Consider the following 288,358-nt stretch of genomic DNA (forward strand, 5'->3'; position numbering starts at 1 on the left):
GTGTATGCAGACAGGATGTATGCAGACAGGGTGTATACAGACAGGGTGTGTACAGACAGGGTGTGTACAGACAGGGTGTATACAGACAGGGTGTGTACAGACAGGGTGTATGCAGACAGGGTGTATACAGACAGGGTGTAAACAGACAGGATGTATGCAGACAGGGTGTATACAGACAGGGTGTATGGACAGGGTGTATACAGACAGGATGTATGCAGACAGGGTGTATACAGACAGGATGTATGCAGACAGGGTGTATACAGACAGGGTGTGTACAGACAGGGTGTATGCCGATAGGGTGTATATAGACAGGGTGTACGCAGACAGGGTGTATACAGACAGGGTGTATACAGACAGGGTGTATGGACAGGGTGTATACAGACAGGGTGTATACAGACAGGGTGTATACAGCGAGGGTGTGTACGGACAGGGTGTATACAGACAGGGTGTATACAGACAGGATGTGTACGGACAGGGTGTATACAGACAGAGTGTATGCAGACAGGGTGTGTACGGACAGGGTGTTTACAGACAAGGTGTTTACAGACAGAGTGTATACAGACAGGGTGTGTTCAAACAGGGTGTATACAGACAGGGTGTATGCAGACAGGGTGTTTACAGACAGGGTGTATACAGACAGGGTGTTTACAGACAGGGTGTATACAGACAGGGTGTGTACGAACAGGGTGTATACAGACAGGGTGTACGCTGACAGGGTGTTTACAGACATTGTGTATACAGATAGGGTGTATGCAGACAGGGTGTTTACAGACAGGGTGTATACAGACAGGGTGTGTATGAACAGAGAGTATACAGACAGGGTGTATGCAGACAGGGTGTACACCAACAGGGAGCGCCCGACACGCAACGAACATGAAATAACACGTGATGACGTCGGGCGAGCGCCTTGACTTCTTCACGCACTTGCACTATATTTTGGTCGGCAGGTGTTGCTGGCTGTTGCGTGTGCCCACTGATATTTAAGAGGCCTATTAAGGCTATTAACCTATACATCAACCGTGACATTTTGCTGCCTGTTGGCGGGTGGGCGAATTGACTTTTTGAGGAAAGCTCGTCCAAAAGCGGGATGAGGTTTCTGATATTAATTTTAAAAAGTGTTTGCACAGAATTGTCATCTGGTACATGTTCTGGTGACTGATACTGATGCATGGACCCTGAAATGAATCCACAGTCTGCCATGTGCAGAGGTGGGCTATGCATAAGGCCTGCCTCTGTACTTTGACACTAAGTTTAAATAAATAAATAAATAATAATAAAACAAAAACATCCCTCCAGCCCTCAGCCCGCAGCCTCCCCATACACTCCCCATGGCCCATCCATGCCAACCTATGACAACAATGCTTCCCACCTTCTCCCATGGTCCCTCACACCCATATGCCAGCTTACTGCCCCCCTACCCACCCCCATGGCCCCTCTCACCCCTATGCCAACTTAGCTCCTCTACCCACCCCCTTTTTCCCAATATCCTCATGCCAGCTTATTGCCAATTCATGCCAATCAATGCCCCCCACCCACCTCCCTTTGCCCTTACCCCCACTATGCCAACTCACCTAATATCATTAACATTTCCTTGACAGCTGGGCAGTTCCTTGACAGCTGGACAGTTCCTTGACAGCTGGGCAGTTCCTTGACAACTGGGCAGTTCCTTGACAGCTGGGCAGCTATTTTGCAGCCTTGACAGTCGAAATGAATTTGTATGTAAAAAGTGCATAAAAATATTCACTTTTAACAAACCAAAAAGGTGTCTTTTCTCACCCAAAGGTGTCCCAGGACACTAGCGAAAGGGGTACTTTACCTCTCCTGGCTATCCATCAGGATCCACTGAGTTCATATCTCCTCTTAGCTGTTCTAATCAGCGCACTATGGATTGCACACTCCCGTTCTTCCAAAATCCCACATCAGCAGCAGCAGCTGGTGATTTAAATGGTCAGCTGATCCCACAAATCAAGCCTGTGCGAACTTCAGCCTGACTCCAGTCCCACCCCGCCAAGATAGGAAAGGCTGGGTTCAGGGGCAGGATTTGAATTCTTTGGCCTTTTTCTGGATTATTGCATTGACGGAGAGCCTCTTCATTGTGGCAAAAATCCAGGCCAGGGTAAATAATAGACAGGGTGTATAATTGTCTGTGTTTATAATGGGCAAGGAGATATTATGGATAGGGTCCATAATGGCCAGGGTGCACAGCAGACAGGGTGTATGAGAGACAGGGTGTATAATGGACAGGATGTATAATGGACGGTGATAAAAACAAAAAACTGCAGATGCTGGAAATCCAAAACAAAAACAGAATTACCTAGAAAAACTCAGCAGGTCTGGCAGCATCGGTGGAGAAGAAAAGAGTTGACGTTTCGAGACCTCATGACCCTTCGACAGAACTGAGTGAATATAATGAGAGGGGTGAAATATAGGCTGGTTTAAGTTGGGGTTGGGGGGGGGGGTGGTGGGGGGGGTGGGGTTGCGGGTGGGGGGGTGGGCGGGGTGTGGTGTGAGAGGAGAGAAGTGGGGGGGGGTGGTTGGTGTGGTTGTAGGGATATGCAAGCTGTGATAGGAGCAGATGATCAAAAGATGTCACAGACAAAAGAACAAAAGAACACAGAGGTGTTGAAGGTGGTGATATTATCTAAACGAATGTGCTAATTAAGAATGGATGGCAGGGCACTCAAGGTACAGCTCTAGTGGGGGTGGGGTGGAAAGACTAGCAGGGCATAAAATATTTAAAAATAATGGAAATAGGTGGGAAAAGAAAAATCTATATAACTTATTGGAAAAAAACAAAAAGAAGTGGGAAGAAACAGAAAGGGGGTGGGGTTGGAAGAGGGAGTTCAAGATCTAAAGTTGTTGAATTCAATATTCAGTATGGAAGGCTGTAAAGTGCCTAGTCGGAAGATGAGGTGCTGTTCCTCCAGTTTGCGTTGGGCTTCACTGGAACAATGCAGCAAGCCAAGGACAGACATGTGGGCAAGAGAGCAGGGTGGAGTATTAAAATGGTAAGCAACAGGGAGGTTTGGGTCATTCTTGCAGACAGACCGCAGGTGTTCTGCAAAGTGGTCGCCCAGTTTACGTTTGGTCTCTCCAATATAGAGGAGACCACATTGGGAGCAATGAATGCAGTAGACTAAGTTGGGGGAAATGCAAGTGAAATGCTGCTTCACTTGAAAGGAGTGTTTGGGCCCTTGGACGGTGAGGAGAGAGGAAGTGAAGGGGCAGGTGTTGCATCTTTTGCGTGGGCAAGGGGAGGTGCCATAGGTGGGGATTAAGGAGTAGGGGGTGATGGAGGAGTGGACCAGGGTGTTCCGGAGGGAACGATCCTTATGGAATGCCGCCGGGGGGGTGAAGGGAAGATGTGTTTGGTGGTGGCATGGAGTTGGCGGAAATGGCGGAGGATGATCCTTTGAATGCGGAGGCTGGTGGGGTGGTAAGTGAGGACAAGGGGGACCCTATCATTTTTCTGGGAGGGAGGAGAAGGCGTGAGGGTGGATGCGCGGGTGATGGGCTGGACACGGTTGAGGGCCCTGTCAACGACCGTGGGTGGAAAACCTCGGTTAAGGAAGAAGGAGGACATGTCAAAGGAAGATAGCATCATCAGAACAGATGCGACGGAGGCGAAGGAACTGAGAGAATGGGATGGAGTCCTTACAGTAAGTGGGGTGTGAGGAGCTGTAGTTGAGGTAGCTGTGGGAGTCGGTAGGCTTGGAATGGATATTGGTGGACAGTCTATCACCGGAGATTGAGACAGAGAGGTCAAGGAAGGGAAGGGAAGTGTCAGAGATGGACCATGTGAAAATGATGGAGGGGTGAAGATTGGAATCAAAATTAATAAATTTTTCCAAGTCCCAACGAGAGCATGAAGCAGCACCACAGTAATCATCGATGTACCGGAGAAAGAGTTGTGGAAGGGGGCCGGAGTAGGACTGGAACAAGGAATGTTCCACATACCCCATAAAGAGACAGGCATAACTGGGGCCCATGCGGGTGCCCATAGCCACACCTTTTATTTGGAGGAAGTGAGAGGAGTTAAAGGAGAAATTGTTCAGTGTGAGAACAAGTTCAGCCAGACGGAGGAGAGTAGTGGTGGATGGGCATTGTTTGGGCCTCTGTTCGAGGAAGAAGCTAAGGGCCCTCAGACCATCCTGGTGGGGGATGGAGGTGTAGAGGGATTGGACGTCCATGGTGAAGAGGAAGCAGTTGGGGCCAGGGAACTGGAAATTGTTGATGTGACGTAAGGTGTCAGAGAGGAATCACAGATATAGGTGGGAAGGGACTGGACAAGGGGAGAGAGAAGGGAGTCAAGATAACGAGAAATGAGTTCCGTGGAGCAGGAGCAGGCTGACACGATCGGTCTACCGGGACAGTTCTGTTTGTGGATTTTGGGTAGGAGGTAGAAGCGGGCCGTTCGAGGTTGGGCGACTATCAGGTTGGAAGCTGTGGGAGGAAGATCTCCAGAGGAGATGAGGTCAGTGACAGTCCTGGAAACAATGGCTTGATGTTCAGTGGTGGGGTCATGTCCAGGGAGAGGTAGGAGGAAGTGTCTGTGAGTTGACGCTCAGCCTCTGCAAGGTAGAAGTCAGTGCGACAGACAACAACAGCACCACGCTTGTCAGCAGGTTTGATGACAATGTTGTGGTTGGACCTGAGAGAATGGAGTGCAGTAAGCTGAGAGAGAGACAGATTAGAATGGGTGAGAGGAGCAGAGAAATTGAGATGACTAATGTCACGCCGACAGTTCTCAATGAAAAGATCAAGAGAAGGTAAGAATCCAGAGGGAGGGGTCCAGGTGGAGGGAGAATATTGGAGGTGGGTAAAAGGATCCGTTGAACAGGGAGAGGACTCCTGCCCAAAGAAGTGAGCATGGAAACGAAGACGGCGGAAGAAGAGTTCAGCCTCGTGCCTAGCCCGAAATTCATTGAGATGAGGGCGTAAGGGTATTAAACTAAGTCCTTTGCTGAGCACTGAACGTTCAGCGTCGGAGAGGGCAAGGACAGGGGGTACAGTGAGTACACGGCCGGGGCTGGGATTGGAAATTGGGGTGGAGACGGGGGGACAGGCAGGGGTGGAGGGTCCTAGATGGGTGTTGGTGTCGATGAGTTGTTGGAGCTTGCATTCCTTAGCACTTGAGAGAAAGACAAAAAGTTTCTTGTTGAGGCATCGGATGAGACAAAGAATAAAATTAGACTGGGGCACGCGCAGATTTGAAAAAGGGTACGGCGGTGCTGCTGAAGGGAGAGGTCAAGTGTGTTCATATGGAGGCGCATGGCACTAGGTGGTGCTGTTGTTGTCTGGCACATTGACCTCTACCTCCCAGAGGCTGAGCGTCAACTCGCAGACACTTCCTCGTACCTCTCCCTGGACTTGACCTCACCACTGAACATCAAGCCATTGTTTCCAGGACTGTCACTGACCTCATCTCCTCTGGAGATCTTCCTCCCACAGCTTCCAACCTGATAGTCGCCCAACCTCGGACGGCCCGCTTCTACCTCCTACCCAAAATCCACAAACAGAACTGTCCCGGTAGACCGATCGTGTCAGCCTGCTCCTGCTCCACGGAACTCATTTCTCGTTATCTTGACTCCCTTCTCTCTCCTCTTGTCCAGTCCCTTCCCACCTACGTCCATGATTCCTCTGACATCTTACGTCACATCAACAATTTCCAGTTCCCTGGCCCCAATCGCATCCTCTTCACCATGGACGTCCAATCCCTCTACACCTCCATCCCCCACCAGGATGGTCTGAAGGGCCTTAGCTTCTTCCTCGAACAGAGGCCCAAACAATCCCCATCCACCACTACTCAAACAATCCCCATCCACCACTACTCTCCTCCATCTGGCTGAACTTGTTCTCACACTGAACAATTTCTCCTTCAACTCCATTCACGTCCTCCAAATAAAAGGTGTGGCTATGGGTACCCGCATGGGCTCCAGCTATGCCTGTCTCTTTATGGGGTATGTGGAACATTCCTTGTTCCAGTCCTACTCCGGCCCCCTTCCACAACTCTTTCCCCGGTACATCGATGATTACTGTGGTGCTGCTTCATGCTCTCGTTGGGACTTGGAAAAATTTATTAATATTGCTTCCAATCTCCACCCCTCCATCATTTTCACATGGTCCATCTCTGACACTTCCCTTCCCTTCCTTGACCTCTCTGTCTCAATCTCTGGTGATAGACTGTCCACCAATATCCATTCCAAGCCTACCAACTCCCACAGCTACCTCAACTACAGCTCCTCACACCCCACTTCCTGTAAGGACTCCATCCCATTCTCTCAGTTCCTTCGACTTCGCCGCATCAGTTCTGATTATGCTACCTTCAAAAACAGTTCCTTTGACATGTCCTCCTTCTTCCTTAACCGAGGTTTTCCACCCACGGTCGTTGACAGGGCCCTCAACCGTGTCCAGCCCATCTCCGGCGCATCCGTCCTCACGCCTTCTCCTCCCTCCCAGAAACGTGATAGGGTCCCCCTTGTCCTCACTTATCACCCCACCAGCCTCCGCATTCAAAGGATCATCCTCCGCCATTTTCACCAACTCCAGCATGATGCCACCACCAAACACATCTTCCCTTCACCCCCCCCGGCGGCATTCCGTAGGGTTCGTTCCCTCCGGGACACCCTGGTCCATTCCTCCATCACCCCCTACTCCTCAACCCCCACCTATGGCACCTCCCCATGCCCACGCAAAAGATGCAACACCTGCCCCTTCCCTTCCTCTCTCCTCACCGTCCAAGGGCCCAAACACTCCTTTCAAGTGAAGCAGCATTTCACTTGCATTTCCCCCAACTTAGTCTACTGCATTCGTTGCTCCCAATGCGGTCTCCTCTATATTGGAGAGACCAAACCTAAACTGGGCGACCACTTTGCAGAACACCTGCGGTCTGTCCGCTAGAATGACCCAAACCTCCCTGTCGCTTGCCATTTTAACACTCCACCCTGCTCTCTTGCCCACATGTCTGTCCTTGGCTTGCTGCATTGTTCCAGTGAAGCCCAACGCAAACTGGAGGAACAGCACCTCATCTTCCGACTAGGCACTTTACAGCCTTCCGGACTGAATATTGAATTCAACAACTTTAGATCTTGAACTCCCTCTTCCAACCCCACCCCCTTTCTGTTTCTTCCCACTTCTTTTTGTTTTTTTCCAATAAGTTATATAGATTTTTCTTTTCCCACCTATTTCCATTATTTTTAAATATTTTATGCCCTGCTAGTCTTTCCACCCCACCCCCACTAGAGCTGTACCTTGAGTGCCCTGCCATCCATTCTTAATTAGCACATTCGTTTAGATAATATCACCACCTTCAACACCTCTGTGTTCTTTTGTTCTTTTGTCTGTGACATCTTTTGATCATCTGCTCCTATCACAGCTTGCATATCCCTACAACCACACCAACCACCCCCCCCACTTCTCTCATCTCACACCACACCCCGCCCACCCCCCCACCCGCAACCCCCCCACCACCCCCCCCAACCCCAACTTAAACCAGCCTATATTTCACCCCTCTCATTATATTCACTCAGTTCTGTCGAAGGGTCATGAGGTCTCGAAACGTCAACTCTTTTCTTCTCCACCGATGCTGCCAGACCTGCTGAGTTTTTCTAGGTAATTCTGTTTTTGTTTTGATGGATGGGTTTTATAATGAACAGGGTGTATTACAACAGGGTGTATAATGGACAGGGTGCATAACGGACAGGGTGTGTAATAGACGGGGTGTATAATGGATAGGGTGTATAACAGACAGGGTGTATAATGGACAGGGTGTATAATGGACAGGGTGTATAATAGACAGGGTGTGTAATGGACGAGGTGTATAATGGAGCAGGTTTATAATGGATAGGGTGTATAACAACCGGGTGTATAATGGACAGGGTGTGTAATGGACAGGGTGTGTAATGGACTGGGTGTGTAATGGATGGGGTGTATAATGGACAGGGTGTGTAATGGACGAGGTGTATAATGGTCAGGGTGTGTAATGGACAGGGTGTATAATGGATAGGGTGTATAATGGGCAGGGTGTGTAATAGATGGGGTGTAAAATGGACAGGGTGTGTAGTGGATGGAGTGTATAATGGACAGGGTGTATAATGGACGGGGTGTATAATGGACAGGGTGTATAATGGACCGGGTGTGTAATAGATGGAGTGTATAATGGACGGGGTGTATAATGGACAGGGTGTGTAATGGACGGGGTGTATAATGGGCAGGGTGTATAATGGACGGAGTGTATAATGGACGGGGTGTATAATGGACAGGGTGTGTAATGGACAGGGTGTGTAATGACAGGGTGTGTAATGGACGGGGTGTGTAATGGACAGGGTGTGTAATGGATGGGGTGTGTAATGGACAGGGTGTGTAATGGACTGGGTGTATAACAACAGGGTGAATACAGACAGGATGTGTAACAGACAGGGGGAAGAATTCTACGTCCCGTGGGCAGGCGCGTACCCAACCCGATCGGGCGTAAAATCGCACGAGAAGAGGTCGAGTGAGCTTCCTGACATCATCACGTGCTCACGGGATATTTTGTTCAATGGGCACTCACAAAAGTCAGAATGGTGCCCATCGACAATTAACAGGGCAATTAATCCCAGTAATGGCACAATTGACTCTGTTTTTCATTGCCCATCCAAACTTATGGCTGGCGGATGGACGAATCAGCCAGGCCGACTTTGTATTTTTCACCAAACCTCATCCAAGTGTGGGATGAGATTTCCATGATGAAGTGAAATAAAAGTAAATATCTGTGGGCAATATTTTTATCAGCTATATTTTCAAGTGAATAATTATGAAGCATGGACACTTTTTTCAGCTTTTAAGACCTTTATTTTAGCTTTTTCAGGTCTCCAGCTCCATGAGGATTATAACAAACAGGATTATAACAGACAAGGTTATAACAGACAGGATTATAACAGACATGGTTATAACAGACAGGGTGTATAACTGGCAGGGCTATAACAGACAGGGTTATAACAGGCAGGGTGTATAACAGGTAAGGTTATAACAGACAAGGTTATAATAGACAGGATTATAACAGACAGGGTTATAACAGGCAGGGTGTATAACAGGCAGGGCTATAACAGACAGGATTATAACAAACAGGATTATAACAGACAAGGTTATAACAGACAGGATTATAACAGACAGGATTATAACAGACAGGGTGTATAACTGGCAGGGCTATAACAGACAGGGTTATAACAGGCAGGGTGTATAACAGGTAGGGTTATAACAGACAAGGTTATAACAGACAGGATTATAACAGACAGGGTTATAACAAGCAGGGTGTATAACAGGCAGGGCTATAACAGACAGGATTATAACAGACAGGGTTATAACAGGCAGGGTGTATAACAGGTAGGGTTATAACAGACAAGGTTATAACAGACAGGATTATAACAGACAGGGTTATAACAGGCAGGGTGTATAACAGATAGGGTTATAACAGACAAGGTTATAACAGACAGGATTATAACAGACAGGATTATAACAGACAGGGTGTATAACAGGCAGGGCTATAACAGACAGGGTTATAACTGGCAGGGCTATAACAGACAGGGTTATAACAGACAGGGTTATAACAGACAGGGTTATAACAGGCAAGGTGTATAAAAGGCAGGGTTATAACAGACAGGGTGTATAACGGAAAGGGTGTCTGACAAATGGGTAGGGGAGGGAAGATATTTGTTTGCTCATTATTATCATATAATGGGTAGATGATCTGATATCATATGTTTTACACTCTAAGTTAAAAGTTCCCCTATAAATAGTATATGTGACACATACATCTTAGTGCTTTCCCTGATGGAAATAGAAATAGGCAGCATATTGTGTACAGTGCATGTCTGAATTTCCAATAAGCACTCCTGATGCATGCTGCTCGCCAGTGGGAGCACAGTGTTGAAAATTACTCCACTACAATCCTATAAATACACACCTAGATATGGTTGTTTTCCATTACATAATATTTTAAGCATTAATTAGTCACTTAAGAAGTCACCATTAACTTCTGTGCAGGATGAAACATTACAGATTGGAAATGATCACACTTTCTTCTAAAATAATCTGAGACTGTCGATTGAAGTAAAACTACTAGTGGGGAGAGCAACATGCAGCTTCATTTAAGATATTCTAAGTTGTGATCCATTACTGCAATTGTAAAAATGATTTGCCTTTGGAGGGGAAGGTCCTGAGAGGTAGAAGAGCAGAAACTCCAATGCACATTTCTAGCATAAAAGCAAAATACTGCGGATCCTGGAAACCTGAAATAAAAACAGAAAATGCTGGAAAAATTCAGCAGGTCTGACAGCATCTGTGGGGGAAGCGTGGTGGTGGTTGGGGAAAAGGATAAAAAAGAGGATAAATATATATATAAAATAAATAAAATAAATATTAAAAAGTTGGATTAAAAAGGGGTCAAGATGGAGGAGAGAGTTCATCTTCTGAAGTTGTTGAACTCAATTTTAAGTCCTGAAGGCTGTGACTAATCGGAAGATGAGGTGCTGTTCCTCCAGTTTGCATTGGGCTTCACTGGAATATTGCAGCAGACCGGATGGACATGAGAGCAGGATGGTGTGTTGAAATGGCAAGCGCCGGAAGGTCTGGGTGATTCTTGTGGACAGACCGGAGGTGTTCTGCAAAGCGGTCACCCAGTCTGCGTTTGGTCTCTCCAATGTAGAGACCGCATTGAGAGCAGCGAATACAGTAGACCAAATTGAAGGAGGTGCAAGTGAAGAACCCGTACTCTCTTCTCCACCCTTACTCACTCCTCCACCTTTACACCCTCCTCCCCGTGGGCTCCTTCCCCCCTCTGAACACCTTCCTCCCCCTTTACTCCCTCCTCCCCCTGACTCCTCCCTTCCTCCGAACTCTTTCCTCTCCCCAAAGTCCTTCCCCGCTCTGAACTCCTTCCCTCCTCTGAATGTCTTCCCTTACACCTTCCTCTCCCTTACACCTACCCCCCCCAGTTGCTTAATTCTCCCCCATTACACTTTCCTCCCCCCATACTCCCTCCCCTCCCAACCTCAGCACCCCCCGACACCTTTGTTCCTCGCCCAAACCTTACACCCCCAACACCTTCTTTCACCCCCTCCCAACCTCACCATCCCCCACTGACACCATCGTTTCCCCCCCTCCCAACCTCACCTCACCATCTTCCTCTCCCAGTCAAACCTGGACCTTCCCCTCCCCCTCCCTCGCCGGTCACTCGTAGCAACCCATGGCCAAGATCGCGATGTGCTGAAGGAGACCCAAAGCATCAATGGTGACCTCCCACATTCCGTGAGCTGCTTCACGACGGAGCCATGACCATGAGAATCCACCCAGCATGTGATGCATATGTTTCTCCAGGGTCCGGTAGCTGTAGGACTCCAGTATCTTCTGCTCTTCGGATGTCCATGATCTGAGCAAGGCCCAAACGGTAAGTCCCGACTTCTGCACATCACACTTGTCCAGATGTGTTCTGGGCCAGCATGTTTACTCACTGATGTGGATGGCAAATTTGATGTGGGGGGATGATTCCGGCTAGCAGGCAAGATGATGAGATTCGAACGCATTGAAATTTGGTTTTCGTCATCCGCCCGCCATTGATGGGTGGAGCAGATGATCACAAACTCTTTTTACGATGACATGAAACCGATTTTTTGCCTTTCCGCCATATTGTCCCCCCTGCCTGCCATAACACCTGCCACCAAAGTGGGGGGGGATAATTCCGGCCTCTTTTCCGGCCTCACCCACCAGACACACCACATCGACATGCTGGGCATGTGTAAATATGGTCTGCAGCAAAAAAGCCAGATTTGTGTGAGAGGAGCATTGTCAGCTACATGGGTCACACAGAATTGGAAATGAGGTGGATAGCTGCAGAGCTTAGTGATGTTTTAAGTCATTTTCTGAGACATATAAAGGAGAGTAGCAATTCTGGTCTTTACCTGGAATGGCATACACGTGTTTGTGTGTGTGTGTGAGAGTCCCTCTTGGGTATGTGTGTGGGTGTGAGTTGGAGTGGTTTAATAATTTTTTTAAATTGGGTGTTAAGTACAATAAATACTATTTCCTTCTTTTAAAAAAACTTACAAGAAAACCTGTCTGTGTGTATCTTTTATAGCCTCAGCACTTAAACTGTCAAACACTCATTGAATTTGTAATCAAATTCTTTTAACACTACTGTTGCAGTCAACCGAGAGTTGGAAAGAGAGGGGAGGTATTCTACCAGTCACCTGACAGTGGGGAAGGGTGAAACCTTGCAAGTCTATCATCATCAAGTCGAGTGACCAGTGAAACATCCATTGCTAATAGCACACAACCACGAAATTTGGGTGTTGTTGGCCAGGTTAGCACCTTTTGCCCATCGCTTATAGCCCTTGAGAAGGTAGTGGCGAGGTGCCATGTTCAATCATTGCAGTCCATGTGGTGTAGGTACACCCACAGTATTCTTAAGAAGGGAGTTCCAGGATTTTGACCCAGCAACAGTGAAGGAGTGGCGAAATACTTCCAAGCCAGGATGGTGAGTAACTTGGAGGGGAACTTGGAGGTGGTGGTGTTGCCATGTGTCTGCTGTCCTTGTCCTTCTAGATGGTAGAGATTGTGGATTTGGAAAGTGCTGTTGAAGGATCCTTGTGAGTTGTTGCTGTGCATTTTTAGGGTGGCACACTCTGCTGCCATTGTGCGTCGGTGGTGGAGGCAGGGAATGTTTAAGGTGCAAAATGGGGTGCCAATCAAGCTGGTACACACTGTTGTCACTGTGTACTGGTGGTAGAGGAAGTGAATGTTTAAGGTGGTGGATGGGGTGCTGAACAAGCGGACAGATTTGTCCTGGATGGTGTTGAGCTTCTTGAGTGTTGTGGGAGCTGCACTTATCCAGGCAAGTGGAGTATTCCATCACACTCCTGACTTGTGCCTTGTAGATGATGGACAGGTTTTGGGGAGTCACGAGGTGAGCTACTCACTGTAGAATTCCCAGTCTCTGCTCTTGTAGCCACAGTATTTATATGGCTGGTCCAGTTCAGTTTCTGGTCAATGGTAACCTCCCCAGGATGTTGACAGTGGGGGATCAGCAATGGTAATGCCATTGAATGTCAAGGGGCGATGGTTAGATTCTCTCCTGTTGGAGATGGCCATTGCCTGGCACTTGTATGGGGCAATAAGGTTGCTTTTTGCTGCCCAGTCTCAAGTTGCAATGCTTCTGTTGGTGCATCCATGATATCTGCAAGGCTTGAGTCTCAACTGACTCTGCACAGGAGCGCTCTTAAGATCATAGCCAGGCCTTGGTTAGTGACTAGATGTCTTCTTCACCATTTTGCTGAAGGCTTTTGGAGCTATTTGACGGCCTTCAAAACACACTTTCAAAGCCCCTGTCATCTGGCATCTCAAGGTCAGTCCCTCAAGACAGCTGGATGCTGAGTTATGAAGGTTAAGATTTTAGCCACTGTGATTTCAGACAGTCTCAAGGACACTTGCAGATTTTCTCACTTGTGCTGAAATGGGAATCTCCTGGAATATGTGAGATGGCAATGGTAGCAAAGGCACTCATCTAGCGACGGCTGGGCAGCCATTTGCTTCCTTGGATGCATCTATATTCTCAGTGTGGCTTAAGAGAAGCACCTCTGTATTATGTCCTCCCTGTTGACTATTGCATCATGTGCTCAGCCAGCTCTAGGTACCTAGACACACCTCTTATCATTTCCCCCATTGTCCCCCCTCATCCTTTTGCCTGTCCGCTTCAGTTACATCTTCATCTGAAGCAGATAGCTCCACCTCCTCCTTCATCTCTTCCTCTGATGAGTGGTCTACTTCACCGGGCTCTGGATTTTGCATATGTACACTCCTTCGCTGGGCCATATTATGCAGCATGCAGTAGGACACCACTATCCTTGACACCCTCGCAGCAGAGTATTGCAGTGTTCCTCCCGAGCAGCCAAGGCATCGAAAATGCATTTTTAAAAGGCCAGTGGCTTGCTCGATAGTTGCCCTGGTTTGAAGGTTACTGCTGTTATAACACTGGCACCATTCCGCTTGGTTCAACACTGTAAGCAGCCATTTCCTCAATGGGCAACCTTTGACATGCAGTAGCTAGCCACAGACCTGGGGTATAGGCTCGAAAAGGTGTGGCAGGTTTGAATCCCTCAGGGTTCCTTCCAGGGAATTGTGCACAGAGGTGAAGGAAAACCTTATTGTGGTCATACAGAAGTCACACGTTGATGGCATGAAAAGACTTTCTATTGATATATCTGTCTGCCTCCTGTGATGGTGCTTTGATGGTGAGGTGTATGAAATCTATCATTCCTTGCACTTGTGGAAAGCCAGCTATTGACACGAACTTCATTGCTTTTAGGCTCTGAGTAATTCTGTGCTCTATACCCTAGCAAAGAGGGCAGTGGTCACTGGCGTTAAGTACCTGTGGACGGTTGATTGTGAGGCACCACAGAGGTCTGCAGCAGATCCCTGGAAGGAGCCACTGCAGAAAGGCTGAGGGCCATGGCAACTTGAATTGTAATTGGCAGGGCCTGTTTACATGTTCTTCAAGGTGGGAGGTCTGCTTCCAACACGGTGCAGACTTCGCTGACTATTTCCCAGGACATCTTAAGCTTTTGTCTACACTGCCTTTCGGACATTTCGAGGACGTTATACCTGTTCCGGTATACACTTCACCCCCCTCCCTTTTGCTGTTCTGACTGGGGGCTCTGCCACCTCATGCCCAGGTGCCATAGCTGTAGCCACTCACTGCTACCTCTGCCTTTCCTGTACATGCCACACCCATTTCTTCAATCTTCCTTCCTTCATGAGCAACACTCTGCACACTCAGTGAGACTGGCAGTCTGAAATGTCACCCTCCTCATTTATGAGGCAAGGAATGATGAAGAAAGCCCATGCGGATGTGCCCTTGCTCTTTTCCAGCCACCCCCCACCCCCGGCTTCCACTAGGTCATACAGCAGCCTCTATCTCAGAGGCAAATTCAGCTTTAAAGCAGATACCTCACACAGCTCAGTACAAGGCTTACACTTCTATGCCTCACTTTTTGTGATGGACATTTTGAAATGTTTTGTAGGCCAGAATTTTCGGCTTGGCGAGTGGGGGCAGGGCCCACTCACCGAGGCATAAAATGATGTCGGGCGTGCATCTTGATGTCACTGTGCGTCATTTAGATTTTCAGTTCGGCAGGCGCGCAGTCGAGTCAGCTGCGTGCCTGCCGAACTGTCAAAGGCCTATTAAGGTAATTTAAAAACTAATTAAACTAATAAATTGAGCTGCCCATCCAACCTTAATGTTGGCGGGCAGGCGAACAGCCCAGGTGGCCTTCACACTTTACATGGACCCTCATCCACAGGCAGGTTGAGCTTTCATGAAGGGTTTAAAAATTGAATAAAAATTTTAATAAAAATGCATTGACATGTCCCAGCTCATGTGACACTGTCACATGAGGGGACATGACTTAAAATGTTTTCTTTTCTTTATTTAGATTTTTAAAACTTTCTGCGCTCTTTTGCGCGCATGCCCCGACTCAGGGAACCCCTCCCCCGAGCCTGCACAGGGAGCGCACAGCGCTCTGGGCACACGTCCCGCTGGGCGGGCATTAATTGGCCCACCCACATAAAATGGCGGCATGGACCCGATTGGGGGCGCCGACTGGGTCCGCGCCCGCCCCCACCTGCCCCCACACAACTCCCCCCAACAGGGGGAAAATTCTCCCCCTAATGTTCTTTCAGATATTTTATGAATAAAGTATATTTTTCCAAAAAAAAAATCCTCAGGCCTTCAGATCTTTTCATGTCTCCAGTATCAAGTCACTGGAACACACACAGTGATTTTTGCACCTTTTGACAGTGAAAATCACAACTTCCTGTTCTCTCCTATCTCTCTAAAAGGCCCGTGTCTGCACTGCTGCGCGTGCACTGTATGTCCCGCCCTCTTTCACACATCTTTCAATATCGTAAGTGTCGAGAATAGGGGCGGGTTTTGCGGATCCAGCTCCGCCTGGCATTGTCAGCCCTCCAGAGAATCTCCCTGACTCCACGAAAATCCAGCCTGACATGTTCTCTAATAAGTGACTAAATTAATGTCTTTGTCTGCCTTTGGAAATGGTTTATTGCTCTGTTAAACTCTGGCAAAATGCACTTGAAGATTAGATAGTCACTTTCTGGTGGGTGGAAGTTGGCATTGAAACAACTACTCACTGAAGTCATCACATAAAACGATGATGCCAACAGTGACTGTCATTATTGCACATAAAGTTATTTCCAAAAGATTTTCAAAAGGAAACACCTCACCAATCAGGGGCTTTTAAAATCTCTCCAGCTAAAAGCATTTATTTACAACTTCACCAGTTTTCTAAATTCTTTTCACAGCTAAACTAGCTGACATGTGTGTCACATGATGCAATCACCATGACAACATGGCCAGGTGCTGACTAACATCACAGAAGAATCAGTGAACAATAGTGAGGTTTCAACAGCTCAGACCATTTCGCTGGCCTGGGACTTAGGCCCTCAGCCCGCTGCCAAGTCCTTTCAGTTCACCATTTCGCCGGCCCAGGATTTAGCCCCTCAGCCTGCTGCCAAGTCCTTCAGTGTTCACCATGTTGCTGGCTCTATACTTTGACTCTCAGCCACAGAAACAGGCAAACCTAACATCTCTATTTCAGAAGGACGGCAAAACTGACCCAGACTACAGGACCAATAGCTTAACACCTAGGGTAGAAACTTTTTTATGTGTGCAGAATAACTTAATAAGCAGCAGCTAACAAGGAACTAGAAGGAAAGAACATTCTTAACTTAATATTTCAGGGTGCTCCAGAAAAATTAGATGGTCTCCCTAAATTTTTGGAAAGCTTTGGGCAAAATTCGGAATGAAATAGTTCTAATTAATCTAATGGTCACAGGAATCCAGAGTAAATCATAGGATTGAATAAGAAAATGATTTAAAGAAAATACACAGGTCAGTGAAAGTATTTGGGTGGTGTAGTGTCAGATTGTGGAGAGGTGTGAGACTTCACCAGTTAGCAGTTGGAATCAAGTTGTTTCTCATATAAAAATAGAAAAGCTGATCACTGAAGCAAGCCATTAATGTTTCAGATTTGATATTTATACAAGAATAAGGAGTGGCAAAGATGAGGGATTTTTAAAAGAATGCAACCTGTGTAGACAAATGAGAAGCAAAATTTAACAATGCTGTAAACGTCAATGAATAAATATTTTCCAAAATAAGTTAAGATCTAAGAATACAATAATTGGATTCAAATTTGTACATGGGGACTTAGACAGGACCCAGTAAGCAACAGGGGACTCCCAGATAGTGTGTCAAAGCAATTCAAATGACTAATAAATGCTAGGAAATATAACTGGAACAGTAGGCTAGAAGATTACAGGTAAAGTTTTGTGGCAGACTTGGCAGACCTCCTTTACAGTATTGTGTTCAGCTTTTGTCAGACATCAAAATCGTTCAGAGAAGCTTAGGCCTGGAAATTGGATTGCGGCAGAATCTGCATAAATCCCACTGCAGCACGAGTCTAATGAGCCCTACCCGAGGCTGGGAACCGAGATGGGCAGGGCCCGAAAACCCTGGCGCTGGCTGATATGCTGGTTTCCTGACCCCGTTCTCGGTGCTGGCCATTTTATGGGAGACAGGCTCAGAGTCCAGCCCCATGAGGCCCTCCTTGCCTTCCTGGGTTCGGGATCAGCCAAAGGCCACCCACACACCCACCCCACCACCGACACGCACCCCCACCCAACCCCCAACTCCCTCAGTAGTGAGCTGGCTGCTTTTTCTATTTTTAATTTGATTTTCAAAAAGGTTGGTGAGAGGGCACTTTTATGTTGAAACACCTTTTGCCTGTTTACACTTTAATGCAGCCTGCTTCGCCTCTCAAGCTGGAAGGCCTCTGACTGGCCCTCTGGCTTCGAGAGCCCGTCCACTAACCTTAATTGAACTGGGAACCTGTCTTCATACCAATTAAGAGGGAACCCTGATCAAAATACCAAAGTTTGACTGTTTTCACCACCCCAGGCCCCCACCAGGAGTGGGTTCAGGACCAGGAAACAGTCCCAGCTCATGTTTTCCACCTCCGAAGTGAAAATCCAGTTGGCCACAAATCAGCATCCGAATTGAACCTCTTTGTGCCCATTTCATGGGTGGCAAACAAGTGCACAAAATCATTAGTCTTTACATTCTAGAAATAAGGCTTTTAAGGAAGGTCCTACATGAACAATATAAAATATGAAATAACATAGCTCAAATAAATACAGCTTATTACTTCAAAATACATCAAACAACCAGGGCCAGAGGGTATAAATGGAGATCAGGAGAAATGACTTCACCTAATCAAAGTGATGGAGGTAAAAGCATGAGGTTATTCAAAATACAATTAGATGCTTTGATAGGACGGTTAATGTACTGGAGGATAGGATTTGATGGACCAAATAGTGCTTTTCCATCCTCAACTTTTCCTTTGTTCCTGTCATGTTTATATTATATCTAACTCAGAATTTATTCATTATCACTCATTTCTTTCTTTGGCTTTGGAGCCAGTGAGAGTCTCTGAGAAATCAAGTTTTACTTTAATTATGGGCACCATGAGAAACTTTAGCCACCTCCTTAAACATGGCTGAAAATATGCAGACAAAAGATGGGAACTTTTCCATTTCATGCTCCAAGATGACTACTAAAGCCATTCAAACAGTGGGTGGCGCAGTGGCACAGGACATTTTTGCACCGAGCTGTAGAAGCAGTGAGAGCTATAGGACCCAGGCATTTGTGCCATCAGGTTCTTATCTGGAACCAAGGTGAAGGGAGGATCCTGGCAGAGATCAGGCCCTTTCCTGTCAGGATTGGACAAGGGAAAAGAGTCAGGAAAGTATCAATCTGCGTTAAGGCCAGTGGCCTACCAAATACCAAATATGTTTGGGCGCAAGTCATCTATACTTTCTCCTGAGTGGGTAATGGGTTATGTTGCAGTGAGTTTTAAAAACAGAAAGAAAATTTTAAAAAACACACAAAATAAAATGTGAGCAGAGATAGGAGCAAAGGCTGATCTAAGCTGGAAAGAGTTACAGCATTAAGATGGAAATGGACAATCTGATAAGTGCCACTGGAAGAAGTGATGAAAGAGGAACCGGCTCATTAACAGTGATTGGATTGTGAGTGGTGTTTGATGAGAGGTGGTTGATGTTTGATGAGAGGTGGTTGATATTTGATGGGCTGGGGGGTGGGGGGGGGGTGATGTTTGATGAGGTGGGGGATGATGTTTAATGGGGGGGTGATTTAGATGAGGGGGGTGTGATGTTTGATGAGGAGGGGTTATGTTTTGATGAGGGGGTGATGTTTGATGAGTGGGGGTGATGTTTGGTGAGGGGGGTGATGTTTGATGAGTGGGGGTGATGTTTAGTGAAGGGGATGATGTTTCATGAGGGGAGTGGTGTTTGATGAGGGAGTGATTTTGATGAGGGGTTGAGAGAGGAACTGGTTCAGTAACACTGATTGTAAGTTATGTTTGTTGAGAGGGGGGTGATTTTCATGGCTTTGCACTGATGATGCTGGTGAAGTTGTAGTGCTTCAGCTCACCGTGGAGAATCAAAAGAATTTATGCAGATTACACAGGCTCAGCCTTTCCAGGAAAAGACTTCACACCACCGAAAGTGGAATCAGCAACTGTCAACACTCCAGAGGTGCACAAAGGCTACAGCAAGGACTTTTAGCCAGGGCAGAGAACTACTTAGATAAAAACAAAAAAACTGCGGATGCTGGAAATCCAAAACAAAAACAAAAACAGAATTACCTGGAAAAACTCAGCAGGTCTGGCAGCATCGGCGGAGAAGAAAAGAGTTGACGTTTCGAGTCCTCATGACCCTTCGACAGAACTTGTCTCAAGTTCTGTCGAAGGGTCATGAAGACTCGAAACGTCAACTCTTTTCTTCTCCGCCGATGCTGCCAGACCTGCTGAGTTTTTCCAGGTAATTCTGTTTTTGTTTTTGTTGCAGAGAACTACTTACACTGGGCAGGATAAAATAAATGGAAAGCATTGCTTGTTAACGGCTGTGGCCTGTTGAGTTTTTAAAACCCAGTGTCATGTAGTTCATGCACTCTGTCTCTGAAGTAGGTCCTCCCTTTGGCTGATGAACATAGTAAAACAAAATAGCCTGCTTATAATGTCTGAAGTGCACATGGACCCTAAGTGATGTAGACAGCTCCTGCAAATAGAAACCAATTAAAAATAGCCTTTGTCTAAACGTGGAAGAGATGTAAATATAGTAGTGGTATCACCTTACCACAAGAGCAATTACATGAGGCAAGCAGGAGCTTTATTTAGAGCCACTGGAAAAGAAACCTGTGCTTAAATTAGAATTAGCATCCACAGGGAAAGAAAATGTCTCCATTTTCCAGAAGATAGTGGCTGGATTTCGAATTGCTTGTGATTATGTAAGGTCACTTGAGAACTGGGACCTGCTGTTTGCAGGAGACTGCTGATGTTGTACAGCATCTGACATGTGACATGTATCAGTGAAGAGTCTGGCAGGAAGGGAAGAAGAGGATAAACAGGAGTCAGTGACAGGGCAAAAAGGTTGCATGAAGGCTGCACGGGCATGTCCAGCTGCTATCCAATGCTACATGTGAGCTGGGGTATTCAAATTTCGCAAAGTGCCTAAACTGAACTTGCGCAGTTTGTAGTTGGGTCTATTTTTCTGAAAGGTAGTAGGCAGTGATCAAACAAATTTAGGACAGAAGTGGAGTTGGGGAACAAAATCAGTCATGGCCTTACTGTATGGCAAAGCAGGCTTGAGGGGCGTATGGACTACTTCTGCTCCTTCTGCTTATTTTCATATTTAGTCCATATCATCCTGATAAACCTCAAATAGCTACCTTGCAGATTAGGCTGTTTCTCAAACAATCAGGTTAGATTCAGTGAAAGTTTTGATGAGTTGGCATGATTTTGATTGAAGAATGCTTGCTGCAAGTTGGCATAAACTTGCTTGGTGATGAATTACAGGGACGGGCAGAGTGAACTAGAACATGAACGCATAAGCTTTCCTCTCCAAGTTAGTTAAACATCTTTCAGTAAGCAATGTGACATTATTAACTACAATAATAACTGGAAGGCCTGAGATGGCTGCCACATGCTGGTTGACTTTAGTTATAATTGACTGTCTTATAGTTTTATATCACTTAATGTGAGCATTCAGAAATATCCCTGCCTGGTTGCTGTATGTTTGAGTTTGGGCTAAGAACAGCCAGGCCTAATAATCTTTTAAATGAAAACCAAATCAACAAAATTGGGATAAATCAGGCACAGCCCCTAATTCAGGTCAGCTGTAAAACCAAGGACAAAAATTTAAAGGAACCTTACAAACTTTAAATCAAAATGTGATTAAAGGGGTCAACAAAACACCCCAGTCCCCGCGGTGCCCACTGAGCACGGAAGGCCTCGAGAGTGCCAGCAGGCACCGCGTGCTCCCTCTCCAGGGACATCCGGCAGCGAACGTAGCCGCGGAAGAGGGACAAACAATCGGGCGGGACTCCCCCGTCGATCGCCCACTGCCTGTTCCTGTTAATGGCCAACTTGGCCAGGCCCAGGAGCAGGTTCACGAGGAGGTCCTCCTCCTTCCCGACCCCCTTCCGCACCGGGTGCCCATAGATCAGGAGCGTGGGGCTGGTGCAAACAAAACATCAATAAAAGGTTCTTCAAATAACTAAAAAGGGAGTGCAGCCTACAACACCCTATGTATACATGGTCCATGGACTCCACAAGACCGCAAAAAGGGCACGTGTCTTGAGAGTCCGTGAACCTCAGGCCTGATGGAGGATAGTGTCATGAGGCACCCTAATACATGGCAAGGCATTGATCAATCATATTTCTCGGCATAGCACTAGCAATGTAGAACTCACTCCTACCATTTGCCTTTGGACATCAGTTTTTGAAAGCTAGGGACACTAAAGGTAAAAATACTAAAGAAAACTTTTTCTGTGTCCTTTAATTATTCTAAGTTCTTTGTTTGGTAATCACTCCTATGAAGTGCTTTGGGATGTTTTACTACTTTATAGGTCTTATATAAGAGCAAGTTGCTGTTGCTGTTGTGGGATGTCAAATCCACTTTTATCACATGAGGTGTGTCAGTTTGTCAGATTTCTGTTGGAGGGGAAATGAATGATTACTTGGGCTAATTTTGTTTCTTAATTTTGAAGTGCTTTTGATTTTTATGCAGATTATCTTAGATAGGAAACCCCCTACACAACTCCCCCCAGTTTCCCTTCAGACTGTTGCAAACGTTCTTTCAGTTACTCTCAAGCTGAGCACAGTCAGACTGTTTACAAGCAGCTCCAGTGCAGGCAAGAAATATAAAACCGTTAAGGCCCATTTGTGAAAAGGAACTGTGTGGGTTAGACAGAAAGCATCACATTCAAAGCATTGATCTATATATAGAAAGCAATGTGCATAATGTGATCTACTTTAGCATTAATAGTCCTTTCAGGAGATAATATCTCTTTTGTAGTCCTGCAACTTTTATAAACAGCAATCACAACCAAAAAAATCATTTCCACTAAATTTATTTTTGACTGGTTTTAGCATCTTTCAAAAAGTCCCCAGCAAATTCTAGCAGAGCATATTCAAGAAGAGACTTACGGTACAGCTGAATAGCTCCATTTCAAGGCTCCCCATATCATGCAATGAGTAAATGTACCATCTAGAAATGGGACTGAACTTAACAGAGCTGATTTTATCCAAAGTTTGTACTAATTTTAGTTGGCGCCTTAACATTGCATCGATGCCTCCTAGTGAGGTGGAAAAATCAACTTCCAGACTCAGGCTGGAAAGTGTGTGGACTTCAGATTAGGTTTAACTGTGAAGTCACTGTGGTTAAATAGCCTCCCTAGACAATGTTTGGGCCACTTGGTCAATATTTTGGAGGATGGATGCTGCCTGTGAGACCACACCCCCACAAAAAGGTCAAGGGGAGAAAATTGGAGGAAAAAACTGAAAAAAATCACTATGTTTTACCATGCCAGAAATATACAAAACCGAATGGAATCTATCAAGAGAGAATCTGATGTCCAAATGTCCATTTTTAATTTATCATTTAGAAACAAATGAAGCTTCAAAATGGATCTTTAAAAAGAATCTTTAAACAGGGACAAAAGCACAAACAGAAGGATGATTGACTGTTAGAAAACCATCAGACTGTAGAAAACTGCCATCTGACTGACATTGGCTGTCACCCAGAAAAAGGCATCAAGTAGGTTTAATAAAGAACTGAGAATGGGGGTTGCATAACTGCTTATGAAGATGGCCCAGGGCACTTTGCAGACAAGTACATTCTTGCTGCTAAGGGCAATGTCACTCACACCAAACTGAGGTGTTATTTAAAGGAGCCTACAGCTTCATTCTCTGTAACCAGGATACCAGCCAGTGGAACATATCGTTTCAGATAAACTCCAATCTTATATCCAATAGTGCAAGTTATTTAGCCATTAGTAGAAAATGCTTCAGTGCTCTGCAAAATCTTCTGTTACACAAAGATTGTTAGCTAGGAGTAATTAATAAGAACTGTCATTACATTTAGGAGGTTCGAGTAACATCATAAGCCATATGGTCTAATCACTAGCCTGGGTTATGAGCAGTATCTGAACCTCAAAATCAGATCACAGCCTTTTATCTATGGCCTATCATCTATTATTGTTTTTACAATGAAGTACATTACAATGGCAATAGAATGAAAACAATGCAGTTAAAAGTGGAGCTGAAGTAGTACTGATTGATAACCAGGAACTATTGTGAGTTTATCACATTGAGAAAATGCCACATGGTTCACAGCAGGAGAATAACACATAGCATGGAGGGTGTTAGAAGCCAGAGGGGTTCAGATGACATCACAAAACATGAGAGCAAAGCTCAGGTGTTTTATCAGCTTTATCTGAACCCCAAATGTGCCACCCACCCTTCAAACACTACAACCCATTTTTAGCCAGTATTTTTGTGCTATTTCATTTGCGCCGCCTTGTATCGGGTTGAGTTTTGCTGCATTTTGCAGCACACCCTGTGTACATTATACATTGAATAACAGATGGCAGGGTGTAGTTCCAACAGTAAAATAGTCTTGGTGGATTTGCATAACATCAGAGACCACAGTCAAAGGAGTTGTGAATGTCTTCCACATCCAAAGAATGATTTTAGACCCACAAGTGTCTTTTTTATTCTTTATAATATCTTCCTTTTTCTTTCCAAATGCTAAGTTTCACCACTGAACGTGTCATTTCCATCACTGCTGCAAATTTTCCCCTTCCTGTCACAAGTTGCCACCGTTTTAGCTGCAGAGTTTTGCTGTGCTGCTTCAGACCATGACAGGAGGGTATTGGAATTTATAAGGTTCTGACACAAGAACACTTTTGTAATAGCTGGAACTGACAGGAAAGATAAACACAATTTTATATAGATTTATAATAATTTATTACATATTATGAGATTTCTTTCAATTTATAAGAAGTGATAGGATAATTTCAATAATTAATATTGAAATTATAAACCATTAAATATGTCAAGATAATAAAAGATCTTGATTATGAGTAAGAGTGAAGGTCTTATGATCTATGGTGTCTGCTAGGATTACTTTCCCTCTAAGATTCCTTTGTAAGAATAAGATTATGTCATTGGGCTACAAAGGTATCAAAGGTATCTGATAAAGGGCTTGGTTTTGTTAGGGATAATCTTGAAGGTTCTAGGACATTAACTGGTCAGGAGAGTCCATAAAGGACAGATTGCACATGACCTGCAGAAGAGGCTGGTTTGATGCTTAATTACCTTTTCTTTTTCAAACATTATTCTGTTCTTCTGTATCCAATAACATGCTGAAGGTCCCCCCAACTTACCCACAAGTTGGCTGAGGTCAAGCTTCTAGGTCAAGTATTTAGAATAAATGCCAATGATCTATTTCACATAAAACATTTCTAGATCTTGTACAATGGAATAGGATTTGCTGTAGATCCCAAGAATATAATTTAAATCAAGAAATCATGACAGTAACCAGTGCCACTGAGAAAGACATCTCACACTGTCAAAGTAAGCCCACTTATTGGTTTTGGAGAAAGCCATGGTCTCATGCTGGTTTTTGGTATGCTTGGTAAGTGTGAAATTGCAGGTGAAAATAAAAATATGGGGCTGTACATCGTCCTTTCACCTCTGGAGTTGAGACTTAAAATGAGCACAAATTGACCAGATCTTCTTTGTTAAATGAATTTAATTATACAATCTCTTAGTCCAGTTCTAACCTGTGTAGGCCAGTACAGAACACCAGGTGATTGCCTGCACAGCGATAAGAAAATGACTCTCCCTGTGTTCAAAAAATAGAATTTTGGTCAGCATTAGCATGGGAGCATGATACAAGCTGCCAATCTCACTTACAAATGCCAAAAGGGTGGCTGATGCAGGAAATAGGAATATTTACAACTGCACAGTAAGGTGTTCATTTCTGAGGTTGGAGTTAGGCACAATGTTGGAACAGAGTGGAGGGAACTCTACTCATCTTAACTAACCTGGAAGTATTTTCCCACACCTGTGGATTGCAAGTCTGAAATAAGTTAAACACATTTCCATCACTGACTACAATTATTGCTTGTTCAGTTAGAAAGTGCCTGAAAGTGTTTATTTCATCTGTTCATTCTCTCTCCATGTTTTTATGTCTCTCTTCCTCATCATGCACTCTGTTTCGTGTAAGAAGGCAGCAGATAACTTCTTCTCCAAACTGTCTCCAGGACTTTGCCAATTTGCTTTTAACCAAGCACTTACCTATGTGTCACTCGACTATTTATAGGTCTCTGGTACATACGTGCAACATTCAGCATCACTGGACAACCCGTGCAGCTATTAAGTGACTCATTAAATGACCATAATATTATTCACAAACACATTAGAGTATCTCAACTACTACAATAAAAGCCTTATCCTTCAACTGTAATTGATCCAGTCATTTCCAGCAATAACACACTGCACCTATTAACTCACAAACTTCAATAATAAACTAATAATTATCAGCACAGGACCGGTTACCACCAGTCAACTCTGGTTTACGTTGTCTGGTTAACAGGGCAAAGTATGAGTGGTGGAGGGAAAAGAAGACACCTCAGCAAAGAAGTTTTTTATATCTTTGTTTGTGACTTAAAAGTCAGATGGTAATGGCCTTCCAATATTAATTTTGGGGGCTATATTCGTTCTGCAATCCAGGGTAATATATAAATTTAATTAATATATAATCTTGCATTTGCTGGTTCGACAATAGTCATATTGCTGCTGCCCCTTTGATTATTCTAATGCTGAAGATCCATGGGCCTGATAATTGGTGAAAGTCAAATGTAGCAAAATGTTTAACGTAAACTCAGAATATTATTAAGTCTCATCAAAAATGATTAAACCCGGGAATCAATTTATTTGATTGATGCAGAGTTCAGAGCGGGGATCCATTTTGTCCCTGATGCAATATAAAGGCCACTTTCCAAAGACATGGGGACAAGGCTTCATCCACCAAGGTTGCATGAAATCTGGTCTGAACATTATAACTAACATTATAATTGTATAACTAATTTAATTGGAGTCAGTACTGAACCAAGCATGGAACAGGGCTGCCATTACTCTTATAAAATCTGTCATCTTAAAATAAACCTTTAAAACCACACAAACCCTGCTGGCCACCAGTTTTGCACTATTCACAAGGCCTGAGGGCAGTGTCTAATGTAACTTTCTGCTGCGAACCAAAAAGGAAAATAAATAATTTGGTAAGATATATAAATAGCTAGGTGTTTCCATTCGCAATGTTAAAATACTTCCAGAAATTGCTACTTTAAATATTCATTACTTCAGAAATGGAATGGCCACCATCACCTGGAACGCTGTTGAGTGTTACAAGTCCTCATCTTTTCAACAATATATCCAATTCCCTTTCAAAAATTTGAAACTGGCCCAATTCTCCTTCTGTTTTACATCCACATTCTGGCTTTCCTCAAATGATTCCAGGTAAGTATCTGTTATACTTGACTTCTCCTGACTGTGTAAAACCATGTGAGAAAAATTCAAAAATAGCTGCCAACATGATTACGAAATAAAGATGTCAGATGTGAATGGAAATGGGATCCACGTCACTGCACAATGAAGGAATCTCGCTTTATATCTGACACTCACTCAGTAACTGTTGCTCAGCGCTGTTGCTGTTCTGCCTGACCGCAACTGCCTCCTCAATGCTGTCACTTTGTGCAGTGGATCCCTTATGTTGTCACTCTCCAGATTAAAAAAAAGCACACACACGCAAACACATGCAAAGTGGCAAACATAAGCGTTCTCTCCGAAGTCAATGCATTTTACACAGGCAAACATTCAGCATGAAACTTCTGCTTTGGAACTGACTAGGAAATCACTCATATATTGGCATTGACGGACATTTTGAAACCAGTTCTGCAGAGAGCTGAGAAAGTTTTGCTGCTGATTGGAAGCGAATGGTATTAAAGTACGCGTGGTCGTGTGAAAGTTAGTCACTCCAGAAATTGTAAATGGAGTTTAAAAAAAAGCTAGCTTTGTCTTCCACAGGTGCACTCTCAGACTGCTCCCACGTCTGTCCAGACACAGGGCTGATTGGGCTCCACTTCAATTTCGCACTTGAACATAGTGCAGACTGTTTATCAGCGTGTTTACTCATCTTATTTACTGGTGAATGGCACTCATGATCACTGTCAGAATATTTGCGAAAAAAGATGGTTACAATTTAGGACCTAGTGCTCCCGGCACAAAGTCCATATAATGGCAGAGTGCATCAGAAATGTGTGAGGGTCACATGGGAATCATGCTGGCGTAAATTGGGCACACAACCCACCCGCTGCACAGGAGGCAAGGATACAAATGAGTATTACAGGCACAAATGTTCTGTGCTCTTTCCACTCACAATAGAGCTGACAGTCTGATCCCATGGATGAAATAATATGGCTGTTAACAAACATGTGCATCAGATTGGGTCCATTTAATGAGTAGCTTTGCGAAAAGCAGTTATCAATGTTCGGTGTCCAGTGAAGGTCAGTGTCAGACGGCTTGAAAGAAGGCGGCTAAAAGGCCAGGCTAGAGATTATTTTCTGACTACATGCTGCTGGAGTGGGGAAGGAATAGTGAATTTCAGGTGTAGACCGCGCATGTTCTAACGATGGTCTGAAGATCATCATCTGGTGAATGAAGTCCCGTCAGGTGAGACTCCCTGCTCGGAACACAGAGTCAGAAACCTGCCTTTGCTGTCACTGTACTGAAGCTGCGAGCAGATGAAGGAGACATTTACTGATTTAAGAAAATGCCCAAAGTAATTTCTGTTTATATTTAGATGAAGTTGATGCATTTTTCATCTCTGGTACCTTAAAGATACTTCAGTTTAAGTGTGGGGCAGCATCACAGTGAATGATCACATGGTACTCTAACAACTATCTTTATACTTTCCAAATATCAGTATTTTCCCAATCTATGACCACTATTGAAGTGTGTTTCCCTATGGTCTATTACAGGTGGCATGCACACTGCCAGCATGAATATGAAAGGTCGCAGACTTATAATGTTACCTATGTTTTTCTCTCCACGGTTGCTGCCTGGCCTGCTGAGTGTTTCCAGCACATTCTATTTTTATTCCAGGTTTCCAGCATCTGCAGTATTTGGTTTTTGCTTTAGCATGCTACATAGCCATTCATTTGCAAAAGATGTCTGCTGTCCTTGGTGCTTGTCTAGGAGACTCCCACATTCCTCTCTGAACAGATGCCCCATTTTTATCTACTTAGTCATTCACCACCACTTTCTCAAGGGTAACTAGGAATGGGCAGTAGATGCATGTCATGCCAGCAATGCTCATATCCTGAGAATAAATTCAAAAGAAGAAAAGCTGCTTATAGCAGGCCAGTAGGAAAGAGGAGCTCCCTGTCCTGAGGGGCCTGGTATTGCTGATGCAATAAAAGGAGCGGGGGAAGGGGGAGATTGGAGGCCTAAACTAGTATCGTTTGTTTTTCATTCTTCATCTCTTTATTCTCTCCCTTACAGACATACATATCAGCATAACACAATTATATGAATAGTCATATAATTTATTTTTCAAGGCCTGTAGTTTTGCCAGTAGTCTAATATCTGGTCATCTTCTGCTCCTCCTCTCGGCTCACAAGAGCAGCAGATTGTAAAATCCAATATGCAGCCTCACATCCCCCACTCCAATAGTGGCCACCTCAAAAGGTCAGTTAGTGAAGTGCAGGGAGGAGCACTCAGTAACGTACAGAGCACAAGTGAGGAGCAGCAGCTGTAAATGGAAATGGAGGATCCACAACTCGCTGACTGGGAACCCAGTTCACAGACTCCTTCAGCTGCTGAATGTAGTGATTCAAGCTCACAAGGGTGATGTGGAAACTCAGTTTGGTAGCTCAGCATCAGCAGCACATTTACTCATTCAATAATGTGCCAAGCAGCCCGTACTGTTTGGGTGCATCTATGGGGAAGTCCTTAACACTCATCTGCACAACTTCCCAAATAGTGCTCTATAGACATTGGGCTGAAGCCTACAGTGGTCGGTCTTCTCTGCATTCACCATGTTGGGAACTGGATAAAGCTCGGATTCAGCAAACTCACTGTTCCCAGTGCTTTACGCCTGCACCAATGTTGAGGGAATGCCCAGCAGCAGAGGAAAGGCAGGTCTTTACATGGTGACAGTGATGGGGAAAGGGAAGGTGGGGGGGTGAGGGGTGCACAATCCTCACCCGCCCCACCCCTGCATCACTTTGCAGTCAGTCAAATTTGTATGTCAGGACCTGACTGAACTCGTTTGCAAATAATGCATTTAATTAACTTTTACAAACCCAACCACGTTCACATTGTTGCTTTGAGTCTGATGCGGGTGGCAACAAATATTGCAGGACATCACCACACTGTTCTGTGTCAAGTCATCTAAATATGGACTTCAATTCCCTGTTCCCCACCCCCGCCCCCATCAATTCTTCACCCTTAGCTCGGCCCCTGCATGATGCTGCTGTTGTGTCTCGAGACAAAGACCCCTACACATCCCATAAATAACTATAGTTATATCACATAGCAAACAGACCCATACACTAATCGTGTGAATCCCTGTGGTGTTATATCTGTAGTTCCAGAGCTAGCTACTGCCCCAGTACAAGGACACACTGAACCACTTCATCCAACTGAGGCAACCAATGACACCCAGCATCCATTAACCTGACTTTCTATTTCCAGTGGGGAGGCTCTTAATGGGAGAACAGCTAGATGAAGTGGAAGACACTCTTGCACATTTACTATTGGGAAACATTAACAGAAAACACATGGGACATATCTAAAGCATACATTGTCAGGGTTCACAAATGTTGGGATGAGGTAAATTAAAGTAGTTGAGGATAAATTATGTATTCGTAGGACTTGATGTCAAAGTACAGCCAATGAAGGGGATGCTTTATTTCGCAAGGATATTCGATACATCCATGAGGTTCTGTGGGCCATCAGCAACAGCAGAATTGTATTCAACCACAATCTGTAATCTCATGGCCCAGCATAGCCGCCACTCTACCATTACCATCATGGAACCATTGCTGGTAATGAGTACAGGAGAGAATGCCAGCAGGAGGTGCTAAGCTGGTGAAAACTACAACACTGGATTACATGCATGCTAAACAGGAAAGCAAGATGTGATAGACTGAGCAAAACAATCCTACACCCAATGAATGATATAAAAGCTCTGCAGTCCTGTCACATCCAATCATGAATGGTAGTGGACAATTAGCAACTAATGGGAGGAGGCTCCACAAATATCCCCATCCTCAATGATGGGGGAGCCCAGAACATCAGTGCAAAAGACAAGACTGAAGCATTTATTACCATCTTCGACCAGAAGTGCAGTGGATGGTTCATCTCAGCATCCTCCTGAGGTCCCCAGCATCACAGATGCCAGTGTTCAGATAATTCGATTCACACCACATGATAGCAAGAAACAGTTCAAGACAATGGATACAGCAAAAACTATGAGCCTTGATAACATCCCAACAGTAGTACTGAAGTACTGAAGTCTTGTGCTCCAGAACTAGCCATGCTCTTAACAAAACTGTTTCAATCCAGCTACAACACTGGCATCTACCCAACAATGTAGGAAATTGCCCAGGTATGTCCTATTCACAAAAAGCAGAATCAATACAATCCAGCCAATTACTGCCCATCAGTCTCCTCTCCATCATTGGCAAAATAATGGAAGTTATCACTGACAGTGCTATCAAGCAACACTTACTCAGCAATAACCTGCTCACTGATGCTCAGTTTGGGTTCCACCAGAGCCGCTCTGCTCCAGACCTCAATACAACATTGGTCCAAACATGAAGAGCTGAAATCCAGAGGTGAGGTGAGAGTGACTGCCTTTGACATCAAGGCAGCATTTGGCCGAGTGTGGCATCAAGGATCCATTGCAAAACTGAAGTCAACGGGAATCAGGGGAAGAACTCTTCACTGGTTGGACATAAAGGAAGATGGTTGTGGTTGTTGGAAGCCAATCATCTCAGCCCCAGGACATTGCTGCACGAGTTCCTCAGGGTAGTGATCTAGGCTCATCATAAGATCTAAAGTGGGGATGTTCGCTGATGATTGCATAGTGTTCAGGACTATTCACAACTGAAGCAGTCCATACCCCCATGTAGCAAGACCTGACAACATACAGGTTTGGGCTGATAACTAGCAAGTAACAACACACAAGTACCAGGCAATGACCAACTCCAGCAAGAGAGAATCTAACCATCTCCCCTTGGCATTCAATAGCATTACCATCGCTGAATACCCCACTATCAACATCCTGAGGGTTACAATTGACCAGAAACTGAACTGGACCAGCCATATAAATACTGTGACTACAAGAGCAGGTCAGAGGCTAGGAATCCTGCGGCGAGTAATTCACCTCCTGACCCCAAAGCCTGTCACTATCTACAAGGACAAGTCAGGAGTGTGATGAAATGCTCTCCACTTGCCTGGATGAGTACAAGCTCCAATAACATTCAAGTAGCTCAACATCATCCAGGACAAAGCAGCCCATTTGTTCGGCATCCCATCCACCACCTCAAACATTCACTTCCTCTACTGTCAGTACACAGCGACAGCAGTGTACACCATCAGCAAATGCAATGCAACTACTCATCAAGCCCCCTTCAACAGCTCCTTCCAAACCTGTGACCTCTACCACCTATGTAGAAGGTCAAGGGCAGTAGACACATGGGAACACCACCACCTGGAAATTCCTCTCCAAGCCACTCTCATCCTGACTTGGAAATATATCGCCGTTCCTTCACTGACGCTGGGTCAAAATCCTGAAACTCTCTCCCTAATAGCAGTGTGGGTGTACCTACACCACATGGACTGCAGCAGTTCAAGAAAGTGGCTCACCACCACCCTTTTAAGGGCAATTAAGGATGGGCATTAAATGCTTGATTTGTCAAATCCCATGAATTAATATACATAAAAAATTATACTTATGCCTTTATGTCTTGGAGATTTCAGACTCAAACAAATGTGTCCTCCATTATAAACTGCTCCTACCTTTTGCTGTGTGCCCAGTTAATTGCATAGACACATCCTCTGTCTTATGGTTGAAATTGCTTTCTGCAGCTATTTGTTGCTGTCTGTCCTCTTATACTTGCTCCATGATAAAGCCCCTTTGTAGGTCAATATCGTGTAAGATGCATCAGTCACCACTAAATTTGTACACCATGGCTGTGTTGTACAGGTTACTTCCTCTGATCCTACCCTACCACTTTCAGAAGCAGCAGATAGAGAGGCATGTTGGAACAATGGTGAAATCTTTTTAATTCATTCTTGGGATGTGGACACACTGGCACAGCTCGTATTTATTAATCCCTCTGGGTAAGGATGGCATGTTTTCTTTCCTGGGTTGGGATTTACAACAATCCGACAGCTTCGTGGTCATTTTTACTGTGAGCAGCTTCTAATTTCCAGCATTTTAAAATTAAATTCCCATTCTCAAACTGGCAAGGTGGGATTCAATCTCATCTTCTTTAGATTATTAGTCCAGTTCAGTGGATTAGTGATCCATTAACATAACCACTGCACACTGTATCCGGCATATTGAGATTAGACAAATGTTTACACAGAACGAGATTAGAGTCTGGTATTCTCTGCCTCAAAACATTGTGGAAGCAGGGTCCTTAAATTCTTGTGAAAGGAAATGGAATTGTTACTTTACAAAGGGCAATATTAAAGGGAATGAGAAATGCGCCTGAGAGTGGGATTGGGCTGGTTGGTTTACGTGGCTACGTCCACCAACACAAACTTGATGAATTGAATGAGCTACTGTATTTCTGCACTGTAACATTCTGAATAGTGTTACTTCTTTTTCCTCCTCTTTTGGCTTCCCCCAAGTGACTTGAGATCGCCATGATGCTGGTTATCACCTTCTTCATTTTCTCCTGTCAGTTACGCATTCCTATTCCAATCCCGCTGCATTTAAGTCTCTCATCACTGCATCTTTCCACCTCATCTCCAGCCTTCCTCTTCTCCTTCTTTCTGGCAGTCCCATCTCCATTGCTCACCTCACCTTCTCTCTCCGCAGCAGATGACTACCATTTCAATCTCTTCCCTGCCATATTCTTGGATGTTTCCACAATCTTCACTGACCCCCCCCCCCCGCCGATGTGCTGGTTCCTGATCTTGTCCTTTCTCGTCACTCCACACATCCATCTCAGCATTCATGTCTCATTAGTGTTCAGACATTATTCCTCTCTTCTTGGTGTTGTCCAAGTTTCTGCACTCTATAGCAAGGCCAGTCGCACAATTGTCTTGTTGATTCTTCCTTTCAGTTTCAGCAATGCCTTTTTATCTGATAACACTCCACTGCACTCCTTCCAATTAATCCAGCCAGAGCTAATCTGTTGCTCAATTTCCATACTTCCATCTTCTGCCATCACTGACTCCAGGTATTTGAAACTACTCACTTTCTCTGAGTTTTCACCCATAACCTTTAAACCTTCACTCTGATCCTCTTCCCTAGGTTCAAACTGATGGTCCATAAATTGGATGCTTGGTCTGTGATCATCATATCCCTGTCTTCCATACTTTTCTCCAGTTCTCCAGATATTCAGTCATGTTCTCATCAACCCACTACAGCTCAATGTCGTCTCCAAACATCACTGGCCATGCCACTTCCTGTATCATTTGCTCAGTTAGAACATCAATGATAATCAGGAAAAGGAAGGAGCTCAATGTTGATTCTTGGTGTAATCCAACTTTGGCTTCGAAGCTTTCACTCTCTCCCACACTGCTTCTTACTCTTGTCTGGCACTTCCTGTGTATGCCCTGTAATAGTCGGACATACTTCTTAGGGGCTCTGTGAATTCTAGCACATCTCCAGACTTCCTCCCTAGGCACTTGGCCATAAGCATAGTTTGGCCAAAATATACTGATTTGGGGCTAGATTCTGAAATAGATCTGTTAACTATTTTCGTCACAGTAAATAACTCAAACACAAAGGATGAATTAGGTCTTTGTTTCATTATTCTAAGTACAAAGAGCCAGGAGTTTTTCCGTGATGCTATCTGGATCTGCCCTATTAAATTTCATTCATCTAGAAAGAGACCCATTTAACTTGATTTGAAAACTGACTTGGTTTTCTGGATGTCACTGTGAGTAATGACTACATCCACATATGTTTAAATGGTTTCTATAGCCCATTTAATGATTTCCAATAAATCTACCTCCTAAAAGTTTTCTGATGTTAGTATGTCTGCATATCCCATTTTCTTCTCTGCTACTTGTGTGTGTGTAACACAGTTCAAGCTAGTTCAGTAGTGGCAGTAGAGATTTCTGACTTTCTGGGTTATACACTATAGTGACTAGTAAAAGCCAAAAGGAGCAATCCTTCAGAACAAAATCCAGCGAACCATTCCATACCAGAGATAAAAACAAAAAACTGCGGATGCTGGAAATCCAAAACAAAAACAGAATTACCTGGAAAAACTCAGCAGGTCTGGCAGCATCGGCGGAGAAGAAAAGAGTTGACGTTTCGAGTCCTCATGACCCTTCGACAGAACTTTCTTATCTTCCTAGGCTCTACATAGCTTCTAGAATATAGCTTCCTGCTATTTAGCAGGCCTATTAAATCTGACCTTTATAAAATCTTGGAATCATAGCGCCCGTTGCGGAGCCTCAAAACACTGCTGTAGTTTGGTACTCCTGTACTTCTAGTCATCACTTGGCCTGGAGCTGACCCCATGTAAAATTGTGAGAACAGTATCAGTTAAATAGCAGGGGTGACCAGCCTACACCTGCAGTGCTGCAACTGATATACACGACCCAACAAAATGGTAGAAGTTGGAACCATATCCTAACATCTGGATAGGGCTAAATAAAGCTTTGCATTTTTCCTTTCTGCTCTTCAGGGAGCTGGAGACAGAATTTTTGAGGATCTTGTGAGCTTACCATCAAGTCAGACCCAGAACTTACTTTGGCCACGGTTAGAGTTGTATAAAAATGTTGGCTCTTGCAGAGAGCCAGTATGGACATGATGGGCCAAATGGCCTCCTTCTGTGCTGTTAACATGCTATGATGCTATCTTTCTAAGACTTCTGCCAGAAGCAGAGCTGAAAAATCCTCACTTACATCCATCATGTATAAATTATGAAGTTCATGCACATTCTGTGTAATAACTTCAAACACAGATGGGAAACATGCAGTAGGAAATAGCTTGATGGGCATTACAACTGGGGTCTTAATAGTTTTCTTAGGTAGAGAGGTAGGGTGAGAGTGATTGTTTTTTACATCAAGGCAGCATATCACCGAGTATGGCACCAAGGATCCCTAGGGGGAGTCAGGGGCATAGTGGTATTGTCGCGGGACTAGCATTCCAGAGATCCATGGTAATGCTCTGGATTCAGAATTAAAAGTCTGATGATGACCACAAAACCATTACTGATTGTCATAAAAACCCATCTGGATCATGAATGTCCTTTAGGGAAGGAAATCTGCTGTCCTTACCTGGTTTGGCCTATATGTGTCTTCAGACTCACAGCAAAGCGGTTGATTCTTAAATGCCCTTTGAACGAGGGCAATTAGGGATGGGCAATGAATGCTGGCCTAGCCAGCGATGCCCACATCCCATGAACAAATAAATAAAAGTAAAATTGAAGTCAATGGGAATTGGGGCAAAAGTCTCCACTCATTGGGATCACAAAAGAAGATGGTTGTGGTTGTTGGAGGTCAATCATCTCGGCCCTGGAATATCACGGCAGGAGTTCTTCAGTCGGTCTTAGGACCAACTGTCTTCAGCTGCTTCATCACTGACCTTTCATCCATCACAAGGTCAGAAGTAGAAATGTTTGCTGATGATTGCACAATGTTCAGTACCAATGACGCCTTAGATACTGAAGCAGTCTGTGCTTTCATATAGCAAACCTAGATAATATCCAGGCTTGGGCTGACAAGTGGCAAGTAAAATTTGTGCCACACAAGTGACAGGCAATGATCATCTCCAACAAGAGAGAATCTAACAATCTCCCCTTGACATCCAATGGTATTACCATCACTGAATCCCCCATTATTAATATCCTGGAGTATCAAAATCCATTGATCAGAAACTGAACTGGACCAACTCTCTAAATACTGTGGCTACAAGGGCAGGTCAGAGGCTGGGAATTCTGTGGAAAGTGACTCACCTCCTGACTCCCCAAATTCTGTCCATCATCTACAAGGCATAAGTCAGGACTATGATGGAATACTCTCCATTTGCCTGGATGAGTGCAGCTCCGACAACACTTAAGAAGATCGACACCATCCAGGACAAAGCAGTCCAGTTGATCAGCACTCCACCTTAAGCTCCCTCCACCACCAGAGCACAGTGGCAGTAGTGTTTACCATCTACAAGATGAACTGCAGCAACTCCCTAAGGCTCCTTCAACATCATGTTGCAAACCCACAGCCTCTACCACCTAGAAGGACAAGGGCAACAAATGCATGGAAACACCACCAGCTGCAAGTTTCCCTCTAAACTACACACCAGGCAGAATTTTTCCATTGGCCTGCGGGATCGGGACCCACACGCCAACGCGTAAAATGATGCGCAGTGACGTCGGGTGTGCATCCCAACGTCACGGCGCATCATTCAAACTTTGTTTGGCCATTAACAAAGTAGTTGAAGTCATTAATGGACCTGTTCGTCCAACCTTAAAGTTGGCGGGCAGGCTGGGAGCCCTAGTGGGCTTCTGAAAAAGCGTGAAACCTCATCTATGCGCAGGATGAGGTTTCATGAGGATTTAAAAATCTCACAATATTTTAAAATAAAAGTTATGGACATGTCCCAACTCATGTGACAGCGTCACAAGAGGGGACATGGCAGGGAAATTTTTTTCTCAGCTTTATTTAAAGTTTAGACTGTGAGCTGATCTCCCTGAGGCAGCACTTTGCCTCAGGGAGATCTGTGCGCTCTTTCATGCGCATGTGCGAAAGAGCGCAGTCCTGGTTGAGGGAATCCCCGCCCGCCCGCACAGGGGGCGCATAGCATTTCCTGGTGGATGTCACGCTGGGCAGGCCTTAGCTGGCCCACCTACGTAAAATGGCGACACGCCCCCCAACCAGGGACGCAGATCGGAAACCCACCCGCCCGCGCCAGCTCCCACACTTCTCTGTGATGGAGGGAAAATGTTGCCCACTATCCTGACTTAGAACTATATCACCGTTCCTTCACTGTCACTGGGTAAAAATCCTGGAACTCCCCCCCGCCCCGGTGAACAGCACTGTGGATGTACCTGCACCACATGGACTGCACAAGTTCAAGAAGGTGGTTCATCACCACCTTCTCAAGGGCAATTAAGGATGGGCAATAAATGCTAGCCAAGCCAGCAACGATCACATGCCAGGAATGAATTTTAAAAATCATGGTGTTTAAAATGATAAAGGTTTAATACAGAGAAATAATTTCCTCTGGTACAGTATGTAAAATAAGAGGGCACATCCTTAATATTAGATCTACAGCATTTAGGAATGAAATCTGGAAACATTTTTTTCACAAAGTTTAGTAGAAATTTGGAACTCACTCTCCCAAATGTCTGTGGATGCTGACTCTATTGATGTTCAAAACTGAGATCAACACTGATTGTTGGGTGTGGGTATCAAGTGATATGGTGCAAAAGCAGGTCAATGAAGTTGAGGTGCAGATCATCCATGACCTAATTGATTGTTAGAACAGGCTTGAGGAGCTGAATAACCTCATCCTTTTACCATGTTCTTGAATATCATAAACATAATTATAGCATAGTTGCTTGGAATAACAGAACCAACTACTGGAATCACTGACTACAATTTTCTTATTTTTATTTAGAGTCTTGCTAAATACCATTGAATCCCTGCCAGAACCTCCTACGTTATTTTATAACTGCAATAAATAATGAAAGAAATTTCATCAAAACAGCTATTCATGTTTTCCACAGTGCACGAAACAGAGCATAAAATCAAATAAAAAGCGTTGTTCTGCAAATGTTGTAAATCCAAAACAAAACCAGGAGGAATCTGTGATCACTCAGTAGGTCAGCCAGCATCTGTGGAGAGAACAAGACAGTAGCCACTGTGGGTCCTTAGCTTTCTTCAGGATTGAAGAACTGTTCTGAAGTTACAAACCCAAAACATTCACTCCTGATCTCTCCACAAACACTAGCTGACCATTTGCAAACTTCCAACTGTTTCCATTTTTGTTTCAGTCATAGTTTAAAACAATATTTTTGAAAAAAACACTATGTATCTAGTGTACATGAAAGTTTGTCAGACAAAAAGGAACATTTCATCATTGCAATAGGCTAGTGCTATTATGAAGCACTGCAATCAGGTTACTTTCAGTTAACTGTCCTGTTTAAGCAGTTCAGATACAAAGCTGCAGAGCTGCATGGTAGTGTCATTGAGGGATACTCATAGCTGGAGGATCCTACAACTGGTATTTTGTTTCTAAACTGTGTGAGAGATATTTTAATCCAGCTGTTCAGGTGATTCACCTTGTGAAGGTGTGGAAACATGCTAGAAGTCAGGGAAGTAAAACTTTTTCAGTTCTTGACAGGTTCAAACGGGAACTGCTTGTTGAGTGACCCAATAAAATAACTTCGCGCCTATATGACGTCCTTGATGTCATTCAAATTTGCTAACTATTCCTTGCTGGGAGAACCATTGTTGCAACCAGCAATTTGCAGCTTTGGCTCCAAATTTTAAAACTGAAACCACATTGAAGCCCATCGAATGTATATTGAGATATAAAGGACCAGTAAATTAATCTTTCAGTATGGTGTTTGAGCTTAGTGCCTGCATGATTGTCAGACATAACTTGTCATACAGACTATTTTCGAAGCATTCCCAACATTGTCTCTGACTTACAAATGAGAGTTCAGCTTTTAATGAAATGCATAAAGCTGAGTGAATTGGTTATATTTTTCTAACAGGAATGAATTCAGAAATCCTTTATTTGGCTACAGGGCTAAAAGAAAATTTTAGTTGAAGCCAGAATTGCTATCATGATTCTTACTTGTTCACTGCGATTTATAATTTTTAAAAAATTATTATTTTTGTAATCTGTTTCCTTATTTTCTTCTCCCCACCCTGGGCTTATGCTGGCTTACATCGGCTCCAGGGTGGAACATCTTCACAAATGCTGACAACTCAAAGAGACAGGGTTGTCCGTGTTTTTTGTCTCTGGTCCCAAATAGCCCAGTGGAAATGAATCAAGCTCTGCCTGAAAGGAAAGACAGAAGAGCATTAAGGCTACCGGAATTCTGCAGTGATGAGTAAGCACGCTTATCATTTTCCACACCAAATAATGAGAGACCTATTGTGTCACATTAATGAACCCTTACAAAAGTTCAATTGCTAATTTTCTGTCTTTAACTGCTTCATAAATTGTTATCTACACAAAGCTTTCCAAATAAACCTCAGTCATTCTTTTTCACTAAGAAGGGTTCAATAATTTTGCTTGCTTGTTTCATGTAAAGACAAGGGGTGCAAATTTTAATCTCCGTAGCATTGCTGGAGGCAGCACTAAAGAGGGCTTTTGCCCTCCTGATAGTGTGTATTGTTCTGTCAGCTGCTTCCACCATGTGGGTATCCACAGCCAGAAGCCACAGAAGGAACACTATCCTCATATCACACAGCTCGACTGGCTGATGTGACATTAGATGGCTAATTTGGACCACGCAGGACCAGAAGCTAAATTTGTGTGTCGCTTTACAAAGAACAAACTCTGAGCCATTAGATTAATCATGTACTAACGTTATTTAAAGGAACAGGCACCCAACTTGTAGTTAAAATAATTTTGAAGAAGGTCCACTCTTGTTCTCAAGGTGTTAAGGGAAAGCAATAGTGGGAAACTATTTCAGCTGTTTGGAACATCTAGGACTAGGGGCCATAGTCCAAAAATTAGAACCAAACCTTATAGGAGTAAAATTAAGAAATACTTCTACACATAAAGGATGATAGAAGTTTGGAACATGCTTCCACAAACAGCAATTGATGTCAGATTAACTGTTAATTTTAAAACTGAGATTGCAAGATTTTTGTTAACTAAAGGATATGGAGCAAAGGCAGCTTTATGAAAGTAAGTCACAGATCAGCCATAATCTCATTGAATGGTGGATCAGGTTTGAGGGGCCAAATGGCCCACTCCTGTTCCTATTTTCCTCTGGTGATTTGAAACACAAACCATCCTTTCCCCAGGACTGGCTGTGTTAATGTTTCATCAAATTATATTGTTAAGGTTTGTTAATTACATTTTTAAGGCTAAGAGCAACAGGTGATGGGTATTAATTGAGCACATATAAATAGCTGGAACACTGGGTTGAGTGGGAAGAGAGCTGTGAGATTAAACAAGCCAATACACTCTCAATAAAGAAATGCTTTGTATCTTGGTTTCTGCTTCACCAACTGACTTGGCTCCTGTTAACAGTGGTAGCAGAGGTTGGTTGGTGGCCTAAAGGTGGAGTTTAGAAACTAATATTTTTCAGTCAGAAGATTATAATTGGAGTTACCTTGGAGATGAATGGCTGAAACCAAGTGTAAACTAATGGTATGATTTTCAACCATTGTTCTGTGAAGCTGAACCTTTGACCAATGGAAGAATGAAGTAGGCATAATGGACACTGGTTTCATACTTACCGAAGGAAAAGCCAGTAGAAGCAATAGATATGGGGCGTACTTATCCATGGAGGTGTAGTTATCTAATGTTCTGAAGGAAATCCTACACAAGGGGTGATCTGTGAAAAGTTTACTCATAGAACGCTATGCAGATAATTGTTCTCTTTGGGACAATTTTCCTCCGACAAAGGGTGTCACTGAAAAGAACAATTGAGAATTGACTTTACTAGCATAATGAAAATGTTGGAAAGAAGAGAGGTTTCGAAAATAAAATGGGTGGATGTAAGTCACCAATTGTCAGGCTATTTAACAAAGAGAAGTCCTTGCCCCAAGAAATTATTAGATATACTGGAAGAGGGATGCCATGTGTTATAATGACAAAATGGAAAACCAATATTTTTTTTGATTGCTTTATAGTTATTTATACACATTAAAAATGTTTAAAGAAAGTGGAAAATAGGACCTGTTAATGGTTTATTATACTATAATGAAAGACATAGAGGATATATATAATTTTGTTTCTTTTCAGTTAATTTGTTTTTTGAAAGATTGTTCTTGTGTTTTCAAAAGTTTTAATTTAAAGAAAAGAGGAGAATCTGTTAATATATTGTCAAATTACATGGTTAAGAAAAACAGGTGGTGGGTATTAATTGTCTTTCAGCACATATAAATAGGGGATAGCTGGGACACTGGGTTGACTAGGGAGGAAAGCTGTGAGATTGCACGTGTCAATAAACTCTCTCAATAACGAACAGCTGTATGTCTTGGTTTCGGATTCACCAACTGGCTTGGGTCATATTAATGCAGCCTATTTTTGCCCAATGACTCACCACATATAGATCTCAGCTCTATATCTGCCTCCAAGGTATGTACAGTGCCAGTGTCTGAGCTATCAGTGGCTGCAAGTGTCAGATCATTAACCAGGCCTTTTCAATAGTGCTCTGCTGTTTCTCTCTCTTCCCCGGGCTGCTGTGGCTGATCAGGCAACAGTTCTTAGGTCCAAAAACAGGAACTTAGAAGGTGTGAGGAAAGAGGCTGGGGTGGAAGCAAAAGGACCATGGTGACGCCATCAGTACTTTGCTCATCAAGCTAGTTGGTAAGCATGAAGGTGAGCTGGGAGTTGGGAAGGGGCATTAGGCAGGAACATGCCAACATCCTCAATGTTCTCAATGATGCTGGATATCACACACTCGCACAGCCAGCCATTGATGCCAAGAGCCATCTCCTCTATAGGGTTCAGGAAATGTAAGTGTCCTTGTCTCCTTCTGGTTCTGCTCTTCTCCCCTCTATTCTGTGCCACTTTGTCCTGCAAGAGATAGGACAGAATTTCAGTGAATGTGTTGTATTGTGTTTGAGTGATGTGCCTGCCACAGCTAAATAGCTGGCACTATGTTGAAAGAGTAATAGTTGGTGTGAAGCTGGCAGCATTGGTAGATGGCTGAGGGTGATGTGAAATACCTGAATGTTTGGTGTGAGTCCTGAGTGTCAGGAACTGGTGCTGGTTGCATGATGGGGGTGGGGTACATTGAGCAGTGTGAGAGGCTGGTGTTGTGATGGATAGGAGATGTCATCTGAAGATACATTCGTTGACCTTGACCACCTACATGAGGTCATTAGATTTCTTGTGGCATTGCTCCCAGGTTCTCTGGTCCAGACACCAAGAATTTACCTTCCATGACCATCTGTTTGCATTTCCTTATGAGGATAGTCCTTGGGGAGCTTCTGGCCCCCCGAGGAACCATGGCATCTCTCCATCTGCCAACCTGAATCAGTAATATCTCTAGCACCACAATCATCACCTGGAACAGTCTCTCTGTTCTGATGTTCCTTTTGCCATGTTTTAAATTGCACTGATATATTCAGTGCAGCTTCCCTTTAGGAGAGACAAACTGTATTTAAGAATACACTGGCTGCACTATGTAATGCATGCAAAATTCTGATAAGCTCCAAGACAGGAGACAGCCATCAGCAAGCAACCTGCACAATCCCACGCTACAATCATGGTACAGAGGTGGACATCCCAAATTTATGTGCTGCCCACAGGTTACAAATCATGACCCCCCACACCCAGAAACCAGGCTAAACTAACATTTAGTGCAAGCACTTTCCACCTTTATACTTATTGTTTTGCATAGTTTTTCTGATATTGGCCTCTGGATCCATCAGATGTATAACTTTCATTCCAAACTCCACTCTTGAAAAATGAAAATGTAAATTTTTATCCATGACAACAACTAATTTAAATCTCAAGATTAAGTTACTGTAAAGTAATATTTATCCTTTTTACTGTAGTATATTTTTATTTGGAGTTTCCACTAAGTATACAATTGGAAAGATGTGCTCAAAGTGCACTGGAAATTGCATTAGGTTTGCTGATTTGAAGTTACACCTAAACTTCCACAAACACGCATTAGCATAATCCTGGGCTTAAAATCTCTGCATGATTCAGTGCAATGAAGCAACATAATGAAGCATGATTGATTCATGATTGGACATGATCCAACAGAGCACTGAGTAACTAGCACGGGGTGGGGCTCTATAGAATGGCATTTCAAAAAATATTTCTCAATATTTGCTGCAAATCATAAGATAAAACACATATCACTTTCTCTGCAATCTTTTTACAGCCATGTGCCTTACCCTTTCCTGCATTTTTAGAGTAGCAGTCTGAATAGTCTGCAAACTAAATTGATTTAATGTAATCATACTATATCTAATTGTAAATGTGCATGCTTTGTTTGTAAGTAAGTAAATAAAGCACTGGAAATTCAGTCTTTGAAATTCATGATTATTAATGTGCAATTATGCATATTCATGGAGTTCCGAGAATCAGGTTAGATGACACTGGAACAGTAACAGTCCTTCGATACATTCAAAATTAGTGCACTTTGTACCAAAGAATTTCACCTACAATTTCAAAGCCAACAATTCACCTCTCATCTCACAAAGATCTCCCCAGTTCTGCTGGCATTCCAGACATTGTGGTGTCAGACAATAGCCTGTAATTTGTTAATGAATTATCCCAAAATTTTGAGAAGGAATACGGATTCATTCACGTAACCGGCTCACCTTGTTATCCTCAATCAAATGGAGAAGCTGAGAGAAGTGTACGAACCATCAAAGACTTAATGAAGAAAAATGAAGATCTTAATTTAGCTCTTCTGAGTTACTGAGCTTCACTGCTACAAAAGGGTTTCTCACCATCAGAGTTATTAATGGGAAGGAGATTGAGAACGCTGCAACAGAAACTAAAAGCTAATATTACATCGAATGATCATGAGAGGGTAAAGCAGCATGAGGAAGATCAGAGAAACAAACAGGCTCCCATGACTTTAACTTAAGGCACAGAGCACAAAACTTATTAGTGCTGAAGCCTGGGGGGAGAGTATGGGTATGGTACCAACAGAAAGAAGATACAATAATCGAAAGAGATCCGCAACCAAGATGTACAGGATTAAGACAGACCAGGGAAATATAAGGAGAAACCGTTGCACCTTAATGTCCTTGGAAAGAAAGCCAACCAAAAATTGGGCTCTCTACTCAGATCCTGATGGAGAAGAAGAAAAAGAAACAAGACAAAGCTCTACAGCCTCCAGGAGAAGGATATCAGATTGACAGGAGGGAGTGTGCAGAATGCCCTCAACCTCAGAAAGAGATCAGAACAAGATCAGGGAGATTGGTCAAGGCACCTCAGAGACTAACCCTATGAGGTCTGAGACTTTGGGGAGATACGAGGATGTATATAATTGGGATAAAGACTTTGGGGGAGATGTGGAGTAAAGGGTTAACATCAGAAGTACATGATGCTGATGTAATGATGTAACACCCCATGATTGAGTAACAGATCTGGAGGAGGAGAAGTTCTGACCTATTGCTGATGTCCCAATATGTACATAGAAGCTGGAAGCACAGCCCAGAACCTGTTTGTTATTATTTTCTAGCATGACCCCATAGTAAACAGAACCCACTCACTCCAAACCCATGCTACTTCATGTAGATGAATGCAGTAGGTCATGGCCTCACTGCGTTTTCCCTTAGTTTTCATCATGTAAACTCTGCCACTGCAAAGATCAGGCAGGCTATAAACCTGGAACCAACTGTCAGTAAAGGATCCTATTGAAATATGAGAAATCAAGGGTAGTATTGGATTCTTTGAACAATTAACAGGAGAATTAAATTTTAGGGAAGTAATGCATTTTCCGTTTGCAGTTATGTTGTTCATCCAATTTGAGGAAAAGGCTGAAGAGGAATGAAGGAGTGGATGGAAACCAGGGGATTCCAGCATCATAACAGATGGTTGTACCTGAACTGTAGGTATCCACATCAGAAGATCCACTGACTAATCACCCAACTGGATTTTTCTTGCAGATAGTGGGTAAGAAGGCTGTGATTTCCTTCAGGTGCAATAGACTTTTGGTACCTAACCTGGAACCTTCTTTCACCAGAGACACAACATTGACAATGGTTGTCAATGTGACAATCATTCTAAAAGCTTATATAACTGAATGTATCAAACCAGCTTCGAGTGACATTAGTCACATAAGCCAATCAGCAGTGTAACCAACAGGTGACAGGCATCCTGTTTAAGTGAGCTTTGATTTCAGATCTTTCAGATGTTCTCATCAAAGCAGAGAGAGGGAGAGAGAATGAGCAGTCAGATTTTATCAAATGCTAGCATTCCATCAAAAGTGCAGGGTGCCATGATGTCAACATTGAAGCATTAAAGGCCCTATCTGAAAATGCTCTCTACTTCATCAGCTAGAGTACAATATAAAACAACATGTTCCCCTATGACAGAAAAATTAAATAAATATCCTACCTACAAGTTGGTGTTAATTTTGTGCCTTAAATCCTGGCCCGTCCTTTCTCATAAACTCCCATGAGCAACAACAGAACAAAGTATTACAACTGAACAGACTGAAGCAATTCTTTGTGCTGATTTAATAATTTTGATGTAGGAATAAAAATTGCTTTTCACCCATTTTTTAGGCTTGTCGTGTTTCCAGTGTGTGCCAGAGGCCCAAGGTTCTTCCAAAATTGGGCCTCAGGCTTCACCTTGTACCTTTAAAGACAGCTTGCCAGTCACTGCGGGGCTAATTTGGTCTAGTAATAGCTATCAAGCAAGATCCGGGGGAGGAGGAGGAGGAAGAAGGAAAGTTAAGGAGAGCTAGCACGACCTAGCAGCATACCACAGTGATACTGTGGAGACACCACCAATAGTCGTGCTGTTAGTGGTGAAGGAATAATATCTAGATGAAGAGAAAATAATTTGGAGCATCCATTATATATTTCAGCAAAGAATATTATAAACCAGTTAATTTTGTGAACATGCAAAAATAACCAGCAGGAAGAGACAAGTTGCTCCATCATCCTAGACGCACCACCAATGGTTGGACCATTATGGCTAAAAACTGCTTCCCTCTAGTGACTGCACCCACTCCCATAACTACCCTTACAGCCATGTAACCTCCCAGGAAAGGGAAAGAAAAAGGAAAAGCCCATGACCAATAGGGCAAAAAATGTTCTGAATAATTCCGCTCCGACACCTTCAGGCAAACATTCCCAACTGTACCTTCTCTTCCCTGACTACCTGCCTTCCTTTCACCTTCCCACTTCCTATCCTTCTCGGATTTGAAAGGGTGATGGAAAAAAAGTTTTGATCCAGCTGTTTTAACCCTCTGTTCTTCCACATGGGTTACTTTGTTTTACTCTCTCAGACTCAATAAAAGTCTGCCCAGGTTGTTTCCATAAATTCCAAAATTTCTGCCTTACACCTCAGGAACCAGCTCATATGGACCCAGAATAGCCTTTTTTTACTGCATCATAATCCACAGATACTTCTTTTAAAAGTAATGCATATACCTCATGAGCTCTACCCACCAACCTACTTCGTGAAAATAATGTCTAGAATTCTTTTGGCCATTTCATTTGCTTAGCTGTCTTCTCAAAAGAAATAAAGAATGCCTCTACATCCCTTTCCTCAAATTTCAGAAGAGCCTGCATAAATTTAAACATCTCCCCACAGAGTTTTGGGTTGAAGGTGGTCGTTTCACCATCAGAACCTTCCTAAGCATCAGAGGTCTCTTTTTTACAGTCCAGCTTTTTAAGCTGATATTCCCTTTACCGTTCCTTCTCTCTTTCCTCCATTTCTAATTTCTCCCTCTGGAGGTCAAATTTTCACATTTCCATTTCTCTTTGAAATGCTCTCTCTTTTTCCTTTTCTTTTTCTTTTGCCTCTAATTCAATCCTTTCCAGTTCCATTGCTTGTTCAAGTTCAAGCTTCTTCATTTGTAACTGAAGTCTCACCACTTCCAGCTGTGACTCACTAGTTTCAGGTATCCCTTCCAATTTCAAATGCTGCGCTATTACTTAAATTATGTCTGTTTTCCTCACCCCTGCGGTTAATCCTAACTGCAACTTATCTACCAATTCTGTTAACTGAGCCCTGGATTCTTTTTGTAAATCAGGCAGGGTTACATCTTATGCACCCAGAAAAGTCTTAACAATTGCTAAAGTCATGTTCGTAGTCTAACCACTTTAAAATTCCTCAACACCAACTCCTGAGTTCAGAGTTCTTCTTACACTTGTAGCTCTCAGATTCACCAACTCCAAGCCAATCAAGGATTTTTTTTAAAGTCCTGCAAAGAGCCCCCAATTTTATGATATGGCAGGTGGTATTTGCCGGGCTGACCAAATCCCAAAGGGAAACTTGGTCAAGCTATCACAACAATTTTGAAATTTGTATTTATTATGAGAAGATATGTGTAAAGAAGTCAGAAGTAAAGATTCCACTACCACTTTTGGAGATTTTAACTATTAAATTAAAACATTTATTAACAAAACCAAAGAAAAGAAAACTTAAACACACAAGATTATGGTTACACAGTTACTTTTAGTCTTACAACATTTCCCAAAAGATTTCTACTTAGCTAGACTCACAAATAAGCATTCTTTTCCAGGCAACAGTCCCTATAGATTCTTAATCTATAAAATATCCAGTAAGGTACCACAGTTGCTATAAGGGAGATATTTCGCAAGTTTCTCTCTCCCACTCACTCAACAATTGAAATCCAAGGTTTGTAAAAAACCTTGCTTTCTGGAACAACCAGACACTTCTCTGGGGTGACTAGAAGCTGCTTCACAGGACTATGCTTGCAGAACAAACTCTTCAAAGTCACGTGGCCACATCCCTCATACAGCTTTCAATCTTTCCTTAACTATATTTTCCCCCTTTCATTTTAAACCCATTGTTTTTAACTTTCTTTTGAAAGTTACCTTTCCCAGAATCTAAAAATCTTTCATGTTGGCTTTACAGCCACCACTTTTGGGAAAATTAAACTTAATAACTGCTTTATTTATTTATGATGTTTGCCAGTTGTAAAGCTTCCTTTTCTCTCTCTTTGAAATTCAATAGCTAAAAACTCACTCCTCATTTATCTCCTAATGCAAATTCCTATTCATGCTGTATCTACTAGTATCCCATCTTAGCTTGCTCATCTCCACTTCAAGCATGCCTACTTTACACCTAATCCTTTGATGATTTAAACCTTGCAGTCTGACTGTCTTCAGTCTAATTAAATTAGTCACACACACACACAAAATAGACACAGCCCCCACAAGCCTGCTTCACAGTATCCCATAGTAGTATTAGAAAAAATGACATTTTCTTTATAATACATGGTGACTTTTGCTGGAATAATGGGCATTCACTGAGGGAATCTTCTGAGCATGGTCACACAATGACTATGGGTTCCAGAGTGGTAGCCTTTGCGATTATAGAATGTCTCCCCATTGATGTGTGGAGTCCAGATATGCACACATATGCAATCGGTGACTCCCTGAACCGTTGGAAATCCTGCTATCCTGGCAAAGCCTCGAGCTCTCTCCATCTACTTCTCTCTGGTGATAAAGAAGATAATGAAGCCCTCTCTCCTTCTGTACAGGGCTTCTGTATCAACTGCCTGATACAGCGATGCACGGTGAAGTGTGAAATGTTGGAAATATCATCTGCTCCTGCCTATAAGTATCCCCATGGCGTAGAAATTGAGGGTCATTGTTACCTTCAGAGACACTGGTAGCACTATCCTTGCCCTGCTATGAGGCTGCAGGTTGGGTTGCAGGTGGTGACACAGTTCAGTCACCACCTCCTTGGTAAAACACTAGGGCCTCCCACACTCCTCCTGGCTGAGGTTGTGGTCGGAGAAGGGTTCCTGAAGACCCTTGGTGGGTAGGGTCTTCTATTGAGAGTCTTTCTCCTCTGCACAATATTTCCACTCTCTGCTGCCCGTACTCCATTTCCAACTCACGCGACAGTCAAAGAGGAAGTGCACTGTCACTGAAAGCGTCTCCTGACAGGCCAACTCTTTGACTTCCCAGAGTCCAGCACCACTCCTTTGTGAATCCAAAATCCTCCAATAGCACAACACAGAATTTTCACTCACTCTGCAGCAGCAACAGAAAATCAAAACACTTCACCTGAAAGTTAAAAAGTGCTTGTAGGGTGTTCTCTCATGGAGTGGACTCCTGTTCAGCTGGGAGTGAGTAAAAGAGGGAATTAACAGGATCTCTGGGGCCCCAAATGGCAGATAAGGTGATAAATTAGTGTTAGATGCTGTTTGACATCATGATACAGCCACTCTGCATGTTTCTGGCACACACATGAAACACCCATGCTAGCAGCCTCACAATCAGGGCATTGTACACAAGCATGCTGGAAGTGTCTGGAAGTGCTCCGCCCAACATTTATAGAATTTATGGTTTCAATAGCACCAATACAAGCAACATTTGTCAATGCACCACATAAAATACTATTGAAGAAGATGAAGAAGTATGAAGTTAAGGCATTAAAAAACTGGTGAAAAGGAGGAAACAGAAGGTTGAACGAGTAATTTGAAGCCAATGCCAAGAGATTAATTCTCATTGTCAAAGACATTCATTTGTCAAACATGTCAAACTTGTCAAAATAAGAATACAGCTCTCATACTGCCTGCTCACATCGCCGTCAGTCTCACAACAAGCCCCTCCCCCACTTCACTTCACTTTCTTACAATCACTGCACCAACCTTTGTCCCTCCTGCAGCGGGTGATGTAGCTCAGTGAGAGATTCTTTGTTGTTTGGAGAAGTGCCTTTGTTCGTAGTTGTGTGTTGTGTACTGTGGCTTGCCATAGTCATGTGACCTCTGATGTCATTCCTTTGCGAGCGAAGGATTTAGGCAGAAGTCATTTTACCCATCACCTGAATTTTGTGCTTGTCATGTGCACGCGATGTGTGGGCCCGGAAGCGGACGCGATATGTGCTTCTGGCTGCGATTGCAACTGATACACAATTTCGCGCTGGCTGGCTAATTAATTGGTGGCCAGTGTGAAATGCATGCTGGGAGAGACTCAGCACTGCCTGGGCGGGGGGTGGTGGGGGGGTGGCAGGAAGAGGGCGGGCGTCAAAACAGGTGGGGTTGCAGGCGGGCAGTTTACAATGAACTCCTGAAGACTGACAACTGCTGTGGAGCTGCCTCAAGGAGCTGCAGAATTGTTCAAAGGATATTTGCACACAAAAACTGCCACGAACTAACTCTAATGCAACTACAAACAATTGACAGCTATCTTCATAACTCCTCAACATTCAGACATCGTCTAGGCATTTTATCCCACCTGGACTGAGAATGATGCAAAAATGTGAAGGCTACTTGGCCTGTGCGCCAAGCATAAAAGCACACAGGTCACTAAAAACCTGATCGATTGGGGCTTTAATTGGTTTAATTGGAACTTAGATTGTTGGTGAGTGTGCTTCTGACTTCCATGGGCACTCCAGGAGTTGGAAGTGCGCCCACCAACTGTGGTATGGCACAACATTGCTATGACATTGGGGACACTTGCCCGATGTTTCCTCGTGCGATTTTACACTTGTTTGGGTCGGCCACACGTCCAATTGTAGCACGTACAATTCTAGACATCGTGTCAGGAGTGTGCAGCTGAAATTGAATGGACTCTGATAGTTGGAAGAGAGCCAGCTGCTGTAAGAAACAGCAGAGAATAATTAAAATTTCAGTCTGCAACTTTGTACAGGACACTGACTGCTGGGTGAGTCAGTATGGCTTTAAATATTCCAGAACGGGCTCCTAAGGAGATGAAAGCAGATTTGAGGATGAATTGGAAATTCTTCCAGTGTCATTGACAGAATTATGAAATTGCCACAGAGTTAAACAAGAAAGCTGAACAAACAACAACTGGTAAAAGCAAAATACTGCGGATGCTGGAAATCTGAAATAAAAACAGAAAATGCTGAAAAAACGCACCATCCTGTTCTCATGCCCACATGTCCATCCGCTCTGCTGCAATGTTCCAGTTAAGCCCAATGCAAACTGGATGAACAGCACCTCATCTTCCGATTAGGCACTTTACAGGCTTCCAGACTTAATACTGAGTTCAAAAGCTTCAGACCATGAACTCTCTCCTCCGTCTTTAATTCATTTGTTCATTTTTAAAAATCCTGTTTCCCCCACAGGGCCATTTGTCACTTGTTTTAATGGCATGAATTTTCAGCTCAGTGGGCAGGCGTGATTGGCAGGCCCAGGAGCGGCCGGGAAACAGATCATATCCTGCAATCGGCCCTGACCGCGATTTCACATTGGCTGGTCAATTAATGGCCAGCCAACATGAAGCGCACGTTGAAATGCCAGGGTGGGGCAGGAGGAGAGCGGGCGCTGATGTAAGGGCGGGTGTGGGCGAGCACTGAATGAAAGCTCCCTGAAGGCACAGAGCTGCCTCAGGGAGCTCAGCACTTCAAAACAATGAAATAAAGATGTTAAAATCTAGGAAAAAATGTCCACGCATCAGAGTCAGTCACCTGAACATGCACATTACAAAAATTCTGCCCGTACATTTTTACTTTTTTTCATTTAATAATGGAAACTTCATCCCACTCTTGAATGAGGTTTCATCAAAAGTGCAAAGTCCGCCTGGCAGATTTGCCCGTGTGCCAACCATAAGGTTGGATGAACCATGAAAAATCGGGGACAATTGGAGCCTTAACAACTTCAGTTGTCTTCTTAATTGTCAGTGTGCGCGCTTCCAGCACTCGTGCATGCCCGCCGACCAAAATATCACGCAAATGCAGGATGACATCGGGACGTTCAACTGACATCATCACGCACGATTTTGCATCCAATCAGGTTGAGCGCGTGCCCCGCACGCTGACCTAAAAGTTTTGCCCTATGTTTTGCTTCACAGAGTGCTGACCCTTTTTTTGCTATTAACATATTCTACTATCTTACCTTTATGCTACTATCAGCAACTTCTTTGCTCTTTACCAATACCATTAACACTTCTTTTGTCTTGTGTCCATGAATTACAGAATTTACAAAATCATAGAATTTTAACCGCACAGTAGGAGGCCATTCGACCCATCATGTCTGCACTGGCTCTCCAAATGAGCATTATGACCTAGTGCCATTGACCTGCCATTTTCCCTGTACCCCTGCACATTGTTTCTAATCAAAAAATCATCTCATGTCCTTTTGAATGCCTCGATTGAACCTGCCTCCTCCACACTTCCAGGCAGTGCATTCCAGACCCGAACCACTCGTTGTGTGAAAAAAAAATTTTTCACTTCACATTTGCTTCTTTTGCAAATCACTTTAAATCTGCGCCCTCTCATTCTTGATCCTTTTACGAGTGGGAACATCTTCTCCCGAGCAACTCTGTTCAACCCCCTCATGATTTTGAACATCTCTATCAAATCTCCTCTTAGCTTTCTCTCCAAGGAAAACAATCCCAACTTCTCCAATCTATCTTCATAACTGAAGTTTCTCATTCCTGGAACCATTCTTGTAAACCTCTTCTGCACTCTCTCCAATTGTTCACATCCTTCCTATAATGTGGCACCAAGGACTGTACACAATACTCCAGTTGAGGTCTTATATAAATTCAGCATAACCTCCTTGTTCTTGTACCCTATGACCCTATTAATAAAGCCCAGGATACTATATGCTTTATTAACTGCTCTCTCCATCTGTCCTGCCACCTCCAGTGATCTATACACATATACACCCAGGTCTTTCTGCTCCTGCAGCCCCGTCAAAATTTCACCCTTTATTTTAATTTGTTTGTCCATGTTCTTCCTACTAAAATGAATCACCTCACACTCCTCTGCATTGAACTTCATTTGCCACCTATCTCCCCACTCCACCAACTTGTCTATGTCCTTTTGAAGTTCCTCTTCACAGTTCACAACACTCCCAAGCTTCGTATCATCCGCAAACTTTGAAATTGTCCCCTGCACACCAAGATAGAAACATAGAAATAAAAGCAGGAGTAGGCCATTTGGCCCTTCGAGCCTGCTCCGCCATTCATTATGATCATGGCTGATCATCCAACTCAATAGCCTGCTTCCGTTTTCTCCCCATACCCTTTGATCCCTTTCACCCCAAGAGCTATATCTAACTCCTTCTTGAAAGCATACAATGTTTTGGTCTCAACTACTTTCTGTGGTAACGAATTCCACAAGCTCACCACTTTCTGGGTGAAGAAATTTCTCCTCATCTCAGTCCTGAATGGTCTACCCCATATCCTCAGACTGTGACCCCTGGTTCTGGATTCCCCCACCATTGGGAACATCCTTCCTGCATCTACCCTGTCTAGTCCTGTTAGAATTTTATAGGTTTCTATGAGATCTCCCCTCATTCTTCTGAACTCCAGCTAACATAATCCTAATCGACTCAATCTCTCCCCATATATCAGTCCTGCCGTCCCAGGAATCAGTCTGGTAAACCTTCGCTGCACTCCCTCTATAGCAAGTACATCCTCCCTCAGATAAGGAGACCAAAACTGCACACAATATTCCAGGTGTGGTCTCACCAAGGCTTTGTACAAATGCAGCAAGACATCCCTGTTCTGTACTCGAATCCTCTGGCTACGAAGTCCAACATACTATTTGCCTTCTTTACCGACCGCTGCACCTGCATGCTTACCTTGAGCGTCTGGTGTACAAGGACACCCAAGGTCTCGTTGCACATTCCCCTCTCTCAATTTATAGCTATTCAGATAATAATCTGCCTTCCTGTTTTTGCTACCAAAATGGATAACCTCACATTTATCCACATTATACTGCATCTGCCCTGCATTTGCCCACTCACTCAGCTTGTCCAAATCACACTGCAGCATCTCTGCATCCTCCTCACAGCTCACCCTCCCATGCAGCTTTGTGTCATCTGCAAATTTGGAGATATTACATTTAATTCCCTCATCTAAATCATTAATATATATTGTCAATAGCTGGGGTCCCAGCACCGATTCCTGCAGTACCCCATGAGTCACTGCCTGCCATTCGGAAAAAGACTCGTTTATTCCTACTCTTTGTTTCCTGTCTGCCAACCGGTTTTCTATCCATCTCAATACACTGCCCACAATTCCATGCACACACATAATTTTGCACACCAATCTCTTATATGGGACTTTGTCGAAAGCCTTCTGAAATTCCAAATAAGCCACATCCACTGGCTCCCCCTCATCAACTCTACTAGTTACATCCTCGAAAAATTCCAGTAGATTTGTCAAGCATGATTTCCCTCGCATAAATCCATGCTGACTCTGTCCAATTCTGCCACTGTTTTCCATGTGTTCAGCTATTAAATCTTTTATAATGGACTCTAGAATTTTCCCCACTACCGATGTCATGCTGACTGGTCTATAATTCCCTGTTTTCTCTCTGCCTCCCTTTTTAAATAGTGGGGTTACATTAGCTACCCTCCAATCTGTAGGAACTGTTCCAAAGTCTATAGAATCTCGCAAGATGACCACCAATGCATCCACTATTTCCAGGTCCACTTCCTTAAGTACTCTGGGATGTAGATTATCAGGCCCCGGGGATTTATTGGCCTTCAATCCCACCAATTTCCCCAAAACCATTTCTCTACAAATACTAATTAGATGATCTAAATCATTAATATATATCAGGAAAAGTAAGGGTCCCAATACCGACCCCTGGAGAACTCTACTATAAACCTTCCTCCAGCTCGAAAAATATACATTGACCATTACTCTCTGCTTCCTATTTTTCAGCCAGTTTTGTATCCACATTTCTACTGTTCCTTTTATTCCATGAGCAATAACTTTTCTCATAAGTCTGTTGTGTGAAAATGTATCAAATGCCTTTTGAAAGTCCATGTACACCACATCAACAGCATTACCTTCATCTACACTTCCTGTTGCCTCTTTAAAAAACTCCAGCAAGTTAGGTAAACATGTTTTCCCCTTTAGAAATCTATGCTGGCTCTTCCTTATCAACCCACATTTTTCCATGTGACTACTAACTCTATCCCGAATAATTGTTTCTAGAATCTTCCCCATTACTGAAGTTAAGCTGACTGGTCTGTCTGTAATTGCTGGGCTTATCCTTACAACCTTTTTTGAACAAGGGCATAATGTTTGCAATTCTCCAGTCCTCTGGCACCATCCCCGAGTCTAGGGAAGACTGAAAGATTATGGCCAGTACCCCTGCAATTTCTACTCTCACTTCCTTCAATATCCTTAGATGCATCTCATTGGGTCCTGGTGCCTGGTCAACTTTAAGTACCAGCAGTCTCTCCAACACTTCCTCCTTATCAATTTTGAACCCTTCTGGTGACAGGGTTTCCTCATCTGTCACCATGGCTTGGGTAGCATCTGCCTCCTTGGCAAAGCCGGATGCAAAGTATTCATTTCATACCTCAGCCATGACCCCTTCATCCATGTGTGAATTCCCTTTTAGCTCCATAATTGGCCCTACTCCTCCTTTTACCACCCTTATACTATTTATATGCCTATAGAAGACTTTGGAATTCCCCTTTATGATGACTGCCAGTCTTTTCTCATAATCCCTCTTCGCTTCTCTAATATGTTTTTTCACCTCCCCTCTGAACCTTCTGTATTCCTCTTGATCTTCAATTGTATTTTCTACCTGACACCTCTCATAAGCGCACTTTTTCTTCTTTATCTTAATTTCAATCTCCTTTTTCATCCAGGGAGCTCTGGATTTGTTTGTCCTATCTTTTCCTTTTAATGGAATATACCTTGACTGCCTGAACCAATTCTTTTTTGAAGGTTGTCCATTGTTCAGCTACAGTATTTCCTGCCAATCTTTCATTCCAGCCTACGTGGCCCAGCTCCGTGCTTGCCCCATTGAAATCGATTCTCAGCAGTTAATTATTTTTACTCTGGATTGCCTATCGTCCTTTTCTATCATCATCCTAAAACGTACAATACAATGATCTACTTGGCGCACCTCATTTCCAAGGAGCAAGTCCATATGTGCATCTTTTCTTATTGGTTTGGACACATACTGCTGTAGAAAGTTCTCCTGAACACAACCTAGGAATTTTTGCCCCTCCCCCCCTCTTTACACTGCCACTGTCCCAGTCTACATTCGGGTAATTAAAGTCACCCATTATAACAACTCTATAACGCTTGCATCTCACTATAATTACCCTGCAGATTTGTTCTTCTACATCCTTCTCACTATTTGGCAGTCTATAGACTGCAATGAGCATTGTAATTGCACCCTTTTTGTTCCTTAGCTCTAGCCAAATTGATTCTGTCCTTGAACCCTCTGGAACATCCTCCTTCTCCAGCACTGTAATGCTCTCCTTAACCAGTACTGTCACCCCTCCTTCTTTCCTTCCTCCCTTTTCTGAACACCTTGTACCCAGGAATATTTAACACGCAGTTCTGCCCTTCCTTGAGCCAGGTCTCTGTTATTGCCACATCATCATATTTCCACACGGCAACTGCGCCTGTAACTCCCCAATCTTAATTGCTATACTCTCTACATTCATATACATGCATAGTAACCCTGAATTAGATTTTGTTACTTTCTCTGTCGTCCCGACTTCACCTATTAACTTACTATTCTCTATACTAGTGCTACCTGTCCCTCCCAGTATTTTGTGCACCCTGGTATTCCTCTCTAGTATTTTTTCTTGGTTCCCACATCCCTGCCGAGTTAGTTTAAAGCCCCCCCAACAGCACTAGCAACTGACATCTTTGTCGATCTCTCCTTAGCTGTCACTATCCCTGACTTTCTACCTTGTTCCACCAGCTCCAGCCCCTCTTAATCAGTATAAAATCCATCACATTTCTACTTCTCTTTAGCTCTGAAGAAGAGTCATATGGACTCACAACGTTAACTCTGTTTCCCTCTCTACAAATGATGCCAGACCTGCTATGTTTTTCCAGCATTTTCTGTTTTTATTTGAGTGCTACAAGCTGTATTGCACTCTAGTTCTCACTGAGGAGCAGAAAAGCCAGTCTTCTGAAATTTTGGAGGCCTTGAAGGCCCACTTTGAATCCCATACCAATGTTATTTATGAACACTATCTATTCAACAGCAGAGGTCAGGAAGAAGGGGATAATATTATTCAGTATGTGACTGCACTGAGATTCTAGTTGAATCTCGTGAGTTTAGGCAACTGAAGAGTGACCTGATCAGAGATAGGATTGTCTTAGGAACAAGAGATTCCACTGTGAGATCACGTCTGCTGAGAGAAGAGAAACTTACTCGAAGAAAGCTATCAATATGAAGTGATTAATCATCAGCTGAAGAGTATTGATGGGAGAACTGATGATGCTTTGCACTATATGGAAAGGCAGTTCAGCACAAGACAATGGAGAAAAGAAAGAACTATTTACAGAAGGGCCAGCAGAAAGATCAAGGCCAGAGTACTGTATGTAAATATTGCAGAGAACACCACACAAAAGAAAAGGAATCATGTTCAGTGTGGGAAAAGCAGTGCTCTAACTACAAGAAGCTGAACTACTTTGCACATAAGTGTTTTGCTGGAAAGAAGAAAAGCAAGCCAATAAAGATGGCTGCTGGAGAGATGTCAGATGATGACTCTGATGAATCATTCTATACCGTAGAACAGGTTGGCACTGTCAAGTCTCAAGATTAAAAATCATTTGTGACTATTGGAATGATGACTACAGAGGAAAGCATCAAGTTAATGTGGATAGATACCAGTGCTACGTGCAATGTCATAGGAAGTTTCTGAAGATGGTGACCCAAAAATAAAGTCGTCCAAGGTAAAGTTGAGGCTATATAATGGAACGATGCTCAACCCAGGAGGGAAAAGTAAGCTTGAGAGATCAATGCAATGGGAAAAAAGAAGATCTAGAGTTCCCGATAGTAGACACGAAGAAAAATCCCCTCATTTCAGCTGAAGCACGTCGCACCATGTGCGAGAAGAGATTTGCAGTGTTTCGCATGGCACCAAACCATGAATAGATCCTGACAAATTACAAAAGTGTTTTCACAGGTCTTGGATGTCTTCCTGGTGAATATCATCTTGAAGTAGATGAGAGTGTGAGACCAACTCAGTAAGTTCCGAGGACAGTTCCCGCTGGCCTCAAGTTCAGCCTGAAAGACAAGATAGAGGAACATGAAAAGAAGGGAGTAATCAAGAAATTGACAACTCCTACTGACTGGGTTAGCAGTATGATGGCATTGAGACAACCTGGAAAGCTGAGAGTGTGCATAGACCAAAGGACCTCAATAAAGCTTTGAAGAGATTTCAGTACCCCTTGCCAACCATTGAGGAAATTCAGCTTGACAAGACAAAGGTCTTTATCATCTAAGGTGCAAAGAATAGACACTGGTAACTGAAGTTGGATGAAAGAATCAGTTTTCTGACAATGTTCTGGACACTATTTGGGAGGTACAGATGGTTGTGTATGCCTTTTGACATTTTTACTGCTTCGGAAGAGCATCAATGCCAACAGCATGAGATAGTCAATGATATTCCAGGAGAGGAAGTGATCATGGATGATCTGCTAGTCAATGGATATGGAGATACAATGGAAGAAGCCATCACAGACCATGATCAGAATCTAGTGAAACTGCTAGAGAGAGCTCACCAGAGGAACCTGAAGCTGAACAAGTAAAAAACTGCAACTGAAGATGCCTGATGTCAAGTACATAGGACATGTACTGACAGCAAAAGGACTTTGCCCTGATCCTGATAACATGTGAGTTGTAGCAGAGATGCAGCAACCAACAGATGTGAAGGAGGTTTAATGATTTGCAGGATTTGTGAACTACCTAACAATGTTCTTGCCCAATTTGTCATCAAGTATGTATGCTCACTGCAAAGGATGATCAGTGGTATTGGGGAACAGAACAAGAAGCAGCTTTCATTCACATCAAACAACTAGTGATGACAATGCCAGTGCTGAGCTTTACAATGTCAATGACCAAGCCTGACAAACCCTGCAGTGTGATAGCCAGCAACACAGGACTTGGAGCACCTGTCATGCAGCACAGACAACCATTGTGTTAATACAATTTGAACACATTCTGACATTCACAATTGAACACAGATTGAGAAAGAGTGCCTGGCTATTGGCTTTGCTTGTGAGCATTTTAATCAGTACCTGTTTGGGAGAGACAAAGTGATGGTAGAGTCTGACCAGAAGCCACTTCAAAGCATCTTTCGCAAACCATTTCTATTTGCTCCAAAACATCTGCAAAATATGTTAATTAGATTGCAGAGATATCACTTGGAAGTGAAGGACAAGCAGGGGAAGCAGATGTACATCGCTGACATGCTGCCTAGAGCCACACTCCCTTTGAAGGAATTTGATGATGCTGGTACAGTGTGAAATCTTCCAGATGCAATGAAAAGCAACAGCACCACATGCTCTTGAAGTCATCAACCCATCAAAGACACTGGGCGGAATCATCCCAGATTCGCACTAAGTGTGGTAGCAGGTGAGAAAAAGGAAGTTTTACCCGCTGGCTGCAATGGCAGCTTCTCACGCCATTTCATCCCAAATCCGCCTCATTAATCATTTTCGGGAAACACGCCGTTTCAATGGTGGGCACGCACACATTCACCCACCATTACTTCGCCACTTCCTCACGCCAGGCGCCATATTTAAAGAGCAGCTACGCGCACACCTCTCAGTGCTTCCAGCCCAGGACTGCTGCAAAGAAGACATGGCCCCCTAAGACAAAAAGACTGCAGCCCCCAGGTTTAGTGACGCATCCCTGGAACCCCTTTTGAACACCGTGGAGGCTCACTGTTTTGTCCTCTACCCCCACTCTTGGCGAAGACCAGCAACTAAGATCACCAATGCAGCATGGGAGGTGGTGGCAGTGGTGGTCAGTGCCAATGTCCTGCAAAAGACGGCAGTCACCAAGTGCTGCAAGACGATGAATGGTCTCATCCATTCAGCCAGGGTAAGTCACTATTCTCTTCACTCTTAACTCACACGCTTACAACCTCATCACACATCCACAGCGATCTCAGACTCAAGGGCGAAAACCACTAACTCTCACACCCACCCTCACATCTCCATCAGGCTCATACCCTCTCGAGCTCACGTCCTAATCCCGTCCATGGCTCCGCCCACCACACAAACATTTCATGTAGTGCCATGTTTCCTGCTCACCCTCTCTCCATCTGTTTTAAAGCAGGAGAAGCTGACTCACAACAGCAGGGAGAGGTCCCAGACCTGGGGTGGAATGGGCTGCATTCAGCCCCCCACTGACTTTGAGGAGTGTGCCATTGCTCTGACTGGTGAAGACGTGGGCCATGCCTGCAGTGATGGTGAGGTCGGTGACAAACACCCTCATGAGGATCCTGCACCACATCATTCCTCTCTCAGCGTAATGCAGTGCTCTCTCTCCTGCTTTTGACTCTGCTGCCATGAACTAATTATCTCTACTTTGGTTCACAGGGAGCTCTGCCAAGCGACCGACACCCTCAGCCAGCCAGTCTCTCAGCTCCAGTCATGTCCTCACCTCCAGCAAAGAGGATACCTCCTCCATTGAAGAGCTAGAAATAAGCAGCCTGGAAGACCCATCACAGCGCTTACCCACACCCTCTACCGGGGCAGAGACATACACCTCGGTGGATCCTAAATCTAGAGCAGGCCCAGGTTCACAATCCGGTGGTCACCAAATGGACACGTGTCCGCAGCAGGAGGATGCAGGTTCAGCTGAACTTCCCGGAACTTGGAGGACAGCTGGGGAAGAGGTAACTGTGAGGTCCGAGTCAGATGATGAACCTCTGCATTCAACCTTTCATCTTATCCTGGAGATTCAGCAGAAGGTGTGGGAATGTCACACAGAACTGTTGGAACTCAAAAGAGTGGCGCGCGAGTGGGAGGAGTGTGTCCGCCTGCTCTCTGATATAGTGTTGCCCACATGTGCTTGCACGGAGGTCTCCATGGGAAGGATGGCAGATGTCATGGAGGCCCTGGTCCAGCAGAACATGGAGATGCGTGCCGACCTGCATTCCATCATGGCAGCCATGGGTGAGTTCCTGCAATGGCAACATGAGAGGGAAATAGGGCGCCTCGATGCCTCCCAGGTGCTCCTTCCCCTCAAGGAGTCAGGCCGGGGCCCTCGGGCACCTGAAGGGAGGAGTGGCAGCTGAACACCCCTGGGTCATCCACTCAGGAATCTCAGAGGTTGTCCAGTCTCTCCAAGTCCCCTTTGCTTGTGACCGCCCTCAGCCTTGTGCTCTATTACCCAGTGGGGGCATCTGGCCCACAGGGGGACAGCCATAGCAAACCGAGGCCCTCAAGGCCTCGGCTGTCCAGAGGATGGATGCTGAAGTCATCAGAGGCAACAGGGCCAACCATTGCACAGGCTGTCTCCACCCCTGCTGCGGGTGTCAGAACAGCAAGTAGAAGTGTTAGGCCTAGCAAGATTAAGAAATTCTGATCACAGTTGGTTGCATGGGTGAACGCATTTTGTCACTTTATAATCTGAAAATGTATTCACTTTCACTGAATATTGTAAAATCGTTCAGCTTCATTTACAGCCTTCGTGAGTCCTCCCGCTGCTTGCCCCCCACTAGCAGTTCAGCTGCACTCAGCCGGCCCATGAGTGATTCTGGAGGGAGAAGTGAGTGTGTGGCAGGGCTTTGCGGAGCCTCGTGCAACCATTCTCCCATGCACACGGATCCTTCCTCCATCACACTCATCTCAACATTCTGACCATTTTCAATGCTGCCTGCTGGGGTTTGCTTTCAGTTGTCCACCTGAGCTGAGCTGCATCTCTGCCCACCCATTGATCACACTCACCTGTTCCCGCCCACCATGAGTCTCCTTTTGCTTTCAGATTTACAAGCATGGTGCATATAACATTCTTCTTTAGCTCCCCCATCTTTTCCCCTTCCCCAGTCACTCATGTCCTTTCCCCCATCACTTTGCCCCTGGCATCACCTTCCACCTCCCCACCGTCACCCACCAGCCACAACCCTTTTATTCCGGGGATGTCCAGGTGAATGTGCACATTCCCTTCCTTCTCAAAAATCCCACCCCCAACCACATTGACATCACTGACTTCCTCCTTCCCAACCCCAGGGTCCATGTCTGCCTCTGAGACCCCATCAAGCCTCCTCGCCATCCCTTCTACCATTACTGTTGCACCCTCACCCTCTCACCCTACTGTGTCACTCTGTCCTCTCATTCTCACCCATTCCTGCCAACCACGCCCACCCTCATTTCACCCCCCCAGGAGGCAATCGTTGACTGCACAGAGCCCCTCCTTGCACGTTCACCTGGACATCCCTCATCCTTACCCCTTCCCCCCTCTGGACTCTTGTTTCCCTGCCCCCCCCTTAGAATTCCTAATCCCCCCTGGACTCCTTTCCCCTCTTATAACTCCTCCCCCTTACTCCTTCCCCCTTCCTGACTCCTTCCTCATCCTTACTCCTTCCTCCACCCTTACTCCTCCCCCCAAATCTGGACTCCTTCCTCCCCGGACTCCTTTCTACCCCTCAGACTCCTTCCTCCCCGTGGACCCCTTCCCCCCTCTAGACTCCTTTCTCTCTCTGCACTCCTTCTCCTCCCCGGGACTCCTCTGCCTGGCACTGGACTCCTTACTCCCCCAGATCCCTTTCCCCCTCTGGACTCCTATCCCCACCCAGGCTGTTTACTCCCCCTGGACTCTTACCCCTCTGAAATGCTTCCCTTACACCTTCCTCCCCTCTTACACCTACCTCCCCCGTTACCGTATTCTCGCCCGTTACCCGCTCATTTCCCCATACTCTCTGCACCCCTTCCCAGGTAAACCTCACCCCCTTGACACCTTTGTGCCCCCCTCCCAACCTCAACCCCTCCCCCAACACCTTCGTTCCCCACCTCCCAACCTCACCCTCCCCGACACATTTTCCTCTCCCAGTCAAGCCAAGGTCTTCCTCTCCCATACCCTGCGCGGTACTCACAGCTGGACCTTCCTCTCCACCCTTTTGATGACCTTGGCCAAGTCACTGATGTCTCAAAGCAATTGCTCGACATGATTTTCCACTTTCTGTGAGCTGCTTCGCAGTAGAGCCATGTCCATGAGAATCCACCCAGCATTCCTTGGCATTCCTCCAGGGTCCCGTTGCTGTCGGGCTCCAGCATCTTCTGCTCCTTGGATGTCCGTGACGTGAGCAAGGCTGACAGAAAGTCCCAACTTCTGCACGTCACACTTGTCATGATGTGTTCTGCATCAGTGTGTTTTCCCACCAGTAAATTGACGTGGGGGGGATGATTTCAGCGAGCTGGGCTTATAATGATATGTAGGTGTATTACAATGAAGTTCCTGTCATCCGGCAGTGGGAAATGCATCCATCATTGACGGGCAGAGCTGACAATTGCAAATTTGTTTTCACCGCCATGTTGTCCACTCATGATGTCCGTCGCCAGTGGGCACAAACGATTCTGCCCATTGAATCTGACAGACAACCGTCTTGTTCAGATCAAGCAAACTATGCAACAAGATGCAACTCTCCAAATACTACAGGAGGTGGTGATAAATGGATGGTCTGAAACCATCAAGGACATATCTGTTGCTACAAGAGAGTATTGAGCTTACAGAGATGAAGTGATTGCCCAGATGGTACTCGTACAACAGAACTAGGGTCATCATACCTTGGGAGATTAGAGATACTGAAGTGCATCCATGCAAGCCAGCAAGGGATTGAGTCTAGTCTGAGGAAGGCAAGAGAGCTGCTCTATTGGCCAAATTTGGGCAATGAGATTAAGGCCCACATCAGCCAATGTGGTACTTGTAATGAACATCAGGCAGAGCAAACTCAAGAGCCACCCATGACTAATGACATCCCAGACAGACCATGGATGAAGCTTGGAGTAGGTTTTTCGCTCTCTTTTGAACTGACCATCTTGCCACCATCAACTACTATTCAGACTATTGGGAGTTAGACAGACTGATGTCAACGACTGCTAATGAGGACATAGAATGCCTGGGAGCACACTTCAGTTATCATGCCATTCCTGATATCGTGATGAGCAACAATGGCCCTCAGTTCATGAGTGAAGAATTCAGACAATTCATACATGATTGGGAAATTCAATACTACACATCATCTTCACACTATCCCCAGTCAAATGGAAAAGTCGAGACCGTGGTAAAAATTGCCAAAGGGATCTTCACGTAATTGAGTAGATCCAGCACAGATGTGTACAAGGTGATCTCAGAGTGGAGAAACACACCTACTGAAGGCGTGGAAAGTAGTCCAGTCCAGCGACTAATGTCACACCACACAAATGACTCAAGAGCTAAAAAGCTACTGAAGCTAGAAGTAGTAACAGGAGTGAATGTCAAAATCAAAGTTAATTGACAGAAAGTCACATTTCATTTTGATAAAATGGCCGAATCATTGCCAGAGTTGGAGAGCCGGTCAGAGTGCGAATGTTCAACACATTGTTGTGTACTATGGCTTGCCATAGTCTTGTGACCTCTGCTGTCATTCATTTGTGATTAAAGGATTGAGGCAGAAGTGATTTTACCCACCATATGAAGCACTTGTCAAGTGAAGGTGCCTAAGACATTGCTCTTCAATGAGGTTCAGTCAGGCAAAATGTTCTGTGAAGATCTGCCTAGGGTGTCCTATGCACCTCCCTCCTCCTCACTTTTCTCCCAGCTGTTCCTGACTCTTCCTGTCTTCGTGGCTGCTCCCATTCATCTTCCAGCCGCATAGCCCAAGAGATCACCCATATCGCAGAATCACACAGTGCAGAAGAGGCCCTTCGGCCCATCGAGTCTGCACCAATATGTGAGAAACACCTGACCTACCTGCTTAATCCCATTTACCAGCACTTGGCCCATAGCCTTGAATGTTATGATGTGCCAAGTGTTCATCCAGGTACTTTTTAAAGGATGTTAGGCAACCCGCCTCCACCACCCTCCCAGGCAGTGCATTCCAGACCATTACCACCCTCTGGGTAAATAAGTTTTTCCTTACATCGCTCCAAACCTCCTGCCCTTCACCTTGAACTTGTGTCCCTTTGTGACTGACCCTTCAACTAAGGGGAACAGCTGCACCCTATCCACCCTGTCCATGCCCCTCATAATCTTGTACACATCGATCAGATCGCCTGTCAGCCTTCTTTGCTCCAATGAAAACAACCCAAGTCTATCCAACCTCTCTTTCATAACTTAAATGTTTCATGCCAGGCAACATCCTGGTGAATCTCCTCTGCACCCTCTCCAGTGCAATCACATTCTTCCTATAATGTGGTGACCAGAACTGCACACAGTACTCCAACTGTGGCCTCACCAAGGTTCTACACAACTCCAACATGACCTCCCTACTTTTGTAATCTATGTCTCGATTGATAAAGGCAAATGTCCCATATGCCTTTTTCACCACCCCACTAACATGCCCCTCCACCTTCAGAGATCTATGGACACACACACCACGGTTCCTTTGTTCCTCAGAACTTCCTAGTTTCATGCTGTTCATTAAATACTTCCTTGTCAAATGACTCCTTCCAAAGTGTATCACCTCACACTTTCCAGGGTTAAATTCCATCTGCCACTTATTTGCCCATTTGACCATCCCGTCTATATCTTCCTGTAGCCCAAGACACTCACCCTCACTGTTATCCACCCGGCCAATCTTTCTGTCATCCACAAACTTAGTAAACCTACCCCCCACAAAGTCATCTATGTCTTTTATATAAATGACGAATAATAGGGGACCCAGCACAAATCCCTGTGGTATGCCACTGGACATTGGCTTCCAGTCACTAAAGTTACCTTCTGTCATCACCCTCTGTCTCCTACAACCAAAGCAATTTTGAATCAACCTTATCAAATTACCCTGTATTCCATGAGTATTTGCCTTCTTTATAAGTCTCCCATGTGGGACCTTGTCAAAGGTTTTGCTGAAATCCATATAAACTACATCAACTGCACTACCCTCATCTACACACCTGGTCACCTCCTCAAAAAATTCAATCAAATTTGTTAGGCATGACCTCCCTCTGACAAAGCCATGCTGACTATCCCTGATCAAACCTTGCCTTTCCAAGTGGAGATAGATTCTCTCCTTCAGAATTTTCTCCACGTTTCCCTGTCACAGACATGAGACATACTGGTCCGTAGTTCCCTGGCTTATCTCTACAACCCTTCTTAAATAGCGGAACCACATTAGTTGTTCTCCAGTCCTCTGGCACCTCCCCCGTGGCAAGAGACTTGGGTCAGAGCCCCTGCGATCTCCCTTGCCTCCCACAGCAGTCAGGGACACAAATCATCCGGACCTGGAGATTTGTCCACTTTTAAGCCTGCCAACACCTCCAATACCTTGTCACTCCCTATATCAATTTGCTCAAGAACCTCGCAGTCTCTCTCCCCGAGTTACATACCTTCATCCTCATTCTCTTGGGTGAAGACGGATGTGAAGTATTCTTCAACACTTTACTGATGTCCTCTGGCTCCATCCAGATGGATGGAGCCCTAATGGGCCCTACTCTTTCCCTGGTTATCCTCTTCCCATTGATATACTTATAGAATATATTTTAATTTTCCCTACTTTTACCAGCCAGAGCTTTCTCATATCCCCTTTTTGCTTTCCTAATTGCTTTCTTAAGCTCCACCCTGCACTTTCTGTACTCCACTAATGCCTCCGCTGATTTGCTCCCCTTGTACCTGCTAAAAGCCTCTCTTTTCCTTCTCATCGTATCCTGAATATCTCTGGTTATCCATGGTTCTCTGGGCTTGTTACTCATTCCTATCATCCCAGAGGGAACATATTGAGCCTGTACCCTCCCCATTTCCTTTTTGAACACCCCCCCACTGCTCTTCTGTAGATTTCCCCACAAGTAGCTGTTCCCAGTCTACCTTGGCCAGATCCTGCCTTATTTTATTAAAATCTGCTCTCCCCCAATCCAAAACATTTTTTTTGCAACTTGTCTATTTCTTTGTCCATATCAAGCTTAAATTGTATCATGTTGTGGTCGTTATCACTAAAATGCTCTCCCACCACCACCTCAGCCACCTGTCCGGCTTCATTCCCCAGAATTAGGTCCAGCACTGCGCCGTTGGACCCTCTACATATTGACCTAACAAGTTCTCCTGTACACATTTCAAGAAATCCACTCCATCCAAGCCCTTAACACTATGTCTATCCCCATTAATGTTGGGAGAGTTGAAATCACCTAATATAATTACCCTATTGTTATTGTTTTTACACACCTCTGCAAATTGTGCACATGTTTGCTCCTCAATTTCCTGCTGACTATCTGGGGGTCTATAATAAACACTTAACAATGTGGCTGCTCCTTTTTTATTCCTAAGCTCTACCCACAAAGCTTCATTCAATGCCCCCTCCAAGATATTATCTCTCCTTCCTGCAGTAACTGACTCCTTAACTAATAATGCAATGCATCCTCCTCTTTTACCCCCTCCCCTGTCTCGCCTGAAGATTCTATATCCCGGAATGTTGAGCTGCCAATCCTGCCCCTCCCGCAACCACATCTCTGTGATGGCTATTATATCGCAATTCCACATGTCAGTCCTCACCCTTAACTCATCCATATTACCTGTAATACTTCTGGCATTAAAGTAGAGGCCATCCAGCCTAGCCTTACTCCCTTGAAACTTAATGCAGCTGCATTCCCTCTGACTTGATTGTTTTACTGTATTATGACATGTCCCTATTCTGCTAACAGTTTGTGTCCCTCCCCCTGCCGAATTAGTTTAAACTCTTCCCAACAGCACTGGCAAACCCGCCCGCAAGGATCTTAGTCCCACTCTGGTTCAGATGTAGACCATCCCACTTATACAGGTCCCACCTTCCCCAGAAACGGTCCCGGTGATCCAGGAATCTAAAACCCTCCCTCCTGCACCAGCTCTTAAGCCATCTGCGCTATTCTCCTATTTCTGTGCTCGCTAACACGTGGCACTGGGAATAATCCAGAGATTACAACCCAAGAGGTCCTGCTTTTTAGTCTACTGCGTAATTCCCTGAATTCTTGATGCAAGACCTCATCCCTCTTTCTACCTATGTCATTGGTACCAACATGTACCATGGCCTCTGCCTTATCACCCTCCCCCTTCAGGATGACTGTAGTAAAACTGTTTGAAAGCTCCAACACCAATGGAATTTCCTCAGAAGTCAGAAATCAGTTGTAAAAGGTTAAAATATATTGAAAGTTTGCTTTACAAGGCTAGAGGGAGTTGTGTTGAAATTTATAGACAATATTGAAACATGAAGATAGTAAATAATTCTGAGGATGAAAGGAAGCGACAAGAGAACACTGTAAGATAGTGGAATAGACAATAGAGTGGCTGATACAATTAAATGTCAGTAAGTGTAAGGTGGTACATTTTAGTGACAAAATGTAATAATTATGCTTTGAATTGGGAAAAGCTGGAAGATGTGAGGATTGGGGGTTCAGATTCACAACATTAAAAGCAGCACCTTATATGAAGAAGTGCATTAAAAAGGAGTGAATGACATACTGTATTTTATGGCAATAGGCATGCATTATAAAAATTGAGATGGTGGGTCTATATGAAACATTATTAAAATGACAGGACTACTGTGTGTAGTTTTGGACTGCAGATTACAAGCAGGATTGAGCCAATAGAGAAGAGACAATGCAGACACATTGGTTATTGTCTGTTTTGAGGAAATTTAGGTATTTAGAAATTTAAAGACTAAAACACTGGAGATATTTTCATTAAAACAGGTTATGGGGATAATTTGGTGGAACTGTTTAAAACCATGAAGGGATGGGACATAGTTGATAGGAACTGTTTTCCAGAGATTGAAGGACCTAGAACAGGAGAACTATAAAATTTAAATGTAAGAGTTTCAGGGCAGGGAGCAGGAGTAACTATTTTACACAGAGGTTGTGATACTATGGGGTTCACTTCCAAAGTTAATGATTGCAACAGAGACCATCTCATCATTTAAGAATAAATTAACTAGGTGATTGAAGGAACGGACAATAAAAGGATTGGGAACAGGGCAGAAACATGGAATTAGGAATATTGGAGAATAAATATCAATCTTTCCATGTTTTAATTCCATGTAATTCAATGTAATGTAGTCAAGGATTACATATTGCCACCAAGCAATTATAAATAATTATTTTTGAATGGTTCCCTTGTATCATGCTTTACCTTCTGCTAAAAGCACTAGCTGGGGACCTGCTGCTAGGCCTCTGCCAATTCTGCTCTATAGTTCCCCAGTGGGAGATCTGTGAGAGCAGCTCAAAGTAACTGGGCCTTTGATTCTGTCTCTCTCTATAGGAAGCACCTGGCCTCCATTTTCTGCTTTCCCATGGTAGCAAATTAAGGTCATGAACTTACCTTTAATGTGCTGTGTCAAGAAGGAGTCCATCAATAGCTCTCTAGAGCTTCCTCCTTCTTTTGAAAGATCTTCTTCAGCATTAAACCTCATCTCAGATCACCCCCCAGTTAATACAGTCCCTTTCTCACACACTGTATTCAAATCACTGCATATGAATTTATTTTTTTGCATTTGTTTTGAACCTACTTAGAAGTAATGTATTCTCCTCTATATCACACATTTCAATGCAAGTTATTTGTTCTTAAGCAGTTCTTTGATTATTGTTCAGTCCACTCTGTGTATGGAATAAGGCTGCACATAAATCTAGTTTTCTTACTGTTCTGAAATATTTTATACCCACCAAATGACAGTCCCACTCCACTGTGGAATGTAATTAAGTTTCCTTTAAGCTGAGTTTATTAAGCTTCTCATCACATACACAAACTTGAAGTTGCAACACCCCCATACCACTTATGTTGGTATGAAGCACAAACTCTTTAGTGGAGAGGGAAGCTGAGTTAATGTTCAGAAAGAAGAAGAGTCATATTGGACTCGAAACCTTAACTCTGTTTCTCTCTCCACAGACGCTGCCAGACCTGCTAAGTTTTTACAGCACTTTCTATTTTTATTTTGGATTTCCAGCATCTGCAATATTTTGCTTTTATTATAAACTCTTTAGTATTGCACTTGATATAGATAAGAAACATTTGTTGATCTTTATTTTGTTTCTTGACATCCCAACTCTCTTGGTACCACTCTGCTATATTTTCTTTTTAATTACTTGCTTAATGTTTGTTCTCTTCCTTCCTGCCTTGACCTCCGCTTTAAGGTCATCACATTTGAATTCAATGAGGCGAATGTTCCTCTTTTGGAAGTTGTGTGTAAAGGATCTCCTAGACAGAGCACATAGGAGAAAATCAGGTAGAGGATTATCCAGCTATAAATGGAGCCTGCCCATGTTTTCACCATTGAACTTAAATCAACTGAAAATCAGACAAGCTCAACTACAGGCAGCGATCCTTCCAGCCTGATATTCTTCCACATATTCCATCTAGGTGATCATTAATGTCCAAGTACTATAAGAGAGAACGCTACCCCTATTAATCTCCATCACTATTGCTTTTTTCTTTCTTGATAACGCCAGCGCATGATTTACTGTGTATTTATGAATCTCCAAACATATGACAGTTACTGGTTCTTTTCGAGTCCCCTTACACCAGGAGGCAGCTGTCTCTGGGAGGTGACTCCATGGTCCACATTATTATTGCCCCAGTTGCGTCACTGGCCCATGTGTCTAACAAACAATGTTTTTGATCAAAGGCCCCAATGTTAACCAAATGTTAACCATTTCTTCTTTCAGATTTTGTGTATTTCGAGCTTTTAAAATTATTATTTCAGATTTTCAGCATTGTCTTTCTTGTTATCCAGAATAATAATGGAAATCTTCCAGCTCAATCATTAAGATTTTTTTTGGCCGCTGTTGAAACCTTTGCCCTGAGAACTTTGTTCTCTAATTTCTCTCAGTTTCATTATTACCCACCCTCTCCCTAATATCAGACATACTTCTTTTTATCAAGAGTTGTCCTCAAAATCAGGTAGACAATATCTCCTGAGTTATCTCCAACCACCAACCTGCTGACTTATTAAAAATAAATCCAATCATATTGCTAAGTCAAACCCTCTTTTCTGGACGCTGTATTAGGTGACTCTAGCTAAGTGTCATATAGTGCATTTCTAATGATTCCTTCAAGTATCTTACTATTACTGACATCAAGCTAATGGATCTACACACCCAGTTCTGCCTCATCACTCTATGTTAGCTTCATTCCGGTGCATGGGAACAGATCTGACTGCAGCAAATACACCTAGAACAAGACACTGATTGCTTAAAAGCCATTGTAAAACCTATGTTTTCCCTCAGGATTAGGGCCATTCATTTCCTGAAAACAAATCAATGAAAACTAATCAACAATCTGTACAAATCAACAGCCAAAAATCCATAAGCACATATACCACAAGTTTAATTGTAGAATGAAGAAGGGCTGGATATTTCTCTAAGTTTTAGTTAATTTTACCACAATTTGTAGCAAAAAAGCCAGAAACACAAATATTAATTTTTGTCAGTGCCCCAGTAGGTTACAACACTATCTTTTGACTTGGGCTTTGTCTTTGGAATGAGGAGTTAGGCCAAGGGTTTCCCTATTTGTTCTGGTGATGTAAATGATGTAAATAATGATGGCATTATTAAAAGAAAGGATTCTCCAAGTTTCCTAGACAACATTTATCCCTGAACCAACACCAGATTGTGATCAATCATCTCATTTGCTGTTGGTGGGATCTTGCTATAGACAAATTGACTGCTATGTTTGTTTAAATAACAACAATGACTACACCTCATAAGAAATGAATTAGCTGTGAAGAGCTTGAGGACAGGAAAGGTACTATAAATTCAAACTCTCTTTTGCTCTCAGTCTGGTTTGGTATTTCAATCAAGTGGCCATTCTTCATTTGTGAGCCTAACTATTGAATTTCAGCAGGATCTTCAACTGCAAAAGGGATTGCAGCCAAGTTTGATCCTCACCCCTCCTGACATGCAGGAATCAGCAAGTCGTGGTCAGAAGGGAGAATCCTAGGTGAATTTTCACGCACTCAAAGGCGCTATAAATGTAACATCGCCAAAGGAACAAAGACTGTAAGTCAAACGTGGGATCCTTCTGATCTGTATGGCTCAGCATTACGCTGGGTACTACTTGTGTCTAGTAGATGATCAGATCAGTTATGAGCCTTACTTTTTTGAGATTAATTTCAAAACCCCAATAACCAGAAGGGCATTGAATATTTAAATCTACGTTGGGTTTTGAACTCAAAGGTTGCAGTTTAACATTGTATTTTCTCCATGAAGTGCAGAATAAATTGCACTTCTTCTGAAGCATATAATCAATCCTTTCAGCATCTTGCTTTTCAGAATATGCTGTAGGATGAAATAGAGGCCTGGAGGAAGTGGCTTTGAGTTGAGTTGTTCTCCTACGCTGTACATTCACTGAATTTCATACCAAAAGCAGAGGATAATTTTCACACCAGGTGTAGAAGGGAAGCTGGCAGTTGCAGATGGGGTGGCCATGATGCACACCCCACCAAGTTTCCTTTCTAGTGAAGCTAATTAAAAGAAAGTTTGAGCAGGGTGTAGAACGGGAAGTGGATTCGCTACTGCCATTTATCTAGCTGCACCCAAATGATGGTTACTTCTGAGGAAGGTTTCAGGTGGCCATCAGGAACTGAGCATGAGCAAACGTTTCAGCAACTACAAAGTGATTCATAAAGTAATGCAGCAACAACTTGTATTCATATATGTCTTTAATGTGGGAAGATGTCATAAGACCTTTCAAAGAGGAGTGAGGCAACTGTCCAAATTTCCATAATGGTTGCAAAATGGCACAATTTTTGGATGATTAAGGTGAGAGATGTTAGTTCTGGGAAATGGAGCAGTTTGCATAAGCATTAAGTATTCACAAGCCAGGTACAGCACTGTTAAAAGCAGAGTAGGGCTCCATTTATTTTGTCCAGCAAAATACATCAGCCTCAATTTCGGACAAGCAGCCTGGTAGCTCAAGAACTTTATCCAGATAATAGTTGGGGGATAACAGCCAGTAAGTTATAGGTTTCAATCCACAGGGTGCACTAAACTAGCTGATCCCAGCAGGGAGGGCGGTACCAGTGTTTCAATAACTTAAGCATCCCAGGGCTATGGAGAAGGAAATCATCCAGTGTTCTTGATCAATATCCAGCGTCTCCTGCTGGATATGTGCTTGTGTGTGGACATTGGGTAAGACCTTCCGAAGAGATCCTCAACACTCCTATATGAATTGTGAGGTACCAAAGGATATCCAGTGCCAGTGACTTATTCTTCAGCAAGGAGTCAATGGGGGTGACTTAAATCATACATGCCCAGCGAAACTGGACAGGCGGGTAATTATATCACCCAGGTTACTTACCTGCCAGAACATACTGTTCCGAATTTTATCCTGCTCCACTGAGCAGGGGGCATGAACACCCAATCCAAGCTGCCATCCTTTATTATGTACACATGTTGGGTCCTGACAATGTCATTTGGACCTTACTGCAATTTAAAAATAGCAATTATAGCACTCCCACCAGGTAAAGAAGAGCAGGAAGCAGAAAGCCCCAAGAGGTTAGCTTTTATACTTACCTTGTGGGATTAGCAAGAGCCATAGCTCCCCCATTGCCCAAATGCAAGATCTCCATAAGATAAACTCTGAAACTGATTTTGCCACTTATCTGGTGTCATGTGTTTTGATGTCACTACTGGACGTCCCTCCCCTTAACACCCCCGAATTTCAATGGAGTTCAGCAATGGCTCCGACCCTAGTGTAACTTCCCAAGTCTTTTCCCAAACAGATACTCTATGTTTATACTTTTTCTTTTTTTTAAAGTTTCCATTGCTGCATTGTGGTACTTAAAAGAGTTTGAGTTATGAACATTTTGTTGGCCCAGATCTTCCCTTCTCCAGATAGCTGGAGACCTGATGTACCCCACAAGATGCACTATGCAACCCCTCGGAAGTCCCAATGCAATGACACCATGGGAATTGCCCGGGAAGTTTGAACTTCCAATTGGCAATTCCCCTGCTCCCAGTTAGGAGGGCAGTACAGGTTTTTCAATAGCTTAAGCATCCCAGGGCAATGGAGAAAGATATCATCCAGTGTTCTTGATCTCTGAGAAAGGGCAGCAGATAGATGGAACACCACAACCTGGAAGTTCCCCTCCAAATCACTCACCATCCTGCCTTGGAAATATATCACTGTTCCTTCACTATCACTGGGTCAAAATCCTGGAACTCGCTTCCTAACCGCATTGTGGGTGTACTTACACCACATGGACTGCAGCGGTTCAAGAAGACAGTTCACCATCACCTTCTCAAGGGCAATTAGAGATGGGCAATAAATGCTGGCTCAGCCAGCGACACCCACATCCTGTGAATGAATAAAAAAAAGTCTCCAACTCTGACTTAGAGACAGAGACTTCAGCCAGTTCCAAATTATCTACCTGGATAGTTACCCAGGAACTGTTGGACAGAAAGATCACAGTCTAACACCTGGGTAGCTACTGAACTGACCCCCCAGTCGCTCATGCTGCCACCTCCCGACTCCCTCCCGATCCACCTGACTGTTGGGAGGGTGTTGGTTACAGAATAATGTCTCTTAGTGTTTGAGTGCTCAGGACTGTGCAGTTCTAGTTGGTTAACGACAATGGTTGTCTTGACATCATCTACCTTCTGGAGGAAATCCAAGGCTACGCCAGCATCCCTGCTTAGGAGAGAGAAAGGCTGGTTACAGATGATATACATCAGCTCAAAGACCTGTTTGCTGCTATACCTCAGTGGTTCCAGGATCATGCCAATGACTGGAAGTCAGAGTCTTCCTGACCTGTAAATTGGAGTGCCCATCATTCGAAGCCAGAGCTCTTTGAGCCCTGGCTCACGTCAGGCAGGATTGTCACGCTGGCACCTAAACCTAATTTAAAATTTGTTAGATTGTCATTGACAAAGATATCTGCATTCCAAAATGAGAAACCATAATCCTTAACCTCGCCCAAGATGCATGGCTGCGTGTCTTCTGGGTTTTCAGTCTCAACCTCATGGATCAATTTTGGGCCTTCTGTGCATTACAGGGGTTTTTCCTTGGACAGTTTGCCATAGTGTCCAACCTGTTACAGTGGAAGCACTGGGCTATATTCGTAGGATACTGATCTCAGTGCTGGCAGGGTCACTCTGCTGGCTGATTCAGAATTGTTTTCCCTGTCTTGGATTGTCCCTGTGTCTGTGTGCCTGATATGTTGGATTCTGCCCATGTTTTAGTCTCTCCTCTTAAGATTTTCCTGCACTGCTTATGGGGTTCAGACATTCTAACTCTCTGGTTTGCCTTGTCCAGGGTTAGGTCTTCTTTTGCTTGTAGAAGGTCAGAGAGTGTATTGTCTGTTACATCCACCACTATTCTGTCTTTGATAGGGTCAGACTTTAAATCTCCATGTTCACTCTCTTCTGCCATCCTGTAGTGACCATTTATGAAGGAATCGACAGGTTCCCCAGGCAGCTGGATTCTCTTATTGAATTTAGCTCTTTCCAGTATTTCATTGCTTTGCAAATTAAAATAAATGTCAAAAGATTTTAAAATCCCATCTAATTTGGCCTGTTTTCCTCTGAATTCCAGGGTAATACCCTGTTTTACAATGATGCCGTCTACCATCAGGCCTATAGAGTAAAGCAACATGTTCACCTGCTCTTCTTTCGACTTTTTATTTAAATCAGAAGTGATACAGTATCTTAAAAATCTTTTCCTCCAAAGGCTCCAATTTTCTAACTGCTCTGGGCCTTGGGTTAGTCCAAATTTAGTTAGGAGTGTTGAATTTTGATCCATGTTAAACATTTTAAAATTGTATGTGCAGCTTCAAGATCTTGCAGACTTTCAAAATGGTGTCACTGGTAACTCCATGACAAAGGGGTTTCCCGCACTTGTTGGGTTTAGTGAGTTCTGCAAGATGGTGAGAAGACCCTTAGCAATGGCCACCTGGATCAGCTATGTGCTGGCTTCTTTCATTCTGCAGTTTGCTATAATGAATAGAGACACATTTGAATTTAAATTTATGGTTCCCGTTTTCTGATCTAGAGAGTCACAATGCTCACAAAAGATTTAAATAATTAATTCTTTTTCTGATCTTACAAGTTTGGAGGCCATGCATTGGGGCTCTGACTGGGGAATCAGGTTTTAGCGATGGGCTTTCCATCAATGGCGCCTCTGACACAGAATTAGGGAAAGGGTTCTTCGGACTAGCTGCAGCCTGGAACTTAAAAAGATGTAGCTCACACTTGTAGACTCTGTGGACTCTGCATCCTGAAGCTAGACTTCCAAGGGAGATTCAATGGTATCTTCTGCTGCGGTAAAAATCTCTGGGTTCAGCTTCCAGGCCTTTTCCCTGGAGCATTTTCTGGTGAAGTTTCTCTGTGTCTTCCACTTTTGTTGGGAGTTTCTCTCAGGTCAGAATTTTCATTGAAGTTTTGTCTTAGTCTTTCAGCATCTTGGTTTGTTTCAGCATTTTAGCGGGGTTGAGGGTTTTTGATCCCAAGCTGCCACCTTGTTGAGAGGGTGTTCACTACAGAACAGGGTCTCGTAAAGAAGTTTTCATCGTCTTCGGTAGGTTAACTGTAAGTCTTTATTAACAAGTAGAACTATTTACACTTATACAGTAAAGGGTACAGGCTAGGAGCTATCTCCATGTTTAGTCTTTACTCAACACCACACTGAGGATTATCAGATCAGCCATGATCTCATTGAATGGCAAAGCAGACTCGATGGGCCGAATGGCCTACCTCTGTTCCTACATCTATGGTCTTATGACCTCTGGGCCTGGGTCACTTGGGTGATACTGTACTCAGTCCCACACAATTCCTGTATGTGTCAGACCCTGACTAGCCCACCCACTGCCCCACTTCCCCACCAACCCTCTGGCTCCTCTCGCCAAACCTCTGACTCGACCTTATCCGACCTCACCACCCTACCCACCTACCATTCTACTACCCAGCTGCACCCCATTCCCTTATCCACTTAACTCACACACCCACCTTATCCACCTTACCATCTTACCCACCCAACCCCTTCACCCATGCTACCCCATTATCCATTTACCTCACCCACCTTACCCCTTACTCACATACCTTAATCATCCTACCCCCTTACCCACTTGCATTAACCCTCTACCCCCTCACTGACCGATCTTCTCTCCGCTTTTCAAAGAAGTTTTAGGACATTCAAACTCTTACCAGAATACGGCAGCTAGTACTGTAAAAAAGGGGCTTCTGTGCGATTCTCTCCACTGCTCCCTCTGAGGTTTCTTCTACTGACTGAATTCTGTAGGATCCTCCATTGGAAGATTGCTCAGAAGAATTGGAGAAAGATGTGTTTATTTCTTTGTCTGATCAGAGTTGGAAATACGAATTCCAACCCTGAACAGAAGATTTGGGCCAATAAATTCAGCTAAACTTGGAGTCCTCTCTTTGTATACTGCCTGGTCCTATGGTGGTTACTTTGCTTAGGACAGCACAAATATAGTTTTATTTTTAAAAAAAACTTTGAATCTTTGCAAAGTGCTTAGTTATTTAGCAGGTACATCAAGCTAGTATGTATGTCCTTTCCCAGAAGAAAGGGTAGTTTAGAGTCTGTTGTATTATGATCTTTACTGGAACACTGGAGTATTGTGGCATGGAAGGATGTTCTCAGAGAATCTCTAAAATACTTGGCACATTACAGACAGATCTGAGGCAACAACACCGACTTTATATAGTGCCTTTAATAGTAAAATGTCCCATTATAAAACAAAATTTTATACTGAGCCACGTATGGAGGTATTAGGGTGAATGACCAAAAGCTTGGTCAAAGAAGTAGGTTTTAAAAACTGTCTTAAAGGAGAAAAGAGAGGGACAGAGGTTCAGGAGGGAAATTCTTCATCTTTGGGCCTTGGCAGCTGAAGGCACAGTCACCAATCGTGGAGCATTTAAACTAGGGGATGCTCAAGATGCCCGAATTATATGGGTGGAAATATGTCAGAGGGTTGTAGGGCTGGAGGAGATCATAGACACAGGGAGTGGTAAAGACACAAGGGATTTGAAAAGAAAGATGAGAATTTTAAAATTGTGTCATTTAGAGGCAATCAAATTGTGGTGCTATTCATACTAGTTGAAAAGGAAAAGCGGTTAATTGGGATATTCTTCTGTGGGGACATAGGGCTGTATTTTATCTGCCACTGCCAGAGGTGTTTTTTGGCAGGGAGGGGGCATATAAATTAGGAGGGGGACCCAGCCCACCATCTTCCCGCTCACCCCTGAGCTCACCCATATTAGTAGCCCACCTGCCATATTTAAATGAATAATAAGCGGTCAATTAAGTTTGTTAACAAGCCAGTTGACCCTGATAATGTGCTGCCTACACCAGAAAATGGTTGGCGTGGACAATCGGGTGGGAGAGGACAGGCCACTTTGCTAAAAAAGTTTTAAAAGGGCAGTAAAGAAGGTGGTTACTATCTTCAGGTTGGTGGGGGGGGCTCCCTTTGCACAAAGGGGTGGGGGGGGGTGCAGGCCCATAAGATAGTAACGCTGCTTTCTTCCTACCCATCTGCTATCCAAAATCCACCAGCCCCACCCCTCTGCACCCCCTCCCTAAGCTGGCCAAATCCACCCCACCCAATACCCTGGACTCACATCACTCCGGGATCAATTGGGCCTTCTTCTTGGGGTAAAAACAAAAAAACTGCGGATGCTGGAAATCCAAAACAAAAACAGAATTACCTGGAAAAACTCAGCAGGTCTGGCAGCATCGGCAGAGAAGAAAAGAGTTGATGTTTCGAGTCCTCACGACCCTTCGACAGAACTTGAGTTCGAGTGCAAGAAAGAGTTGAAATATAAGCTGGTTTAAGGTGTGTGTGTGTGGGGGGCGGAGAGATAGAGAGACAGAGAGGTGGAGGTGGGGGGGGGTTGTGGTTGTAGGGACAAACAAGCAGTGATTATCACTGCTTCTTCTTGGGGACTGGTTGCAGTCCCGGCAATGCCCACTAATGAGTTCTTGGTGCTGCCGGGACAGCTGGGGCTGTCAGCCAATCCAATTGGCCAGCATGCTCCCGAGGGTGGGACTTCCTCCCCAAGTGATGGGCGGAAGCCTCTCTCTCCACAAATTTAGCCCACCCCCATTATGGCTGTGGGGCGGGCCGGCACAGAGTGAGTCAGTTTCCAGACAACTTTCCTTCCAGGGTCCCCCCCATAATATGCAGACCATTGTTTAGTCTGCAGGGTGTTTAAATTATCATAGATATGTTTCTCTTATTTTTGCTTTATAATGCTTCTGTGAAGCACCTTAGGACATTTTATTATGTTAAAGCTGCTATATAAATATGTGGTTGTCATTGTAATGAAAGGGATGGGGTGATTACCAAAGAGCTTTTATTATCATAAAGACAGCCCAATATCCACAGCTTTATGGATGCCTAAATCAACACAGATAATGTGCACATTTCCTATTCCTTTTCTTCATGTAATACAGTGATCTAAAAGCTCCTGTTCAAAAATCAAGATAAATCTCATGTAAATTCAAATGTTAGCTCATTGAGAACATATTGGCAACGACACTGTTGTAAAGAGACATGACCACTTTAAAATGTTCCATTTTGCAAATATATTATTTAACCTCCTCCATGCCCATTATGCCACAAGTAACATTTGTCGTTTTGCTAGGCCAACCACACAATTGTTGGGGGGAGGGGTGAGGGGGGTTGTGGGGGAGGGGTGAGGGGGGTTGTGGGGGTGGGGAGGAGGATGGAAACAGAGGAGATATACCAGCATCTCATGTAAATGGAAAGAACTAGCACCTTTTTTTAATGACAATCAAACTGCTGTTATCAGAATTGCTGTTAAATTTCATCAGATAGAAGATTTACCTGTGGTACTTGTACATGATCAGCTTGGTTGTTTTGGGTCAGTGAATACCCAACCTCTCCTGATCACATGAGTCCTGGACCTACTGTTTTAGGCGGTTTTACGCACCAAGGCCCTTAGAGGGAATGTGCCAGTGCGATTTATGAATTGCCAGTTCGTGCTCTGCCCAAGTTCTTGTCGTATGTGTGCCTGTCAAGATTCATCTCCATCTTCATTGCCCCTGTGGCAAAAAGTCAAATTTTGTTTCTTGCTCACTTGTCTGATTCTCAGCATATCAATTCCCATGAATCATTGCTGGCATGTATCCTGAGACGCTTTAAGCACTGAAGGGGAAGGTGTTTTCTCTTTGCTCAACTTAAAGTCACAAGATCTGTTAATTCCTTCTGTTGGTCATTCATATGCTTATAGAAATAAAAATATAAATTAATTTAACTTTAAGAAAATAGTATCAATGCACAGGGTGGGTGTACATACATTCATGTGTACATAAGTATATATCCACATTTTAAATTACGTGGAAGATAGTCATAACCATTCTATATTATGCTTTATTTTTATGTTTTTAAAAAATATTTTTCAGTGAGAATTAGACAGATCCAATGTCCCTATAACTATTAAGGAAGTTGATGGGATATTGAAAGCTGAGACTGCATGCAAATGAATGTGTGAACAGGTGACTGTGAGGTGTGAGGGATGGCTGACTAACTGTGAGTTTGAATTTGTCTGAATTAGCAAATGTTTCAGAGGGTTGTAATTTTAACCAGACAGACTGTATATTTATATGATGACAATATTCAGAAACATTTTATGTACCATTCAAGATATATTGGCCAGAATTTGCTGGAGAAGGGGATTTCAGAGTGCCTGAGAGTTGGGATTTTTTTTCCCTCATCCTTCACTTCAAAATAATTTTTGCTGCAAATTGCTTTAAGTGAAAGGTCAGTGGATCCCAGAGCTTTGATGACTGATGGGACCAATAGTGCCAGACTTTAGCTTCTGAGTGGGTAGCTCGAGTTGGGAAACTTCCCACAACTGCACTCTTACCTCCACACCAGTAAAAATTGGGGTGCTGGGAATGGGGCTGGGAATCAGGTCTTGCCTACTGTTTTTAAATGGCTCTGAAGGCATTCCAACTCCGTGAAAATCTGGGCCATAGATTCCCTCTTTAGCCAATGAAATTTAAGGACAAACAAAGAAACGGCAAATGGCAGAGAAGGAAATAGGGTGAATTAAAATCAAATCAGCTATAGAAAAATAAATAAAGAGAGGAAAAGGAAGATTGGATTAAGAACAAGAGAAGAAAGAGGCAGAAAGGAAAAGTAACAAAAAATATTTTAAATTTTAAGTTTAAGAAAAATCTCTCAAAACTATTTCCTACCAGCAGAAGTGAGACTCCACAGTTTCAGTTATTCTCTTTCTGGGCCAGAGAGGTTGAATGGCTGAGTTTCTGCTGAGAGTCTAATTTTTTTTACTGAATAAATGGAGCATTTTTATTCATCCCTTTTGGAGGCTGATAGTGAGCTCTAGTTGTCATGAGACTAAAGGCGGCATGGTACAAATCGTTCAGCATTTCATGGCGATTTGCAACTCGTACCATATTCTCTCCTTGCAACAAATTGCTGGGGGGTGGGGGGGGTGGTTTATGCACTAATAACATTCTCTAATTCCAGTAGTAACAGTTTCTATTTCCAATTTAAATAAGTCACAAACAGAAAATAGAGAAAATAATTCATACACAGTTCAAATTCAAAAAGAGCTATAAAAAGCTGGAAGGACAATCGCTCAAAATCTAATAATATATCTAGAATTAGCATGCTGTCTACTTTGAGAAAAATATTTTAGTGTGTTACAAGAGAGGTTTTATTTCTTTATTCTAACATGGGATATGTTCATTGCTGACAAGGCCAGAAGTTATTGTCCGGCTTAAGAGTCAACCACTTTGCTGTAGGTCCAGAGTCACGTGTTGGCCAGACCAGGTAATGATAGCAGATTTCCTTCCCTGAAGGACATTAATGAATGAGGTGGGTTTTTACAACAATCGATGATAGTTTCATGGTCACCATTACTGAGACTAGTTTTGAATTCCAGATTATTAGCGTGACACTTCAGAGGAGAGAAAAAAATCAGAAACAAATAGATAGCACAGAGGGGAAAGAGCAGAGGAGTACGACATTCATCCCCTTGAGTCCAGTTAAATCCCCCATACTACTATTATTTACTTAATTTTTCATTCAACTAGCTCATAGTTAAGAAGCAGCAGCCACATCAGCAATCACCACCAGCATCCATGCCTCGCAGAATGAAATATATGAAGAGGATCTCCATACAGGAGCATATACTCTGCATAGGGGTTCTGCAGGCCAAGAGTCACCTTCCTGTACTTATCTAAGAAGCAGTGCAAGCGGAAGCTTTCTTTCTCCTGGTAGGCTTTCACAGACTTCTGCAGTGTCTTCCAACAGGACCTGCTGCCTCCTCGACAAGGAGGACATACCATGCCAGGCATCCTCAAAGTCACCATAGCTTTGAATTTTTGCACCACAGATTCTTTCAGTTGGTTGTTGGGTGTATCAGCCACATATCACAATCTGCAGTTCACAGCTGCATTAAGCAGGGTGACTGGCACCACCTTCACCAGGATCAAACAGTAGATCATATTCCCCACTGACACCGGAAGTCAATGCAAGATTTTCATGGCTTTTCAGCAGTGGCTGTGTTTTCTCAAGCACAGAGTGTGATTGATTTTATGCATGCAGCCATCAGGCACCTCAACACAAGGCAAAAGCACTTACAAATAGAAAAGTATATCACTCTATAAATATACCGACTGTGGCCGATCACAGCTACAATATCATGCTGATTTTGCTTTGGAAGCTGACTTCAATAGAAATAAAAATTGGGAGAGATGTAAAACAGGCTGTTGATTCATTATTACCCCTTTTACATTAGCGTACAAAGTCAAAATTTCTCATCCGGATTTTTGCTCTATCCATGCGTCATTCTGTGTTAACACATGCACAAAACATAACAAGTCCTGCCTTGATGACTGTCATTGTTCTTAATTCACTGCTTTGTGCTAACCCTTGACTCTGATTTTAAGAGAAAATCCCCTCAATTTACCCATGGACTTTTTATATACTTGTCTGTAATGCAAGAGCAGACATTCACAGTAGGAGGTCTTGTGGCTCAGTAGTAGTGTGCCTCCTCTGAGCCAGAAGCTCCAGGTTTAAGTCAAACTCCAGAACTTGTTGGCCACAGAAGAAATGTTCATGATGCAGCATGACGTATAACAACAGGTTAATCAGCCTACTAATCCTTCTAACGCTTCCAATTATTCCCCAAAGGGAAAAAAGTGTGTGTGAAGATACAAAACAAACAAAACATTTGCAATACTTCTCCATTACTGATGACTAAAATACTGCACCTTTTCTTCTGTTTATCTCTGTTAAAGCAGTGCGTTCTATTACACTGAGTCAGGCTAACACATGCTCAACTTCAGGCAGCCATTATTAAACTAAGATTATTGAACTATTTACACCTGTCCCAAGGAGGGGGTAGCAGAGAGTCAAATATAACAAAATTCACAGATCCTGCAACATACTACACTCCCTCCCCGCTTAAAAAAAAAACAACTTATACATTAAAATGTGAAATGGTACATGTACATAATTTACAAGGGTACAATATAGTTGAACCAATATGAACAATACCCGAAATTAAGCAGGTTAGGTTGCAAATTTGTAGTTACTGTAATCACAACCAAAGCATATATCAGCAATACTTCCAGAGTAATTTACATATAAAAAAGTGTTCTTTCTTAACAGCAGAAAGTGTTTAACAAAAATATCATTTGACAGGAAGAAACAACTTCCTTCTTCTACCTTCCTACATATTTTCAGTTAACCTATTTGGCTTTTTTCTCTTTCTGCGTGAATATCTTCTGACATTTCCATTAGTTTGACTCTGCTCTCTCAACATCTCTGACTGTGTCAACCCTGAACTTTGACTTTGACTAACAGCCCTACTTAATGGTTGGGACTGTGACATTGATTAATTAGTCTTAATTAAAGACCCTGGCTCACTTTGCTTTTCCAGATTCTGGAAACCCAGCACTTTGTTTCTTTGTGACTTTCGCTTTCTTTCTGAATTTCACTTTTAACTGTAGGAGTATTTTGGACTATAGGAGGTTTATCATGCTCTCCCTTTGTCAGATATCCTCCTAGCAAATGATCTATGTGACATTAATGGCGTTTCTTTCCAATCTTTGCTAGATATGTGAATGCACCTAGATTCTTTACAACAACTCCATTCACGTACTTCTTATCACCTCAGTGTTTTTTCACTATCACTTTCTGACCAGCACTGAACTCTCTAAGTTTCATTCCTGTTATATCATGACTCATCTTTACTTTGTCTTGTTTTTAATCTTATTTTGCTATTGATATCAATCTTAAGCAAATTAAACTTTGTCCTATAAGTGTGTTTAAGCACTAACTCATAAAGTGATCAATCTGTGGTACATTATGGGGGTATTCTGCAATAGAACAGAAAATTGTCTAGCCTGTGTCAAAGAGGAACATGGAAATTATTGCCTAGTTTGTCACCTACCATATACTTCTGCAAAGATCTCTTCACAATCTGTACACTCCTTTCTGTAGCACTATTCGATGCTGAGTGATATGGTGGTATTAGAGTGTGTTTGACTCCATTCTTACTCAGAAATATTTCAAACTCTTCCAACATAAACTGTGGACCATCATCTGACACCAACACTTCTGGCAGCCAAAAATTGCAAATCAACTTCTCAAAGCCTCAATACATTTGGCACTTGTGGTATTGGGCATGGAATCAACATTTATCCACTTGCTATAGCTATTACCAAATCAAGGCACTCTCTCCCTTCCACATCCAGATGGTTTTCTTGTGTTTGACCATGGGATGAAAGGAACATTAGTTGGATCGTTTCTTATTCTGAGAGACACTTCACAACATTTCATCGACTATTCAATGGCTGGGATTTTCCGTTCTTGTTCATAGCAGGCATCATGGCAGGTGGGAGCGGAAAATATCGCAAGAGGGCCAAAAATCGGTTTTATAACTGGTGAATAAAACCAGTTTGTGATTATGCACTGCAGCCTGCAATGGCAAGCCGTGTTTCCCACTGTGGCACATGGGGAACATTATTTCAATATATTTGCATGTCATTATAAGGACTCCTTGCCAGAATCATCCCCCCTATGCTGGATCATCAGGGCACATGAAATTAGAATGATGTGTTTCACAACAGTATATTTATGAAGTGCACCTGGTGACCTGCACTTTGCTGTGGCTTCGAGGTTTGTTCACTACTTTGCATCACACAGCGCTTGCAGGAATCAGCACCAGGCTTTGCAGGCAGCACCATATCGCTTTCAGGGGTTGTCACAGGCAAGTCTCTACCTATCAGGCCCACGGAAAGGTGGGGATGTCTTTCAATAGGCTGCAAGGCAAGGGCTCTACTGGGGAAGGGGAAAAGATGGCCTGAGGCATGGGAAGAACGTGCAGGGCAAGGGCTCCACTGAGGGTTAAGAATGGGTTGCACTCAGACACATGACTGGGGTGTGGGGGTGCTGGGGGATTAGCATCCTCAGCACCATGATGGGGAGAGACTATGTTACAGAATGACATAAGCCACTTGGGGCCAGAATGGGAGGATCACTCAGTGAAGAAGCGCTTCAGTTTACATTGTTGAGCTTACAAAGACGGTCTTTATCCCAGTCCAGGGAGGGGGGAGGGCATGTCAGTCCAGTCTCAGTCATGCCCAGGATGTTGTGCATAGGGTGTTGTCACATCACACGCCTCAGTCCATAAGGTTTCTGGCATCATACTGGACCGCAGATGCCACACTCAGTCGGGGTGGGGGGGGCAACTGCAGCCTACAAATGGGGAGAAGGTATTGAGCGGGCATCTGAAGGTGTGGGAGTGTGGTACATGTTTAACAGTGCAAGTGGCTTCAAGGTGAAGAGGGGTGAGGCCTACATGGGGCATAGGCGTATCCACTTCAAAACATTCAGGGGCTAACAAATGGATATCCACCACAGTCATGATGGGATCAAGGAATACAGGGGTGGGGGGCACTGAGAGGTCTTGGAAGGAGGGAAACCACAACATTAAACTCCTCCATGATTATGGGAGGGATTTCCACATTCACACAGGGAAGGTCCAAGCTGGTTTGGCAGTGAGAGCACCCCCATCTTCCGCAGCAATGGCACAGTACAGAATTAAAACTATGAGATTCTCTGTTGGTGAGGGCTTTGAGGGCCAATTGTAGAGCTGGTTCATGCACTCGGTGGGGAGGGGGGAACCGATTAAGGGGGTAACCAACTGAACTGTGCATTCCTAAATGAGGAGAAATGCACAGCTGATACCTGTTAGGAGCCTTTCAATGACAATGCAGGGCATCAGAAAAGTGAAGCTATGATATGCTTTCATGTAAGACTAATCCAGAAAAGTGACTCTAATCAATCTCCTTGTATTAATCAATTGTTCGCAGCGTGGAGATTCCCCAGAGCGATAACAAACTCCAGATCAATTGAGCGACTGGACAAGCTTCAGATGCATGTTAGAACTATGGCACTGGCAGCTTCACACAAAAGAAGACTCAGAGCCCCCTCAAATAATCTCATGTCCTTACTAAACATTTTCCCTCATGATTATTCCAAAGAGTGTGGTATTAGAGTGCAGTGATTGATGATCCCAGTGCCTGGGCTGAAAGCAGCACTTCCAAGCACATGGCCAAAGCAATGTCATAGCAGTTGGTCAGGTAAAGGGGGGATGGGGGGTTGGAAGGAGCCGCTTGAAACGCTGGCCTAAATTTTTGGGGTGATTAGTTCCCGACACTGCAACAAAGCCCTTGAACCCACATTCACTGGCGAGTCATTGACAGAAGTAGGACCTTTGGAGGCTGATACTGGCTCATATCTGTTTCTCACTGATGCTGCAGAGAGGAGACCATCAGGAAGATGGAGCCTGGATTTATTGCTGTTGGTATATAGGCAGAAGAGAAAAAGGAGAAGATTGCGACAGAGGGGCAAGGCTCGCAAAAGGGACAAACGAAACCCTCAAGACCAAGGGGCAGCAGGGTCCCCTCTGGATGCAGACTGAGGCTCCCAGGGGCATTGTGTGTAGGCAGCTGGCAAGGCTGAGGGTGTACAGAACTTGCATGTCTTTGCTGATAATCGAGAGACAGTGTCACCTATGCCTCCGCATGTCCGCAGATCTGGGGACCTAAATTTACCACATTCTCCAGGAATTGGTGCCATGGGGACTGGGAGGACATCCATTGTCACTGGCTGTGAAAGTAACAGCCACAATGAACTCCTTCCAGGGCTTCCGCTGTGGACCTCAGCAGGATCTCTCAGGCATTCACACACAAATGTATACATGGGGTAACCAATGCCCTTTTTGCCAAGGCCCACAATTAGGTCAACTTCTACAGAGATCAAGCAAGCCAACATACCAGAGCACTGGGCTTTGTAGCGATTTCTGGATTCTCACAGGTGCAGGATGCCATCAACTGCACTCATGTGGCTATAAAAGCTCCCTGGCAACAGGCACTCCCACATAAACAGGGAAGGCCTCCACTCACTTAATGTACTGTAAGAAACTCATCATACAGGTTTCCGCCAGGAAGATACCCAGAAAGCATCCACAACTCATACATCTTGAGTAGATCGCAGATCCCGGACGTCTTCAAGGGACCACACAGGATCCAGGGTTGGCTCCTTGATGACAAAGGATACCCACAAAGGACATGGCTGATGATGACCATGTGATGGCCACAGAATCCTGCAGAGAGAAGGTACAATGAAGCTCATGCCACTACTTGAACATTAATGGAGCAGACCATAGGCATCTCTAAGATGCGATTCTGATGCCTGGACAGATCTGGCAGAGCACTCCAGCACACTCCCCAGGGGGTCTCATGGATCATCGTGGCTTGCTGCGTGCTGTACATCCTGGCATTGCAAAGTGGAGGACTTGCCAGATGCTGACATGGAGGAGCTGCACATCCCTGATGAGGACATCAAAGGGGATGAAGGCGTCGAGTTCAAGGAGGCCGAGGCTGCAGGGGAGGAGGCCATGGCATGGGCCAGGCGAGGCAGGTGTGTGCATGAGGCCCTTGTAGCCACCAGATTCCACGAGGAGGATGGCAAGTTGCAGTGAGTACCCTCTTGGACAAGTGCCCTCCATCATGGCCAACATGAACACCAGCGTTGCTATTCCTCTCATTTCAACCATGCACTTCAATATGAGAGTGAATAGTTACACATCAGGCTCACGTTATCCTGATACTTTGAAGGATGATGAAGCCTCGGGAGGGTATGTCCTTACTGAGGTGAGGTGCTAACTGGAGGACGGAGTCCTGGCATCAGACTTTAGAAGGTGCAGCCTCTTCAAGCGTATTTCCAGCATCCCAGTCACAACAGCAGCCGACAAGAGCCAGGAACTGTTCCACTAACCTCAGTGAGCTCATAGCTGTCTGCCTTCAATGTGACAAAACTCCTCAAGGAGATCCATCTCCAGCAATGGGACAACACATTCTGTGTAACGTCGATGGTGAAACTGATAGGTGACACTTGGACCAAGGCAGCTGAGGACATTCCGCAGGTGTGCATCTAATCAATCCTCTGTGTCACCTTCTTCTCTATCACATTAACATCCAGCGCTCCCAGTTAGGGCTGCTGGCGCGCTTTTATCCTCATCTTACTATGCAAGTGGCCCACCTGAAGGTGACGACGTTCAACCACTTGCGAGCCAGACATTAAAATGCCTTCTCTTTAAGACACACATTGTGTCCTCATGGCCAGCCCTGGCCCTTGTGAACTACAAAATGCTCAGACACTATGAGGCCCTCAAGGTGACAAGTCATTACTAATAAATATCAGACTTCAGCTTCAGTCCATCCTCGCTCTTACCCCATTGCTGCCCTCAACATTGTCCAAAGCTACGATATGCACTTTCTGAGCATGCTCAAAGGCTTCATTGACCAACAAAAATTACTATTTGCAATTAGTATCATATGTCTCATCCAGTGTTTAGGTGATGAGATGCATCGGGCTGCATCCCAACATCATGACAAGAGCCTTGTGGCCGCAACACAGACAATTACAGGTTGAGAAACGATCAAGTTTGTAGGTTCGGGTGCCAGGTAACGTGGCTGAGGGGGGCAGAGCTTCGGCACCTTGAGGTAGCAGAGTGCTCCCACTTATTGGTGAGTTCAGCAGATGTACGCTCAGAAAGTCGGAAATGCGGCTGGCGGACAGGAGCACACAAGCTCTGAATATGGGCTCAAAACATGAAAACCCTGTCGGAAGAAAGAGATCATGTGGAGTTGCACGATTTATGACCCTTCTCCAGGCGTAAACACATCACTCCTTGTACACTACACCTTAACCTTTCAAGAATGCAGAGGAGATAGGAAAACACCTTTGCCTCAATCTTACACAGATAAAAATAAACATGACATGACGCTGCAAAGCATGTGAATATAGTTCCTTCCATAAGCACACAACATTAAGGTCGAGGCATCACTGATATCGGGAATGATCTGAAAAAGGAGCAAACGCTGTGATATATGGAAACACACTACATAGAAGAGAGGCCCATGATAGTGGCATCTGAGACAAGTGGAGGGAGGCAACATGGTACCATACCTGATTGACAGCAACACAGCTCATCATGAAAAGGAAGCAAACACAAGAGGAGATGTGAAATGGATGCGATTCCATTTATGTTTGTGAACATTATCTACATGTTGTGAACACCCATGCCACCATGCTCCTAAATTATATTAACTTTCCTAACCCTACCGCTATGTCTGGGTGCTTCCCCGATATTCACAGTGGAGGTGGAGACAGCCTGCTGATTGCCAGGCCCTGTTGTCTGTGATGACTTTGACAGGCATTCTCTGAAGGGCCAAGATCTGGAGTGCCCAGGCCTGCTTTGGGTGTCCTGCTGTGAGCCAGGCGCACCCTCCTCAGCCTGTGGAGCTGGAGGAGATGGGGTCACAGGAAGATGGGATTAGGATCAGCCAGACAGACCTGGAGTTACCTGGGTGTATGGCCGCAGGCTGTCGAGCTGCTGGTTCCCCTCCCTTTGAGTGGCTCAGGGCCCCGGACTGACTCCTTGAGGAGAAGGGGCAGCTGGAGTGAGATCGAGGTGCCCTGCTGCCTTCTCATGTAGCCAATGATGGATGCCACCAGGCCACAGAGATGAGTGCTGTTCCTGCAACATTGCAGGACTGATGTCCTGCATCAAGGTTTCCACGGCGGTTGCCATCCTAGTAGTGTTGACCTCGGTGCATTGGCATGCCGGTGCTATCACCTGAGACTGAACGTGGACAGACTTCTCCATCGTCTGTTGCAATCTGAGGAATGCAGGTGACATTCCTTCCTGATGTTCTCGTGATTGTCACTGCAGCTCCAACAACTGATTTAGGACCAAGTCCGGAGGCTCGTCACCTGACTTGGACTCAGCAGAACTGTGGCCTTCAGCAGTCCTCGGATCCGACCTCGGACGTCCTTGTTTCTGCCTGTTGTGGACCAGATCGTGCTGTGTGCTCACCAGATTGTGACCCCGAGGCTGCTCTAGAACCAGGTCCTGCCGAGGTGTGTGTCTCTGTACTGGTGGAGGGTGTGGGTAAGCGCTTTGATGGGTCCCCAATGGTGCTGTCCTCAGGTTCCTCATCAGAGGTGTCTTCGGGGATCAAGCTAAGGGACTCGGGCGCTTCACAGAGATGCCTTTGAAAGAAAGTAGAGATAATTAGTGCATGGCAGGCAGCTGTAAAACAGGACAATGCACTCAGAATATCACTGCTTGAGGGATGAGCTGGTACAAGACCCTCATGTGGTTGTGCATTGCTGACCTTACCGTCACCACAGGCACGGTCCACATCCTCTCTGGCCAGCTCGATGGCTCTGTTCCCAAGGGCAGTGAGGACCTTGAGTTCCGGCATTCCACCCCTGCTTTGGGACTTCTCCCTGTGATTGTGCGCCAGCTTGACCTGCATAAAGACAGATGGAGAGTGTGAGCAGGATGCATGCCAAGATATCTAGCATGTGTGGGTGGTGAGTGGAGCCATGGACAAGATGAGGGTGCAAGCTTTGGAAGTGATGAGCCCAGATGAGGTGTGAAGGTCTGTGTGAGAGTGAGTGGCACTGTGTGATATCCCTGTGAATGTGTGATGGAATTCTGAGTGTGTGAGATGGTTGACTTAGCTTGATGGAATGATTGAAATCACTCATCCTCTTTCTGCACTAGATGGCTGACCTCCTTTGTGCAGCATTAGCACCAACCATCACTGCCACCACCCCCCAAGCCAGAGTGGTGAGGTTGGTGGATCTCCTCTGGCCATCAAGGGTGGGGGGGGGGGTTGAGGATATTATGACACCTTCACAACATTCAGTAGGTGTTCCAGTACAGCATCACTAATCTTGGTGGCTGCTGTCTTTTTCCCTTTTGGGGCCATCCCTCTCTTCTGTGGCAGTACTGAGCTGCAGACATTGACAAAGCTGTGCATGGGTGCCATTTAAATATGGCACCCGGAGCGAGGAAACGGTGAGCTCACAGCGGGGTGGGCAAGTCAGAGGCCACCCGACATCTGGCGTGTTTCCCATGAGTGTATAATTTACACAGCAGGAGGCGGATGATACGGTGCGAAAACCCACCATTGCAACCAGTGGGTGGAACACTATTTTTCACACCCGCCACCGCACTTACTGCAATTAGGGGAAGGTCCAGCCCAATATCTCTATCTACCTCTGGATACCAAAAATATCTTCTTGCAACTGCTTTACAACAGATTATCCTGTGTGGTCTTGATGAAGCTCCTCTAACAATCTCTCTCTAAACCTTGGCGGAATAATGACTCTTAAATCCTATAGGAAACAGCCTTGATCTACACTCAGTTCATTTATAATGTGAGATAATCCTGCTATTTCTCATCATCACTCTCTTTAGGCCACTCATGACATAATTGAGCACTTTACTGAGCATCACCTCTCTGCAAGTTTCTTCACAAATTTCTCTGGCAGACATTGGCGTGTCATTTGTACATTTGAAGTCATTCACAGGAAACTCAGTGGCTATAAATGAATCAGTCTTCATGGGAAATCCTGAAAATATGTCTGCATTTGCATGATCTGCTGCCTTATGTTATTTAATTAAGGATGAGTGGCAGGTCAGATGATTGGTCAGAATATAAAGAACGGCAGAGAATGACTAAAAGATTAATCAGGAGAAAGAAATTAGAGTATGAGAGGGAGCTAGCTAGAAATGTAATAACAGATAGCAAGAGTTTCTACAGGCATTTGAAAAGGAAAAGAGTGAGTAAAGTGAGTGTTAATTAGTTTTCTAGAGAGTGAGGATGGGGAGTTAATAGTAGATAATAAGGAAATGGTGGATGAAATGAACAAATATTTTGCTTCTGTCTTCACTATAGAGAATACAAAACACATTGTAGTAATAGCTGTAAATCAGGAGGTGGAAGGGAGAGGGGAACTTGGTGAAATTACAATCACTAGGTAAGGAGTACGGAGCAAACACAAGAAGATGTGGGCTGACAAGTTTCCGAGTTCTAATGGACTTCATCCTAGGGTCTTAAAAGAGGTGGCTAATGAGATAGTAGACTCATTGGTGTTAATTTTCAAAAATTCACTATATTCAGGAAAGGTTCCATCAGTCTGGAAAGTAGCAAATATAAACCCTCTATTCAAAAAGGAAGTAGAAAACAGGAAATCATACGCCAGTTAGCTGGACGTCTGTCGTGGGTAAGGTGTTAGAATCGATCATTAAGGAGGTTATAGCTGGGCACATAGAGAAATGTAAGGTAATTGGGAAGAGTTCAGCATGGTTTTGTGAAAGGGATATCATATTTAACCAATTTATTGTTTTTTGAAGGAATAACATGCGCCGTGGATAAAGGGGAGCCTGTAGATCTGCTGCACAAGGATTTCCAGAAGGCATTTGATAAGCTGCTACATCAAAGGTTATTGTGGAAAATAAAAGTGCATGGTGTAGGGGGTAACATATTAGCGTGGATAGGAGATTGGCTGACTGGCAGAAAACAGAGAGTACACATAAACGATTTGGCAGGATGTGACGAGTGGGGTTCTGCAGGGGTCGGTGCTGGGGCTTCAACTTTTTACAATTTATATCGATGACTTAGATGAGGGGAGTGAAGGCTTGGTAGCTAAATTTGCAGATGGCACAATGATAGGTAGGGAAGTAGGTTGTGAAGAGGACATAAGGAGGTTGCAGGTAGATTGAGTGAGTGGACAAAAATCTGGCAGATGGAGTATAATGTGTGAAAATATGAAGCTGTTCACTTAGGCAGGAAGAATAAAAAAGCAGAGTATACAGGGCATTGGTGAGACCACATCTCAAATATTGTGTACAGTTTTGGTCTCCTTATTTAAGGAAGGATGTAAGTATGTTGGAGGTGATTCAGAGCAGGTTTAGCAGATGGATACCTGGAATGAGCAGGTTGTCTTATGAGGTAAGGTTAGGCAGACTGGGCTTGTTTCCACCGGAAGAGAGAGGAGTGACTTGATAGAAGTATTTAAGATCCTGAACGGTATTGACAAGGTGGACATGGAAAGGATGTTTTCTCTCATGGGTGAGTCTAGAACTAGGGGGCACTGTTTTAAAAGTAGTGGTTGCCCTTTTAGGACAGAGATGAGGAGAAATTTTTTCTCTCAGAGGGTTGTGCGACTTTGGAATTCTCTGCCTCAGAAGGCGGTGGAGGCGGGGTCATTGAATATTTTTAAGGCAGAGGTAGATAGATTCTTTTGAGGCAAGGGAATCAAAGATTATGGTGTGTAGATGGGAATGTGGAACTTGAAACACAAACAAATCAGCCATGACCTTATTGAATGGCAGAGCAGGCTCGAAGGGATGACTGGCCTACTTCTGCTACTATCTCATATGTTCATAAGTTCATAATTTCGTACTGATGGCTAATTTTATGGTTTAGTCCTCCTTGCTCAAAGACTACTTTGTGTTCTCTTAGCACTTCCTCAATGACAGATGTACTCTTACTGATTCCTATTGTAAATAACTTAGCCCATTTTAATCGTATTTTCTTAAACAAATTCATTCTCATTAGGAAGACCTTGTTCTCTCCGTCTACTAGCAATGGCAAGTAATAGGATGTATCATTGTGTTCCATTCTAATACTAACTTTACCTCACACTGGAATACTGTTATTGGAATAACTGGTCAGTTTCACTCCAGTTTTGCATAAGGGAATGTGGCTTAGAGACTTCTTGTATTCTCCTTGCGAGTTAATCAACACTGCTTCAGCTGTGTCAACAAAGAAAGTAAATTGTGTTTCTCTGACTTTCATTTTTACTGAGGACGCTGGAATTTTATCTTCAGCCCTTTTACTCTCAACTTCCATGTGCCATTTCTCTTGCTCTCTAAGTATAACTCTTGTTCTACCTGTTCAATGACATCAACTTCTGTTTCCATACCTATCTTATGTGCACCTGAGGATTTCCAGACTTCTGATCTAGCTTAAATCTACCACAACATCAACCTAGTGCATGGCTATGACCTAGAGCTTTACCATGACTCAGAGCATTACTGTTGCCTCTGGGGACACAGGTACAGGAGTAGGTTATCTGGTCCATCAAGTCTTCTCCACCATTCAATTAGATCATGGCTGATCTTATACCTCCAGGACATTTTCCCCCACTATCCCCATATCCTTGATGTTATTAGTATCCATAAATCTACTGATTTTTGTTTTGAACATGCTAATGATTGAGCTTCCACAGCCCACTGGCGTAGAGATTTCCAAAGATTCACCACCCACAGGCCCAGTCTCCCCAATCCCTCCTCATAAAACAATCCCGCCATCCCAGGGATTAATCTGGTGAACCTCCATTGCACTCCCTTTATGGCAAGTATATCCTTCCTTAGATAAGGGGAACAAAACGGCACACAATACTCCAGATGATGTCTCACCACAGCTCTATACAACTGCAGCAAGACAGCTTTACTCCTGTACTCAAGTCCTCTTGTGATGAAGGCCAACATACCATTTGCCTTCCTAATTGCTTGCTGCACCTGTATGCTAGCTTTTAGTGATTCATGAACAAGGACGACCAGGTGCCTCTAGACGTCACCACTTCCCAGCCTCTCACCATTTAAGAAAACTCTGCCTTTCTGCTTTTTCTACCAAAGTGGATAACTTCACACTTATTCACATTATATTCCATCAAGTTCTTGCCCACTCACTTAGCCTGTCCCAGTCCTCTTGAGCCCTCCTTGCATCCTCCTCACAACTTATATTCCACTTAGTTTGGTGTCATCAGCAAATTTGGAAATATGATAATTGGTCCCCACATCCAAATTATTTATATAGATTATGAAAGGCTGTGGCCCCATCACTGATCCTTGTGGTACTCCCCTCGTAACAGCCTGCCATCTTGATTATGGCCTGTATATTCCTACTTTCTGTTTTCTGTCTGTCAACTATTTCTCAATCCACACCAATGTATTACCCCCAATCCCATGTACTCTAATTTTGTTTGCTAACCTCCCGCGTGGGACTTTATCAAAAGCTTTCTGAAAATCCAAATCCATCATATGTATATAAAAATAAAAACAAAAAACTGCAGATGCTGGAAATCCAAAACAAAAACAGAATTACCTGGAAAAACTCAGCAGGTCTGGCAGCATCGGCGGAGAAGAAAAGAGTTGATGTTTCGAGTCCTCATGACCCTTCGACAGAACTAGGTGAATCCCAGGAAGGGGTGAAATATAAGCTGGTTTAAGGTGGGGGGGTGGGTTGGGTGGGTGGAGAAAAGTGGAGGGGGGTGGTGTGGTTGTAGAGACAAATAAGCAGTGATAGAAGCAGATCATCAAAAGATGTCACAGACAACAGAACAAAAGAACACATAGGTGGTGATATAAAGTTGGTGATATTATCCAAACGAATGTGCTAATTAAGAATGGATGGTAGGGCACTCAAGGTATAGCTCTAGTGGGAGTGGGGGGAGCATAAAAGATTTAAAAATATTTAAAAATAATGGAAATAGGTGGGAAAAAGAAAAAGCTATATAATTTATTGGAAAAAAGAAAGAGGAAGGGGGAAGAAACAGAAAGGGGGTGGGGATGGAGGAGGGAGGTCAAGACCTAAAGTTGTTGAATTCAATATTCAGTCCGGAAGGCTGTAAAGTGCCTAGTCGGAAGATGAGGTGTTGTTCCTCCAGTTTGCGTTGGTCTTCACTGGAACAATGCAGCAAGCCAAGGACAGACATGTGGGCAAGAGAGCAGGGTGGAGTGTTGAAATGGCAAGCGACAGGGAGGTTTGGGCCATTCTTGCGGACGGACCGCAGGTGTTCTGCAAAGCGGTCGCCCAGTTTACGTTTGGTCTCTCCAATGTAGAGGAGACCGCATTGGGAGCAACGAATGCAGTAGACTAAGTTGGGGGAAATGCAAGTGAAATGTTGCTTCATTTGAAAGGAGTGTTTGGGCCCTTGGACGGTGAGGAGAGAGGAAGTGAAGGGGCAGGTGTTACATCTTTTGCGTGGGCATGGGGTGGTGCCATAGTGGGGGGTTGGGGAGTAGTGGGTGATGGAGGAGTGGACCAGGATGTCCCGGAGGGAACGATCCCTACGGAATGCCGACAGTATGCCATTTTGATATGACACTTTGAGTAGAAATGAAGGCATGGTGACTGCCATGGCAATGGCAACATCTAAATTTCTGATTCTGAGATTGTGAATTTGACTGCCGTGGCCTGGATCTTACTGAAATCCAATGGACCTCTCCTGCCAGGTGAGGAAAAGAACTCTCTTGCAATTGTGTTCCTTCTCTTTTTGCCATTTCCATGGATATGGCTTCATGGTAGGCCTCTTTCCATGTTAGTTTATTGCCTTTGCTCAAAAGCTTGGCCTGGATTTTATTGCTCTTTAGGCCTCTTACAAAAATGTCTCTAAGGTTGATTTCTAAGTTTATGCCACACCCATAGCGACAAGAGAGTTTCTTTAATTCGAGGATGTAATCTGAACCAATCTCCCTGGGCAACTGTTTCCTTTCACAGAATGCAATCTCATTCTTAAATCACGCCATAATGTGAGCCCAGGATTTTAGTCATTTCAGCATATTCCATTGTTCTACAGTCTCACGGGCAACATTGGTTAGACACCACCTCAAAAACATCTGGCTTCATCATGGTGAGAAAAATATTTAATTTATCCTCATCTCCAATTTTATTTGCTTCCAGCCAAATGTAAAACCTCCATTCACTGACACCACTCCTCTTTGTCAGGGTTGAATTCCTTGGTTGCCCCAAAAATGCCTTCAGTGCCATTTATTCAATAATGTACTATGCTGCATCACTGAGCTGTATCTGAACACGTTACAGACCATTCTTTCAAACTGCTCAAACTTCCTCAAAATCAAATTTAGATCTTCCACAAAGTGTATCATGATGTTCTTAGTCCTCAATGTCTCAAATGCAGCATATTAAAAAATTCCATTACAATCTTGTAACCATCTTTCTGTTGTGTTACACTGAATCAGACTAACACGCACAATTGCAGGCAGCCATTACTGGACTAACTTTATTTACACTTCCCCAACAGAGAGGGCAATATAACAAAAAGCTCAGATCTTGCAATGCACCTCAGTATTCTGTTCCAAATTTATATAATTCCTGCTCTTTAAAATCCAAAAGTTTATTTCTTTGTCACTACCATATAAAAGGCATTTACTTAAAGTGGTCCGTGAACTAAGAATTTATGTATGTGTGTGTGTACATAGGCCCCTTTTTAATTTGCAAATGCTTTAATTTAAAAATAACTAGCAACAAAGCTTTAGTCTTAAACAGGATAAAAGTTAGTTTATTACAAAAAACACAAGTCAAAAGTGATTACGTTATTAACTAAAGTAAAAATACAACGATTAAAATGCAGATGAAGAAAAAGATACTTAAAGATGAGATGTTGCTTTGGACCGTTGCTTTGAATTCCTTCTTTCCAAAGTGAAGGGGTTAAAATTTGAGATTCAGTTTGGCAGCTGTGATGTCTTCTGCAGCCGAATAGTCAGTATTTGCCTTTTTTTCAGTTGGACTCAGCAGGTTTTGGGAGAGAGAAGATTTCTTGTTCCTCATTAGTTCTGCAGTTACATCAGTTGCAGATTGTCTGGACTCTTTTAGCAAAACAGCAGGTGATTTCTTACCACCTTCCTCTCTGACTCCTTGTTGTAGAGAGAGTCTCAGAGTTCATCTTGAGGTTTCTGGCTGTTTCAACTGAGAGTGTGTGCTGCAAGTGTCTCTTACACTGCCACACAAAAAATGGCTTCTATTAACATCCTTTATACATTCCAAAACCACAAAATGGCTGCTATCGCACACTGTCAAATCATGCTTCCATATTAGGTATGGGGGGGGGGTGTGCATAGTCCCATCCTTTGTATTTTTAGGCAAGGTATTTAACCTTTTAAATGTCTCGAGTGAATGGTTCCCATTCTCCCAGGTTTGAGGAGATAGGAAAGAGCCATTCACACCTCCAGGGAAGATGCAATGAGTTGCTGTTTGCCCTTATGGAAATGCAAATTGAATTTCAAATGTCTTCACATGTCTGGATATGTCTATCTGCAATCCATTTGAAGCCTTCTAGAGTTTGATCACATTGCAGTTGTAAGAAGGGCAGGTGGCTTTTGGAAACCATCTTAAAGGCTTCTCGTGTCCATTTAGAAGGAGGGTACAAAAATCTAATTCACCACAACTACACATTTGTGACATTTTTTGTGGCCTTTCACTTTATTCCCTTCCTTGCCTAAAGATAGAAATTCAACTGGGCCTGTTTTCAGGCCCAGACTCAGTGCTGCACAGGCACTTGCACAGCATATCTCAACTGAGTGGCCTGGGGCCACTTAAAATTGGTGCTTAAGCCTCATCTAAATAATGTAGTTGAGCTGCTGATGTCTGTCGTGCCTCCACAGTAAGGTCACCCATCTCAAAAAATGAATTTTGGGCTGCCTCCCTCACAAGCAGCCCTCAGTTAAGTACTGGAGAGTGGGAAGGCGACTGATTAGAATCAACAGGATAGGCCTGTTTGGTGCCAACCACTTACAAGGCTGCATGCATGGCTGGAAAAGCTGAGTGGAGAAGGCCTGAAGCCTGTTCCTCTCATTTTTGCCCAATAGTTCAGGAAGAGGCTCTAAAATAAGTATTAAGCCTCTCATATATGGAAGGGGCTAATGCTTTAGGTGACTACCCCAAAAGGCTGAAAATAATCCAAAGCCAAATTAAATGTTCATCTGGAGTCCATGGGGCACAGCTAGGGCATAACCCTGCAAAATTGTTATTTGTCTCCTTTTCCCTCTGGGAAGTAGGTACAATGATGACCATTTTCTAATCTTTGACTGGTGCTTGAATGTGGTTCCAAGGGTGGTGGGTGCCAGTGATAAATACATTCCCATATGGCCATACTCAATGTGTAAGCATAGACAGTGATATGAGCAGGCCTTTTGACTGTTGGAGAAACCTGGCAAAACTTGATGCAATCATCTGCAGACACACACACACACGTTCGAGTTGAAATCCCTGGATAAAAGGAACCATAATTAACATTCCCTGCTGCTAGTCCAGGGAATGCTGAGACCAATAGAATCATTTCAACTGATGCTCCAGCTAAAATCAGCTAATTCACTCAGACCTGGGATCTTCCTACTTGCATTTTTTAAAATTTACATTGGTATTTTTCTGTAGTCCTCTGAAACCAGGATTAAGTGGCTGACTAAAGCATAGGAGTTGAAAACTGGAAATGCTGAAAAAGATAATGCATGAGTGACTTGTGGTCACAAATGAAAGAGCACCGGCAACGTTAACACTGGTGTGCTGGTCTGTTTATTCTATGGGGCATTGTTTGAGTCAGGCTTGAAGACGTTCTGCAATGTGTTGCGTGGTGCGGACCAATAGGTGATAATTCCGTCAAGTGTGTTATCATTTTTTTTATTTTGCACTCCAGAGAATTATCACTTGTCTGGACTGTAAAATTTATTCACTGACACAGAATAAATAGATTAATTGCTTCATATAATACATTACTCACATATTATTTGGGGGGGCATCATGGTCATAACCAATCTTAAGTTGCTCATTAGTAGTCCAAGCAAATGAAGCACAATATCAAGACCCACAGGATGATAATAGCCACCAGGCCCTGATGAAATGATCACTAATATTAACAAGCCCAATTCTGCACTGTGAATATCTAAAAAATGAATACATCTACTGAATGACTATAAACTAAAAAAATGTATTGAACGATTTTCATTACTGTTGAAAATATGCCAATGATTGTGCAAGGGATTCTTTTTTTATATATTTCAGTTTATAAATTCTTCCTAAGTGAATGTTCTATTGCAGTAAACAGGTAATTCATTTAACAGGAGTTGATTGTGTTAGGTTGCATATGGTGAGCAGTGTTTTCCTGCCCCTCTACACTGTGTGAAAGCACTAATTTTAATACTCTGAAGTAGCACCTGAATACTTGGACATCGGAAGAAGTTCCAGATGTGCATACAAAGGTGAATGATTTGGTGTTCTGGACATGTGAGTGATCCTCTGACTTGAGAACAGTATGAATGAGCCCTTAAGTAATACATCATAGATGCAGGGATATTTCAAGCTTGGTAGGAAATATTAAAATCCAAAAGGAGCAATGGACATCTGCAAGCAGACCAGTCTTGGGTCAATAAATGCAGCAAGACTGAAACATAATCTTTTTTGGCAAATATTGCTCGATTACAAAACAACTTGCATGTATACATTGTCCGTAATGTGGAAAAACATCCCAAGGCACTTCACAATTGTGAATAACCTGGTTCAAGCTTATTCGGTAGGCTGGGATGGGATGGAATCAGTGGCAAGGGGTACAGATTTTGTGGCGTGGGTTGTAGACAATGGCCCAGATCTTCTCCATGACGGACAGCCTCTTGGTCATAGCAAAAATAGCGGAACTGCCCAAATATCTTAAGTCCTGCCTCTAAATATAGCACTTCCCATTTTTGTGGAGGTGGGGTGCGTTTTGTACATGCGTGCTTTACAGAGGCAGCTAGCCATTTAAATCATTAGTTGCCTCCACTCTAGTCAGATTTTGGTAGCTCAGGAGTGTGGATCCTGGTGTGCAAAGTAGACCTGGTAAGAGCAGGTCTGAATTGACGTATTTCTTTGGATAGCCAGGGGACACCTTTGGAGAGATAGGGTACCCCTGTTGAATTTTATTCTCAGCCCCAGAAGTAGCAATAAACAAATTTCAATTGCCTTCACTTTACCCAAGAAAGTACGAGGGCAGGGCTCCTGGTGTTTCAGGGCAATTATTTTTGCCCCTACTGACTCATGCAACCAGGTGCCAGGAAGAAATTTGTGCTTGAGAAGGGCACATTGTACTCCGTGCAAAGGATCATAAAAAATGTACATTGCACCCTCGCACATAGAGGCTGTAGAAGCCAGTCAACTTGAGCAGCCGGAGTTCAAAGAGAGGGCAGAAGATCAAGGAGGGAGAGGGTGCTGCCCATGCACCTGGAAGGAGGAGGAGAGGGAGGGCAATCAGATACTCCCCTGTGGAAAGGGTGTACAGACCTAGGACATCCTTCCTCAAAATGATGGCGAACCAGTGCTGAATTCGACTGCTAAGACATGAGTGGTGACAGACATATTTTGTATGGTCCAGCATCAACTTGAGCTACAATCCATTGATTCCATGCCCTCCAGTTGCTGTGAAGGTAGCCATTGCTCTCAACTTATTTGCCTCAGGATCTTCCCAGGGATTATCAGGAGACCTGCCTGGTATATCCTAGTCAGCAGCACACAGATGTACTAAGGCTGTAACTATTGCCCTGTTTACTCATGTGGGAGATCACATTAATTTCCCTGTAGATTTGGCATCTCAGACACAGAGAGCCACATCCTGTGCCTAATTAGTAGCCTTCCCTCAGTCGCAGGGTGTTATTAATTACGCCCATCTTTCCATAAATGCCCCAACACAACATGCGGACACCTTTGTCAACTGGAAGTCCTTCCACTCAATTAATGTACAGGTGGTTTGTGACCAGAACAAGATCATCCATCATGTGTTTGCAAGGTTCCCCAGCAGCTGCCACACCTCCTCCATACTAAGGAGTCCACAACCACCTCTGCTATATCAGACACCAATACAGATCCATGGTTCTAGGGGACAAGGGCTACCCCTTAAGAACTTGGATAATGGCCCCTTTTTAGGAGCCCAGACTGTAACTACAACAGCAGCCATGTTGTCACCAGGAGTACCATCAAGCAGGCATTTGGCATTTTAAAGATGAATTTCTTGTGCCTCAATCGCTCAGGTGAAGATCTACAATATGCCCCAGCAAGGGTATCAAGAACGGTAGTGGTGAGCTGCATGCTTCACAACATTGCGCAGTGGAGGTGCTTATAAATTGATGGCAATGAGGCTATGGGCAGACCTCTAACCTCTGAGGAGGAGGAAGATGAGGAGGAGGAGAAGCCCCTGTCCATTCAGAAGACTCTGCAACGGATAAGGATGAGGAGACCGCCAATGGCAGAGCAACTGGGAGGCCATGTAGCCAGGGCTGACAAGGTGCAGGAGGGATCATCGCCAGATGGGTCCTTGTGTAACATAAATTCTCTTAAGGCCCTCAGATATCACAATTACCATCAGCCAGTTGTACATTGACTCCACAATTACACAAGGGACTACACGTCCCCCACAAAGGAGACAATGAACATCAGTGAGTTTGACTCAGTCACATTCCTATGGCTGAAACACTCACCCATTATAACCATGGGCCTCACCATATTACAAACAGAAATGGTAATAAGCCATTCAAGCCTGGCCCCTCACATGAATACCATTCACTGTAAATGATGAGCCAGTGCCATCAAATTGTCCATAATCAAACCATGCCCACAATACTGAGTGACTCAACGTCAGACTTCAAGCCCTATACATGCTGACTAGATTGTATGTTGCAGCATACATGCAGACAAGGCATCTCACGCATGAGGGGCCCACAACTGTGCAACAACAGCTCTTTAAAAGAACTTGTGCACCAGCCATTCCGGCCAATGGTCCAGTTTCTGACGTGGACGCCATATATGGCATTCCTGACTTCCATATACCTCTGCTTACCACACAAAGCACATCCTGTGACACTTGGAATGCAAATACAGCCAAAGTAGTGAGAACAGCAGCTGAACAATATTACCTACACGATACATAGAACTCTCAAGCTGCGGGACCTATACCTAGGCCCATGTGTAACACTGCATAGTGGATGTATGCCTTACACCAACCACTCATACTCCAGATTCACCTGCTGCCCAGCACCACTTCATGGAGTCTGATCAATGAACCTCCCTTAAAGTCAAGCTTGGATGGACAATGAAAGATACAAGGACCATCTCAGTGCTTGAGCCTTTGACCACTGGAATCCTATGCGATAGACCAGAGAAGAAAGAAGCCCTCCAAAGCATCACAAATCAGTCGACAACCTCGATCCTACTGATGGACCTCGGCATGCCGCCCTCATTATTACTGGTAAGAACCCCTTCCATAATGTTACACTTCTTTTTGAGCCCTCTAATGTACAAACACACGAGTCATGTACAAATGTAAGTAAATATATCCAAGAAATGCTCAAATTTTCTCAATGAAATGTGCAAAATGTCACCACAGTGAGCCCATTAGTCCTCTTGGTGTGACAGTCCTCTGTGCTCGCCCACTTGCCTATGAAGTGCCCTCCATGTTGCCTCAGAGGAGGTGGAGGCAGGTTGCTCACTTCTTTGTCAATGGTGGTCATCATGCAAGCATCCGTTGGGGATCTCTTTCAGACTGTGGCCTCTGCAACTCTGCATGGGCAGCTGTTGTTACCGGTACATGTGAGCAAAGGCTCAGGTGGAGGGGTGGGGAAGCTGGAGCAAGGTGAGGGTGTTGAGGAGTTCCAGGTACCTTCAGTGATCTCTGCAGCCCTGGGCTGGCCCTCAGGTGGGGTTGATGGGTCTGGTTGCTGGTGCTCAGCAGTAGTCCATTCCTCAATTGCTGTGCCAATGCTGCGACCATCCTGTTAAGGGTACACAGCTCCTCATGTATTCCATGGATGTCAGCGCTCATACTCTAAGTGAACTGATCCAAACTACTGAGGAAGGCTTGCACTCTTTTCTGACTGAGACACTGCTCTTGCATTCACTCCAAGTGCCGCAGCATGTGTCTGTCCATGAGATCGGCCAATCTCTCACGGTCAGAGCTCATGCAGTTGAGCCCCTGGGATAATGTAGAGCTCTTGATGGTGATGGATTCCTCCATTTGCAATCCAAGAGCTCCCACTGCCTCAGGGATCTCTGCCAGATGTTCACACACCTGCTGGTCATTATCTAAATGCTGTGCCCCAAAAGTTGACTCCTGAAGCTCCACACTCTTGCCAAGTGGAGTGTCTTTGTGACTCTCCTCCCTCCCCCAAGGGGGACTGTGCACAGATATCTCTGACTCTGATGCCTTCTTCTGCACCCTGGCATGGTGACTTTCATCCCGTACTTCCAACTCTACATGCGTGCTACATCCCTCCGAAATGCTTGTAGCTGAGTTGGCAGAGTGTGGGCTAATATGATGTGACACTGACTTCCCGGACATCGCTTCCTCCTCTTGATGCCCAAAGGATGATCTGGCCCAGGGGGTGGGGGTTTGAGGGAGCAGAACTGGGGCCTGTGTGAGAAAAAAAAGGAGTTATTTTCATTATGAAAGCATGGTCTAATGGATGCCATTGCCTTAAGCATGCTCACACTGCTTGTATGATGCAATGCCATCTTTGCACTCTCTCTCATGCTAAGCTCCCATTGTGCTCAGTGAACTGATATCATGAACTCCACCATTACTTCTATGTCAAGGTGATTTCAACACTGCCTTTATCACTTGCTATTGGTGATTCACCATCCCCAGCAGACAGCTGTCAGGCACCCTGGCAATCTCTATGTCCATCTGTTCCATGGGACAGATGCGTCTCAGCAAGACTGAGCCGCCCCAGTCTGGGCCATCTCCATGGTATTCTTCACCTTTTTCGACTGCAATGACAACATGAATTTACGTTAGCCTGATATATAGTACATGGAGGGATATTGTTCTTCACTGTGTCTGTGCAGCACAGTGCTCATTCACCTGTGTTCTGTGCACACCTACATGAGCTGTGTACACATACAAGCCTCAATGCTGAAGAAGAGGTATGTGACATGCCTCGCACATTAGCTGCAGCATGCAGATATGACCCTTTCCTTGGAGCTCTGTGTGGATGAGCCAAGCTACTTATCTTGCCAGACCGCAGCAGGTCATTTAACCTTTTCTGGTACTGAATCCTTGAGCGCTGATGGTCACCTGCTGTGCTCACTGCAGCTGCAATTAGAATCCAGGTCTTCTTGGTTGCTTCAGGGGCATTCCAGCAGCCAGCTGGGTAGAGGACTGGTCTCCTCCTCCAAACCTCTTCTAACAAAACTTGAAGATCCTGGTCAGAAAAGTGTGGGGCAACTGGACCCATCCCTTCCTCCATGCATCCTCTGTGTGACATTCTATGAATAAAAATGTAAGGCGAAGAGGGTCGTGAGCCAATCAGATTACAAAGCTCTCATTCACTTTTGTGTGCTTATATGCACTAACCATTTTCACCATACCTTCATTGATTACTGGTAAAGATTAGTGGAGAAAATGGCTATGCGCAAATGCTTGGTGTCATGTAAGTTGTGGCTGTGATTCTAAGGTAGCATGTTGCACTCTGGGACCACTGACAACCCTACTGGTTTACTACCTTTTAGTCACACTGTGCAGCTGTGAGGAACTTGGTCGAGTATGGGCGCAGGCTGGTAAATGAATGGGCGAGCAGACAAGTGGATGGGATAATGAACACAGCGCTGCCCATCATTCATCCACCCACTGAGCCTTGGCAGCTAATTATGTGACTATCTGTACCAGGTGGTAGTGGCAAGACGATGCCGCCTCCATGGCTATGTCTTGAGAATCCATTCCATGCTTTCAGTGGTTAAGTAGAGTACACTTTGATTAGGCTGCAACAATGGCAATTCTCTCATACGGAAAGCCCATGATGGGCCAGCCTTTTCAGGGTCAGCTAACAGTTGGACAACCTTTACAGTTTTGACACTGACAATGACAACTCCCCTAGGCACAGGGACTTCATCATTGATGACCAACCTCTCAAATGGGTGTTTCTGAAGGCTCACTTTTTATCTGCATCCAAGTCACCCAATCTGCACCGGGCATGTCTCTGTCCCCTCACTACTTCTGAGGTTCCCTGTCTCAACACCTATCTGTGCCCGCCCCTCCCAAATCGAAAATCAAAGTTCGGGTAGCCATTTTTAAAGCTCTAGTTCACAGAGCTGGGAATTCTCCTGTCTTGGCACACCTGACCCAGGAAAGAAAATCCAGGCCAATGGCATCGATCTTCCCGACATCGAACCAGAGAAAATTCTGGCTCACCCAGGACTGGACAAATACTCAGTGCAGCACAGAGGCAGTGAAGGGGGTCAAGCGAGGTGTTGCATAGGTAGAACTGGGTGTCATATACAGGAAATTAATTCATAATATGTGCATTTAGCTATTAAACTGCTGTTGGCCTGAAGCTGCATTACTTGGTCTTTATCTTTGGTGATTGATTGAATCATCTCCACAGCGATGAATCACCTGATGTCAACAAGGTGCTCAGTTGGATGATTGGTTTAAATGAATTATCTGCCTTGGGACGTTTCTTTAGTGGCTAAAGGTTGGGGGCATGGGGGGGTGGGGGGTGGGGTGGGGGTGGGGTGGGGGGCGGTGTTTAGTGGGGACATTGAATCATAATTAGGTAACAGGTTGATAATTAGACAATAATGAACTCAAAGGTGTATTTATCATGGTTGTTAGTAGCCAGGGGAAGTTTTTTCTGTCCACAAGGAAAGACTGAATAGTGATGCAGATCCTGCTGTGCTGAAACCAAGCTAAACAAATATATTAGAGTTTGTTATGCTGCCAGTGGATTATAGATACAGCACACACATTTCCATTTATTTTTAATGACATTTTTGAGTTTATTTTCAGCTGCTCCCTGGGATTCTCTTGAATTCACAGTAGCAGCAGCTTTGAAGCAGAACAATGGGAGTTCCTGAGGGGCAATTGAAGCAGGAGTTCATTGAGGGCTATAACAACAGTTTTCAGCTAATCAGAACCTTTCTTTATCCTCACCAATAATTTAATTAACAATCATGCTAAGGGCACATCACACAAATTATATTAAGAGGGCATTAATTTTGCAGGAAAGAGTGCTGGTGATAGAATAGCCTTTGTTTTTCTGCAAATATATGAATTATGACAGGTAATTTTTTTTGACAACACTTGTGTTTCAATCGCATGAAGAGATTTCCTTGAAATGTTTTAGTCCCTGAAAAATGTAGAAGTAAAACAGATCTACGAGCAATAGAAATGTATGATAAATTAAAAGCCACATATTGTCATGTAGCGACAGCAGAATTCAATACTAAGAACTACTCTTTATTTGCATATACATCACTTGAAGTATGAATCAAATGATTTTGCATATCTAATTTTTTATCCAGTTTCTTTGATTGAAGATGAATCATTTTCTTTTTTCTAATATTTGTTCTTTCCATGTACAGACAATGAAGATGACATGTTATAACAGATTTTAATACACTCATGTGCAAGGTGTCAGTTAATACTTGTGACACCTCTTATTGCAATTGTTATATAACCAGGCAGTGGAATTTGCTCCAATATAATTGTAGAGTTGTAGTTAGTATTACTGCATTAAAATAAATAATGAGAATCTTTTCATTCTGTTATAGAGATGTTGAACATTGCTGAAAAGAGATGCATGTTGCTGCAGTTTTTCATCTTGTACTCATCAGGACAAATGCAAGAATGCCAAATTTCAAACGATTACAACAAATTATACTACAGGAAAAAGGGTGCTGATTGGTTGACTAGTCAACTTTGATTGGCCAAGGCATTGCCATGGAGAAAGCAATGGGGAACTATAGGCTCCCCAAGCTCCCGGGTAATTCAAAAAGGCAGTTTTTTGTTAGGCGTAACCCCAGAGGAAGGGAGGGAACATTGGAGAAAGAGTCACTTTTAGAGTTCTGGTGCTGTCCTACTAGTCTGACCTAATAATATTGATGGAAAATGCATCATAGAGAGGTCAAGAGTGGGGAAGCGGAGAAAAACAAACTTATTATTGTTCATGCATTTGGAGTATGACTCACTAATTTCAGTTTCAATGAATTTAATGCAATACACTTTAATATATTTCACTCGAAAAATAACACTGTACAGTCATCTCTACTGGGTAAATAAAGAGCAAAGGTTTTCATTAGCAGAAGCTAAGGAGGTTGGACTGGTCAGAGCCATTTGGAGTACTGTGTGCAGTTCTGGCCAGATAATCATAGGAAGGCTGGGAGAGGAGAACCAAAAACATTTGTGGGTATCAGAAACACTCCTTTTGAAATAAGACTCATGGCTTGCTTTATTTAGGGGAAGAAAATAGGTTTCAAAATTATATCTGAAGTTTTCAAGATTATGGGCAGAGTTTAATGGCCCCCCGCCAGCAAGTTTGCAGGCAGGGAGGGGAAGTAAAATACCGAGGTTGCCTTCCTCCCAACCCTTCCTTCTCTCCTGACCTGTCCACAATTTACATCGGGCAGGTAAGGCCTAAGGCCTGCTCTCACCTGAATTGAGGCACTTAATTGGCCAATTATTGGCTACTAAAGGACCACTTTTCGCCCAGCCTCAATTTTGAGGCTGGCAGGAGGTTTCAGGAGCAGGGGTGAAACCTGGCAGTTCACACTGCTTGAGTCTTGGGCAGAAAGGGGGTGTGCCTCCCTCAAGAGCCCACTTTCCACATCGGGCACCACCCCAAGGTCTGCCCACCATGGGCACTGCCTCCCCTCTAGCCTATCTATTAAGACCCCTACTCCCTCTCCCCACCTCTCCCAGGCTTCCCCTCCCCTCCCCAAGCCATGAGAACCTGGTCCTGGACTCAGGACTTGGAATCTAAGGACTGCTTGTGGTCCCTGTCCTGGCTCCTGCTGCTACTGGCACTGCTGGGACTATGAGTTGCGGCCAACCAGTTTGGGCGACAGCTCTCTGAGGTGGGACTTCCACCCGAGTTAGGGTGGAAGTCTTGCCTCCAGCTAATTAGCATTTCTTGGAGTGTTAAATGATTCGTGGCGTTGCTTTCCCCACCGACTCCTTGGGTGGCGGGCCAGAAAACTCTGCCATCTGATAAATCCTGCCCATGGAAGAACTGGCTAAATTAATTTTGATAAATTGTTCATTTTGGCAAAGAATTCAAATGCTAGGGTTTTATGTTGACAATGAGGAAGTTGCGAGTAAGAAAGTAAATCAGGTGAAATCTTTTCAGACAGAGGTTAATGGTAGTGAAATGTGTTGTGCTGGGAAGTATAAATGGTTTGAAGTGACAACCAGATGTATTTCTGCAGAAAGTAGGGTTTGAGGGATTTAATGAGAAAGTGAGTAGTTAAAACTGAACTATGAATAAAAGACAAGTTTGAGTGGGCCTGGTGACCATAAGCTTTCTGTTACATTTATTAATAGATTGCAGTGTCTAAGTTGACCTTTGAAGTTTCAAAAAATTCTTCCAAAAGTAGGATTTGACTTATAAGCCAGGTATAAACTATGAATGACCTCTACCTCGCGGAGGCTGAGCGTCAACTCGCAGACACTTCCTCCTACCTTTCCCTGGACCATGACCCCACCACTGAACATCAAGCCATTGTTTCCAGGACTGTCACTGACCTCATCTCCTCTGGAGATCTTCCTCCATAGCTTCCAACCTGATAGTCGACCAACCTCGGACGGCCCGCTTCTACCTCCTACCCAAAATCCACAAACAGAACTGTCCCGGTAGACCGATCGTGTCAGCCTGGAACTCGGCACGGAAATCATTTCTCGTTATCTTGACTCCCTTCTCTCTCCCCTTGTCCAGTCCCTTCCCACCTACATCTGTGATTCTTCTGACACCTTACGTCACATCAACAATTTCTAGTTCCCTGGCCCCAACTGCTTCCTCTTCACCATGGACGTCCAATCCCTCTACACCTCCATTCCCCAGCAGGATGGTCTGAGGGCCTTTAGCTTCTTCCTCGAACAGAGGCCCGAACAATCCCTGTCCACCACTACTCTCCTCTGTCTGGCTGAACTTGTTCTCACACTGAGCAATTTCTCCTTTAACTCCTCTCACTTCCTCCAAATAAAAGGTGTGGCAATGGGTACCTGCACAGGCCCCATCTATGCCTAGTTCTTTATGGGGTATGTGGAACATTCCTTGTTCCAGTCCTACTCCGGCCCCCTTCCACAACTCTTTCTCCGGTACATCAATGCTTACTGTGGTGCTGCTTCATGCTCTCGTTTGGACTTGGAAAAAATTATTAATTTTGCTCCATCATTTTCACATGGTCCATCTCTGACCCTTCCCTTCCTTGACCTCTCTGTCTCAATCTCTGGTGATAGACTCTCCACCAATAAACATTACAAGCCTACCAACTCCCACAACTACAGCTCCTCACACCCTGCTTCCTGTAAGGACTCCATCCCATTCTCTCAGTTCCTTCGCCTTTGTCACATCTGTTCTGATTATGCTACCTTCAAAAACAGTTCCTCTGACATGTCCTCCTTCTTCCTTAACCGAGGTTTTCCACCCAAGGTCGTTGACAGGGCCCTCAACCGTGTCTGGCCCATCTCCCGTGCATCCGCCCTCACGCCTTCTCCTCCCTCCCAGAAAAATGATAGGGTCCCCCTTGTCCTCACTTATCACCCCACCAGCCTCCGCATTCAAAGGATCATCCTCTGCCATTTCCACCAACTCCAGCATGATGCCACCACCAAATACATCTTCCCTTCACCCAACCCCGGCGGCATTCCAGAGGGATCGTTCCCTCCGGGACACCCTGGTCCACTCCTCCATCAAGCCCTACTCCTCAACCCCCACCTATGGCACCTCCCCATGCCCACGCAAAAGATACAACACCTGCCCCTTCACTTCCTCTCTCCTCACCGTCCAAGGGCCCAAACATCCTTTCAAGTGAAGCAGCATTTCACTTGCATTTCCCCCAACTTAGTCTACTGCATTTGTTGCTCCTAATGCGGTCTCCTTTACATTGGAGAGACCAAACGTAAACTGGGAGACCGCTTTGCAGAACACCTGCAGTCTGTCCGCAAGAATGACCCAAACCTCCCTGTCGCTTGCCATTTTAACACTCCACCCTGCTCTCTTGCCCACATGTCTGTCCTTGGCTTGCTGCATTGTTCCAGTGAAACCCAACCCAAACTGGAGGAACAGCACCTCATCTTCCGACTAGGCACTTTACAGCATTCCGGACTGAATATTGAATCCAACAACTTTAGATCTTGAACTCCCTCCTCCATCCCCACCCCCTTTCTGTTTCTTCCTCCTTCCTTTTGTTTTTTCCAATAATTTATATAGATTTTTCTTTTCCCACCTATTTCCATTATTTTTAAATCTTTTATGCCCTACTAGTCTTTCCATCCCACCCCCACTAGAGCTGTACCTTGAGTGCCCTACCATCCATTCTTAATTAGCACATTCGTTTAGATAATATCACCACCTTCAACACCTTTGTGTTCTTTTGTTCTTTTGTCTGTGACATCTTTTGATTATCTGCTCCTATCACTGCTTGCTTGTCCCTACAACCACACCACCACCACCCCCCCACACTTATCTCCCCCCCCCCACCCCCCCCCCCCTCCACCCACCACCTTAATCCAGCTTATATTTCACCCCTCTCCTTATACTCACTCAGTTCTGTTGAAGGGTCATGAGGACTCGAAACATCAACTCTTTTCTTCTCCGCCAACACTGCCAGACCTGCTGAGTTTCCCCAGGTAATTCTGTTTTTGTTTCGGATTTCCAGCATCCGCAGTTTTTTGTTTTTATAAAATATGAATTGTTGGTGTTCATACAGGTGATTGCCATTTTGAAATGTGAAGAAAAACCATGGGGCACGTTGATTTAATTTGAACTGCCAGTATTATATTTTATTTAATGAAATAACTCTACAAGGTAGTTTGAACCACAATCGTAGGCCCGTATTTTACCACCCTGAGTGTCTCCTCCCGGCGGATGCGGTAGGTCACTTGAATCTCCACTCAGCTCGGCAGGACCGTAATATCCCACCAGGTGGTAGCAGCCAAAAAATCCTGGCCATAACGTTTTAAGAACAATCAAATTCATTGTCTTCACCATCTGATGCAAAGAGTTCATCGAATTCATCCTGAGTCACTTTGATTATGGCAGCATCATAAAGATCCCACTCTACATCAAATATGATCCTTTTCCTTTCATAATCATCCCTCCACAACAAACTGTCTTCGTCTCCATCCATTGAATTGGACATTCTGCATTTTTGAATGATCTGATGACAGTTTGTGCACAAAGCATCCCATGAATTGATGATGAAACCACAGAAAACTTCAAGCTGGGCAGCACACACATTTCCACTCTTTGTGAAAGTTTTTTTCTCCATCAACCATCTACCTATTCGATTCAGCACAAGCATGATTCTTGAATAACTTATTGAGGCACACATCTAAAAGTTGAACTATGGACCCCTGGTGTAACTACAATTTGGGTTTTATTTGTTTGCAGGCACCTCTTGATCTCATTGGTTATATGGGATCTGAACATGTCCCACATTAATAAGCTGCACTCTTTGTGGCCGGGACGCCTAATCCACACTTTATCCATCCACAACTTCACCCCATCCTCATCCATTCTAGCAATGTTACAGACATGCACAAAAATTTCTGCAGGGAACTTAACTTTCAGCGTGAAAATTAGTATAGCTTTTAATTTCATTCCATCAGTCATGCAGGCTAGTACCATGAATCATATCTTCTCATGTCCTGTGGTTTTGACTAGAACTGTTTCCACTCCACAGTTCAGTTGCTGGGCAGATTGAAATTCATAGGCATTTCATTTCATGTTGCCGTGGATACTCACATTTTGCCGCTGTCAAAGAATCACTGGAAACTGGTCATTTTGGCATTGGGGTCTTTCGGTAGTCTCTGAGAGATCTTGGTCTTCTGTTGCAACACTGGTCATATTTGTTCTATAGAGTGGCTATACCAACTAGCTGTTGCTCTGAAATCTTTGCTGGTTTCAGGGTTTGATTTGACCGACTTTTAATTGTGTATATACACATCGCATTTCTGGTGACGATGTAACCATTCTGATGGTTCTCGAGGATCCATTCTGATACATGCTTCTCATGATCAGGCCAGGGGCTGGCCCATGTTCCTATGGCATGCTTGATCTTGAGCATCTTCTTCAGGGCGGATTCCTCCTCCTTCCATTCTTGCACCAGCTTTTCACTAACACCAAATTCTCTCACTGCAGCACAGTTATTTGACAGATTGGCAGACGTCACAACTTCTAGCTTGAAACCACCTTCATACTCCATTCGTTTTGCAGGGGGATCCATTTCTGTTGTGTGTGGATATGTCTTAAACTCCAGTGCATCTCCTTGGCAACACTACCCATATCACTTGCTTGATGCTATGCAATGACTTATATAAGGTGAGTAAAACCCTAACCATGTATTTCTGAGCTGAAAAATTGAGGCCAACACCGAATGTGGGTATAGCATCAGTCTAGCCACTTATACTGAATATTGGCCTAAACATGCATTTTGGCACCAAAAAAAGGGGTGGTCTTATATGAAAGGTTGCCATATATGCTGGGATGTACAGTATGCGTTTTAATTAAGCTCCAACTCTGTATCACCATTTTTGATCACAAATCTCATTTCTAAAATGTTGCTGTTGTCAACAGCTCTGGAGAAAAATACTTCATAAAAAGTGAGAGTTTCACTCTCAACCTAAGTTATCAAAATTGATATGGTGCTCTACTTCCCTCATTTCTGTTATTGCTATCAGTTGAAAGAGAAAAGGAATGGCAGTCAAGGGGATAAGTGAATTTTGAAGTCAGTACTGTCAATATCAGAAATCCTTGAACATTTTTAACAATGGAGAGGGCAAATGCACATGTCTTCTTAGCGTTAAAAAGTGTGGATTTAAACATTGCAAAATTACCTGGTCATAGTGATGTATAAATGGACATAGTAGTTTCATAGTCTAGCAAGTGTCAACAGCTTCAGGAGAGATAATGGAGAAAAAAATCTGGGGATGATTTCATACAATTTCATACGTAACAGTAAGTAAACTCTGGGTGTTATTTTTGACTCTGTGTATAGTGTAAAACAAGTCTTGAAGAATCATAGGGTCAGATTTTGGCTGCTGATTGAGGTAGGTATACCTGACTCGCCAGAGCACGCCAAACTGTACGATTTCCACTTCAGTGGCGGGGGGGGTGCAGGAAAAGTCAGATCCATCGATCTGTAGGCAGCCACTGGTGGGCAGTGTGATGAGTGCTGAAGTGGTTCAAGGGCCCACCTCAGCTCCCTGGGACTTTGTCCCAGTTCATTTAGAAGTTGTTAGGCCCCCTAGCCCTCACCCCTCATACCCCCTGACACCCCCTCACCCCCTACCCATGACCCCCATGGCTTTTCCTACCCGCCATGCCAATTCAATGCCAACTCATGCCCCCACACCCTCCCTATGACTGTTCATACCCTCCATGCCACCTGCATAGCCGCTTACCCAGAATTCACCATGGGTAGACCTCAGGAGCCATGTGGAGATGAAAAAATAGAACTCTTAACAATTTAGTACAGCTCTCACTCCTATATCTGTGAATCAAAGAAGACCAGCAGAGTGTTTCTTTAAATCTCACTGACAGCTGCAACCTATCTTTTTTTAAGTGTAAAGAGGAGGGCATCTAAAAAAACTTCAGATCATGACAGTTATACAGGCCTTATCTACCCTTCAAGAGCTTTTACATCTATTCCATCAATCCATGACTCTCACGCTGCAGGTTAAGGCCCTTGCAACAGCTGAAATGGAGTCTGTTTGAACTCAGCACTGAATTCAAATAACCCTGCTGTGTATGGGTTTCCCTCATGTGTGAATCACACCCTGTCCCTTTCCCCCTACTGGTAACAAATGGATCTATTGAAATGGGGGGGGGGGGGGTGCAGGGGACTTCTGCATCCATGTCCCATCTGGGTTTTATGTGCCATTATTAAAGGTCCACAGCGTCTTCCCAATGCCATGAAAATCCAGCCCATAGGATCACATAGGATATATGGCATAGGAACAGGCCGATTGGCCAAACATGTCCATGGTGGCATTTATGCTCCACTCAAGCCTTCTTTCATCTTTCCTCATCTAAATCTACCATCATAACCATCTATGCCCTTATCCCTCATATCCTTGTCTAATTTCCTCTTAAATGCATCTATACTATTCTCTTCAATCACTCCCTGTGGTGATGAGTTCCACATTCTCCACCACTCTTTGGGAAAAGGAGTTTCTTCTGAATTCCCTATTGGATTTCTTGGTGATTCCTCTCTCCTGATTTTCATTTCCATTGATGTCATGAAAAGATCTAGAACTTGACTTCATGGAGAGAAGTAGAAAGTGGATAGGAAGCCTGGGGGGGGGCAGGAGAAATTGGCAAAGAGGAGGATGGGAGTGGGAGAACAAAGGGGTGTAGCACTTGATAGTTTGTGAAATGTGCTTTTGCTCTTACAAAGCACACACTAAGACGTATGATCTTTAATTAGCATCAGTGTCTTTAGAAGATGGAAGAGGGAAGAGGGAAAGCATTCACATTTACTGAGTTTCAGTCTTCAGCCTGCCATAAGCTGCCGACTGTGCTGTATTTGCTACTGCAACAGGCACCAATTAAAAAACAATTTACTTCTGCAAAGCTTCTGAAAAAGAACAACAAGTTATAGAGGTTCTTCATATTTAGCTCAAGCCTGTTGTTCATATAACTGTCACCAAGTTGTAGCAGGAGATGTGCCATAATATAGGACATATGTTTTGCTTTGCATCTAGGAGTAAAAGTAAAGCAACCAGTGTCACCAGTGTTGAATGACTCAATTAACACAATAGTAGGCATGATTTCTGTAAGAAAGAATAATTATGATTAGCGTTCCAATGATTATGCATAAATCGCTCAGGTATTTTTCAAGTATTTTTTTGTTCCTCAATGGCAGATTATTACAATTAGGCTAAAATTATAGATGGAGAATTGTATTCCGAAACTACTTCAAACCGATGCCAACCTCATTATCGGCAGCACACATCTGGAAAACAAGGCCTCTGGAGACCTTTTTTTTCCTGAGGAACTTCAGGAAAAAATTGCATTTTTAGCATTCACCGTTTTTTTTTAATGAATGTTTGCACCTCTTGATGTTCCTCTTTAACAAGATACAAATTGAATGTTGCCATTAAAAATAGATAAGAAAAGGCTGATCATTTTCTTGATTACTTACTAATTAAAGATGATACCTTTGGATGATTTTATTTTAGTCTGTGCTGTATAATGACCTAATGTACATTAAAAAAACATTACCTGCTACCTTTATTTCTCCCACTCCTATCCTAGCTCCTCTATTTTTCAGCAATTTTTTTTCTCCCAGGCCATCTCTTAGTCTGATTTATCTTCCCTCACCCTCTGACCATTCTGTCCATGGGATCCACCACATGTTCCCATTGATTTCATCCTACTAAACTCCTGACCATCTAACTTGTCTTTTTGACCTGATGATTCTGATGAAAGGTCCATTAAGCTGAAACATTGACTCTGTTTCTCTCTCCACAGTTGCTGACAAACATGGTGAGTATTTCCAGCATTTTCTGTTTATATTTCACATTTCTAGCATCTGCCGTATTTTGTTTTTGTCTTTTTGGCCATCTTCCTAGTTCGAAGCATAGAACCATATAAAAGTTAGAGCACAGAAGGAGGCGTTTTGGCCCATCTTGTCCATGCCAGCCCGAGGACACCCAGGTGCCCTTTCTAATCCCACCTCCCTGCACCCGGCTCATAGCCCTGCAGTTTACAGCACTTAAGATGCAGATCCAGGTACTTTTTAAAAGAGTTTAGAGTTTCTGCCTCTACCACCAACTTGGGCAGTGAATTCCAGACACCCACTACCCTCTGCATAAAAAAGTTCTTCCTCATGTCCCCCCTACACCTTCTGCCACTTATCTTGAATCTATATCCCCTGGTTCGAGAATTCTCCACCAAGGGAAACAATTTTATCCTGTCCACTCTATCTATTCCCCTCATAATTTTGTACACCTCAATCAAATCACCTCTCAGCCTTCTTTGTTCTAAGGAAAATAACCCCAACCTATCCAATCTCTTATCGTAGCTACACTTTTCTAACCCTGGCAACATTCTTGTAAACCACCTCTGCACTGTCTCCAGAGCTATTATGTCCTTCCTGTAATGTGGTGACCAGAACTGCACACAATACTCCAGTTGTTGGCTCACCAGTGTTTTATACAATTCCAACATTATATCCTTACTTTTATATTCTATACCTCTGCCAGTGAAGGAGAGCATTCCATATGTCTTCTTTTCAATCTTGTCTACTTGAAGTGCTGCCTTCAGGGACCTGTGTACTTGTACGCCAAGATCTCTCACTTCATCAACCCCTCTTAATATATTCCCATTTATTGTGTAATCCCTGTAACTGTTTGACCTCCCTAAATGTATGACCTTGCACTTTTCTATGTTAAAATCCATCTGCCACTTTACTGCCCACTCCATCAACCAATCTATATCGTTTTGGAGATTATGGCTATCATCTACACTATCCACTACTCGGCCAATCTTTGTGTCATCTGCAAATTTCCCAATCGTGCCCCCCCAAGTTCAAGTCCAAATTGTTAATATATAACACAAAAAACAAGGATCCCAACACCGAGCCCTGTGGAACGCCACTTGAGACAACTTTCCATTCGCAAGGGCATCCATGGACCATTATCCTTTGTTTCCTGTTACAAAGCCAACCTTTTATCCAGTTTGCCACATTACTCTGAATCCCATGGGCTTTTACTTTCCTGACCAATCTGCCATGTGGGACCTTGTCAAATGCCTTGCTAAAATCCATGTACACAACATCCACTGCACTACCTTCATCAACCCTTCTTGTCACTTCCTCAAAGAATTGACATACTAATGGCCAGTGCTCATCAGGGCCTGCCTCCTTCCTTTTAAAAATTACCTTCATGACCCAGCTGCTCAAAACAATACTATACTCAACCCTTCTGACCTTAAAAACTGCAGTGGCCTGTCTCTCTCTTCCCTCCACAGGTATTAGACAAGTTACCTCCTAGATCTATGCTCATCTCTCCACAGAAATGAAACAATCCTAATCAAATGACATTCTCTATGACTGTGACCATGGCGCACGGTATTCCCCCTCAACCTCATTGCATCCTTGATGCGGTTGACCATATCAACCTCTCTGCAATGACTCTCCCCTGCTGTTGGACTCGATAGAACTGTTCTTGCTTGGCTCCGCACTTACCTATCCAAACATAGACAAAGCATTTCTAGCAATGATTGCTCTTCCTATCCCTGCATTGTCATTTCAGAAGTAGCTCAAGGATCCATCCTTGGCTCACTCCTCTTCCTCCTCTCCTACATGGGTCATTTTGGTGTCATTATCAGCTCCCAAATGGATACGAATGACACTGAGTTCCACCTTCCATGACCTGTACACTGCCGCTGGGCTATAAAAATGCATGTCTGATTTCCAGTCTTGACTTGGCAGCAATATCATTGGAGGAGGGATTAGAGGTGAGACTGGGAGGAAAATTTGAAAACAGTTTGTCAGGCTGACTCCGTGACATGTTCCCACTTCTGCGCAATCTTGTCTGAGGCGGAGTCAACACAGCAGCAGCTACCTACCCAGCAGACGTAGGTAGCCATTCCAACCATTTAATGGATCAATTGGGGGCCTGTTCCTGATGCTGCAGGGAACTCCCCAATGTTGCACAGTAGCAGCAGTGTGTACCATCTACAAGATGCATTGTAGGAACTCACCAAGCCTTCCAAACCCACAATTGCTGCCATCTAGAATGACAAGGGCAGCAGATGCAGGGGAAAAGCACCACCTGGAAGTTCCCCTCCAAACCACTCACCATCCTGACTTGGAAATATATCACTGTTCCTTCACTGTCGCTGGGTCAAAATCCTAGAACTCCCTCCCTAACAGCACTGTGGGTTTACTTACACCACATGGACTGCAGCGGTTCAAGAAAGCAGCTCACCAATCCTTCTCAAGGGCAATTAGGGATGGGCAATAAATGCTGGCCTAGCCAGTGACATCCACTATGAATGATTAAAAAAAAAGGCGCCTCCATGTTGAGGTGCCCTCGCCATCCCTGACCTGTCTCAGCAGTGCCCACCTCTCGCGGTGGGACTGCCAGCCACCCAGAGCTTCAGGCCCTCTGATTGAGCCACCCCTCAGGAACCCATCTGCTGTCATTAATTAGACAGTGAAGGGGGGGTGAGGGGGCAGCCGCTTAGTTGCCCACCTCCCATAAGACAACAACACCCTGTGGCCAGCCGACACCGGTGGGGCTGAGAGATTTTGGTCCTGACGACAAAAAAATTTCAAAGCTGACAGGATTCTATCATTGGGCTTCTAGTTATTTCAAAGCTCAGATCTAATTTTATCATCCTTCTGCATAAGTCCCTCCATTGTCTTGCCACTTCCTCTTACAGTAACTTCCATACCCACACAATTGACTTCCTCACCTCACCACATCTTCTTTCTTCTGACTGGACTACTTGTACATTTGCCTCTTCATTGGCTGCCATACCAACAACTACCTCACTCTTTGCAACTATTTACTGAAATCCCTCTGCCTCTCTACCTCCCTCCCTTTCTTTAAGATCCTTCTAAAAGATATAGAATTGAATAGTAAGTAAGTTATGCAAAACTTGTACTCAATCTTGGTTAGACCACACATAATAGTACTGCATGCAGTTCTAGTCACCATATTATTAAAAAGGAAATGGAGGCACTGGAGAGGGTGCAGAGAAGATTTATAAGGATGATTTATGAGGAAACGATTGACAGGCTGGGTCTCCTCTCTTGATGAAAAGAAGGCCGAAGGGTGACCTAATGGAGGTCATCATAATGATTAAAGGTTTTGATAGAGCGGATAGAGAGAGAATGTTTCTTCTTGTGGGAAGAGCATAACTAGAGGCCATCAGTATAAGATAGTCACCAAGAAATCCAATTGGGAATTCAGGATAAGCTTCTTCACCCAAAGAGTGGTGAGAATGTGGAACTCACTACCACAGGGAACGATTGAAGTGAATGGTATGCATTTAAGGGGAAACTAGACAAGCATATAAGGAAGAAGGAAATAGATGCCTACGATGGTGGATTTAGATAAGAAAAGATGGGAGGAAGCTCAAGTGGAGAATAAATGATGGCATGCACTACTTGGACCAAATGCCCTATTTCTGTATGATATATCCTAAGGAATCCTATGTAATTCTTTTGGACAAAGCTTTTGATCATGTCTCCTAATCTCTCTATGATTGTTAGTGCATATTTGGCTTTGTCTCACATAGTGTTCCCTCAGTACATCTTTACAGGAAAACACATGAATATTGGATTCAAGTCTCAAGTGGGCACTATGGTAACACACCTGGGTCACCCTATTGTATGTGAAGCCATAGAGTCAACTCTCATAAAAGTAAGATTCTCAGGAGCTCCTCAGGGTTTCTCAGAAGTATCTGACACCACTGGAAAGTGTCTACGGCAGGCCTGAATTGAAAGCTAATGTACTATTTGTGTATGAAAGCAAAATACTGTGGATGCTGGAAATCTGAAATAAAACCAGGAAATGCTGGAAACTGAAGAAGAGTCATAGGGACTCGAAATGTTAACTCTGTTTCTCTCTCCGCAGATGATGCCAGACTTGCAGTGTGTTTCCAGCGTTTTCTATATTATTTGTGTATTTGACCGTGAATATGAAAAGACTATTTGACAGTGGCGGGCTCTGATTCAAGCCCGATGCACTTCATACCACATGTGCACGTCCAGCGGGAGTTATCAGATAGTGATATGATGTGAAGCTTTGAGTAATTTTCCTCTCCCAAACCCAAGGGCACTTTGATTGTATTCCCCATTCCCTCCACCATCCCCACCCCATCCCACCCCCTTACGGCCCAACTGAGAAAAGCTACTCCAGCACCAGCAGGATGTGGAATTAGAGCTTTGCTGATCTGTATAGCCCCAGCTATTCATTGGGTAAAGTCACTGAGCTATCACAGATCCCCCATTATATCTCAAATACATCAACGTAGATCTTTGTAATTCACTGGCCTCATTAATATGTGATCAAAAAGAACCTCTATTACACACAAGAAAAATGATTCTCCTGCATGATATTTCTCTAAAGCACTGTCAGGGCCCAACCCTCTGTATTGTTACTGATAGCAGCTCATGTACCTTAGCTATGAGGATGATGTTCAGTAGATTGCTAGACTCATGTAAAAATCACCTCAAATTCATGGCAGCCATGACTTAGCATGTTACGGTGTCAATGTGTTCAGTTTGACAATACAACACATGAACTTGCAAGTTTTCTGGCTCATGATCCAGCGGTGATCAGGTGATGCAGCCAATTTAGCAATACTTTGGTGCTGTGCATTGTTAGCCAGTAAACCAAAGTTCAAACTGCACCCTCTCCTGTCGTTCATGCCCAGCTTTCCCTCAGTCACTGGGATCACCACAAGTTCTCTTTGCCACTGTGCAATAGTCTTAAACCTCAAACTTTTGGTTTAAAGGATTATTTGGAAAGGAGGGAAAAAATAACCAGTTGGAAGTTGCTGTGCTTCTGCCTTCAGACTGACAGAGCATGAAAGTGGACAGTTGTGGTTGTTAGGCCAGGCTGCAGTTTGGATTTCAAATGGAGCTGTTGAAAGTGTCTTTGGAATTTTCTGGATGGTACAGAGTCTCATTAATAGTCTCATACAGACAGCCTTTGACCTGAAGTTTCTTCTTTTTAGAAAATCAATAATGCTAAAGTTCCCTCTGACGCACAAGCAAGGAATGTCAGATTGGTGAGAGACACAAACTCCCTAAATCACAGCCAAAAGCTCAAATTTAGCAGCATTTAATCCCCATTTCCTTCCGTATCTCAACTTCACGTCAAGGATCCTACCCCTTTACTGAAGTTTCTCATTCTAAGAATTGGTCCTTCTGTACCTATTCAGTGAATTTTCAACTGCGTGATAATTCAGTTTCAAATACAACTTTGGAGTAACTTTCTGCTGTTTATATTTATTTAATGACATCATACCGACTGCCATCTACTCTTCCACGACAAAGCTGGAGCCCTGGGGCATTGGGCTAATGCATCAAGGCAAATGTTAATGAACATACAATATCTGAGTTCAGAGCTGATACCTTTTTCACAATCAGTTCATTAGCTTCTTTGGGGCATGCTCATTTCCTGCTGGTTTTCTGCTGACATCCCCTATCTAGTTAATACAGCAAGCTGGAAGTGTGTTTGCACCTGCTGGTGATTAAATTACTAGGCAACCTCCCAGTATTGTAGGTTATTAAATTAAGTAGAAGGACGATGATGGCCGTGATTTGATTTTTAGGCCCTGCCGGGGCCAGGGGCAGAGGCAAGCAAGCAGCACATCTAGCACCACTGGCCTGCGTGCTGGTTCCCCAGCTCCATCCCAGCCCCCAGGCCACTTTCACAGAGACAGAATTGGGGGAGAGTGTAGGGTTACACACCTATATGCAGTGGGTCGCTAATTAAGATTCCAGCAGGTGATGGGCCAGTTTAACTGCCTGGAATTGACCTTCCAGCAGCAAACCAAGGTCATGGCCCATCTGCAAAAACTATTTCTTATTCTAAATTACAAATAGTTGGAGAGAGGGATCCTCCATTTTGAAGCTTCCTCTCCCTTACTTGCCCTCCATTGCAGCCTGCTGCTGTTTTCAAGCTAAAAGGCCTCTGATTGTCCCCACCAGCCTCAAAAGGCCTTGGTCATCCTTAAATGGACAGCGAGCCTGCACTCTGGCCATTAATTGGCTGCCCTGAGGATAATCATGTTGGGTGGGATTTTCCATGAAATCAGCAAAGTCCAATATCGGGCTGGGAAATCAGTGTGTGACCCGCCAACAGCGTAATACCACCGTATCGTGCGCCACTTTGCTGAATAAATTGAGAGGCACTGGTTTCACATTGATTGCTGGTGGGGTGGCCCCTGATTCACCAGTCCTGCCATCACCTCAGGCCTTCTGTAATCCAGGCACCATATTTAAAGTGTGCCCCTGCACAGAGCTAGCACTCCCTAAGGGATCAAAAGCGGGTGGAAAGTCATGGCTTCCAAAGGGAGGAAACATGCTGACCCCAAACTCAGTGGCGCTTCTCTCAAGCACCTACTGGATGCAGTGGAGGCCCACCACAAAGTCCTCTACCCCTACTCTGGGTGAAGAATATCATCCAAGGTGACAAATCCAGCATGGGGGGCGGTAGCAGCGGTGATGAGTGCCAACGCCCTGCAAAAGAGGACAGCCACCCAGTGCAGGAAGAGGATAAATTACCGCCTCCATTCCAAGGTAATTCACCCTTCTCATCACTGTCAACTCACACACTCACAAACCTGAAGAACCTGAGGTGGCTGCACAGTGGTGTTGTCGTATTGGCCCAGGGTAATGCTCCGGGGACCCAGGTTGGAATCCCACCATGGCAGATGGTGGAATTTGAATTCAATAAAAATCTGGAATTAAAAGTCTAATGATGACCATGAAACCATTGTTGTAAAAAACAAAAAACACCTATCTGGTTCACTAATGGAAATCTGCCATCCTTACCTGGTCTGGCCTGCACGTGACTCCATACCCACTGTGGTTGACTCAGATGGCCTCTGAACAAAGGCACTTAAGGATAGGCAATAAATGCTGGCCTAGCCAGCGAAGCCCACACCCCATGAATGATTTTTTTTTTAAATCCGCAGGATCTCACTCACAGCCAGCTGAAGGGACATCACCACTCGCTTTCTCACACACATGCTGTCATCTGGTCTGCAGATCATGTCCACATTCTTTCCATGGCACCACTCACCATTCACACATGCCAGGCATCCTTCTCATCCAGCCTGGCAAGCATCCTGCTTACACTCTCTCCATCTGCCTTCATGCAGGACAAGCTGGCTCATAACAAAAATGAGAGGATCCCAGACCGGGGGTGGAATGCCCAAACTGAAAGCCCTAACCAACTTTTAAAACAGAGACGTCCACCTGGCCAGCAAGGATGTGGACCATTCCTGTGCTGACGGTGAGACCATAAGATGTAGGAATAGAAGTAGGCCATTTATAAGAACATAAATAGGAACAGGCCCCTCAAGCCTGCTCCACCATTCAATAAGATCATGTGATCTTGTGTTTCGATTTCCACATTCCCATCTAATTTGATTTGATTCCCTTGCCTAACAAGAATCTATCTATAACAAAAACAGAATTACCTGGAAAAACTCAGCAGGTCTGGCAGCATTGGCGGAGAAGAAAAGAGTTGACGTTTCGAGTCCTCATGACCCTTCGACAGAACTTGAGTTCGAGTCCAGGAAAGAGCTGAAATATAAGCTGGTTTAAGGTGTGTGTGTGGGGGGCGGAGAGATAGAGAGACAGAGAGGTGGAGGGGGGTGGTGTGGTTGTAGGGACAAACAAGCAGTGATAGAAGCAGATCATCAAAAGATGTCAACGACAATAGTACAATAGAACACATAGGTGTTAAAGTTAAAGTTGGTGATATTATCTAAACGAATGTGCTAATTAAGAATGGATGGTAGGGCACTCAAGGTACCCCAGCTATGCCTGTCTCTTTATGGGGTATGTGGAACATTCCTTGTTGCAGTCCTACTCCGGCCCCCTTCCACAACTCTTTCTCCGGTACATCGATGATTACTTCGGTGCCGCTTCATGCTCTCGTCAGGACTTGGAAAAATTTATTAATTTTGCTTCCAATCTCCACCCCTCCATCATTTTCACGTGATCCATCTCTGACACTTCCCTTCCCTTCCTTGACCTCTCTGTCTCAATCTCTGGTGATAGACTGTCCACCAATATCCATTACAAACCCACCGACTCCCACAGCTATCTCGACTACAGCTCCTCACACCCCGCTTCCTGTAAGGACTCCATCCCATTCTCTCAGTTCCTTCGCCTCCGTCGCATCTGTTCCGATGATGCTACATTCAAAAACAGTTCCTCTGACATGTCCTCCTTCTTCCTTAACCGAGGTTTTCCACCCATGGTCGTTGACAGGGCCCTCAACCGTGTCTGGCCCATCTCCTGCGCATCCGCCCTCACGCCTTCTCCTCCCTCCCAGAAACATGATAGGGTCCCCCTTGTCCTCACTTATCACCCCACCAGCCTCCGCATTCAAAGGATCATCCTCCGCCATTTCCGCCAACTCCAGCATGATGCCACCACCAAACACATCTTCCCTTCACCCCCCTTATCGGCATTCCGTAGGGATCGCTCCCTCCGGGACACCCTGGTCCACTCCTCCATCACCCCCTACTCCTCAACCCCGTCCTATGGCACAACACCATGCCCACGCAAAAGATGCAACACCTGCCCCTTCACTTCCTCTCTCCTCACTGTCCAAGGACCCAAACACTCCTTTCAAGTGAAGCAGCATTTCACTTGCATTTCCCCCAACTTAGTCTACTGCATTCGTTGCTCCCAATGTGGTCTCCTCTACATTGGAGAGACCAAACGTAAACTGGGAGACCGCTTTGCAGAACACCTGCGGTCTGTCCGCAAGAATGACCCAAACCTCCCTGTCGCTTGCCATTTTAACACTCCACCCTGCTCTCTTGCCCAAATGTCTGTCCTTGGCTTGCTGCATTGTTCCAGTGAAGCCCAACGCAAACTGGAGGAACAACACCTCATCTTCCGACTAGGGACTTTACAGCCTTCCGGACTGAATATTGAATTCAACAACTTTAGGTCGTGAGCTCCCTCCCCCATCCCCACCCCCTTTCTGTTTCCCCCTTCCTTTATTTTTTCCAATAAATTATAAAGATTTTCCTTTTCCCACCTATTTCCATTATTAAAAAAAAACCCACTAGAGCTATACCTTGAGTGCCCTACCATCCATTCTTAATTAGCACATTCGTTTAGATAATATCACCAACTTTAACTTTAACACCTATGTGTTCTATTGTACTATTGTCGTTGACATCTTTTGATGATCTGCTTCTATCACTGCTTGTTTGTCCCTACAACCACACCACCCCCCTCCACCTCTCTGTCTCTCTATCTCTCCGCCCCCCACACACACACCTTAAACCAGCTTATATTTCAGCTCTTTCCTGGACTCGAACTCAAGTTCTGTCGAAGGGTCATGAGGACTCGAAACGTCAACTCTTTTCTTCTCCGCCGATGCTGCCAGACCTGCTGAGTTTTTCCAGGTAATTCTGTTTTTGTTTTGGATTTCCAGCATCCGCAGTTTTTTTGTTTTTATTTTTTGTTTTTAATTAAGAATCTATCTACCTCTGCCTTAAAAGTATTCAATGAGCCTGCCTCCACCACCTTCTGAGGCAGAGAATTCCAAAGTCACACAACCCTCAGAGAAAAAAATTCTCCTCATCTCTGTCATAAAAGGGTGATCCCTAATTTTAAAACAATGCCCTCCCCCACTAGTCCTGGACTCACCCACAAGAGGAAACATCCTTTCGACATCCACTTTATCAAGGCCATTCAGGGTCTTGTATACTTCAATCAAATCACCCCTCACTCTTCTAAATTCCTGTGGAAACAAGCCAGTTTGTCCAACCTTTCCTCATAAGGCAACCCACAGAGGGAGTGAATGTTTGTGGATGTGGTGCCAATCAAATGTACTGCTTTGTCCTGGATGGTGTCCAACTTCTTCAGTGTTGTGGGAGCTGCACTCATCCAGGCAAGTGGGGAGTATTCCATCACACTCCTGACTTGTGCCTTGTAGATGGTGGACAGGCTTTGCAAAGTCAGGAGGTAAGTTACTCGTCGTATTTGTATGACTAGTCCAGTTCAGTTTCTGGTCAATGGTAACTCCCAGGGTGTGAGGGGGAATCAAGGACAAAAACAAAAGACAGAAAGGGGAATAAGAAAAGTAATAGGCAGGGAAATCAAGGGCAAGAATCAAACAGGGCTTCAGTGAAAAATAATGGGAACAGGACAAGTAACGTTAAAAAGACAAACCTTAAGGCTTTGTGCCTTAACACGAGGAGCATTTGCAATAAAATGGATGAATTAACCAGGCAAATAGATGCAAACAGGTATGATATAGTCCGGATTACGGAGACATGGCTACAGGGTGACCAGGGATGGGAACTGAACATCCAGGGGTATTCAGTATTTATGAAGGACAGACAAAAAGGAAAAGGCAGTGGAGTTGCATTGCTGGTTAAAGAGGAAATTAAGGCAATAGTGAGGAATGATATTAGCTCCGATGATGTGGAATCTGTATGGGTAGAGCTGAGAAACACTAAAGGGCAAAAAACGTATAGACCCCCAAACTGTAGTGGTGATGTTGGCAATGGCATTAAACAGGGAATTAGAAATGCACGCAATAAAGGAACATCTGTAATTATGAGTGACTTTAACCTGCATATAGATTGGGCAAATCAAATTAGTAACAATACTGTAGAGGAGGAACTCTTGGAGTTTTTTTGGGATGGTTTTCTGGACCAATACGTTGAGGAACCAACTAGAGAACAGGCCATCCCAGGCTGGGTATTGTGTAATGAGAAAGGAATAATTGGCAATCTATTTGTGTGAGGCCCCTTGGGTACGAGCGCCAATAATATGATAGAATTCTTCATCAAGATGGAGAGTGACGTAGTTGATTCTGAGACTAAGGTCCTGAATCTTAATAAAGGAAACTACGATGGTATGAGGCGCGAGTTGGCTATGATGGATTGGGAAACGGTACTTAAAGGGATGGCGGTGGATAGGTAATGGCAAATGTTCAAAGAGCGCATGGGTGAACTGCAACAATTGTTTATTCCTGTCTGGCTTAAAAGTAAAATAGGAAAGGTGGCCAAACCATGGCTTACAAGGGAAATTAGAGATAGGATTAGATCCAAGGAAGGGGCATACAGATTGGCCAGAAAAAACAACAGACCTGAGGATTGGGAGCACTTTAGGATTCAGCAAAAGAGGACCAAGGGATTGATTAAGAAGGGGAAAATAGAGTATGAGAGTAAGCTTGCTGGTAACATAAAAACTGACTGTAAAAGTTTCTATAGGTATGTGAAGAGAAAAAAATTGGTGAAGACAAATGTAGGTCCTTTACAGTTAGAAACAGGGGAATTTATAATGGGGAACAAAGAAACGGCTGACCAACTAAATACATACTTTGGTTCTGTCTTCACAAAGGAGGACACTAACATTTACCAGAAATGTTGGGGAACACAGGGTTTAGTGAGAGGGAGGAACTGAAAGAAATCAGTATTAATAGGGGAATGGTGTTGGAGAAGTTGATGGGATTGAAGGCCGATAAATCCCCAGGGCCTGATAATCTACATCCCAGAGTACTTAAGGAAGTGGCCCTAGAAATAGTGGATGCATTGGTGGTCATCTTCTGAGATTCTATAGACTCTGGAATAGTTCCTACAGATTGGAGGTTAGCTAATGTAACCCCACTATTTAAAAAGGGAGGTAGAGAGAAAACAGGGAATTATAGACCAGTCAGCCTGACGTTGGTAGTGGGGAAAATTCTAGAGTCCATTATAGCTGAGCACTTGGAAAACAGTGGCAGAATTGGACAGAGTCAGCATGGATTTACAAAAGGGAAATCATGCTTGACAAATCTGCTGGAATTTTTCAAGGATGTAACTCGTAGAGTTGATGAGGGGGAGTCAGTGGATGTGGTTTATTTGGACTCTCAGAAGGCTTTCGACAAAGTCCCACATAACAGATTAGCATGTAAAATTAAAGCGCATGGGATTGGGGATAGTGTATTGAGATGGATAGAAAACTGGTTGGCAGACAGGAAACAAAGAGTAGGAATAAACGGGTCTTTTTCCGAGTGGTAGGCAGTGGGGCACCACAGGGATCGGTGCTGGGACCCCAGCTATTCACAATATATTATTAATAATTTAGATGAGGAAACTAAATGTAATACCTCCAAATTTGCAGATGACACAAAGCTGGGTAGGAGGGTGAGCTGTGAGGAGGTTGCAGAGATGTTTCAGTGTGATTTGAACAAGCTGAGTGAGTGGGCAAATGCAATATAATGTGGATAAATGTGAGGTTATCCACTTTGTTAGCACAAACGGGAAGGCAGATTATTATCTGAAAGGCAATAAATTGAGAGCGGGGATAGTACAACGAGACCTGGGTGTCCTCGTACACCAGCAGCTGAAGGTAAGCATGCAGGTGCAGCAGGTGGTAAAGAAGGCAAATGGTATGTTGGCCTTCATAGCGACAGTACTCAAGTACAGGAGCAGGGCTGGCTTGCTGCAATTATACAAGGCCTTGGTGAGACCACACCTGGAATATTGTGTGCAGTTTTGGTCTCCTTATCTGAGGTAGGATGTTCCTGCTATAGAGGGAGTGCAGCGAAGGTTTACCAGACTGATACCTGGGATGGCGGGACTGACATATGAGGAGAGATTGAGTCAGTCAGGATTATATTTGCTGGAGTTCAGAAGAATGAGGGGGGGATCTCATAGAAACCTATAAAATTCTAACAGGATTAGACAGGGTAGATGCAGGAATAATGCTCCCGATGGTGGGGGAGTCCAGAACCAGGGGTCACAGTCTGAGGATATGGGGTAGACCATTCAGGACTGAGCTGAAGAGAAATTTCTTCACCCAGAGAGTGATGAGCTTGTGGAATTCGTTACCACAGAAAGTAGTTGAGGCCAAAACATTGTATGTTTTCAAGAAGGAGTTAGATATAGCTCTTGGGGTGAAAGGGATCAAAGGATATGGGAAGAAAGCAGGAGCAGGCTATTGAGTTGGATGATCAGCCATGATCATAAGGATTGACGGAGCAGGCTTGAAGGGCCGAATGGCCTACTCCTGCTCCTATTTTCTATGTTTCTATGTTGATAGTGGGGGTTTCAGTAATGGCAATGCCATTGAACATCAAGGGGCGATAGTTGGATTCTCTCATTGCCTGACACTTGTGTGGCATGAATGTTACTTACCACTTGTCAGCCCAAGCCTGGATATTATCCAGGTCTTGCTGCATTTGGACATATGCTTCAGTGTCTGAGGAGTTGTGAATGATGCTGAACATTGTGCAATCATCAGTGAACATCCCCACTTCTGACCTTATGATGGAAGGAACGTCATTGATGAAGCAGCTGAAGATGGTTGGGCCAAGGACACTACCCTGAGGAACCCGTTCAGTGGTGTCCTGGAGCTGAGATGACTGACCGCCAACAACTACAACTGTCTTCCTTTGTGCTGGTATGACTCCAACCAGCGGAGAGGTTTCCCCCTGATTCCAGTTGACTCCAGTTTTGCCAGGGCTCCTTGATGCCACACTTGGTCAAATGCAGCCTTAATGTCAAGGACAGTCAATCACACCTCACCTCAGGAGTTCAGCTCTTTCGTCCATGTTTGAACAAAGGCTGTAATGAGGTCAGGAGCTGAGTGGCCCTGGTGGAACCCAAACTGGGCATCAGTGAGCAGATTATTGCTAAGCAAGTGCCACTTGATAGCTCTGTTGATGACCCCTTCTATTAGTTTACTGATGATCGAGAGTAGACTGATGGGGCAGTAATTGGCTGGGTTGGATTTGTCCTGCTTTTTGTGAACAGAACATAACTGGACAATTTTCCACATAGCCGGGTAGATGCCAGTGTTGCAGCTGTACTGGAACAGCTTGGCTAAGGGCGGTTCTGGAGCACAAGTCTTCTGTACCATTGCCGGAATATTGTCAGGTCCCATAGCCTTTACACTATCCAATGCCTTCAGCCATTTCTTGATCTCATGTGGAGTGAATCGAATTGGCTGAAGACTGGCATCTCTGATGCTGGGGACCTCTGGAGGAGGCCGAGATGGATCACCCACTCGGCACTCCTGGCTAAAGATCATTGCGACAGCTTCAGCCTTATCTTTTGCACTGACGTGCTGGGCTCCTCCATCATTGAGGATGGAGATATTTGTGGAGCCTCCTCTCCAGTGAGTTGTTTAATTGTCCATCATCATTCATGACTGAATGTGGCAGGACTGCAGAGCTTAGATCTGATCTGTTGGTTGTGGGATCGCTTGGCTCCGTCCATCACTTGCTTCTTATGTTGTTTGGCACGCAAGTAGTCCTATGTTATAGCTTCACCAGGTTGGCACCTCATTTTTAGGTTTGCCTGGTGCTGCTCCTGGCATGCCCTCCTGCACTCTTCATTGAACCAGGGTTGGTCCCTTGGCTTGATGGTAGTGGTAGACTTGGGGATATGCCAGGCCATGAGGTTACAGCTTGAATTCTGCTGCTGCTGATGGCCCATAGTGTCTCATGGATGCCCAGTCTTGAGTAGCTAGATCTGTTCAAAATCTATCCCATTTAGCATGGCGGTAATGCCGCTCAACACGATGGAGGGTATCCTCAATGTGAAGGTGGGACTTCATCTCCATAATAACTGTGCAGTGGTCACTCCCACCAATGCTGTCATGGACAGATGCATCTGTGGCAGGCAGTTTGGTGAGGATGAGGTCAAGTATGTTTTTCCTTCTTGTTGGTTCCCTCATCATTTGTCACAGACCCAGTCTAGCAGCTATGTCATTTAGGACTCGGCCAGTTCGGTCACTAGTGTGCTACCTAGCCACTCTTGGTGATGGACATTGAAATTCCCACCCAGAGTACATCCTGCACCCTTGCTACCCTCAGTGCTTTCTCCAAGTGTTATTCAACATGGAGGAGCACTGATTCATCAGCTGAGGGAGGGGGGGTACATGGTAATCAGAGGCGGTTTCCTTACCCATGTTTGACGAAGTTGATGTTGAGGACTCCCAGGCCAACTCCCTCTCGGCCTTATACCACTGTGCCACCACTTCTGCTGGGTCTGTCCTGCCGGTGGGATAGGACATACCCAGGGATGGTGATGGTGGAGCCTGGGACATTAACTGTAATGTATGATTCCATGAGGATGACGATGTCAAGCTGCTCATTTGACTAGTCTGTGAGACAGCTCTCCCAATTTTGGCACTAGACCCCAGATGTTATTAAGGAGGGCTTTGCAGGGTTTACAGGGTTAAGATTGTTGTTGTCGTTTCTGGTGCTAGGTCGATGCCAGTTAGTCCATCCAGTTTCTTTCCTTTTTTGTGACTTTGTAGCAGTTTTATATAACTGAGTGCCTTGCTAGGCCATTTCAGAGCCAACCACATTGCTGTGGGTCTGGAGTCACATGTCGCCAGACCAGGTAAGGACGACAGATTTCCTTCCCTAAAGGACATTAGTGAACCAGATGGGTTTTTACCAAAATTGACAATGGTTCCATGACCATCATTAGACCTTCAATTTCAGATTTTTATTGAATTCAAATTGCACCATCTGCCATGGTGGGATTCCAACCTGGGTCCCCAGAGCATTACCCTGGGTCTCTGGAATACTAATCCAATGACAATACCACTGCCCAGTCTTTGTTGTCCTGCAGCTACATCTCTGTAATTGCTATCAGATCATATTTATTTACTTCAATGTGGGCCATCAATTCATTTACTTTGTTATGAATTCTACATGCATTCAGATAGAGAGCCTTCAGGTTAAAGCCCTTTCTCCTTCCCGATTTGTGAGGACACTCACCCTAGCACGGTTCAGGTCTAAACCGTCCCAACGGTACAGCCCCCACTTTCCCGAGCACTGGTGCCAGTGTCGCATAAACCGGAACCCACTTCTCCCACCCCAGTCTTTGAGCCAAGCATTCATCTCTCTAATCTCATTTGCCATATGCCAATTTGCACGTGGGGGCTCAGGTAATAATCCAGAGATTATTATCTTTGAGGTTCTGCTTCTTAATTTGGTACCTTGCTCTTCATGCTGACTTTGTAGCACCTCTTTCCTCATTCTACCTATGACATTGGTACCTACCTGGACCATGACAACTGGATCCTCCCCCTCCCACTGCAAGTTCTTCTCCAGCCCTGGGCAGATTTCCCGAACCCTGGTACCAGGCAGCCAACAAAGCCATCTGGACTCTCGCTATTTGCTGCAGAGAACAGTGTCCCTCCCCCTCACTATCTCCTACTGCTACTACATTCCCTTTTGCTCCCCCCACTTGAATGGCTTCCTGAACCACAGTGCCATGGTCAGCCAGCTCATCCACCTTGCAGACCATGCTTTCATCCACACAAAGTATCCAGGTATTTCTCCCCCTCACTTATGTTGCGCAGTGTCTGCATTTTGCCTTCCATTTCAATAATTCTGATCCGGAATTCTTCAAGCTGCTTACACTTCCTGCAGACGTGTTTGTCATGGATCGCCTTGGCATCCAAAAGCTCCCACATCTCAGAGCTGCAATATTCGCCCATCGAGTCTGCTCCGCAATTCAGTGAGACCATGGCTGATCTGATAATCATCAACTCCACTTTCCTGCCTTTTCCCCATAACCCTTGCTTCCCTCACTGATTAAAAATCTGTCCACCTCAGCCTTGAATATAGTTAATGACTCAGCATCTAGACTCCTCCGCCATAAAGAATTCCACTGATTCACTTCCCTCTGAGAGAAGGAATTCCTTCTCGTCTTTGCCTTAATTGGGTGATCCCTTACTCTGAGATTGTGCCCTCTGGTCCTAGACTCTCCCACAAGGGGAAACAACCTCTCAGCATCTACCCTGTCAGCCCCCTAAGAATCTTATATGTTTCAATAAGGTCGCCTCTCATTCTTATAAACTCCAATGAGTACCGGCCCAACCTACTCAACCTCTTCTCATGAGAAAATCCCTCCATCCCCAGGGTCAACCTAGTGAACCTTCTCTGGACTGTCACCAATGCCAGTATATCTTTCCTTAGACAAGGGGACCAAAACTGTTCATAGTATTCTAGGTGTGGTCTAACTAATGCCTTGTATAGTTGTAGCAAGACTCCCCTATTTTTATACTCCATTTCCTTTGAAATAAAGGCCAACATTCCATTTGCTTTCCCTATTACCTGTTAAACTTGTATGCTAGCTTTTTGTGATTCATGCACAAGGACACCCAAGTCCCTCTGTGCTGTAGCTTTCTGCAGTCTTTCTCCATTTAAATAATATTCAGCTTCTCCATCGTTCCTGCCAAAGTGCATAACTTCACATTTTCCCACATTATATTCCATCAGCCAAGTTTTTGCCCATTCACTTTACCTGTCTGTATCCCTCTGCAGACTCTGTGTCATCTTCACTGCTTGCCTTCCCACCTATTTTTATATCATCCGCAAACTTGCCAATAGTATATTCACTTCCCTCATCCAAATCATTAATGTATATTGTAAATAATTGTGGCCCCAGCACTGATCCCTGTGGCACTCTACTAGTTACTTGTTGCAATCCTGAAAATGCCACCCCACCCTCATATCCCAACACTCTGTCTTCTGTTAGTTGGCCAATCCTTTATCCATGCTAATATACTACCCCCAACACCATAGGATCTTATCTTATTAAGTAGCCTTATGTGTGGTACCTTATCAGACTTCTTTTGGAAATCCAAATACATTACATCTACTGGTTCCCCTTTATCTACCCTGCTTGTTACCTCCTGAAAGAATTCTGATAAATTTGTCAGGCATGATTTTACCTTCATGAAGCCATGTTGACTCTGCTTGATTATATTATGCATTTCTAAATGCTCTGCTATTACATCCTTTATAATAGATTCCAACATTTTCCCAATGATAAATGTTAAGCTAACTGGCCTATAGTTACCTGTTTTTTGTCTCCCTACCTTTTTGAATAAGGGTGCTACATTGGCAGTCTTCCAATCCTCTGGGGCTTTGCCAGAACGTAACGATTCTTGGAAGGTTGCTACCAGTGCATCCACTATCTCTGTAGCTACTTCCTTTAATATCCTTGGATGCAACCCATCAGGTCCAGAGAACTCATCGGCCTTTTGCCCCATTAGTTTCCCTAGTACTTTTTATCTAGTAATAGTTGTCGTATTTATTTCCTCCCCCTTTTGCCCCTTGAATATTTAGTATTTTTGGAATGCTATTAGTGAAGACTGATGCAAAGTACTTATTCAACTCCTTTGCCATTTCCTGGTTCCCCATTATTATTTCCCCAGCCTCATTCTCTAAGGGACCTATGTTCACTTTGGCCTCTCTCTTCCTTTTTATATATTTAAAAGAAGCTCTTACTGTCCATTTTTAGATTACTTGCTAGTTTACCCTCAAAGTTTATTTTCACCCTTTTTATTATCTTTTATTGGTTTTTAAAACTTTCCCAATCCTCTGGCTTACCATTAATCTTTGCCACATTCCATGTTTTTCTTTCAATTTGATACTATCCTTAACTTCCTTGGTTAACCGTTGTTGGTTTATTCCCTTCCTAGAATCCTTTTTCCTCACTGGGATATATCTTTGTTGTGAGTTATGAACTATTTTCTTAAATGTCTGCCATTGTTCATAACCATTCTTTTCTGCTAAACTCCTTTCCCAGTCTACTCCAGCCAACACTGCCCTCATTCCTTTGTAATTACCCTTATTTAAGTTCAGCACAGTTGATCCAAGTTTCTGATCCAAATTTCTCACTCTCAAACGGAGTGCTAAATTCTACCATATTATGGTCACTATTTCCGAGGGAATCTTTTACCCTGAGATCATTTATTAAATCTGCCTCAGTACCAGATCCAAAATAGCCTGATCCCTGTTTGGATCCACAACATATTGTTCTAGGAAACTGTCCCGATTACATTCTATGAATTCTTGCTCATGGCTATCTCTGCCAATTTAATTTTCTCAATCTATATGAAGATTAAAGTCACCCATGATTACCGTACTGCCTTTTTTACATGCTGTCATTATCTCCTGATTTATTCTCTGTCCTACAGTATAGCTACTGTCAGGGGACTGATAGACTATTCTCACCATTGTCTTCTTCCCCTGGTTATTTCTTACTTCCATGCACATGGTTTCTACATCTTTTGATCCAAGATCACGTCTTGCTATCGTACTTATTCCATCTAGTATTGACAAAGCTACCCCACCACCCTTTCCATCTTGCCTGTCCTTTCTAAAAGTCACAAACCTCTGAATATTTAGTTCCCAGCTTTGATCTCCTTGTAACCACATCTCCGTAATGGCTATAAAATCATACCCATTAACTTCTATTTGTGCCGTTAATTCATTTATCTTTTTCCGAATACTATGTGTATTTAAGAGCCATTAATTTTGCCTTTTTACCATTTTTTCCCCCTTTCACCCTATTTGCTGTTGTTTTTTATGTTTGTACACTGTGTCCCTCCCTCTCACACTCTGGATATCAATACCTAAATAGTGTCAGCAGTGCTCAACCAAGTGACAGTGGGGTTCACAAGCCTTCAGGGAAATTCCTGCACTGTGCACAATAGAAAATCCAGCACTGCATATTCCTATGCTATAATTATATTGCACCTAAGAAGAAATTTATAAGATGATCTAAATGTCTTGAGAATCATTAAGTATTTCATATGCATCTTTTACTAATATAATGCTTTAGTTAACAGTAATTTTTATATCAAAACAAATGGCTTTATTTCCAGGCTAAGAGGCAAAATACTCAATGGCAGCGATCCGATTCTGGGCCATGGCCTGACTGGCTATAAATGTGCCTGCCCAGCACAAATCCTGATTCAGACCATCCAACTCCCCTTGGTGTGGGGGGACCTCTGGGAGCCTGCTATCCTGGGGAACTCACATCCTCTTTCATCCTGGTCTTTTTTCCTGAGGGAGAAGAGGATGAAGTCCCCTTCACAGCTATTGGGAGGGCCAACATCATCCTGGTTTGAGGTTCCAAGTCTTCATGAAGGAGGTGATAGTACTTGGTCACTATGCACCTCTTTAGTAAAGTGACTTCTCCCGAGGCCTTGCTCCTGACTCAACCCAATGTAGGACTGCTGCCCCTAGACAACTGCCAGACGGGAAGTTTCATCAGTTGCAGCAGCTTGAGCTCCAGTATTCAGAACTCGAGCAGCAGCTTACATCACTGCGGTGCATCTGTGAGATTGAGGGTTTCGTGGATAGCATGTTTATAGATGTGGTCACCCTACAGCTTAAGAGTATGCAGGGATAGAGAGAATGGGTGACCACCAGACAGCCCAGCGCTATGGATGGTTTAAACTAACTTGGCAGGCATGAGGGAACCAAGAGGCAATATCAGAGAGGAATACCAAGGTGTACAGAATACTAGGAGAGAGATAGCTAGCACTAGAGCAGGGAATAGTAAGTTATTAGGTAGGGTCAGAGAAAGAGAGTAAGTAACAAAGTCTATATCAGGAATAATGTGCACATATGTGAATGCAGAGTGTGGTAAGTAAGATTGGTGAGTTACAGGTGCAGATTGACATGTGGAAATATGATTTTGTGACTATAAAAGAAATCTGGCCCAAAGAAGGGCAGGACTGGGTGTTAAATATTCCAGGATACAAGATATTCAGGAAAGATAGGAATGGTAGAAAAGGGACAGGAGGAGTGATATTGATTAAGGAGAGCAGTGCAGTGCTGGAGAGTGAGGATGTCCAAAAGGGGTCAAGGACAGACCTATTTGGTTAGAGCTAAGAAACAAAAAAGGCGCAATTACATTGCTTGATGTAGCCTATTGACTGCCAATGAGGGAAATGCAGGAACAAGTTTGAAAGGAAATTACAGAGAGGTGAGAAAATTATAAGACAGAATTTTACATGGGCAAAGCAAGACTGCCATAGTCCTGAAGAAGCGTTAAGTCCTGCATGATGACACAGGTCATGAACCCAGCATCATTACTCTGATCTGCAGTAATACAATGGCTGAGCTCTGAAATCAGCAGCCTGCCCACCATTTTGACATTAGCACTTAAACCCTGATCAAGGTACTTAGCAGCGGGTTCGCTGCCATAAAACATTGCCCATCTATAATAAGGTTGGTGCATGGGAAAGGTGGTCGGTGAGAATCACGTTCCTTTTCAGAGACTGATGAAAGGCCGGATATAAAGGCCCGAGGTGGGTTTATGCCTGACTTTAGCAAGAGAGGCTGATGAGAGTTCGCTATTTAGGAAAATTTTGCTGTGCATTCATCTCTGATCAGATTCAGGGCTATTCCTCAGAGGAGGGCCTGAAAAGTTGATGCTGTGGTCATCTTTAAGCTCGGCACCATTTGTTGCATGTAATGGTATTCTCTGTGGGCATTGTATGTTTTGTGGGAGGCACCTCCTCCAGTGCGGAGGAGACAAGGAGAAGATGAAGAAGGAGAATGGAGAAGTCAGCTGTCCAGATGCAACATGAGATGGGGGAAGGTGGACAAACTGTTGAGGAGCGAGGGGCTGTGGAGGTGAGGCATCAGCAGACATGCAGACACAGGTGACGGCTGTACCCTGTTAACTGAGTTTACAGGGTCTGAATGTCCTACCTGCAGATGATGGAGTGATGGTGTCTCCACAGGCTTTGCCTTTCACGGGACTGTCACATCCCTATGTGATATGCTGTACCCCTAAGATGCCCTCCAATTGTGTGGATAGCCACCTTATGCCTGTAGCCTTAAAAGTCACAGTTGTCTTGAACTTCTTTCCAGGGGGCTGTGGGAACCTCAGTGGCATCACACAGCTTGCAGCACGTCACTGCATTAAGATCTTCACTGATGTCACGTTTAGGTGTACAATCAATATATTTCTTTCACTGCGGGCAATAGCAGTCAATTGGAATGAGCCAGAGACTCTGCAGCCATGGCTGGTTTCCCACGGGTATAAAGGATCATTGATTGTACCCCTGTAGCCATCAAATTACCAGCAGGGCAGCCAGGGGCTTTCATCTACCTTGAGGGATACCACTCCATAAATGTGCAGATCGTGTGTGACCACAATCAAAGAATCATGCTCATGTGTAGCAAGGTACCCGAGAAGCAGTCATGATTCATCTATCCTCAGACACACCCAGGTGCCGGGAATGTTTCGGGTTTGGATGTTTTGCATGGATGGCTGCTTGGAGACAAAGGATACCCCCTGAAGAAATGGCTGATGACTCCAGTTCAAAGCGCTAGGGTAGAAGCTGAGTGCTGTTACAATGAAAGCCACACAATGACACCGTCCATCATTGAGCAGATTGCTCACGGTGAGATTCCGATGCCTAGATAGATCAGCTGGATCGCTCCAATACGCAGCAACCAGAATCTCCCTCATGGTGGTTGTCTGCTGTGCGCTGCAGAACCTGGCCCTCCAGCGAGGGGAAACCCTGCTGGAAGAGGAAATGAGGGAGACAGGCTGGTTCTCTGATGAGGAGTCAGAGGAGTAGGAGGGTGAGTCACAGCAGGCAACTGGCCAAGCCGGTCCCAGGGAAGGTCTTGATGGCCGTGAGACACAGGAAGCTCTGATCATCAGAAGATTCCATTAGCTGAATCTCTCAAACTCCATCTGTTTCATGGCCAGTGACACCTTCTCTACCCAACTCCATGACATAAACCCCAGTGCCGTGTATCAGCATTGTTACTGAGCCAATAAGACCATAAAATAAATCCACATCCATACTTTCACACAGAGACAATGAACAAATGCAGCTGGATAATAATTGGAAAATAACAATCATGTACACAATAACTCCCATCAATGTTCAAATGTCATAAATAAGAAAAGCAGCCATGTGCGCTCTGATGCAACTAGTGTGGGGTTTTCTTGATTCTTCTCCGGATGCTGCAGCTGTGCTGTAGACATGTTGCTGACATTTATGCCCCCTAGCCAGGGATGACTTTGGCAGCCATCCTCTGGTTGTCCGAGGACCCCAGCCTGGTGGGATTCTTCTGCGCAGTGGCAGGTGGCTCAGCAGTTACCGTGATACACGGAGGCAGGGCCCAGGAGAGGGGGTTGCAGATAGTGTCGAATACTGGGGCCTGGGTTCGGTGGGGGGCGGGGGCTGGTGTGGGGTGGGCCCTAGGGTCTGGGGGGGTGGGGTGGGCCCAGGCTCAGTGTTTCAAACAATTTCTCATCCATGCTGAGCAACCAGAGTTACAGGCCTGAAAGCCCAGCTTCAAAGAAAAACAGTCTGAGAGCTCCAATAATTTTTAAGCTGCTCTGTCAGTGTCAGGGTCAATTTCACAAATTTGCTGCTGCTGTTTCTGACATCCGGGCAGCTTTGTGACTGTTTTCTTTTAAAAAGCCCACCAGGAAGCCACAAATCAGCCTGAAGGTGAGAAGCAGCAGCAGCCACTGAGAGTGTTGCTGCTCGAAAAATGGTAAGACCAATTGCTGTAATTTTAGAACCAATTGGATGCTCTGGGACAGTGATGGGGGTGATCAGGGGAAGTTTGGAGAGGGAGGCGTTGAAGGGAAGGTTGGAGTGGGGTTGGGTGGAAGATTAGAGGGGGGCTGGGAGTAGGCTGGAAGGAGTGTTGTGGGGAAGGTTGGTGGGCAGGTTGAGGGGAAGATCGGAGGGGGTGCAAAGAGAAGGTTGAGGGAGGTTGGAGTGGGGGTTGGGGAGAGTTAGCTACAGATTTTAATTGTTTTGTAAATGTAGTGATTTCTTTGTAGCCACTTTCTTAACATCAGTTGATTCTTGTACAAGGACAACAAAGGTTGAGAGGGGACCTGATGGAGGTGTATAAGGTTATGAGGGACATAGATAGGGTGGATCGGAAGGCACTTTTTCCACTAGTCGAGGGGTCAATAACCAGGGGGCATAGATTCAAGATATAAGGTAGAAGGCCCTGAAAGGGCAGTTGAATCAGAAACTCTTGTAACATTTTGGAAGTATTTAGATATTCACTTGCATTGCCATAGCCTCCAAGGCTATGGGCCAAGCACTGGAAAATGGGATTAATATAGTCAGAACTTTGTTGACCAGCGAGGACACAATGGGCCGAATGGCCTCCTTCTGTGCTGTAAATGTCTATGAGTATATGAGACACCCATATCACTCTGTACTGCAGCGTTCTGCAGTGTCATGTTAACTTTTTGTAATTCATGTACAAGGATCCCTCTGTACCACAGGATTCTGCAGTCTCCCTTCATTTAAATAATATTCTTCTTTCCTATGCTTCCTGCCAGAGTGGACAATCTCACATTTTCCCACATGATACCACATCTGACATTTTTCCCCACTCATTTAACCTATCTATACTCGTTTGCAGACTCTCTGTATCCTTCTCACAAATTGTTTCCCTTCCTGTCTTTGTATCATCAACAAGTTTTGCTACAAAATTGTTGGTCCCATCATCCAAGTCATTAATATCTTTTGTGAATAGTTAAGGCCCCAGCAGGGAACACTGTGTCACTCCAACATTTATAGTTGACTCATGCTCTTTCAGAGAGCCTGTGCAGGCTTGATGGACTGACTGGCCTCCTTCTGCACTGTAGATTCTGTGATCCTGTGATATCCTTAGAGAATAAACATTGGGCCTCCAATTTCACCATTGCTACAGTCACTCTGCCCACTGCATTCAGGTATAATAAAAGGAAGACCAAACTTCCATTTATAGAACACCCTTTCACATTGTCCCAAATTGCTTCACAGCCAATTAAGTACTTTTGAGTTCTAGTCACTGGTATAATGCTGGCAATGTTACCAAATGGCAGAACAGGCTCAAGGGGCCGAATAGTCTACTCCTGCTCCTAATAATTCATATGTCATTCTGGGATGGATGGAGTAAACTGGGATAGATGACCTTTGTCATCCATAATTATCTTGTGAACAGTGGGTGGAATCATGACTGGAATTCTGCTTATTTTGTTGCTAATGGAAGTTTGCTGTTAGCAGATTTTGTGGGGTGAGATTGCCAGGACAGGAGGGGTGAGATTGCCAGGACAGGAGGGTATAATGGGTTCATAGTGAATCAGTAACCCATTTTACACTGCACATGATTCTCAAGAGTCTTTTCCATTCAATCTTGTCCCTTTTTTTAAACGAATCTATGATCCCACTCTATCTTGGTGCTTTTTGTGAGTTTTTTGAAGTACTAAAATATCATGATTAAGTTGTTGTTGCGTAGTGGATGTTGAAAATATATTGTCATGAGAAGTAACAAACAGCAGAGTCTTCAGACTTGCTGATCACGAAACAGATACAATTCTGAACCATTTAGTCTTTGTTCTCTGGCTCTTAAAAGCTCTATTGCACAGACACACCCCAGGGCCCAGAAACAGGAGAAGCACCAGGGCCCATGAGTTCCATCCCTGGCCCTGCATGGAGGCATCTATGTCAATGGCAGAAAGGCAGAAAAGAGGCTGTGGCTATCAGAAGCACCCTGGGTGGTGCCTCCCAATGGCATTGGCAGCTGCTCCTCTGCCACCACGAGCTCTCTGATTTCCTGAGAGAGTCCAGAGCTGGATGTGACTCCAGGCTCCTTGTGCCCACCCACCCCCCCACCCCCAGCTGCCTCTGGGCCTCTAAGCTTACCCAGTATTACATTTGTGATCTGCTGGACTTGGTCCTCTATGACAATCACCAGACTGTCAATGGAGAAAGCCATGTGCTCTGTTCAGCAGGTAACTGCAGCACTCCTGGCATCGATGGACTTCTCCAGTGTCCGTGCCAGAACGTGCAACCCCTCTGGAATTCCTGCCACATTTCCAAGCTCCTCACGCTGGATGTCCAGCATCTGCTGCCTGATGGATGACTCCTGAGGCTCATAATGAGCCTGGGGCTCAGCATCTAGGTCACCTCCAGCACTCTTCTGACTGCTATAGGCCTGGTCCAACTCACTCTCTGACATCTGTTTGAGCAACTGTGATATGCTCTCACCAGTGGATCTATCCATTATAGCTGAGTTGTGCATTCCCACCAAGATGCCTGTTTTGGTGCTGGTGCTAGGGTCAAAGCAAGGATGTGACACTGTACTCTCTGAGGCATCCTCATGTTCCTCAGAGGTGAAAGTTGAACCCATGCAGATGCTGCAGTTGCACCTGTATGGTAAACAAAAAGAGATTTAGGGGCATCTTCAAGCTTTCAGATGAGACACACTTCATCCTTGCAAGCTCATGAGCCATTGGGAAAAGTGATTCATTGTTAGAACCTTATATCATTCAACACAAAGGCACAACTTCCTCCCTGATGTCAGTAAGCCTCCAATATCACAAACCATCAATGTTACCCTCCTGCCAGCTTCCATCACCTACCCCTCCCCAGCCCCTTCAGCTGGAATTATGACAAAGCGCCTTGGGATTCTCACCACCCTAGGGCCTTCCTGCTAATTCACCTCAAGAGGAGTTTTGAAAGAGATATTCAAAATCTTGAGGTCTGAACAGAGTAGATAGGGAAAAGCTGTTCCCACTGATGAAAGGATTGAGAATGAGAGGACACGGATTTAAAATAATTTACAAAAGAAGCAAAATCGATATGAGAAAATACTTTTTCATGTAGCGAGTGGTTAAGATCTGGAATGCACTGCCTGAGAGTGTGGTGGAGGCAGGTTCAATTGAGGCATCCAAAAGATAATTAGGCTGTTATCTAAAAAGGGTTATGGGGGAATAGCACTAGGTGAATTACTCATTCAGAGAGCTGATGTAGACATGATGGGCTGAATGGGTGGCTTATCTACTGTAACGATTCTGTGATTCCCTCGGGATAGGGCCTTCGAAGAAGAGCCCTCCTACCCCTAGCACCACCCCACCCCCTGCCTTCCCCAACCCTGCAGAGGACCCCTCCCTCCACCGCTCCATATCTCACATCATGCGGCATTGTGGGAAGCAGCTAGTGAGACCAACTTGCTCATTCCAGCTCTGCAGGTTGGCCTGCATACTGGCACTAGAGGCAAAGCTGGACGACGGAGTTTTGCGGCCTATGATTTCATGATTAATGGTATGATTAACATTAATTTAAATCATTAAGTTGTTAATTTGTGGCTCCCCCTGTCCTATGTGCTGTCACCATTGTTACACTGGGAACCAATCAGGGAACTGGAAATGAGGATCAAGAATTATTTTAATTAATTTTAGAATGTATGCCAAAATTTTCTCATCCACATAGTACTTGTAACGATAGCATTGCAGAGTGAGATAACATTTTAAATTTACAAGTATTTTTGAGAGAGGGAGAGCAGACTTGAGGCTAGCAGGAAGTCAAAAGGAGATAGTCAGAGATTAGAAAACTTACATTTTCTTTGAGAGCAGAGGAACAGAAACCTGAAAAACTAGAGATAAACCTAAAAGTAGAGGGGGCAGAGGGGACTTTGAGAGTGGTGGTGGGGGGGTGTGTGTGTGGGAGTCAGGGCAGGGGGAGGAACAGCAGACTGGAAGCAGAAGAGGTAAAGCCAACAGTATCACTGTAATGTTGAACCTCACTTTAAACAGGCCATGGCTGGAGTCACAGTTTAAGTGTGCAATGCAACGTGTATGGGTAGTTTTATAAATTTAAATGGTGGAGAAATGAACTGTGGATTCAGTTTGAGCCTATAGTGGGGTTATAGAAGAGGAGAACAAATGTTCAATCTTCTCCTGATATCTAACTTAATATGAACACATTTATTTTTGTTATAAGAATGCCTCCATTGTGTGACTGAAAATGGGTTGTTTAACTCACTTTGTTTCATTTCCTATCAATAACTAATCTTTAGTTACACAAGCAGATAGCAGATATTTTAGTTTTGATCTAGGTTCCACTGGAAGTGTTACCCTGCTTTCCTGTTTCAAATGCTGACTGATGTCACAGGATCACAGAATTCTTATAGCAAAGGAGGAGGGCATTTGACCCATCGTGCCTTTGCCAACTCGCTGAATGAGCCATTCACTTAGTGCCATTCTCCCGCTTACTCTCCGTAAACCTGCACATTCTTCCTTTTTAGATAACAGTTTAATTCCCTTTTGAATGCTTCAGTTGAAACTGCCTCCACCACACTCCAAGGCATTGCATTCCAGGCCCTAACCACTTGCTGCATGAAAAAGTTTTTCCTCATATCACTTTTGCTTCTTTTATTAATTACTTTATAACTGTGCCCTTTTATTCTCGATCATTTCACAAGTGGGGACAGTTTCTCCTTATCTACTCTGCCCAGAAACCTCATGCTTTTGAATACTTCGATCAAATCTCCTCTCAGCCTTCTCTTCTCTAAGGAACACAGTCCTAACTTCTCAAATCTATCTTTACTGAAGTTCCTCATCCCTGAAACTATTCTCATGAATCTTTTCTGCACCCTCTCTGCCTTCTTTACACTTGTGCCACTTTCTGTCACATTTCAGACTTCTGGCATCCACAATCTTCTCTTAATTCAACTTTCATAATCCTGATTTAGATTCAGGTTGGGATTAGGATTTAGATTTGGATTGGGATTCAAATGACCTGGTTGTTATGTTGTTGGTGAGGGAAGGCTGCTGGAATTGCATGTTCCATTGAAGGTCCATTGAACACCCAGCTCACAAAAGCAACAACGACATCTTACATTCATAAAGCACCTTTAACAGGGTCAAATGTCCCAAGGTGCTTCACAGAGTGTTATTGAACAAAATTTGACACTGAGCCAAATATGGAGATATGAGAGTAGATGATCAAAGCGATAGGTTTTAAGGTACATCCTAAAGGAGGAAAGAGAGGTAGAGGGGTTTAGGGAGGTAATTCAAGAACTTAGGGTCTGTCCAGCTAAAGGCACAGCCAGCAATGGTACAGCAATTAAACTTGCAGATGCTCAAGAGGCCAGATTTGAAGGAGAACACATATTTGGAGGGTTGTAGGGCTGGATGTGATCACAAAAGAGGGAGGAGCAAGGCCATGGAGGGATTTGAAAACAAGGATGAAAATTTTAAAATTGAGGCACTGTTTAACCGGGAGTTAATGCAGATTAATGAGCACAGTTGTGATGGGTGAACAGTACTTGGTGCAAGAATGGACACTGAGAGCAGAGTTTTGGATGACCTCAATTTATGGAGAGTAGAAATCAGGAGACTGGTCCAGACTATGTTAGAATAGTCAAGGGGCAACAAAGGCTTTGGCATTTGTTTACTGTGATGGGCTCATTGGCATTCTAAACAGATGAGCAGTGCTGGGTTCAGGAGCTGTTAGAACAGGTCAAAAGAAATTGGAGCAGGAGTATGCCATTTGGCCCATCGAGCCTGTTCCACTATTCAATAAAATCATGGCTGATCTGATTGTGGCCTTAATTCCACTTTCCTGCCTATCCCCCATAACCCTTGACTCCCTTTGATCAAAAACCTGACTAACTCAACCACCAATGTTCTCTGTGGAAGAGAATTTCAAAGCCTAATCACCCACAGAGAAGAAATTCCTTCTCATCTCTGTTTTAAATGGGAAATCCCTTATTTGGAAACTGTGTCCCCAATTCGAGTTTCCCCTATGAGGTGGCCATCCTCAGCAGCTATCCTGTCAAACCCACTCAGAATCTTATGTTTTGATAAGATCCCCTTTCATTCTCCTAAACTCCAATAAATATAGGTCCAATCTGCTCAACCTTTCCTCATAAAACAACCTGATCATCCCAGGAATCAGCCTAGTGAATCTTGTTTGAACTGCTTCCAAAGCAATTGTGTCCCTCCTTAAGTAAGGTGGCCAAAATTGCACGCAGTGCTCTAGCTGAGGTCTCACCAATATCCTGTACAGTTGTAGCAGGATTTCCATTGCTTTATACACAACCCCTCTTGTAATAAAGGCTAACAATCCATTTGCCTTCCTAATTACTTACTGTACCTGCATGTTATCTTCTTGTGATTCATGTACAAGAACAACCAGATCTCTCTCTGTACTGCAGCATTCTGCAGTTGCTCTCCAATTAAATACTGTTCTGCTTTTCTATTCTTACTACCAAAGTGGACAACCTCATGATTATATTATACTTGATCTGCCAAATGTTTGCCAACTCACTTCCTCCTCCTTCAGGTGCCCTGCCCTAGGCGACCATGGATTTCCATTGAATTGGTCCATGATTGTGCTTGGAAAAGTACTGCAGTGCTTTGCTGTTGCCTTCTGCATTATACCTGACCAGTAAACATCCCCACTCTTACAACTTGCCATCAGGCACATTGGAAAGATTTTCAGGCTGATAGTTAACCTGTTTGACCACATTATGAATACATCTTCCATGGCCATCAAGCCCTGAAGTGGAAAACAAAAACAGAATTACCTGGAAAAACTCAGCAGGTCTGGCAGCATCGGCGGAGAAGAAAAGAGTTGACGTTTCAAGTCCTCATGACCCTTCGACAGAATTTTAAGTCCTGAAGTGGGACTTGAATCTGGAGCTTCTGGCCCAGAGGTAGGGATGCTACCACTGCCTCACAAGACATCCCTACATCCATTGACATCCCTACGCCCATTCATTTAACCTATCTAAATCCCCTTGCAGATTGTTTGTATCCCCCTCATAATTTGCTTTCCTACCCATCTTTGTATCATCAGCAAATTTGGCCTTCATCCCAGTCATTAATATAGATTGTAAATAGTTGAGGCCCCAGCACAGATCTCTGTGGCACCCCATTCATCACATTTTGCCAGCCCATAAACAACCCATTTATTCTGACTCCCTGTTTCATATTGTTAGCCAATCTTCTATCGGTGTTAATATATCATCCCCAACACCATAAGCTCTTAACTTGTGCAGTAATTTTTAAGTGGCACCTTTAGGAAATCCAAATACATTACATCTACTGGTTTCCCTTTCTCAAGCCTGCTTGTTACATCCTCTAAGAACTCTAAAAAATTTGTTAAATGCAATTTCCCTTTCACAAAACCATGTTGACCCTGCCTGATTGTACTGTGATTTTTTAAAAATTCTCTGCAACTACCCCTGCATTAAAGGATTCTAGTATATTTCCCAATGACAGATGCTAAGCTAACTGTCCTACAGTTTCCTGCCTTCTGTCTACCTCCTTTCTTGGATACAAATGTTCCATTTGTGGTTTCCCAATATGCTGGGCCTTTCAAGAATTTAGGGCACATGGATAGGTTACAACCAATCCACCTAGTATCTCTACAGGCACTTCTTTTAGGTCACTAGAATACAGGCGACCAGGTCCAGGGCACTTTCAGCCTTGTGTCCCATTAATTTTCCAAGTACTTTTACTCTAGTGATCATAAAGGCTGTAATGTCCTCTCTCCCTTTGCATCTTCATTTTCTACTAATCTTGGGATCCTTCTAGCATCTGGATTCAGAGGCAATGTAAGGTGTACTGGGTTCAAGAGCAGTTCGAACAGTGCCGGGTTCACGAGCAGTTCGAACAGTGCCGGGTTCACGAGCAGTTCGAACAGTGCCGGGTTCACGAGCAGTTCGAACAGTGCCGGGTTCACGAGCAGTTCGAATAGTGCTGGGTGTTACTCACAATAAGAGGTTCTGCTGGAAGAATTAATCAAGCTGGTCTTTTGGTTCAAGCTGGTTTATTTTCAAGACAACTCCTCAGTGCTACTGACTTCCAAGTAGCTTCCACACAAAGTGTCCCAGCTGTATATGTTTATTCTATTTAGATGGGATAATAAATGCCCATCACCTGTTTAACTGACAATTGTTCTTAACAAGGTGATTGACATATTAATATATTCCCCTCTTTTTTTTAAATTAAAACATTGAACAAAAACTTAAAGAACATTTTTTTTTTAAACAGAAGTTAATAATGTCACACATTTCCACGTCTATAATTCCTATATTTCTTATACCAAATAGATATATAAACAATTATAAAACAATTTTTTTTATTGCATCATTACAACATAAGACACACCTCTTCCAATGTATTTAATAATTTCTTAGAGCAGGCACTTCTTTTTGTAAGACAGTCTAATAGTTGATGAATTGTTGGCAACCATTTTATCTTAGAGCGTCTCTCTAACATTTCTTTTATGCTGGCTAGGTCTATTCTGAGTCTTTTATCAGCGGCACTTTTCGTGGAACGAATGATGTCCCAAAGAGATTGGTTATCAACATAACATTTTATGGGAAAACTTTTCCCATATTGCCCTTTATATAATATTTCTGTCAGTATACTGGGGGAGAACTTTCTCCCTGTCGGGGGTACTGAGCGGACATGGGCGGGTGCGCAGCTGTTCGTTGCCGCAATCAGCTGCATGCCGCCATTTTACGTGGGTGGGCGCTGAACGCTCCCTGTACAGGCAATGAGCTGCCTCAGGGAGTTTAATTTCATTATGCAAAATTTAGATCAAGAAAAAGAAAATTTTCATACATGTCCCCTCATGTGACAGTGTCACATGAACTGGGACATGTCAATGAATTTTAGTAAAAACATTTATTTGATTTATAAATCTTTCATGAAACCTCATCCCGCCTATGGATGAGGTTTCATGATAAATGTGAAGGCCGTGTGGGCTCTTCACCTGCCCGCCAACCTTAAGGTTGGATGGGCAGCTCCGTTAATTCTCTTAATTAGTTTTTAAATGGCCTTAATAGGCGTTTGACAGTTTGGCGGGCACGCAGCAGACTCCAGTGTGCGCCTGCCAAACTGAAAATTGGAATGACGCGCAGTGACGTCAGGATGCCCGCCTGACATCACCGCGCATCATTTTACGTGTCGGCGAGCGGGTCCCGCCCCCGCACGCTGACCAGAAGATTCAAGCCTTGGATAAGTAAACCCCCATTTCTAATGCTTCTACCAAGGCTAGGGTTCAGCAACAAAGGTGCTTTTCACCACCCTTTATATTTTCTTGGCCTCCCGAGCCAGGGGGCAACATTTATCATTCTTTCCCACCAAGAATATGATAAACCCTGCTGTGCTAGAGTACCCATCTGGAAGATTGGCAATTAAAGCATCACTAAAGTGACCAACCTCATATCTTCTGGATCACCCAAGGCTGGAAACTTGAGCGCACATCTCTCAGAATTTAATTTTTTAAGTGTTTTGTTTGCTCTCAGTACTTGCTCAACTGTAGCATGTTTCATCATTGTACTCATCTCCAACACATCATAACTAGCATCAGGTGTAGTCTGAGTGTAACCAATTCAACTGCCCAATGAAACTTCCCAACTGTTCCGTTTCTTCCTTGGTAGCAGGATCTTCTTTTTGTGAGGATCTACCCCGAGTTATTGGGATATGATTAACATTTTCTAGATAAGTTGATTCAATGTCACTCCTAACTTGCTATGCTTGACTTCTTACCTGGAATTCCTTCTTTATCTTCTCGATTACCCATTGTTCAAATTCTACAAAGCATCCCCACAGGAAATCAACATGGATGATAAAGATTCCAACTCATTTCTCCTTATAGTATCAGTAGAACATTGCAGGGTCTGCCTTTAACTGACTGCAACTGGTTTTCAATAGGACAGACCTCATAGAAAAATACCAAACTCTTGATTCATCGTTCAGTCCATAAACGCACATATTCAATTTCCAAAGCTTTCCTTCTACATCCCCGGCTTCTTTGGGTGGTTTCAGAAACACTTCCCTTTGAAACTTCTCCCCTTGTAAAAATGCAGCCTTTATATCAATCGATTTGCACTCCCAGGAAAAGGATGCCAAAAGAGCTAAATAAAAATATTCAAAATCACTTTCCCCTCAGGAGGTGAGTCCACTCTGACATCCTGATCTTCTAGTCTCTCTTCAAAGCCTCGGGCTACTAATCTCACTTTGGCCTTATTTGTGCCATCTGGGAGTACCTTTTCTGTACAGATCCATCTGTGAGATAAAGCTGTCTGTTTTCTGTCAGGTATTTCAGAATATACCCCAAATTCCTTCCAACTTTCTAACTCTTTCCGTTTGGCTTTCTTTATCAGCTTACATTCCAGTTTATTAGCAGCTACTAGAATCTCTCGGTCACAAAGACATCTACTTCTATTGAGATTGCTAGCTTGCTCTCTAGTCCTCCTTGTTAAGCTACAGCCTCTTTTCACAATCCTCTCCCTTTCTGGACTGCTACTATATGATCGTCCTCCCATGCGAACAGAACTCTGTTTGCAAGTCCGTGATTTTTTTCTAGAGTCACGACCACTTTCTGGTCCATTGTCAGAAGTCATACTGCGCTTTCTGGGTTTCCACATCTTTACCCTGGTTTGCCAATTGATAGAAAGTCTTGTCTCCTGTCCTTCATCCTGCACATTTAGCCAATGTTTATATTTACCAGTGGTCTTTCCTGATCTCCATATGATAATGGCATCCCTCCACACACTGGTCCCTTCTGGCATGTATGTTACCATTGTTCCTATTTTGAGTGGTTGCCCTCTTGGACAAATAGCAATGTCCTGTACCTCACTATTACTTTGTTCATAGTTAGTCAACCCTGTATATGCCGTCGTCTGCTCCTCATAACTATCCAGTGTATGTGTATGTGAAGTGCATGGTGCCTCCTCGCATTCTATGTCCTGTTCAGAACCTGTAAAGGCATAGTCAATACCAATTAATCATGAAGAACGTACCCTAACAGTTTGATTGCCGTTTTGCACAATTACTACTTTCCCATTGCTCCCTATTACCTTGCCAGGTCCTTTCTGCTCTTTCTGGCCCTCCCTTTTATAATGTACCATGGGCTGAATTTTGCCGTCGGCGAGCAGGGGGCGGGGCCCACTCGTCGACACATAAAATAACGTGGGATAACGTTGGGCGGAACACCCGACGTCATCCCGCCCCATTTAAATTTTCAGGAAGGTGGGGGCGCAGCAAGATCAGCTGCGGGCCTGCCGACCTGGCAATGGCCAATTGATGCCATTGACAGGATCATTTAACCAATTAAAGGACCTACCCGTCCAACCATAAGGTTGGTGGGCAGGTCAGGAGCCCCAGTGGGGAATAGAAAAAACATGAAACCTCATCCTACCAGTGGGATGAGGTTTCATGAAGGGTTTTAAAAATTGTAAATAAGTTGTTCTGTAAATTATGTCCCAATTCATGTGACATTGTCACATGAGGGGAACATGTAAGGGACTTTTCTCTATTTTTAATAGTTTTAAAAGTGGAAGCGTTCTCCCTGAGGCAGCATTTAGCCTCAGGGAGATGTATGCTCTTTCGTGCGCACGCATGAAAGAGTGCACTCTCGTTTTTAGGGAATCCCCCCGCCTGCACAGGGAGCGCATAACACTTGCTGGCCCGCCCAACAGGCAGAAAATTCTGCCCCATGTCTCATTGTCTAAACTGTAATCCTGATGGTCTTATGCGGTGCTGTAGGGCCCGCCGAATTTTCTGCAAAACTTCAGCTTTAATGAAAGCTTCCCTGCCCACATGCAAAGCGTTCAGATGAGCAAAAATGGAGGAGCTAAAGTTAGTCCCTTCTAGAGCAGGGGGAGCATCTGACAACACTGAAGGTAACTTCAGATTTCCTCCGTACACCAACTGGTAGGGACTGTAGCTCTCAACTATTTGCAGAGAGTTCTTTGCGTGTACCGTCCATGCTAGTGCCATTTGCAATTTACAATCTGGTTGATCAGCTAATATTTTATGTAACATGTCATCTATTACTACATAGTTTCTTTTACAAAGATCATTACTAAACAGGCTCTCAGCTGCACTGTCCCATAACTATGACGTTTAAATTTTCACACATATCTCAAAATTCCTCATTGGCAAATTCCTCACCATTATCTGTGAGGAACTTTGTTGGTATTCCTCATCCTGTTCCTACACATTTCTCCATGGTCTTATCGACAATGGTCCTTTTGTCTTTACTATGTATTATAGTAGATAGGCTAAATCTGGTTGCCATATCTATGGAGTGTAGTAAAAAAATAGCCCTATCCTTGTTTCAAACTTTCAAATCCATTGCCACTGCATTGTTAAACTCCCTGGCTAGTGGCAAGCTCACAACAGGATGCAGTGGTGTCTTGTGATGTTTAAGGCAAATTTCACACTAAGTGATTTGTTCAATATGGTCATCATATCCTTTACTGAACACTCTCAAAGTAGAATCTTCATTTTCTGTGGCGCCAGATGTGCAAATTGTCTATGCAATTTCCAAATGATCCTCTTTTTGTCCACCAAATTCTTATTCTCAGCAGTTAACAAAACTTCATGAACTTATTGATAAGAAATCCCTAGCTTCCTTAGTTGCAAACAGTAATGGCCTGACCAGGTAAAATGTAGATCCAAATATTTTCCAAACATGACTGCTCTATCATTCTTCATGTCTAGTGTCATCTGAGCCTTCTTCATCACAGATCAACTCAACAATAGCATTATCTCACTTGAAACCACATCAGTACTGATAACCTGCTATCTTACAAGGGACGACCACCTGTTTGGAGGATGATAATGTATTATCATCTCCGAACCTGAAGCAGGTAGAGCTTTCATACTCCTCCTTCCACCAGTCTGCCTCGTCGAGAGACTCCAGATAGCAGTCAAGCCAGTCCATGCAGCACACTGTAGAAGTGAAACCACTGTCCATAACTGTAGAGTTGAAGGAACCTACCATCAAGATACTCAGCACCGGATTCAAACTCTCAGTGATCAATACAATCCCATCATGGCAGTCACCATCATCACTTTCAGTTTCAGATGAATCTGCTTTATGGGTCACTTCAAAAACGCGATTCCTTTGCTGTGAGCAGTTCATTACGTAATGATACTGGGACCACACCGAAAGCACCGATTAATCATTCCCTGTGCATCTTTTGGGTTTAAACGCCTACGGTCACTGTCCCAAACACGCTTTTTGTCCTGACTCTCAAATTGGCTAGGATTACAACCATTTTCAGACCTCTTGTCATTAACTCCATCTTTGTATTGGAATCTTCATCTAATATTTGGTCGACCGCGAAATTCGGCCACCATCGAATCCTCTATCCTTTATTTCATGGATTTTGATAAATGCGAACAGTTGTTTGCATTTGCCAAAAAAGTGGCAGGAAACACTGTTTCCTCAGAAATATTTTTAGGGCAGCAGCCATTTGTTCAAAGAGAGATTCTCTCCCCCGGAACTCAACCCCCGTTAGTATTAAAACACTAGCAACGTGGGAAATGCGAGCTCAGTCCAGTAATTTAAATGCCAATAAAGATCCCTAGATTTCAAGTTCAAATCTCGGTAGTCTCCTGTACCATTTACCAAAATCCATGATAATTCTTCCATGAATTGATCATTTGATTTTCTAAACTTATCAAAGGTCGTCCAAGCTTCATACGTTTCCAATAAATCATCCTTTTTATAAAGCCCATCCCAAAATTGTAACAGAAGGTTTAATCCTGCTTCATGATCCAAATCATTCATTTTCCACTCTGAAAATACCTTACTCTTTATCTTACTTTTGGCTGGTAATGATAACGCCAAAGCCATACCTTGCATCTTCCGAGGTATGGAAGTAACCCAGGTCCACATCTCATTTCAGCCTTCCATTGCTGATAAGGTTCGGAGTCAGAAAAAATTGGTGGAGAGTCAAAGCTTGAGATTTTGCACCATCCTTCCACCATTCCGTGACTTAAATTGTTAGCAACAGTACACGACATATCATTTAGAGGATTGAGACAAAAATCATAATATACAGCAATCAATCAGCAAAGAGTAAAGTTCATCCACTGCTACAATGTTACTCACAATAAGAGGTTCTGGTGGAAGAATTAATCCAGGCTGGTCTTTTGATTCAAGCTGGTTTATTTAAAGAAAACATGTCAGTGCTACTGACTACCAAGTAGCTTCCACACAAAGTGTCCCAGCTGTATATGTTTATTCTATTTAGATGAGATAATAAATGCCCATCACCTGTTTAACTAGCAATTGTCTTTAACAAGGTGATTGACATATTAACACTGGGTTCAGAAGCAGATTGAAGAGCGTGCGTTCAGGAAGAATTTGAACAGTGCTGGGTTCTGAAGCAGTTTGGACATTACTGGATTGGAGGAGCAGTTTGAACAGTGCTTGATTGCACGAGCAGTTAGGACATTCATGGATTGCAGGAGCAGTTTGGACAGTGATGGGTTCTGGAGCAGTTTGGACAGTGCTGGATTGCAGGAGCAGTTTGGACAGTGCAGGATAACAGGAGTAGTTTGAACAGTGCTGTGTTCTGGAGCAGTTTGGACAGGGCTGGATTGCAGGAGCAGTTTGTACATTCCTGGATTGCTGGAGCAGTTTGGACAGTGCAGGATAACAGGAGCATTTTGGAAAATGATGGATTGCAGGAGCAGTTTGGACAGTGCTGGATAACTGGCGCAGTTTGGATAGTGCAGGATTACAGGAGAGGTTTGGACAGCACTGGATTGCAGGAGCAGTTTGGACAGCACTGGATTGCAGGAGCAGTTTGGACAGCACTGGATTGCAGGAGCAGTTTGGACAGCACTGGATGCAGGAGCAGTTTGGACAGTACTGGATTGCAGGAGCAGTTTGAACAGTGCAGGATTACAGGAGCAGTTTGGACAGCACTGGATTACAGGGGCAGTTTGGACAGCACTGAATTACAGGAGCAGTTTGGACAGTGCTGGGTTCAGGAGCAATTTGGACAGTGCTGGATTGCAGGAGTAGTTTGGACAATGCTGGAATGTAGGAGCGGTTGGGACAGTGCAGGATTACAGGAGCAGTTTGGACAATGGTGGATTGCAGGAGCAGTTTGGACAGTGCTGGATCACTGGCGCAGTTTGGACAGTGCAGGATTGCAGGAGCAGTTTGGACAGTGCAGGATTGCAGGAGCAGTTTGGACAGTACTGGATTGCTGGAGCAGTTTGGACAATACTGGATTGCTGGAGCAATTTGGACAGTGCCGGATTGCAGGAGCAGTTTGGATAATGCTGGAATGTAGGATCAGTTTGGAAAGGGCAGGATTACAGGAGCAGTTTAGACAGCACTGGATTGCAGGAGCAGTTTGGACAGCACTGGATTGCAGGAGCAGTTTGGACAGTGCTGGATTGCAGGAGCGCTGCTGGGTTCTGGAGCAGTTTGGACAGTGCAGGATTACAGGAGCAGTTTAGACAGTGCAGGATAACAGGAGAAGTTTGAAAAGTGCTGTGTTCTGGAGCAATTTGGACAGTACTGGATTGCAGGAGCAGTTTGGACAGTGCTGGATCACTGGTGCAGTTTCGACAGTGCAGGATTGCGGGAGCAGTTTGGACAGCACTGGATAGCAGGAGAAGTTTGGACAGCTCTGGATTGCAGGAGCAGTTTGGAAAACACTGGATTGCGGTAGCAGTTTGGACAACACTGGATTGCAGTAGCAGTTTGGACAGTGCTGAAATGCAGGAGCAGTTTGGACAGTACTGGATTGCAGGAGCAGTTTGGACAGTGCAGGATTACAGGAGCAGTTTGGACAGCACTGGATAGCAGGAGCAGTTTGGACAGGGCTGGATAGCAGAAGCAGTTTGGACAGCACTGGAGAGCAGGAGCAGTTTGGACAGTGCTGGATTGTAGGAGCAGTTTGGACAGAACTGGATTGCAGGAGCAGTTTGGAGAGTACTGGATTGCAGGAGCAGTTTGGACAGTGCAGGATTACAGGAGCAGTTTGGACAGCACTCGATTACAGGAGTAGTTTGGACAGGGCTGGATTGCAGGAGCAGTTGGGACAGCAATGGATTACAGGAGCAGTTTGGACAGCATTGGATTACAGGAGCAGTTTGGACAGTGCTGGGTTCTGGAGCAATTTGGACAGTGCTGGATTGCAGGAGCAGTTTGGACAGCAATGGATTGCAGGAGCAGTTGGGACACTGCTGGATTGTAGGAGCAGTTTGGACAGTGCAGGATTGCAGGAGCATTTGGACACTGCTGTGCTCAGGAGCAGTTTGGACAGCACCGGATTACAGGAGCAGTTTGGACAGCACCGGATTACAGGAGCAGTTTGGACAGCACCGGATTACAGGAGCAGTTTGGACAGTGCTGGGTTCAGGAGCAATTTGGACAGTGCTGGATTGCAGGAGCAGTTTGAACAGCACTGGATTGGAGGAGCAATTTGGACAGCACTGGATTGGAGGAGCAGGTTGGAAAGTACTGGATTGCAGGAACAGTTTGGACAGGGTTGGATTGCAGGAGCAGTTTGGACAGTGCTGGGTTCTGGAGCTGATTGGACAGTGCTGGGTTCTGGTGCAGTTTGGACAGGGCAGGATTCTGAAGCAGTTTGTACAGTGCTGGATTACGGGAGCAGTTTGGACACTGATGGACTGCAGGAGCAGTTTGGACTGTGCAGGATTACAGGAGCAGTTAGGACAGTGCTGGATTGCACGAGCAGTTTGGACAGTGCAGGATTACAGGAGCAGTTTGGACTGTGCTGGATTGCTGGTGTAGTTTGGACAGTGCTGGACTGCAGGAGCAGTTTGGACAGTGCTGGATTGTAGGAGCAGTTTGGACGGTGCTGGATTGCTGGAGCAGTTTGTACATTCCTGGATCGCAAGACCAGTTTGGAGATTGCTGGGTTCTGGAGCAGTTTGGACAGTGCAGGATTACAGGAGTAGTTTGGACATTGTTGGATTACAGGAGCAGTTTGGACAGCACTGGATTACAGGAGCAGTTCGGACAGCACTGGATTGCAGGAGCAGTTTGGACAGCACTGGATTGCAGGAGCAGTTTGTACATTCCTGGATTGCATGAGCAGTTTGGACATTGATGGGTTCTGGAGCAGTTTGGACAGTGCCGGATTACAGGAGCAGTTTGCACAGTGCAGGATTACTGGCACAGTTTGGACAGTGCAGGATTGCAGAAGAAGTTTGGACAGCACTGGACTGCAGGAGGTGTTTGGACAGCACTGGATTGTAGGAGCTGTTTGCACAGTGCTGCAATGCAGGAGGAGTTTGGACAGTACTGGACTGCAGGAGCAGTTTGGACAGTGCAGAATTACAGGAGCAGTTTGGACAGCACTGGATTGCAGGAGCGGATTGGACAGTGCTGGGCTCAGGAGCTATTTGGACAATAATGGATTGGAGGAGCAGTTTGGACAGCACTGGATTGGAGGAGCAGTTTGGACATCACTGGATTGCAGGAGCAGTTTGGACAGTACTGGATTGCAGGAGCAGTTTGGACAGCACTGGATTATAGGAGCAGATTGGACCGTGCTGGATTGCAGGATTAGTTTGGACCGTGCTGGAATGTAGGAGCAGTTTGGACAGTGCTGGATTACAGGAGCAGTTTGGACAGTGCAGGATTGCAGGAGCAGTTTGGACAGTGCTGGAATGTAGGAGCGGTTTGGACAGTGCAGGATTACAGGAGCAGTTTGGTCAATGATGGATTGCAAGAGCAGTTTGGACAGTGCTGGATCACTGGCGCAGTTTGGACAGTGCTGGATCGCAGGAACAGTTTGAACAGTGCTGTGTTCTGGAGCAGTTTGGACAGTGCAGGAATGTAGGAGCAGTTTGGACAGTGCTGGATTGCAGGAACAGTTTGAACATTGCTGTATTCTGGAGCAGTTTGGACAGTACTGAATTGCAGGAGCAGTTTGTACATTCCTAGATTGCATAAGCAGTTTGGATAGCGCTGGATTGCAGGAGCAGTTTGTACATTCCTAGATTGCATAAGCAGTTTGGATAGCGCTGGATTGCAGGAGCAGTTTGGACAGCACCGGATTACAGTAGCAGTTTGGACAGTGCTCGGTTCCGGAGCAGTTTGGACAGTGCAAGGTTCAGGAGCAATTTGGACAGTGCTGGATTGTAGGAGCAGTTTAGACAGTTCAGGGTTACAGGTGCAGTTTTGACAGCACTGAATGGGAGGAGCAGTTTGGACAGCACTGGATTGGAGGAGCAGTTTGGACAGCACTGGATTGCAGGAGCAGTTTGGACAGTGCTGGATTGCAGGAGCAGTTTGGATAGTGCTGTATTATGGAGCAGTTTGGACAGTGCAGGATTATGGGAGCTGTTTGGACAGTAATGGATTACAGGAGCAGTTTGGACAGTGATGGACTGCAGGAGCAGTTTGAACAGTGCTGTGTTCTGGAGCAGTTTGGACAGGGCTGGATTGCAGGAGCAGTTTGTACATTCTGGGATTGCTGGAGCAGTTTGGACAGTGCTGGATAACTGGCGCAGTTTGGACAGTGCAGGATTACAGGAGCAGTTTGGACAGTGCAGGATTACAGGAGAGGTTTGGACAGCACTGGATTGCAGGAGCAGTTTGGACAGCACTGGATTGCAGGAGCAGTTTGGACAGTACTGGATTGCAGGAGCAGTTTGGACAGTGCAGGATTACAGGAGCAGATTGGACAGCACTGGATTACAGGGGCAGTTTGGACAGCACTGAATTACAGGAGCAGTTTGGACAGTGCTGGGTTCAGGAGCAATTTGGATAGTGCTGGATTGCAGGAGTAGTTTGGACAATGCTGGAATGTAGGAGCAGTTTGGACAGTGCAGGATTACAGGAGCAGTTTGGACAATGATGGATTGCAGGAGCAGTTTGGACAGTGCTGGATCAATGGCGCAGTTTGGACAGTGCAGGATTGCAGGAGCATTTTGGACAGTACTGGATTGCCCATTCACTAAACCCCTCTATAGGGCACTTAAGTGGAGGCTCCAAGTGCAGCAATCACCACTAGGTGCGCAGGGGAAAAGAGGCAGTAAGCACACCGATAAGAGTTTGGACAGTGCTGGATCACTGGCGCAGTTTGGACTGTGCTGGATCGCAGGAACAGTTTGAACAGTGCTGTGTTCTGGAGCAGTTTGGACAGTACTGAATTGCAGGAGCAGTTTGTACATTCCTAGATTGCATAAGCAGTTTGGATAGCGCTGGATTGCAGGAGCAGTTTGGACAGCACCGGATTACAGGAGCAGTTTGGACAGCACCGGATTACAGGAGCAGTTTGGACAGTGCTGGGTTCAGGAGCAGTTTGGACAGTGCAAGGTTCAGGAGCAATTTGGACAGTGCTGGATTGTAGGAGCAGTTTAGACAGTTCAGGGTTACAGGAGCAGTTTGGACAGCACTGGATGGGAGGAGCAGTTTGGACAGCACTGGATTGGAAGAGCAGTTTGGACCGCGCTGGATTGGAGGAGCAGTTTGGACAGCACTGGATTGCAGGAGAACTTTGGACAGTACTGGCTTGCAGGAGCACTTTGGACAGCACTGGATTATAGGAGCAGTTTGGACCGTGCTGGATTGCAGGATTAGTTTGGACAGTGCTGGAATGTAGGAGCAGTTTGGACAGTGCAGGATTACAGGAGCAGTTTGGACAGTGCAGGATTGCAGGAGCAGTTTGGACAGTGCTGGAATGTAGGAGCAGTTTGGACAGTGCAGGATTACAGGTGCAGTTTGGAAAATGATGGATTGCAAGAGCAGTTTGGACAGTATGGATCACTGGCGCAGTTTGGACAGTGCGGGATTGCAGGAACAGTTTGAACATTGCTGTGTTCTGAAGCAGTTTGGACAGTACTGAATTGCAGGAGCAGTTTGTACATTCCTAGATTGCATAAGCAGTTTGGATAGCGCTGGATTGCAGGAGCAGTTTGGACAGCACCGGATTACAGGAGCAGTTTGGACAGTGCTCGGTTCAGGAGCAGTTTGAACAGTGCAAGGTTCAGGAGCAATTTGGACAGTGCTGGATTGTAGGAGCAGTTTAAACAGTTCAGGGTTACAGGAGCAGTTTGGACAGCACTGGATGGGAGGAGCACTTTGGACAGCACTGGATGTGAGGAGCAGTTTGGACAGCACTGGATGGGAGGAGCAGTTTGGACAGCACTGGATTGCAGGAGCAGTTTGGACAGTGCTGGATTGTAGGAGCAGGTTTAAAAGTGCTCGATTGCAGGAGCAGTTTGGACAGTGCTGTGTTCTGGAGCAGTTTGGACAGTGCAGGATTACGGGAGCTTTTTGGACAGTAATGGATTACAGGAGCAGTTTGGACAGTGATGGGTTCTGGAGCAGTTTGGACAGTGCTGGATTGCATGAGCAGTTTGGACAGTGCTGGATTGCAGGAGCAATTTGGACAGTGCAGGATTGCAGGAGCAGTTTGGACATTCATGGATTGCAGGAGCAGTTTGAACAGTGCTGTGTTCTGGAGCAGTTTGGAGAGGGCTGGATTGCTGGAGCAGTTTGTACATTCCTGGATTGCTGGAGCAGTTTGGACAGTGCTGGATTACAGGAGCAGTTTGGACAGTGCACGATTACAGGAGAGGTTTGGACAGCACTGGATTGCAGGAGCAGTTTGGACAGCACTGGATTGCAGGAGCAGTTTGGACAGCACTGGATGCAGGAGCAGTTTGGACAGTGCAGGATTACAGGAGCAGTTTGGACAGCACTGGATTACAGGGGCAGTTTGGACAGCACTGAATTACAGGAGCAGTTTGGACAGTGCTGGGTTCAGGAGCAATTTGGACAGTGCTGGATTGCAGGAGTAGTTTGGACAATGCTGGAATGTAGGAGCAGTTTGGACAGTGCAGGATTACAGGAGCAGTTTGGACAATGATGGATTGCAGGAGCAGTTTGGACAGTGCTGGATCACTGGCGCAGTTTGGACAGTGCAGGATTGCAGGAGCAGTTTGAACAGTGCAGGATTGCAGGAGCAGTTTGGACAGTGCAGGATTGCAGGAGCAGTTTGGACAGTACTGGATTGCTGGAGCAGTTTGGACAATACTGGATTGCTGGAGCAGTTTAGACAGTACTGGATTGCAGGAGCAGTTTGGACAGCACCGGATTACAGGAGCAATTTGGACAGTGCCGGATTGCAGGAGCAGTTTGGATAGTGCTGGAATGTAGGATCAGTTTGGACAGGGCAGGATTACAGGAGCAGTTTAGACAGCACTGGATTGGAGGAGTAGTTTGGACAGCATTGGATTGCAGGAGCAGTTTGGACAGCACTGGATTGCAGGAGCAGTTTGGACAGTGCTGGATTGCAGGAGTGCTGCTGGGTTCTGGAGCAGTTTGGACAGTGCACGATTACAGGAGCAGTTTAGACAGTGCAGCATAATAGGAGAAGTTTGAAAAGTGCTGTGTTCTGGAGCAGTTTGGACAGTACTGGATTGCAGGAGCAGTTTGGACAGTTCTGGATTGCAGGAGTGCTGCTGGGTTCTGGAGCAGTTTGGACAGTGCAGGATTACAGGAACAGTTTAGACAGTGCAGGATAACAGGAGAAGTTTGAAAATTGCTGTGTTCTGGAGCAGTTTGGACAGTACTGGATTGCAGGAGCAGTTTGGACAGTGCTGGATCACTGGTGCAGTTTCAACAGTGCAGGATTGCGGGAGCAGTTTGGACATTGCAGGATTACAGGAGAAGTTTGGACAGCACTGGATTGCAGGAGCATTTTGGAAAACACGGTATTGCAGGAGCAGTTTGGACAACACTGGATTGCAGGAGCAGTTTGGACAGCACTGGATTGCAGGAGCAGTTTGGACAGAACTGGATTGCAGGAGCAGTTTGGACAGTGCAGGATTACAGGAGCAGTTTGGACAGCACTGGATAGCAGGAGCAGTTTGGACAGCGCTGGATAGCAGAAGCAGTTTGGACAGCACTGGATAGCTGGAGCAGTTTGGACAGTGCTGGATTGTAGGAGCAGTTTGGAGAGTACTGGATTGCAGGAGCAGTTTGAAGAGTACTGGATTGCAGGAGCAGTTTGGACAGTGCAGGATTACAGGAGCAGTTTGGACAGCACTCGATTACAGGAGCAGTTTGGACAGGGTTGGATTGCAGGAGCAGTTGGGACAGCAATGGATTGCAGGAGCAGTTGGGACAGTGCTGGATTGTAGGAGCAGTTTGGACAGTGCAGGATTACAGGAGCAGTTTCGACAGCACTGGATTGGAGGAGCAGTTTGTACAGTGCTGGATTGCAGGAGCAGTTTGGACACTGCTGTGCTCAGGAGCAGTTTGGACAGCACCGGATTACAGGAGCAGTTTGGACAGCACCGGATTACAGGAGCAGTTTGGACAGCACCGGATTACAGGAGCAGTTTTGACAGTGCTGGGTTCAGGAGCAATTTGGACAGTGCTGGATTGCAGGAGCAGTTTGGACAGCAATGGATTGCAGGAGCAGTTGGGGCAGTGCTGGATTTTAGGAGCAGTTTGGACAGTGCTGGATTGCAGGAACAGTTTGAACATTGCTGTGTTCTGGAGCCGTTTGGACAGTACTGAATTGCAGGAGCAGTTTGTACATTCCTAGATTGCATAAGCAGTTTGGATAGCGCTGGATTGCAGGAGCAGTTTGGACAGCACCGGATTACAGGAGCACTTTGGACAGTGCTCGGTTCAGGAGCAGTTTGGACAGTGCAAGGTTCAGGAGCAATTTGGACAGAGCTGGATTGTAGGAGCAGTTTAGACAGTTCAGGGTTACAGGAGCAGTTTGGACAGCACTGGATGGGAGGAGCAGTTTGGACAGCACTGGATTGGAGGAGCAGTTTGGATAGCACTGGATTGCAGGAGCAGTTTGGACAGTGCTGGATTGTAGGAGCAGGTTTGAAAGTGCTGGATTGCAGGAGCAGTTTGGACAGTGCTGTGTTCTGGAGCAGTTTGGACAGTGCAGGATTACGGGAGCTTTTTGGACAGTAATGGATTACAGGAGCAGTTTGGACAGTGATGGACTGCAGGAGCAGTTTGGACAGTGCTGAATTGTAGGAGCAGTTTGGACAGTGATGAGTTCTGGAGCAGTTTGGACAGTGCTGGATTGCATGAGCAGTTTGGACAGTGCAGGATTGCAGGAGCAATTTGGACATTCATGGATTGCAGGAGCAGTTTGAACAGTGCTGTGTTCTGGAGCAGTTTGGAGAGGGCTGGATTGCAGGAGCAGTTTGTACATTCCTGGATTGCTGGAGCAGTTTGGACAGTGCTGGATTACAGGAGCAGTTTGGACAGTGCACGATTACAGGAGAGGTTTGGACAGCACTGGATTGCAGGAGCAGTTTGGACAGCACTGGATTGCAGGAGCAGTTTGGACAGCACTGGATGCAGGAGCAGTTTGGACAGTGCAGGATTACAGGAGCAGTTTGGACAGCACTGGATTACAGGGGCAGTTTGGACAGCACTGAATTACAGGAGCAGTTTGGACAGTGCTGGGTTCAGGAGCAATTTGGACAGTGCTGGATTGCAGGAGAAGTTTGGACAATGCTGGAATGTAGGAGCAGTTTGGACAGTGCAGGATTACAGGAGCAGTTTGGACAATGATGGATTGCAGGAGCAGTTTGGACAGTGCTGGATCACTGGCGCAGTTTGGACAGTGCAGGATTGCAGGAGCAGTTTGAACAGTGCAGGATTGCAGGAGCAGTTTGGACAGTGCAGGATTGCAGGAGCAGTTTGGACAGTGCAGGATTGCAGGAGCAGTTTGGACAGTACTGGATTGCTGGAGCAGTTTGGACAATACTGGATTGCTGGAGCAGTTTAGACAGTACTGGATTGCAGGAGCAGTTTGGACAGCACCGGATTACAGGAGCAATTTGGACAGTGCCCGATTGCAGGAGCAGTTTGGATAGTGCTGGAATGTAGGATCAGTTTGGACAGGGCAGGATTACAGGAGCAGTTTAGACAGCACTGGATTGGAGGAGTAGTTTGGACAGCATTGGATTGCAGGAGCAGTTTGGACAGCACTGGATTGCAGGAACAGTTTGGACAGTGCTGGATTGCAGGAGCACTGCTGGGTTCTGGAGCAGTTTGGACAGTGCACGGTTACAGGAGCAGTTTAGACAGTGCAGCATAATAGGAGAAGTTTGAAAAGTGCTGTGTTCTGGAGCAGTTTGGACAGTACTGGATTGCAGGAGCAGTTTGGACAGTTCTGGATTGCATTAGCGCTGCTGGGTTCTGGAGCAGTTTGGACAGTGCAGGATTACAGGAACAGTTTAGACAGTGCAGGATAACAGGAGAAGTTTGAAAATTGCTGTGTTCTGGAGCAGTTTGGACAGCACTGGATTGCAGGAGCAGTTTGGACAGTGCTGGATCACTGGTGCAGTTTCAACAGTGCAGGATTGCGGGAGCAGTTTGGACATTGCAGGATTACAGGAGAATTTTGGACAGCACTGGATTGCAGGAGCATTTTGGAAAACACGGTATTGCAGGAGCAGTTTGGACAACACTGGATTGCAGGAGCAGTTTGGACAGCACTGGATTGCAGGAGCAGTTTGGACAGAACTGGATTGCAGGAGCAGTTTGGACAGTGCAGGATTACAGGAGCAGTTTGGACAGCACTGGATAGCAGGAGCAGTTTGGACAGCGCTGGATAGCAGAAGCAGTTTGGACAGCACTGGATAGCTGGAGCAGTTTGGACAGTGCTGGATTGTAGGAGCAGTTTGGAGAGTACTGGATTGCAGGAGCAGTTTGGAGAGTACTGGATTGCAGGAGCAGTTTGGACAGTGCAGGATTACAGGAGCAGTTTGGACAGCACTCGATTACAGGAGCAGTTTGGACAGGGCTGGATTGCAGGAGCAGTTGGGACAGCAATGGATTGCAGGAGCAGTTGGGACAGTGCTGGATTGTAGGAGCAGTTCGGACAGTGCAGGATTACAGGAGCAGTTTCGACAGCACTGGATTGTAGGAGCAGTTTGTACAGTGCTGGATTGCAGTTGCAGTTTGGACACTGCTGTGCTCAGGAGCAGTTTGGACAGCACCGGATTACAGGAGCAGTTTGGACAGCACCGGATTACAGGAGCAGTTTGGACAGCACCGGATTACAGGAGCAGTTTTGACAGTGCTGGGTTCAGGAGCAATTTGGACAGTGCTGGATTGCAGGAGCAGTTTGGACAGCAATGGATTGCAGGAGCAGTTGGGGCAGTGCTGGATTTTAGGAGCAGTTTGGACAGTGCTGGATTGCAGGAACAGTTTGAACATTGCTGTGTTCTGGAGCCGTTTGGACAGTACTGAATTGCAGGAGCAGTTTGTACATTCCTAGATTGCATAAGCAGTTTGGATAGCGCTGGATTGCAGGAGCAGTTTGGACAGCACCGGATTACAGGAGCACTTTGGACAGTGCTCGGTTCAGGAGCAGTTTGGACAGTGCAAGGTTCAGGAGCAATTTGGACAGAGCTGGATTGTAGGAGCAGTTTAGACAGTTCAGGGTTACAGGAGCAGTTTGGACAGCACTGGATGGGAGGAGCAGTTTGGACAGCACTGGATTGGAGGAGCAGTTTGGATAGCACTGGATTGCAGGAGCAGTTTGGACAGTGCTGGATTGTAGGAGCAGGTTTGAAAGTGCTGGATTGCAGGAGCAGTTTGGACAGTGCTGTGTTCTGGAGCAGTTTGGACAGTGCAGGATTACGGGAGCTTTTTGGACAGTAATGGATTACAGGAGCAGTTTGGACAGTGATGGACTGCAGGAGCAGTTTGGACAGTGCTGAATTGTAGGAGCAGTTTGGACAGTGATGAGTTCTGGAGCAGTTTGGACAGTGCTGGATTGCATGAGCAGTTTGGACAGTGCAGGATTGCAGGAGCAATTTGGACATTCATGGATTGCAGGAGCAGTTTGAACAGTGCTGTGTTCTGGAGCAGTTTGGAGAGGGCTGGATTGCAGGAGCAGTTTGTACATTCCTGGATTGCTGGAGCAGTTTGGACAGTGCTGGATTACAGGAGCAGTTTGGACAGTGCACGATTACAGGAGAGGTTTGGACAGCACTGGATTGCAGGAGCAGTTTGGACAGCACTGGATTGCAGGAGCAGTTTGGACAGCACTGGATGCAGGAGCAGTTTGGACAGTGCAGGATTACAGGAGCAGTTTGGACAGCACTGGATTACAGGGGCAGTTTGGACAGCACTGAATTACAGGAGCAGTTTGGACAGTGCTGGGTTCAGGAGCAATTTGGACAGTGCTGGATTGCAGGAGCAGTTTGGACAATGCTGGAATGTAGGAGCAGTTTGGACAGTGCAGGATTACAGGAGCAGTTTGGACAATGATGGATTGCAGGAGCAGTTTGGACAGTGCTGGATCACTGGCGCAGTTTGGACAGTGCAGGATTGCAGGAGCAGTTTGAACAGTGCAGGATTGCAGGAGCAGTTTGGACAGTGCAGGATTGCAGGAGCAGTTTGGACAGTACTGGATTGCTGGAGCAGTTTGGACAATACTGGATTGCTGGAGCAGTTTAGACAGTACTGGATTGCAGGAGCAGTTTGGACAGCACCGGATTACAGGAGCAATTTGGACAGTGCCCGATTGCAGGAGCAGTTTGGATAGTGCTGGAATGTAGGATCAGTTTGGACAGGGCAGGATTACAGGAGCAGTTTAGACAGCACTGGATTGGAGGAGTAGTTTGGACAGCATTGGATTGCAGGAGCAGTTTGGACAGCACTGGATTGCAGGAACAGTTTGGACAGTGCTGGATTGCAGGAGCGCTGCTGGGTTCTGGAGCAGTTTGGACAGTGCACGGTTACAGGAGCAGTTTAGACAGTGCAGCATAATAGGAGAAGTTTGAAAAGTGCTGTGTTCTGGAGCAGTTTGGACAGTACTGGATTGCAGGAGCAGTTTGGACAGTTCTGGATTGCAGGAGCGCTGCTGGGTTCTGGAGCAGTTTGGACAGTGCAGGATTACAGGAACAGTTTAGACAGTGCAGGATAACAGGAGAAGTTTGAAAATTGCTGTGTTCTGGAGCAGTTTGGACAGTACTGGATTGCAGGAGCAGTTTGGACAGTGCTGGATCACTGGTGCAGTTTCAACAGTGCAGGATTGCGGGAGCAGTTTGGACATTGCAGGATTACAGGAGAATTTTGGACAGCACTGGATTGCAGGAGCATTTTGGAAAACACGGTATTGCAGGAGCAGTTTGGACAACACTGGATTGCAGGAGCAGTTTGGACAGCACTGGATTGCAGGAGCAGTTTGGACAGAACTGGATTGCAGGAGCAGTTTGGACAGTGCAGGATTACAGGAGCAGTTTGGACAGCACTGGATAGCAGGAGCAGTTTGGACAGCGCTGGATAGCAGAAGCAGTTTGGACAGCACTGGATAGCTGGAGCAGTTTGGACAGTGCTGGATTGTAGGAGCAGTTTGGAGAGTACTGGATTGCAGGAGCAGTTTGGAGAGTACTGGATTGCAGGAGCAGTTTGGACAGTGCAGGATTACAGGAGCAGTTTGGACAGCACTCGATTACAGGAGCAGTTTGGACAGGGCTGGATTGCAGGAGCAGTTGGGACAGCAATGGATTGCAGGAGCAGTTGGGACAGTGCTGGATTGTAGGAGCAGTTCGGACAGTGCAGGATTACAGGAGCAGTTTCGACAGCACTGGATTGTAGGAGCAGTTTGTACAGTGCTGGATTGCAGTTGCAGTTTGGACACTGCTGTGCTCAGGAGCAGTTTGGACAGCACCGGATTACAGGAGCAGTTTGGACAGCACCGGATTACAGGAGCAGTTTGGACAGCACCGGATTACAGGAGCAGTTTTGACAGTGCTGGGTTCAGGAGCAATTTGGACAGTGCTGGATTGCAGGAGCAGTTTGGACAGCAATGGATTGCAGGAGCAGTTGGGGCAGTGCTGGATTGTAGGAGCAGTTTGGACAGTGCTGGTTCGCAGGAACAGTTTGAACATTGCTGTGTTCTGGAGCCGTTTGGACAGTACTGAATTGCAGGAGCAGTTTGTACATTCCTAGATTGCATAAGCAGTTTGGATAGCGCTGGATTGCAGGAGCAGTTTGGACAGCACCGGATTACAGGAGCAGTTTTGACAGTGCTGGGTTCAGGAGCAATTTGGACAGTGCTGGATTGTAGGAGCAGTTTAGACAGTTCAGGGTTACAGGAGCAGTTTGGACAGCACTGGATGGGAGGAGCAGTTTGGACAGCACTGGATTGGAGGAGCAGTTTGGACAGCACTGGATTGCAGGAGCAGTTTGGACAGTGCTGGATTGTAGGAGCAGGTTTGAAAGTGCTGGATTGCAGGAGCAGTTTGGAAAGTGCTGTGTTCTGGAGCAGTTTGGACAGTGCAGGATTACGGGAGCTGTTTGGACAGTAATGGTTTACAGGAGCAGTTTGGACAGTGATGGACTGCAGGAGCAGTTTGGACAGTGCTGGATTGTAGGAGTATTTCGGACAGTGATGGGTTCTGGAGCAGTTTGGACAGTGCTGGATTGCATGAGCAGTTTGGACAGTGCTGGATTGCAGGAGCAATTTGGACAGTGCAGGATTGCAGGAGCAGTTTGGACATTCATGGATTGCAGGAGCAATTTGAACAGTGCTGTGTTCTGGAGCAGTTTGGAGAGGGCTGGATTGCAGGAGCAGTTTGTACATTCCTGGATTGCTGGAGCAGTTTGGACAGTGCTGGATAACTGGCGCAGTTTGGACAGTGCAGGATTACAGGAGCAGTTTGGACAGTGCAGGATTGCAGGAGAGGTTTGGACAGCACTGGATTGCAGGAGCAGTTTGGATAGCACTGGATTGCAGGAGCAGTTTAGACAGTACTGGATTGCAGGAGCAGTTTGGACAGTGCAGGATTACAGGAGCAGTTTGGACAGCACTGGATTACAGGGGCAGTTTGGACAGCACTGAATTACAGGAGCAGTTTGGACAGTGCTGGGTTCAGGAGCAATTTGGACAGTGCTGGATTGCAGGAGTAGTTTGGACAATGCTGGATTGTAGGAGCAGTTTGGACAGCACCGGATTACAGGAGCAGTTTGGACAGCACCGGATTACAGGAGCAGTTTGGACAGTGCTGGATCACTGGCGCAGTTTGGACAGTGCAGGATTGCAGGAGCAGTTTGGACAGTGCATGATTGCAGGAGCAGTTTGGACAGTGCAGGATTGCAGGAGCAGTTTGGACAGTACTGGATTGCTGGAGCAGTTTGGACAATACCGAATTGCTGGAGCAGTTTGGACAGTAGTGGATTTCAGGAGCAGTTTGGACAGCACCGGATTACAGGAGCAATTTGGACAGTGCCGGATTGCAGGAGCAGTTTGGATAGTGCTGGAATGTAGGATCAGTTTGGACAGGGCAGGATTACAGGAGCAGTTTAGACAGCACTGGATTGGAGGAGTAGTTTGGACAGCACTGGATTGCAGGAGCAGTTTGGACAGCACTGGATTGCAGGAGCAGTTTGGACAGTGCTGGATTGCAGGAGTGCTGCTGGGTTCTGGAGCAGTTTGGACAGTGCACGATTACAGGAGCAGTTTAGACAGTGCAGCATAATAGGAGAAGTTTGAAAAGTGCTGTGTTCTGGAGCAGTTTGGACAGTACTGGATTGCAGGAGCAGTTTGGACAGTTCTGGATTGCAGGAGCGCTGCTGGGTTCTGGAGCAATTTGGACAGTGCAGGATTACAGGAACAGTTTAGACAGTGCAGGATAACAGGAGAAGTTTGAAAATTGCTGTGTTCTGGAGCAGTTTGGACAGTACTGGATTGCAGGAGCAGTTTGGACAGTGCTGGTTCACTGGTGCAGTTTCAACAGTGCAGGATTGCGGGAGCAGTTTGGACAGTGCAGGATTACAGGAGAAGTTTGGACAGCACTGGATTGCAGGAGCATTTTGGAAAACACGGTATTGCAGGAGCAGTTTGGACAACACTGGATTGCAGGAGCAGTTTGGACAGCACTGGATTGCAGGAGCAGTTTGGCCAGAACTGGATTGCAGGAGCAGTTTGGACAGTGCAGGATTACAGGAGCAGTTTGGACAGCACTGGATAGCAGGAGCAGTTTGGACAGCGCTGGATAGCAGAAGCAGTTTGGACAGCACTGGATAGCTGGAGCAGTTTGGACAGTGCTGGATTGTAGGAGCAGTTTGGAGAGTGCTGGATTGCAGGAGCAGTTTGGAGAGTACTGGATTGCAGAAGCAATTTGGACAGTGCAGGATTACAGGAGCAGTTTGGACAGCACTCGATTACAGGAGTAGTTTGGACAGGGCTGGATTGCAGGAGTAGTTGGGACAGCACTGAATTACAGGAGCAGTTTGGACAGTGCTGGGTTCAGGAGCAATTTGGACAGTGCTGGATTGCAGGAGTAGTTTGGACAATGCTGGATTGTAGGAGCAGTTTGGACAGCACCGGATTACAGGAGCAGTTTGGACAGCACCGGATTACAGGAGCAGTTTGGACAGTGCTGGATCACTGGCGCAGTTTGGACAGTGCAGGATTGCAGGAGCAGTTTGGACAGTGCATGATTGCAGGAGCAGTTTGGACAGTGCAGGATTGCAGGAGCAGTTTGGACAGTACTGGATTGCTGGAGCAGTTTGGACAATACCGAATTGCTGGAGCAGTTTGGACAGTAGTGGATTTCAGGAGCAGTTTGGACAGCACCGGATTACAGGAGCAATTTGGACAGTGCCGGATTGCAGGAGCAGTTTGGATAGTGCTGGAATGTAGGATCAGTTTGGACAGGGCAGGATTACAGGAGCAGTTTAGACAGCACTGGATTGGAGGAGTAGTTTGGACAGCACTGGATTGCAGGAGCAGTTTGGACAGCACTGGATTGCAGGAGCAGTTTGGACAGTGCTGGATTGCAGGAGTGCTGCTGGGTTCTGGAGCAGTTTGGACAGTGCACGATTACAGGAGCAGTTTAGACAGTGCAGCATAATAGGAGAAGTTTGAAAAGTGCTGTGTTCTGGAGCAGTTTGGACAGTACTGGATTGCAGGAGCAGTTTGGACAGTTCTGGATTGCAGGAGCGCTGCTGGGTTCTGGAGCAATTTGGACAGTGCAGGATTACAGGAACAGTTTAGACAGTGCAGGATAACAGGAGAAGTTTGAAAATTGCTGTGTTCTGGAGCAGTTTGGACAGTACTGGATTGCAGGAGCAGTTTGGACAGTGCTGGTTCACTGGTGCAGTTTCAACAGTGCAGGATTGCGGGAGCAGTTTGGACAGTGCAGGATTACAGGAGAAGTTTGGACAGCACTGGATTGCAGGAGCATTTTGGAAAACACGGTATTGCAGGAGCAGTTTGGACAACACTGGATTGCAGGAGCAGTTTGGACAGCACTGGATTGCAGGAGCAGTTTGGCCAGAACTGGATTGCAGGAGCAGTTTGGACAGTGCAGGATTACAGGAGCAGTTTGGACAGCACTGGATAGCAGGAGCAGTTTGGACAGCGCTGGATAGCAGAAGCAGTTTGGACAGCACTGGATAGCTGGAGCAGTTTGGACAGTGCTGGATTGTAGGAGCAGTTTGGAGAGTGCTGGATTGCAGGAGCAGTTTGGAGAGTACTGGATTGCAGAAGCAATTTGGACAGTGCAGGATTACAGGAGCAGTTTGGACAGCACTCGATTACAGGAGTAGTTTGGACAGGGCTGGATTGCAGGAGTAGTTGGGACAGCAATGGATTGCAGGAGCAGGTGGGACAGTGCTGGATTGTAGGAGCAGTTCGGACAGTGCAGGAGTACAGGAGCAGTTTCGACAGCACTGGATTGGAGGAGTAGTTTGTACAGTGCTGGATTGCAGTTGCAGTTTGGACACTGCTGTGCTCAGGAGCAGTTTGGACAGCACCGGATTACAGCAGCAGTTTGGACAGCACCGGATTACAGGAGCAGTTTGGACAGCACCGGATTACAGGAGCAGTTTTGACAGTGCTGGGTTCAGGAGCAATTTGGACAGTGCTGGATTGCAGGAGCAGTTTGGACAGCAATGGATTGCAGGAGCAGTTGGGGCAGTGCTGGATTGTAGGAGCAGTTTGGACAGTGCTGGATTGCAGGAACAGTTTGAACATTGCTGTGTTCTGGAGCCGTTTGGACAGTACTGAATTGCAGGAGCAGTTTGTACATTCCTAGATTGCATAAGCAGTTTGGATAGCGCTGGATTGCAGGAGCAGTTTGGACAGTGCTCGGTTCAGGAGCAGTTTGGACAGTGCAAGGTTCAGGAGCAATTTGGACAGTGCTGGATTGTAGGAGCAGTTTAGACAGTTAAGGGTTACAGGAGCAGTTTGGACAGCACTGGATGGGAGGAGCAGTTTGGACAGCACTGGATTGGAGGAGCAGTTTGGACAGCACTGGATTGCAGGAGCAGTTTGGACAGTGCTGGATTGTAGGAGCAGGTTTGAAAGTGCTGGATTGCAGGAGCAGTTTGGACAGTGCTGTGTTCTGGAGCAGTTTGGACAGTGCAGGATTACGGGAGCTGTTTGGACAGTAATGGATTACAGGAGCAGTTTGGACAGTGATGGACTGCAGGAGTTGTTTGGACAGTGCTGGATTGTAGGAGTAGTTTGGACAGTGATGGGTTCTGGAGCAGTTTGGACAGTGCTGGATTGCATGAGCAGTTTGGACAGTGCTGGATTGCAGGAGCAATTTGGACAGTGCAGGATTGCAGGAGCAGTTTGGACATTCATGGATTGCAGGAGCAGTTTGAACAGTGCTGTGTTCTGGAGCAGTTTGGAGAGGGCTGGATTGCAGGAGCAGTTTGGACATTCCTGGATTGCTGGAGCAGTTTGGACAGTGCTGGATAACTGGTGCAGTTTGGACAGCGCAGGATTACAGGAGCAGTTTGGACAGTGCAGGATTACAGGAGAGGTTTGGACAGCACTGGATTGCAGGAGCAGTTTGGACAGCACTGGATTGCAGGAGCAGTTTGGACAGCACTGGATGCAGGAGCAGTTTGGACAGTACTGGATTGCAGGAGCAGTTTGGACAGTGCAGGATTACAGGAGCAGTTTGGACAGCACTGGATTACAGGGGCAGTTTGGACAGCACTGAATTACAGGAGCAGTTTGGACAGTTCTGGGTTCAGGAGCAATTTGGACAGTGCTGGATTGCAGGATTAGTTTGGACAGTGCAGGATTAAAGGAGCAGTTTGGACAGCACTGGATTACAGGGGCAGTTTGGACAGCACTGAATTACAGGAGCAGTTTGGACATTGCTGGGTTCAGGAGCAATTTGGACAGTGCTGGATTGCAGGAGTAGTTTGGACAATGCTGGAATGTAGGAGCAGTTTGGACAGTGCAGGATTACAGGAGCAGTTTGGACAATGATGGATTGCAGGAGCAGTTTGGACAATGCTGGATCACTGGCGCAGTTTGGCCAGTGCAGGATTGCAGGAGCAGTTTGGACAGGGCAGGATTGCAGGAGCAGTTTGGACAGTGCAGGATTGCAGGAGCAGTTTGGACAGTACTGGATTGCTGGAGCAGTTTGGACAATACTGGATTGCTGGAGCAGTTTGGACAGTACTGGATTGCAGGAGCAGTTTGGACAGCACCGGATTACAGGAGCAATTTGGACAGTGCCGGATTGCAGGAGCAGTTTGGATAGTGCTGGAATGTAGGATCAGTTTGGACAGGGCAGGATTACAGGAGCAGTTTAGACAGCACTGGATTGGAGGAATAGTTTGGACAGCACTGGATTGCAGGAGCAGTTTGGACAGCACTGGATTGCAGGAGCAGTTTGGACAGTGCTGGATTGCAGGAGCGCTGCTGGGTTCTGGAGCAGTTTGGACAGTGCACGATTACAGGAGCAGTTTAGACAGTGCAGCATAATAGGAGAAGTTTGAAAAGTGCTGTGTTCTGGAGCAGTTTGGACAGTACTGGATTGCAGGAGCAGTTTGGACAGTGCTGGATTGCAGGAACGCTGCTGGGTTCTGGAGCAGTTTGGACACTGCAGGATTACAGGAACAGTTTAGACAGTGCAGGATAACAGGAAACGTTTGAAAATTGCTGTGTTCTGGAGCAGTTTGGACAGTACTGGATTGCAGGAGCAGTTTGGACAGTGCTGGATCACTGGTGCAGTTTCAACAGTGCAGGATTGCGGGAGCAGTTTGTACAGTGCAGGATTACAGGAGAAGTTTGGACAGCACTGTATTGCAGGACCAGTTTGGAAAACACGGTATTGCAGGAGCAGTTTGGACAGCACTGGATTGCAGGAGCAGTTTGGACAGAACTGGATTGCAGGAGCAGTTTGGACAGTGCAGGATTACAGGAGCAGTTTGGACAGCACTGGATAGCAGGAGCAGTTTGGAGAGCGCTGGATAGCAGAAGCAGTTTGGACAGCACTGGATAGCTGGAGCAGTTTGGACAGTGCTAGATTGTAGGAGCAGTTTGGAGAGTACTGGATTGCAGGAGCAGTTTGGAGAGTACTGGATTGCAGGAGCAGTTTGGACAGTGCAGGATTACAGGAGCAGTTTGGACAGCACTCGATTACAGGAGCAGTTTGGACAGGGCTGGATTGCAGGAGCAGTTGGCATAGCAATGGATTGCAGGAGCAGTTGGGACAGTGCTGGATTGTAGGAGCAGTTTGGACAGTGCAGGATTACAGGAGCAGTTTCGACAGCACTGGTTTGTAGGAGCAGTTTGTACAGTGCTGGATTGCAAGAGCAGTTTGGACACTGCTGTGCTCAGGAGCAGTTTGGACAGCACCGGATTACAGGAGCAGTTTGGACAGCACCGGATTACAGGAGCAGTTTTGACAGTGCTGGGTTCAGGAGCAATTTGGACAGTGCTGGATTGCAGGAGCAGTTTGGACAGCAATGGATTGCAGGAGCAGTTGGGGCAGTGCTGGATTGTAGGAGCAGTTTGGACAGTGCAGGATTACAGGAGCAGTTTTGACAGCACTGGATTGGAGGAGCAGTTTGTACAGTGCTGGAATACAGGAGCAGTTTGGACACTGCTGTGCTCAGGAGCAGTTTGGACAGCACCGGATTACAGGAGCAGTTTGGACAGCACCGGATTACAGGAGCAGTTTGGACAGTGCTGGATTGCAGGAGCAGTTTGGACAGTGCTGGATTGCAGGAGTAGTTTGGACAATGCTGGAATGTAGGAGCAGTTTGGACAGTGCAGGATTACAGGAGCAGTTTGGACAATGATGGAATGCAGGAGCAGTTTGGACAGTGCTGGATCACTGGCGCAGTTTGGACAGTGCAGGATTGCAGGAGCAGTTTGGACAGTGCAGGATTGCAGGAGCAGTTTGGACAGTGCAGGATTGCAGGAGCAGTTTGGACAGTACTGGATTGCTGGAGCAGTTTGGACAATACTGGATTGCTGGAGCAGTTTGGACAGTACTGGATTGCAGGAGCAGTTTGGATAGCACCGGATTACAGGAGCAATTTGGACAGTGCCGGATTGCAGGAGCAGTTTGGATAGTGCTGGAATGTAGGATCAGTTTGGACAGGGCAGGATTACAGGAGCAATTTAGACAGCACTGGATTGGAGGAATAGTTTGGACAGCACTGGATTGCAGGAGCAGTTTGGACAGCACTGGATTGCAGGAGCAGTTTGGACAGTGCTGGATTGCAGGAGCGCTGCTGGGTTCTGGAGCAGTTTGGACAGTGCACGAATACAGGAGCAGTTTAGACAGTGCAGCATAATAGGAGAAGTTTGAAAAGTGCTGTGTTCTGGAGCAGTTTGGACAGTACTGGATTGCAGGAGCAGTTTGGACAGTGCTGGATTGCAGGAACGCTGCTGGGTTCTGGAGCAGTTTGGACAGTGCAGGATTACGGGAGCAGTTTAGACAGTGCAGGACAACAGGAGAAGTTTGAAAATTGCTGTGTTCTGGAGCAGTTTGGACAGTACTGGATTGCAGGAGCAGTTTGGACAGTGCTGGATCACTGGTGCAGTTTCAACAGTGCAGGATTGCGGGAGCAGTTTGGACAGTGCAGGATTACAGGAGAAGTTTGGACAGCACTGGATTGCAGGAGCAGTTTGGAAAACACGGTATTGCAGGTGCAGTTTGGACAACACTGGATTGCAGGAGCAGTTTGGACAACACTGTATTGCAGGACCAGTTTGGAAAACACGGTATTGCAGGAGCAGTTTGGACAACCCTGGATTGCAGGAGCAGTTTGGACAGCACTGGATTGCAGGAGCAGTTTGGACAGAACTGGATTGCAGGAGCAGTTTGGACAGTGCAGGATTACAGGAGCAGTTTGGACAGCACTGGATAGCAGGAGCAGTTTGGAGAGCGCTGAATAGCAGAAGCAGTTTGGACAGCACTGGATAGCTGGAGCAGTTTGGACAGTGCTAGATTGTAGGAGCAGTTTGGAGAGTACTGGATTGCAGGAGCAGTTTGGAGAGTACTGGATTGCAGGAGCAGTTTGGACAGTGCAGGATTACAGGAGCAGTTTGGACAGCACTCGATTACAGGAGCAGTTTGGACAGGGCTGGATTGCAGGAGCAGTTGGCATAGCAATGGATTGCAGGAGCAGTTGGGACAGTGCTGGATTGTAGGAGCAGTTTGGACAGTGCAGGATTACAGGAGCAGTTTCGACAGCACTGGTTTGTAGGAGCAGTTTGTACAGTGCTGGATTGCAGGAGCAGTTTGGACACTGCTGTGCTCAGGAGCAGTTTGGACAGCACCGGATTACAGGAGCAGTTTGGACAGCACCGGATTACAGGAGCAGTTTTGACAGTGCTGGGTTCAGGAGCAATTTGGACAGTGCTGGATTGCAGGAGCAGTTTGGACAGCAATGGATTGCAGGAGCAGTTGGGGCAGTGCTGGATTGTAGGAGCAGTTTGGACAGTGCAGGATTACAGGAGCAGTTTTGACATCACTGGATTGGAGGAGCAGTTTGTACAGTGCTGGAATACAGGAGCAGTTTGGACACTGCTGTGCTCAGGAGCAGTTTGGACAGCACCGGATTACAGGAGCAGTTTGGACAGCACCGGATTACAGGAGCAGTTTGGACAGTGCTGGATTGCAGGAGCAATTTGGACAGTGCTGGATTGCAGGAGTAGTTTGGACAATGCTGGAATGTAGGAGCAGTTTGGACAGTGCAGGATTACAGGAGCAGTTTGGACAATGATGGAATGCAGGAGCAGTTTGGACAGTGCTGGATCACTGGCGCAGTTTGGACAGTGCAGGATTGCAGGAGCAGTTTGGACAGTGCAGGATTGCAGGAGCAGTTTGGACAGTGCAGGATTGCAGGAGCAGTTTGGACAGTACTGGATTGCTGGAGCAGTTTGGACAATACTGGATTGCTGGAGCAGTTTGGACAGTACTGGATTGCAGGAGCAGTTTGGATAGCACCGGATTACAGGAGCAATTTGGACAGTGCCGGATTGCAGGAGCAGTTTGGATAGTGCTGGAATGTAGGATCAGTTTGGACAGGGCAGGATTACAGGAGCAATTTAGACAGCACTGGATTGGAGGAATAGTTTGGACAGCACTGGATTGCAGGAGCAGTTTGGACAGCACTGGATTGCAGGAGCAGTTTGGACAGTGCTGGATTGCAGGAGCGCTGCTGGGTTCTGGAGCAGTTTGGACAGTGCACGAATACAGGAGCAGTTTAGACAGTGCAGCATAATAGGAGAAGTTTGAAAAGTGCTGTGTTCTGGAGCAGTTTGGACAGTACTGGATTGCAGGAGCAGTTTGGACAGTGCTGGATTGCAGGAACGCTGCTGGGTTCTGGAGCAGTTTGGACAGTGCAGGATTACGGGAGCAGTTTAGACAGTGCAGGACAACAGGAGAAGTTTGAAAATTGCTGTGTTCTGGAGCAGTTTGGACAGTACTGGATTGCAGGAGCAGTTTGGACAGTGCTGGATCACTGGTGCAGTTTCAACAGTGCAGGATTGCGGGAGCAGTTTGGACAGTGCAGGATTACAGGAGAAGTTTGGACAGCACTGGATTGCAGGAGCAGTTTGGAAAACACGGTATTGCAGGTGCAGTTTGGACAACACTGGATTGCAGGAGCAGTTTGGACAACACTGTATTGCAGGACCAGTTTGGAAAACACGGTATTGCAGGAGCAGTTTGGACAACCCTGGATTGCAGGAGCAGTTTGGACAGCACTGGATTGCAGGAGCAGTTTGGACAGAACTGGATTGCAGGAGCAGTTTGGACAGTGCAGGATTACAGGAGCAGTTTGGACAGCACTGGATAGCAGGAGCAGTTTGGAGAGCGCTGAATAGCAGAATCAGTTTGGACAGCACTGGATAGCTGGAGCAGTTTGGACAGTGCAGGATTACAGGAGCAGTTTTGACATCACTGGATTGGAGGAGCAGTTTGTACAGTGCTGGAATACAGGAGCAGTTTGGACACTGCTGTGCTCAGGAGCAGTTTGGACAGCACCGGATTACAGGAGCAGTTTGGACAGCACCGGATTACAGGAGCAGTTTGGACAGTGCTGGATTGCAGGAGCAATTTGGACAGTGCTGGATTGCAGGAGTAGTTTGGACAATGCTGGAATGTAGGAGCAGTTTGGACAGTGCAGGATTACAGGAGCAGTTTGGACAATGATGGAATGCAGGAGCAGTTTGGACAGTGCTGGATCACTGGCGCAGTTTGGACAGTGCAGGATTGCAGGAGCAATTTGGACAGTGCAGGATTGCAGGAGCAGTTTGGACAGTGCAGGATTGCAGGAGCAGTTTGGACAGTACTGGATTGCTGGAGCAGTTTGGACAATACTGGATTGCTGGAGCAGTTTGGACAGTACTGGATTGCAGGAGCAGTTTGGATAGCACCGGATTACAGGAGCAATTTGGACAGTGCCGGATTGCAGGAGCAGTTTGGATAGTGCTGGAATGTAGGATCAGTTTGGACAGGGCAGGATTACAGGAGCAATTTAGACAGCACTGGATTGGAGGAATAGTTTGGACAGCACTGGATTGCAGGAGCAGTTTGGACAGCACTGGATTGCAGGAGCAGTTTGGACAGTGCTGGATTGCAGGAGCGCTGCTGGGTTCTGGAGCAGTTTGGACAGTGCACGAATACAGGAGCAGTTTAGACAGTGCAGCATAATAGGAGAAGTTTGAAAAGTGCTGTGTTCTGGAGCAGTTTGGACAGTACTGGATTGCAGGAGCAGTTTGGACAGTGCTGGATTGCAGGAACGCTGCTGGGTTCTGGAGCAGTTTGGACAGTGCAGGATTACGGGAGCAGTTTAGACAGTGCAGGACAACAGGAGAAGTTTGAAAATTGCTGTGTTCTGGAGCAGTTTGGACAGTACTGGATTGCAGGAGCAGTTTGGACAGTGCTGGATCACTGGTGCAGTTTCAACAGTGCAGGATTGCGGGAGCAGTTTGGACAGTGCAGGATTACAGGAGAAGTTTGGACAGCACTGGATTGCAGGAGCAGTTTGGAAAACACGGTATTGCAGGTGCAGTTTGGACAACACTGGATTGCAGGAGCAGTTTAGACAACACTGTATTGCAGGACCAGTTTGGAAAACACGGTATTGCAGGAGCAGTTTGGACAACCCTGGATTGCAGGAGCAGTTTGGACAGCACTGGATTGCAGGAGCAGTTTGGACAGAACTGGATTGCAGGAGCAGTTTGGACAGTGCAGGATTACAGGAGCAGTTTGGACAGCACTGGATAGCAGGAGCAGTTTGGAGAGCGCTGAATAGCAGAATCAGTTTGGACAGCACTGGATAGCTGGAGCAGTTTGGACAGTGCTAGATTGTAGGAGCAGTTTGGAGAGTACTGGATTGCAGGAGCAGTTTGGAGAGTACTGGATTGCAGGAGCAGTTTGGACAGTGCAGGATTACAGGAGCAGTTTGGACAGCACTCGATTACAGGAGCAGTTTGGACAGGGCTGGATTGCAGGAGCAGTTGGCATAGCAATGGATTGCAGGAGCAGTTGGGACAGTGCTGGATTGTAGGAGCAGTTTGGACAGTGCAGGATTACAGGAGCAGTTTCGACAGCACTGGTTTGTAGGAGCAGTTTGTACAGTGCTGGATTGCAGGAGCAGTTTGGACACTGCTGTGCTCAGGAGCAGTTTGGACAGCACCGGATTACAGGAGCAGTTTGGACAGCACCGGATTACAGGAGCAGTTTTGACAGTGCTGGGTTCAGGAGCAATTTGGACAGTGCTGGATTGCAGGAGCAGTTTGGACAGCAATGGATTGCAGGAGCAGTTGGGGCAGTGCTGGATTGTAGGAGCAGTTTGGACAGTGCAGGATTACAGGAGCAGTTTTGACAGCACTGGATTGGAGGAGCAGTTTGTACAGTGCTGGAATACAGGAGCAGTTTGGACACTGCTGTGCTCAGGAGCAGTTTGGACAGCACCGGATTACAGGAGCAGTTTGGACAGCACCGGATTACAGGAGCAGTTTGGACAGTGCTGGATTGCAGGAGCAATTTGGACAGTGCTGGATTGCAGGAGTAGTTTGGACAATGCTGGAATGTAGGAGCAGTTTGGACAGTGCAGGATTACAGGAGCAGTTTGGACAATGATGGAATGCAGGAGCAGTTTGGACAGTGCTGGATCACTGGCGCAGTTTGGACAGTGCAGGATTGCAGGAGCAGTTTGGACAGTGCAGGATTGCAGGAGCAGTTTGGACAGTGCAGGATTGCAGGAGCAGTTTGGACAGTACTGGATTGCTGGAGCAGTTTGGACAATACTGGATTGCTGGAGCAGTTTGGACAGTACTGGATTGCAGGAGCAGTTTGGATAGCACCGGATTACAGGAGCAATTTGGACAGTGCCGGATTGCAGGAGCAGTTTGGATAGTGCTGGAATGTAGGATCAGTTTGGACAGGGCAGGATTACAGGAGCAATTTAGACAGCACTGGATTGGAGGAATAGTTTGGACAGCACTGGATTGCAGGAGCAGTTTGGACAGCACTGGATTGCAGGAGCAGTTTGGACAGTGCTGGATTGCAGGAGCGCTGCTGGGTTCTGGAGCAGTTTGGACAGTGCACGAATACAGGAGCAGTTTAGACAGTGCAGCATAATAGGAGAAGTTTGAAAAGTGCTGTGTTCTGGAGCAGTTTGGACAGTACTGGATTGCAGGAGCAGTTTGGACAGTGCTGGATTGCAGGAACGCTGCTGGGTTCTGGAGCAGTTTGGACAGTGCAGGATTACGGGAGCAGTTTAGACAGTGCAGGATAACAGGAGAAGTTTGAAAATTGCTGTGTTCTGGAGCAGTTTGGACAGTACTGGATTGCAGGAGCAGTTTGGACAGTGCTGGATCACTGGTGCAGTTTCAACAGTGCAGGATTGCGGGAGCAGTTTGGACAGTGCAGGATTACAGGAGAAGTTTGGACAGCACTGGATTGCAGGAGCAGTTTGGAAAACACGGTATTGCAGGTGCAGTTTGGACAACACTGGATTGCAGGAGCAGTTTGGACAACACTGTATTGCAGGACCAGTTTGGAAAACACGGTATTGCAGGAGCAGTTTGGACAACCCTGGATTGCAGGAGCAGTTTGGACAGCACTGGATTGCAGGAGCAGTTTGGACAGAACTGGATTGCAGGAGCAGTTTGGACAGTGCAGGATTACAGGAGCAGTTTGGACAGCACTGGATAGCAGGAGCAGTTTGGAGAGCGCTGAATAGCAGAAGCAGTTTGGACAGCACTGGATAGCTGGAGCAGTTTGGACAGTGCTAGATTGTAGGAGCAGTTTGGAGAGTACTGGATTGCAGGAGCAGTTTGGAGAGTACTGGATTGCAGGAGCAGTTTGGACAGTGCAGGATTACAGGAGCAGTTTGGACAGCACTCGATTACAGGAGCAGTTTGGACAGGGCTGGATTGCAGGAGCAGTTGGCATAGCAATGGATTGCAGGAGCAGTTGGGACAGTGCTGGATTGTAGGAGCAGTTTGGACAGTGCAGGATTACAGGAGCAGTTTCGACAGCACTGGTTTGTAGGAGCAGTTTGTACAGTGCTGGATTGCAGGAGCAGTTTGGACACTGCTGTGCTCAGGAGCAGTTTGGACAGCACCGGATTACAGGAGCAGTTTGGACAGCACCGGATTACAGGAGCAGTTTTGACAGTGCTGGGTTCAGGAGCAATTTGGACAGTGCTGGATTGCAGGAGCAGTTTGGACAGCAATGGATTGCAGGAGCAGTTGGGGCAGTGCTGGATTGTAGGAGCAGTTTGGACAGTGCAGGATTACAGGAGCAGTTTTGACATCACTGGATTGGAGGAGCAGTTTGTACAGTGCTGGAATACAGGAGCAGTTTGGACACTGCTGTGCTCAGGAGCAGTTTGGACAGCACCGGATTACAGGAGCAGTTTGGACAGCACCGGATTACAGGAGCAGTTTGGACAGTGCTGGATTGCAGGAGCAATTTGGACAGTGCTGGATTGCAGGAGTAGTTTGGACAATGCTGGAATGTAGGAGCAGTTTGGACAGTGCAGGATTACAGGAGCAGTTTGGACAATGATGGAATGCAGGAGCAGTTTGGACAGTGCTGGATCACTGGCGCAGTTTGGACAGTGCAGGATTGCAGGAGCAGTTTGGACAGTGCAGGATTGCAGGAGCAGTTTGGACAGTGCAGGATTGCAGGAGCAGTTTGGACAGTACTGGATTGCTGGAGCAGTTTGGACAATACTGGATTGCTGGAGCAGTTTGGACAGTACTGGATTGCAGGAGCAGTTTGGATAGCACCGGATTACAGGAGCAATTTGGACAGTGCCGGATTGCAGGAGCAGTTTGGATAGTGCTGGAATGTAGGATCAGTTTGGACAGGGCAGGATTACAGGAGCAATTTAGACAGCACTGGATTGGAGGAATAGTTTGGACAGCACTGGATTGCAGGAGCAGTTTGGACAACACTGGATTGCAGGAGCAGTTTGGACAGTGCTGGATTGCAGGAGCGCTGCTGGGTTCTGGAGCAGTTTGGACAGTGCACGAATACAGGAGCAGTTTAGACAGTGCAGCATAATAGGAGAAGTTTGAAAAGTGCTGTGTTCTGGAGCAGTTTGGACAGTACTGGATTGCAGGAGCAGTTTGGACAGTGCTGGATTGCAGGAACGCTGCTGGGTTCTGGAGCAGTTTGGACAGTGCAGGATTACGGGAGCAGTTTAGACAGTGCAGGATAACAGGAGAAGTTTGAAAATTGCTGTGTTCTGGAGCAGTTTGGACACTACTGGATTGCAGGAGCAGTTTGGACAGTGCTGGATCACTGGTGCAGTTTCAACAGTGCAGGATTGCGGGAGCAGTTTGGACAGTGCAGGATTACAGGAGAAGTTTGGACAGCACTGGATTGCAGGAGCAGTTTGGAAAACACGGTATTGCAGGTGCAGTTTGGACAACACTGGATTGCAGGAGCAGTTTGGACAGCACTGGATTGCAGGAGCAGTTTGGACAGAACTGGATAGCAGGAGCAGTTTGGACAGTGCAGGATTACAGGAGCAGTTTGGACAGCACTGGATAGCAGGAGCAGTTTGGACAGCACTGGATAGCAGGAGCAGTTTGGACAGCGCTGGATAGCAGAAGCAGTTTGGACAGCACTGGATAGCTGGAGCAGTTTGGACAGTGCTGGATTGTAGGAGCAGTTTGGAGAGTACTGGATTGCAGGAGCAGTTTGGAGAGTACTGGATTGCAGGAGCAGTTTGGACAGTGCAGGATTACAGGAGCAGTTTGGACAGCACTCGATTACAGGAGCAGTTTGGATAGGGCTGGATTGCAGGAGCAGTTGGGATAGTAATGGATTGCAGGAGCAGTTGGGACAGTGCTGGATTGTAGGAGCAGTTTGGACAGTGCAGGATTACAGGAGCAGTTTCGACAGCACTGGATTGGAGGAGCAGTTTGTACAGTGCTGGATTGCAGGAGCAGTTTGGACACTGCTGTGCTCAGGAGCAGTTTGGACAGCACCGGATTACAGGAGCAGTTTGGACAGCACCGGATTACAGGAGCAGTTTTGACAGTGCTGGGTTCAGGAGCAATTTGGACAGTGCTGGATTGCAGGAGCAGTTTGGACAGCAATGGATTGCAGGAGCAGTTGGGGCAGTGCTGGATTGTAGGAGCAGTTTGGACAGTGCAGGATTACAGGAGCAGTTTTGACAGCACTGGATTGGAGGAGCAGTTTGTACAGTGCTGGAATACAGGAGCAGTTTGGACACTGCTGTGCTCAGGAGCAGTTTGGACAGCACCGGATTACAGGAGTAGTTTGGACAGCACCGGATTACAGGAGCAGTTTGGACAGTGCTGGATTGCAGGAGCAATTTGGACAGTGCTGGATTGCAGGAGCAGTTTGGACGCACTGTATTGGAGGAGCAGTTTGGACAGGGTTGGATTGCAGGAGCAGTTTGGACAGTGCTGGGTTCTGGTGCAGTTTGGACAGGGCAGGATTCTGAAGCAGTTTGTACAGTGCTGGATTATGGGAGCAGTTTGGACACTGATGGACTGCAGGAGCAGTTTGGACTGTGCAGGATTACAGGAGCAGTTCGGACAGCACTGGATTGCAGGAGCAGTTTGGACAGCAATGGATTGCAGGAGCAGTTTGTACATTCCTGGATTGCATGAGCAGTTTGGACATTGATGGGTTCTGGAGCAGTTTGGACAGTGCCGGATTACAGGAGCAGTTTGCACAGTGCAGGATTACTGGCACAGTTTGGACAGCACTGGATTATAGGAGCAGTTTGGACCGTGCTGGATTGCAGGATTAGTTTGGACAGTGCTGGAATGTAGGAGCAGTTTGGACAGTGCAGGATTACAGGAGCAGTTTGGACAGTGCAGGATTGCAGGAGCAGTTTGGACAGTGCTGGAATGTAGGAGCAGTGTGGACAGTGCAGGATTACAGGAGCAGTTTGGTCAATGGTGGATCGCAGGAGCCGTTTGTACATTCCTAGATTGCAGGAGGTGTTTGGACAGCACTGGACTGCAGGAGGTGTTTGGACAGTGCTGGATTGTAGGAGCAGTTTGGACAGTGCAGGATTACAGGAGCAGTTTTGACAGCACTGGATTGGAGGAGCAGTTTGAACAGTTTTGGAATACAGGACCAGTTTGGACACTGCTGTGCTCAGGAGCAATTTGGACAGTGCTGGATTGCAGGAGTAGTTTGGTCAATGCTGGAATGTAGGAGCAGTTTGGACAGTGCAGGATTACAGGAGCAGTTTGGACAGTGCTGGATCGCAGGAACAGTTTGAACAGTGCTGTGTTCTGGAGCAGTTTGGACAGTACAGAATTGCAGGAGCAGTTTGTACATTCCTAGATTGCATAAGCAGTATGGATAGCGCCGGATTGCAGGAGCAGTTTGGACAGCACCGGATTACAGGAGCAGTTTGGACAGTGCTGGGTTCAGGAGCAGTTTGGACAGTGCAAGGTTCAGGAGCAATTTCGACAGTGCTGGATTGTAGGAGCAGTTTAGACAGTTCAGGGTTATAGGAGCAGTTTGGACATCACTGGATGGGAAGAGCAGTATGGACCGCACTGGATTGGAGGAGCAGTTTGGACAGTACTGGATTGCAGGAGCAGTTTGGACAGCACTGGATTATAGGAGCAGTTTGGACAGTGCAGGATTACAGGAGCAGTTTGGACAGTGCAGGATTGCAGGAGCAGTTTGGACAGTGCTGGAATGTAGGAGCAGTTTGGACAGTGCAGGATTACAGGTGCAGTTTGGACAATAATGGATTGCAAGAGCAGTTTGGACAGTGCTGGAATGTAGGAGCAGTTTGGACAGTGCAGGATTACAGGTGCAGTTTGGACAGTGCTGGATTGTAGGAGCAGGTTTGAAAGTGCTGGATTGCAGGAGCAGTTTGGATAGTGCTGTGTTCTGGAGCAGTTTGGACAGTGCAGGATTACGGGAGCTGTTTGGACAGTAATGGATTACAGGAGCAGTTTGGACAGTGATGGACTGCAGGAGCAGTTTGGACAGTGCTGGATTGTAGGAGCAGTTTGGACAGTGATGGGTTCTGGAGCAGTTTGGACAGTGCTGAATTGTATGAGTAGTTTGGACAGTGCTGGATTGCAGGAGCAATTTGGACAGTGCAGGATTGCAGGAGCAGTTTGGACATTCATGGATTGCAGGAGCAGTTTGAACAGTGCTGTGTTCTGGAGCAGTTTGGACAGGGCTGGATTGCAGGAGCGGTTTGTACATTCCTGGATTGCTGGAGCAGTTTGGACAGTGCTGGATAACTGGCGCAATTTGGACAGTGCAGGATTACAGGAGCAGTTTGGACAGTGCAGGATTACAGGAGAGGTTTGGACAGCACTGGATTACAGGAGCAGTTTGGACAGCACTGGATTACAGGGGCAGTTTGGACAGCACTGAATTACAGGAGCAGTTTGGACAGTGCTGGGTTCAGGAGCAATTTGGACAGTGCTGGATTGCAGGAGTAGTTTGGACAATGATGAATTGCAGGAGCAGTTTGGACAGTGCTGGATCACTGGCACAGTTTGGACAGTGCAGGATTGCAGGAGCAGTTTGGACAGTGCTGAATTGTATGAGTAGTTTGGACAGTGCTGGATTGCAGGAGCAATTTGGACAGTGCAGGATTGCAGGAGCAGTTTGGACATTCATGGATTGCAGGAGCAGTTTGAACAGTGCTGTGTTCTGGAGCAGTTTGGACAGGGCTGGATTGCAGGAGCGGTTTGTACATTCCTGGATTGCTGGAGCAGTTTGGACAGTGCTGGATAACTGGCGCAATTTGGACAGTGCAGGATTACAGGAGCAGTTTGGACAGTGCAGGATTACAGGAGAGGTTTGGACAGCACTGGATTACAGGAGCAGTTTGGACAGCACTGGATTACAGGGGCAGTTTGGACAGCACTGAATTACAGGAGCAGTTTGGACAGTGCTGGGTTCAGGAGCAATTTGGACAGTGCTGGATTGCAGGAGTAGTTTGGACAATGATGAATTGCAGGAGCAGTTTGGACAGTGCTGGATCACTGGCACAGTTTGGACAGTGCAGGATTGCAGGAGCAGTTTGGACAGTGCAGGATAACAGGAGAAGTTTGAAAAGTGCTTTGTTCTGGAGCAGTTTGGACAGCACCGGATTACAGGAGCAGTTTGGACAGTGCTGGGTTCAGGAGCAGTTTGGACAGTGCAAGGTTCAGGAGCAATTTGGACAGCGCTGGATTGTAGGAGCAATTTAGACAGTTCAGGGTTACAGGAGCAGTTTGGACAGCACTGGATGGGAGGAGCAGTTTGGACAGCACTGGATTGGAGGAGCAGTTTGGACAGCACTGGATTGCAGGGGCAGTTTGGACAGCACTGAATTACAGGAGCAGTTTGGACAGTGCTGGGTTCAGGAGCAATTTGGACAGTGCTGGATTGCAGGAGTAGTTTGGACAATGCTGGATTGCAGGAGCAGTTTGGACAGTGCTGGATCACTGGCACAGTTTGGACAGTGCAGGATTGCAGGAGCAGTTTGGACAGTGCAGGATAACAGGAGAAGTTTGAAAAGTGCTTTATTCTGGAGCAGTTTGGACAGCACCGGATTACAGGAGCAGTTTGGACAGTGCTGGGTTCAGGAGCAGTTTGGACAGTGCAAGGTTCAGGAGCAATTTGGACTGCGCTGGAATGTAGGAGCAGTTTAGACAGTTCAGGGTTACAGGAGCAGTTTGGACAGCACTGGATGGGAGGAGCAGTTTGGACAGCACTGGATTGGAGGAGCAGTTTGGACAGTACTGGATTGCAGGAGCAGTTTGGACAGCACTGGATTATAGGAGCAGTTTGGACCGTGCTGGATTGCAGGATTAGTTTGGACAGTGCTGGAATGTAGGAGCAGTTTGGACAGTGCAGGATTACAGGAGCAGTTTGGACAGTGCAGGATTGCAGGAGCAGTTTGGACAGTGCTGGAATGTAGGAGCAGTGTGGACAGTGCAGGATTACAGGAGCAGTTTGGTCAATGATGGATCGCAGGAGCAGTTTGTACATTCCTAGATTGCAGGAGGTGTTTGGACAGCACTGGACTGCAGGAGGTGTTTGGACAGTGCTGGATTATAGGAGCAGTTTGGACAGTGCAGGATTACAGGAGCAGTTTTGACAGCACTGGATTGGACGAGCAGTTTGAACAGTTTTGGAATACAGGACCAGTTTGGACACTGCTGTGCTCAGGAGCAATTTGGACAGTGCTGGATTGCAGGAGTAGTTTGGACAATGCTGGAATGTAGGAGCAGTTTGGACAGTGCAGGATTACAGGAGCAGTTTGGACAATGATGGATTGCAGGAGCAGTTTGGACAGTGCTGGATCGCAGGAACAGTTTGAACAGTGCTGTGTTCTGGAGCAGTTTGGACAGTACAGAATTGCAGGAGCAGTTTGTACATTCCTAGATTGCATAAGCAGTTTGGATAGCGCTGGATTGCAGGAGCAGTTTGGACAGCACCGGATTACAGGAGCAGTTTGGACAGTGCTGGGTTCAGGAGCAGTTTGGACAGTGCAAGGTTCAGGAGCAATTTCGACAGTGCTGGATTGTAGGAGCAGTTTAGACAGTTCAGGGTTATAGGAGCAGTTTGGACATCACTGGATGGGAGGAGCAGTATGGACCGCACTGGATTGGAGGAGCAGTTTGGACAGTACTGGATTGCAGGAGCAGTTTGGACAGCACTGGATTATAGGAGCAGTTTGGACAGTGCAGGATTATAGGAGCAGTTTGGACAGTGCAGGATTGCAGGAGCAGTTTGGACAGTGCTGGAATGTAGGAGCAGTTTGGACAGTGCAGGATTACAGGTGCAGTTTGGACAATAATGGATTGCAAGAGCAGTTTGGACAGTGCTGGAATGTAGGAGCAGTTTGGACAGTGCAGGATTACAGGTGCAGTTTGGACAGTGCTGGATTGTAGGAGCAGGTTTGAAAGTGCTGGATTGCAGGAGCAGTTTGGATAGTGCTGTGTTCTGGAACAGTTTGGACAGTGCAGGATTACGGGAGCTGTTTGGACAGTAATGGATTACAGGAGCAGTTTGGACAGTGATGGACTGCAGGAGCAGTTTGGACAGTGCTGGATTGTAGGAGCAGTTTGGACAGTGATGGGTTCTGGAGCAGTTTGGACAGTGCTGAATTGTATGAGTAGTTTGGACAGTGCTGGATTGCAGGAGCAATTTGGACAGTGCAGGATTGCAGGAGCAGTTTGGACATTCATGGATTGCAGGAGCAGTTTGAACAGTGCTGTGTTCTGGAGCAGTTTGGACAGGGCTGGATTGCAGGAGCGGTTTGTACATTCCTGGATTGCTGGAGCAGTTTGGACATTGCTGGATAACTGGCGCAATTTGGACAGTGCAGGATTACAGGAGCAGTTTGGACAGTGCAGGATTACAGGAGAGGTTTGGACAGCACTGGATTACAGGAGCAGTTTGGACAGCACTGGATTACAGGGGCAGTTTGGACAGCACTGAATTACAGGAGCAGTTTGGACAGTGCTGGGTTCAGGAGCAATTTGGACAGTGCTGGATTGCAGGAGTAGTTTGGACAATGATGAATTGCAGGAGCAGTTTGGACAGTGCTGGATCACTGGCACAGTTTGGACAGTGCAGGATTGCAGGAGCAGTTTGGACAGTGCAGGATAACAGGAGAAGTTTGAAAAGTGCTTTGTTCTGGAGCAGTTTGGACAGCACCGGGTTACAGGAGCAGTTTGGACAGTGCTGGGTTCAGGAGCAGTTTGGACAGTGCAAGGTTCAGGAGCAATTTAGACAGCGCTGGATTGTAGGAGCAGTTTAGACAGTTCAGGGTTACAGGAGCAGTTTGGACAGCACTGGATGGGAGGAGCAGTTTGGACAGCACTGGATTGGAGGAGCAGTTTGGACAGCACTGGATTGCAGGAGCAGTTTGGACAGCACTGGATTACAGGGGCAGTTTGGACAGCACTGAATTACAGGAGCAGTTTGGACAGTGCTGGGTTCAGGAGCAATTTGGACAGTGCTGGATTGCAGGAGTAGTTTGGACAATGCTGGATTGCAGGAGCAGTTTGGACAGTGCTGGATCACTGGCACAGTTTGGACAGTGCAGGATTGCAGAAGCAGTTTGGACAGTGCAGGATAACAGGAGAAGTTTGAAAAGTGCTTTGTTCTGGAGCAGTTTGGACAGCACCGGATTACTGGAGCAGTTTGGACAGTGCTGGGTTCAGGAGCAGTTTGGACAGTGCAAGGTTCAGGAGCAATTTGGACAGCGCTGGATTGTAGGAGCAGTTTAGACAGTTCAGGGTTACAGGAGCAGTTTGGACAGCACTGGATGGGAGGAGCAGTTTGGACAGCACTGGATTGCAGGAGCAGTTTGGACAGCACTGGATTATAGGAGCAGTTTGGACCGTGCTTGATTGCAGGATTAGTTTGGACAGTGCTGGAATGTAGGAGCAGTTTGGACAGTGCAGGATTACAGGAGTAGTTTGGACAGTGCAGGATTGCAGGAGCAGTTTGACAATGCTGGAATGTAGGAGAAGTGTGGACAGTGCAGGATTACAGGAGCAGTTTGGTCAATGATGGATCGCAGGAGCAGTTTGTACATTCCTAGATTGCAGGAGGTGTTTGGACAGCACTGGACTGCAGGAGGTGTTTGGACAGTGCTGGATTATAGGAGCAGATTGGACAATGCAGGATTACAGGAGCAGTTTTGACAGCACTGGATTGGAGGAGCAGTTTGAACAGTTTTGGAATACAGGACCAGTTTGGACACTGCTGTGCTCAGGAGCAGTTTGGACAGTGCAGGATTACAGGTGCAGTTTGGACAATGATGGATTGCAAGAGCAGTTTGGACAGTATGGATCACTGGCGCAGTTTGGACAGTGCTGGATTGCAGGAACAGTTTGAAAATTGCTGTGTTCTGGAGCAGTTTGGACAGTACTGAATTGCAGGAGCAGTTTGTACATTCCTAGATTGCATAAGCAGTTTGGATAGCGCTGGATTGCAGGAGCAGTTTGGACAGCACCGGATTACAGGAGCACTTTGGACAGTGCTGGGTTCAGGAGCAATTTGGACAGTGCAAAGTTCAGGAGCAATTTGGACAGTGCTGGATTGTAGGAGCAGTTTAGACAATTCAGGGTTACAGGAGCAGTTTGGACAGCACTGGATGGGAGGAGCAGTTTGGACAGCACTGGATTGCAGGAGCAGTTTGGACAGTGCTGGATTGCAGGAGCAGTTTGGACAGTGCTGAATTGTAGGAGCAGGTTTGAAAGTGCTGGATTGCAGGAGCAGTTTGGACAGTGCTGTGTTCTGGAGCAGTTTGGACAGTGCAGGATTACGGTAGCTGTTTGGACAGTAATGGATTACAGGAGCAGTTTGGACAGTGATGGACTGCAGGAGCAGTTTGAACAGTGCTGGATTGTAGGAGCAATTTGGACAGTGATGGGTCCTGGGGCAGTTCGGACAGTGCTGGATTGCATGAGCAGTTTGGACAGTGCTGGATTGCAGGAGCAATTTGGACAGTGCAGGATTGCAGGAGCAGTTTGGACATTCATGGATTGCAGGAGCAGTTTGAACAGTGCTGTGTTCTGGAGCAGTTTGGACAGGGCTGGATTGCAGGAGCAGTTTGTACATTCCTGGATTGCTGGAGCAGTTTGGACAGTGCTGGATAACTGGCGCAATTTGGACAGTGCAGGATTACAGGAGCAGTTTGGACAGTGCACGATTACAAGAGAGGTTTGGACAGCACTGGATTGCAGGAGCAGTTTGGACAGCACTGGATTGCAGGAGCAGTTTGGACAGCACTGGATGCAGGAGCAGTTTGGACAGTACTGGATTGCAGGAGCAGTTTGGACAGTGCAGGATTACAGGAGCAGTTTGGACAGCACTGGATTACAGGGGCAGTTTGGACAGCACTGAATTACAGGAGCAGTTTGGACAGTGCTGTGTTCAGGAGCAATTTGGACAGTGCTGGATTGCAGGAGTAGTTTGGACAATGCTGGAATGTAGGAGCAGTTTGGACAGTGCAGGATTACAGGAGCAGTTTGGACAGTGCTGGATCACTGGTGCAGTTTGGACAGTGCAGGATTGCAGGAGCAGTTTGGACAGTGCAGGATTGCAGGAGCAGTTTGGACAGCACTGGATTGCAGGAGCAGTTTGGACAGTGCTGGATTGCAGGAGCGCTGCTGGGTTCTGGAGCAGTTTGGACAGTGCACGATTACAGGAGCAGTTTAGACAGTGCAGCATAATAGGAGAAGTTTGAAAAGTGCTGTGTTCTGGAGCAGTTTGGACAGTACTGGATTGCAGGAGCAGTTTGGACAGTGCTGGATCACTGGTGCAGTTTCAACAGTGCAGGATTGCGGGAGCAGTTTGGACAGTGCAGGATTACAGGAGAAGTTTGGACAGCACTGGATTGAAGGAGCATTTTGGAAAACACGGTATTGCAGGAGCATTTTGGAAAACACGGTATTGCAGGAGCAGTTTGGACAGTGCTGGATCACTGGCGCAGTTTGGACAGTGCAGGATTGCAGGAGCAGTTTGGACAGTGCAGGATTGCCGGAGCAGTTTGGACAGTGCAGGATTGCAGGAGCACTTTGGACAGTACTGGATTGCTGGAGCAGTTTGGACAATACCGAATTGCTGGAGCAGTTTGGACAGTAGTGGATTTCAGGAGCAGTTTGAACAGCACCGGATTCCAGGAGCAATTTGGACAGTGCCGGATTGCAGGAGCAGTTTGGATAGTGCAGGAATGTAGGATCAGTTTGGATAGGGCAGGATTACAGGAGCAGTTTAGACAGCACTGGATTGGAGGAGTAGTTTGGACAGCACTGGATTGCAGGAGCAGTTTGGACAGCACTGGATTACAGGAGCAGTTTGGACAGTGCTGGATTGCAGGAGCGCTGCTGGGTTCTGGAGCAGTTTGGACAGTGCACGGTTACAGGAGCAGTTTAGACAGTGCAGCATAATAGGAGAAGTTTGAAAAGTGCTGTGTTCTGGAGCAGTTTGGACAGTACTGGATTGCAGGAGCAGTTTGGACAGTGCTGGATCACTGGTGCAGTTTCAACAGTGCAGGATTGCGGGAGCAGTTTGGACAGTGCAGGATTACAGGAGAAGTTTGGACAGCACTGGATTGCAGGAGCATTTTGGAAAACACGGTATTGCAGGAGCATTTTGGAAAACACGGTATTGCAGGAGCAGTTTGGACAACACTGGATTGCAGGAGCAGTTTGGACAGAACTGGATTGCAGGAGCAGTTTAGACAGTGCAGGATTACAGGAGCAGTTTGGACAGCACTGGATAGCAGGAGCAGTTTGGACAGCGCTGGATAGCAGAAGCAGTTTGGACAGCACTGGATAGCTGGAGCAGTTTGGACAGTGCTGGATTGTAGGAGCAGTTTGGAGAGTACTGGATTGCAGGAGCAGTTTGGAGAGTACTGGATTGCAGGAGCAGTTTGGACAGTGCAGGATTACAGGAGCAGTTTGGACAGCACTCGATTACAGGAGCAGTTTGGACAGTGCTGGATTTTAGGAGCAGGTTTGAAAGTGCTGGATTGCAGGAGCGGTTTGGACAGTGCTGTGTTCTGGAGCAGTTTGGACAGTGCAGGAATACGGGAGCTGTTTGGACAGTAATGGATTACAGGAGCAGTTTGGACAGTGATGGACTGCAGGAGCAGTTTGAACAGTGCTGGATTGTAGGAGCAGTTTGGACAGTGATGGGTTCTGGGGCAGATTGGACAGTGCTGGATTGCATGAGCAGTTTGGACAGTGTTGGATTGCAGGAGCAATTTGGACAGTGCAGGATTGCCGGAGCAGTTTGGACATTCATGGATTGCAGGAGCAGTTTGAACAGTGCTGTGTTCTGGAGCAGTTTGGACAGGGCTGGATTGCAGGAGCAGTTTGTACATTCCTGGATTGCTGGAGCAGTTTGGACAGTGCTGGATAACTGGTGCAGTTTGGACAGTGCAGGATTACAGGAGCAGTTTGGACAGTGCAGGATTACAGGAGAGGTTTGGACAGCACTGGATTGCAGGAGCAGTTTGGACAGCACTGGATTGCAGGAGCAGTTTGGACAGCATTGGATGCAGGAGCAGTTTGGACAGTACTGGATTGCAGGAGCAGTTTGGACAGTGCAGGATTACAGGAGCAGTTTGGACAGCACTGGATTACAGGGGCAGTTTGGACAGCACTGAATTACAGGAGCAGTTTGGACAGTGCTGGGTTCAGGAGCAATTTGGACAGTGCTGGATTGCAGGAGTAGTTTGGACAATGCTGGAATGTAGGAGCAGTTTGGACAGTGCAGGATTACAGGAGCAGTTTGGACAATGATGGATTGCAGGAGCAGTTTGGACAGTGCTGGATCACTGGTGCAGTTTGGACAGTGCAGGATAGCAGGAGCAGTTTGGACAGTGCAGGATTGCAGGAGCAGTTTGGACAGTGCAGGATTGCAGGAGCAGTTTGGACAGTACTGGATTGCTGGAGCAGTTTGGACAATACCGAATTGCTGGAGCAGTTTGGACAGTAGTGGATTTCAGGAGCAGTTTGGACAGCACCGGATTCCAGGAGCAATTTGGACAGTGCCGGATTGCAGGAGCAGTTTGGATAGTGCAGGAATGTAGGATCAGTTTGGATAGGGCAGGATTACAGGAGCAGTTTAGACAGCACTGGATTGGAGGAGTAGTTTGGACAGCACTGGATTGCAGGAGCAGTTTGGACAGCACTGGATTGCAGGAGCAGTTTGGACAGTGCTGGATTGCAGGAGCGCTGCTGGGTTCTGGAGCAGTTTGGACAGTGCACGATTACAGGAGCAGTTTAGACAGTGCAGCATAACAGGAGAAGTTTGAAAAGTGCTGTGTTCTGGAGCAGTTTGGACAGTACTGGATTGCAGGAGCAGTTTGGACAGTGCTGGATCACTGGTGCAGTTTCAACAGTGCAGGATTGCGGGAGCAGTTTGGACAGTGCAGGATTACAGGAGAAGTTTGGACAGCACTGGAATGCAGGAGCATTTTGGAAAACACGGTATTGCAGGAGCATTTTGGAAAACACGGTATTGCAGGAGCAGTTTGGAGAGTGCTGGATCACTGGCGCAGTTTGGACAGTGCAGGATTGCAGGAGCAGTTTGGACAGTGCAGGATTGCCGGAGCAGTTTGGACAGTGCAGGATTGCAGGAGCAGTTTGGACAGTACTGGATTGCTGGAGCAGTTTGGACAATACAGAATTGCTGGAGCAGTTTGGACAGTAGTGGATTTCAGGAGCAGTTTGGACAGCACCGGATTCCAGGAGCAATTTGGACAGTGCCGGATTGCAGGAGCAGTTTGGATAGTGCAGGAATGTAGGATCAGTTTGGATAGGGCAGGATTACAGGAGCAGTTTAGACAGCACTGGATTGGAGGAGTAGTTTGGACAGCACTGGATTGCAGGAGCAGTTTGGACAGCCCTGGATTACAGGAGCAGTTTGGACAGTGCTGGATTGCAGGAGCGCTGCTGGGTTCTGGAGCAGTTTGGACAGTGCACGATTACAGGAGCAGTTTAGACAGTGCAGCATAATAGGAGAAGTTTGAAAAGTGCTGTGTTCTGGAGCAGTTTGGACAGTACTGGATTGCAGGAGCAGTTTGGACAGTGCTGGATTGCAGGAGCGCTGCTGGGTTCTGGAGCAGTTTGGACAGTGCAGGATTACAGGAACAGTTTAGACAGTGCAGGATAACAGGAGAAGTTTGAAAATTGCTGTGTTCTGGAGCAGTTTGGACAGTACTGGATTGCAGGAGCAGTTTGGACAGTGCTGGATCACTGGTGCAGTTTCAACAGTGCAGGATTGCGGGAGCAGTTTGGACAGTGCAGGATTACAGGAGAAGTTTGGACAGCACTGGATTGCAGGAGCAGTTTGGAAAACACGGTATTGCAGGAGCATTTTGGAAAACACGGTATTGCAGGAGCAGTTTGGACAACACTGGATTGCAGGAGCAGTTTGGACAGAACTGGATTGGAGGAGCAGTTTAGACAGTGCAGGATTACAGGAGCAGTTTGGACAGCACTGGATAGCAGGAGCAGTTTGGACAGCGCTGGATAGCAGAAGCAGTTTGGACAGCACTGGATAGCTGGAGAAGTTTGGACAGTGCTGGATTGTAGCAGCAGTTTGGAGAGTACTGGATTGCAGGAGCAGTTTGGAGAGTACTGGATTGCAGGAGCAGTTTGGACAGTGCAGGATTACAGGAGCAGTTTGGACAGCACTCGATTACAGGAGCAGTTTGGACAGTGCTGGATTTTAGGAGCAGGATTGAAAGTGCTGGATTGCAGGAGCAGTTTGGACAGTGCTGTGTTCTGGAGCAGTTTGGACAATGCAGGATTACGGGAGCTGTTTGGACAGTAATGGATTACAGGAGCAGTTTGGACAGTGATGGACTGCAGGAGCAGTTTGAACAGTGCTGGATTGTAGGAGCAGTTTGGACAGTGATGGGTTCTGGGGCAGATTGGACATTGCTGGATTGCATGATCAGTTTGGACAGTGTTGGATTGCAGGAGCAATTTGGACAGTGCAGGATTGCAGGAGCAGTTTGGACATTAATGGATTGCAGGAGCAGTTTGAACAGTGCTGTGTTCTGGAGCAGTTTGGACAGGGCTGGATTGCAGGAGCAGTTTGTACATTCCTGGATTGCTGGAGCAGTTTGGACAGTGCTGGATAACTGGTGCAGTTTGGACAGTGCAGGATTACAGGAGCAGTTTGGACAGTGCAGGATTACAGGAGAGGTTTGGACAGCACTGGATTGCAGGAGCAGTTTGGACAGCACTGGATTGCAGGAGCAGTTTGGACAGCACTGGATGCAGGAGCAGTTTGGACAGTATTGGATTGCAGGAGCAGTTTGGACAGTGCAGGATTACAGGAGCAGTTTGGACAGCACTGGATTACAGGGGCAGTTTGGACAGTACTAAATTACAGGAGCAGTTTGGACAGAGCTGGGTTCAGGAGCAATTTGGACAGTGCTGGATTGCAGGAGTAGTTTGGACAATGCTAGAATGTAGGAGCAGTTTGGACAGTGCAGGATTACAGGAGCAGTTTGGACAATGATGGATTGCAGGAGCAGTTTGGACAGTACTGGATTGCTGGAGCAGTTTGGACAATACTGGATTGCTGGAGCAGTTTGGACAGTACTGGATTGCAGGAGCAGTTTGGACAGCACCGGATTACAGGAGCAATTTGGACAGTGCCGGATTGCAGTAGCAGTTTGGATAGTGCTGGAATGTAGGATCAGTTTGGACAGGGCAGGATTACAGGAGCAGTTTAGACAGCACTGGATTGGAGGAGTAGTTTGGACAGCACTGGATTGCAGGAGCAGTTTGGACAGCACTGGATTGCAGGAGCAGTTTGGACAGTGCTGGATTGCAGGAGCGCTGCTGGGTTCTGGAGCAGTTTGGACAGTGCAGGATTACAGGAGCAGTTTAGACAGTGCCGGATAATTGGAGAAGTTTGTAAAGTGCTGTGCTCTGGAGCAGTTTGGACAGTACTGGATTGCAGGAGCAGTTTGGACAGTGCTGGATTGCAGGAGCGCTGCTGGGTTCTGGAGCAGTTTGGACAGTGCACGATTACAGGAACAGTTTAGACAGTGCAGGATAACAGGAGAAGTTTGAAAATTGCTGTGTTCTGGAGCAGTTTGGACAGTACTGGATAGCAGAAGCAGTTTGGACAGCACTGGATAGCTGGAGCAGTTTGGACAGTGCTAGATTGTAGGAAAAGTTTGGAGAGTACTGGATTGCAGGAGCAGTTTGGAGAGTACTGGATTGCAGGAGCAGTTTGGAGAGTACTGGATTGCAGGAGCAGTTTGGACAGTGCAGGATTACAGGAGCAGTTTGGACAGCACTCGATTACAGGAGCAGTTTGGACAGTGCTGGATTTTTGGAGCAGGTTTGAAAGTGCTGGATTGCAGGAGCAGTTTGGACAGTGCTGTGTTCTGGAGCAGTTTGGACAGTGCAGGATTACGGGAGCTGTTTGGACAGTAATGGATTACAGGAGCAGTTTGGACAGTGATGGACTGCAGGAGCAGTTCGAACAGCAATGGATTGTAGCACGAGTTTGGACAGCACTGCATTGTAGGAGAAGTTTGGACAGTGCAGGATTACGGGAGCAGTTTTGACAGCACTGGATTGGAGGAGTATTTTGGACAGTGCTGGATTGCAGGTGCAGTTTGGACAGTACTGGATTACAGGAGCAGTTTGGACAATGCTGGATTACAGGAGCAGTGTGGATAGTGCAGGGGTCTGGAGCAGTTTGGACAGAGCAGAATTACAGGAGCAGTTCGGACAATGAAGGATTGCAGGAGCAGTTTGGACAGTGCTGGATTACAGGAGCAATTTGGACAGTGCAGGATTGCAGGAGCAGTTTGGACATTCATGGATTGCAGGAGCAGTTTGAACAGTGCTGTGTTCTGGAGCAGTTTGGACAGGGCTGGATTGCAGGAGCAGTTTGTACATTCCTGGATTGCTGGAGCAGTTTGGACAGTGCTGGATAACAGGTGCAGTTTGGACAGTGCAGGAGTACAGGAGCAGTTTGGACAGTGCAGGATTACAGGAGAGGTTTGGACAGCACTGGATTGCAGGAGCAGTTTGGACTGTACTGGATTGCAGGAGCAGTTTGGACAGTGCAGGATTACAGGAGCAGTTTGGACAGCACTGGATTACAAGGGCAGTTTCGACAGCACTGAATTACAGGAGCAGTTTGGACAGCGCTGGGTTCAGGATCAATTTGGACAGTGCTGGATTGCAGGAGTAGTTTGGACAATGCTGGAATGTAGGAGCAGTTTGGACAGTGCAAGATTACAGGAGCAGTTTGGACAATGATGGATTGCAGGAGCAGTTTGGACAGTGCTGGATCACTGGCGCAGTTTGGACAGTGCAGGATTGCAGGAGCAGTTTGGACAGTGCAGGATTGCAGGAGCAGTTTGGACAGTGCAGTATTGCAGGAGCAGTTTGGACAGTACTGGATTGCTGGAGCAGTTTGGACAATACTGGATTGCTGGAGCAGTTTGGACAGTACTGTATTGCAGGAGCAGTTTGGACAGCACCGGATTACAGGAGCAATTTGGACAGTGCCGGATTGCAGTAGCAGTTTGGATAGTGCTGGAATGTAGGATCAGTTTGGACAGGGCAGGATTACAGGAGCAGTTTAGACAGCACTGGATTGGAGGAGTAGTTTGGATAGCACTGGATTGCAGGAGCAGTTTGGACAGCACTGGATTGCAGGAGCAGTTTGCACAGTGCTGGATTGCAGGAGCGCTGCTGGGTTCTGGAGCAATTTGGACAGTGCAGGATTACAGGAGCAGTTTAGACAGTGCAGCATAATAGGAGAAGTTTGAAAAGTGCTGTGTTCTGGAGCAGTTTGGACAGTACTGGATTGCAGGAGCAGTTTGGACAGTGCTGGATTGCAGGAGCGCTGCTGGGTTCTGGAGCAGTTTGGACAGTGCAGGATTACAGGAACAGTTTAGACAGTGCAGGATAACAGGAGAAGTTTGAAAATTGCTGTGTTCTGGAGCAGTTTGGAGAGTACTGGATTGCAGGAGCAGTTTGGACAGTGCCTGATCACTGGTGCAGTTTCGACAGTGCAGGATTGCGGGAGCAGTTTGGACAGTGCAGGATTACAGGAGAAGTTTGGACAGCCCTGGATTGCAGGAGCAGTTTGGAAAACACGGTATTGCAGGAGCAGTTTGGACAACACTGGATTGCAGGAGCAGTTTGGACAGCACTGGATTGCAGGAGCAGTTTGGACAGTGCTGGATTGCAGGAGCGCTGCTGGGGTCTGGAGCAGTTTGGACAGTGCACGATTACAGGAACAGTTTAGACAGTGCAGGATAACAGGAGAAGTTTGAAAATTGCTGTGTTCTGGAGCGGTTTGGACAGTACTGGATAGCAGAAGCAGTTTGGACAGCACTGGATAGCTGGAGCAGTTTGGACAGTGCTAGATTGTAGGAAAAGTTTGGAGAGTACTGGATTGCAGGAGCAGTTTGGAGAGTACTGGATTGCAGGAGCAGTTTGGACAGTGCAGGATTACAGGAGCAGTTTGGACAGCACTCGATTACAGGAGCAGTTTGGACAGTGCTGGATTTTTGGAGCAGGTTTGAAAGTGCTGGATTGCAGGAGCAGTTTGGACAGTGCTGTGTTCTGGAGCAGTTTGGACAGTGCAGGATTACGGGAGCTGTTTGGACAGTAATGGATTACAGGAGCAGTTTGGACAGTGATGGACTGCAGGAGCAGTTCGAACAGCAATGGATTGTAGCACGAGTTTGGACAGCACTGCATTGTAGGAGAAGTTTGGACAGTGCAGGATTACGGGAGCAGTTTTGACAGCACTGGATTGGAGGAGTATTTTGGACAGTGCTGGATTGCAGGTGCAGTTTGGACAGTTCTGGATTACAGGAGCAGTTTGGACAATGCTGGATTACAGGAGCAGTGTGGATAGTGCAGGGGTCTGGAGCAGTTTGGACAGAGCAGAATTACAGGAGCAGTTCGGACAATGAAGGATTGCAGGAGCAGTTTGGACAGTGCTGGATTACAGGAGCAATTTGGACAGTGCAGGATTGCAGGAGCAGTTTGGACATTCATGGATTGCAGGAGCAGTTTGAACAGTGCTGTGTTCTGGAGCAGTTTGGACAGGGCTGGATTGCAGGAGCAGTTTGTACATTCCTGGATTGCTGGAGCAGTTGGGACAGTGCTGGATAACTGGTGCAGTTTGGACAGTGCAGGAGTACAGGAGCAGTTTGGACAGTGCAGGATTACAGGAGAGGTTTGGACAGCACTGGATTGCAGGAGCAGTTTGGACTGTACTGGATTGCAGGAGCAGTTTGGACAGTGCAGGATTACAGGAGCAGTTTGGACAGCACTGGATTACAAGGGCAGTTTCGACAGCACTGAATTACAGGAGCAGTTTGGACAGCGCTGGGTTCAGGATCAATTTGGACAGTGCTGGATTGCAGGAGTAGTTTTGACAATGCTGGAATGTAGGAGCAGTTTGGACAGTGCAGGATTACAGGAGCAGTTTGGACAATGATGGATTGTAGGAGCAGTTTGGACAGTGCTGGATCACTGGCGCAGTTTGGACAGTGCAGGATTGCAGGAGCAGTTTGGACAGTGCAGGATTGCAGGAGCAGTTTGGACAGTGCAGTATTGCAGGAGCAGTTTGGACAGTACTGGATTGCTGGAGCAGTTTGGACAATACTGGATTGCTGGAGCAGTTTGGACAGTACTGTATTGCAGGAGCAGTTTGGACAGCACCGGATTACAGGAGCAATTTGGACAGTGCCGGATTGCAGTAGCAGTTTGGATAGTGCTGGAATGTAGGATCAGTTTGGACAGGGCAGGATTACAGGAGCAGTTTAGACAGCACTGGATTGGAGGAGTAGTTTGGATAGCACTGGATTGCAGGAGCAGTTTGGACAGCACTGGATTGCAGGAGCAGTTTGCACAGTGCTGGATTGCAGGAGCGCTGCTGGGTTCTGGAGCAGTTTGGACAGTGCAGGATTACAGGAGCAGTTTAGACAGTGCAGCATAATAGGAGAAGTTTGAAAAGTGCTGTGTTCTGGAGCAGTTTGGACAGTACTGGATTGCAGGAGCAGTTTGGACAGTGCTGGATTGCAGGAGCGCTGCTGGGTTCTGGAGCAGTTTGGACAGTGCAGGATTACAGGAACAGTTTAGACAGTGCAGGATAACAGGAGAAGTTTGAAAATTGCTGTGTTCTGGAGCAGTTTGGAGAGTACTGGATTGCAGGAGCAGTTTGGACAGTGCCTGATCACTGGTGCAGTTTCGACAGTGCAGGATTGCGGGAGCAGTTTGGACAGTGCAGGATTACAGGAGAAGTTTGGACAGCCCTGGATTGCAGGAGCAGTTTGGAAAACACGGTATTGCAGGAGCAGTTTGGACAACACTGGATTGCAGGAGCAGTTTGGACAGCACTGGATTGCAGGAGCAGTTTGGACAGCACTGGATTGCAGGAGCAGTTTGGACAGAACTGGATTGCAGGAGCAGTTTGGACAGTGCAGGATTACAGGAGCAGTTTGGACAGCACTGGATAGCAGGAGCAGTTTGGACAGCGCTGGATAGCAGAAGCAGTTTGGACAGCACTGGATAGCTGGAGCAGTTTGGACAGTGCTAGATTGTAGGAGCAGTTTGGAGAGTACTGGATTGCAGGAGCAGTTTGGAGAGTACTGGAATGCAGGAGCAGTTTGGAGAGTACTGGATTGCAGGAGCAGTTTGGACAGTGCAGGATTACAGGAGCAGTTTGGACAGTGCAGGTTTGCAGGAGCAGTTTGGACAGTACTGGATTGCTGGAGCAGTTTGGACAATACTGGATTGCTGGAGCAGTTTGGACAGTACTGGATTGCAGGAGCAGTTTGGACAGCACCGGATTACAGGAGCAATTTGGACAGTGCCTGATTGCAGTAGCAGTTTGGATAGTGCTGGAATGTAGGATCAGTTTGGACAGGGCAGGATTACAGGAGCAGTTTAGACAGCACTGGATTGGAGGAGTAGTTTGGACAGCACTGGATTGCAGGAGCAGTTTGGACAGCACTGGATTGCAGGAGCAGTTTGGACAGTGCTGGATTGCAGGAGCGCTGCTGGGTTCTGGAGCATTTTGGACAGTGCAGGATTACAGGAACAGTTTAGACAGTGCCGGATAATAGGAGAAGTTTGTAAAGTGCTGTGTTCTGGAGCAGTTTGGACAGTACTGGATTGCAGGAGCAGTTTGGACAGTGCCTGATCACTGGTGCAGTTTCGACAGTGCATGATTGCGGGAGCAGTTTGGACAGTGCAGGATTACAGGAGAAGATGGACAGCACTGGATTGCAGGAGCATTTTGGAAAACACGGTATTGCAGGAGCAGTTTGGACAACACTGGATTGCAGGAGCAGTTTGGACAGCACTGGATTGCAGGAGCAGTTTGGACAGAACTGGATTGCAGGAGCAGTTTGGACAGTGCAGGATTACAGGAGCAGTTTGGACAGCACTGGAAAGCAGGAGCAGTTTGGACAGCGCTGGATAGCAGAAGCAGTTTGGACAGCACTGGATAGCTGGAGCAGTTTGGACAGTGCTAGATTGTAGGAGCAGTTTGGAGAGTACTGGATTGCAGGAGCAGTTTGGAGAGTACTGGATTGCAGGAGCAGTTTGGAGAGTACTGGATTGCAGGAGCAGTTTGGAGAGTACTGGATTGCAGGAGCAGTTTGGACAGTGCAGGATTACAGGAGCAGTTTGGACAGCACTCGATTACAGGAGCAGTTTGGACAGTGCTGGATTTTTGGAGCAGGTTTGAAAGTGCTGGATTGCAGGAGCAGTTTGGACAGTGCTGTGTTCTGGAGCAGTTTGGACAGTGCAGGATTTCGGGAGCTGTTTGGACAGTAATGGATTACAGGAGCAGTTTGGACAGTGATGGACTGCAGGAGCAGTTTGAACAGTGCTGGATTGTAGGAGCAGTTTGGACAGTGATGGGTTCTGGGGAAGTTTGGACAGTGCTGGATTGCATGAGCAGTTTGGACAGTGTTTGATTGCAGGAGCAATTTGGACAGTGCAGGATTGCAGGAGCAGTTTGGACATTCATGGATTGCAGGAGCAGTTTGAACAGTGCTGTGTTCTGGAGCAGTTTGGACAGGGCTGGATTGCAGGAGCAGTTTGTACATTCTAGGATTGCTGGAGCAGTTTGGACAGTGCTGGATAACTGGTGCAGTTTGGACAGTGCAGGATTACAGGAGCAGTTTGGACAGTGCAGGATTACAGGAGAGGTTTCGACAGCACTGGATTGCAGGAGCAGTTTGGACAGCACTGGATTGCAGGAGCAGTTTGGACAGCACTGGATGCAGGAGCAGTTTGGACAGTACTGGATTGCAGGAGCAGTTTGGACAGTGCAGGATTACAGGAGCAGTTTGGACAGCACTGGATTACAGGGGCAGTTTGGACAGCACTGAATTACAGGAGCAGTTTGGACAGTGCTGGGTTCAGGAGCAGTTTGGACAGTGCAGGATTACAGGAGCAGTTTGGACAATGATGGATTGCAGGAGCAGTTTGGACAGTGCTGGATCACTGGCGCAGTTTGGACAGTGCAGGATTGCAGGAGCAGTTTGGACAGTGCAGGATTGCAGGAGCAGTTTGGACAGTGCAGGATTGCAGGAGCAGTTTGGACAGTACTGGATTGCTGGAGCAGTTTGGACAATACTGGATTGCTGGAGCAGTTTGGACAGTACTGGATTGCAGGAGCAGTTTGGACAGCACCGGATTACAGGAGCAATTTGGACAGTGCCGGATTGCAGTAGCAGTTTGGATAGTGCTGGAATGTAGGATCAGTTTGGACAGGGCAGGATTACAGGAGCAGTTTAGACAGCACTGGATTGGAGGAGTAGTTTGGACAGTACTGGATTGCAGGAGCAGTTTGGACAGCACTGGATTGCAGGAGCAGTTTGGACAGTGCTGGATTGCAGGAGCGCTGCTGGGTTCTGGAGCAGTTTGGACAGTGCAGGATTACAGGAACAGTTTAGACAGTGCAGGATAACAGGAGAAGTTTGAAAATTGCTGAGTTCTGGAGCAGTTTGGACAGTGCAGGATTACAGGAGCAGTTTGGACAGCACTGGATAGCAGGAGCAGTTTGGACAGCGCTGGATAGCAGAAGCAGTTTGGACAGCACTGGATAGCTGGAGCAGTTTGGACAGTGGTAGATTGTAGGAGCAGTTTGGAGAGTACTGGATTGCAGGAGCAGTTTGGAGAGTACTGGATTGCAGGAGCAGTTTGGACAGTGCAGGATTACAGGAGCAGTTTGGACAGCACTCGATTACAGGAGCAGTTTGGACAGGGCTGGATTGCAGGAGCAGTTGGGACAGCAATGGATTGCAGGAGCAGTTGGGACAGTGCTGGATTGTAGGAGCAGTTTGGACAGTGCAGGATTACAGGAGCAGTTTCGACAGCACTGGATTGGAGGAGCAGTTTGTACAGTGCTGTATTGCAGGAGCAGTTTGGACACTGCTGTGCTCAGGAGCAGTTTGGACAGCACCGGATTACAGGAGCAGTTTGGACAGCACCGGATTACAGGAGCAGTTTGGAAAGCCCCGGATTTCAGGAGCAGTTTTGACAGTGCTGGGTTCAGGAGCAATTTGGACAGTGCTGGATTGCAGGAGCAGTTTGGACAGCAATGGATTGCAGGAGCAGTTGGGGCAGTGCTGGATTGTAGGAGCAGTTTGGACAGTGCAGGATTACAGGAGCAGTTTTGACAGCACTGGATTGGAGGAGCAGTTTGTACAGTGCTGGAATACAGGAGCAGTTTGGACAGTGCAAGGTTCAGAAGCAATTTGGACAGTGCTGGATTTTAGGAGCAGTTTAGACAGTTCAGGGTTACAGGAGCAGTTTGGACAGCACTGGATTGGAGGAGCAGATTGGACAGCACTGGATTGGAGGAGCAGTTTGGACAGCACTGGATTGCAGGAAAAGTTTGAAAAGTGCTGTGTTCTGGAGCAGTTTGGACAGCACCGGATTACAGGAGCAGTTTGGACAGTGCGCAGTTCAGGAGCACTTTGTACAGTGCAAGGTTCAGGAGCAATTTGGACAGTGCAGGAGTGCATGAGCAGTTTGGACAGCCCTGGATTGCAGGAGCATTTTGGACAGTGCAGGATTGCAGGAGCAGTTTGGCCAGCACTGGATTGCAGGAGCAGTTTGGACAACACTGTATTGCAGGAGCAGTTTGGACCGTGCGGGAATGCAGGAGCAGTTTGAATGTGCTGGATTACAGGAGCAGTTTGGACAGTGCTGGGTTCAGGAGCAATTTGGACAGTGATGGATTGCAGGAGCAGTTCGAACAGCAATGGATTGTAGCACGAGTTTGGACAGCACTGCATTGTAGGAGAAGTTTGGACAGTGCAGGATTACGGGAGCAGTTTTGACAGCACTGGATTGGAGGAGTATTTTGGACAGTGCTGGATTGCAGGTGCAGTTTGGACAGTACTGGATTACAGGAGCAGTTTGGACAATGCTGGATTACAGGAGCAGTGTGGATAGTGCAGGGGTCTGGAGCAGTTTGGACAGAGCAGAATTACAGGAGCAGTTCGGACAATGAAGGATTGCAGGAGCAGTTTGGACAGTGCTGGATTTCAGGAGCAATTTGGACAGTGCAGGATTGCAGGAGCAGTTTGGACATTCATGGATTGCAGGAGCAGTTTGAACAGTGCTGTGTTCTGGAGCAGTTTGGACAGGGCTGGATTGCAGGAGCAGTTTGTACATTCCTGGATTGCTGGAGCAGTTTGGACAGTGCTGGATAACAGGAGCATTTTGGAAAATGATGGATTGAAGGAGCAGTTTGGACAGTGCTGGATAACTGGCGCAGTTTGGACAGTGCAGGATTACAGGAGCAGTTTGGACAGCACTGGATAGCAGGAGTATTTTGGACAGCGCTGGATAGCAGAAGCAGTTTGGACAGCACTGGATAGCTGGAGCAGTTTGGACAGTGGTAGATTGTAGGAGCATTTTGGAGAGTACTGGATTGCAGGAGCAGTTTGGAGAGTACTGGATTGCAGGAGCAGTTTGGACAGTGCAGGATTACAGGAGCAGTTTGGACAGCACTCGATTACAGGAGCAGTTTGGACAGGGTTGGATTGCAGGAGCAGTTGGGACAGCAATGGATTGCAGGAGCAGTTGGGACAGTGCTGGATTGTAGGAGCAGTTTGGACAGTGCAGGATTACAGGAGCAGTTTCGACAGCACTGGATTGGAGAAGCAGTTTGTACAGTGCTGGATTGCAGGAGCAGTTTGGACACTGCTGTGCTCAGGAGCAGTTTGGACAGCACCGGATTACAGGAGCAGTTTGGACAGCACCGGATTACAGGAGCAGTTTGGACAGCACCGGATTACAGGAGCAGTTTTGACAGTGCTGGGTTCAGGAGCAATTTGGACAGTGCTGGATTGCAGGAGCAGTTTGGACAGCAATGGATTGCAGGAGCAGTTGGGGCAGTGCTGGATTTTAGGAGCAGTTTGGACAGTGCTGGATTGCAGGAACAGTTTGAACATTGCTGTGTTCTGGAGCCGTTTGGACAGTACTGAATTGCAGGAGCAGTTTGTACATTCCTAGATTGCATAAGCAGTTTGGATAGCGCTGGATTGCAGGAGCAGTTTGGACAGCACCGGATTACAGGAGCACTTTGGACAGTGCTCGGTTCAGGAGCAGTTTGGACAGTGCAAGGTTCAGGAGCAATTTGGACAGAGCTGGATTGTAGGAGCAGTTTAGACAGTTCAGGGTTACAGGAGCAGTTTGGACAGCACTGGATGGGAGGAGCAGTTTGGACAGCACTGGATTGGAGGAGCAGTTTGGATAGCACTGGATTGCAGGAGCAGTTTGGACAGTGCAGGAATGCAGGAGCAGTTTGAATGTGCTGGATTACAGGAGCAGTTTGGACAGTGCTGGGTTCAGGAGCAATTTGGACAGTGCTGGATTGCAGGAGCAGTTTGAACAGCAATGGATTGTAGCACGAGTTTGGACAGCACTGGATTGTAGGAGCAGTTTGGACAGTGCAGAATTACGGGAGCAGTTTTGACAGCACTGGATTGGAGGAGCATTTTGGACAGTGCTGGATTGCAGGTGCAGTTTGGACGGTACTGGATTGTAGGAGCAGTTTGGACAGTGTTGTGTTCTGGAGCAGTTTGGACAGTGCAGGATTACGGGAGCTGTTTGGACAGTACTGGATTGCTGGAGCAGTTTGGACAATACTGGATTGCTGGAGCAGTTTGGACAGTACTGGATTGCAGGAGCAGTTTGGACAGCACCGGATTACAGGAGCAATTTGGACAGTGCCGGATTGCAGTAGCAGTTTGGATAGTGCTGGAATGTAGGATCAGTTTGGACAGGGCAGGATTACAGGAGCAGTTTAGACAGCACTGGATTGGAGGAGTAGTTTGGACAGTACTGGATTGCAGGAGCAGTTTGGACAGCACTGGATTGCAGGAGCAGTTTGGACAGTGCTGGATTGCAGGAGCGCTGCTGGGTTCTGGAGCAGTTTGGACAGTGCAGGATTACAGGAACAGTTTAGACAGTGCAGGATAACAGGAGAAGTTTGAAAATTGCTGAGTTCTGGAGCAGTTTGGACAGTGCAGGATTACAGGAGCAGTTTGGACAGCACTGGATAGCAGGAGCAGTTTGGACAGCGCTGGATAGCAGAAGCAGTTTGGACAGCACTGGATAGCTGGAGCAGTTTGGACAGTGGTAGATTGTAGGAGCAGTTTGGAGAGTACTGGATTGCAGGAGCAGTTTGGAGAGTACTGGATTGCAGGAGCAGTTTGGACAGTGCAGGATTACAGGAGCAGTTTGGACAGCACTCGATTACAGGAGCAGTTTGGACAGGGCTGGATTGCAGGAGCAGTTGGGACAGCAATGGATTACAGGAGCAGTTTGGAAAGCCCCGGATTTCAGGAGCAGTTTTGACAGTGCTGGGTTCAGGAGCAATTTGGACAGTGCTGGATTGCAGGAGCAGTTTGGACAGCAATGGATTGCAGGAGCAGTTGGGCAGTGCTGGATTGTAGGAGCAGTTTGGACAGTGCAGGATTACAGGAGCAGTTTTGACAGCACTGGATTGGAGGAGCAGTTTGTACAGTGCTGGAATACAGGAGCAGTTTGGACAGTGCAAGGTTCAGAAGCAATTTGGACAGTGCTGGATTTTAGGAGCAGTTTAGACAGTTCAGGGTTACAGGAGCAGTTTGGACAGCACTGGATTGGAGGAGCAGATTGGACAGCACTGGATTGGAGGAGCAGTTTGGACAGCACTGGATTGCAGGAAAAGTTTGAAAAGTGCTGTGTTCTGGAGCAGTTTGGACAGCACCGGATTACAGGAGCAGTTTGGACAGTGCGCAGTTCAGGAGCACTTTGTACAGTGCAAGGTTCAGGAGCAATTTGGACAGTGCAGGAGTGCACGAGCAGTTTGGACAGCCCTGGATTGCAGGAGCATTTTGGACAGTGCAGGATTGCAGGAGCAGTTTGGCCAGCACTGGATTGCAGGAGCAGTTTGGACAGCACTGTATTGCAGGAGCAGTTTGGACCGTGCAGGAATGCAGGAGCAGTTTGAATGTGCTGGATTACAGGAGCAGTTTGGACAGTGCTGGGTTCAGGAGCAATTTGGACAGTGATGGATTGCAGGAGCAGTTCGAACAGCAATGGATTGTAGCACGAGTTTGGACAGCACTGCATTGTAGGAGAAGTTTGGACAGTGCAGGATTACGGGAGCAGTTTTGACAGCACTGGATTGGAGGAGTATTTTGGACAGTGCTGGATTGCAGGTGCAGTTTGGACAGTACTGGATTACAGGAGCAGTTTGGACAATGCTGGATTACAGGAGCAGTGTGGATAGTGCAGGGGTCTGGAGCAGTTTGGACAGAGCAGAATTACAGGAGCAGTTCGGACAATGAAGGATTGCAGGAGCAGTTTGGACAGTGCTGGATTACAGGAGCAATTTGGACAGTGCAGGATTGCAGGAGCAGTTTGGACATTCATGGATTGCAGGAGCAGTTTGAACAGTGCTGTGTTCTGGAGCAGTTTGGACAGGGCTGGATTGCAGGAGCAGTTTGTACATTCCTGGATTGCTGGAGCAGTTTGGACAGTGCTGGATAACAGGAGCATTTTGGAAAATGATGGATTGAAGGAGCAGTTTGGACAGTGCTGGATAACTGGCGCAGTTTGGACAGTGCAGGATTACAGGAGCAGTTTGGACAGCACTGGATAGCAGGAGTATTTTGGACAGCGCTGGATAGCAGAAGCAGTTTGGACAGCACTGGATAGCTGGAGCAGTTTGGACAGTGGTAGATTGTAGGAGCATTTTGGAGAGTACTGGATTGCAGGAGCAGTTTGGAGAGTACTGGATTGCAGGAGCAGTTTGGACAGTGCAGGATTACAGGAGCAGTTTGGACAGCACTCGATTACAGGAGCAGTTTGGACAGGGTTGGATTGCAGGAGCAGTTGGGACAGCAATGGATTGCAGGAGCAGTTGGGACAGTGCTGGATTGTAGGAGCAGTTTGGACAGTGCAGGATTACAGGAGCAGTTTCGACAGCACTGGATTGGAGAAGCAGTTTGTACAGTGCTGGATTGCAGGAGCAGTTTGGACACTGCTGTGCTCAGGAGCAGTTTGGACAGCACCGGATTACAGGAGCAGTTTGGACAGCACCGGATTACAGGAGCAGTTTGGACAGCACCGGATTACAGGAGCAGTTTTGACAGTGCTGGGTTCAGGAGCAATTTGGACAGTGCTGGATTGCAGGAGCAGTTTGGACAGCAATGGATTGCAGGAGCAGTTGGGGCAGTGCTGGATTTTAGGAGCAGTTTGGACAGTGCTGGATTGCAGGAACAGTTTGAACATTGCTGTGTTCTGGAGCCGTTTGGACAGTACTGAATTGCAGGAGCAGTTTGTACATTCCTAGATTGCATAAGCAGTTTGGATAGCGCTGGATTGCAGGAGCAGTTTGGACAGCACCGGATTACAGGAGCACTTTGGACAGTGCTCGGTTCAGGAGCAGTTTGGACAGTGCAAGGTTCAGGAGCAATTTGGACAGAGCTGGATTGTAGGAGCAGTTTAGACAGTTCAGGGTTACAGGAGCAGTTTGGACAGCACTGGATGGGAGGAGCAGTTTGGACAGCACTGGATTGGAGGAGCAGTTTGGATAGCACTGGATTGCAGGAGCAGTTTGGACAGTGCAGGAATGCAGGAGCAGTTTGAATGTGCTGGATTACAGGAGCAGTTTGGACAGTGCTGGGTTCAGGAGCAATTTGGACAGTGCTGGATTGCAGGAGCAGTTTGAACAGCAATGGATTGTAGCACGAGTTTGGACAGCACTGGATTGTAGGAGCAGTTTGGACAGTGCAGAATTACGGGAGCAGTTTTGACAGCACTGGATTGGAGGAGCATTTTGGACAGTGCTGGATTGCAGGTGCAGTTTGGACGGTACTGGATTGTAGGAGCAGTTTGGACAGTGTTGTGTTCTGGAGCAGTTTGGACAGTGCAGGATTACGGGAGCTGTTTGGACAGTAATGGATTACAGGAGCAGTTTGGACAGTGATGGACTGCAGGAGCAGTTTGGACAGTGCTGGATTGAATGAGCAGTTTGGACAGTGCTGGATTGCAGGAGCAGTTTGGACAGTACTGGATTACAGGAGCAGATTGGACAATGCTGGATTACAAGAGCAGTGTGAATAGTGCAGGGGTCTGGAGCAGTTTGGACAGAGCAGAATTACAGGAGCAGTTTGGACAATGAAGGATTGCAGGTTCAGTTTGTACAGTGCTGGATTACAGGAGCAATTTGGACAGTGCAGGAGTGCAGGAGCAGTTTGGACAGCCCTGGATTGCAGGAGCAGTTTGGACAGTGCAGGATTGCAGGAGCAGTTTGGACAGCACTGGATTGCAGGAGCAGTTTGGAAAGCACTGTATTGCAGGAGCAGTTTGGACAGTGCTGGATTACAGGAGCAGTTTGAACAGTGCTGGGTTCAGGAGCAATTTGGACAGTGCTGGATTGCAGGAGCAGTTCGAACAGCAATGGATTGTAGCACGAGTTTGGACAGCACTGGATTGTAGGAGCAGTTTGGACAGTGCAGGATTACGGGAGCAGTTTTGACAGCACTGGATTGGAGGAGTATTTTGGACAGTGCTGGATTGCAGGTGCAGTTTGGACAGTACTGGATTACAGGAGCAGTTTGGACAATGCTGGATTACAGGAGCAGTGTGGATAGTGCAGGGGTCTGGAGCAGTTTGGACAGAGCAGAATTACAGGAGCAGTTCGGACAATGAAGGATTGCAGGAGCAGTTTGGACAGTGCTGGATTACAGGAGCAATTTGGACAGTGCAGGATTGCAGGAGCAGTTTGGACATTCATGGATTGCAGGAGCAGTTTGAACAGTGCTGTGTTCTGGAGCAGTTTGGACAGGGCTGGATTGCAGGAGCAGTTTGTACATTCCTGGATTGTTGGAGCAGTTTGGACAGTGCTGGATAACAGGAGCATTTTGGAAAATGATGGATTGCAGGAGCAGTTTGGACAGTGCTGGATAACTGGCGCAGTTTGGACAGTGCAGGATTACAGGAGCAGTTTGGACAGCACTGGATAGCAGGAGTATTTTGGACAGCGCTGGATAGCAGAAGCAGTTTGGACAGCACTGGATAGCTGGAGCAGTTTGGACAGTGGTAGATTGTAGGAGCAGTTTGGAGAGTACTGGATTGCAGGAGCAGTTTGGAGAGTACTGGATTGCAGGAGCAGTTTGGAGAGTACTGGATTGCAGGAGCAGTTTGGACAGTGCAGGATTACAGGAGCAGTTTGGACAGCACTCGATTACAGGAGCAGTTTGGACAGGGCTGGATTGCAGGAGCAGTTTGGACAGCAATGGATTGCAGGAGCAGTTGGGACAGTGCTGGATTGTAGGAGCAGTTTGGACAGTGCAGGATTACAGGAGCAGTTTCGACAGCACTGGATTGGAGGAGCAGTTTGTACAGTGCTGGATTGCAGGAGCAGTTTGGACACTGCAGTGCTCAGGAGCAGTTTGGACAGCACCTGATTACAGGAGCAGTTTGGACAGCACCGGATTACAGGAGCAGTTTGGACAGCCCCGGATTTCAGGAGCAGTTTTGACAGTGCTGGGTTCAGGAGCAATTTGGACAGTGCTGGATTGCAGGAGCAGTTTGGACAGCAATGGATTGCAGGAGCAGTTGGGGCAGTGCTGGATTGTAGGAGCAGTTTGGACAGTGCAGGATTACAGGAGAAGTTTGGACAGCATTGGATTGCAGGAGCAGTTTGGACAGCGCTGGGTTCAGGATCAATTTGGACAGTGCTGGATTGCAGGAGTAGTTTGGACAATGCTGGAATGTAGGAGCAGTTTGGACAGTGCAGGATTACAGGAGCAGTTTGGACAATGATGGATTGCAGGAGCAGTTTGGACAGTGCTGGATCACTGGCGCAGTTTGGACAGTGCAGGATTGCAGGAGCAGTTTGGACAGTGCAGGATTGCAGGAGCAGTTTGGACAGTGCAGGATTGCAGGAGCAGTTTGGACAGTACTGGATTGCTGGAGCAGTTTGGACAATACTGGATTGCTGGAGCAGTTTGGACAGTACTGTATTGCAGGAGCAGTTTGGACAGCACCGGATTACAGGAGCAATTTGGACAGTGCCGGATTGCAGTAGCAGTTTGGATAGTGCTGGAATGTAGGATCAGTTTGGACAGGGCAGGATTACAGGAGCAGTTTAGACAGCACTGGATTGGAGGAGTAGTTTGGATAGCACTGGATTGCAGGAGCAGTTTGGACAGCACTGGATTGCAGGAGCAGTTTGCACAGTGCTGGATTGCAGGAGCGCTGCTGGGTTCTGGAGCAGTTTGGACAGTGCAGGATTACAGGAGCAGTTTAGACAGTGCAGCATAATAGGAGAAGTTTGAAAAGTGCTGTGTTCTGGAGCAGTTTGGACAGTACTGGATTGCAGGAGCAGTTTGGACAGTGCTGGATTGCAGGAGCGCTGCTGGGTTCTGGAGCAGTTTGGACAGTGCAGGATTACAGGAACAGTTTAGACAGTGCAGGATAACAGGAGAAGTTTGAAAATTGCTGTGTTCTGGAGCAGTTTGGAGAGTACTGGATTGCAGGAGCAGTTTGGACAGTGCCTGATCACTGGTGCAGTTTCGACAGTGCAGGATTGCGGGAGCAGTTTGGACAGTGCAGGATTACAGGAGAAGTTTGGACAGCCCTGGATTGCAGGAGCAGTTTGGAAAACACGGTATTGCAGGAGCAGTTTGGACAACACTGGATTGCAGGAGCAGTTTGGACAGCACTGGATTGCAGGAGCAGTTTGGACAGAACTGGATTGCAGGAGCAGTTTGGACAGTGCAGGATTACAGGAGCAGTTTGGACAGCACTGGATAGCAGGAGCAGTTTGGACAGCGCTGGATAGCAGAAGTAGTTTGGACAGCACTGGATAGCTGGAGCAGTTTGGACAGTGCTAGATTGTAGGAGCAGTTTGGAGAGTACTGGATTGCAGGAGCAGTTTGGAGAGTACTGGAATGCAGGAGCAGTTTGGAGAGTACTGGATTGCAGGAGCAGTTTGGACAGTGCAGGATTACAGGAGCAGTTTGGACAGTGCAGGTTTGCAGGAGCAGTTTGGACAGTACTGGATTGCTGGAGCAATTTGGACAGTGCCTGATTGCAGTAGCAGTTTGGATAGTGCTGGAATGTAGGATCAGTTTGGACAGGGCAGGATTACAGGAGCAGTTTAGACAGCACTGGATTGGAGGAGTAGTTTGGACAGCACTGGATTGCAGGAGCAGTTTGGACAGCACTGGATTGCAGGAGCAGTTTGGACAGTGCTGGATTGCAGGAGCGCTGCTGGGTTCTGGAGCATTTTGGACAGTGCAGGATTACAGGAACAGTTTAGACAGTGCCGGATAATAGGAGAAGTTTGTAAAGTGCTGTGTTCTGGAGCAGTTTGGACAGTACTGGATTGCAGGAGCAGTTTGGACAGTGCCTGATCACTGGTGCAGTTTCGACAGTGCATGATTGCGGGAGCAGTTTGGACAGTGCAGGATTACAGGAGAAGATGGACAGCACTGGATTGCAGGAGCATTTTGGACAGTGCTGGATTGCAGGAGCGCTGCTGGGTTCTGGAGCAGTTTGGACAGTGCAGGATTACAGGAACAGTTTAGACAGTGCAGGATAACAGGAGAAGTTTGAAAATTGCTGTGTTCTGGAGCAGTTTGGAGAGTACTGGATTGCAGGAGCAGTTTGGACAGTGCCTGATCACTGGTGCAGTTTCGACAGTGCAGGATTGCGGGAGCAGTTTGGACAGTGCAGGATTACAGGAGAAGTTTGGACAGCCCTGGATTGCAGGAGCAGTTTGGAAAACACGGTATTGCAGGAGCAGTTTGGACAACACTGGATTGCAGGAGCAGTTTGGACAGCACTGGATTGCAGGAGCAGTTTGGACAGCACTGGATTGCAGGAGCAGTTTGGACAGAACTGGATTGCAGGAGCAGTTTGGACAGTGCAGGATTACAGGAGCAGTTTGGACAGCACTGGATAGCAGGAGCAGTTTGGACAGCGCTGGATAGCAGAAGCAGTTTGGACAGCACTGGATAGCTGGAGCAGTTTGGACAGTGCTAGATTGTAGGAGCAGTTTGGAGAGTACTGGATTGCAGGAGCAGTTTGGAGAGTACTGGAATGCAGGAGCAGTTTGGAGAGTACTGGATTGCAGGAGCAGTTTGGACAGTGCAGGATTACAGGAGCAGTTTGGACAGTGCAGGTTTGCAGGAGCAGTTTGGACAGTACTGGATTGCTGGAGCAGTTTGGACAATACTGGATTGCTGGAGCAGTTTGGACAGTACTGGATTGCAGGAGCAGTTTGGACAGCACCGGATTACAGGAGCAATTTGGACAGTGCCTGATTGCAGTAGCAGTTTGGATAGTGCTGGAATGTAGGATCAGTTTGGACAGGGCAGGATTACAGGAGCAGTTTAGACAGCACTGGATTGGAGGAGTAGTTTGGACAGCACTGGATTGCAGGAGCAGTTTGGACAGCACTGGATTGCAGGAGCAGTTTGGACAGTGCTGGATTGCAGGAGCGCTGCTGGGTTCTGGAGCATTTTGGACAGTGCAGGATTACAGGAACAGTTTAGACAGTGCCGGATAATAGGAGAAGTTTGTAAAGTGCTGTGTTCTGGAGCAGTTTGGACAGTACTGGATTGCAGGAGCAGTTTGGACAGTGCCTGATCACTGGTGCAGTTTCGACAGTGCATGATTGCGGGAGCAGTTTGGACAGTGCAGGATTACAGGAGAAGATGGACAGCACTGGATTGCAGGAGCATTTTGGAAAACACGGTATTGCAGGAGCAGTTTGGACAACACTGGATTGCAGGAGCAGTTTGGACAGCACTGGATTGCAGGAGCAGTTTGGACAGAACTGGATTGCAGGAGCAGTTTGGACAGTGCAGGATTACAGGAGCAGTTTGGACAGCACTGGAAAGCAGGAGCAGTTTGGACAGCGCTGGATAGCAGAAGCAGTTTGGACAGCACTGGATAGCTGGAGCAGTTTGGACAGTGCTAGATTGTAGGAGCAGTTTGGAGAGTACTGGATTGCAGGAGCAGTTTGGAGAGTACTGGATTGCAGGAGCAGTTTGGAGAGTACTGGATTGCAGGAGCAGTTTGGAGAGTACTGGATTGCAGGAGCAGTTTGGACAGTGCAGGATTACAGGAGCAGTTTGGACAGCACTCGATTACAGGAGCAGTTTGGACAGTGCTGGATTTTTGGAGCAGGTTTGAAAGTGCTGGATTGCAGGAGCAGTTTGGACAGTGCTGTGTTCTGGAGCAGTTTGGACAGTGCAGGATTTCGGGAGCTGTTTGGACAGTAATGGATTACAGGAGCAGTTTGGACAGTGATGGACTGCAGGAGCAGTTTGAACAGTGCTGGATTGTAGGAGCAGTTTGGACAGTGATGGCTTCTGGGGAAGTTTGGACAGTGCTGGATTGCATGAGCAGTTTGGACAGTGTTTGATTGCAGGAGCAATTTGGACAGTGCAGGATTGCAGGAGCAGTTTGGACATTCATGGATTGCAGGAGCAGTTTGAACAGTGCTGTGTTCTGGAGCAGTTTGGACAGGGCTGGATTGCAGGAGCAGTTTGTACATTCTAGGATTGCTGGAGCAGTTTGGACAGTGCTGGATAACTGGTGCAGTTTGGACAGTGCAGGATTACAGGAGCAGTTTGGACAGTGCAGGATTACAGGAGAGGTTTCGACAGCACTGGATTGCAGGAGCAGTTTGGACAGCACTGGATTGCAGGAGCAGTTTGGACAGCACTGGATGCAGGAGCAGTTTGGACAGTACTGGATTGCAGGAGCAGTTTGGACAGTGCAGGATTACAGGAGCAGTTTGGACAGCACTGGATTACAGGGGCAGTTTGGACAGCACTGAATTACAGGAGCAGTTTGGACAGTGCTGGGTTCAGGAGCAGTTTGGACAGTGCAGGATTACAGGAGCAGTTTGGACAATGATGGATTGCAGGAGCAGTTTGGACAGTGCTGGATCACTGGCGCAGTTTGGACAGTGCAGGATTGCAGGAGCAGTTTGGACAGTGCAGGATTGCAGGAGCAGTTTGGACAGTGCAGGATTGCAGGAGCATTTTGGACAGTACTGGATTGCTGGAGCAGTTTGGACAATACTGGATTGCTGGAGCAGTTTGGACAGTACTGGATTGCAGGAGCAGTTTGGACAGCACCGGATTACAGGAGCAATTTGGACAGTGCCGGATTGCAGTAGCAGTTTGGATAGTGCTGGAATGTAGGATCAGTTTGGACAGGGCAGGATTACAGGAGCAGTTTAGACAGCACTGGATTGGAGGAGTAGTTTGGACAGTACTGGATTGCAGGAGCAGTTTGGACAGCACTGGATTGCAGGAGCAGTTTGGACAGTGCTGGATTGCAGGAGCGCTGCTGGGTTCTGGAGCAGTTTGGACAGTGCAGGATTACAGGAACAGTTTAGACAGTGCAGGATAACAGGAGAAGTTTGAAAATTGCTGAGTTCTGGAGCAGTTTGGACAGTGCAGGATTACAGGAGCAGTTTGGACAGCACTGGATAGCAGGAGCAGTTTGGACAGCGCTGGATAGCAGAAGCAGTTTGGACAGCACTGGATAGCTGGAGCAGTTTGGACAGTGGTAGATTGTAGGAGCAGTTTGGAGAGTACTGGATTGCAGGAGCAGTTTGGAGAGTACTGGATTGCAGGAGCAGTTTGGACAGTGCAGGATTACAGGAGCAGTTTGGACAGCACTCGATTACAGGAGCAGTTTGGACAGGGCTGGATTGCAGGAGCAGTTGGGACAGCAATGGATTACAGGAGCAGTTTGGAAAGCCCCGGATTTCAGGAGCAGTTTTGACAGTGCTGGGTTCAGGAGCAATTTGGACAGTGCTGGATTGCAGGAGCAGTTTGGACAGCAATGGATTGCAGGAGCAGTTGGGCAGTGCTGGATTGTAGGAGCAGTTTGGACAGTGCAGGATTACAGGAGCAGTTTTGACAGCACTGGATTGGAGGAGCAGTTTGTACAGTGCTGGAATACAGGAGCAGTTTGGACAGTGCAAGGTTCAGAAGCAATTTGGACAGTGCTGGATTTTAGGAGCAGTTTAGACAGTTCAGGGTTACAGGAGCAGTTTGGACAGCACTGGATTGGAGGAGCAGATTGGACAGCACTGGATTGGAGGAGCAGTTTGGACAGCACTGGATTGCAGGAAAAGTTTGAAAAGTGCTGTGTTCTGGAGCAGTTTGGACAGCACCGGATTACAGGAGCAGTTTGGACAGTGCGCAGTTCAGGAGCACTTTGTACAGTGCAAGGTTCAGGAGCAATTTGGACAGTGCAGGAGTGCACGAGCAGTTTGGACAGCCCTGGATTGCAGGAGCATTTTGGACAGTGCAGGATTGCAGGAGCAGTTTGGCCAGCACTGGATTGCAGGAGCAGTTTGGACAGCACTGTATTGCAGGAGCAGTTTGGACCGTGCAGGAATGCAGGAGCAGTTTGAATGTGCTGGATTACAGGAGCAGTTTGGACAGTGCTGGGTTCAGGAGCAATTTGGACAGTGATGGATTGCAGGAGCAGTTCGAACAGCAATGGATTGTAGCACGAGTTTGGACAGCACTGCATTGTAGGAGAAGTTTGGACAGTGCAGGATTACGGGAGCAGTTTTGACAGCACTGGATTGGAGGAGTATTTTGGACAGTGCTGGATTGCAGGTGCAGTTTGGACAGTACTGGATTACAGGAGCAGTTTGGACAATGCTGGATTACAGGAGCAGTGTGGATAGTGCAGGGGTCTGGAGCAGTTTGGACAGAGCAGAATTACAGGAGCAGTTCGGACAATGAAGGATTGCAGGAGCAGTTTGGACAGTGCTGGATTACAGGAGCAATTTGGACAGTGCAGGATTGCAGGAGCAGTTTGGACATTCATGGATTGCAGGAGCAGTTTGAACAGTGCTGTGTTCTGGAGCAGTTTGGACAGGGCTGGATTGCAGGAGCAGTTTGTACATTCCTGGATTGCTGGAGCAGTTTGGACAGTGCTGGATAACAGGAGCATTTTGGAAAATGATGGATTGAAGGAGCAGTTTGGACAGTGCTGGATAACTGGCGCAGTTTGGACAGTGCAGGATTACAGGAGCAGTTTGGACAGCACTGGATAGCAGGAGTATTTTGGACAGCGCTGGATAGCAGAAGCAGTTTGGACAGCACTGGATAGCTGGAGCAGTTTGGACAGTGGTAGATTGTAGGAGCATTTTGGAGAGTACTGGATTGCAGGAGCAGTTTGGAGAGTACTGGATTGCAGGAGCAGTTTGGACAGTGCAGGATTACAGGAGCAGTTTGGACAGCACTCGATTACAGGAGCAGTTTGGACAGGGTTGGATTGCAGGAGCAGTTGGGACAGCAATGGATTGCAGGAGCAGTTGGGACAGTGCTGGATTGTAGGAGCAGTTTGGACAGTGCAGGATTACAGGAGCAGTTTCGACAGCACTGGATTGGAGAAGCAGTTTGTACAGTGCTGGATTGCAGGAGCAGTTTGGACACTGCTGTGCTCAGGAGCAGTTTGGACAGCACCGGATTACAGGAGCAGTTTGGACAGCACCGGATTACAGGAGCAGTTTGGACAGCACCGGATTACAGGAGCAGTTTTGACAGTGCTGGGTTCAGGAGCAATTTGGACAGTGCTGGATTGCAGGAGCAGTTTGGACAGCAATGGATTGCAGGAGCAGTTGGGGCAGTGCTGGATTTTAGGAGCAGTTTGAACAGTGCTGGATTGCAGGAACAGTTTGAACATTGCTGTGTTCTGGAGCCGTTTGGACAGTACTGAATTGCAGGAGCAGTTTGTACATTCCTAGATTGCATAAGCAGTTTGGATAGCGCTGGATTGCAGGAGCAGTTTGGACAGCACCGGATTACAGGAGCACTTTGGACAGTGCTCGGTTCAGGAGCAGTTTGGACAGTGCAAGGTTCAGGAGCAATTTGGACAGAGCTGGATTGTAGGAGCAGTTTAGACAGTTCAGGGTTACAGGAGCAGTTTGGACAGCACTGGATGGGAGGAGCAGTTTGGACAGCACTGGATTGGAGGAGCAGTTTGGATAGCACTGGATTGCAGGAGCAGTTTGGACAGTGCAGGAATGCAGGAGCAGTTTGAATGTGCTGGATTACAGGAGCAGTTTGGACAGTGCTGGGTTCAGGAGCAATTTGGACAGTGCTGGATTGCAGGAGCAGTTTGAACAGCAATGGATTGTAGCACGAGTTTGGACAGCACTGGATTGTAGGAGCAGTTTGGACAGTGCAGAATTACGGGAGCAGTTTTGACAGCACTGGATTGGAGGAGCATTTTGGACAGTGCTGGATTGCAGGTGCAGTTTGGACGGTACTGGATTGTAGGAGCAGTTTGGACAGTGTTGTGTTCTGGAGCAGTTTGGACAGTGCAGGATTACGGGAGCTGTTTGGACAGTAATGGATTACAGGAGCAGTTTGGACAGTGATGGACTGCAGGAGCAGTTTGGACAGTGCTGGATTGAATGAGCAGTTTGGACAGTGCTGGATTGCAGGAGCAGTTTGGACAGTACTGGATTACAGGAGCAGATTGGACAATGCTGGATTACAAGAGCAGTGTGAATAGTGCAGGGGTCTGGAGCAGTTTGGACAGAGCAGAATTACAGGAGCAGTTTGGACAATGAAGGAATGCAGGTTCAGTTTGTACAGTGCTGGATTACAGGAGCAATTTGGACAGTGCAGGAGTGCAGGAGCAGTTTGGACAGCCCTGGATTGCAGGAGCAGTTTGGACAGTGCAGGATTGCAGGAGCAGTTTGGACAGCACTGGATTGCAGGAGCAGTTTGGAAAGCACTGTATTGCAGGAGCAGTTTGGACAGTGCTGGATTACAGGAGCAGTTTGAACAGTGCTGGGTTCAGGAGCAATTTGGACAGTGCTGGATTGCAGGAGCAGTTCGAACAGCAATGGATTGTAGCACGAGTTTGGACAGCACTGGATTGTAGGAGCAGTTTGGACAGTGCAGGATTACGGGAGCAGTTTTGACAGCACTGGATTGGAGGAGTATTTTGGACAGTGCTGGATTGCAGGTGCAGTTTGGACAGTACTGGATTACAGGAGCAGTTTGGACAATGCTGGATTACAGGAGCAGTGTGGATAGTGCAGGGGTCTGGAGCAGTTTGGACAGAGCAGAATTACAGGAGCAGTTCGGACAATGAAGGATTGCAGGAGCAGTTTGGACAGTGCTGGATTACAGGAGCAATTTGGACAGTGCAGGATTGCAGGAGCAGTTTGGACATTCATGGATTGCAGGAGCAGTTTGAACAGTGCTGTGTTCTGGAGCAGTTTGGACAGGGCTGGATTGCAGGAGCAGTTTGTACATTCCTGGATTGCTGGAGCAGTTTGGACAGTGCTGGATAACAGGAGCATTTTGGAAAATGATGGATTGCAGGAGCAGTTTGGACAGTGCTGGATAACTGGCGCAGTTTGGACAGTGCAGGATTACAGGAGCAGTTTGGACAGCACTGGATAGCAGGAGTATTTTGGACAGCGCTGGATAGCAGAAGCAGTTTGGACAGCACTGGATAGCTGGAGCAGTTTGGACAGTGGTAGATTGTAGGAGCAGTTTGGAGAGTACTGGATTGCAGGAGCAGTTTGGAGAGTACTGGATTGCAGGAGCAGTTTGGAGAGTACTGGATTGCAGGAGCAGTTTGGACAGTGCAGGATTACAGGAGCAGTTTGGACAGCACTCGATTACAGGAGCGGTTTGGACAGGGCTGGATTGCAGGAGCAGTTTGGACAGCAATGGATTGCAGGAGCAGTTGGGACAGTGCTGGATTGTAGGAGCAGTTTGGACAGTGCAGGATTACAGGAGCAGTTTCGACAGCACTGGATTGGAGGAGCAGTTTGTACAGTGCTGGATTGCAGGAACAGTTTGGACACTGCAGTGCTCAGGAGCAGTTTGGACAGCACCTGATTACAGGAGCAGTTTGGACAGCCCCGGATTTCAGGAGCAGTTTTGACAGTGCTGGGTTCAGGAGCAATTTGGACAGTGCTGGATTGCAGGAGCAGTTTGGACAGCAATGGATTGCAGGAGCAGTTGGGGCAGTGCTGGATTGTAGGAGCAGTTTGGACAGTGCAGGATTACAGGAGAGGTTTGGACAGCATTGGATTACAGGAGCAGTTTGGACAGCACTGGATTGCAGGAGCAGTTTGGACAGCACTGGATGCAGGAGCAGTTTGGACAGTACTGGATTGCAGGAGCAGTTTGGACAGTGCAGGATTACAGGAGCAGTTTGGACAGCACTGGATTACAGGGGCAGTTTGGACAGCACTGAATTACAGGAGCAGTTTGGACAGTGCTGGGTTCAGGAGCAATTTGGACAGTGCTGGATTGCAGGAGTAGTTTGGACAATGCTGGAATGTAGGAGCAGTTTGGACAGTGCAGGATTACAGGAGCAGTTTGGACAATGATGGATTGCAGGAGCAGTTTGGACAGTGCTGGATCACTGGCGCAGTTTGGATAGTGCAGGATTGCAGGAGCAGTTTGGACAGTGCAGGATTGCAGGAGCAGTTTGGACAGTGCAGTATTGCAGGAGCAGTTTGGACAGTACTGGATTGCTGGAGCAGTTTGGACAATACTGGATTGCTGGAGCAGTTTGGACAGTACTGGATTGCAGGAGCAGTTTGGACAGCACCAGATTACAGGAGCAATTTGGACAGTGCCGGATTGCAGTAGCAGTTTGGATAGTGCTGGAATGTAGGATCAGTTTGGACAGGGCAGGATTACAGGAGCAGTTTAGACAGCACTGGATGGAGGAGTAGTTTGGACAGCACTGGATTGCAGGAGCAGTTTGGACAGCACTGGATTGCAGGAGCAGTTTGGACAGTGCTGGATTGCAGGAGCGCTGCTGGGTTCTGGAGCAGTTTGGACAGTGCAGGATTACAGGAGCAGTTTAGACAGTGCCGGATAATAGGAGAAGTTTGAAAAGTGCTGTGTTCTGGAGCAGTTTGGACAGTACTGGATTGCAGGAGCAGTTTGGACAGTGCTGGATTGCAGGAACGCTGCTGGGTTCTGGAGCAGTTTGGACAGTGCAGGATTACAGGAACAGTTTAGACAGTGCAGGATAACAGGAGAAGTTTGAAAATTGCTGTGTTCTGGAGCAGTTTGGACAGTACTGGATTGCAGGAGCAGTTTGGACAGTGCCTGATCACTGGTGCAGTTTCGACAGTGCAGGATTGCGGGAGCAGTTTGGACAGTGCAGGATTACAGGAGAAGTTTGGACAGCACTGGATTGCAGGAGCAGTTTGGAAAACACGGTATTGCAGGAGCAGTTTGGACAACACTGGATTGCAAGAGCAATTTGGACAGCACTGGATTGCAGGAGCAGTTTGGACAGAACTGGATTGCAGGAGCAGTTTGGACAGTGCAGGATTACAGGAGCAGTTTGGACAGCACTGGATAGCAGGAGCAGTTTGGACAGCGCTGGATAGCAGAAGCAGTTTGGACAGCACTGGATAGCTGGAGCAGTTTGGACAGTGCTAGATTGTAGGAGCAGTTTGGAGAGTACAGGATTGCAGGAGCAGTTTGGAGAGTACTGGATTGCAGGAGCAGTTTGGAGAGTACTGGATTGTAGGAGCAGTTTGGACAGTGCAGGATTACAGGAGCAGTTTGGACAGTGCAGGATTGCAGGAGCAGTTTGGACAATACTGGATTGCTGGAGCAGTTTGGACAGTACTGGATTGCAGGAGCAGTTTGGACAGCACCGGATTACAGGAGCAATTTGGACAGTGCCGGATTGCAGTAGCAGTTTGGATAGTGCTGGAATGTAGGATCAGTTTGGACAGGGCAGGATTACAGGAGCAGTTTAGACAGCACTGGATTGGAGGAGTAGTTTGGACAGCACTGGATTGCAGGAGCAGTTTGGACAGCACTGGATTGCAGGAGCAGTTTGGACAGTGCTGGATTGCAGGAGCGCTGCTGGGTTCTTTAGCAGTTTGGACAGTGCAGAATTACAGGAGCGGTTTAGACAGTGCAGGATAATAGGAGAAGTTTGAAAAGTGCTGTGTTCTGGAGCAGTTTGGACAGTACTGGATTGCAGGAGCAGTTTGGACAGTGCTGGATTGCAGGAGCGCTGCTGGGTTCTGGAGCAGTTTGGACAGTGCAGGATTACAGGAAAGTTTAGACAGTGCAGGATAACAGGAGAAGTTTGAAAATTGCTGTGTTCTGGAGCAGTTTGGACAGTACTGGATTGCAGGAGCAGTTTGGACAGTGCCTGATCACTGGTGCAGTTTCGACAGTGCAGGATTGCGGGAGCAGTTTGGACAGTGCAGGATTACAGGAGAAGATTGGACAGCACTGGATTGCAGGAGCAGTTTGGAAAACACGGTATTGCAGGAGCAGTTTGGACAACACTGGATTGCAGGAGCAGTTTGGACAGCACTGGATTGCAGGAGCAGTTTGGACAGAACTGGATTGCAGGAGCAGTTTGGACAGTGCAGGATTACAGGAGCAGTTTGGACAGCACTGGATAGCAGGAGCAGTTTGGACAGCACTGGATAGCTGTAGCAGTTTGGAGAGTACTGGATTGCAGGAGCAGTTTGGAGAGTACTGGATTGCAGGAGCAGTTTGGAGAGTACTGGATTGCAGGAGCAGTTTGGACAGTGCAGGATTACAGGAGCAGTTTTGACAGCACTCGATTACAGGAGCAGTTTGGACAGTGCTGGATTTTTGGAGCAGGTTTGAAAGTGCTGGATTGCAGGAGCAGTTTGGACAGTGCTGTGTTCTGGAGCAGTTTGGACAGTGCAGGATTTCGGGAGCTGTTTGGACAGTAATGGATTACAGGAGCAGTTTGGACAGTGATGGACTGCAGGAGCAGTTTGAACAGTGCTGGATTGTAGGAGCAGTTTGGACAGTGATGGGTTCTGGGGCAGTTTGGACAGTGCTGGATTGCATGAGCAGTTTGGACAGTGTTGGATTGCAGGAGCAATTTGGACAGTGCAGGATTGCAGAAGCAGTTTGGACATTCATGGATTGCAGGAGCAGTTTGAACAGTGCTGTGTTCTGGAGCAGTTTGGACAGGGCTGGATTGCAGGAGCAGTTTGTACATTCCTGGATTGCTGGAGCAGTTTGGACATTGCTGGATAACTGGTGCAGTTTGGACAGTGCAGGATTACAGGAGCAGTTTGGACAGTGCAGGATTACAGGAGAGGTTTGGACAGCACTGGATTGCAGGAGCAGTTTGGACAGCACTGGATTGCAGGAGCAGTTTGGACAGCACTGGATGCAGGAGCAGTTTGGACAGTACTGGATTGCAGGAGCAGTTTGGACAGTGCAGGATTACAGGAGCAGTTTGGACAGCACTCGATTACAGGGGCAGTTTGGACAGCACTGAATTACAGGAGCAGTTTGGACAGTGCTGGGTTCAGGAGCAATTTGGACAGTGCTGGATTGCAGGAGTAGTTTGGACAATGCTGGAATGTAGGAGCAGTTTGGACAGTTTAGGATTACAGGAGCAGTTTGGAAAATGATGGATTGCAGGAGCAGTTTGGACAGTGCTGGATCACTGGCGCAGTTTGGACAGTGCAGGATTGCAGGAGCAGTTTGGACAGTGCAGGATTGCAGGAGCAGTTTGGACAGTGCAGGATTGCAGGAGCAGTTTGGACATTGCTGGGTTTTGGAGCAGTTTGGACAGTGCAGGATTACTGGAGCACTTTGGACAATGCTGGATTACAGGAGCTGTGTGGATAGTGCAGGGTTCTGGACCAGTTTGGGCAGTGCTGAAATGCAGGAGCAGTTTGGAGTGTACGGGATTGCAGGAGCAGTTTGGACAGTGCAGGATTACAGGAGCAGTTAGGACTGCACTCGACTATAGAAGCAGTTTGTACAGGGCTGGATTGCATAAGCAGTTTGGACAGCACTGGATTGCAGGAGCAGTTTGGACAGTGCTGGATTGCAGGAGCGCTGCTGGGTTCTGGAGCAGTTTGGACAGTGCAGGACTACAGGAGCAGTTTAGACAGTGCAGGATAATAGGAGAAGTTTGAAAAGTGCTGTGTTCTGGAGCAGTTTGGACAGTACTGGATTGCAGGAGAAGTTTGGACAGTGCTGGATTGCAGGAGCGCTGCTGGGTTCTGGAGCAGTTTGGACAGTGCAGGATTACAGGAACAGTTTAGACAGTGCAGGATAACAGGAGAAGTTTGAAAATTGCTGAGTTCTGGAGCAGTTTGGACAGTGCAGGATTACAGGAGCAGTTTGGACAGCACTGGATAGCAGGAGCAGTTTGGACAGCGCTGGATAGCAGAAGCAGTTTGGACAGCACTGGATAGCTGGAGCAGTTTGGACAGTGGTAGATTGTAGGAGCAGTTTGGAGAGTACTGGATTGCAGGAGCAGTTTGGAGAGTACTGGATTGCAGGAGCAGTTTGGACAGTGCAGGATTACAGGAGCAGTTTGGACAGCACTCGATTACAGGAGCAGTTTGGACAGGGCTGGATTGCAGGAGCAGTTTGGACAGCAATGGATTGCAGGAGCAGTTGGGGCAGTGCTGGATTGTAGGAGCAGTTTGGACAGTGCAGGATTACAGGAGCAGTTTTGACAGCACTGGATTGGAGGAGCAGTTTGTACAGTGCTGGAATACAGGAGCAGTTTGGACAGTGCAAGTTTCAGAAGCAATTTGGACAGTGCTGGATTTTAGGAGCAGTTTAGACAGTTCAGGGTGACAGGAGCAGTTTGGACAGCACTGGATTGGAGGAGCAGATTGGACAGCACTGGATTGGAGGAGCAGTTTGGACAGCACTGGATTGCAGGAAAAGTTTGAAAAGTGCTGTGTTCTGGAGCAGTTTGGACAGCACCGGATTACAGGAGCAGTTTGGACAGTGCGCAGTTTAGGAGCATTTTGGACAGTGCAAGGTTCAGGAGCAATTTGGACAGTGCAGGAGTGCACGAGCAGTTTGGACAGCCCTGGATTGCAGGAGCATTTTGGACAGTGCAGGATTGCAGGAGCAGTTTGGCCAGCACTGGATTGCAGGAGCAGTTTGGACAGCACTGGATTGCAGGAACAGTTTGGACAGCACTGTATTGCAGGAGCAGTTTGGACAGTGCAGGAATGCAGGAGCAGTTTGAATGTGCTGGATTACAGGAGCAGTTTGGACAGTGCTGGGTTCAGGAGCAATTTGGACAGTGATGGATTGCAGGAGCAGTTCGAACAGCAATGGATTGTAGCACGAGTTTGGACAGCACTGCATTGTAGGAGAAGTTTGGACAGTGCAGGATTACGGGAGCAGTTTTGACAGCACTGGATTGGAGGAGTATTTTGGACAGTGCTGGATTGCAGGTGCAGTTTGGACAGTACTGGATTACAGGAGCAGTTTGGACAATGCTGGATTACAGGAGCAGTGTGGATAGTGCAGGGGTCTGGAGCAGTTTGGACAGAGCAGAATTACAGGAGCAGTTCGGACAATGAAGGATTGCAGGAGCAGTTTGGACAGTGCTGGATAACTGGCGCAGTTTGGACAATGCAGGATTGCAGGAGCAGTTTGGACAGCACTGGATAGCAGGAGCAGTTTGGACAGCGCTGGATAGCAGAAGCAGTTTGGACAGCACTGGATAGCTGGAGCAGTTTGGACAGTGCTAGATTGTAGGAGCAGTTTGGAGAGTACTGGATTGCAGGAGCAGTTTGGAGAGTACTGGATTGCAGGAGCAGTTTGGAGAGTACTGGATTGCAGGAGCAGTTTGGACAGTGCAGGATTACAGGAGCAGTTTGGACAGCACTCGATTACAGGAGCAGTTTGGACAGGGCTGGATTGCAGGAGCAGTTGGGACAGCAATGGATTGCAGGAGCAGTTGGGACAGTGCTGGATTGTAGGAGCAGTTTGGACAGTGCAGGATTACAGGAGCAGTTTTGACAGCACTGGATTGGAGGAGCAGTTTGTACAGTGCTGGATTGCAGGAGCAGTTTGGACACTGCTGTGCTCAGGAGCAGTTTGGACAGCACCGGATTACAGGAGCAGTTTGGACAGCACCGGATTACAGGAGCAGTTTGGACAGCCCCGGATTTCAGGAGCAGTTTTGACAGTGCTGGGTTCAGGAGCAATTTGGACAGTGCTGGATTGCAGGAGCAGTTTGGACAGCAATGGATTGCAGGAGCAGTTGGGGCAGTGCTGGATTGTAGGAGCAGTTTGGACAGTGCAGGATTACAGGAGCAGTTTTGACAGCACTGGATTGGAGGAGCAGTTTGTACAGTGCTGGAATACAGGAGCAGTTTGGACAGTGCAAGGTTCAGAAGCAATTTGGACAGTGCTGGATTTTAGGAGCAGTTTAGACAGTTCAGGGTGACAGGAGCAGTTTGGACAGCACTGGATTGGAGGAGCAGATTGGACAGCACTGGATTGGAGGAGCAGTTTGGACAGCACTGGATTACAGGAAGAGTTTGAAAAGTGCTGTGTTCTGGAGCAGTTTGGACAGCACCGGATTACAGGAGCAGTTTGGACAGTGCGCGGTTCAGGAGCAGTTTGGACAGTGCAAGGTTCAGGAGCAATTTGGACAGTGCAGGAGTGCACGAGCAGTTTGGCCAGCACTGGATTGCAGGAGCAGTTTGGACAGCACTGAATTGCAGGAGCAGTTTGGACAGCACTGTATTGCAGGAGCAGTTTGGACAGTGCAGGAATGCAGGAGCAGTTTGAATGTGCTGGATTACAGGAGCAGTTTGGACAGTGCTGGGTTCAGGAGCAATTTGGACAGTGCTGGATTGCAGGAGCAGTTCGAACAGCAATGGATTGTAGCACGAGTTTGGACAGCACTGCATTGTAGGAGAAGTTTGGACAGTGGAGGATTACGGGAGCAGTTTTGACAGCACTGGATTGGAGGAGTATTTTGGACAGTGCTGGATTGCAGGTGCAGTTTGGACAGTACTGGATTACAGGAGCAGTTTGGACAATGCTGGATTACAGGAGCAGTGTGGATAGTGCAGGGGTCTGGAGCAGTTTGGACAGAGCAGAATTACAGGAGCAGTTCGGACAATGAAGGATTGCAGGAGCAGTTTGGACAGTGCTGGATTACAGGAGCAATTTGGACAGTGCAGGATTGCAGGAGCAGTTTGGACATTCATGGATTGCAGGAGCAGTTTGAACAGTGCTGTGTTCTGGAGCAGTTTGGACAGGGCTGGATTGCAGGAGCAGTTTGTAGGTTCCTGGATTGCTGGAGCAGTTTGGACAGTGCTGGATAACAGGAGCATTTTGGAAAATGATGGATTGCAGGAGCAGTTTGGAGAGTGCTGGATAACTGGCGCAGTTTGGACAGTGCAGGATTACAGGAGCAGTTTGGACAGTGCACGATTACAGGAGAGGTTTGGACAGCACTGGATTGCAGGAGCAGTTTGGACAGCACTGGATTGCAGGAGCAGTTTGGACAGCACTGGATGCAGGAGCAGTTTGGACAGTACTGGATTGCAGGAGCAGTTTGGACAGTGCAGGATTACAGGAGCAGTTTGGACAGCACTGGATTACAGGGGCAGTTTGGACAGCACTGAATTACAGGAGCAGTTTGGACAGTGCTGGGTTCAGGAGCAATTTGGACAGTGCTGGATTGCAGGAGCAGTTTGGACAATGCTGGATTGTAGGAGCAGTTTGGACAGTGCAGGATTACAGGAGCAATTTGGACAGTGCAGGATTGCAGGAGCAGTTTGGACATTCATGGATTGCAGGAGCAGTTTGAACAGTGCTGTGTTCTGGAGCAGTTTGAACAGGGCTGGATTGCAGGAGCAGTTTGTACATTCCTGGATTGCTGGAGCAGTTTGGACAGTGCAGGATAACAGGAGCATTTTGGAAAATGATGGATTGCAGGAGCAGTTTGGACAGTGCTGGATTACAGGAGCAGTTTGGACAGTGCAGGATTACAGGAGCAGTTTGGACGGTGCTGGGTTCAGGAGCAATTTGGACAGTGCTGGATTGCAGGAGTAGTTTGGACAATGCTGGAATGTAGGAGCAGTTTGGACAGCACTGGATTACAGGAGCAGTTTGGACAATGATGGATTGCAGGAGCAGTTTGGACAGTGCTGGATCACTGGCGCAGTTTGGACAGTGCTGGATTGCAGGAGCAGTTTGGACAGTGCAGGTTTGTAGGATCAGTTTGGACAGGGCAGGATTACAGGAGCAGTTTAGACAGCACTGGATTGGAGGAGTAGTTTGGACAGCAATGGATTGCAGGAGCAGTTTGGACAGCACTGGATTGCAGGAGCAGTTTGGACAGCACTGGATTGCAGGAGCAGTTTGGACAGCACCGGATTACAGGAGCAGTTTGGACAGTGCTTGTTTCAGGAGCAATTTGGACAGTGCTGGATTGCAGGAGCAGTTTGGACAGTGCTGTGTTCTGGAGCAGTTTGGACAGTGCAGGATTTCGGGAGCTGTTTGGACAGTAATGGATTACAGGAGCAGTTTGGACAGTGATGGACTGCAGGAGCAGTTTGAACAGTGCTGGATTGTAGGAGCAGTTTGGACAGTGATGGGTTCTGGGGCAGTTTGGACAGTGCTGGATTGCATGAGCAGTTTGGACAGTGTTGGATTGCAGGAGCAATTTGGACAGTGCAGGATTGCAGAAGCAGTTTGGACATTCATGGATTGCAGGAGCAGTTTGAACAGTGCTGTGTTCTGGAGCAGTTTGGACAGGGCTGGATTGCAGGAGCAGTTTGTACATTCCTGGATTGCTGGAGCAGTTTGGACATTGCTGGATAACTGGTGCAGTTTGGACAGTGCAGGATTACAGGAGCAGTTTGGACAGTGCAGGATTACAGGAGAGGTTTGGACAGCACTGGATTGCAGGAGCAGTTTGGACAGCACTGGATTGCAGGAGCAGTTTGGACAGCACTGGATGCAGGAGCAGTTTGGACAGTACTGGATTGCAGGAGCAGTTTGGACAGTGCAGGATTACAGGAGCAGTTTGGACAGCACTCGATTACAGGGGCAGTTTGGACAGCACTGAATTACAGGAGCAGTTTGGACAGTGCTGGGTTCAGGAGCAATTTGGACAGTGCTGGATTGCAGGAGTAGTTTGGACAATGCTGGAATGTAGGAGCAGTTTGGACAGTTTAGGATTACAGGAGCAGTTTGGAAAATGATGGATTGCAGGAGCAGTTTGGACAGTGCTGGATCACTGGCGCAGTTTGGACAGTGCAGGATTGCAGGAGCAGTTTGGACAGTGCAGGATTGCAGGAGCAGTTTGGACAGTGCAGGATTGCAGGAGCAGTTTGGACATTGCTGGGTTTTGGAGCAGTTTGGACAGTGCAGGATTACTGGAGCACTTTGGACAATGCTGGATTACAGGAGCTGTGTGGATAGTGCAGGGTTCTGGACCAGTTTGGGCAGTGCTGAAATGCAGGAGCAGTTTGGAGTGTACGGGATTGCAGGAGCAGTTTGGACAGTGCAGGATTACAGGAGCAGTTAGGACTGCACTCGACTATAGAAGCAGTTTGTACAGGGCTGGATTGCATAAGCAGTTTGGACAGCACTGGATTGCAGGAGCAGTTTGGACAGTGCTGGATTGCAGGAGCGCTGCTGGGTTCTGGAGCAGTTTGGACAGTGCAGGACTACAGGAGCAGTTTAGACAGTGCAGGATAATAGGAGAAGTTTGAAAAGTGCTGTGTTCTGGAGCAGTTTGGACAGTACTGGATTGCAGGAGAAGTTTGGACAGTGCTGGATTGCAGGAGCGCTGCTGGGTTCTGGAGCAGTTTGGACAGTGCAGGATTACAGGAACAGTTTAGACAGTGCAGGATAACAGGAGAAGTTTGAAAATTGCTGAGTTCTGGAGCAGTTTGGACAGTGCAGGATTACAGGAGCAGTTTGGACAGCACTGGATAGCAGGAGCAGTTTGGACAGCGCTGGATAGCAGAAGCAGTTTGGACAGCACTGGATAGCTGGAGCAGTTTGGACAGTGGTAGATTGTAGGAGCAGTTTGGAGAGTACTGGATTGCAGGAGCAGTTTGGAGAGTACTGGATTGCAGGAGCAGTTTGGACAGTGCAGGATTACAGGAGCAGTTTGGACAGCACTCGATTACAGGAGCAGTTTGGACAGGGCTGGATTGCAGGAGCAGTTTGGACAGCAATGGATTGCAGGAGCAGTTGGGGCAGTGCTGGATTGTAGGAGCAGTTTGGACAGTGCAGGATTACAGGAGCAGTTTTGACAGCACTGGATTGGAGGAGCAGTTTGTACAGTGCTGGAATACAGGAGCAGTTTGGACAGTGCAAGTTTCAGAAGCAATTTGGACAGTGCTGGATTTTAGGAGCAGTTTAGACAGTTCAGGGTGACAGGAGCAGTTTGGACAGCACTGGATTGGAGGAGCAGATTGGACAGCACTGGATTGGAGGAGCAGTTTGGACAGCACTGGATTGCAGGAAAAGTTTGAAAAGTGCTGTGTTCTGGAGCAGTTTGGACAGCACCGGATTACAGGAGCAGTTTGGACAGTGCGCAGTTTAGGAGCATTTTGGACAGTGCAAGGTTCAGGAGCAATTTGGACAGTGCAGGAGTGCACGAGCAGTTTGGACAGCCCTGGATTGCAGGAGCATTTTGGACAGTGCAGGATTGCAGGAGCAGTTTGGCCAGCACTGGATTGCAGGAGCAGTTTGGACAGCACTGGATTGCAGGAACAGTTTGGACAGCACTGTATTGCAGGAGCAGTTTGGACAGTGCAGGAATGCAGGAGCAGTTTGAATGTGCTGGATTACAGGAGCAGTTTGGACAGTGCTGGGTTCAGGAGCAATTTGGACAGTGATGGATTGCAGGAGCAGTTCGAACAGCAATGGATTGTAGCACGAGTTTGGACAGCACTGCATTGTAGGAGAAGTTTGGACAGTGCAGGATTACGGGAGCAGTTTTGACAGCACTGGATTGGAGGAGTATTTTGGACAGTGCTGGATTGCAGGTGCAGTTTGGACAGTACTGGATTACAGGAGCAGTTTGGACAATGCTGGATTACAGGAGCAGTGTGGATAGTGCAGGGGTCTGGAGCAGTTTGGACAGAGCAGAATTACAGGAGCAGTTCGGACAATGAAGGATTGCAGGAGCAGTTTGGACAGTGCTGGATAACTGGCGCAGTTTGGACAATGCAGGATTGCAGGAGCAGTTTGGACAGCACTGGATAGCAGGAGCAGTTTGGACAGCGCTGGATAGCAGAAGCAGTTTGGACAGCACTGGATAGCTGGAGCAGTTTGGACAGTGCTAGATTGTAGGAGCAGTTTGGAGAGTACTGGATTGCAGGAGCAGTTTGGAGAGTACTGGATTGCAGGAGCAGTTTGGAGAGTACTGGATTGCAGGAGCAGTTTGGACAGTGCAGGATTACAGGAGCAGTTTGGACAGCACTCGATTACAGGAGCAGTTTGGACAGGGCTGGATTGCAGGAGCAGTTGGGACAGCAATGGATTGCAGGAGCAGTTGGGACAGTGCTGGATTGTAGGAGCAGTTTGGACAGTGCAGGATTACAGGAGCAGTTTCGACAGCACTGGATTGGAGGAGCAGTTTGTACAGTGCTGGATTGCAGGAGCAGTTTGGACACTGCTGTGCTCAGGAGCAGTTTGGACAGCACCGGATTACAGGAGCAGTTTGGACAGCACCGGATTACAGGAGCAGTTTGGACAGCCCCGGATTTCAGGAGCAGTTTTGACAGTGCTGGGTTCAGGAGCAATTTGGACAGTGCTGGATTGCAGGAGCAGTTTGGACAGCAATGGATTGCAGGAGCAGTTGGGGCAGTGCTGGATTGTAGGAGCAGTTTGGACAGTGCAGGATTACAGGAGCAGTTTTGACAGCACTGGATTGGAGGAGCAGTTTGTACAGTGCTGGAATACAGGAGCAGTTTGGACAGTGCAAGGTTCAGAAGCAATTTGGACAGTGCTGGATTTTAGGAGCAGTTTAGACAGTTCAGGGTGACAGGAGCAGTTTGGACAGCACTGGATTGGAGGAGCAGATTGGACAGCACTGGATTGGAGGAGCAGTTTGGACAGCACTGGATTACAGGAAGAGTTTGAAAAGTGCTGTGTTCTGGAGCAGTTTGGACAGCACCGGATTACAGGAGCAGTTTGGACAGTGCGCGGTTCAGGAGCAGTTTGGACAGTGCAAGGTTCAGGAGCAATTTGGACAGTGCAGGAGTGCACGAGCAGTTTGGCCAGCACTGGATTGCAGGAGCAGTTTGGACAGCACTGGATTGCAGGAGCAGTTTGGACAGCACTGTATTGCAGGAGCAGTTTGGACAGTGCAGGAATGCAGGAGCAGTTTGAATGTGCTGGATTACAGGAGCAGTTTGGACAGTGCTGGGTTCAGGAGCAATTTGGACAGTGCTGGATTGCAGGAGCAGTTCGAACAGCAATGGATTGTAGCACGAGTTTGGACAGCACTGCATTGTAGGAGAAGTTTGGACAGTGGAGGATTACGGGAGCAGTTTTGACAGCACTGGATTGGAGGAGTATTTTGGACAGTGCTGGATTGCAGGTGCAGTTTGGACAGTACTGGATTACAGGAGCAGTTTGGACAATGCTGGATTACAGGAGCAGTGTGGATAGTGCAGGGGTCTGGAGCAGTTTGGACAGAGCAGAATTACAGGAGCAGTTCGGACAATGAAGGATTGCAGGAGCAGTTTGGACAGTGCTGGATTACAGGAGCAATTTGGACAGTGCAGGATTGCAGGAGCAGTTTGGACATTCATGGATTGCAGGAGCAGTTTGAACAGTGCTGTGTTCTGGAGCAGTTTGGACAGGGCTGGATTGCAGGAGCAGTTTGTAGGTTCCTGGATTGCTGGAGCAGTTTGGACAGTGCTGGATAACAGGAGCATTTTGGAAAATGATGGATTGCAGGAGCAGTTTGGAGAGTGCTGGATAACTGGCGCAGTTTGGACAGTGCAGGATTACAGGAGCAGTTTGGACAGTGCACGATTACAGGAGAGGTTTGGACAGCACTGGATTGCAGGAGCAGTTTGGACAGCACTGGATTGCAGGAGCAGTTTGGACAGCACTGGATGCAGGAGCAGTTTGGACAGTACTGGATTGCAGGAGCAGTTTGGACAGTGCAGGATTACAGGAGCAGTTTGGACAGCACTGGATTACAGGGGCAGTTTGGACAGCACTGAATTACAGGAGCAGTTTGGACAGTGCTGGGTTCAGGAGCAATTTGGACAGTGCTGGATTGCAGGAGCAGTTTGGACAATGCTGGATTGTAGGAGCAGTTTGGACAGTGCAGGATTACAGGAGCAATTTGGACAGTGCAGGATTGCAGGAGCAGTTTGGACATTCATGGATTGCAGGAGCAGTTTGAACAGTGCTGTGTTCTGGAGCAGTTTGAACAGGGCTGGATTGCAGGAGCAGTTTGTACATTCCTGGATTGCTGGAGTAGTTTGGACAGTGCAGGATAACAGGAGCATTTTGGAAAATGATGGATTGCAGGAGCAGTTTGGACAGTGCTGGATTACAGGAGCAGTTTGGACAGTGCAGGATTACAGGAGCAGTTTGGACGGTGCTGGGTTCAGGAGCAACTTGGACAGTGCTGGATTGCAGGAGTAGTTTGGACAATGCTGGAATGTAGGAGCAGTTTGGACAGCACTGGATTACAGGAGCAGTTTGGACAATGATGGATTGCAGGAGCAGTTTGGACAGTGCTGGATCACTGGCGCAGTTTGGACAGCACTGGATTGGAGGAGCAGTTTGGACAGTGCTGGATTGCAGGAGCAGTTTGGACACTGCTGTGCTCAGGAGCAGTTTGGACAGCACCGGATTACAGGAGCAGTTTGGACAGCACCGGATTACAGGAGCAGTTTGGACAGCCCCGGATTTCAGGAGCAGTTTTGACAGTGCTGGGTTCAGGAGCAATTTGGACAGTGCTGGATTGCAGGAGCAGTTTGGACAGCAATGGATTGCAGGAGCAGTTGGGGCAGTGCTGGATTGTAGGAGCAGTTTGGACAGTGCAGGATTACAGGAGCAGTTTTGACAGCACTGGATTGGAGGAGCAGTTTGTACAGTGCTGGAATACAGGAGCAGTTTGGACAGTGCAAGGTTCAGAAGCAATTTGGACAGTGCTGGATTTTAGGAGCAGTTTAGACAGTTCAGGGTGACAGGAGCAGTTTGGACAGCACTGGATTGGAGGAGCAGATTGGACAGCACTGGATTGGAGGAGCAGTTTGGACAGCACTGGATTACAGGAAGAGTTTGAAAAGTGCTGTGTTCTGGAGCAGTTTGGACAGCACCGGATTACAGGAGCAGTTTGGACAGTGCGCGGTTCAGGAGCAGTTTGGACAGTGCAAGGTTCAGGAGCAATTTGGACAGTGCAGGAGTGCACGAGCAGTTTGGCCAGCACTGGATTGCAGGAGCAGTTTGGACAGCACTGGATTGCAGGAGCAGTTTGGACAGCACTGTATTGCAGGAGCAGTTTGGACAGTGCAGGAATGCAGGAGCAGTTTGAATGTGCTGGATTACAGGAGCAGTTTGGACAGTGCTGGGTTCAGGAGCAATTTGGACAGTGCTGGATTGCAGGAGCAGTTCGAACAGCAATGGATTGTAGCACGAGTTTGGACAGCACTGCATTGTAGGAGAAGTTTGGACAGTGGAGGATTACGGGAGCAGTTTTGACAGCACTGGATTGGAGGAGTATTTTGGACAGTGCTGGATTGCAGGTGCAGTTTGGACAGTACTGGATTACAGGAGCAGTTTGGACAATGCTGGATTACAGGAGCAGTGTGGATAGTGCAGGGGTCTGGAGCAGTTTGGACAGAGCAGAATTACAGGAGCAGTTCGGACAATGAAGGATTGCAGGAGCAGTTTGGACAGTGCTGGATTACAGGAGCAATTTGGACAGTGCAGGATTGCAGGAGCAGTTTGGACATTCATGGATTGCAGGAGCAGTTTGAACAGTGCTGTGTTCTGGAGCAGTTTGGACAGGGCTGGATTGCAGGAGCAGTTTGTAGGTTCCTGGATTGCTGGAGCAGTTTGGACAGTGCTGGATAACAGGAGCATTTTGGAAAATGATGGATTGCAGGAGCAGTTTGGAGAGTGCTGGATAACTGGCGCAGTTTGGACAGTGCAGGATTACAGGAGCAGTTTGGACAGTGCACGATTACAGGAGAGGTTTGGACAGCACTGGATTGCAGGAGCAGTTTGGACAGCACTGGATTGCAGGAGCAGTTTGGACAGCACTGGATGCAGGAGCAGTTTGGACAGTACTGGATTGCAGGAGCAGTTTGGACAGTGCAGGATTACAGGAGCAGTTTGGACAGCACTGGATTACAGGGGCAGTTTGGACAGCACTGAATTACAGGAGCAGTTTGGACAGTGCTGGGTTCAGGAGCAATTTGGACAGTGCTGGATTGCAGGAGCAGTTTGGACAATGCTGGATTGTAGGAGCAGTTTGGACAGTGCAGGATTACAGGAGCAATTTGGACAGTGCAGGATTGCAGGAGCAGTTTGGACATTCATGGATTGCAGGAGCAGTTTGAACAGTGCTGTGTTCTGGAGCAGTTTGAACAGGGCTGGATTGCAGGAGCAGTTTGTACATTCCTGGATTGCTGGAGTAGTTTGGACAGTGCAGGATAACAGGAGCATTTTGGAAAATGATGGATTGCAGGAGCAGTTTGGACAGTGCTGGATTACAGGAGCAGTTTGGACAGTGCAGGATTACAGGAGCAGTTTGGACGGTGCTGGGTTCAGGAGCAACTTGGACAGTGCTGGATTGCAGGAGTAGTTTGGACAATGCTGGAATGTAGGAGCAGTTTGGACAGCACTGGATTACAGGAGCAGTTTGGACAATGATGGATTGCAGGAGCAGTTTGGACAGTGCTGGATCACTGGCGCAGTTTGGACAGTGCTGGATTGCAGGAGCAGTTTGGACAGTGCAGGTTTGTAGGATCAGTTTGGACAGGGCAGGATTACAGGAGCAGTTTAGACAGCACTGGATTGGAGGAGTAGTTTGGACAGCAATGGATTGCAGGAGCAGTTTGGACAGCACTGGATTGCAGGAGCAGTTTGGACAGCACTGGATTGCAGGAGCAGTTTGGACAGCACCGGATTACAGGAGCAGTTTGGACAGTGCTTGTTTCAGGAGCAATTTGGACAGTGCTGGATTGCAGGAGCAGTTTGGACAGCAATGGATTGCAGGAGCAGTTCGGACAGTGCTGGATTGTAGGAGCAGTTTGGACAGTGCAGGATTACAGGAGCAGTTTTGACAGCACTGGATTGGAGGAGCAGTTTGGACAGTGCTGGATTGCAGGAGCAGTTTGGACACTGCTGTGCTCAGGAGCAGTTTGGACAGCACCGGATTATAGGAGCAGTTTGGACAGCACCGGATTACAGGAGCAGTTTGGACAGTGCTGGATTACAGGAGCAGTGTGAATCGTGCAGGGGTCTGGAGCAGTTTGGACAGAGCAGAATTACAGGAGCAGTTTGGACAGTGCTGGATTGCAGGAGCAGTTTGGACAGTGCTGGATTACAGGAGCAATTTGGACAGTACTGGATTACAGGAGCAGTTTGGACAATGCTGGATTGCAGGAGCAGTGTGAATAGTGCAGGGGTCTGGAGCAGTTTGGACAGAGCAGAATTACAGGAGCAGTTTGGACAGTGCTGGATTGCAGGAGCTGTTTGGACAGTGCTGGATTACAGGAGCAATTTGGACAGTACTGGATTACAGGAGCAGTTTGGACAATGCTGGATTACAGGAGCAGTGTGGATAGTGCAGGGGTCTGGAGCAGTTTGGACAGAGCAGAATTACAGGAGCAGTTTGGAGAATGAAGGATTGCAGGAGCAGTTTGGACAGCACTGGATTGCAGGAGCAGTTTGAACAGCACTTGATTGCAGGAGCAGTTTGGACAGCACTGGATTGCAGGAGCAGTTTGAACAGCACTGGATTGCAGGAGCAGTTTGGACAGTGCAGGAATGCAGCAGCAGTTTGAATGTGCTGGATTACAGGAGCAGTTTGGACAGTGCCGGGTTCAGGAGCAATTTGGACAATGCTGGATTGCAGGAGCAGTTTGAACAGCAATGGATTGTAGCACAAGTTTGGACAGCACTGGATTGTAGGAGCAGTTTGGACAGTGCAGGATTATGGGAGCAGTTTTGACAGCACTGGATTGGAGGAGCATTTTGGACAGTGCTGGATTGCAGGTGCAGTTTGGACAGTACTGGATTACAGGAGCAGTTTGGACAATGCTGGATTACAGGAGCAGTGTGGATAGTGCAGGGGTCTGGAGCAGTTTGGACAGAGCAGAATTACAGGAGCAGTTCGGACAATGAAGGATTGCAGGAGCAGTTTGGACAGTGCTGGATTACAGGAGCAATTTGGACAGTGCAGGATTGCAGGAGCAGTTTGGACATTCATGGATTGCAGGAGCAGTTTGAACAGTGCTGTGTTCTGGAGCAGTTTGGACAGGGCTGGACTGCAGGAGCAGTTTGTACATTCCTGGATTGCTGGAGCAGTTTGGACAGTGCAGGATAACAGGAGCATTTTGGAAAATGATGGATTGCAGGAGCAGTTTGGACAGTGCTGGATAACTGGCGCAGTTTGGACAGTGCAGGATTACAGGAGCAGTTTGGACAGTGCAGGATTACAGGAGAGGTTTGGACAGCACTGGATTGCAGGAGCAGTTTGGACAGCACTGGATTGCAGGAGCAGTTTGGACAGCACTGGATGCAGGAGCAGTTTGACAGTACTGGATTGCAGGAGCAGTTTGGACAGTGCAGGATTACAGGAGCAGTTTGGACAGCACTGGATTACAGGGGCAGTTTGGACAGCACTGAATTACAGGAGCAGTTTGGACAGTGCTGGGTTCAGGAGCAATTTGGACAGTGCTGGATTGTAGGAGCAGTTTAGACAGTGCAGGGTTACAGGAGCAGTTTGGACAGCACTGGATGGGAGGAGCAGTTTGGACAGCACTGGATTGGAGGAGCAGTTTGGACAGCACTGGATTGCAGGAGCAGTTTGTATATTCCTAGATTACATAAGCAGTTTGGATAGCGCTGGATTGCAGGAGCAGTTTGGACAGCACCGGATTACAGGAGCAGGTTGGACAGTGCGCGGTTCAGGAGCAGTTTGGACAGTGCAAGGTTCAGGAGCAATTTGGACAGTGCTGGATTGTAGGAGCAGTTTAGACAGTTCAGGGTTACAGGAGCAGTTTGGACAGCACTGGATGGGAGGAGCAGTTTGGACAGCACTGGATTGGAGGAGCAGTTTGTACAGCACTGGATTGCAGGAGCAGTATGGACAGTGCTGGATTGTAGGAGCAGTTTGGACAGTGTTGTGTTCTGGAGCAGTTTGGACAGTGCAGGATTACGGGAGCTGTTTGGACAGTAATGGATTACAGGAGCAGTTTGGACAGTGATGGACTGCAGGAGCAGTTTGGACAGTGCTGGATTGAATGAGCAGTTTGGACAGTGCTGGATTGCAGGAGAAGTTTGGACAGTACTGGATTACAGGAGCAGTTTGGACAATGCTGGATTACAGGAGCAGTGTGAATAGTGCAGGGGTCTGGAGCAGTTTGGACAGAGCAGAATTACAGGAGCAGTTTGGACAATGAAGGATTGCAGGTTCAGTTTGGACAGTGCTGGATTACAGGAGCAATTTGGACAGTGCAGGAGTGCAGGAGCAGTTTGGACAGCCCTGGATTGCAGGAGCAGTTTGGACAGTGCAGGATTGCAGGAGCAGTTTGGACAGCACTGGATTGCAGGAGCAGTTTGGAAAGCACTGGATTGCAGGAGCAGTTTGGACAGTGCTGGATTACAGGAGCAGTTTGAACAGTGCTGGGTTCAGGAGCAATTTGGATAGTGCTGGATTGCAGGAGCAGTTCGAACAGCAATGGATTGTAGCACGAGTTTGGACAGCACTGGATTGTAGGAGCAGTTTGGACAGTGCAGGATTACGGGAGGAGTTTTGACAGCACTGGATTGGAGGAGTATTTTGGACAGTGCTGGATTGCAGGTGCAGTTTGGACAGTACTGGATTACAGGAGCAGTTCGGACAATGAAGGATTGCAGGAGTAGTTTGAACAGTGCTGTGTTCTGGAGCAGTTTGGACAGGGCTGGATTGCAGGAGCAGTTTGTACATTCCTGGATTGCTGAAGCAGTTTGGACAGTGCAGGATAACAGGAGCATTTTGGAAAATGATGGATTGCAGGAGCAGTTTGGAAGTGCTAGATAACTTGCGCAGTTTGGACAGTGCAGGATTACAGGAGCAGTTTGGACAGTGCAGGATTACAGGAGAGGTTTGGACAGCACTGGATTGCAGGAGCAGTTTGGACAGCACTGGATTGCAGGAGCAGTTTGGACAGCACTGGATGCAGGAGCAGTTTGGACAGTACTGGATTGCAGGAGCAGTTTGGACAGTGCAGGATTACAGGAGCAGTTTGGATAGCACTGGATTACAGGGGCAGTTTGGACAGTGCTGGGTTCAGGAGCAATTTGGACAGTGCTGGATTGCAGGAGTAGTTTGGACAATGCTGGAATGTAGGAGCAGTTTGGACAGCACCGGATTACAGGAGCAGTTTGGACAGTGCTGGATTGTAGGAGCAGTTTGGACAGTGCAGGATTACAGGAGCAGTTTTGACAGCACTGGATTGGAGGGGCAGTTTGGACAGTGCTGGATTGCAGGAGCAGTTTGGACACTGCTGTGCTCAGGAGCAGTTTGGACAGCATCGGATTACAGGAGCAGTTTGGACAGCACCGGATTACAGGAGCAGTTTGGACAGTGCTGGATTACAGGAGCAGTGTGAATAGTGCAGGGGTCTGGAGCAGTTTGGACAGAGCAGAATTACAGGAGCAGTTTGGACAGTGCTGGATTGCAGGAGCAGTTGGGACAGCAATGGATTGCAGGAGCAGTTGGGACAGTGCTGGTTTGTAGGAGCAGTTTGGACAGTGCAGGATTACAGGAGTAGTTTCGACAGCACTGGATTGGAGGAGCAGTTTGTACAGTGCTGTATTGCAGGAGCAGTTTGGACACTGCTGTGCTCAGGAGCAGTTTGGACAGCACCGGATTACAGGAGCAGTTTGGACAGCACCGGATTACAGGAGCAGTTTGGACAGTGCTGGGTTCAGGAGCAATTTGGACAGTGCTGGATTGCAGGAGCAGTTTGGACAGCAATGGATTTCAGGAGCAGTTGGGACAGTGCTGGATTGTAGGAGCAGTTTGGAAGTGCAGGATTACAGGAGCAGTTTTGACAGCACTGGATTTGAGGAGCAATTTGTACAGTACTGGATTGCAGGAGCAGTTTGGACAGCACTGGATTGGAGGAGCAGTTTGGACAGCACTGGATTGGAGGGGCAGTTTGGAAAGCACTGGATTGCAGGAACAGTTTGGACAGGGTTGGATTGCAGGAGCAGTTTGGACAGTGCTGGGTTCTGGAGCTGATTGAACAGTGCAGGATTCTGGTGCAATTTGGACAGGGCAGGATTCTGAAGCAGTTTGTACAGTGCTGGATTACGGGAGCAGTTTGGACACTGATGGACTGCAGGAGCAGTTTGGACTGTGCAGGATTACAGGAGCAGTTAGGACAGTACTGGATTGCACGAGCAGTTTGGACAGTGCAGGATTACAGGAGCAGTTTGGACAGTGCTGGATTGCAAGAGCAGTTTGGACAATGCTGTATTGCTGGTGTAGTTTGGACAGTGCTGGACTGCAGGAGCAGTTTGGACAGTGCTGGATTGTAGGAGCAGTTTGGACGGTGCTGGATTGCTGGAGCAGTTTGTACATTCCTGGATTGCAAGACCAATTTGTACATTGCTGGGTTCTGGAGCAGTTTGAACAGTGCAGGATTACAGGAGTAGTTTGGACATTGTTGGATTACAGGAGCAGTTTGGACAGCACTGGATTACAGGAGCAGTTCGGACAGCACTGGATTGCAGGAGCAGTTTGGACAGCACTGGATTGCAGGAGCAGTTTGTACATTCCTGGATTGCAGGAGCAGTTTGGACCATGCTGGATTGTAGGAGCAGTTTGGACAGTACTGGATTGCAGGAACAGTTTGGACAGTGCTTGATTGCAGGAGCAGTTTGGACAGCACTGGATTATAGGAGCAATTTGGACAGTGCCGGATTGCAGGAGCAGTTTGGACAGTGCTGGAATGTAGGATCAGTTTGGACAGTGCAGGATTGCAGGAGCAATTTAGACAGTGCAGGATATCAGGAGAAGTTTGAAAAGTGCTGTGTTCTGGAGCAGTTTGGACAGTACTGGATTGCAGGAGCAGTTTGGACAGTGCTGGATTGCAGGAGCGCTGCTGGGTTCTGGAGCAGTTTGTACAGTGCAGGATTACAGGAACAGTTTAGACAGTGCAGGATAACAGCAGAAGTTTGAAAATTGCTGTGTTCTGGAGCAGTTTGGACAGTACTGGATTGCAGGAGCAGTTTGGACAACACTGGATTGCAGTAGCAGTTTGGACAGTGCTGAAATGCAGGAGCAGTTTGGACAGAACTGGATTGCAGGAGCAGTTTGGACAGTGCAGGATTACTGGAGCAGTTTGGACAGCACTGGATAGCAGGAGCAGTTTGGACAGCGCTGGATAGCAGAAGCAGTTTGGACAGCACTGGATAGCAAGAGCAGTTTGGACAGTGCTGGATTGTAGGAGCAGTTTGGAGAGTACTGGATTGCAGGAGCAGTTTGGAGAGTACTGGATTGCAGGAGCAGTTTGGAGAGTACTGGATTGCAGGAGCAGTTTGGACAGTGCAGGATTACAGGAGCAGTTTGGACAGCACTCGATTACAGGAGCAGTTTGGACAGGGCTGGATTGCAGGAGCAGTTGGGACAGCAATGGATTGCAGGAGCAGTTGGGACAGTGCTGGTTTGTAGGAGCAGTTTGGACAGTGCAGGATTACAGGAGTAGTTTCGACAGCACTGGATTGGAGGAGCAGTTTGTACAGTGCTGTATTGCAGGAGCAGTTTGGACACTGCTGTGCTCAGGAGCAGTTTGGACAGCACCGGATTACAGGAGCAGTTTGGACAGCACCGGATAACAGGAGCAGTTTGGACAGTGCTGGGTTCAGGAGCAATTTGGACAGTGCTGGATTGCAGGAGCAGTTTGGACAGCAATGGATTTCAGGAGCAGTTGGGACAGTGCTGGATTGTAGGAGCAGTTTGGAAGTGCAGGATTACAGGAGCAGTTTTGACAGCACTGGATTTGAGGAGCAATTTGTACAGTACTGGATTGCAGGAGCAGTTTGGACAGCACTGGATTGGAGGAGCAGTTTGGACAGCACTGGATTGGAGGGGCAGTTTGGAAAGCACTGGATTGCAGGAACAGTTTGGACAGGGTTGGATTGCAGGAGCAGTTTGGACAGTGCTGGGTTCTGGAGCTGATTGAACAGTGCAGGATTCTGGTGCAATTTGGACAGGGCAGGATTCTGAAGCAGTTTGTACAGTGCTGGATTACGGGAGCAGTTTGGACACTGATGGACTGCAGGAGCAGTTTGGACTGTGCAGGATTACAGGAGCAGTTAGGACAGTGCTGGATTGCACGAGCAGTTTGGACAGTGCAGGATTACAGGAGCAGTTTGGACAGTGCTGGATTGCAAGAGCAGTTTGGACAATGCTGTATTGCTGGTGTAGTTTGGACAGTGCTGGACTGCAGGAGCAGTTTGGACAGTGCTGGATTGTAGGAGCAGTTTGGACAGTGCTGGGTTCTGGAGCTGATTGAACAGTGCAGGATTCTGGTGCAATTTGGACAGGGCAGGATTCTGAAGCAGTTTGTACAGTGCTGGATTACGGGAGCAGTTTGGACACTGATGGACTGCAGGAGCAGTTTGGACTGTGCAGGATTACAGGAGCAGTTAGGACAGTGCTGGATTGCACGAGCAGTTTGGACAGTGCAGGATTACAGGAGCAGTTTGGACAGTGCTGGATTGCAAGAGCAGTTTGGACAATGCTGTATTGCTGGTGTAGTTTGGACAGTGCTGGACTGCAGGAGCAGTTTGGACAGTGCTGGATTGTAGGAGCAGTTTGGACGGTGCTGGATTGCTGGAGCAGTTTGTACATTCCTGGATTGCAAGACCAATTTGTACATTGCTGGGTTCTGGAGCAGTTTGAACAGTGCAGGATTACAGGAGTAGTTTGGACATTGTTGGATTACAGGAGCAGTTTGGACAGCACTGGATTACAGGAGCAGTTCGGACAGCACTGGATTGCAGGAGCAGTTTGGACAGCACTGGATTGCAGGAGCAGTTTGTACATTCCTGGATTGCATGAGCAGTTTGGACATTGATGGGTTCTGGAGCAGTTTGGACAGTGCCGGATTACAGGAGCAGTTTGCACAGTGCAGGATTACTGGCACAGTTTGGACAGCACTGGATTATAGGAGCAGTTTGGACCGTGCTGGATTGCAGGATTAGTTTGGAACGTGCTGGAATGTAGGAGCAGTTTGGACAGTGCAGGATTACAGGAGCAGTTTGAACAGTGCTGGAATGTAGGAGCAGTGTGGACAGTGCAGGATTACAGGAGCAGTTTGGTCAATGATGGATCGCAGGAGCAGTTTGTACATTCCTAGATTGCAGGAGGTGTTTGGACAGCACTGGACTGCAGGAGGTGTTTGGACAGCACTGGATTGTAGGAGCTGTTTGGACAGTGCTGGGTTCAGGAGCAGTTTGGATAGTGCAAGGTTCAGGAGCAATTTGGACAGTGCTGGATTGTAGGAACAGTTTAGACAGTTCAGGGTTACAGGAGCAGTTTGGACAGCACTGGATTGGAGGAGCAGTTTGGACAGCACTGGATTGCAGAAGAAGTTTGGACAGCACTGGACGGCAGTAGGTGTTTGTACAGCACTGGATTCTAGGAGCTGTTTGCACAGTGCTGCAATGCAGGAGGAGCTTGGACAGTACTGGACTGCAGGAACAGTTTGGACAGTGCAGAATTACAGGAGCAGTTTGGACTGCACTGGATTACAGGAGCGGTTAGGACAGTGCTGGTCTCAGTAGCTATTTGGACAATAATGGATTGGAGGAGCAGTTTGGACAGCACTGGATTGGAGGATCAGTTTGGACGGCACTGGATTGCAGGAGCAGTTTGGACAGTACTGGATTGCAGGAGCAGTTTGGACAGCACCGGATTACAGGAGCAGTTTGGACAGTGCTGGGTTCAGGAGCAGTTTGGACAGTGCAAGGTTCAGGAGCAATTTGGACAGTGCTGGATTTTAGGAGCAGTTTAGACAGTTCAGGGATACAGGAGCAGTTTGGACAGCACTGGATTGCAGGAGCAGTTTGGACAGCACTGGATTGTAGGAGATTTTGGACAGTGCAGGATTATGGGAGCAGTTTTGACAGCACTGGATTGGAGGAGCAGTTTGGACCATGCTGGATTGCAGGTGCAGTTTGGTCAGTGGTGGATTGCAGGAGCAGTTTGGACAGCACTGAATTGCAGGAGCAGTTTCGACAGTGCAGGATAACAGGAGCAGTTTGAAAAGTGTTTTGTTCTGGAGCAGTTTGAACAGTACTGAATTCCAGGAGCAATTTGTACATTCCTAGATTGCATAAGCAGTTTGGACATTGCTGGGTTTTGGAGCAGTTTGGACAGTGCAGGATTACTGGAGCACTTTGGACAATGCTGGATTACAGGAGCTGTGTGGATAGTGCAGGGTTCTGGACCAGTTTGGGCAGTGCTGAAATGCAGGAGCAGTTTGGAGTGTACGGGATTGCAGGAGCAGTTTGGACAGTGCAGGATTACAGGAGCAGTTAGGACTGCACTCGACTATAGAAGCAGTTTGTACAGGGCTGGATTGCATAAGCAGTTTGGACAGCACTCGACTACAGGAGCAGTTTGGACAGTGCTGGATTGTAGGAGCAGTTTGGACAGTGCAGGATTACAGGAGCAGTTTCGACAGCACTGGATTGCAGGAGCAGTTTGGACAGTGCTGGATTGCAGGAGCAGTTTGGACCATGCTGGATTGTAGGAGCAGTTTGGACAGTACTGGATTGCAGGAACAGTTTGGACAGTGCTGGATTGCAGGAGCAGTTTGGACACTGCTGTGTTCTGGAGCAGTTTGGACACTGCTGTGTTCTGGAGCAGTTTGGACAATGCTGGATTACAGGAGCAGTGTGGATAATGCAGGGGTCTGGAGCAGTTTGGACAGAGCAGGATTGTAGGAGCCATTTGGACAATGAATGATTGCGGGAGCAGTTTGGACAGTGCTGGATTACAGGAGCAATTTGACAGTGCAGGATTGCAGGAGCAGTTTGGACAGTGCACGGTTACAGGAGCAGTTTGGACAGCACTGGATTGCAGGAGAAGTTTGGACAGCACTGGATTGCAGGAGCAGTTTGGACAGTGCAGGAATGCAGGAGCAGTTTGGACAGTGCTGGATTACAGGAGCAGTTTGGACAGCACCGCATTACAGGAGCAGTTGGGACAGTGCTGAGTTCAGGAGCAATTTGGACAGCGCTGGATTGCAGGAGCTGTTTGGACAGCACTAGATTGGCGAAGCAGTTTGGACAGCACTGGTTTTCAGGAGCCCTTTGGAGCGTGCAGGGTTACAGGAGCAGTTTGGACATTGCAGGATTGTAGGAGCAGTTTTGACAGTGCTCGGTTGCAGGAAAAGTTTGGCAGTGCTGCGTTCTGGAGCAGTTTGGACTGTGCAGGATTACGGGAGCTGTTTGGACAGTAATCTTTCACAGGAACAGTCTGGACAGTACTGGATTACAGGAGCAGTTTGAACAGTACTGGATTACAGGACCAGTTTGGACAGTGCTGGGTTTAGGATCAATTTGGAAATTGATGGATTGCAGGAGCAGTTTGGACCGTGCTGGATTGTAGGAGCAGTTTTGACAGGGTTGGAATGCAGGAGCAGTTTGCACAGTGCTGGGTTCTGGCGCAGTTTGGACAGTGCAGGATTCTGGTGCAGTTTGGACAGTGCAGGATTCTGAAGCAGTTTGTACAGTGCTGGATTACAGGAGCAGTTTGGCCAGTGATGGACTGCAGGAGCAGTTTGGTCTGGGCAGGATTACAGGAGCAGATTGGACAATGCAGGGTTAGAGGAGCAGTTTGGAAAACACTGGAGTGGAGGACCAGTTTCAACAGCACTGGATTGGAGGACCAGTTTCAACAGCACTGGAGTGGAGGAGCAATTTGGACAGCACTGGATTGGAGGAGCAGTTTGGACAGCAATGGATTTCAAGAGCAGATTAGACAGCACTGGATTGCAGGAGAGCTTTGGACAATGCAGGGTTACAGGAGCAGTTTGGACAGTACTGGATTACAGGAGCAGTTTGGACAGGGCTGGGTTCAGGAGCAATTCGCACAGTGCTGGATTGCAGGAGCAGTTTGCACAGTGCTGGGTTTTTGAGCAGTTTGGACAGTGCAGGATTACGGGAGCAGTTTGGACTGTGCTGTGTTGTGGAGCAATTTGGACCGTGCTGGATTGCAGTAGCAGTTTGGACAGTGCTGGATTGTAGGAGCCGTTTGGACAGTGCTGGATTGCAGGAGCAGTTTGGACAGCGCTGGATTGCAGGAGCAGTTTGGACAGCGCTGGATTGCAGGAGCAGTTTGGACAGTGCAGGATTGCAGGAGCAGTTTGGACAATGCTGTGTTCTGGAGCAGATTGGACAGTACTGAATTGCAGGAGCAGTTTGGACATTCCTAGATTGCACAAGCAGTTTGGACAGTGCAGGGTTACAGGAGCAGTTTGCACAATGCTGGATTAGAGGAGCAATGTGGATAGTGCAGGGGTCTGGAGCAGTTTGGACAGAGCAGGATTACAGGAGCAGTTTGGACAATGAAGGATTACGGGAGCAGTTTGGACAGTGCTGGATTACAGGAGCAATTTGGACAGTGCAGGATTGCAGGAGCAGTTTGGACAGTGCAGTGTTACAGGAGCAGTTTGGACAGCACTGGATTGCAGGAGCAGTTTGGACAGCACTGGATTGTGGGAGAGTTTGGACAGTGCAGGATTAAGGGAAAAGTTTTGACTGCCCTGGATTGGAGGAGCAGTTTGGACCATGCTGGATTGCAGGTGCAGTTTGGACAGTGCTGGATTGCAGGAGCAGTTTGGACAGTGCTGGATTGCAGGAGCAGCTTGGACAGCACTGAATTGCAGGAGCAGTTTCGACAGTGCAGGATAACAGGAGCAGTTTGAAAAGTGTTTTGTTTTGGAGCAGTTTGAACAGTACTGAATTCCAGGAGCAGTTTGTACATTCCTAGATTGCATAAGCAGTTTGGACATTGCTGGGTTCTGGAGCAGTTTGGACAGTGCAGGATTACTGGAGCACTTTGGACAATGCTGGATTACAGGAGCAGTGTGGATAGTGCAGGGTTCTGGAGCAGTGTGGACAGTGCTGAAATGCAGTAGCAGTTTGGAGAGTATGGGATTGCAGGAGCAGTTTGGACAGCGCAGGATTACAGGAGTAGTTTGGACAGCACTCGACTACAGGAGCAGTTTGTACAGGGCTGGATTGCATAAGCAGTTTGGACAGCACTGGATTGCAGGAGCAGTTTGGACAGTGCTAGATTGTAGGAGCAGTTTGGACAGTGCAGGATTACAGGAGCAGTTTTGACAGCACAGGATTGGAGGAGCAGTTTGGACAGTGCTGGATTGCAGGAGCAGTTTGGACAGCACTGGATTGCAGGAGCAGTTTGGACAGTACTGGATTGCAGGAGCAGTTTGGACACTGCTGTGTTCTGGAGCAGTTTGGACAGTGCAGGATTACAGGAGCTGTTTGGACAGTGCAGGATTACAGGAGCAGTTTGAACTGTGCTGTGTTCTGGAGCAGTTTGGACAGTACTGAATTGCAGAAGCAGTTTTTACATTCCTAGTTTGCACAAGTAGTTTGGACATTGCTGTGTTCTGGAGCAGTTTGGACAGTGCAGGATTATAGGAGCAGTTTGGACAATGCTGGATTACAGGAGCAGTGTGGATAATGCAGGGGTCTGGAGCAGTTTGGACAGAGCAGGATTACAGGAGCAGTTTGGACAATGAAGGATTGCGGGAGCAGTTTGGACAGTGCTGGATTACAGGAGCAATTTGGACAGTGCAGGATTGCAGGAGCAGTTTGGACAGTGCAGGGTTACAGGAGCAGTTTGGACAGCACTGGATTGCAGGAGCAGTTTGGACAGCACTGGATTGCAGGAGCAGTTTGGACAGTGCAGGAATGCAGGAGCAGTTTGGATAGTGCTGGATTACAGGAGCAGTTTGGACAGCACCGCATTACAGGAGCAGTTGGGACAGTGCTGGATTCAGGATCAATTTGGACAGCGCTGGATTGCAGGAGCTGTTTGGACAGCACTGGATTGGCGGAGCAGTTTGGACAGCAATGGATTACAAGAGCAGTTTGGACAGCACTGGTTTGCAGGAGCACTTTGGAGCGTGCAGGGTTACAGGAGCAGTTTGGACAGTACTGGATTACAGGAGCAGTTTGGACAGTGCAGGATTGTAGGAGCAGTTTGGACAGTGCTCGGTTGCAGGAGCAGTTTGGCAGTGCTGTGTTCTGGAGCAGTTTGGACAGTGCAGGATTACGGGAGCTGTTTGGATAGTAATGGTTTACAGGAACAGTTTGGACAGTACTGGATTACAGGAGCAGTTTGAACAGTACTGGATTACAGGACCAGTTTGGACAGTGCTGGGTTTAGGAGCAATTTGGACAGTGATGGATTGCAGGAGCAGTTTGGACCGTGCTGGATTGTAGGAGCAGTTTTGACAGGGTTGGAATGCAGGAGCAGTTTGCACAGTGCTGGGTTCTGGAGCAGTTTGGACAGTGCAGGATTCTGGTGCAGTTTGGACAGTGCAGGATTCTGAAGCAGTTTGTACAATGCTGGATTACAGGAGCAGTTTGGCCAGTGATGGACTGCAGGAGCAGTTTGGTCTGGGCAGGATTACAGGAGCAGTTTGGACAGCGCTGGATGGTAGGAGCAGTTTGGACAGTGCAGGGTTAGAGGAGCAGTTTGGAAAGCACTGGAGTGGAGGACCAGTTTCAACAGCACTGGAGTGGAGGACCAGTTTCAACAGCACTGGAGTGGAGGAGCAGTTTGGACAGCACTGGATTGGAGGAGCAGTTTGGACAGCAATGGATTGTAAGAGCAGATTGGACAGTGCTGGGGTTTTGAGCAGTTTGGACAGTGCAGGATTACAGGAGTAGTTTGGACTGTGCTGTGTTGTGGAGCAATTTGGACAGTGCTGGCTTGCAGTAGCAGTTTGGACAGTGCTGGATTACAGGAGCAGTTTGGACAGTGCAGGTTTACAGGAGCAGTTTCGACAGCATTGGATTGGAGGAGCAGTTTGGACAGTGCTGGATTGCAGGAGCAGTTTGGACAGTGCTGGATTGCAGGAGCAGTTTGGACAGCGCTGGATTGCAGGAGCAGTTTGGACAGTGCAGGATTGCAGGAGCAGTTTGGACAATGCTGTGTTCTGGAGCAGATTGGACAGTACTGAATTGCAGGAGTAGTTTGGACATTCCTAGATTGCACAAGCAGTTTGGACAGTGCAGGGTTACAGGAGCAGTTTGCACAATGCTGGATTAGAAGAGCAATGTGGATAGTGCAGGGGTCTGGAGCAGTTTGGACAGAGCAGGATTACAGGAGCAGTTTGGACAATGAATGATTGCGGGAGCAGTTTGAACAGTGCAGGGTTACAGGAGCAGTTTGGACAGCACTGGATTGCAGGAGCAGTTTGGACAGCACTGGATTGTAGGAGAGTTTGGACAGTGCAGGATTATGGGAGCAGTTTTGACAGCACTGGATTGGAGGAGCAGTTTGGACCATGCTGGATTGCAGGTGCAGTTTGGACAGTGCTGGATTGCAGGAGCAGTTTGGACAGTGCTGGATTGCAGCAGCAGCTTGGACAGCACTGAATTGCAGGAGCTTTTTCGACATTGCAGGATAACAGGAGCAGTTTGAAAAGTGTTTTGTTCTGGAGCAGTTTGGACAGTACTGGATTCCAGGAGCAGTTTGTACATTCCTAGATTACATAAGCAGTTTGGACATTGCTGTGTTCTGGAGCAGTTTGGACAGTGCAGGATTACAGGAGCACTTTGGACAATGCTGGATTACAGGAGCAGTGTGGATAGTGCAGGGTTCTGGAGCAGTTTGGACAGTGCTGAAATGCAGGAGCTGTTTGGAGAGTACGGGATTGCAGGAGCAGTTTGGACAGCGCAGGATTACAGGAGCAGTTTGAACTGTGCTGTGTTCTGGAGCAGTTTGGACAGTACTGATTTGCAGAAGCAGTTTTTACATTCCTAGTTTGCACAAGTAGTTTGGACATTGCTGGGTTCTGGAGCAGTTTGGACAGTGCAGGATTGTAGGAGCAGTTTGGACAATGCTGGATTACAGGAGCAGTGTGGATAATGCAGGGGTCTGGAGCAGTTTGGACAGAGCAGGATTACAGGAGCAGTTTGGACAATGAAGGATTGCGGGAGCAGTTTGGACAGTGCTGGATTACAGGAGCAATTTGGACAGTGCAGGATTGCAGGAGCAGTTTGGACAGTGCAGGGTTACAGGAGCAGTTTGGACAGCACTGGATTGCAGGAGCAGTTTGGACAACACTGGATTGTAGGAGAGTTTGGACAGTGCAGGATTATGGGAGCAGTTTTGACAGCACTGGATTGGAGGAGCAGTTTGGACCATGCTGGATTGCAGGTGCAGTTTGGACAGTGCTGTATTGCAGGAGCAGTTTGGACAGTGCTGGATTGCAGGAGCAGCTTGGACAGCACTGAATTGCAGGAGCTGTTTCGACATTGCAGGATAACAGGAGCAGTTTGAAAAGTGTTTTGTTTTGGAGCAGTTTGGACAGTACTGGATTCCAGGAGCAGTTTGTACATTCCTAGATTGCATAAGCAGTTTGGACATTGCTGTGTTCTGGAGCAGTTTGGACAGTGCAGGATTACAGGAGCACTTTGGACAATGCTGGATTACCGGAGCAGTGTGGATAGTGCAGCGTTCTGGAGCAGTTTGGACAGTGCTGAAATGCAGGAGCAGTTTGGAGAGTACGGGATTGCAGGAGCAGTTTGGACAGCGCAGGATTACAGGAGCAGTTTGGACAGCACTCGACTACAGGAGCAGTTTGTACAGGGCTGGATTGCATAAGCAGTTTGGACAGCACTGGATTGCAGGAGCAGTTTGGACAGTGCTGGATTGTAGGAGCAGTTTGGACAGTGCAGGATTACAGGAGCAGTTTCGACAGCACAGGATTGGAGGAGCAGTTTGGACACTGCTGTGTTCTGGAGCAGTTTGGACACTGCTGTGTTCTGGAGCAGTTTGGACAGTGCAGGATTACAGGAGCTGTTTGGACAGTGCAGGATTGCAGGAGCAGTTTGAACTGTGCTGTGTTCTGGAGCAGTTTAGACAGTACTGAATTGCAGAAGCAGTTTTTACATTCCTCGTTTGCACAAGTAGTTTGGACATTGCTGGGTTCTGGAGCAGTTTGGACAGTGCAGGATTACAGGAGTAGTTTGGACATTGTTGGATTACAGGAGCAGTTTGGACATTGATGGATTACAGGAGCAGTGTGGATAATGCAGGGGTCTGGAGCAGTTTGGACAGAGCAGGATTACAGGAGCAGTTTGGACAGCACTGGATTACAGGAGCAGTTTGGACAGCACTGGATTGCAGTAGCAGTTTGGACATTGCTGGATTGCAGGAGCAGTTTGGACAGCACTCGACTACAGGAGCAGTTTGTACAGGGCTGGATTGCATAAGCAGTTTGGACAGCACTGGATTGCAGGAGCAGTTTGGACAGTGCTGGATTGTAGGAGCAGTTTGGACAGTGCAGGATTGGAGGAGCAGTTTGGACAGTGCTGGATTGTAGGAGCAGTTTGGACAGTGCAGGATTGGAGGAGCAGTTTGGACAGTGCTGGATTGTAGGAGCAGTTTGGACCATGCTGGATTGTAGGAGCAGTTTGGACAGCACTGGATTGCAGGAGCAGTTTGGACAGTGCTGGATTGCAGGAGCAGTTTGGACACTGCTGTGTTCTGGAGCAGTTTGGACACTGCTGTGTTCTGGAGCAGTTTGGACAGTGCAGGTTTACAGGAGCTGTTTGGACAGTGCAGGATTACAGGAGCAGTTTGAACTGTGCTGTGTTCTGGAGCAGTTTGGACAGTACTGAATTGCAGAAGCAGTTTTTACATTCCTAGTTTGCACAAGTAGTTTGGACATTGCTGGGTTCTGGAGCAGTTTGGACAGTGCAGGTTTTCAGGAGCTGTTTGAACAGTGCAGGATTACAGGAGCAGTTTGAACTGTGCTGTGTTCTGGAGCAGTTTGGACAGTACTGAATTGCAGAAGCAGTTTTTACATTCCTAGTTTGCACAAGTAGTTTGGACATTGCTGGGTTCTGGAGCAGTTTGGACAGTGCAGGATTATAGGAGCAGTTTGGACAATGCTGGATTACAGGAGCAGTGTGGATAATGCAGGGGTCTGGAGCAGTTTGGACAGAGCAGGATTACAGGAGCAGTTTGGACAATGAAGGATTGCGGGAGCAGTTTGGACAGTGCTGGATTACAGGAGCAATTTGGACAGTGCAGGATTGCAGGAGCAGTTTGGACAGTGCAGGGTTACAGGAGCAGTTTGGACAGCACTGGATTGCAGGAGCAGTTTGGACAGTGCAGGAATGCAGGAGCAGTTTGGACAGTGCTGGATTACAGGAGCAGTTTGGACAGCACCGCATTACAGGAGCAGTTGGGACAGTGCTAGGTTCAGGGGCAATTTGGACAGCGCTGTATTGCAGGAGCTGTTTGGACAGCACTAGATTGGCGGAGCAGTTTGGACAGCAATGGATTGCAGGAGCACTTTGTAGCGTGCAGGGTTACAGGAGCAGTTTGGACAGTGCAGGATTGTAGGAGCAGTTTTGACAGTGCTCGGTTGCAGGAGCAGTTTGGCAGTGCTGCGTTCTGGAGCAGTTTGGACAGTGCAGGATTACGGGAGCTGTTTGGATAGTAATGGTTTACAGGAGCAGTTTGGATAGTACTGGATTACAGGAGCAGTTTGAACAGTACTGGATTACAGGACCAGTTTGGACAGTGCTGGGTTTAGGAGCAATTTGGACAGTGCTGGATTGTAGGAGCAGTTTGGACCTTGCAGGGTTACAGGAGCAGTTTGGACAGCACTGGATTGGAGGAGCAGTTTGGACAGCACTTTATTGGAGGAGCAGTTTGGACAGCAGTGGATTGCAGGTGCAGTTTGGACAGCACTGGATTGCAGGAGCTCTTTGGACAGTGCAGTGTTACAGGAGCAATTTGGACATTACTGGACTACAGGAGCAGTTTGGACGGTGGAGGATTGTAGGAGCAGTTTTGACAGTGCTCGATTGCAGGAGCGGTTTGGCAGTGCTGGGTTCTGGAGCAGTTTGGACAGTGCAGGATCATGGGAGCAGTTTGGACAGTGATGGATTGAAGGAGCAGTTTGGACTGTGCTGGATTGCAGGAGCAGTTTGGACAGTGCAGGATTACAGGAGCAGTTTGGACAGCACTGGATGACAGGAGCAGTTTGGACAGAACTGGATTACAGGAGCCATTTGGACAGAACTGGATTACAGGAGCAGTTTGGACAGTGCTGGGTTTAGGAGCAATTTGGACAGTAATGGATTGCAGGAGCAGTTTAGACCGTGCTGGATTGTAGGAGCAGTTTTGACAGGGTTGAATTGCAGGAGCAGTTTGGACAGTGCTGGATTGCAGGAGCAGTTTGGACAGGGTTGGATTGCAGGAGCAGTTTGGACAGTGCTGAGTTGTGGAGCAGTGTGGACAGTGCAAGATTCTGGTGCAGTTTGGACAGTGCAGGATTACAGGAGCAGTTTGGACATTGCAGGATTGCAGGAGAGATTGTACAATGATGAATTGCAGGAGCAGTTTGGACACTGCTGGTTTGCAAGAGCAGTTTGGACAGTGCAGGATTACAGCAGCTGTTTGGACAATAATGGATTGCAGGAACAGTTTGGACAGTGCTGGATTGCAAGAGCTGTTTGGACAGTGCTGTATTGCTCCTGTAGTTTGGACAGTGCTGGACTGCAGGAGCAGTTTGGACAGTGCTGGATTGTAGGAGCAGTTTGGACAGCGCTGGCTTGCCGGAGCAGTTTGTACATTTCTGGATTGCAAGACCAGTTTGGACATTGCTGGGTTCTGGAGCAGTTTGTACAATGCAGGATTACAGGAGCAGTTTGGACAGTGCAGGAATACAGCAGTAGTTTGGACATTGCTGGATTACAGGAGCAGTTTGGACAGCACTGGATGACAGGAGCAGTTTGGACAGAACTGGATTACAGGAGCCATTTGGACAGAACTGGATTACAGGAGCAGTTTGGACAGTGCTGGGTTTAGGAGCAATTTGGACAGTAATGGATTGCAGGAGCAGTTTAGACCGTGCTGGATTGTAGGAGCAGTTTTGACAGGGTTGAATTGCAGGAGCAGTTTGGACAGTGCTGGATTGCAGGAGCAGTTTGGACAGGGTTGGATTGCAGGAGCAGTTTGGACAGTGCTGGGTTCTGGAGCAGTGTGGACAGTGCAAGATTCTGGTGCAGTTTGGACAGTGCAGGATTACAGGATCAGTTTGGACATTGCAGGATTGCAGGAGCAGATTGTACAATGATGAATTGCAGGAGCAGTTTGGACACTGCTGGTTTGCAAGAGCAGTTTGGACAGTGCAGGATTACAGCAGCTGTTTGGACAATAATGGATTGCAGGAACAGTTTGGACAGTGCTGGATTGCAAGAGCTGTTTGGACAGTGCTGTATTGCTCCTGTAGTTTGGACAGTGCTGGACTGCAGGAGCAGTTTGGACAGTGCTGGATTGTAGGAGCAGTTTGGACAGCGCTGGCTTGCTGGAGCAGTTTGTACATTTCTGGATTGCAAGACCAGTTTGGACATTGCTGGGTTCTGGAGCAGTTTGTACAATGCAGGATTACAGGAGCAGTTTGGACAGTGCAGGAATACAGCAGTAGTTTGGACATTGCTGGATTACAGGAGCAGTTTGGACAGCACTGGATTACAGAATCAGTTTGGACAGCACTGGATTGCAGTAGCAGTTTGGACAGCACTGGATTGCAGGAGCAGTTTGTACATTCCTGGATTGCATAAGCAGTATGGACATTGATGTTTTCTGGAGCAGTTTGGACAATGTAGTCTTACAGGTGAAGTTCGGATAGTGCTGGATTACAGGAGCAGTTTGGACAGTGCTGAATTACAGGAGCAGTTTCGACAGTGCTGGAACACTGGCACAGTTTGGACAGTGCAGTATTGCAGAAGAAGTTTCGAGAGCACTATACTGCAGGCGATGTTTGGACAGCATTGGATTGCAGGAGCAGTTTGCACAGTGCTGCAATGCAGGAGATGTTTGGACAGTACTGGATTGCAGGAGCAGTTTGGACAGTGCAGAATTACAGTAGCAGTTTGGACAGCACTGAATTACAGGAGCAGTTTCGACAGTGCTGTGTTCAGGATCAATTTGGACAGTGCTGGATTGCAGGAGTAGTTTGGACAGTGCAGGATTACAGGAGCAGTTTGTACAGCACTGGATTGAAGGAGCAGTTTGTACAGCACTGGATTGGAGGGGCAGTTTGGACAGCATTGGATTGCAGGAGCAGTTTGGATAACCCTGGATTGCAGGAGCAGTTTGGACAGCACTGAATTGGAGGGGCAGTTTGGACAGCACTGGTTTGCAGGAGCAGTTTGGACAGTGCAGGATTACAGGAGCAGTCTGGACCATGCTGGGTTCAGCAGCAATTTGGACAGTGCTGGATTACAGGAGCAGTTTGGACAGTGCTGGATTGCAGGAGCTGTTTGGACAGTGCAGGATTCTGGTGCAGTTTGGATAGTGCAGGAATCTGGAGCAGTTTGTACAGTGTTGGATTACAGGAGCAGTTTGGACAATGATGGATTGCAGGAGCAGTTTGGACAGTGCTGGGTTGGAAGAGCAGTTTGGACAGTGCAGGATTACAGCAGCAGTTTGGACAGTGATGGATTGCAGGAGCAGTTTGGACACTGTTGGGTTCGGGAGCAGTTTGGACAGTGCAGGAATACAGGAGCAGTTTGGACAGTGCAGCATAACAGGAGCAGTTTGAACAGTGCTGTTTTCTGGAGCAGTTTGGACAATACTGAATTGCAGGAGCAGTTTGTACATTCCTAGATTGAATAAGCAGTTTGGAACGTACTGGATTGCAGGAGTAGTTTGGACAGCACCGGATTACAGGAGCAGTTTGGATAGCACCGGATTACAGGAACACTTTGGACAGTGCTGGGTTCAGGAGCAATTTGAATAGTGCTGGATTGTAGGAGCAGTTTGGACCTTGCAGGGTTACAGGAGCAGTTTGGACAGCACTGGATTGGAGGAGCAGTTTGGACAGCACTTTATTGGAGGAGCAGTTTGGACAGTAGTGGATTGCAGGAGCAGTTTAGACAGCACTGGATTGCAGGAGCTCTTTGGACAGTGCAGGGTTACAGGAGCAATTTGGACATTACTGGACTACAGGAGCAGTTTGGACAGTGGAGGATTGTAGGAGCAGTTTTGACAGTGCTCGATTGCAGAAGCAGTTTGGCAGTGCTGGGTTCTGGAGCAGTTTGGACAGTGCAGGATTACGGGAGCAGTTTGGACAGTGATGGATTGAAGGAGCAGTTTGGACTGTGCTGGAATGCAGGAGCAGTTTGGACAGTGCAGGATTACAGGAGCAGTTTGGACAGCACTGGATGACAGGAGCAGTTTGGACAGAACTGGATTACAGGAGCCATTTGGATAGAACTGGATTACAGGAGCAATTTGGACAGTGCTGGGTTTAGGAGCAATTTGGACAGTGATGGATTGCAGGAGCAGTTTAGGCCGTGCTGGATTGTAGGAGCAGTTTTGACAGGGATGGATTTCAGGAGCAGTTTGGACAGTGCTGGATTGCAGGAGCAGTTTGGACAGGGTTGGATTGCAGGAGCAGTTTGGACAGTGCTGGATTGCAGGAGCAGTTTGGACAGTGCTGGATTGCAGGAGCTGTTTGGACAGTGCAGGATTCTGGTGCAGTTTGGATAGTGCAGGAATCTGGAGCAGTTTGTACAGTGTTGGATTACAGGAGCAGTTTGGACAATGATGGATTGTAGGAGCAGTTTGGACAGTGCTGGATTGGAAGAGCAGTTTGGACAGTGCAGGATTACAGCAGCAGTTTGGACAGTGATGGATTACAGGAGCAGTTTGGACACTGCTGGGTTCGGGAGCAGTTTGGACAGTGCAGGATTACAGGAGCAGTTTGGACAGTGCAGCATAACAGGAGCAGTTTGAACAGTGCTGTGTTCTGGAGCAGTTTGGACAATACTGAATTGCAGGAGCAGTTTGTACATTCCTAGATTGAATAAGCAGTTTGGAAAGTACTGGATTGCAGGAGTAGTTTGGACAGCACCGGATTACAGGAGCAGTTTGGATAGCACCGGATTACAGGAACACTTTGGACAGTGCTGGGTTCAGGAGCAATTTGGACAGTGCTGGATTGTAGGAGCAGTTTGGACCTTGCAGGGTTACAGGAGCAGTTTGGACAGCACTGGATTGGAGGAGCAGTTTGGACAGCACTTTATTGGAGGAGCAGTTTGGACATTAGTGGATTGCAGGAACAGTTTGGACAGCACTGGATTGCAGGAGCTATTTAGACAGTGCAGGGTTACAGGAGCAATTTGGACATTACTGGACTACAGGAGCAGTTTGGACAGTGGAGGATTGTAGGAGCAGTTCTGACAGTGCTCGATTGCAGGAGCAGTTTGGCAGTGCTGGGTTCTGGAGCAGTTTGGACAGTGCAGGATTACGGGAGCAGTTTGGACAGTGATGGATTGAAGGAGCAGTTTGGACAGTGCTGGATTGCAGGAGCAGTTTGGACAGTGCAGGAGTACAGGAGCAGTTTGGACAGCACTGGATGACAGGAGCAGTTTGGACAGAACTGGATTACAGGAGACATTTGGACAGAACTGGATTACAGGAGCAGTTTGGACAGTGCTGGGTTTAGGAGCAATTTGGACAGTGATGGATTGCAGGAGCAGTTTTGAAAGGGTTGGATTGCAGGAGCTGTTTGGACAGTGCTGGATTGCAGGAGCAGTTTGGACAGGGTTGGATTCCAGGAGCAGTTTGGACAGTGCTGGGTTGTGGAGCAGTGTGGACAGTGCAAGATTCTGGTGCAGTTTGGACAGTGCAGGATTACAGGGGCAGTTTGGACAGTGCTGGATAGCAGGAGCAGTTTGGACATTGCAGGATTGCAGGAGCAGTTTGTACAATGATGAATTGCAGGAGCAGTTTGGACACTGCTGGTTTGCAAGAGAAGTTTGGACAGTGCAGGATTACAGGAGCTGTTTAGACAATAATTTATTGCAGGAACAGTTTGGACAGTGCTGGATTGCAAGAGCTGTTTGGACAGTGCTGTATTGCCCCTGTAGTTTGGACAGTGCTGGACTGCAGGAGCAGTTTGGACAGTGCTGGTTTGTAGGAGCAGTTTGGACAGCGCTGGCTTGCCGGAGCAGTTTGTACATTGCTGGATTGCAAGACCAGTTTGGACATTGCTGGGCTCTGGAGCAGTTTGGACAGTGCATGATTACAGCAGTAGTTTGGACATTGCTGGATTGCAGGAGCAGTTTGGACAGCACTGGATTACAGGAGCAGTTTGGACAGCACTGGATTGCAGTAGCAGTTTGGACAGCACTGGATTGCAGTAGCAGTTTGTACATTCCTGGATTGCATAAGCAGTATGGACATTGATGTTTTCTGGAGCAGTTTGGACAATGCAGGCTTACAGGTGCAGTTTGGACAGTGCTGGATTACAGGAGCAGTTTGGACAGTGCTGAATTACAGGAGCAGTTTCGACAGTGCTGGAACACTGGCACAGTTTGGACAGTGCAGTATTGCAGAAGAAGTTTCGAGAGCACTATACTGCAGGCGATGTTTGGACAGCATTGGATTGCAGGAGCAGTTTGCACAGTGCTGCAATGCAGGAGATGTTTGGACAGTACTGGATTGCAGGAGCAGTTTGGACAGTGCAGAATTACAGGAGCAGTTTGGACAGCACTGAATCACAGGAGCAGTTTGGACAGTGATGGGTTCAGGATCAATTTGGACAGTGCTGGATTGCAGGAGTAGTTTGGACAGTGCAGGATTACAGGAGCAGTTTGTACAGCACTGGATTGGAGGAGCAGTTTGTACAGCACTGGATTGGAGGGACAGTTTGGACAGCACTGGATTGCAGGAGCGGTTTGGATAACCCTGGATTGCAGGAGCAGTTTGGACAGAACTGGATTACAGGAGCAGTTTGGACCATGCTGGTTTCAGGAGCAATATGGACAGAACTGGATTGCAGGAGCAGTTTGGACTGTGCTGGATTGTAGGAGCAGTTTGTAGATTCCTAGATTGCATAAGCAGTTTGGACAGTGCTGGATTGCAGGAGAACTTTGGACAGCACTGGATTATAGGAGCAGTTTGGACAGTGCTGGGTTCAGGAGCAATTTGGACATTGATGGATTGCAGGATTAGTTTGGACAGTGCTGGAATGTAGGAGCAGTATGGACAGTGCAGGATTACAGGAGCAGTTTGGACAATGATGGATTGCAAGAGCAGTTTGGACAGTGCTGGATCACTGGCGCAGTTTGGACAGTGCAGGACTGCCACGGCAGTTTGGACATTGCAGGATTACCGGAGAGGTTTTGACAGCACTGGATTGCAGGAGCAGTTTGGACAGCACTGGAATGTAGGTGCAATGTGGACAGTGCAGGATTACAGGAGTAGTTTGGACAGTGCAGGATAACAGGAACAGTTTGAACAGTGCTGTGTTCTGGAGCAGTTTGGACAGTGCTGGATTGCAGGAGCAGTTTGGACAGCACCGGATTATAGGAGCAGTTTGGATAGCACTGGATTGCAGGAACAGTTTGGACAGTGCTGGATTGTAGAAGCAGTTTGGACAGTGCAGGGTTACAGGAGCAGTTTGGGCAGCACTGGATTGGAGGAGCTGCTTGGACAGCACTGGATTGGAGGAGCAGTTTGGACAGCACTGGATTGGAGGAGCAGTTTGGACAGTGCTGGAATGTAGGAGCAGTTTGGACAGTGCAGGATTACAGGAGCAGTTTGGAGAGTGCAGGATTGCAGGAGCAGTTTGGACAGCACTGGATTGGAGGAGCAGTTTGGACAGCACTGGATTGGAGGAGCTGCTTGGACAGTATTGGATTGCAGGAGCAGTTTGGAGAGCACTGGATTGTAGGAGCAGTTTGGACCGTGCTGGATTGCAGGATTAGTTTGGACAGTGCTGGATTGCAGGAGTAATTTGGAGAGTGCTGGATTGCAGTAGCAGTTTGGACAGTGCAGGATTACAGGAGCAGTTTCGACAGTGCTGGAACACTGGCACAGTTTGGACAGTGCAGTATTGCAGAAGAAGTTTCGAGAGCACTATACTGCAGGCGATGTTTGGACAGCATTGGATTGCAGGAGCAGTTTGCACAGTGCTGCAATGCAGGAGATGTTTGGACAGTACTGGATTGCAGGAGCAGTTTGGACAGTGCAGAATTACAGGAGCAGTTTGGACAGCACTGAATCACAGGAGCAGTTTGGACAGTGATGGGTTCAGGATCAATTTGGACAGTGCTGGATTGCAGGAGTAGTTTGGACAGTGCAGGATTACAGGAGCAGTTTGTACAGCACTGGATTGGAGGAGCAGTTTGTACAGCACTGGATTGGAGGGACAGTTTGGACAGCACTGGATTGCAGGAGCGGTTTGGATAACCCTGGATTGCAGGAGCAGTTTGGACAGAACTGGATTACAGGAGCAGTTTGGACCATGCTGGTTTCAGGAGCAATATGGACAGAACTGGATTGCAGGAGCAGTTTGGACTGTGCTGGATTGTAGGAGCAGTTTGTAGATTCCTAGATTGCATAAGCAGTTTGGACAGTGCTGGATTGCAGGAGAACTTTGGACAGCACTGGATTATAGGAGCAGTTTGGACAGTGCTGGGTTCAGGAGCAATTTGGACATTGATGGATTGCAGGATTAGTTTGGACAGTGCTGGAATGTAGGAGCAGTATGGACAGTGCAGGATTACAGGAGCAGTTTGGACAATGATGGATTGCAAGAGCAGTTTGGACAGTGCTGGATCACTGGCGCAGTTTGGACAGTGCAGGACTGCCACGGCAGTTTGGACATTGCAGGATTACCGGAGAGGTTTTGACAGCACTGGATTGCAGGAGCAGTTTGGACAGCACTGGAATGTAGGTTCAATGTGGACAGTGCAGGATTACAGGAGTAGTTTGGACAGTGCAGGATAACAGGAACAGTTTGAACAGTGCTGTGTTCTGGAGCAGTTTGGACAGTGCTGGATTGCTGGAGCAGTTTGGGCAGCACCGGATTATAGGAGCAGTTTGGATAGCACTGGATTGCAGGAACAGTTTGGACAGTGCTGGATTGTAGAAGCAGTTTGGACAGTGCAGGGTTACAGGAGCAGTTTGGGCAGCACTGGATTGGAGGAGCTGCTTGGACAGCACTGGATTGGAGGAGCAGTTTGGACAGCACTGGATTGGAGGAGCAGTTTGGACAGTGCTGGAATGTAGGAGCAGTTTGGACAGTGCAGGATTACAGGAGCAGTTTGGAGAGTGCAGGATTGCAGGAGCAGTTTGGACAGCACTGGATTGGAGGAGCAGTTTGGACAGCACTGGATTGGAGGAGCTGCTTGGACAGTATTGGATTGCAGGAGCAGTTTGGAGAGCACTGGATTGTAGGAGCAGTTTGGACCGTGCTGGATTGCAGGATTAGTTTGGACAGTGCTGGATTGCAGGAGTAATTTGGAGAGTGCTGGAATGTAGGTGCACTTTGAATGTGCTGGATTACAGGAGCAGTTTGGACAGTGCTGGGTTCAGGAGCAATTTGGACAGTGCTGGATTGCAGGAGCAGTTTGAACAGCAATGGATTGTAGCACGAGTTTGGACAGCACTGGATTGTAGGAGCAGTTTGGACAGTGCAGGATTACGGGAGCAGTTTTGACAGCACTGGATTGGAGGAGCAGTTTCGACAGTGCAGGATAACTGGAGCAACTTGAACAGCGTTTTGTTCTGGAGCCGTTTGGACAGTACTGAATTCCAGGAGCTGTTTGTACATTCCTAGATTGCATAAGCAGTTTGGACATTGCTGGGTTCTGGAGCAGTTTGGACCGTGCTGGATTGCAGGATTAGATTGGACAGTGCTGGATTGCAGGAGTAGTTTGGACAGTGCTGGATTGCAGGAGCAGTTTGGACAGTGCAGGATTACAGGAGCAGTTTGGACAATGATGGATTGCAAGAGCAGTTTGGACAGTGCTGGATTGTAGGAGCAGGTTTGAAAGTGCTGGATTGCAGGAGCAGTTTGGACAGTGCTGTGTTCTTGAGCAGTTTGGACAGTGCAGGATTACGGGAGCTGTTTGGACAGTAATGGATTACAGGAGCAGTTTGGACAGTGCTGGGTTGCAGGAGAAGTTTGGACAGTGCTGGGTTCTGGAGCAGTTTGGACAGTGCTGGATTGCAGGAGCAGTTTGGACAGCGCTGGATTGTAGGAGCAGTTTGGACAGTGCTGGGTTCTGGAGCAGTTTGGACAGTGCTGCTTTATGGGAGCTGTTTGGACAGTGCTGTGTTCAGGGGCTATTTAGACAGTGCTGGATTGCAGGAGCAGTTTGGACAGTGCAGGCTTACAGGAGCAATTTGGACAGCACTGGATAGCAGGAGCAGTTTGGACAGTGCTGGATTTCAGGAGCAGTTTGGACAGTGCTGGATTGCAGGAGCAGTTTGGACAGTACTGGATTGCAGGAGCAGTTTGGACAGTGCAGGATTGCAGGAGCTGTTTGGACTGCACTGGATAGCAGGAGCAGTTTGGACAGTGCTGGATTGTAGGAGCAGTTTGGACAGTGCTGGATTGGAGGAGCAGTTTGGACAGTGCTGGATTGCAGGTGCATTTTGGACAGTGCTGGATTGCAGGAGCAGTTTGGACAGTGCTGGATTGCAGAAGCCGTTTGGACATTGCGGGATTGCAGGAGCAGTTTGGACAGTACTGGATTGCAGGAGAAGTTTGGACAGTGCAGGATAACAGGAACAGTTTGAACAGTGCTGTGTTCTGGAGCAGTTTGGACAGTACTGAATTGCAGGAGCAGTTTGTACATTCCTAGATTGCACAAGTAGTTTGGACATTGCTGGGTTCTGGAGCAGTTTGGACAGTGCAGGATTGCAGGAGCTGTTTGGACTGCACTGGATAGCAGGAGCAGTTTGGACAGTGCTGGATTGTAGGAGCAGTTTGGACAGTGCTGGATTGGAGGAGCAGTTTGGACAGTGCTGGATTGCAGGTGCATTTTGGACAGTGCTGGATTGCAGGAGCAGTTTGGACAGTGCTGGATTGCAGGAGCCGTTTGGACATTGCGGGATTGCAGGAGCAGTTTGGACAGTACTGGATTGCAGGAGAAGTTTGGACAGTGCAGGATAACAGGAACAGTTTGAACAGTGCTGTGTTCTGGAGCAGTTTGGACAGTACTGAATTGCAGGAGCAGTTTGTACATTCCTAGATTGCACAAGTAGTTTGGACATTGCTGGGTTCTGGAGCAGTTTGGACAGTGCAGGATTACAGGAGCAGTTTGGACAATGCTGGATTACAGGAGCAGTGTGGATAGTGCAAGGGTCTGGAGCAGTTTGGACAGAGCAGGATTACAGGAGCAGTTTGGACAATGAAGGATTGCAGGAGCAGTTTGGACTGTGCTGGATTACAGGAGCAAGTTGGACAGTGCAGGATTGCAGAAGCAGTTTGGACAGCACTGGATTGCAGGAGCAGTTTGGACAGCACTGGATTGCAGGAGCAGTTTGGACAGCACTGAATTGCAGGAGCAGTTTGGACAGCACTGGATTGCAGGAGCAGTTTGGACAGTGCAGGAATGCAGGCGCACTTTGAATGTGCTGGATTACAGGAGCAGTTTGGACAGTGCTGGGTTCAGGAGCAATTTGGACAGTGCTGGATTGCAGGAGCAGTTTGAACAGCAATGGATTGTAGCACGAGTTTGGACAGCACTGGATTGTAGGAGCAATTTGGACAGTGCAGGATTACGGGAGCAGTTTTGACAGCACTGTATTGGAGGAGCAATTTCGACAGTGCAGGATAACAGGAGCAACTTGAACAGCGTTTTGTTCTGGAGCCGTTTGGACAGTACTGAATTCCAGGAGCTGTTTGTACATTCCTAGATTGCATAAGCAGTTTGGACATTGCTGGGTTCTGGAGCAGTTTGGACAGTGCTGGATTGCAGGATTATTTTGGACAGTGCTGGATTGCAGGAGTAGTTTGGACAGTGCTGGATTGCAGGAGCAGTTTGGACAGTGCAGGATTACAGGAGCAGTTTGGACAATGATGGATTGCAAGAGCAGTTTGGACAGTGCTGGATCACTGGCACAGTTTGGACAGTGCTGGATTGCAGGAACAGTTTGAACAGTGCTGTGCTCTGGAGCAGTTTGGACAGTACTGGATTGCAGGAGAAGTTTGTACATTCCTAGATTGCATAAGCAGTTTGGATAGCGCTGGATTGCAGGAGCATTTTGGACAGCACCGGATTACAGTAGCAGTTTGGACAGTGCTCGGTTCAGGAGCAGTTTGGACAGTGCAAGGTTCAGGGGCAATTTGGACAGTGCTGGATTGTAGGAGCAGTTTAGACAGTTCAGGGTTACAGGAGCAGTTTGGACAGCACTGGATGGGAGGAGCAGTTTGGACAGCACTGGATTGCAGGAGCAGTTTGGACAGTGCTGTGTTCTGGAGCAGTTTGGACAGTGCAGGATTACGGGAGCTGTTTGGACAGTAATGGATTACAGGAGCATTTTGGACAGTGCTGGATTGCAGGAGCAGTTTGGACAGCGCTGGATTGTAGGAGCAGTTTGGACAGTGCTGGGTTCTGGAGCAGTTTGGACAGTGCTGCTTTACGGGAGCTGTTTGGACAGTGCTGTGTTCAGGGGCTATTTAGACAGTGCTGGATTGCAGGAGCAGTTTGGACAGTGCAGGCTTACAGGAGCAATTTGGACAGCACTGGATAGCAGGATCAGTTTGGACAGTGCTGTATTGCAGGAGCAGTTGAGACAGTTCAGGGTTACAGGAGCATTTTGGACAGCACTGGATGGGAGGAGCGGTTTGGACAGTGCAGGATTACAGGAGCTGTTTGGACTTTGCTGGATTGCAGGAGCAGTTTGGACAGTACTGGATTGCAGGAGCAGTTTGGACAGTGCAGGATTACAGGAGCAATTTGGACAGCACTGGATAGCAGGAGCATTTTGGACAGTGCTGGATTGCAGGAGCTGTTTGGACTGCACTGGATAGCAGGAGCAGTTTGGACAGTGCTGGATTGTAGGAGCAGTTTGGACAGTGCTGGATTGGAGGAGCAGTTTGGACAGTGCTGGATTTCAGGTGCATTTTGGACAGTGCTGGATTGCAGGAGCAGTTTGGACAGTGCTGGATTGCAGGAGCAGTTTGGACAGTGCGGGATTGCAGGAGCAGTTTGGACAGTACTGGATTGCAGGAGCAGTTTGGACAGTGCAGGATAACAGGACAGTTTGAACAGTGCTGTGTTCTGGAGCAGTTTGGACAGTACTGAATTGCAGGAGCAGTTTGTACATTCCTAGATTGCACAAGTAGTTTGGACATTGCTGGGTTCTGGAGCAGTTTGGACATTGCAGGATTACAGGAGCAGTTTGGACAATGCTGGATTACAGGAGCAGTGTGGATAGTGCAGGGGTCTGGAGCAGTTTGGACAATGCTGGATTACAGGAGCAGTTTGGACAATGAAGGATTGCAGGAGCAGTTTGGACAGTGCTGGATTACAGGAGCAAGTTGGACAGTGCAGGATTGCAGGAGCATTGTGGACAGCACTGGATTGCAGGAGCAGTTTGGACAGCACTGGATTGCAGGAGCAGTTTGGACAGCACTGGATTGCAGGAGGAGTTTGGACAGTGCAGGAATTCAGGAGCACTTTGAATGTGCTGGATTACAGGAGCAGTTTGGACAGTGCTGGGTTCAGGAGCAATTTGGACAGTGCTGGATTGCAGGATTAGTTTGAACAGCAATGGATTGTAGCACGAGTTTGGATAGCACTGGATTGTAGGAGCAGTTTGGACAGTGCAGGATTACGGGAGCAGTTTTGACAGCACTGGATTGGAGGAGCATTTTGGACAGTGCTGGATTGCAGGTGCAATTCGGACAGTGCTGGATTGCAGGAGCAGTTTGGACAGTGCTGGATTGCAGGAGCAGCTTGGACAGCACTGGATTGCAGGAGCAGATTCGACAATGCAGGATAACAGGAGCAACTTGAACAGCGTTTTTTTCTGGAGCAGTTTGGACAGTACTGAATTCCAGGAGCTGTTTGTACATTCCTAGATTGCATAAGCAGTTTGGACATTGCTGGGTTCTGGAACAGTTGGGACAGTGCAGGATTACAGGAGCAGTGTGGATAGTGCAGGGTTCTGGAGCAGTTTGGACAGTGCTGAAATGCAGGAGCAGTTTGGAGGGTACTGGATTGCAGGAGCAGTTTGGACAGTGCAGGATTACAGGAGCAGTTTGGACAGCACTCGACTACAGGAGCAGTTTTCACAGGGCTGGATTGCAGGAGCAGTTTGGACAGCAATGGATTGCAGGAACAGTTTGGACAGTGCTGGATTGTAGGAGCAGTTTGGACAGCACTGGATTACAGGAGCAGTTTGGACAGTGCAGGATTGCGGGAGCAGTTTTGACAGCACTGGATTGGAGGAGCATTTTGGACAGTGCTGGATTGCAGGTGCAGTTTGGACAGTGCTGGATTGCAGGAGCAGTTTGGGCAGTGCTGGATTGCAGGAGCAGCTTGGACAGCACTGGATTGCAGGAGCAGTTTCGACAGTGCAGGATAACAGGAGCAACTTGAGCAGTGTTTTGTTCTGGAGCAATTTGGACAGTACTGAATTCGAGGAGCTGTTTGTACATTCCTAGATTGCATAAACTGTTTGGACATTGCTGGGTTCTGGAGCAGTTTGGACAGTGCAGGATTACAGGAGCAGTGTGGAGAGTGCAGGGTTCTGGAGCAGTTTGGACAGTGCTGAAATGCAGGAGCAGTTTGGAGGGTACTGGAAATCAGGAGCAGTTTGGACAGTGCAGGATTTCAGGAGCAGTTTGGACAGCACTCGACTACAGGAGCAGTTTGTACAGGGCTGGAATTCAGGAGCAGTTTGGACAGTGCTGGATTACAGGAGCAGTTTGGACAGCACCGCATTACAGGTGCAGTTGGGACAGTGCTGGGTTCAGGGGCAATTTGGACAGCGCTGGATTGCAGGAGCAGTTTGGACAGTCCTGATTTGCAAGAGCAGTTTGGACAGTGCAGGATTACAGCAGCTGTTTGGACAATAATGGATTGCAGGAGCAGTTTGGACTGTGCTGGATTGCAAGAGCTGTTTGGACAGTACTGAATTACAGGAGCAGTTTGGACAGTGCTGGGTTCAGGAGCAATTCGGACAGTGCTGCATTGCAGGAGCAGTTTGGACAGTGCTGGGGTCAGGAGCAATTTGGACAGTGATGGATTGCAGGAGCAGTTTGGACAGCACTGAATTGCAGGAGCAGTTTAGACAGTGCAGGATTACAGGAGCAGTTTGGACAGAACTGGATTACAGGAGCAGTTTGGACCATGCTGGATTCAGGAGCAATTTGGACAGTGATGGATTGCAGGAGCAGTTTGCACCGTGCTGGATTGTAGGAGCAGTTTGTACATTCCTAGATTGCATAAGCAGTTTGGACAGTGCTGGATTGCAGGAGCAGTTTGGACAGCACTGGATTGCAGGATTAGTTTGGACAGTGCTGGAATGTCGGGGCAGTATGGACAGTGCAGGGTTACAGGAGCAGTTTGGACAATGATGGATTGCAAGAGCAGTTTGGACAGTGCTGGATCACTGGCGCAGTTTGGACAGTGCAGGAATTCAGGAGCACTTTGAATGTGCTGGATTACAGGAGCAGTTTGGACAGTGCTGGGTTCAGGAGCAATTTGGACAGTGCTGGATTGCAGGATTAGTTTGAACAGCAATGGATTGTAGCACGAGTTTGGATAGCACTGGATTGTAGGAGCAGTTTGGACAGTGCAGGATTACGGGAGCAGTTTTGACAGCACTGGATTGGAGGAGCATTTTGGACAGTGCTGGATTGCAGGTGCAATTCGGACAGTGCTGGATTGCAGGAGCAGTTTGGACAGTGCTGGATTGCAGGAGCAGCTTGGACAGCACTGGATTGCAGGAGCAGATTCGACAATGCAGGATAACAGGAGCAACTTGAACAGCGTTTTTTTCTGGAGCAGTTTGGACAGTACTGAATTCCAGGAGCTGTTTGTACATTCCTAGATTGCATAAGCAGTTTGGACATTGCTGGGTTCTGGAACAGTTGGGACAGTGCAGGATTACAGGAGCAGTGTGGATAGTGCAGGGTTCTGGAGCAGTTTGGACAGTGCTGAAATGCAGGAGCAGTTTGGAGGGTACTGGATTGCAGGAGCAGTTTGGACAGTGCAGGATTACAGGAGCAGTTTGGACAGCACTCGACTACAGGAGCAGTTTTCACAGGGCTGGATTGCAGGAGCAGTTTGGACAGCAATGGATTGCAGGAACAGTTTGGACAGTGCTGGATTGTAGGAGCAGTTTGGACAGCACTGGATTACAGGAGCAGTTTGGACAGTGCAGGATTGCGGGAGCAGTTTTGACAGCACTGGATTGGAGGAGCATTTTGGACAGTGCTGGATTGCAGGTGCAGTTTGGACAGTGCTGGATTGCAGGAGCAGTTTGGGCAGTGCTGGATTGCAGGAGCAGCTTGGACAGCACTGGATTGCAGGAGCAGTTTCGACAGTGCAGGATAACAGGAGCAACTTGAGCAGTGTTTTGTTCTGGAGCAATTTGGACAGTACTGAATTCGAGGAGCTGTTTGTACATTCCTAGATTGCATAAACTGTTTGGACATTGCTGGGTTCTGGAGCAGTTTGGACAGTGCAGGATTACAGGAGCAGTGTGGAGAGTGCAGGGTTCTGGAGCAGTTTGGACAGTGCTGAAATGCAGGAGCAGTTTGGAGGGTACTGGAAATCAGGAGCAGTTTGGACAGTGCAGGATTTCAGGAGCAGTTTGGACAGCACTCGACTACAGGAGCAGTTTGTACAGGGCTGGAATTCAGGAGCAGTTTGGACAGTGCTGGATTACAGGAGCAGTTTGGACAGCACCGCATTACAGGTGCAGTTGGGACAGTGCTGGGTTCAGGGGCAATTTGGACAGCGCTGGATTGCAGGAGCAGTTTGGACAGTCCTGATTTGCAAGAGCAGTTTGGACAGTGCAGGATTACAGCAGCTGTTTGGACAATAATGGATTGCAGGAGCAGTTTGGACTGTGCTGGATTGCAAGAGCTGTTTGGACAGTACTGAATTACAGGAGCAGTTTGGACAGTGCTGGGTTCAGGAGCAATTCGGACAGTGCTGCATTGCAGGAGCAGTTTGGACAGTGCTGGGGTCAGGAGCAATTTGGACAGTGATGGATTGCAGGAGCAGTTTGGACAGCACTGAATTGCAGGAGCAGTTTAGACAGTGCAGGATTACAGGAGCAGTTTGGACAGAACTGGATTACAGGAGCAGTTTGGACCATGCTGGATTCAGGAGCAATTTGGACAGTGATGGATTGCAGGAGCAGTTTGCACCGTGCTGGATTGTAGGAGCAGTTTGTACATTCCTAGATTGCATAAGCAGTTTGGACAGTGCTGGATTGCAGGAGCAGTTTGGACAGCACTGGATTGCAGGATTAGTTTGGACAGTGCTGGAATGTCGGGGCAGTATGGACAGTGCAGGGTTACAGGAGCAGTTTGGACAATGATGGATTGCAAGAGCAGTTTGGACAGTGCTGGATCACTGGCGCAGTTTGGACAGTGCAGGATAACAGGAACAGTTTGAACAGTGCTGTGTTCTGGAGCAGTTTGGACAGTACTGAATTGCAGGAGCAGTTTGAACATTCCTAGATTGCATAAGCAGTTTGGACAGTGCTGGATTGCAGGAGAAGTTTGGACAGTGATGGATTATAGGAGCAGTTTGGATAGCACTGGATTAGAGGAACAGTTTGGACAGTGCTGGCTTTAGGAGCAATTTGGACAGTGCTGGATTGTAGGAGCAGTTTGGACAGTGCTGGATTGCCCGAGCAGTTTGTACATTCCTGGATTGCAAGACCAGTTTGGACATTGCTGGGTTCTGGAGCAGTTTGGACAGTGCAGGATTACAGAAGCAGTTTGGACAGAACTGGATTACAGAAGCAGTTTGGACAGAACTGGATTACAGGAGCAGTTTGGACAGTGCTGGGTTTAGGAGCAATTTGGACAGTGATGGATTGCAGGAGCTGTTTGGACAGTGCTGGATTGCAGGTGCAGTTTGGACAGTGCTGGATTGCAGGAGCAGTTTGGACATTGCTGGATTGCAGGAGCAGTTTGGACACTGCTGGATTCTGGAGATGTTTGGACAGTGCTGGATTACAGGAGCTGTTTGGAGAGTGCAGGATAGCAGGAGCAGTTTGGACAGTGCTGGATTTCTGGAGCAGTTTGGACAATGATGGATTGCAGGAGCAGTTAGTACAGTCCTGGTTTGCAAGAGCAGTTTGGACAGTGCAGGATTACAGCAGCTGTTTGGACAATAATGGATTGCAGGAGCAGTTTGGACAGTGCTGGATTGCAAGAGCTGTTTGGACAGTCATGGATTACAGGAGCAGTTTGGACAGTGCTGGATTGCCGGAGCAGTTTGTACATTTCTGGATTGCAGGAGCAGTTTGGTCAGCATTGGATTACAGGAGCCGCTTGGACAGAACTGGATTACAGGAGCAGTTTAGACAGTGCTGGGTTTAGGAGCAATTTGGACAGTGATGGATTGCAGGAGCAGTTTAGACCGCGCTGGATTGTAGGAGCAGTTTTGACAGGGTTGGATTGCAGGAGCTATTTGGACAGTGCTGGATTGCAGGAGCAGTTTGGACAGGGTTGGATTGCAGGAGCAGTTTGGACAGTTCTGGGTTGTGGAGCAGTGTGGACAGGGCAAGATTCTGGTGCAGTTTGGACCATGCTGGATTATAGGAGCAGTTTTGACAGGGTTGGATTGCAGGAGCCGTTTGGACTGTGCAGGATTACGGGAGCAGTTTGGACAGTGCTGGATAGCAGGAGCAGTTTGGACAGTGCAGGATTACAGGATCAGTTTGGATAATGATGGACTGCAGGAGCAGTTTGGACAGTGCCAGTTTGCAAGAGCAGTTTGGACAGTGCAGGATTACAGCAGCTATTTGGACAATAATGGATTGCAGGAGCAGTTTGGACAGTGCTGGATAGCAGGAGCAGTTTGGACAGTGCAGGATTACGGGATCAGTTTGGATAATGATGGACTGCAGGAGCAGTTTGGACAGTGCCAGTTTGCAAGAGCAGTTTGGACAGTGCAGGATTACAGCAGCTATTTGGACAATAATGGATTGCAGGAGCAGTTTGGACAGTGCTGGATTGCAAGAGCTGTTTGGACTGTGCTGTATTGCCGGTGTAGTTTGGACTGTGCTGGACTGCAGGAGCCGTTTGGACAGCACTGGATTGCAGGAGCAGTTTGGACAGCATTGGATTGCAGGAGCATTTTGTACATTCCTGGATTGCATGAGCAGTATGGACATTGATGTGTTCTGGAGCAGTTTGGACATTACTGAATTGCAGGAGCAGTTTGTACATTCCTAGAATGCATGAGCAGTTTGGACAGCACCGGATTACAGGAGCAGTTTGGCCAGCACCGGATTACAGGAGCAGTTTAGACAGTGCAGGATTACAGGAGCTGTTTGGACAGAACTGGATTACAGGAGCAGTTTGGACCATGCTGGATTCCGGAGCAATTTGGACAGTGATGGATTGCAGGAGCAGTTTGCACCGTGCTGGATTGTAGGAGCAGTTTGTACATTCCTAGATTGCATAAGCAGTTTGGACAGTGCTGGATTGCAGGAGCAGTTTGGACAGCACTGGATTATAGGAGCAGTTTGGACAGTGCAGGGTTCAGGAGCAATTTGGACAGTGCTGGATTGCAGGATTAGTTTGGACAGTGCTGGAATGTAGGGGCAGTATGGACAGTGCAGGGTTACAGGAGCAGTTTGGACAATGATGGATTGCAAGAGCAGTTTGGACAGTGCTGGATCACTGGCGCAGTTTGGACAGTGCAGGATAACAGGAACAGTTTGAACAGTGCTGTGTTCTGGAGCAGTTTGGATAGTACTGAATTGCAGGAGCAGTTTGAACATTCCTAGATTGCATAAGCAGTTTGGACAGTGCTGGATTGCAGGAGAAGTTTGGACAGTGATGGATTATAGGAGCAGTTTGGATAGCACTGGATTACAGGAACAGTTTGGACAGTGCTGGCTTTAGGAGCAATTTGGACAGTGCTGGATTGTAGGAGCAGTTTGGACATTGCTGGATTGCCCGAGCAGTTTGTACATTCCTGGATTGCAAGACCAGTTTGGACATTGCTGGGTTCTGGAGCAGTTTGGACAGTGCAGGATTACAGAAGCAGTTTGGACAGAACTGGATTACAGAAGCAGTTTGGACAGAACTGGATTACAGGAGCAGTTTGGACAGTGCTGGGTTTAGGAGCAATTTGGACAGTGATGGATTGCAGGAGCTGTTTGGACAGTGCTGGATTGCAGGTGCAGTTTGGACAGTGCTGGATTGCAGGAGCAGTTTGGACATTGCTGGATTGCAGGAGCATATTGGACATTGCTGGATTGCAGGAGCAGTTTGGACACTGCTGGATTCTGGAGCAGTTTGGACAGTGCTGGATTACAGGAGCTGTTTGGAGAGTGCAGGATAACAGGAGCAGTTTCAACAGTGATTTGTTCTGGAGCAGTTTGGACATTACTGAATTGCAGGAGCAGTTTGTACATTCCTAGATTGCATAAGCAGTTTGGACAATGTTGGATTGCAGGAGCAGTTTGGACAGCACCGGATTACAGGAGCAGTTTGGCCAGCACCGGATTACAGGAGCAGTTTGGACAGCACCGGATTACAGGAGCAATTTGGACCGTGCTGGATTGCAGAAGCAGTTTGGACAATGATGAATTGCAGGAGCAGTTTGGACAGTCCTGGTTTGCAAGAGCAGTTTGGACAGTGCAGGATTACAGCAACTGTTTGGACAATAATGGATTGCAGGAGCAGTTTGGACAGTGCTGGATTGCAAGAGCTGTTTGGACAGTACTGGATTGCCGGAGCAGTTTGTACATTTCTGGATTACAGGAGCAGTTTGGACATTGCTGGGTTCTGGTGCAGTTTGTACAATGCAGGATTCTGGAGCAGTTTGTACAGTGCTGGATTACAGGAGCAGTTTGGTCAGTGATGGTCTGCAGGAGCAGTTTGTACTGTGCAGGATTACAGGAGCAGTTTGGACAGTGCTGGATTTCTGGAGCAGTTTGGACAATGATGGATTGCAGGAGCAGTTTGTACAGTCCTGGTTTGCAAGAGCAGTTTGGACAGTGCAGGATTACAGCAGCTGTTTGGACAATAATGGATTGCAGGAGCAGTTTGGACAGTGCTGGATTGCAAGAGCTGTTTGGACAGTCATGGATTATAGGAGCAGTTTGGACAGTGCTGGATTGCCGGAGCAGTTTGTACATTTCTGGATTGCAGGAGCAGTTTGGTCAGCACTGGATTACAGGAGCCGCTTGGACAGAACTGGATTACAGGAGCAGTTTAGACAGTGCTGGGTTTAGGAGCAATTTGGACAGTGACGGATTGTAGGAGCAGTTTAGACCGCGCTGGATTGTAGGAGCAGTTTTGACAGGGTTGGATTGCAGGAGCTATTTGGACAGTGCTGGATTGCAGGAGCAGTTTGGACAGGGTTGGATTGCAGGAGCAGTTTGGACAGTTCTGGGTTGTGGAGCAGTGAGGACAGTGCAAGATTCTGGTGCAGTTTGGACCATGCTGGATTATAGGAGCAGTTTTGACAGGGTTGGATTGCAGGAGCCGTTTGGACTGTGCAGGATTACGGGAGCAGTTTGGACAGTGATGGACTGCAGGAGCTGTTCGGACTGTGCAGGATTACAGGAGCAGTTTGGACAGTGCTGGATAGTAGGAGCAGTTTGGACATTGCAGGATTGCAGGAGCAGTTTGGATAATGATGGATTGCAGCAGCAGTTTGGACAGTGCTGGTTTGCAAGAGCAGTTTGGGCTGTGCAGGATTACAGCAGCTGTTTGGACAATAATGGATTGTAGGAGCAGTTTGGACAGTGCTGGTTTCTGGAGCGGTTTGGAGAGTGCAGGATTCTGGTGCAGTTTGGACAGTGCAGGATTCTGAAGCAGTTTGTACAGTGCAGGATTACAGGAGCAGGTTGGACAGTGATGGATAGTAGGAGCAGTTTGGACATTGCAGGAATGCAGGAGCAGTTTGGATAATGATGGATTGCAGCAGCAGTTTGGACAGTGCTGGTTTGCAAGAGCTGTTTGGACAGTGCTGGATTACAGGAGCAGTTTGGACAGTGCTGGATAGTAGGAGCAGTTTGGACATTGCAGGAATGCAGGAGCAGTTTGGATAATGATGGATTGCAGCAGCAGTTTGGACAGTGCTGGTTTGCAAGAGCAGTTTGGGCTGTGCAGGATTACAGCAGCTGTTTGGACAATAATGGATTGTAGGAGCAGTTTGGACAGTGCTGGTTTCTGGAGCGGTTTGGAGAGTGCAGGATTCTGGTGCAGTTTGGACAGTGCAGGATTCTGAAGCAGTTTGTACAGTGCAGGATTACAGGAGCAGGTTGGACAATGATGGATTGCAGGAGCAGTTTGGACAGTGCTGGATTGTAGGATCAGTTTGGACAGTGTTGAATTGCCGGAGCAATTTGGACAGTGCAGGGTTGCAGGATCAGTTTGGACAGTACAGGATTACGGGAGCAGTTTGGACAGTGCTTGGTTCAGGAGTAATTCGGACAGTGCTTGGTTCAGGAGTAATTCGGACAGTGCTGGATTGCAGGAGCAGTTTGGATAGTACTGTATTGTAGGAGCAGTTTTGACAGTGCTGGATTGCAGGAGCAGTTTGGACAGTGCTTGTTTCAGGAGCTGTATGGACAGTGCTGGATTATGGGAGATATTTGGACAGTAATGGATTACAGGAGCAGTTTGGACAGTGATGGGCTGCAGGAGCAGTTTGGACTGTGCTGTGTTCTGGACTAATTTGGACAGTGCTGGATTTCAGGAGCTGTTTGGACAGTGCTGGATTGCAGGAGCAGTTTGGACTGTGCTGGATTACAGGAGCAGTTTGGACAGTACTGGATTACAGGAGCAGTTTGGACAGTACTGGATAACAGGAGCAGTTTGGACAGTACTGGATAATAGGAGCAGTTTGGACAGTGCTGGGTATAGGAGCAATTTGGACAGTGATGGATTGCAGGAGCAATTTGGACCATGCTGGATTGTAGGAGCAGTTTTGACAGGGTTGGATTCCAGGAGCAGTTTGGACAGTGATGGGTTGTGGAGCAGTTTGGACAGTGCAGGGTTCTGAAGCAGATTGTACAGTGCTGGAGTACAGGAGCAGTTTGGACAGTGATGGACTGCAGGAGCAGTTTGGACTGTGCAGGATTACAGGAGCAGTTTGAACAGTGCTGGATAGCAGGAGCAGTTTGGACAGTGCAGGATTACAGGAGCAGTTTGGACAATGATGGATTGCAGGAGCACTTTGGACAGTGCTGGTTTGCAAGAGCAGTTTGGACAGTGCAGGGTTACAGCAGCTGTTTGGACAATAATGGATTGCAGGAGCAGTTTGGACAGTGCTGGATTGCAAGAGCTGTTTGGACAGTGCTGTATTGCCGGTGTAGTTTGGACAGTGCTGGACTGCAGGAGCCGTTTGGACAGCACTGGATTGCAGGAGCAGTTTGGACAGCATTGGATTGCAGGAGCATTTTGTACATTCCTGGATTGCATGAGCAGTATGGACATTGATGTGTTCTGGAGCAGTTTGGACATTACTGAATTGCAGGAGCAGTTTGTACATTCCTAGAATGCATGAGCAGTTTGGACAGCACCGGATTACAGGAGCAGTTTGGCCAGCACCGGATTACAGGAGCAGTTTAGACAGTGCAGGATTACAGGAGCTGTTTGGACAGAACTGGATTACAGGAGCAGTTTGGACCATGCTGGATTCCGGAGCAATTTGGACAGTGATGGATTGCAGGAGCAGTTTGCACCGTGCTGGATTGTAGGAGCAGTTTGTACATTCCTAGATTGCATAAGCAGTTTGGACAGTGCTGGATTGCAGGAGCAGTTTGGACAGCACTGGATTATAGGAGCAGTTTGGACAGTGCAGGGTTCAGGAGCAATTTGGACAGTGCTGGATTGCAGGATTAGTTTGGACAGTGCTGGAATGTAGGGGCAGTATGGACAGTGCAGGGTTACAGGAGCAGTTTGGACAATGATGGATTGCAAGAGCAGTTTGGACAGTGCTGGATCACTGGCGCAGTTTGGACAGTGCAGGATAACAGGAACAGTTTGAACTGTGCTGTGTTCTGGAGCAGTTTGGATAGTACTGAATTGCAGGAGCAGTTTGAACATTCCTAGATTGCATAAGCAGTTTGGACAGTGCTGGATTGCAGGAGAAGTTTGGACAGTGATGGATTATAGGAGCAGTTTGGATAGCACTGGATTACAGGAACAGTTTGGACAGTGCTGGCTTTAGGAGCAATTTGGACAGTGCTGGATTGTAGGAGCAGTTTGGACATTGCTGGATTGCCCGAGCAGTTTGTACATTCCTGGATTGCAAGACCAGTTTGGACATTGCTGGGTTCTGGAGCAGTTTGGACAGTGCAGGATTACAGAAGCAGTTTGGACAGAACTGGATTACAGAAGCAGTTTGGACAGAACTGGATTACAGGAGCAGTTTGGACAGTGCTGGGTTTAGGAGCAATTTGGACAGTGATGGATTGCAGGAGCTGTTTGGACAGTGCTGGATTGCAGGTGCAGTTTGGACAGTGCTGGATTGCAGGAGCAGTTTGGACATTGCTGGATTGCAGGAGCATATTGGACATTGCTGGATTGCAGGAGCAGTTTGGACACTGCTGGATTCTGGAGCAGTTTGGACAGTGCTGGATTACAGGAGCTGTTTGGAGAGTGCAGGATAACAGGAGCAGTTTCAACAGTGATTTGTTCTGGAGCAGTTTGGACATTACTGAATTGCAGGAGCAGTTTGTACATTCCTAGATTGCATAAGCAGTTTGGACAATGTTGGATTGCAGGAGCAGTTTGGACAGCACCGGATTACAGGAGCAGTTTGGCCAGCACCGGATTACAGGAGCAGTTTGGACAGCACCGGATTACAGGAGCAATTTGGACCGTGCTGGATTGCAGAAGCAGTTTGGACAATGATGAATTGCAGGAGCAGTTTGGACAGTCCTGGTTTGCAAGAGCAGTTTGGACAGTGCAGGATTACAGCAACTGTTTGGACAATAATGGATTGCAGGAGCAGTTTGGACAGTGCTGGATTGCAAGAGCTGTTTGGACAGTACTGGATTGCCGGAGCAGTTTGTACATTTCTGGATTACAGGAGCAGTTTGGACATTGCTGGGTTCTGGTGCAGTTTGTACAATGCAGGATTCTGGAGCAGTTTGTACAGTGCTGGATTACAGGAGCAGTTTGGTCAGTGATGGTCTGCAGGAGCAGTTTGTACTGTGCAGGATTACAGGAGCAGTTTGGACAGTGCTGGATTTCTGGAGCAGTTTGGACAATGATGGATTGCAGGAGCAGTTTGTACAGTCCTGGTTTGCAAGAGCAGTTTGGACAGTGCAGGATTACAGCAGCTGTTTGGACAATAATGGATTGCAGGAGCAGTTTGGACAGTGCTGGATTGCAAGAGCTGTTTGGACAGAACTGGATTATAGGAGCAGTTTGGACAGTGCTGGATTGCCGGAGCAGTTTGTACATTTCTGGATTGCAGGAGCAGTTTGGTCAGCACTGGATTGTAGGAGCAGTTTTGACAGGGTTGGATTGCAGGAGCTATTTGGACAGTGCTGGATTGCAGGAGCAGTTTGGACAGGGTTGGATTGCAGGAGCAGTTTGGACAGTTCTGGGTTGTGGAGCAGTGAGGACAGTGCAAGATTCTGGTGCAGTTTGGACCATGCTGGATTATAGGAGCAGTTTTGACAGGGTTGGATTGCAGGAGCCGTTTGGACTGTGCAGGATTACGGGAGCAGTTTGGACAGTGATGGACTGCAGGAGCTGTTCGGACTGTGCAGGATTACAGGAGCAGTTTGGACAGTGCTGGATAGTAGGAGCAGTTTGGACATTGCAGGATTGCAGGAGCAGTTTGGATAATGATGGATTGCAGCAGCAGTTTGGACAGTGCTGGTTTGCAAGAGCAGTTTGGGCTGTGCAGGATTACAGCAGCTGTTTGGACAATAATGGATTGTAGGAGCAGTTTGGACAGTGCTGGTTTCTGGAGCGGTTTGGAGAGTGCAGGATTCTGGTGCAGTTTGGACAGTGCAGGATTCTGAAGCAGTTTGTACAGTGCAGGATTACAGGAGCAGGTTGGACAGTGATGGATAGTAGGAGCAGTTTGGACATTGCAGGAATGCAGGAGCAGTTTGGATAATGATGGATTGCAGCAGCAGTTTGGACAGTGCTGGTTTGCAAGAGCTGTTTGGACAGTGCTGGATTACAGGAGCAGTTTGGACAGTGCTGGATAGTAGGAGCAGTTTGGACATTGCAGGAATGCAGGAGCAGTTTGGATAATGATGGATTGCAGCAGCAGTTTGGACAGTGCTGGTTTGCAAGAGCAGTTTGGGCTGTGCAGGATTACAGCAGCTGTTTGGACAATAATGGATTGTAGGAGCAGTTTGGACAGTGCTGGTTTCTGGAGCGGTTTGGAGAGTGCAGGATTCTGGTGCAGTTTGGACAGTGCAGGATTCTGAAGCAGTTTGTACAGTGCAGGATTACAGGAGCAGGTTGGACAATGATGGATTGCAGGAGCAGTTTGGACAGTGCTGGATTGTAGGATCAGTTTGGACAGTGTTGAATTGCCGGAGCAATTTGGACAGTGCAGGGTTGCAGGATCAGTTTGGACAGTACAGGATTACGGGAGCAGTTTGGACAGTGCTTGGTTCAGGAGTAATTCGGACAGTGCTTGGTTCAGGAGTAATTCGGACAGTGCTGGATTGCAGGAGCAGTTTGGATAGTACTGTATTGTAGGAGCAGTTTTGACAGTGCTGGATTGCAGGAGCAGTTTGGACAGTGCTTGTTTCAGGAGCTGTATGGACAGTGCTGGATTATGGGAGATATTTGGACAGTAATGGATTACAGGAGCAGTTTGGACAGTGATGGGCTGCAGGAGCAGTTTGGACTGTGCTGTGTTCTGGACTAATTTGGACAGTGCTGGATTTCAGGAGCTGTTTGGACAGTGCTGGATTGCAGGAGCAGTTTGGACTGTGCTGGATTACAGGAGCAGTTTGGACAGTACTGGATTACAGGAGCAGTTTGGACAGTACTGGATAACAGGAGCAGTTTGGACAGTACTGGATAATAGGAGCAGTTTGGACAGTGCTGGGTATAGGAGCAATTTGGACAGTGATGGATTGCAGGAGCAATTTGGACCATGCTGGATTGTAGGAGCAGTTTTGACAGGGTTGGATTCCAGGAGCAGTTTGGACAGTGATGGGTTGTGGAGCAGTTTGGACAGTGCAGGGTTCTGAAGCAGATTGTAAAGTGCTGGAGTACAGGAGCAGTTTGGACAGTGATGGACTGCAGGAGCAGTTTGGACTGTGCAGGATTACAGGAGCAGTTTGAACAGTGCTGGATAGCAGGAGCAGTTTGGACAGTGCAGGATTACAGGAGCAGTTTGGACAATGATGGATTGCAGGAGCACTTTGGACAGTGCTGGTTTGCAAGAGCAGTTTGGACAGTGCAGGGTTACAGCAGCTGTTTGGACAATAATGGATTGCAGGAGCAGTTTGGACAGTGCTGGATTGCAAGAGCTGTTTGGACAGTGCTGTATTGCCGGTGTAGTTTGGACAGTGCTGGACTGCAGGAGCCGTTTGGACAGCACTGGATTGCAGGAGCAGTTTGGACAGCATTGGATTGCCGGAGCATTTTGTACATTCCTGGATTGCATGAGCAGTATGGACATTGATGTGTTCTGGAGCAGTTTGGACATTACTGAATTGCAGGAGCAGTTTGTACATTCCTAGAATGCATGAGCAGTTTGGACAGCACCGGATTACAGGAGCAGTTTGGCCAGCACCGGATTACAGGAGCAGTTTAGACAGTGCAGGATTACAGGAGCTGTTTGGACAGAACTGGATTACAGGAGCAGTTTGGACCATGCTGGATTCCGGAGCAATTTGGACAGTGATGGATTGCAGGAGCAGTTTGCACCGTGCTGGATTGTAGGAGCAGTTTGTACATTCCTAGATTGCATAAGCAGTTTGGACAGTGCTGGATTGCAGGAGCAGTTTGGACAGCACTGGATTATAGGAGCAGTTTGGACAGTGCAGGGTTCAGGAGCAATTTGGACAGTGCTGGATTGCAGGATTAGTTTGGACAGTGCTGGAATGTAGGGGCAGTATGGACAGTGCAGGGTTACAGGAGCAGTTTGGACAATGATGGATTGCAAGAGCAGTTTGGACAGTGCTGGATCACTGGCGCAGTTTGGACAGTGCAGGATAACAGGAACAGTTTGAACAGTGCTGTGTTCTGGAGCAGTTTGGATAGTACTGAATTGCAGGAGCAGTTTGAACATTCCTAGATTGCATAAGCAGTTTGGACAGTGCTGGATTGCAGGAGAAGTTTGGACAGTGATGGATTATAGGAGCAGTTTGGATAGCACTGGATTACAGGAACAGTTTGGACAGTGCTGGCTTTAGGAGCAATTTGGACAGTGCTGGATTGTAGGAGCAGTTTGGACATTGCTGGATTGCCCGAGCAGTTTGTACATTCCTGGATTGCAAGACCAGTTTGGACATTGCTGGGTTCTGGAGCAGTTTGGACAGTGCAGGATTACAGAAGCAGTTTGGACAGAACTGGATTACAGAAGCAGTTTGGACAGAACTGGATTACAGGAGCAGTTTGGACAGTGCTGGGTTTAGGAGCAATTTGGACAGTGATGGATTGCAGGAGCTGTTTGGACAGTGCTGGATTGCAGGTGCAGTTTGGACAGTGCTGGATTGCAGGAGCAGTTTGGACATTGCTGGATTGCAGGAGCATATTGGACATTGCTGGATTGCAGGAGCAGTTTGGACACTGCTGGATTCTGGAGCAGTTTGGACAGTGCTGGATTACAGGAGCTGTTTGGAGAGTGCAGGATAACAGGAGCAGTTTCAACAGTGATTTGTTCTGGAGCAGTTTGGACATTACTGAATTGCAGGAGCAGTTTGTACATTCCTAGATTGCATAAGCAGTTTGGACAATGTTGGATTGCAGGAGCAGTTTGGACAGCACCGGATTACAGGAGCAGTTTGGCCAGCACCGGATTACAGGAGCAGTTTGGACAGCACCGGATTACAGGAGCAATTTGGACCGTGCTGGATTGCAGAAGCAGTTTGGACAATGATGAATTGCAGGAGCAGTTTGGACAGTCCTGGTTTGCAAGAGCAGTTTGGACAGTGCAGGATTACAGCAACTGTTTGGACAATAATGGATTGCAGGAGCAGTTTGGACAGTGCTGGATTGCAAGAGCTGTTTGGACAGTACTGGATTGCCGGAGCAGTTTGTACATTTCTGGATTACAGGAGCAGTTTGGACATTGCTGGGTTCTGGTGCAGTTTGTACAATGCAGGATTCTGGAGCAGTTTGTACAGTGCTGGATTACAGGAGCAGTTTGGTCAGTGATGGTCTGCAGGAGCAGTTTGTACTGTGCAGGATTACAGGAGCAGTTTGGACAGTGCTGGATTTCTGGAGCAGTTTGGACAATGATGGATTGCAGGAGCAGTTTGTACAGTCCTGGTTTGCAAGAGCAGTTTGGACAGTGCAGGATTACAGCAGCTGTTTGGACAATAATGGATTGCAGGAGCAGTTTGGACAGTGCTGGATTGCAAGAGCTGTTTGGACAGTCATGGATTATAGGAGCAGTTTGGACAGTGCTGGATTGCCGGAGCAGTTTGTACATTTCTGGATTGCAGGAGCAGTTTGGTCAGCACTGGATTACAGGAGCCGCTTGGACAGAACTGGATTACAGGAGCAGTTTAGACAGTGCTGGGTTTAGGAGCAATTTGGACAGTGACGGATTGTAGGAGCAGTTTAGACCGCGCTGGATTGTAGGAGCAGTTTTGACAGGGTTGGATTGCAGGAGCTATTTGGACAGTGCTGGATTGCAGGAGCAGTTTGGACAGGGTTGGATTGCAGGAGCAGTTTGGACAGTTCTGGGTTGTGGAGCAGTGAGGACAGTGCAAGATTCTGGTGCAGTTTGGACCATGCTGGATTATAGGAGCAGTTTTGACAGGGTTGGATTGCAGGAGCCGTTTGGACTGTGCAGGATTACGGGAGCAGTTTGGACAGTGATGGACTGCAGGAGCTGTTCGGACTGTGCAGGATTACAGGAGCAGTTTGGACAGTGCTGGATAGTAGGAGCAGTTTGGACATTGCAGGATTGCAGGAGCAGTTTGGATAATGATGGATTGCAGCAGCAGTTTGGACAGTGCTGGTTTGCAAGAGCAGTTTGGGCTGTGCAGGATTACAGCAGCTGTTTGGACAATAATGGATTGTAGGAGCAGTTTGGACAGTGCTGGTTTCTGGAGCGGTTTGGAGAGTGCAGGATTCTGGTGCAGTTTGGACAGTGCAGGATTCTGAAGCAGTTTGTACAGTGCAGGATTACAGGAGCAGGTTGGACAGTGATGGATAGTAGGAGCAGTTTGGACATTGCAGGAATGCAGGAGCAGTTTGGATAATGATGGATTGCAGCAGCAGTTTGGACAGTGCTGGTTTGCAAGAGCTGTTTGGACAGTGCTGGATTACAGGAGCAGTTTGGACAGTGCTGGATAGTAGGAGCAGTTTGGACATTGCAGGAATGCAGGAGCAGTTTGGATAATGATGGATTGCAGCAGCAGTTTGGACAGTGCTGGTTTGCAAGAGCAGTTTGGGCTGTGCAGGATTACAGCAGCTGTTTGGACAATAATGGATTGTAGGAGCAGTTTGGACAGTGCTGGTTTCTGGAGCGGTTTGGAGAGTGCAGGATTCTGGTGCAGTTTGGACAGTGCAGGATTCTGAAGCAGTTTGTACAGTGCAGGATTACAGGAGCAGGTTGGACAATGATGGATTGCAGGAGCAGTTTGGACAGTGCTGGATTGTAGGATCAGTTTGGACAGTGTTGAATTGCCGGAGCAATTTGGACAGTGCAGGGTTGCAGGATCAGTTTGGACAGTACAGGATTACGGGAGCAGTTTGGACAGTGCTTGGTTCAGGAGTAATTCGGACAGTGCTTGGTTCAGGAGTAATTCGGACAGTGCTGGATTGCAGGAGCAGTTTGGATAGTACTGTATTGTAGGAGCAGTTTTGACAGTGCTGGATTGCAGGAGCAGTTTGGACAGTGCTTGTTTCAGGAGCTGTATGGACAGTGCTGGATTATGGGAGATATTTGGACAGTAATGGATTACAGGAGCAGTTTGGACAGTGATGGGCTGCAGGAGCAGTTTGGACTGTGCTGTGTTCTGGACTAATTTGGACAGTGCTGGATTTCAGGAGCTGTTTGGACAGTGCTGGATTGCAGGAGCAGTTTGGACTGTGCTGGATTACAGGAGCAGTTTGGACAGTACTGGATTACAGGAGCAGTTTGGACAGTACTGGATAACAGGAGCAGTTTGGACAGTACTGGATAATAGGAGCAGTTTGGACAGTGCTGGGTATAGGAGCAATTTGGACAGTGATGGATTGCAGGAGCAATTTGGACCATGCTGGATTGTAGGAGCAGTTTTGACAGGGTTGGATTCCAGGAGCAGTTTGGACAGTGATGGGTTGTGGAGCAGTTTGGACAGTGCAGGGTTCTGAAGCAGATTGTACAGTGCTGGAGTACAGGAGCAGTTTGGACAGTGATGGACTGCAGGAGCAGTTTGGACTGTGCAGGATTACAGGAGCAGTTTGAACAGTGCTGGATAGCAGGAGCAGTTTGGACAGTGCAGGATTACAGGAGCAGTTTGGACAATGATGGATTGCAGGAGCACTTTGGACAGTGCTGGTTTGCAAGAGCAGTTTGGACAGTGCAGGGTTACAGCAGCTGTTTGGACAATAATGGATTGCAGGAGCAGTTTGGACAGTGCTGGATTGCAAGAGCTGTTTGGACAGTGCTGTATTGCCGGTGTAGTTTGGACAGTGCTGGACTGCAGGAGCCGTTTGGACAGCACTGGATTGCAGGAGCAGTTTGGACAGCATTGGATTGCAGGAGCATTTTGTACATTCCTGGATTGCATGAGCAGTATGGACATTGATGTGTTCTGGAGCAGTTTGGACATTACTGAATTGCAGGAGCAGTTTGTACATTCCTAGAATGCATGAGCAGTTTGGACAGCACCGGATTACAGGAGCAGTTTGGCCAGCACCGGATTACAGGAGCAGTTTAGACAGTGCAGGATTACAGGAGCTGTTTGGACAGAACTGGATTACAGGAGCAGTTTGGACCATGCTGGATTCCGGAGCAATTTGGACAGTGATGGATTGCAGGAGCAGTTTGCACCGTGCTGGATTGTAGGAGCAGTTTGTACATTCCTAGATTGCATAAGCAGTTTGGACAGTGCTGGATTGCAGGAGCAGTTTGGACAGCACTGGATTATAGGAGCAGTTTGGACAGTGCAGGGTTCAGGAGCAATTTGGACAGTGCTGGATTGCAGGATTAGTTTGGACAGTGCTGGAATGTAGGGGCAGTATGGACAGTGCAGGGTTACAGGAGCAGTTTGGACAATGATGGATTGCAAGAGCAGTTTGGACAGTGCTGGATCACTGGCGCAGTTTGGACAGTGCAGGATAACAGGAACAGTTTGAACAGTGCTGTGTTCTGGAGCAGTTTGGATAGTACTGAATTGCAGGAGCAGTTTGAACATTCCTAGATTGCATAAGCAGTTTGGACAGTGCTGGATTGCAGGAGAAGTTTGGACAGTGATGGATTATAGGAGCAGTTTGGATAGCACTGGATTACAGGAACAGTTTGGACAGTGCTGGCTTTAGGAGCAATTTGGACAGTGCTGGATTGTAGGAGCAGTTTGGACATTGCTGGATTGCCCGAGCAGTTTGTACATTCCTGGATTGCAAGACCAGTTTGGACATTGCTGGGTTCTGGAGCAGTTTGGACAGTGCAGGATTACAGAAGCAGTTTGGACAGAACTGGATTACAGAAGCAGTTTGGACAGAACTGGATTACAGGAGCAGTTTGGACAGTGCTGGGTTTAGGAGCAATTTGGACAGTGATGGATTGCAGGAGCTGTTTGGACAGTGCTGGATTGCAGGTGCAGTTTGGACAGTGCTGGATTGCAGGAGCAGTTTGGACATTGCTGGATTGCAGGAGCATATTGGACATTGCTGGATTGCAGGAGCAGTTTGGACACTGCTGGATTCTGGAGCAGTTTGGACAGTGCTGGATTACAGGAGCTGTTTGGAGAGTGCAGGATAACAGGAGCAGTTTCAACAGTGATTTGTTCTGGAGCAGTTTGGACATTACTGAATTGCAGGAGCAGTTTGTACATTCCTAGATTGCATAAGCAGTTTGGACAATGTTGGATTGCAGGAGCAGTTTGGACAGCACCGGATTACAGGAGCAGTTTGGCCAGCACCGGATTACAGGAGCAGTTTGGACAGCACCGGATTACAGGAGCAATTTGGACCGTGCTGGATTGCAGAAGCAGTTTGGACAATGATGAATTGCAGGAGCAGTTTGGACAGTCCTGGTTTGCAAGAGCAGTTTGGACAGTGCAGGATTACAGCAACTGTTTGGACAATAATGGATTGCAGGAGCAGTTTGGACAGTGCTGGATTGCAAGAGCTGTTTGGACAGTACTGGATTGCCGGAGCAGTTTGTACATTTCTGGATTACAGGAGCAGTTTGGACATTGCTGGGTTCTGGTGCAGTTTGTACAATGCAGGATTCTGGAGCAGTTTGTACAGTGCTGGATTACAGGAGCAGTTTGGTCAGTGATGGTCTGCAGGAGCAGTTTGTACTGTGCAGGATTACAGGAGCAGTTTGGACAGTGCTGGATTTCTGGAGCAGTTTGGACAATGATGGATTGCAGGAGCAGTTTGTACAGTCCTGG

The sequence above is a fragment of the Carcharodon carcharias genome, chromosome 3, assembly GCF_017639515.1.
Source record: "Carcharodon carcharias isolate sCarCar2 chromosome 3, sCarCar2.pri, whole genome shotgun sequence".
NCBI classification, from domain to species: Eukaryota; Metazoa; Chordata; class Chondrichthyes; order Lamniformes; family Lamnidae; genus Carcharodon; species Carcharodon carcharias.